A 288,358-nucleotide genomic window follows, 5' to 3' on the forward strand; every position below is an offset into this window, starting at 1 on the left:
CAAAAGGACTTTTCCACATCTACGCCCTCATTAAGATCACTATCAGATGAGGTTTGAACAACAAATAAACAAACAAATAAACAAACAAATAAACAAACAAAATATATACTTGCCACTATTGGTACTTCTTACGCTCCATTTAAAAAATTGTATGGAAAAATGTTATATGGAGAGGGGATTGAAAAACTCAAAAAAAAATATATATATATATATATATATATATATACATAGTTGTGAGTAAGCAGAAAATAAAGGTGATTCTCGCACGATGTGTGTTGTTCCCACTTTAGCGATGGTTGCATTGCTTCAATCCTATTCTGTGAAGACATCTAGTGTTTCGTTCACTGAATCGTTTAGCCGTTTATCGGGCTGCAAAATGGTGAGTTGACATCAAGGAAGGAGCGCCCAACAGAGCTCTGGTCCCAACAAGTTCCTACGCTTCCATGGGTCGTCCATCAGCATTAGCATTGAGCATTTCGCACAAATTCGTAGGTGGTACAAGCCAAGACTATTGTATGAGAGTAGCATCACTTTCAACCGTTACCACAGATATTGATTTGGGACTAATCACTATCTCTAGATGGAAGCAATGTACCCTCCAATAGTCGAAATCTGCCCTGGCCACGTCCTAATGCTGAGGAAGGGGAAGGATAGTTAGTTGGACACCTACTTAAGAAAGATGCAGAGAACTCTACGACCTCTCATAGGTGCCACGGGAGGTTTTGGAATTGCGTGGAAGGTTATAACAGTAGGAATCATTTAGGTAGAACGTGAAACACAGAAAGAACTAAGATAGAAATACAAAGTAGGAAAGGGACGAGCCTGGAATTGAACCCACGACCTCCTGCTTGTAAGGCAGAAGCGGTAGCCACTAGACCACCGAGCTCGTCTCTCACGCTTCCACGGGTCGTCCGATGACAAAAGATCGCCAGCTAAGGGTTGTGTACTTAGCTGGTAGTGCAGCCTGGGCACTGTTGTCCTTCTAACATCAGCTAGAGTGAGAAGGTACGCCTCGAGCGTCTGCTTACCAGGAGGTGCGGCTCAAACAGCGTCTGCCTGGTACCCAGCGGCTGATCAACGAAATGCTGTATCGCGTCAGCTATACATAAGGTGGCAGCCCCACCAGCGTGATGTAGGTAACGCGACCCCGGTAAAGTAGCTTACTGAAGCCTCTCAAATACCATGAAAAATGGAGATAGAAGAAAAAGAGAACGTTATTTTTGACAACCGACCCGGCAACGAAATAAGGACTATGATTGGAAACTCGGTACCTAGAATGTCAGGACCCTAAATGAACCTGGACGAGTGAGCCTTCTGGCTCGCGAAATGCAGAAGGTTGGAGTGAACGTGGCCGCTATTCGAAAAGAACGATGGACCAGATACGGAGAACGTGAATTCCGAGCCGTGGACCCCACGACCAACACTGCAAAACGGTTTTTCAAAACTATTCTGGGTCCCAAACAACAGTGCAGAATTTGAGTTCGATCGGTTGCTTCTTCACTATCCGCATCGCGTTTGAAGTTTGTATGGAAATTATTATGGGAATACGTATATTTTTGCATTTCTACATCTAGAGGTTTCAGTTCATCGTAAACCAAGTGCCACATTGCGTTAAAGTATAACCTAAAGGATGCCGAAAAACTTTGCTGAAGAAGGTACGTTTGCTGGAACGTCGCAAAAAAAGTTATAACGACAAACCATATGCAAAAAATCGTTTATTCTGCCAGCACTGTCGAACTACGTGAATCAATAATTTAACTGATTGTTATTTCAAAATTATTGATCTCATAGGGCTTCGGAGCTAATGCGAATTATTCAGAATCATATCAGAAAGTAAAAATTCCGACAAAAAGGAAGATGGGTTTTGTTCTCTGACAACCATAGGTTGTCCGGTAGTGCTGGCAGAAACGTTGATTTCTTGCATATTGTTTGAACAATCAATTTTTGAAGCGAAATTTGGGTTTTTCCATACAACTGCGCCCCACTCTATTACAGAGGTTCGGAATCCATAATGTTGTGTCGATAACGCTCGCAGTTTCATATTAATGTGCAGAAGTAATCGTTTTCTGCGCGGAGCCCTCGTAGCTCATAGTGAGAGAGTAGCTAACGAGTCATCCACCCAGTCGGTCGGGCAAATGAATACGCAAAGACGCCGCGTTCATCTTTTTTTTTCATTTCATTTGTTTAGTTTACATCTAAACAGATAACACTGAATCAACAATTTGACGCCACAATACACGGTTCGAGGCCGCATCTCTCCATCCTCGAATGATAGACCAAGACATCCAAGATAGACAAATTCCTCGACCATCTCAAAGGTATCCCCGTCTATCGTAACACTGCTTCCCAGGCGGGCCCTGTCGCGCTCGGTTCCGCCCACCAGCATGTACTTTGTCTTAACGCATTCACCACCAGTCCAACTTTTGTTGCTTCACGTTTCAGGCGGGTGCACAGTTCTGCCACCTGTCCATTTCACAGTTCTGCCAAAATGTCCATGTCCAACGCGAAACAAATAAATTGACTGAATCTGTTGAAAATCGTACCCGTCGTAATCGTAAACCGTACCCGTATAAAATCGTTACACCCGGCTCTCCGCATGACACCTTCTAGCGCAATGTTGAACAACAGGCACGAAAGACGCCGCGTATGACGGGTGATTTTCCGGAGCCGATTTAAACTGCAAAGGAACAACGGGACCAACTCCGAGGCGTGTGTGTTGGTGATCACGGCAACCTTGGGCTGTGGTGATGCACCAAGATTCGACTCGTTCAATCTATGTCTGCTTGCTCTAGGCAGATAACAAACCACGAGCGACAGTCGGCCCCGGGGAAACATTAGATCGCCGTATCGTTGGATACGTTTTGCACACGTGATTCGCGAAGTCGAAGCAAATTCTGCTCTTCCCTCCTATGGGAAATCCGATTGCTATCTGTCAGAGTTTGAGTGAAACATGGCCGCCATCTCCTCCTCTCTGTTGCTCTACTGTAAAAACCCATAAAGAACTGTCATTGTTTGTGTGAAGAATTTTGCTTCGAATTCGCGAATTGTTTAAGGAAACACGGGAAAACTTCTGCAAGGATATTTGTCATCAAGGCACCTTTTTTTAGACTAGGAGTAGGGACCCCTCACTTCTACTACCACACTGTCAGTGTCACACGGTATGAAAACCAGCAATAAAAAAAAACGTTTCGGTTAAACATATTCTCTGAGATCAGTTCTGCTCTATTGAATTGAAGGAATAAAATGACATAGGGGAATTGTTCGGCACTTCATCTCATAGCTCCCATTTTCATCCTATCAAAAACACAGCAATAAAAAGAAGTTTGATTTGTTGCCTATTTTTGGAATTTATTTTCAACGGTGAGCACGCATGATAGTAAAAAGAAGCTCTTACATTGTGATATTTTTCTGGAAGGAATTTCGAAGAAATTATGAATTGTTAGCTTTTCTTTGAAAATAATTTTATTTAACACGTTTGCAGCGATTTGAAGAAGACATTTACAATTATATATTGCGTTACTATTTTCGAAACTTTTCCTACACCCTAGGGCATGCTTTATATATATGTATAAAATATATAGGGGTTTATCTTTAATTTTTTACAATAACAAATCATAATTATTATATGTATGTGCATAAAGCCCTAAACAAGCCGTATCAAATAATTCGAGTATCCGCGATTAAGCCCTGAATTCAAACTAACGCATGTGTCGAATAAGCTATAGATGTAAGGATTATTTTCTATATACAAGCTTGATAAGCAATGGCAATGTTCATGATTTATGCTGTGACAAAATTGTAAATTTTAATTGCTAAAATAACGTCATACTGGTCTGATGGCAATTGGTACAGTTTATGCAAAGCTTTTAATTATAGCTAGATATACCAAAATTTTGATAAGCTGCATAAAAATCTGTTTACATTAAGTAAAATAATAAAGGCACATACTTAAAATGTTTGTCTTGCTATACAATCGGGAAATGATAACTTTGCTGTACAATTTGTCCTACTCTAAACGTGTTCACGCCGTGGAATCTATTTCAAACCTGTTCAGAAATGGTCCACCTTGACTGAGACGGTGTGCGCTGCGGCATTGCTCGGCAGCTCGATGTTGTCCCAATCGGTTTGGATGTTCTTCTCGCTGTCGGTGGCCTTGAGCGATATTCCGAGCGATGGTGTCCGGCCGGCGCAGTGCGGAATGTTTAGCGTCACCGGCTGCAGGAATTCCGTTCCCTGGGGACCGCACATAACGAGAGGCGAAAGCATCGTTTCACCTAGACGGTGGCGGGAGTTGAAGAAACATACGAGACATTGGAATATTAGGACATTGTTTGTCTTTTTAACGGATACCATATTATATTATCATGCAATTTAGATGTATTAAACGCCATTAAGCTATATAGACTATATAAAATGAACTACAACATCAAAAGATAAAAATAGGAGAATTTAATTTAAGATTTTGAACGATTCTTAATAGACATTACAATTATTTCATTACGACTTTTTTTCTGAAATCATTAGGCCGTTACAACTATTTAATTTAAATTATGTCGTACTGGTCTTCGAAAGGTCAAGGGCGGGGGGGGGGGTCAATAAAAAATAAATAATAAAATGGAAAAAATCAATAAAACTCCTCGGATTTGTTAAGGAATGTTTTGAAAATCTTCAAAATTTCCCGATTTTTTTTCGTTGCCCACTCAAAAAATTTTTTTGGGTCATAAAGAATTCCGAGGGGGGGAGACATAATTGTTTTTAAATATTTGTATCGGCCAGGGTGACTATTTAATTTCAGTTCGTTAGGGGGCCTGCCTAGGACGTGGTGGGGTTTGGCAGTGGGCTCTGTTAAACCTCTACAAAAAGCTTCATGTGTCCGCAAGCAGTGCCAATTGGCATGGGGAGTATCCCTACTCCGGTAGGGTAGTGCGTGTGCTGCTTCAGCAGAGAGTGAGTGATCTGATTGTGTTGAGGCAGGAGTGTCGTAGCGTAGTATCGTTGATTGATCCCTACATACCGCTATTGACAACTTAACTTCCATTTTAAAACTCCCGCACATTTCCCGATTTTTCCCGATATTTTTTGAAAAATTACCGATATAATTTTAAAGATTTCAAATATTTTTTTTTATTCAAGTTTCGAAAAAAAAATCATGCATGATCATATTTTATTCTAAAAGTGCTTTTAATTGACGTTTACTGAAAAAAAAAACCCAAATTAATCCACCTAGCGGTGATAATGCCTTTCTCGATTAAATCAAGATATACTGGTAACTTCGTTTTTTTCCAATTCCTATCTACCAAAAATGTTGGTAATTTCGTTTTTCTGTAAAATAAGCATAATATATTATGTTATAATCAAGTTATGAAGATCGTGAAATTTTCTATCATCCATTTTTGACAGAGAATTTATAATAAAATTATTTCAAGTATTGTTATTTGCAACACATTGATATAATTGTATAACTATCTGGTCGGGTTGGTATATAACTTCATGGGTCTCCAAGACTTCTATAAAAGGTTCGATTTCGGAGTGAAATGTACACGAACATTTTGAAAATTGAGCCAATATTCTCAAGGCCGACTTAAATATGACAATGATATGGAAATGCTAATATCATCTTCCAAACATAGACGTACATGTTCATGATAAAATTAGAGGCGAAAGTATAGAATTGATAGTTCCGTAGGATACGGCAGGCATGAAGAATGTTTTTTTAGAAGTCGATTTGAAAGCCAGTGGAGATATATCAGCTTCCTCACTGATATTCTTCCCTCCCCTTTCATACGGGAGCTTGGCAGAAGGAAGATCGTACTGTATCGTGCTGTACAACGTTACCGTTTCATAAAATCAATATGTTAAAAACAAGATCAGAGATTGTTGAGATGCAACAGGAATTAAACATTATTAGATATACTCGACTAGTTACGGTCGACAAGTCTCTGGACAAAACTCGAGTCCATTTCAAGAGAACGTCGATCAAGCATCTCCTCTCTCTTTCGGAGATAAACTTGATTTTATTTGTGATGTCCTACTGGTCTCTGAAATATAATATAATACAATACTAAAATAAAAAAAAAATCAAAAACTCCTCGGATTTGTTAACTAATGTTTTAAAAATGTTCAAAAATATTCGATATTTTCCCCGTTGCCCCCTCAAAATATTGTTTCTGGGAAAAAATCCGAGGGGGAGATACATAATTGTTTTCTAAATATTTGCGGTGATTCACACATGAATTAACGAAATGAACACTTAATGATTTTTTTTACCCGATTTTTTATGTAACTTCAAGAAATTCCCGACTTTTTCCCGCATTTCCCGCATGGACTTTGAATTCCCGCATATTTCCCGCATCTCCCGATTTCCCGACTCACTGGCCACCCTGAAACCCCACAACTGGCAATTCTCCAAAACTCATAAAACATCACAGGAATTCTTGAGAATGAACTTTTTAGAAGTCCTTTCGAAGGAATTTCCCAGAATACAAGGAGCAGAAATTTACTAGTAGATAATTTTCTTATAATTTGTGAGGGAAAAATTTACTAGAGTTACAGGGGTTAGACAAAAAGGTTAAGATAGGCAAAATTTTGTCGAAGTTCAAATCAGCATAACTTTGCGTAGAATAGTCCGATTTTGATGAAACCGGGACCATCGGACGCGGAAACTCTTCTAGTATACTGTCCTTATGCATATTAGCCATTGGTCACCGGAGATGTTCCGGGTTTTCCGAGGGTATGTCAAAAATGCATTTTTTCTTCTGCTTGTCATTTTATGTGACGTTTACTCGCATCATGTTTTATGCTTTCCCCAGAAACTAGAACTAATATGCTGATCAATGCTTTCTGCAGATCGAAAATTCATTAGGTGTAAGCAAAGATATGGCTTTTTTCGTGAAAACGGAACGGGATGAGCCATACACCCTGAACAAATGTCACTTTCACAGAACACCCGGAACCAGTTACAAATTGACCAGAGAGTCGTACAGTCCTCAAAATGTATTTTCAATAAATATCCTATATTCATTGTCTTTGAAAAACATGAATTTTGACACCCATATATGCATGATTCCAGATGGTGCCAAAACCGGCACCTCGTGGAAGGCCCTTGGAACTTGCTATAAGGGTGGCAGTGGACTCCATCATTTTGTAAATGTTTCTGTAATCATTGTCTCGCAAAGCCATGAAGTTAGATACTCATATAAGGCATTTTATGAGACAGATCGAAACAGCTGTTTTTACTTTTACTTTTTACTTTTTTTACTTTTTTTACTTTTCGTCTACCAGGGTTTTAGAACAAGGTTTTTCACATGATTCTTAAAATGTATCGTTAGATAATTCATACCATTGCATTCTAAGCATGAAATGCTGAAGAAAACACGAATGAAAAGTAAAACGTTACAAACATTATTTTGTGTTCGGACCTAACGGAATGTTCACGCAGAATCATACCAAATCAAAACATTAGAAGTAAATAAACGGGCCACCGCGAAACGTCTCATAAAATGCCTTATTTGCATTATTCCGATTTGTTATCATTTCATCATGTTCCCGGAACCGTTTTTACGGAAATAGCCATATCTCTGTGTAGTTTTGATGGATTCTCGATTTACAGCCCCCATTGGTCGGCATATTAGTTCTAGTTGTTGGAGAGAGCATAAAACATTATAAAAGTAAACGTTACTTGAACGTTATTTTGAACATACCGTCGGAAAACCCGGAACATCTCCGGTGGCCAAGGACCAATCTCAGGTTTTGTAAAGGGACAGTAAACTAGAAGAGTGTCCGAGTGATGGTCCTGGTTTTATCAAAATCGGATTATTCTACGCGATGTTATGTTGATTTGAATTTTGACATAATTTTACCTATGTTTTTGTCTAACCCCTGTATTAGAGAGAGAGAATGACATAGAAATTCTAGGAATGAGCAGCTGGCGATGGATTAAAATGAAGAGAGATAGAACACTGTGTTGAAATTGGAATATCCCAGGGCTTTTGAAGGAGAATTTTTCCAAAAATTCTAATGTAAGAATATTCCACAATTCTTCTATAACGATTTCCTCGAATTCCTGTAGAAGACTTTCAACAAAATATCCGAGAAAAAAATTGGTGTAATACTTCCCCATTAATTGGCAAGTTCTCAGATGTTATGAAAACTCATATGTGAATATGTACATTATGTGGAAGATATTGATTTGAAAAATGTATTGGAGGTAACCACTTTTTCTTCGATGGGACTCGAACTCACCACCATCAGTACGCTAGACTGGTGCTTTAACCAACTAGGCTACGAAGGACCTCCGTCGGCCTTCGCAACCTAGCGGCTACTAAATAAGCTCGAAATTCCCAAATTGGACGCATAGTCAAATCACTCTCAATCCATTTGTCAAGCCAACACTTCCACATGTGTATAGTACACGTTCACATTAGAGGAACTTCATCAGCAACTGTACTGATCAAGTAAGGTTGTGTGAGCTATTTGCCAGTCGGTCGTCAAGCTCAGACCCGACCACATTACGTAGGTAAGAGCACGCAACTCAGTTCAATTCAATCATTGAACTGAAGTTATCAGAATTCTTGAGGAAGGATATCCATAGAATTGCTCGAGATGGAAGAATCAGGAATGATTGGAAAATCAGTCTCCAAGAATTCATGGATCAGGATTTTCCTAGAGTCCTAGAGAAATTGTTCAAAATTTAAGAAAAATTACAGTCTGCAAGGGGCCAAAGTTTTCTTAAATGCTTGGAGGAAGAATTCCCCATAATTTCTGAAGGGATAAATGGTCAGAGCTCCTGGGTAGGAATTCTCCAGAAATCCTAGAGAAGGTATAATTCTGTATTCTTGAAATATGAGTTTTCCAGAGTTCCTAATGAAGGAATTTGGCAGAATTTCTGGGAGAGGATTTTCCCAGAATTAAAGAATCCAAAAATATTAACGGAGCAGATCCTCAAACCTCAATTTTTTTAGTGTGGAAATTCTTCCGAATTCTTGGAGGAATCTTGAATCTCCAGAATTGCAGAAGGAATCGCTGCTGGTGGACTTCCCAAAGTTTCAGAATCCCAGAAATGAATTTTCCAGAATTTCGGAAGAAGAAATTTCCCAGGAAAGGTTAGCTAAAAATGTAACAGGGGGATCAACTGGTTTGATACCAGTTATGTTAAAAGCTGTTCACTTATATTTCTAGCTCTTTTATGTGTGAAATGGCTTAATGGTGGTTTTGTGATTGCCAGAAATGCTGTGCTGATCGAACCATCTGAAGCACATTACATCATGTCTGTCATCAGTTACAAAATTAGGTTCCTTTAAAAACGATAGCTTATCTGGCAAACGAGAACAGTTTTCCTGGGAAGCTTACCAGACTGATCAAAGAATCGTGGATGGTGTGCAAAGCGCGCCGGGGACTGAGACAATGTGATAGACTTTCGTACCTGTTGCTCAACATTTCGCTAGAAGTTGTCTCCGCATGACACCGGGTGTAACAGCCTGGTTCGATTTTCAACAGATCCAGTCAATTTATTTGTTTCGCGGATGACATGGACATTGTCGGTCGAACATTTGCAAAGGTGGCAGAACTGTACACCCGCCTGAAACGTGAAGCAATAAAAGATGGACTGGTGGTGAATGCTTCGAAGACAAAGTACATGCTAGTGGGCGGAACCGAGCGCGACAGGGCCCGCCTGGGAAGCAGTGTTACGATAGACGGGGATACCTTCGAGGTGGTCGAGGAATTCGTCTACCTTGGATCCTTTCTAACGGCTGATAACAATGTTAGTCGTGAAATACGAAGGCGCATCATCTGTGGAAGTCGGGCCTACTACGGGCTACAGAAGAAACTGGTCAAAAAAGATTCACCAGCACACCAGCGTCATGCACAAGAAGCTGATAAGACAGGTAGTCCTCTACGGACATGAAACATGGACAATGCTCGAGGAGTATTCGAGAGACGGGTGCTTAGGACCATCTTTGGCGGTGTGCAAGAAGACGGTGTGTGGCGGCGAAGAATAAATCACGAGCTTGCCCAGCTCTACGGCGAACACAGTATTCAGAAGGTTGCTAAAGCCGGAAGGATACGATGGGCAGGGCATATTGCAAGAATGCCGGACAGCAACCCTGCAAAGATGGTGTTCGCTTCCGATCCGGCAGGTACGAGACGGCGTGTAGCGTAGCGAGTATTGTGGCGTCAAATTGTTGATTCAGTGTTATCTGTTTAGATGTGAACTAAATAAATGGAAATCTGGAAAATTATTGGCGAAGCGAGAAAATTTCGTTGTTGGAGAGGGGAGGGACTACTGTATTGAGTTGTATTAAGCAACTAAAAATAATATTTCTTCTCAACTTTGTGTCCCACGTCGTTCAAATACAATGGTCCAGAATATTTACATTTTCTAAGCTTCTCTCGAGCAAGTAAAATTTTAAGCGCAACGGATTGTTTCCCAATTAAGATAATTAGAAACGACCGATACGAAACGACCGAGTAAAGGCCTTGAGCTCCTTGAGAACTGCTTGCTTTTTTATTCGTTTATGCTGATTGTGGTCCATAGAGTTGAATTGAATGAGCGTTCAACGATTTTTCCATTACAGTTTATCCAAGAATTCCCTAGAGTTTAGGCCTGAAAGTCTGCATGCGTATCCAAATCCACTTAAAAATTATTTTATTCTAGATTTTCCCAGAATTTCCTTGAGTATACACCCTAGTCATCTGAACAAAATTCTGTTTGCATTCTCCCAACAAGTGACATTAAAAGAGGTTTGATTGTACATGTTCTTGTCAGCGGCGCAGCCAAAATTTTTCAAATGTATAAGGGTTTGAACGGTTTTTTTCTTCTAACAAATTGGGAGAGGATAATGAACTCCCATAACCACCCCCAGGCTACGGTACTGAAATTATTTCAACGGTGCGCCCAAAATTCGTTGGCGGCACGGTCAAAAAATTGGAGCGGCGCGCCGATTAAAAATGGTAGACCAAAAATCTTTGAACAGTTTTCGAAACATTTCCTCGCTTAAAATTGTTCACCGTGTACTTTTCCTACAAGCGTGGCCACCTTTAGCATGATATTGCTTTCCACTTGCTTGCCACGCATCTTACCACACGCCTAAGGAAGGCCCATTTCGATATGCCATTTAAAGGACGCCTCAAGATAGTTTATGATAAGAAAAAGTGTTTAATAATATTGCAGATGATGTTTCTGATCGGATATACCTAAAAACGTGATAGCATGTTTTCCTACAATTTCAAGCATGACACTAGAATCTACGTTATGGAAAGTTTATTAATACCCAAAATGAAATAAAGGAAAATGAAAAGCATAAATCAAATATGTTAATCTAAGTGAGTACGTACCACATGCAAATAAACGTAAAAATCACACAAACACACACGCTCGCATACAAACATTAATGAAATGAAATTCCACAATTGATGAAATAAATCACAAAACATGAAAACAAAATGTTATCCAATATAAAACAAAAACAAAACGGATCGTATGTTAACAATAACAGTAGAACAACGAAAAACGCTATCGTAATATGTAAAAGCATGGCATGAGAACATGAACGTGAACGTGAGGGATACGACCAGAAATCATACGAAACACTACATACATTTTGAAAACATAATTGTAACCAAACGGAATAGATTGAAAAATCAGTTAAATTAACCACCAACCGTTTTCCATGTCCAACGGAGGTCCTCCAACGCTTTCGCTGAGCCGTGGATCGGTAACGGTGAAGTAGATCTCCTGCTTGACGCCGGGCGCAATCGCCCCAGGCGGAATCTGCAGCGATACGTTCCAAATCGGGTCGGCTAGCGTGCCACCGGTGGCGTCGAATATGCCCTTTCGGGTAATTGGTTGCCGCGGTGGCGGCAATCCCAGGGACATCTCGCTGGCAAACGGTGTACTGTGGGCATTCGGCGGCCCGATCGGAAGACTCATCTGCGAGGTGTACTGAGTTTCGATTGAGGTGCGACTGGCATACATTTCTGGCGGAATGGGCTGGTCTTTCGCTGTGGGACTGGTAGTAGGATTCGAAGGGGAGATATTGGCTGTGGGGGGTGGAGGTGGTTGAAATGCCGGAGGGGCCAGGGGAGGAGCCGTTCGCTTAAGAAAGTTAGAAATATGTGAGGAACGAGTGCTGGTGGGAGAAGTGACCTGGATCTGGCTCGTGGCGGCTGCCACTTTCTGAAGGTCCGATTCGTTGGTTCGTGTGAGTGTTTCGTCTTCGTCATCGTCTTCGGATATTGCCAGAGGAGCTTTGGTAGTTTCATCGTTATCGGAAGATTTTTCGAAGTTCTCCGCTTGTTCTGGTTGATAAACGACAGTTTTGTTGACCGACTCATCTTCAGCGCTGTTTTCTTCTTTGTTTTCATTTATTTGCAAACTACTTAAATCGAGGGAAGATGCTGCATCAACTTCGTTCTTTGATTCATAGATAGGCTCATGTTTGAGTTCCCTTCTAGAGACATACTCCGGTTCTGCCATAGACTCCATGGCCTCTCTTCGAGACTGGTAAATTTGGTCACGGAGTTGAGTGCGAGGTTTAATTCCCTTTTCTTTCATTTCTTTCCGTGTGGAATATGTAGAACTGGCTGGAGAATTGGGAGAACTTGAACTAGATTCAGTAGCTTCTTTTACGCGACTTGATGTGCTTGGAGAGTTACTACGGTCATGGTGCTGGTTCTGTATCATTTCTAAGCGACTTTGTTGAATACGATCTTGCATTTGCTTCTTGCTCTGATACAGATGATCTCTATGCATCTCCTTCCTACTTTGGTAGACGGGATCATCCGTGGAACGGCGGACATGTTCCCGGGCTTCATCATACATGTACGACCCGCTCTTACTCTGGTAGATGGACTCATCGTTCAATGAGGTATTCATCTCTACGCGGTATCGATCAGATCCCATCCTTCTTCGGTTCAGGTTGCTAAAGCTTGGTGAAGGAACACTTCGATCGGCCATACTATGACGCCGAACTATTCTTCGACCTGTAGTGTTAGACCCAGAGCCTGGCATTAGACCTGGCCGCGAACGTTCCAATTCTATGAATGCTCGATTGGCGTACAGATTCTCCTGCTCGCGATCGTAGTATCCACCAGCCCCATAGCTGTCATAAATGGATTCGGTTTCGAGGTTTTGGTAAGTGCTATTAGGGTCTTTAGGATAGTAAGGTTCATGCCTTTGATATCCTATCATATGATGTGGTGGAGGCGACATCTGTTGCCTCGGATCGTTATAGTATTGTTGTGCGTAGTATTGACGGGGATCGTATGGAGGTTCTTGGAAACGCGTATCCATCATACGCGTGGAACGTGGCTCCATCATGGAATGTTGGCGTTTCAAAATGGGTCGTAGCTTTTTATCAGCTTCTGCGAGACTGACTTGCCTGCGCAAAGGTCTAGTGGATTTGATAAATACGTTTTTGATCGCTTTCAGCGGCGATTTCAGGATGTTCTTTTTCGGAGGTTTGGCGGGGAGATCCGGTGGAAGCATATTTCTGTTATTGTACGGATCGTAACCAGATGATCCGGGTATTGGAGGAAGAGGCTGCTGCTGCTGCTGACGAAGACGTTCTTGGTACATTAGATTCTGCTGATGTTGATTGAATTCGTGTATCGACATCATTGGCTCCATTTCGCTGCGGAAGTATGCGTTAGGTGATGGAATAAATTTTGATTATGGACATCGATTGATGTTGATTGTGCTACATTTTCAAAAGGAAATGATATCTTCTCAGCTGCATTAATGCATGACACATGCACTAACTTTTTCCCCTTTTCGTTCAACGTTATATTTTGATATTTACTGAGGCACTTAAATCACGTTCGTATAGTATTTTCGATAATTATTCGTGAGTGTTTCTATGTCAAAAAGATATTTTGAATCAACTTCGATCTCACTTGCACACATGGTCACACATACATACATACCGCATATCGCTAGCTCATTCATACAAACTTCTACCAGCACCGATTTAGAATTTAATTGTTACAAGCTAAACTTATTAGGCAAGTGATATGATATCCTAGAAGATGTCTTGAGTCGTATTGTCCGTTTTGGTAGTAGGAAGATAAAATACTACCTTGGAATAATGTCGAGCACTAATTTTTACCATTCAAAATTTGCCACGGACACATTTTCAAGCATTTAAGGTTTGTATGTTTGTGTATCAATTCAAAAGTTATTTCATTATGCAATGATAAGGCATGAAAATTTTGTTGTTTAATAAAAAACAAAAAACCCTATACATTGAAGACGGTTTAACGCCGGTGATACGTACCGCGTATGTCTGAGAATCTGCGTGGATAAAATAAACGCGTAAATTTCAAAATCCGGCGAAACTAGTGTGTAGGCATTTTGTACTCATTTTACTACTAGCTTTCAGAAAATATGTTGGTATCAACACGTCTGAATCGCTGGATGTATTGCATTGGAAAGAAAAGGTGTTCTACCAAGATTTACGAGACAAATGCTTTGTCGAGCTGGAGGTCTTCGGAAGGATGCGTGAACACGAAGGAAATCTGGAAGGAAGGCAATGAATGTGCAACCCTAGCAGCACGCATGTTCCACATAGGTTACCAGATTCAGTCACAATCAAGGTGCTGTCTGTAATCATTTTTGTCAAACAAAGGGAAACCTACTCCTGTGTCGATATTGGATTTGGAGCAGCAACCGGACAATCAACAGCGGAAGCAATGCAGAACGACGTAGTTGACGTAGCCGAGGAAGACGTAGTTGAACTGGACACCGATTCAACTGAACGAGCAGAAATATTTGAAATTCCCAATTCGATGGTAGAGCGTGAGAAGCTAGCGCAAACAATGGAATTTAAAAACAATACAGATCGAGTTTGGTTTGTGAATATGGGGATTATGAGCTATACGGATTTCTTCAGTAAAATGAGAAAGGTATAGGGGAAGTGTACCGGTTTTGGCCAACCCTGAAAAATACATATTTTTCCAAAATAATCGATCAGTTGAAAGCAGCATTGAAGGGTGAGGGATATATCTCTTGTCGGAACCTGGGTGCTGCGGATAGAGCCGCTTTTCTGCGCTCAAGCGAGCAGAGGGATATTTTGAAATCACTCCCATAAACAAAATTATTTTGCAGTTACTTGGCTGTCAAACATTTCCCGCTCTTCGAATTTCTCTTTCCACGCTGGACGAGGGCGCACAAATGCGCTAGACTCTACATGACTTTACGATTGTTTTCATACATTCATGCTCAAATCAGCTGCTGAATCTCGTGAAATTTCGTAACGAAATATAATGTGAGAATATTTTTGTTACAAAGAATACAAAACTCAAACAAAGTTTATTTTTATTTTTTCCCAAAATAATAACAATACTTCTCAATATTAGATCCGAAACGAACATAACCACAATCTTCAATGTTTGGCTCCGGCACAATAGAAAATTTTGGCTTCAGTTTGACAACCAAATCGATTCTATCCGCACCACCCAGGTCGGAACTAATAAAACCCTTGCAAATTGCTTTATTTTTGGAGTTATTTGCAAAATTGGCCAAATTAGGAACATGTCCAAAACCGGTACAGTTCCCCTAGAACAGCGGTTCTCAACCTTTTTCTTGAGATGTACCCCTTCGAACTTTTGCATTCATTGAGGTACCCCCTATTTTTATCCCCGTTATGAAAATATGCGTAACTCACAAGCTATATGAAAAACGGACCTGAAAACTAACGGGGTATATGGCTCTCCATTATTCACATGGTTTCTATCCAAAATGTTGTCTGAAATTTTTGTTATTTCATGAAGCTTTCCAATTTAAAACAAGTTTATACATCAAGCTTCCTACAAGACTTGGAGATTTTTTAAAGACTTTCGTGTCTTTCTAAACGAGGCCTTCGAGTTGAAAGGAGGCTTCCGAGCCTCTTGAGAGGAGGCTTCCGAACCTCTTGAAAGGAGGCTTCCGAGCCTCTTGAAAGGAGGCTTCCGAGCCTCTTGAAAGGAGGCTTCCGAGCCTCTTGAAAGGAGGCTTCCGAGCCTCTTGAAAGGGGGCTTCCGAGCCTCTTGAAAGGAGGCTTCCGAGCCTCTTGAAAGGAGGCTTCCGAGCCTCTTGAAAGGAGGCTTCCGAGCCTCTTGAAAGGAGGCTTCCGAGCCTCTTGAAAGGAGGCTTCCGAGCCTCTTGAAAGGAGGCTTCCGAGGCTCTTGAAAGGAGGCTTCCGAGGCTCTTGAAAGGAGGCTTCCGAGGCTCTTGAAAGGAGGCTTCTGAGCCTCTTGAAAGGAGGCTTCCGAGCCTCTTGAAAGGAACCTTCCGAGCCTCTTGAAAGGAGGCTTCCAGACCTCTTGAAAGAAGGCTTCCAGGCCTCTTGAAAGGAGGCTTCCAGGCCTCTTGAAAGAAGGCTCTGAGCCTCTTGAAAAGAGGCTTCCTGAGCCTCTTGAAAGAAGGCTTCCTGAGCCTCTTGAAAGGAGGCTTCCGAGCCTCTTAAAAGGAGGCTTCTGAGCCTCTTGAAAGGAGGCTTCCGGGCCTCTTGAAAGGAGGCTTCCAGGCCTTTGAAAGGAGGCTTCCAGGCCTCTTGAAAGGAGGCTTCCAGCCTCTTGAATGGAGGCTTCCAGGCCTCTTGAAAGAGGCTTCTGAGCCTCTTGAAAGGAGGCTTCCAGGCCTCTTGAAAGGAGGCTTCTGAGCCTCTTGAAAGGAGGCTTGAGGCCTCTTGAAAGGAGGCTTCCAGCCTCTTGAAAGGAGGCTTCCAGGCCTCTTGAAAGGAGGCTTCCTGAGCCTCTTGAAAGGAGGCTTCCGGGCCTCTTGAAAGGAGGCTTCTGAGCCTCTTGAAAGGAGGCTTCCAGGCCTCTTGAAGGAGGCTTCCAGGCCTCTTGAAAGGAGGCTTCTGAGCCTCTTGAAAGGAGGCCTGAGCCTCTTGAAAGGAGGCTTCCAGGCCTCTTGAAGGAGGCTTCCGCGCCTCTTGGAAGGAGGCTTCCAAACCTCTTGAAAGGAGGCTTTCAAGGCTCTTGAAAGGAGGCTTTCAAGGCTCTTGAAAGGAGGCTTCCAAGCCTCTTGGAAGGAGGCTTGCGAGCCTCTTGAAAAGAGGTTTCCGAGCCTCTTGAAAGGAGGCTCCCAGCCTCATGAGAAGAGGTTTCCCAGCCTCTTGAAAGGAGGATTTCCAGCTTCTTGAAAGGAGGCTTCCCAGCTTCTTGAAAGGAGGCTTTCGAGCCCCTTAAAAGAGGCTTCCGAGCCTCTTGAAATAAGGCTTCCGAGCCTCTTGAGAGGGGGCTTCTGAGCCTCTTGAAAGGAGGCTTCCGAGCCTCTTGAAAGGAGGCTTCCGAGCCTCTTGAAAGGAGGCTTTCAAGCCACTTGAAAGGAGTATTTCGAGCCTTTTGAAAGGAGGTTTCCAAATCTCTTAAAATGAGACTTTCTATTTTTGGCATCATTTTAGAAAAAGTAGAAAAAGATTGCCGGAACGGAAACCTTGACAAGTTTTGAACCCATAGACATTCCTATTACAAGGAAAAGTCGCCTCTCCACATTTCGATATTGAAGGGACCATCGAGAAAGAGTGAGATGCAGGAATGGAAGGAAAATTGAAATGGGTACAAGATCCAATAAAGCTCGTTGCTATAAAAAACGACAACAAAACAAATCTCGCGCTTAGTTTCATAGGGGCGTAACTGTATTGATCGATTTCTCTCAATCGATTTTATATTTTGTTAATAACTCAATTGTTTCAAAAGCTACAACCGTGATTATTGGTTTTGGTGCAAGATACAATCATCCTTTATCACACCAAACCATTAAATCATCGACAAACTAGCGCAATTCGGTACAATAATAAAAAGAAAACATCGACGAAGATAAATCGATCTATACAGTTACGCCCCTATGAAACTAAGCGCGAGAAATGTCATTCCTTGTTGTTGATATGTTTGTTGTTGTCCAAATAATTTAAACATATCGACGTAAGGAGAGTGAATCCAGAACAAAATATGATCAGAACACATCGAGATATAGAGATATCAAGATAAGAAGGTTATCGAGATGTAGAATGCCAAATGTCTGTAGATTGAAGGGACAGAGAAAACCATCGAGATAGGGAGAGATATCGAGATGTAGAGAGTCGACTGTATAACAATTTTTCGAAGTTCAAAAACTTGATCAATATACTTGCTGAAGCGTTCCTAAGATAGATATAAAGAATAGAATTCGTTGTATGTGGCTACGCCCATATGATCAGATAAAAAGATATGTTCAATACTTATGCAACAATTGAAAATAAAGCTCTAAAGCTAGATACATTAAAAACATTCTAAAATTTGCTTGTCCTTTTGACCTTTTGTTCACCAACCCGTCATATACTATACTACCGCTAACCGCAAGTCAGACTTATCTGGACATGGCGTCCATATACAGATAAGTCTGACTTGCGGTTAGCGGCAGTATTACTGGTTGTGGTGTGCAGGATTCATTACGCAATGATCCCCGAGCATATTATGTACAATACAAAGTTTTAAAATCAAACATCAAAACTTTAGCAATATGTTTGTTTATTCAATTGTAATAGATACATACGCCATTACGCATTTTTGTCCTAGGTACCCCCTAGGACTGGTGAAGGTACGCCCAGGGGTACATGAACCCCAGGTTGAGAACCGCTGCCCTAGAAGAAAAAGCAGCAAGCGTGGCGGGATCGTTTAGTTACGGTCGGATCAATAGTTCGATCTCCACCGAAAAAGACCTCCCGCAGAAATGTTTCTGAAACTCCTTCGAAATCATTTATTCAATTCAATTGTTTTCGGCTACGTAGAGCTTTTTAGCCACATAAATTAAAAACAAAATCAACACGTATGTTAAAATTGATATAATATTGGTTATTTAGTGGGCATCGCTGGATCTGAATTCACTTTGATATGTGAAGCGACCATGCGACACAATGAATTTGGAAATAGTATGAAATCTCAGGTATGAAATATTGTCGAAAAATTATACTCTGCTTTGCCGAGCGGCTTCTACACTATGAGGGATCGCAATATTGATGCACGAGCCACCCAGCACTAACAATTTACTCTCAACGTAACGCGACAAGAAAAAAACACATCATGCAGGCCCGATGGCTTCTGCAAATGACGTTAATTATCTGTATACTGAAAAAAATACGAAACGCGCGAAATACACGACCTAATAAAATTAATACCTGGCGAAATTTTACCAAAATTTTGTATAACATTGAAATCTCGCATATACCCCGCATTTCCCCGCACTATCAATTCAAAATTAAGGCAATAGCGATTGCCTGCAATCTTTTTTTTGCCATCAATCTTTTTTTTGGAAAAAAAAACTTCAAAATTATAAAGTTTTCTCAGTGTTCTCAGTCGTTGGAACTCATTTTTAGAAATAATTCATGTTATTTTCAAGATCTGTTTACAAGGAGAAGAAATAATTCTCTTCCTACTTTAAAGTTGAAAGGAGAAGATTTGAAACTTTCAAACTCAGTCAAGCATCTTGGAGTTAGACTTGACAGTAAGCTGAATTGGAACTTACATCTTGAGGAAGTATTAAGCAAAGCAAAAAATGCTTTATGGATAAGTAAGGTGACGTTCGGTAAAAAGTGGGGACTAAAGCCAAAAATGATTCAATGGATTTATACGGCGATTGTGAAACCCAGAATGTCATATGCCGCATTACTATGGTGGCCAAAAACAAAAGAAAGGGTGGTTCAGAAGAAGATGGAAAAACTTCAAAGATTAGCTACTCTTTCAATAACTGGTGCAATGAGGAGCACGCCGAATAAAGCGCTAGACGCTTTGCTCCACATGCTACCATTGGATCAATTTATTCAATTAGAAGCAGAGAAGAGTGCTTTGAAGGTCAAAAAAGATTCAAACCTCTTCGAAGGTGACCTAAAAGGACATCTTAGTATTCTAAACAAAATAAGTATCAACTCACTTATCACAAGCAATGATGATTGGATGAGGAGAAAATACAATTTTTATCGATGCTTTGATGTAATTAATCTTGAGCGAAATACATGGGCGAACGGTGGACCAAGTCTTCGCTCAGGATCAATTGTATTTTACACCGATGGTTCAAAGCTGAACGATCAAGTTGGAGCAGGCGTAACTGGCCCAGGGATAAATATCTCGATTTCCATGGGCAAGTGGCCAACTGTTTTCCAAGCTGAAGTTCAGGCTATTCTTGAATGCTCTAATTTATGCTTACGCCGAAATTACAGGCATTCAAATATTTGCATAATGTGTGACAGTCAAGCAGCATTGAATGCTTTGAAATCAGCAACATGCACATCCAAACTCGTTTGGGAATGTGTCACTCCAAACCTTGGGTAGTCGTAACAAAGTGAACCTGTATTGGGTTCTTGGTCATTTTGGCATTGAAGGCAATGAACAAGCTGATATGCTGGCCAGACTTGGTTCATCTCGACAATTCATAGGTCCCGAACCATTTTGTGGTGTATCTGCGTGTTCTCTTAGAATGGAACTCAAATCTTGGGAACATTCTAAAATAGAGGACATCTGGAAAAAAACATCTAGGTTGCGAGGCAGTCTAAACGTTTCATCGCACCAAACGCATTTATCACTCATAAAATTTTAGATCTTTCAAAAAGATCTTAACACATATACAGGTCTTATAACAGGCCATTGCCCGAGCCGATATCACTTGAATTTGTTAGGAAAACTTCAAGATGATGTATGTCGTTTCTGCGGCACACATGTAGAAGACACGGAACATCTGTTATGCCATTGTCCGGCAATTTTAGAAAGAGATTACAGTTCTTCAATAGGGGTCTTATAGAACCCTCAGAAGTTTGGAGAACAAGTCCCAATATGGTAGTACGATTCATCAGAACCATAATACCGCATTGGGATAACGCTGGTAGTCAAGGAAATGCAATTGCTCTAAATAGTAATGATGCGTCAACTTGACAAAGCTAGATCAAATGGGGCATATATCACAATAGATCTAACAAATGGTCGCAGTGATTAAGATACCCAACAGGGAAAAAAAAAAAAGATCTGTCATCCAGCATGACCCAGAGATTCTGGATGAGATTGTGATTGTAGTCTTTTTGGAGGGAAAATATTGTTTTTCGACTCCCCACTCCCCAGTAATTTTAACATCACTAACTTCATATTACTATCTCCTTGCTAAGACAAACATCCTCCCTACCACCCTCAGGCTTTGCGGTTGCTTGGGTATATTTGCTCTGTAGTCACTCCGATTTGGAAAAAGGAGTTGTTTGCCGTATCTTTGGGTGTTCTAGCTCAAACGTGTTCTCGTCTGTCCAAACAATACTTGTCCAATGATAAATCGCTCGACCACACATTGCGAAAAAGCGTATACGGATCTATAAGTCTGAAAGCCGGCAGAACATCAGAGGCAGGGGCTCGTGGCGGTGAAGCCTCAACGAAGTAATTAAGGAAGCCGATTGAAATCTGACCTGGGACCAGGGTCCACGTCAAATGTTAAAGTGAGCAGTCACCCAGGATAGAGATCTTTAACATAGACCCCATGATGCCCTATGGGTGCTCAGGACCCATGAGTGAGTGACTAAGAACAACTGAGTGGGAATCCGCAAACGTAAACCGTAGGTTTTGTTTAATGCCTGTCCTCGTTTTGAAAATGTTTTAGAGCAACATTTCAGAATTGAGATTTATCTAAAAACAAACAAATAAAACATTTTAAAATTATTTATAAAACTTTTCGTTTCGATGAGACGGAATTAAGTGATTTTCGGGAGAATCTTTTTTCGTATTTCCAGAAATCGTAATAAAATTATTTTTTTGTTTCATCAATTTACACCTTGCAGAAAATTTTTGGTGAGCAATTCTAAAAATTGTATGACCGCAACCAGAACATCACCAAAAATGTCATTGGGATGTGCTCACTCTAACCACACCACCACATAGACTTCTATTAGGGAATATGTTGTTTGTTCTGTAAAGGCTACTCTTTTTGGCATTGGTGAAGGCTCGGTGAGTGTTCCAATCGAGCACAAGGCTCTTAAAGATAGGATTATTGCGCCAGGCAGTATAGGCATGGCAAATGCCGGGTAATGCGTACCTGAATAAATAAAATAGACCCCATTTCGCGGTCCTTAGCCTCTTACCCAGCAACTCCTGTCCCCACCTCCTTGTGGCACTGGTCAGGATACGAGCAACCTTAGAGAAGATCGGGTAATCAACCTCGGTGGGAACTATGTTCATATTCTGACAGGGAAGGGGGATTTGCTCCTCTCCGGATGTGGAAATCTGATCGAGCGTCTGTTCTCCATGTTAGGAGCGGCTCACAACAGCGGCTATCCCCCATGTTAGAATCGGTTGATCATCGTCAGACGGCCAGCGAGGGACTCTAAACAAAACTGTGCACATCATGCTGCATCTTGGAAGCATCGCGAAGGCACCCCTTCAACGCGATGTAGGTAGCGCAAACCTGGTAAGGTAGCCTACCGAAGATTCTACAGTTACCAAGAAAGGCAAAATTAGAGCAAACGGATTGATTCAACGGCAACAGACCCGGCAACGAATAAAGGACAACGATTGGAAAGTCGGATCTTGGAGCGTGAGAACTTTAAATAAACCCGCACGTGCTGGGCTCCTGGCTCTACAGCTGCAGAAGGTCAGCGTGAGTATGGCAGCAATCCAGGAAATACGGTGGCTCAAAACTGAAGAACGTGAATTCCGGGCGGAGGATCCCATAGCGAACACTTCAAGTACCACATCTACTATAGCGGCGGTGACAGAGAAGAAAGAGGAGTTGGCTTCATGGTGATCGGGAAGCCGATAAGCGACCGGATTTGCGTGTTGAGAATAAGGGGCAAATTCTTGAACTATAGCCTGATCATCATCTATGCCCCAACGAACGATAAGCCTGATGACGTGAAGGATGAGTTCTATGAGAGCCTACGGAGAGTGCCCAATACACGATGTAAAGATTGTTATCGGGGATGCAAATGCGCAGATCGGAAGTTTCTTTCGCCGGACACCCTCATTCCGCTACCAACGATAATGGTCTGCGACTTGTAACCATTGCTGCTGCTAGAGGGAGGGCAATCAGCAGCACCTACTTCGCGCGTAAGAATATTCGCAAACACATCTGGCAACATCCGACTGGAGACACTTGCTCACAGATAGATCACGTGCTGATCGACGTACGACATTTCTCGGATGTTATAGATGTAAGGTCCTTCATAGGTCCAAATATTGACTCGGATCACTAACTTGTAGTTGCAAAAATTCGCAAAATACAACTTGCAGACACACCATCTGTTCATTGATTTCAGAGCTGCGTACGATTCGGTGAAAAGAAATGAGCTGTAGCAGATAATGTCCGAACATGGTTTTCCGGCGAAACTGATTAGACCAGCGATTCTCAACATTTTTCTTGAGAGGTACCCCTTCAAACTATTGCATTAATTGAGGTACCCCCTCCTGAAAGTAGGCTTCCAGGTCTCTTGAAAGGATAATTCCAAGCCCTTGAATCTCGTAAAAGTAGGCTTCCGCACCTTGATAAAAGGCTTTTGAGCCTCCTGCATAGCTTTCGAACCTCTTGCATGGTGAGCCACTTAAAAGGAGGCTTCCTTTCCATCTCTCTTGAAAGAAGGCTTCCGAGCCTCTTGAAAATAGGTTTCCGAGCCACTTGAAATTAGATTTTCTAGCATCTTGAAAAATAAGCTTCCGAGCCTCTTTGAAATTGGCTTGCGAGCCTTTTGAAAATAGGCTTGCGAGCCTCTTGAACACAGGCTTCCGAGCCTGTTAAAAGGAGGCTTACAAGCCTCTTGAAAGGAGGCTTCCGAGCTTTTGAAAGAAGGATTCCTACCCTTTTAAAAGGCGGCTTCCAAGCCTCTTGAAAGTAGACTTCCGGGCGCCTTAAAACAAGGCTTCCAGCCTCTTTGAAAGAGGCTTCCCAGCCTGTTGAAAGGAAGCTTCCCAGCCTCTTGAAGGCAGGCTTCCGGGCTTCTTGGAAGACGAGCCTCTTGAAAGGAGGCTCTCAAGCCACTTGAAAGTAGGCTTTCGAGCTTATTGAAAATAAGCTTCCGAGCCTCTTGAAAATAGGCTTGCGATCCTATTGAAAATAGGCTTCCGAGCTTGTTAAAAGGAGGCTTACAGGCCTTTTGAAAGGAGCCGTCCGAGCCTCTTGAAAGGAGCCATCCGAACTTTTTGAAAGAAGGCTTCCGACCCTTTTAAAAGGTGGCTTCCAAGCCTCTTGAAAGTAGACTTCCGAGCGTCTTAAAACAAGGCTTCCGACCTCTTGAAAAGAGGCTTCCCTGCCTGTTATAAAGAAGCTTCTCAGCTTCTTGAAAGCAGGCTTCCGGGCTTCTTGGAAGACGGCTTTCAGGCCTCTTGAAAGGAGGCTTCCGAGCCTACTGGACAAAAGCTTGTGAGCCTATTGTAAAGAGGCTCCCGAGCCTCTTAAAAGGAGTTTTTGAAGCCTTTTGAGGAGTCTTCTGAGCTTTTTGAAAGAAGGCTTCCGACATTCTTGAAAGGAGGCTTTTGAGCCTTTTGAGTATTCCGGGTCTCTCAAAGCGAGGCTTCCAGGCCCCTCGAAAGGAGGCTTCCGAGCCTCTTGAAAGGAGCCATCCCAGCTTTTTGAAAAAAGTCTTCCGACTCTTTCAAAAGGCGACTTCCGAGCCTCTTAAAAGTCGACTTCCGGGCATTTAAAACAAGGCATCCGGCATCTTGAAGGTAGTTATCCAAGCCTTTCGAAAAGAACCTTTCAAGCCTCTTGAAATGAGTCTTCCGAGCTATTTGAAAGAAGGCTTCCGACCTTCTCAAAAGCCTTCCGAGCCTATTGAAAAGAGGATTCCGGGTATCTCAAAGCGAGGCTTCCGAGTCTCTTGAAAGAAGGCTTGCAGGCCTCTTGAAAGGAGATTTTCGAGCATCTTGAAAGGATGCTTCCAAGCCTCTCGAAAGAAGGCAACATCTTGAAAGGATGCCTTCAAGCTGTCTGGGTGAATCATTCCGAGAAGCAAAGCGCTCCGATCGAATAGACTTCGCCGCCCTACCAAACTGACTATCTACAAAACGCTCATTAGCTGGGGTGCAGATGGTGCAGAAGGCGAATGAACCACGAGTTGCTTCAGCTGTTGGGAGAACCATCTATCGGTCACTCCGCGAATATCGGAAGACTGCGGTAGACCGAGCACGTAGCAAGAATGACGGGTAGTAATCTGGTGAAAATGGTTCTTGACATCGATCCTACGGGAACAAGAAGCCAAGGTGCGCAGCGAACAATATGGATCGATCAGGTGACAGAAGATTTGCGGCACCTCCACAGACTTCGTGGTTGGTGACATGCAGCCATGGACTGAACTGAATGGCGAACACTTTTATGCACTACACAGACCACTTAGTCTGAAAAATAAAAATAAATAATGCATACTATGTACAAGACAAAGTTTTGAAATGAAAAATACACAATTGTCAAAACTTTATTAATAAGTTTCGATTGTAATTATAATAGTCCGCCATTACGCATTTTTGTCCGAGGTACCCCCTAGGACCAGCGAAGGTACCCCCAGGGGTACATGTACCCCAGGTTGAGAACCGCTGGATTAGACTGATACGTGCAACACTGGATGGCTCGAAATCAAGTATTCGGATTGCAGACGAAGTGTCAACCTCGTTTGTCACCTTGACGGATTGAAGCAGGGAAGAACTTTCGAACTCTTTACTTTGAGCTTTAGATGTTGTACTCACCGATAAATGCCAATAAATCAATAATGATTAAGGGAAACGAAATTCACTCTATACAAAACTCTGATTCTACCAGTGGCCCTTTATGGACATGAGGCATGGACGTTAAAAGAGGCGGACCGGAGAGCTCTCGGGGTTTTCGAGCGAAAAGTGCTGCAATACTCTGAAGGAAACTAAAAAATGGTGTGTGGCGCAGACGCATGAATCATGAGCTGTATCAAGTATCTTTGTCTTCTTATTGGCATTACATCCCCACACTGGGACAGAGCTGCCTCGCAGCTTAGTGTTCATTAAGCACTTCCACAGTTATTAACTGCGAGGTTTCTAAGCCAGGTTACCATTTTTGCATTCGTATATCATGAGGCTAGCACGATGATACTTTTATGCCCAGGGAAATCGAGACAATTTCCAATCCGAAAATTGCCTAGACCGGCACCGGGAATCGAACCCAGCCACCCTCAGCATGCTCTTGCTTTGTAGCCGCGCCTCTTACCGCACGGCTAAGGAGGTCCCCTAGTATCAAGTATACAAAGAAGAAAATATTGTGAATCGTATAAAATACTGCAGACTTCAGGTCACTTAGTTCAGTGGTCCTACTATGACCATTTAGTTCAAATGTCGGAAGAAAGAATAGCGAAAACAATATTCAACAGAGAACCAGATAGAGGCCGGCGACTTCTTATAAGGCCACGACCACGCTAGCTGCACGCGAAGGAATTGGACCTCGGGAACCTAAACGTTCGGAGAAACTGGAGGAACATCGCCTTAGACCGACCATCAGGGAGCTCTATAATACGCCAGACATAGGTGTATCGTCGACGCTGTAGCCAACCAGGTATCCAGGTAGGTATTGCGCCACTAGTATAATACAGGTAACTTAATGTGAGAAAGCGCACAAATCAACTTTTTGTGACACTGGAAATGAGTGGAAAATGGTTATTAGTACTCATCACACCTTTTTTTTCTTCCCGAAAATCTGCGTGAGTAAGCAACCTTTGCTCGTCAGATTGAGTGAGCATTACGATCTTTGCTCATGAGTTTTGTTGGACTATTAGATTTTAAACTACAACCCTGACTTAACATTTACGAAAGATCGTATATATGGCTAGATCGTATCATTCTTCTTGAAGGAATCATGATTCAAAACTGAGATATGATTCCTTGGACTGAGCTATGCCCCCGAACACAGCAATAACAAAAGGGATGAAAATTGTATACTAAAATTGTACTGTATTAGGATATCATAACAGCTAGGAATAGTAATTAATTAGAGCTCGTGATAAAATTGCGTAGAAACATTTGTTAGTAAATAAGTAAATACCTTTCAACCATAGTAAGTACAATGACATGTTTCCATGTGGCGATAATAATGGATCGAGTGAACCAATTTCACGCAATTATTGGCTTGATTTTTGCTTTAGATACACGAAACACAAAATTTTGAATCGATGACTTTCTTCCAATGAAGTTTCTTTTCCATAACAAATATGAGGGTAAAAGTTAGTGCGATTTGTCTTGCCTTTTGCCTGTTTTTTGTTCGTTGGCAGAAATAGGTATTTGCATTTTTTTAAGAAATTGGGAAGCTGTTTTCGATATGAAAGTTCGAAGGTTAGCAAAATTTGATAACGGTTAGATAAAGATGATATTTGGTATTAGTATAATTAGGACATGTCATGATAGTATTTGTTCACACCTCTTTCTGACAATCCGATAAATTAACGGGTTTTAAGAGGGTAAAAACGCATGCTTCAAGAATAAATTGGAAGGTTTTTTTTTCTCAAACAGGAGCAAAACTACAGGCTTGGAAGTTGTGGATCACTTACCGTATGTTATGATGGTGCCCAGCGGTACCAAGTTGGGGTTTTCGGTATAACTCGAATGCCGATCCGCGCTGTTCCCGACTGCCGGCCAAATCTAGCGGATGTCGTTCCGACGGGTGCATAGATGGAATGTTTCCTGGTGTAAAATTTGTTCATAATGTTATGATCAAAGTCTAGATTGTATATTTGTTTGCTTTATTTTTGTTAGTCGAAGTTTGTACAAAGTGAAGAAAATTTGAACGCTTCAAACATTCTTTATGGTAATTATTGATGTATGTATATTCCAAGCTTTTGGCAGTACTTACAAGGGGAATGTTATTTAAATATATTAATAAAAACGCAATCGTAAGACAAGTATTCGTTTGAACAAATCGACTTTCGTGAAGTACCATTTGATAATGGAAACAATACAATCTCCAGAGTTTGCAAATACATACATCAAAGTACAATTATTAATTTTCCAAATTAATTCTCTACACAACGGTGCGCTTTTATGATAAAGTTGTTGTGCAGATTAAGTATTTTTTCTCTGGATTAGTACAAGTAGGTATGCTGATGTGTAATGACAGTGTGTGTTACCTATGCCGTGATTGGGGCCCCCGCTACCTCTATGCATGTAGTTATTCCCGTAAGGATGATGTGCGTTATTGTTATAACCATTGTTATGACCCATTCCCATGTCGCGGCCGGAAGAATTACCCATGTAGTGTGCCTGCGCTGCACCGTTGCTGCCACTATTTGTACCATTGTATCCATTGTAGGCATTTCCGCCGTATTGGCCACTGTAGGGATGCATTTGCGACGGATGGTGATTGCCACCGGGCATCATGTGATTATTGTTGGGTGAGCTTGGCACGTTATGAGCCACGCCTTGCTGGTAGTGTGTCGACATCGGTGGATAGTAGAATCCATTCGGTGATCGTGGGGATATTGGTTCCTGGAAGTAAAGTAGAATGCATGTTGGTTACCACAAAAGCTGTGAAGTGATTAATCATATCAGACAAACAGTCAACAGCGCCCAATGTCGCAAAAGTTTTTTTCACTTAAAATTCAAGAATTTCAGAATGTCAAGATTCGAGATTCCAAAGATTTCAAATTTCAAGAATCTAAGCATTTCAGAATTTATAGATCTTAGAATCTTTACATTCTAGAATTCTTAAGTATTACTATTTTGAGATGAAATTACTAATATTTAAATAAATAAATAAATAAGAACTTAGCTGATTTAATTGACATTGAAATTGGGAAGTTTAGAGGTCTCTTGACTTTATTATGTTAGAATTTTAGAATTTCAAATATATACAAATTTTAGATTATAGTTTAGATTAGTACATCTGCTAAATATCAAGTAGGTAATTTGGTTGGAATGCCTCCCAGTAATGCAGGTGCTGTCCAAGTGATAGATGTTCACCCTAACTTACCCCGTTTTCCCATTGACCGGTTCCCATCGGACCGTTTCCGGGTCCTCCGTTGCTGCCTCCTCCGATCGGTGGCCGGTAGTTTTTCGGTTTGGGTGGTGGCACTGGTTTGAATGGCATTCCGTTGTTTCCGTTTGCCGGAGGTGTCCCCAGCATAGGCGGTGGGACCTTATTCGGCTTGGAGTAGTCCGCCTGGGAGGCCGAGTTGTTGCGGCTATTGTTGTAGTTGGTGATGTGTGATAGTAGCGTGTGTCATGTGTTTGTGAATGATGGAGGTTCATATGAAACGAAAAAATATGGAAAATGCAATAACGTATGAGGTTAACAAAACACAGGGTAAACACAGACTGCGATAATTAATAAAACAAGAAAGTGATCGAGGGAGATGCAAAAAGTGAAATTGAAACTGGTGGACTGGGAGTGCTCTTTTATAAATTGCATCACTGAACAAAATAACGATTGGATGCTTAGAGAAACTAATATAGCTCCGCTCCGCAAGTACAATTTATTGAATTACTTTTGGTGGAATACATTCATGATAGGGTGGAAGGCACTTTAAACGAGAGTATCATATTTAGAGAAAATAAGTCTACGATTATGACAACACAAGCTATAGTAGTGTAGGTTTGGCTGCGATTTGTTACTGAATAGATTCTCTTTGAACTGTTGTCGTATTCTGCAGCGTGAAAAAGATAAAATCCATGTTCATCATAAACCTCTATCCCAAACTTTTTGCTTGTTAGATTTTCAGTTGCTACTTGTCAAAATACAAGTATCCGTATCACCTACCTGTATTTTCCGTAATCAGTTTTGGTTTCGATGATATGTTTCCTCGGACTTTCAAGAGCCAAGTTAGATGGCCGCTGGGGAATGTTCATGCCACCACGTTCTCCTGAATTCCTTGGTGTCAGCGGATCATGCGCACCTGTATAGAATCGTACAATAAAATAACATTTTTTACAATCTTGTATCTGATAACTCACAAAAGATATTTTTTTTAGTTTTTAGTTCAGTTTTCGGAACAATTTTCCTACAAGGGGTATTGTAGGGTCTTGCCCTAATAGTATCAGAGAGATCAAAGTAGGCACTGATATATATGATGAGGAGGCAGTTAGTTTCCGACACCGAGAGCGAGTGGGTGGTTTGTGACAGGCTGTGTGAAGTGAAATAAAGCCTAGTGAAATTCTTATCCGAGTGATATAAATATCCTGTTTCATCATCCGAATATCCTACAATTGGCGACGAGGATAATGGTAAGGAGTAAATTCGTTTAAATGAAAAAAAAAATGAAATGTGAAGAAAGACATAGAGAAAGAAATGTGGATATTAATGGTAAATCGGATGATGCGCTAATGAATTACAAAATTAGAAATCAACATCTTTTCGTATCGTAAAGCATTTGTACATTGCATTTTCTGTGTGCTTAACTAGTGTAACAATTTATTTTTCGACTAGCATTGGAATATACCAATGGAATATAATTCCCGATGAAATCAGTTCGTTTTTATGAATTATTAAATCGTTTCCATAGCGACACGTTTGCTACAACGGAATTCTGATGTTACCATAACGACACGTGCTACTGCACGGCATGCTTTGATAAAACCAACAAAGTTTAAATTTAAAATTGGTATGCCTCTCTCGCGTATTCGTTCCACTCAGAGAGCTTTTCTGTATTCATGGATGCCATGCATTGCGATGCGTATGTTTAATACGCGACAGTTACAAGCGCGCGGGGTGCGCGCGATAATCTTTATTCTGTTTGTTAGTGAGATACCATGACGATGACGGTTCTAGGGAGAGTGAGTGATTGGGAAAATAGCAGGACGGTCGCGGTGATGGCATATACGTACCGAAGCTGCTCTAACCACATGTTGAGAAGCTGGTACGTTCAATATGGTGCACGAATTTTTGCGTGTGAGAGAACTCTAGCCCAGCTAGGCAAATAAGTACACGTTTCATTGAGAAACAGCGGGAGCTGAGATAAAAGGTTTATGTTTGTATGTGTTTGCATGTAAGACCGTTAGGTGAGTTAAAAAAAAAAAGGTAACGGTATTCATTTATGAAATTTATTTGGTTGTGTTGATTGTTTTACTGGTACTGAGGGGAAAGGTAAGTGATTTGAGGATTGCTGTGTGTCATCAACTGAATGAAAAAAGCAAGAAGTTGGGGTATGGCGAATTTATTATTTGGATGATAATAAAGATTATTGAAGGTTTATTAGATATGGCATTCTATGGAATAATATACGAAACATTCTAATTGAATAATTGATCAAGTGTAAAACCGTAGTTAGTAAATGTAACTACTCCTACTGTAAATAAAATGAGTATAAAATGACATTGAATAAATTATAAATTGAAAAATAAAGTTTTAAACAAGTTGTTTTTTTCTTCTTAAGCTTCGAAGAACATTTAGTGTTCTAAGGTGCTTGGACCAGTAGCGTCCTGAGAACCAGTAGCGTTCTAGAAGAACCAGTAGCGTTCTGAGAATAGGAGTGACTGGCGTTCAAGAATTGCGTTTGAAGTTAATTTGGCAATAGCCAGAAACGTTTCAAAGATTTGGGACCAGTAGCGTCCTAAGGGTGGAGAACCAATAGCAATCCAAGATTGTGTTGATAACATCGAGAACCAGTGGCGTTCTAAGGATTTAGAACCAGTAGCGTTCTAAGGATTAAGAACCAGTAGCGTTCTAAGGATGTAGAACCAGTAGCGTTCTAAGGATGTAGAACCAGTAGCGTTCTAAGGATTTAGAACCAGTAGCGTTCTGAGGATTTTGAACCAGTAGCGTTCTAAGGACTTGGAACTAGTGTTAGTTAGTAGTTGGAAGGAGTGTTAAAAAAAAATGTTTGGAACCAGTAGCGTTCTAGCAGTAAACATGTTTTGGCATTAAGAGGAATAAGAACAAATCACGTTCTTGGAATATAGAACCAGTAGCGTTCTAGAAATATAGGACCAGAGGCGTTCTAAGGATTTGGAACTAGGAGCGCTATTTCGGTAGGTAGGAGAGTATTTCGAACCAGTAGCGTTCTTGGAATAAACAAATTTTAGCATTAAGAAGATTGAGAACAAGTAGCATGCTTGGAATATGGAACCAGTAGCGTTCTAAGGGTTTTAGAACCAGTAGCGTTCTAAGCATACATATGTATATGAAAGACTAGTACCGTTTTAGAAAAAATTTCCATTTCCAAGGCAACAACTATATTTCGGACTGGTTTCAAGAACCATCTGTGGGACTTTGAAAATAAAGTTTCTTTTGGTTTTCTTCATTGCAATTTTCATTACCCAGTTATACCTGAGACACAATATATAAATGATTTCTGAAAAAAAAAACAGTATTAAGAATCTATTGTAGTAGCCATCATCCGATACCATTTCATATAACATAAAACAAGAGTAGCGCAATACGAAGTTTTGACTTTCCAGTTGAAGGTCGACCACATGTTTCACATAAAGAGTAGATGATACATATGTAACATAGTGGAAATTTTTGTGTATACTACTGTTACAGATGGAAGAGGCGCGTCAAATACCTGCGTTCCGCTGTGAAATTATCGAGAAAAACAAACTTTCTCGAGAATGGGAGGCTTGGAAGTGGTCTCTGGAGTGTTATTTCGAAGCCTACGGTATAAATGACCAGAAAATGAAACGAGCCAAACTGCTTCATTTGGGTGGGGTCGAGCTGCAGAGAATTTTCCGAAGTTTGCCTGGGCATGCTAAAACACCATTGGTAGCATTAGAGCCAAAGGTGTATGATTTGGCGATCGAACTACTGGATGCGTACTTTCAAGCAGGTAGACAGGATGTGATTGAGCGTCGAAAGCTCCGCAAGTTAAAGCAAGAAGAAAACGAAAAGTTTTCGCACTATGTCATACGCTTGCGGCAACAGGCATTGAATTGTGGTTTCGAGAAGCATTCAGCGGAGGTCACAGAAATTCTGAAGGAAATTTATCTCATCGATGTCATAGTGGAGAACTGCCGTTCCGACGAGCTCCGAAAGTCTATACTCAAGCGAGATCGTACCATCAGTGAAATTGAGGAAATTGCTGCAACAATTGAAGATACGGATCAACAGATGAAGGAGCTAAAGGACGGTGAAAAGGCAACTCGAGAATCAGCTGTATATGAAGTACTGAGAGCAGAACCATCTAGACCAGCACAGGAGAGGGTCCCAGAAGTCGATCGTAGAACGTATCGTGGACAACCATCCGGGACATCATATAAGCGTAAATGGCCAGGACAACTTTTTTCGAGGACACTTTGCAGTTCTTGTGGAAAGGTGGGACATTCAGCTAAATCACTGGACTGTCCAGCACGTGGTCGAATGTGTCGTCGATGTCGTGAGTTGGGTCATTTCGAATCTGTCTGTAAGCGTCAGAAACCAAGATCAGGAACTACAAGGAAACCAGGAAGGATCTACAATGTCGAAAATGGGACAACATCGAATATAGAGGAGAGTACGGAAAAGAAGGAGACCATTCCAGCACAAACGAAAGTATATTACGCATTCTATGGAGGAAATGACAGCAATGTATTGAGTGGAACTATTGGAGGTGTTGCGGTGAACGTTTTGATTGACTCTGGTGCCGATGCAAACCTGATTCGGCTGGAAACATGGGAAATTCTGAAGAAGATGAAGGTGACGGTATTGGCTTCGACAAAGGGATCGTCACGTGTTTTGAAAGGGTACGGAAGCGATAAGCCCCTTGATGTGGTTGGTACGTTCAAGGCTGAAGTATCAATTGGACGTAGAAAGGCTACGGCGGAGTTTTTCGTCGTTAAAGGAGGACAGAAAGATATCTTAGGTGATGCGACTGCTAAAAAGCTGGGAGTGTTGAAAGTCGGAATAGAGGTCAACAACGTGAGGGCAGAAAGTAAGCCGTTCAGTAAAATTAATGGTGTCAAAGCGTATATAACATTGAATCCAGATGCACGGCCGGTATTTCAGCCACTACGTAGGGTACCAATACCAATGGAGGAAGCAGTAAATCGAAAGCTGGAAGAATTACTAAAGCGCGACATCATCGAAGTCAAACAAGGTCCGGCCACCTGGGTTTCTCCATTAGTGATAGTTGGAAAAGCCTCAGGTGAACCTAGGATTTGTTTGGACTTGAGAAGAGTCAATGAAGCGGTTGTTCGGGAGCACTTTCCATTGCCAGTAGTAGACGAGTATCTAGCAAGATTGGGCAAGGGAAAGATATGGAGCAAACTAGATATCCGTGAAGCGTTTCACCAGATTGAGCTGGATGAAGATTCTCGAGATGTGACAACTTTTATCACTAACAAAGGATTATTCAGATTCAAACGATTGCCGTTTGGACTTGTCACAGCTCCCGAGATATTCCAAAGAATAATGGAGGAAATACTCTCAGGCTGCGTAGGGACATACTGGTACCTGGATGACGTGATTATTGAAGGAGAAACGAAGGAAATTCACGATAATAACTTGAAGAAGGTACTGTAAGGAATAAGTTAATAAAAGATAAATAAAATTTTAACATAACGAACTATGTATTTTGTAGGTGCTCGATAAGTTTAAAGAACGTGGTGTAGAACTTAATTGGGAGAAATGTGAGTTCAGGGTGACAAAACTTGAATTTCTTGGTCACTATATAACGAAGGAAGGGGTCAGTCCATCTAATACAAAGGTTGAAGCTATTCTATCGTTCCGTTCTCCTTCGTGTGAATCGGAAGTACGAAGTTTTCTTGGTTTGGCCAACTATCTCAACAAGTTTATCCCTGACCTCGCTACAACAGCTGAACCGTTGCGTGACTTGACAAGAAAAGAAGTTAAATTTGTCTGGCAGAACATGACTGCGCTTTTCAGGAAATCAAAAAAAACCTGGCAGCTGCTACGCAACTAGTTTTTTTTCGATATCGAGGATAAAACTACAGTGATTGCGGACGCTAGTCCTTCTGGTTTAGGTGCCATACTGATTCAAACAAATGGCTCTAGAGAATCTCGCGTGATAAGCTATGCATCTAAATCTCTGACGGACACAGAACGTCGTTATTGCCAAACGGAGAAAGAGGCATTGGCACTGGTGTGGAGCGTGGAACGTTTTAATATGTATCTGCACGGAAAACCTTTCGAGCTAATGACAGACTGCAAAGCCCTGGAATATCTGTTCACTCCGCGATCGAAGCCTTGTGCTCGGATTGAACGATGGGTTTTGCGGCTTCAGTCATTTGATTACCAAGTCGTTCATATCCCTGGAAACCAGAACATTGCAGATTGTCTTTCTCGGTTAACAACAGTAAAGCCAAGGGCCTTTGACGCAGAGGAGGAACTAATAATTAGGGAAATAGCTACTTCAGCAAGCTCATCCGTTGCATTGAAATGGAACGAAATTGAAGCAGCCAGCCGGAATGATCCCGAAATAACCAAGGTCATTGAACTTATTAAAACTGATCGCGAAAAAGACATGCCTATTGCTTACAGAGTCATCTCTACAGAGCTTTGTGTTATTGGTACTGTCCTGTTACGAGTGGACCGAATTGTCATTCCCGCAAGTTTACAAGATAGAGTATTACAGCTAGCTCACGAAGGACATCCAGGGATGAGAATGATGAAGAGTCATCTAAGAACAAACGTTTGGTGGCCACGAATGGACCAGGATGTGGAGAAATACGTCAAACAATGTAAAGGGTGTACTTTGGTATCGGCGCCAAATGCTCCAGAACCAATGGTGCGCCGAGCACTTCCAGAACAACCGTGGAAAGATATTGCAGCAGATTTCCTTGGGCCATTACCAGAAGGGCAATATTTACTTGTTGTAATCGATTATTATAGCCGTTTCACCGAAGTTTGTGTTATGGAGATGATAACAGCTACGGATACCATAAAAGAGCTTGCTACTATTTTTAGTCGGTTTGGAATACCAAAAACATTACGAGTCGATAATGGTCCGCAATTCAGTTCCAAATGTGAAGAGTTTCGCAAATTCTGTGAAAATAATGGTATTACCTTGGTGAATACTATTCCTTTCTGGCCTGCAATGAATGGCGAAGTTGAGCGGCAGAATAGATCTATTTTGAAAAGATTGAAAATTGCGCAGGAGTTGGGCAAAGATTGGAAATCGGAACTTCGGCAATATTTGCTGACCTATCATGCAACAAATCATAGTACAACTGGTAAATCACCCGCGGAATTGATGTTCGGCAGAAAAATTCGTAGTAAATTACCAAGAATTGAAGCAGAAATTTTGAATGATGAGGAAGTACGAGATCGAGATGCAGTGGCCAAAGAGAAAGGGAAGGTGTATGCGGATTCAAAACGAAAGGCGAACGAAAGTGACATCCAAACTGGTGACAGAGTAATAATGAAAAGGATGAAGAAGAATAACAAGTTGGATACAGATTTCTCAGCAGAAGAGTTCAAGGTCATAAGGAAAGTAGGAGGGGATGTAACAGTTGAATCCGTTGAATCAGGGAAGGAATATAGGCGTAACGTAGCTCATTTAAAAAAGATTGCGTCAGCGGAGAAGAAAACAGAGGAAAGTCAAGGAAATCGCGATAAACGTACTAGAGTAGAACCAAGTAGATTTAAAGATTTTATCCCATATTAAGCAAATAAAGGTTAAGGGGGGTTGTAGGGTCTTGCCCTAATAGTATCAGAGAGATCAAAGTAGGCACTGATATATATGATGAGGAGGCAGTTAGTTTCCGACACCGAGAGCGAGTGGGTGGTTTGTGACAGGCTGTGTGAAGTGAAATAAAGCCTAGTGAAATTCTTATCCGAGTGATATAAATATCCTGTTTCATCATCCGAATATCCTACAGGTATGTTATGAAGCATATGAATTCCATTCCATAGATCAAACTTACCGTTGAAATTATTCCTATCAGGATGCATGTGTCCACTTCTGGGCGGTGTCATCAGAAGATCGTTACTTCCCGAACTTCGGTTGAAGTCCGATACGTTGGACTGGTTCGGTGTCAAACCGTTGCCATTCCGCGCACTATGAACATAAATGGATGAAACACGAATCAATCAGTTGTTACAACTTACCGAATTGTTACTTTATATCTATAAAATTCGTCACTGAAAACCGTCCCTGGTGCAATTACGTAATACGACTTACTTCGGCACCGATTTAAGATCATCGGGCGCATTGGGTCCTAACCTCATATTCTGCGCCGTAAGTTGGGTAGCGTTGTATGAATCATAGCTCGACACGCTATCGTACGATCCGTTCGCTTTGTTCGGCGTCGTTGGATTTCCCGGTGGCGGAGGTTGACCGGTTCGGTTTCGATCCAGCGATGAATTTTGGGCTCGTTCTAAAGAGCTTAAACCATTGGTAACGGTTCCCCGTTTTTCGGGGGTAGGTCCAAGCATCTGGCTCCTAGTGGCGTAATCATCGGCCGATTGGTCCAGATTGTCGGTGGATGCCTTGTTACCGAACAGCCGTTCCTGGGCCGATCGACCAAGGGTTCCACCGGTACTGGAGTTCCGGGACGGAAGCGACGAAGCCGGTGTGCTCGTTGTTGTAGTGTTGGGAGGTTTGGAGGCGCGGTCTATCCGAGGTGGTAGATCTGGAACTGTTGTTTAAAGTTTCATGTACTTCGCGGCTCGGGAAGGATCCCAATAAAGTCGGTGTGTGCAACTTACCTGGTCCGAAGTGATTCGTCCCGGAGCTGTTATTGTGCTGTATGGGCGGAGGTGGCCTTGAGGAACCATATATGGCATCTTCTGGTGGTAGAGGGGCACCAATGTTACCCTTTGCAGAGAATCCATATTTGTTATCAACGGTCATTCGCCGCGGATGAGCCGAATGATCATACGGATTCTTTGTAAGCGATGAAGAATAAACTGTTATTTATGTTAAAAAAAAGGTTTGCCCAAACTTTCAATGTATTATCTGTAGTACTTTGAAATACATTCAGTACCTAGTGAAATACCGTGAAAAAAATTAGAAGGTTATGCACAAGACACGACAGCTCGACGTGAACTACGTAAAACAATTTGGTGCGATAAAACTTGAAGTGCCATCTCTACTAATATAACGCAAGTATGGTCAGAATTTCAAATGTTGATATCCACGAAAAACGTCGTGTATTTGAGTGAATTTAGGTATGCAGAACTAAGAGCGCGTGGTTTAAATAGGAGAGGTATTAGGTACTGTGCATTGATTACACTAGATCAGCGGTTCTCAACCTGGGGCCCACGGGATACCTCGGACAAAAATGTATAATGGTGGATGAATTACAAGGAAGGCTCTCTTAAAAAAGCTCGGAAGGCTTTCTTCAAGAGGCTGGAGGCCTCCTTCTTTCTATAAAGACTCGAATCCTTCTTTAAGAGGCTCGGAATTCTTTTTTCAAAGGGCTTGGAAGCGTCAATTCAAGATACTTCGGAGCCTCCTTTTAAATGGATTGCCAGCCTTCTTTTAAAAGGTTCGGAAGACATTTTCTAAAAAAGGCTCGGAAGGCTCTTTTCAAGAGGCTCGGAAGTCTCCTTTCGAGTGGTTCGGAAGCCTAATTTCAAAAGGCTTGAGCCTCCCTTTAGGAGGCTCGGATTTTTTCGTTCAAGAGGCTTGAAAGCGTCCATTCAAGATACTCCAATGCCTTATTTTTAAGGGGCTAAAAACCGCCATTCAAGAGGCTCGGAAGGCTCAAAAGTGTTTATTCAAGATACTCCGGAGCCTCCTTTCAGGGGCTCAAAAGCCGCCATTCAATAGGCTTGGCAGACTCTTCAAGAGGCTCGGAAGCCTCCTTTCAAGAGCTCTAAAACCTCCCATCAAGATGCTAGGAATTATTTTTTAATGTGGCTTGGATGCGTATTTTCAAGAGGCTCAAAAGCGTCCTTTCAATTGGCTCGAAAGCCTTGCATAAAATGGCTCGTAAGGTCTTTCAAGAGGCTCGACAGCCTCCTTTCAAGAGGTTCGGAAGCCTTCCTTGAAGGGGATTAGAAGCTATCTTTCAAGAGGCTCGGAATCCTCTCTTCAAAGAGCTTGGAATTCTTTTTTCAACAGGCTTGGAAGCATACTTTCTAGCAGCTCAGAGGCGTCCTTCCAAGATGCTCTGAAGCTTCCTTTTAAGTGGCTCGAAAACCGCCTTTCAAGAGACTCGGAAGCCTTTCTTCTAGAGGCTCGAAAGGCTCTCTAGGAAGGGGCGCGGAATCCTACTTTCAATACGCTCGGAAGTCTCCAATGGTCAAAAAGTTCTGTAGGAAGCTCGATGTATGAACTTAATTTGAATTGGGAAGTTTCAAAGAAAACGAAAATTTTAGAAAAATTTATGGAGAGCCAAATATTTCGTAAGTTTTCAGGTCCATTTTTCATACATTTTAAGAGCCTCGATTATTTTCATTTACAGCATTGATCAGCATTCGATTGAAGTGTCAGCAGGTGTTCCACAGGGTTCGATCCTCGAACCGGTTCTGTGGAATATCATGTATTATGCTTAAATCTCTTGACGAAGTTGAATTGAAAGCTTCATATGCGATTAGGAGAGTCGAAGAATAGCTCAACGCAAGGAGGTGGGCGTTAACACATCGCAAGACTGAGGTTGTGTGGTGCATTACCACCATGGTTTGCAGCATGCGAGGATAAATGTAGGGACCTGCACAGTTAATTTCGTGAGGTCATTAAAGCATCTGGGCGTGATGATCGACGATAAGCTCAATTTTACGAGCCATGATTATGTATGCCAAAGGGCTGCATTGGGGATAAAATCTTTCACGCGAATGATGTCCAACAGATCGGCGGTGCAGAGTCAGGTGCGTAGGAGGCTTATAGCGGGTGTAGTATTGTCTATTATACGATACGGTGTACAAGCATTGTCCGAAGCACTAGAGGCTGATTAAGATATTAATCAGGGTATACCGGCTGATCTGTCTGCGGGTTGCAAGCGCATACCGCACCATATCTTATAAGGCGGTTATCGTCATTGCTGGGATGATGCCGATAGACATACTTCTGGAGGAAGATGTAGAATGCTTCAACAACAGGGACTTGGTGCAAGTGCAACGTGTCAAGAGAACAGATTCGTTGCTGAAATGGCAAAGAGCATGGGACACTGCAGTCAAAAGTCGTTGGACTTACAGAATTGGATTAAAGCCTGTCCACGTTAAATTTCGGACACCCATCTTACAACGCGATTTTTAAACATTTTTACAAACTACGGAGACAATCCATTTACATGACAGCTAAATCTCTCCGGTCTATGTGCTTATTTCAGCATACTTTTTGCTTACTCCAAATTGATGTAATGGTGACAAATCGATTGAGCATAATCGAACTGTCCGAAATCTAACGTGGACAGGCTTTAGTAGGAAGCATGGTCAGGTCAACTTCCACCTATCACAGGTGTTGTCTGAACATGGTTGCTTTAAAAGCTTCCTGCATAGGTTCGGGTTCGCAGATTCTGCCCAGAATGTGTAGGTGAGGTAGAATCGGCAGAGCATGTGATGTTTGCATGCCCGCAATTCAATTTTCCAAACTAAATCTATCATATGTTGTGCATATGCATAAATCGAACTTTTCTTTTTTTGTTTTGCATTCTTGAACGAGAGGGCTAATCAGAAAATTGAAACGTTATTGACTGGTGAAATCAATTCAGCTCTTTAACAAAATTGGTTAAACAGAAACGAGCATGTTCTTCAAGAAATACGATTGAAAGTTTGGGCTTGGTCTACTAGTGTTGCATGAACTTCGTTACGCATGTATAAATATACAAAACCGAGAAGTTAATTGATGAAATGTTGGATGAATGTAATTTGGTTCACGATGGGTGTTGAATATATACTGCGTACATGGTCTGATATAAATATATGTATAAAGAATAAATAAGGGATGCTGTTAGCTTACCGTGTATGGTGGTGGCATTCCGTCACCGAGTTCTCTATCCCTATCCAAGTTATCCTGATTAGTGGCGATCGAAGGGTCAGAGCTTGACTTCACCAATTGCGGTAAGTTGCCTAATGATAGCGAGGCCGACGGGCCCGGGCTCAGTTCCAGGTCCGATTCCGGACTCGAGGCGTAGGACAGTCGAGAGGTGGTCATGGGGAAGAGGAAATCATCGGACAGGGACTCTACGGGCTACTCGCCGGGATACAAGCGCGATACAGGGAATAACGGGTTCGGTGGAAAGTTCGTTTTGGAGGAGCAATGAAATAATGGATATACGGACAGTGGGTTGATTTGCGATGATTATGACGACCATGAAATATATGAGTTGTTTTGTAAATTTGTTTCATTATGATTAGTGTTGAATTTGTTTGTTTGTTTGTTGGAAGCGGGGACGAATATATATGAAAATAAAACAGAGAAAAATCACACTGTTAGACTCCATGGACAAAATTGTTCGATAAACAATGTACATATATTACAACTGTTGTTAGGATAATGTTAGTACGTCTCATGCAGTTATACATAGATCTGTTATAAAATTTATTTGAAAAATTAGTTTAGCTGTTGCAAGAATATCTTCTTCTAAGTTCTTTTGGATGTCAGTTGTCAATATATGCTAAGCCATGCTTGTCGTGCACGAGACCATTAGACTTCCGATGCGGATTATTTTTAATGTTCAGTCGATTAGTATCAGTTATTCTACAGTTTTGGACTACTTGTTCAGTATTAGTGTCACTATTCATTGCCGAAAAATGGTTAGTCGGATTGTTAGAATCAGTTCCATTCAGGGTCGGAGGTGATTGGTTGTTATAATAGGGGGTCGCTCGTTCGATGCGCATATTATTATCGATATCCGAGAGCTGATCGACGCTTGGGGTGGAAGACTTCCCGAATGATGTTTGCAAACTCAGTGATGATGGTTGCCTGATTGTGTTTGTAAGTCCTGGCATAGAGCTAGAGTGATTCACTTGGTTGTGTAGGGGTATCGGTAGGTAGCTATTGTTCGGGTTAGCGATCGATTTCGGTGCATTATGGGCGGCTTGTTGTAATTGTTTTTCAACTGACAGTTGATATGATGACATGGTTGGCACAGTTGGTATGGGTACAGAATGTAATTGAGGATGTGGGTATTGATTAGTCGATGAAGATGGCCAATAGCTTGGCATTGAATAGCGATAGGGGTACCGAGGAGAATAGTTCACAAATCTACTGGGAGGTGGCACATAGCTGCAGCACGATAGCGGACAAGGTGGTTGAAGATAAGGTAGAAATATGTCCGATGTGAATTCCACCCGCTGATTGTGATATAGGAAGCCATGTGAGGAAGTAAATGAAATTATTGTTCATCCCATTACCAGAAACTACACATAAAATTGACGTGCACACGTTTTACCAAATTTTAATTAATTTATAATTCTACGATTCTCTAAAAAGTGATCGATCTGCGCTAGAATGTTTGATTTAATTTTCTAAAATCAGTTTCTTTCGAAGGCCTCAGCAGTAGCTATTTCAGGCTGCTAAAAGGCGTGGACAGAACAAGCTAAAAGACAGTAGTGACAGTGAAAAATGTTATGGACCTTCCAGGATCATGAATTATTTCTGCTAGCCGCATGCTGTATAAACACATGAATAGTAACTTAGCTTGGACATCGTTGTCTCAGTTGTTGCTAATCAAATAAAACGAAAAAGAAATATAACGACGAATGATTAGCAAGGAGTGACGATAATCATTCAATAACGACATTACAATTGTCATAATAGATGATATTGTCTGTCGATCAACTTTCTTTCGCATACGAGTTCCACAGACTTAGTGATCATATGGCAATCGCTTCTGCTCCAATTGCAAGAGATTATGGATACATAGTATGCCCGTCTCTCCCTTATATCTGTTAATTAGGTAGAAGCGACGGAACATCTCCGATATCCTTGAAATACGAGTTGAAATTTTTTAGAAAAATACTCCCACTAACTCAGTTGCCCATACAATAAATCATCTAGAGTAGATCGATCACACGAAGAGATAACTGTTTTACCAATGATGCATACGATGCTGACGTACATAAACTTTCTAAAAATCTACGTTTTGAAATTACCATTACCGTGATAATGCTAAACATTTAAACATCAAATGCTACGATCTTGGCATCAAAATTCTTTCCACAAATCGAACTTACCTTCGTCTCCGACATCCAAACGGCCCCGCTCTGCTGCTGGTCAATAGAATCCCGCAACTTCCGGTACCACGTGTCCGGATCGTTCAGATTGATGATGGTGCTGAATACGTGCGACCACAGGCGCTCCAATTTTTGGCACTGTTCAAATAGCTTTTTACTGCTCTTGTGCTGCGATTTTGGCAAACCTTGCCGCAGCTGTTTGATATTGTGTTTGGTATCCGCTTTCAGGAATATTACTATCGGATAGAATTGTGCGTAGTTCAGACGATCTACGGCGTTCGGTGTGATGTCCAGGAGCGCATGTTTGCCACGATCCATGATATCACGAATATTTGACAGCCGCACAATACCGCCACATTTAGACGAGCCTTTATCGTCGTCTTGTAAAGGTGCTGTGTATTTATCGGAAAAGTCCTTAACAAGTCGTTCTCGAGCTATATCTGATACTGGACCGAAGAGCACCACCGGTCGCACGAAGCCCGGATGTCGCAGCACTACTCGCTCATACGCAGGGAACTTGGAGATGGAATCCGAGAATACAACGTCATCCCAGTTTTCCCTGGACAGTGACTTAGACCGACGATGTGTGGATCTCCGTCTCCGGAAGAAGCTAACTCTGGATTCGGAGGCGTTCATCTCTTTCTTTGTAGCATTGAACTGCGCTGTTGCCAGTTCTTCAGCGCGTGCTTTGTTAGGGATTACGCCACGTTGTAGTTCTTGATGGCCATGCCCGATGCGTAGAACCTGCCACGCACCGACTACTCCGTTATACAAGGTGTCTATCACCCGGAACACGTCACCTGCCTTGAACGAGAGTTCACCCTTTGAGGGGTTCTCGCAGTGGAAATGAGTCTTAATGTGGAAGGAATCTCCTCTTTGTTGGGCGGTGATATTGTCATATTCGTCCTTACAGTACTGTACAATCAGATCGATACGATCTTGTAAACTAAGCAGATAGAGAACTGCCTCTTCTCTGGTAACTCCGTTCATGTCCATATCGTTTACTTTAATAATTTTATCACCAGGTACCAGCCCTTGTGCAGCTGCTGGACTATTTTGCTGCACAGCGGTGACAAAAATACCCACTTCATTACCTCCCGATAACCGGATGCCGACGGAGCCTTCTTTCTGGAATGTGATGTATCGAGGCTCCGAGGTGGGTTTCTCGTCGTGTAACGGCCGCCTCGTACTGTAAAAGTCCTCACCTCGTGGCGGAGGAGGTCGTGGTGGTTCATCAACGGTACTACGCGATCGACTATGTCCACCACCACTGGTTGTTCCGTCGCCCACTCGGCTACTCGTTGCCCCTGGAGGCGTACTGGGTCTGTCTAATTGTTGTAAAGAAATATCTGTTAGTGGACCTCGTGATCTCCCGCGTGGCGTCAGGTTGCTTTTATCATCTACTAGTAACGTACTCATCGCTGATGGCCGGGTCGGTGGTTGAACGTACAGGTTCTGTCCGGAGTAGCCTCCGCCCGTTCCGTTAAGGTAATTCTCGTCCATATTGCTACAGTTCGAGACTTGAGCCGTGTGGGAATAGACTGGCGATTGCATGCCGGAACTGGTGCCACCGCCGAGGCCAGCGTTCAGCGTGGCACTGGTAGAGTCCCGCAGTACGGCCAGTGTTAATCGTTCCTTGCAACCGTCGATGATCTTTTTCGCTTCCTTTAAACTCATCGAGTCGTTGCAGTTGGTATTATGTATCCTTGTTACAAGGTCACCTTCTTGCAGCGAATAACCGTTGGCAGCTAGTTGATCTTTCGTCTTGGACGAAATTTCCTGGCGATTGAAGGGAAGAAAAACATGTTGTGGTGTAGATTCAAATGTAAGTTTTTTGATAAACATTATGAAAACTGTTAACTAATGACAAATGTTTGAAGCACTATTTGATTGTCGGTTTACAATACACGATAAGCGTACAACTGGAATTTTATTATAAAGAATACGTGCAATATTTAAATCTGTAATTTTCAAGAGAAACATAATAGTATTATAGATTGTTGAAGTTATTTGACTAAGCTTGATTGATTGCACTCAACTACTGCGGGGCCTTGCTTAGCCGTGCGGTAAGGTGCGCGGCTACAAAACAAGACCATGCTGAAGGTGGTTTGGGTTTGGGTTTGTTTCCCGTTTGCGAGGTGGCACTGTTCCAGTGGGGGATGTAATGCCAATGAGAAGAAGAAGAAGATCTACTGCGTGATTGGCCTGAATCAAAAAAATTGTGATGGAACTAAAATTAAAATCCTATTTCCTAAATCCTATTTAGAGATACCATATATTATAAGACCAATAATCACGTTCTTGCAATCAATAGGGACAAGAGAAGAACGGCACACGTTGCTACCAGAAACCTAAGAGTTTGCTGCATAATATTTATAATATGTTCGGAAGGAAACCTTAAATAACTTGCTCTAATCGATGCGGCGAATTTGTCTGCCTAAAATGAAAAGGTTCTATAAAGGAAACGGCCATACATGTAAATAACAAGTATGTAACTTTGAGAAGATGGAGGAAGTCGTGCATTTAGTGTTATCGAAAGGAAAGGACTGCGTACCATCTATGACCGGGTGCAGGTGGAAGACGGTACATGGAAGAGACGAATGAACCACGAGTTGCATTAGCTGTTGGGTGAACCACCCATATCGTTCGCAAAACAAAAAACAGACGACTAGCTGCGTTGAGCCGGTAGCCGGAGCCGGAACCGCGTAGATTCCAAAAATCGCGAAAAAACGTAAAACGCGTAAGTAACATAAAATACTATAATATTATTAATAAAATCCACACAGTAAGAGCAAAATGATGCGTGGAAATAAAGCAAAATCGAATAAAGCAATGATAAAAAGGCTTAGAGATAAAAAGAGCTATACAATTTTTTCAATAAAAAGACACCAAATTTGAGGATTTCCTAATTCAAATCTTCTTTGCACGTCGATTATTTCTGATTACCTGCCTATACTTCTTCTTCTTCTTATAGGCATTACATCCCCACACTGGGACAAAGACTCCTCGCAGCTTAGTGTTCATTAAGCACTTCCACAGTTATTGACTGCGAGGTTTCTAAGCCAAGTTACCATTTTTGCATTCGTATATCATGAGGCTAACACGATGATACTTTTATGCCCAGGGAAGTCGAGAAAATTTTCAATCCGAAAATTGCCTAGACCGGCACCGGGAATCGAACCCAGCCACCCTCAGCATGGTCTTGCTTTGTAGCCTGGCGTCTTACCGCACGGCTAAGGAGGGCCCCGTACCTGCCTATAAGACCAATGCTATTTCATTTAATACCAGTACCTGACTATAACTTTATTGGTACGGGACATATTGTTGAACAAAACATTTTTTGCTGTTCAAATTGTATTTATTTTGTTTCTGTCTATCTGAAATGCTATTCCCCGGATGCTATACCTAAGATGGCAGCCCCATACCGGTGGATAGGGAACCTTGGGCCAACAACCTACTGTTCCAGAAACATCAATTTGTTCGAGAATCCGGTAATGAAAGAATACGGAATGATTTTACGGCGACGACTCTTAGCGCGAAATAACGGACACGAATAGGAACATGGAACGTTTTAACCCTAGCCCAGCAGGGTAAATTGGCACAACTTGACAATGAGGCACGCCGCATGAAGCTTGAGATCCTGGTACTTAGTGAAGTCCTTTGGCCAAACTATGAAAAACACAGAATGCCGTTGGGACAAATTCTGCTATACTCTGGTTTACGAGGTGAACACGCTCCCCGGCATCGCGGAGTTGGCTTCCTACTAATTGCCCAGGCACACTCTGCGCTTGTGAAGTGGGAACCTATAAGTAAAAGGATAATCGTTGCCAGATTTAGAACACGGGTCCGAAGCCTTACTATAATCCAATGTTATGCGCCAACCGATGCTGCCGATCTGCAAGACAAAGAGTTACAGTCAACTCAATGCCGTCGTTGATAGAATTCCGAATGATGATATCAAGATCTGTTTGGGCGACTTCAATGTGAAGATCAGATCCGACAACTCGAGCCATGAGCGCATTATGGGACGCCATCTCAGAGAAATGAGCGAAAACGGAAAGCTGTTCGTAGAATTCTGTGGTTATAACGACATGGTGATCGGGGGATCGTTCTTCTCTTATCGACCAGTTCACAAGGTCAGGTCTCCCACGACGTCTTTACAGAAAATCAAATCGACCATATCAGCAATCGACCAGCAACAGCAGAAAATGGAAACGGAGCCTTCTTGATGTACGGAACAAACGTAGTGCCGCGTCTGATCATCACCTCCTCATCGGCGAAATACGCCTGCGCATTGCGTGGATTCGTCGGCAGGAGGAGAGAGTTGGACGACGGTTCAACACACGCCAACTGGAAGATGCCACGGTGAAACGGTCCTGGAGGCGCGTGCTGCAGATATTCCGAAAGGTGGCAGTGTGGAAGATTAATGAACCGCCATCAAGAATGCCTTCATCGCCACCAGCGAGAATAATCTGGGTAAACTGCGCACCCAGAGAAAACAATGGATCGCCGATGAAACCTGGAGGAAGACAAAGGAGCGAAGAAAGGCCAAAGCCGCGATAGAGCGATCAAAAACCAGAGGAGCCGAAGTCTTAGCCCGTCAACGATAATCCGCTCTGGAGAAGGAAGTGAAACGCTCATGACGATAGGACAAACTAGCGTGGGCGGACTCTCTGGCCGAAGAAGGAGAGAGCCGCAGCAAGCGAGGACATTCGCCTCCTATAAGATATCTCACGACGCTTAAGCGGGGCGAAGACGTATGGTCAGTTATTGACTGATCCAACATTCCAGCTGAAACGCTGGTTCGAGCACTCCGAACAACGTTTACAAGTGCCAGCCAGGCCACCACCCCGGCATGATCTACCTAGGATCCGACGTATAATACGCGTCAATACCGAAACTCCATCACTGCTAGAGATTCGAACAGCCATCCAAAGCATGAAATCGAATAAAGTCCCGCGGTGTTGAACTTAATCTGTAGATTAAAAAAACACTTAAACAAAGATTTAAACAAATAAATAAATAAATAAAGCCCCAGGGGTTGATCGCATATCAGCAGAGATGCTCAAAGCTGACCCCATAACATCCGCTTAACTACTGCATTGTTTATTTTGTAATATCACATGGGACACCGCAACTTTCCCGGTCGACTGGATGCAAGGTATCTTACCCGAGTAGACGAAAATAATATCAAATGTTGATAAGATAACAAAATGAGATATGGACATGATTGATATAAGAGATAAAAGATCAAACGACAATATCAATGTTTTGCACTGAAATATCACGAGGAGATCAAGTTATGTTATATGTAATAAGTGATCAATATCATGTGCCATTAGTTTGTTCTTATCCATAGCATATCTTGATATTTAAATGATATTTCGGTGCTAAATTTTTGATACTGTTGCCTGTTCTTTTATCACTTATATCAATCAAGTCCACATCATGTTTTGTTATTCTGTTCATGGCTTTTGCCCGGGTAGTGAAGGTGCCCAAAAAGGGTGACCTGGCTGTATGCGATAACTGGCGAGCCATTATGTTGCTGTGTACTGTTCTCAAAGTTCTATGCAAAGTTATCCTAGCCCGGATTCAGGAAAAGATCAATGCGACACTCTGGCGGCAGCAAGCTGAATTCCGTGCCGAAAGATCCCGCGTGGACTATATTGTCACGCTCCGAATCATTCTGGAGCAAGTCAACGAATTCCAAGAGCCCCTTTACTTGGTATTAATTGACTACGAAAAACTTTCGACCGTTTCAATCACGAGAGTTTTTGGGGCGCCCTGAGATGCAAGGGGGTTCCTGAGAAATTCATCGGCCTAATCGAGGCCATCTCGTGTGGGGTCTTGTCCGATCCTATCCGAATCGTAGCTGGTGTGAGGCAAGTATGTATCACCGTTACTGCTCATCATCGTAATCGACGAGATTCTGGTAGGTGCGATTGACCGTGAATAAAACCGCGGGCTGCTATGGCACACTATAACCCTGGAGCACTTAAATAACTTGATGACGTTGCACTCCTCGCTCAACGGCGCTCTTTAATGCACAGTAAGCTCAACGACCTTGCCAAGCGCTCCTCTTCGGCAGGTTTAGTCATCAACGAAAACAAAACCAAATTGCTGGATGTAAACACGGTGACCCCTTCCAGTTTCACAGTAGCCGGACAATAAGTGGAGAATGTTGAAAGCTTCCAATGTCTTGGTAGCCAAATGGCGTCAGACGGCGGTACCAAGATCGACATAGGCGCACAGATCAAAAAAGCAAGGGCTGCCTTGCAAGTTTAAGAAATATCTGGAAAACAGACAGATAAGTGAATGCATCAAAATACGAATATTCAACTCTAACGTTAAATCTGTGCTGTTATACGCTAGCGAAACATGGTGTGTATTAATGGAGAACACTCAACGGTTGCAGGTGTTCATCAACAGATGCCTGCGGTATATAATTCGGGCATGGTGGTCTCACAACTGGATCTTAAACAATGAGCTTCATCGTCGTTGTCACCAGTGGCCGATAGCAACAGAAATTCGGGATCGTGAAACTTGCTAGCTCACTGGGTGGGGATAATTTCATTCAGGGTCGTTAATTCACCAACTTACCGTTTCGTTCATGAACTGATCAGTCCTTATGACTTGTACCTACCAGAGAGAGGAACACTGTTGAAGCGGAACACTTGTAGAATAGGGGTGCCTGTTTTCTTGATTGCGTGAAATGCAAAGGTTTTACACCGTTCAAATATCTTAAAAGCCTAAAGAAAATCATTTTCTGAATAATTATCAAAAGACGTGGCTTGAAGACTTCTCTGTGAGTCCGAAGCTTACGAAAACAATACAAAATTGCAAAAATGCCTTATTGCTCCAGGGATGTGCGTTTGTAAATGAATCGCTACAACCTGCTCAATTGGATTTCATAGTTTATGATTTATTTGCCCTCATTGGGCCCTAATTAGTCACACTCTTAGATAGGGTACTTGCATGCTGGGCCTCTAGCCCGTGGATTCGTTGATCTTGGTGGCTGGCGGTCGACTACGATGGAGGAGCGCGACGGACGGTTCGCCGCAGGTGAAACTCGAAGCGACTCGTTGATTGCAGGTTGTCGATGTAGGTTGTAGCAGATGATGGGGGTTCGCCACCGTTGAAGCAGTGGCTCGAGAGGTTGCTGTCGGTTCGCCACCGGCGTGGTAGGTGGCCGTGAGGCTGATGACAATTCGCCACCGGCGTGGCAGATGGCTGAGATTCTGATGACGGTTTGCCACCGGCGTGGCAGATCTCCGAGAGTCAGATGACGGTTCGCCACCGACGTGGCAGATGTCCGAGTGTCTGATGATGGTTCGCCACCGGCGTGGCAGATGTCCGATTGTCTGATGACGGCTCGCCACCGGCAAAACGGATAGCCAAGAAGCTGGTCGTTGACTTCGGTCTTACAAAATGGCCGACGGTACTGGACAGGCACTGGTGATATGGCACTCCGAAATACCACCTTCCAATGGCGGATGCAAAATGGTGGTTTGCTTGGATGCCCCGGTGTTTGCACGTGACAGGTCCCCTTTTCTGTCGAATCTTTACAGATGACGAATCACTGGTGTTTCGTGCGCAGATCGGGACACTTTAGCGACTCGTGCAACTCCGGGTGGCACGCCTCAGCCTGTGCGAAAGGATCAAAAGAAAAAGGTCCTCTGATCGGACCTGCCAGGAGGCATTAGTACCCTATCGTGTGACTATTTTCCTTTTTATAATAACTTTTTACTTGTATATCTAACAATTACCTTTTTCTTGGATGTATTTTCGTTTAGGCACTTATTTCACAGTATTCGCTTTTGAAATAATATTCGTACTAACTAAAATACAATTTTCAATTTATTTTTAGGTTACTTTTTGCATGTGGTTTTACTAACCGTACTATTTTTTTGACTTTAGCACTTTTTTTTATTTTATCCGTACTATTAGACTAAGTAGGATTTTACACTGCAAAATTTACAAAAAAACACATCTTTAGATAAATAAGCACAATTTTACAACTAATTTTAACAAAACCTTTAGACTATAATTTTACACACGGCGCGCACTACTAATTCGTCTGATTATTTCGACAGAAAAGAAATTTTCTCAGTTGCGGCTGAGCTTTTATAACATTTAAGAAGTGTAATTTTGGAGCGCAAACTTCGTGACAAAAATACGAGGTTTGACATTCATATACTCCTCCACCTTTGCATATCATCTTGTCTTGATATAATAGCGACCCCTAGTTGTCATATATTTTTTTGTTACAAGTGTTTGTTTTGGCAACACGTCCACCTCGCTACCAATAAATACCGATAAAAAGGACTGAATGGAATTGAACTGCGTGAGTGCTGCATCTGTCAAACCTTAAGTGAGTTTCCCAGAGCAGTCACTCACTGGTATGTTAAGTGTAGTATAGGGTAAATGCGTTGGATATAGGATTTGTGGTGGAGCCAGCAAATTATCATTTTGGAACCATCGGTTACAATCGGAAGTGGGGCTGGGTCGCCCACACTATACGTAGGGGCGGAAACGAAATCTGCAAACAAGCGTTAGACTGGAACCCTGCGGGACATTGCAGCAGAGGCAGACCCAGAGGCTCATGGCGGCGAAGCCTCAATAAAAATAAAAGAAGTAGGTCGAAATCTAAACTGGCAACAGGTTAAAGCGATAGCTGGACATCACTCAGGATAGAAATCTTTCAAGTCGGCCCTTTTGTACCACCGGAGGTGTATAACAAGGTGAATACAAACAGGTGTAGCAGTATGCCAATTTCATGATTCAGCCATCTTGGATTTTTATATGGGGCAGCCACCGAGTTTGTTTATGTTTTGCACTGAAAATGAATTTTTCACCCCCGCGCAAGTCTCTCCCATCTACTGTCGAAGTAAGTGAACCCTGATATAAGAACCCTGGTGTATAAGACCCATAAGTAAGTGTCTGTAAACAACACACGATGCTTCTGTAGCTATAAATTGCAACCAACAAGGCTTCATTTTTGAACATCAAAAAACAAAATGAGAAATTTTAACTACCTTTTTGGAACAATAAATTCAAAATAAAAAAATCTACTGCGTATGTTTCATTTGGCGGCCCGAACATTTTTTTGTAAAGCTTGAGGTTTCGATCATGTTTTTTCCCAAAAACTCGATTATTGTTAAAGCATTCCCCCTAGCTATGCCATTGTTTTCTTGTAATTATCGTAAAGACTTAGAGATAAACGCGTTTTTGACGGCCATTTGAATGTTCGAGAAATGAATGTTCGCTAAACTATAGTGCAAGTTTGCGTTTCTTGTAAATTTTATAATTAATTCCAGTAATCAGTTGAATGATTCAATTTCCTTGTTTTTGTCAATTAAGGAGTAGCAATCAATAAAAGCTGAGCTAATCTGCCTTAAGCCCTCAGTACACTGTTTGTCATGATGACAAATCTCGCCTAACTTTTCAAAAGGACCTAAGTAACATTTTTTTCATGAATTAATTTGAATAGCGCAATCAACAGAAAACCATGAAAGTTTTCGATTGCAGTACTCAAATTAATTCATGAAAAAAATGTTACTTAGGTCCTTTTGAAAAGTTAAGCGAGAAATATTTGTCAAGATTAGCCGGATATCTATCAGACTGATCAGAAATCGATATGGATATCAGGCTGACTTGACAAATATTTGTCATTATGACAAACAGTGTACTGATAGCTTTAGAAACGTCGTATTTATAAACCCGTGAAAATTATTTATGAATACTAGGCTTTGAAGCAACCATGTGGCAGAGGAGAATTTGATGCCGATAAAAGAAGATCAATTCTATTTTTCAGAGAACACTTACCTTAATAAATAATCTACATCCTAAAACGATGCCGAAATCATCTTTCTTGCTCGCTTTCGTAACAATCACTTTGATTTGCTGCTGAGATCCATTATTTCCTAACGCGCCCAGCCCAAGTCCGGTGGAGCTGAGGCTGTGCTGATGCTGATGCTGATGAGTGTTGCCGCCGACGCCACCGCTGGGCATACCGACGTTGCCGCCCGTAGATTGCATTAGACTATGATTCGGAACGCGTCGCTTCACCACCAACGTCACCGTGCAACCACTGTCTCGCAGCACTTGCACGGCCGTCGCGTACTCGACATTCTCCAGCGAGATACCGTCGACCGAAATAATCCGATCGTTAACCCTGGGAAGTAGGTAAAGGCAAGTGCCGTTCAGCACAAGATGCAAATCATCAATTTCTAGTGGGAAGGTACTTACTGTAGTTGTCCCTCCGCTGGACCATGCTTGAGCACGTCGCTCACCGCTATCGATGGGTCGCCATTGGCAAAGTGTGGATTGTCTCGCCCACCGGACACCGCTATTCCGAATCCATAGCCCATTACCCGTGACAGCTGGACAGTGCTGTAGTCCCATGACGTCCGTTCGCTCTGTGAAGTGAAACAAAAGAAGACACAACTTATTATTACCAACTATATGTAAATACCAAACTGGTCAATTGTACAAAATTGAGGTAGAAATGATTTATAGTTTTTTTTCCATATGAGGCAGATAAAGATTTTCCCTTATAAGCGCATGACTTTCGTTACTGAACATCACATCTTAGTACACGTTCAACGCATCGCATACGAAATACCATTTTTAAATAACAACGATGTACGGGAAAGTAGGTTCGTCCATACCAAAACAGAGAGGAGATAATTTTTAAATAATTCACCCAGCGTGTCTAGACGTTAAAACGCTTCGCCATTCAGCCACCAATGGACACGAAGCACGGTGCAATACGGCACGGAAACATAGAGGTGAGACGATCAAAATAATACGGAAAGCGATGGTAATGTACAACGTACGTATAGGAGCTAGCACGTAGTTTAAAATACAATTGGATGCATTGCATAGCCAGAACAGTTATGGAAAGATAATGGAGGTGGGCGGATCACAAATTTACCCAAACTGTAAAAAAATGTACGGGTAGTATTTGACGCAAGCTCATAGCGCGATTGACCTTCGATAATTGCTTGTTGTGCCAAGTTTTGATCAATTCTACAAAATCTAGATATTACCGTCAACTGGGGGGAAGATGATCATTGAGGTAGATGATCATTTGATGTGTCAGTCAAAAGTGCCACATTTTTTTATGAAACGGTAATCAACAGTATTCTCCGTTCAAGTAATGTTACCGCTAGGTAGAAATCCGAGTTTTCGATTATAATCATGAAAATGTAATTTGTGGAAGAAAAGATAGAGATAGTCATAAATGACGCTATTTTCGTTTCAAATATTGACTTCGTAGACTTCTTTACGTAGTAAATTCAACATTCATACAAATAACCTAGTGTATTTTGACTACTAGGTCATAATGATTTTAGTAGAGCTGTCTTGATCAACTTCACCCCAAACCAGATTACTCAAAAAATGTGTGATAATTTAATTTATTTTAATAAATGCGAATGCATTTCAGAAAACTAAAGTTGTTGATTATTGCAACGTATAGCAGTACATGTTTTGAAAATATTTGTTTCGATTCAAAAACTAAACACACATTGTTATTGCATGTTTTGTATTAAAAATGATCATCTTCCCCCCAGTTGACGGTACTTTGTACTGTTGTTCACCAATTTTTAAGACAAGTTCAAATGTTTAACAGTTGGTTAAGTATAAATGCAAAGTTTGATATGTCTGTATCTTGACTTAAATTTATGATGATTGTGAAATCAGATCGAAACGATATAATTTCGGGTCAAAGAACGAGATTAAATTGTGGGCGTGATAAAATTGAATCATGAAACATCTGTTAAAATCTTTAACTTAGATCTTCAGGGTACAGAAGGTACTAAGTAAAATATGCTTTACCGTTTTTAGCACAGCACGATTTTTCCAACGTGTACCAACATTGAATGATTTTTTAAACATGAATATTGCATTTATTAGAATCTACTTCTATATTTTCACCATAGCTTAAATTTATATAATACTAGCAGACCCGTCGAACTTCGTTTCGCCTAAAATTGATTTATTTTCTGATTAGATCTCGAGTTATGAAGAAATTGGTGTTTTATTTGTATGGGAGCCCCCCTTTCCAACGCGGGGAGGGGTCTCGAACCATCTTAAGAACCTTCCCCGGCCCCAAAAACCTCTACATACAAATTTTAACGTCGATCGGTTCAGTAGTTTCCGAGTCTATAAGGCACAGACAGACAGAAATTCATTTTTATGTATATAGATGTAAATAGATGTAAATTATATATATATATATATATATATATATATATATATATATATATATATATATATATATATATAAAACCCAGATTAATCCACCTAGCAGTGATGATGCCTTTCTCATGCAATATAAAAAAATATTGAGAAAATCACATTAGAAAGGATCAAAAATCTTTTTTCAAGGGAGGGCCCCTGGGAAAAAACAATTATTTTACAATAATTCCGAAATGCAATGTCTGATCGGGCCAAACAATAGGACCGCATTCCCTGTCGAATGCAACTTGTTGCGAGTAAATCGGATAATGCTAAGTTCCATAAAGTGTTCAACAGAATTTGTACACATACACACATACACACACAGCAGGCAGGAGCAATAGCCTGTCGGTACAACTTTGTTGTACGAGAAAGGCAAAATACGTGAATTTTGTCAAAATAGAATCGTTTTGTCTCATTAAATAACCGCAATTTCAGAGCAATGAAAGCATGAGAAAGCATATTAAGTTGCAGTTAATTTGCTCTGATACGAGTCGTATCATACGATGCTTAACTTTTAACTCCCTCATATACTATCGTTATACGCAGAACTGTCCCATGTATACAGGAAATCCCAGCAAACATGGGACTAATATGCGTATGACGGCAGTATAATAGGTCGAGAAAGCCCATGTGTATTACAGCATGTAACAAACAAGCAAAACTGAGAATAAACAAAACGCCAATCACCGCTCTTCAGTTTCCGTTGCAGTGAAAGTAATCGTTTAAGTGTTGTTCAGCGTATGTGTACACAAAATATGTACTCCTCCTTATGGCATGAGGAAAATTTGAAGAGTCTTCCAAAAATTATTTCATCTGCTTTTATTATACTACGCAGTCCACAGATCCACGCGGCATAACGCACTGAACAAAACTAATAATAAATGCCGACAGACGAAGATGAAACCGGAAGGGATTGTAAGAGCGTTGCGAAAACATAATTCTGAGGTTTATGTATGGTTTGCGATTATTCGTAAAGTATGATGGATGCAGCATAAATAAATTAAACAGAACAACGAACCAATTTGCCCTGCGTTGCTCTTTTCAGTTTGCTGAACGTCATAAATTGAATGGACTATAATTGTTCTCCGCAGGAGCAGCAACCACATCGGTACTATAGTGAGATAGACATCGGTCATGTGTAATTGGAAGCCTTTCAATTAAAGTTAAATTGAGTTATGCTTTGGAAAGATCATTCCGATCATATTTGTGCAATCATGTTTACCAGATATCCGCCCGCATCGCCACTCCCGCTTGTCAGTATAATGCTGTTGTTCAAAACAATCAAACCACTGTTCCAGCGATCACTTGAGAGTCGCATCTTCAAGTATTTTCCAATTTATTTATTTCTAACTACAGGTCTACACTTTTAATTCACTAAGTTACCGGAATACATCTTCTTCAAACACAATACAAAGAGTTTTAATTGCAAGAGCTAACAATAAAATTATGTAGCACACCGGCTAAAAGCTGTGACAAGACTGAATAAGTAATACTTATGATATCGCACATGCAGTGAACGCATAGGCAAAAAAGAAACATGTGAATCACATAAAACTGCAGCATAGGGTGCACGAGCAAGAGCGACCGTGCACTTTTATTGAGAGAGGTTTGAAGATTTTTATTTATATAGGGGGAATGACGGCTTTGGCAGATTTTGTTCTATTATTGGCAGGGGTTTTTTTTTATGACTGACTAGGCTCAAATTTGGCCTAAACATTCTTTGGATATCAAAGAATATTGTGGCCAAATTTCATAAAATTTGGTCGACAAAAAACCCCCAGCCAATAATAGAACAGAACCTGCCAAAGCCGTCTTTCCCCCTACCTACCTACTTATCATTGAAGATAACAAATGGATTATGAATTTTTTTTTACTTGTCATAAGACGAGTTTGTATTCCATTTAATTCCACTTTGACAGATACGTATTTCGTCCTCAACAGTAAGGCCGTCTTCAGTGTCTCGTACTTGAATCAACTCGAGTCAAGTACGAGACACTAAAGACACGTATTATGACAAGTAAATACATTCTACAAAAAGCTTAACATAATTTTAGTATATAACTTTTTTCTTTTTTTTCTTTTTAGTGTTGTTTGCTCTGTGTTGTTGGGGGGCTCCCATACAAATAAAACACAAATTTCTCCATAGATCGAGAATTAATCAAGCAAATGGAACCGAATCTGGCATGTGGAGGTTTTGGAAGGGAAGATATGTTTCTGTGGTGGTTAGAACCCCCTTTTCCTCCTGGAAAGGGGGACTTCCATACAGTATATAATTTAAAATAATCTTCATATCTAAAAATGGAATGAAAGAATTGGAATAAGTGACAAAAACATTCGATTATTAAGAGCAGTGCCACATTGGGCCACGCCGGGAGATTAGGAGGAAAAAAATATTTTCACCATGATGATAATATTTTAGGAACAAAGTGTCTTCAGCAATGTCAAAGCTTATTATTTAAGCTTTATTTTGAAGTTTGTTGCAATAGGGTGGCCCCACTACATTTTGAGATAATTTTTTTAACTTCTATATTTCTAATTTTAGCATTGTACGATGTTCTAGAAAGTTGTTCCTTATTTAATTTTGAGGCACTTTGCTGAAGAAACCATTGTTGTACGCCGTTTATATCATTTGTTATGATAATTTTGAATAATTATGTTAGGGTGACCCTAAAAAACCAATATTTTGGTTGTAACTTTTTAGTTTTAATTTTTATCGAAGTGACGTCTTCTACAAAGTTTTAGAGCATAAAAAAATGCACGTTTTGGCTACATAAGACTTCTAGAACTGATGATTTTGATTTTCTCTTACATACAGCCATTTTTTTAAATGATGGAAAAACCTCAAATTCCCTCAAATTCCCCTATACCAAAATATGCAGAGCAATCCTTAGCCCTTCCTCTGCATAACCCGGGGAAAAATTGATTCCCCTTTTCCCCCATTCAAAAATACAGGCATTTGAAAACAACGAATTTGTTCAAGAAAAACAGTGATATCTCTGCAATCCACCAATGAATTCACTCGGTTATGTAACCAAAACGTGCATTTTTTTATGCTCTTAAACTTTGTAGAAGACGTCACTTCGATAAAAATTAAAACTAAAAAGTAACAATCAAAATATTGATTTTTTTAGGTCACCTTAACAGAATTATTCAAAATTTTCATTACAAATGATATAAACGACGTACAACAATGGTTTCTTCAGCAAAGTGCCTCAAAATTAAATAAGGAACAACTTTCTAGAACATCGTACAATGCTAAAATTAGAAATATAGAAGTTAAAAAATTTATCCCAAAATGTAGTGGGGCCACCCTGTTGCAACAAACTTCAAAATAAAGCTTAAATAATAAGCTTTAACTTTGCTGAAGACACTTTGATCCTAAAATATTATCATTATGGTGAAAATATTTTTTTCCTCCTAATTTCACGACGTTATAGTATTTTTTCGTCGTACTCCCGTTTCTCACGTCGCGTCGGTGGAGTTTTTCAGCTGCCCTTAGTTCTTTATATCGCTCTCTATTCGATATTTGGGCCACGGGAGGTCTTGACATCTATGTCATCTTTGAAAAGTCGACCGTCCACCAACCCATTATTGACATTCAGCTATTGATAAAACTTGTCGTGCGTCGTTTCGATCTAAACAAGAACCTAACTTCAAGCGGTCAAGAACTGCGAAAATTTTTTGAAACTTGTGATACTACTGATAAGGGGAACGAATTTATCAAGTGTTAGGTACGTGGGAGAATTATTGAAATCGATCCTGGATCCACGTACAACCTAATGACGATGCAACATAATTGACGAACTGTTAAAGTTGAAACAGCGCTACACGAAAACAGCTCACTATTTTTGGTGCAAACTCCATAGAAATCTCAAATGATAGCCGGTTCAAAGCCTTCTATATTTCTAATTTAAGCATTAAACGATGTTCTAGAAAGTTGTTCCTTATTTAATTTTGAGGCACTTTGCTGAAGAAACCATTGTTGTACGTCGTTTATATCATTTGTTATGATAATTTTGAATAATTATGTTAGGGTGACCTTAAAAAAATCAATATTTTGGTTGTAACTTTTTAGTTTTAATTGTTATCGAAGTGACGTCTTCTACATAATTTTAGAGCATAAAAAAATGCACGTTTTGGTTACATAACACTTCTAGAACTGATGATTTTGATTTCCTCGTACATACGGCCATTTTTTTAAATGATGGAAAAACCTCAAATTCCCCAATACCAAAATATGCAGAGCAATCCTTAATGCATGGAAACATGACCCCCGATAGAACATTTTAAAAATGCACCCACGTGAAAGAGGAAAACCTACACTTTCGTGTAGTTGGTGTTTAAGATATGCTGATTTTTTTTAAACAAGCCTCTTCGGACAAACACACCGTAACCGACTATAAAAGATAACGGCGAGATTAGATTGTGTGTCGATATGAGGCGAGTGAACCAAGCAAGTTAATGTTTGAATCAATCAGCTTTGACAGTTTCATGTTTTTTCATAAACTGGGGGCTATATAGTTATACCCAGCTTGCTAACGGTGTTATTTATGACCAGGATTTTCCCAGAACCTGCTAGAGAGCATACTGCCTGATTATTCTAATACGGTGGCTTTCATTGATGACATTTTGATGTGTTCCTGCCACACGTTCCTGTCTTCATGCATCGGTGACGAACGAAGAGTTACTCGTGGTGGCTGATTCCCTGGCATCAAACAAAGCTCCAGAGCCCGATGGAATGCCGAACAAGCTTTTGGGCAACCCCTCGGCGTACAGGCCAATTGACACGAGTGCATCATCCTCAACAGGCTGACCCCGTACTCAAAGGGTACGGACAACCTGGCAAGCAATCAGTTCGGTTTTCGCAAGGGTAAGTCCACGTTGGACGCTATCTACTCAGTGGTAAAGACCGCTTCTTCTTCTTATTATTATTATTCTTATTGGCATTACATCCCCCACTGGGACATTGCCGCTTCGCTACTTAGTGTTCATTCAGCACTTCCACAGTTATTAAGACGTATCTCAGAGTGATATTTGCCTACCGCACGATATAACACGCTGAAGGCGAGCATGGTGCCAATCGGGCTGGTCATCCGGGAAGACAAGCAGTTTTTTAAGCTACGTGGTAAGCAGCGAGCGTACAAGCAAGGGCGGCTTCGGTCGCCAGATGGCAGCGCTAGTGGGATAACTCCTCGAAAGGTAGATGGCGGATACCTAACATATTGAGCTGGGTGGGAAGACCTCATGGAGAAGTTCACTTCCATCTGGCACAATTCCTGTCAGGCCATGTCTGTTTCCGGCAGTATCTCCGCAGGTTTGGGCATGCGGAGGTCCCTGTCTGCCCTGACTGCCCACACCCAACCAGCGGTTGTTAGATTTTCTAACAATTCTGTAAAAGAATCTAACAAAACCTGTATAAAAACTGGGCATATGCGAAATTGTTAGATTCTTATACAAAAAATGGAAGCTCTCAAACAAATATTGTTAGAAAAGCTAACAAAATTGTTAGATTCTTATACAATACTTGTATAAGAATCTAACAATTTTGCATATGCCCAGTTCTTATACAGATTTTGGTAGATTCTTATACAGAATTGTTAGAAAATCTAACAACCGCCGGTTGCGTGCAGGTGTAGAGGAAACTGCAGAACAGATACTGTTCGTATGTTCTCGTTTCGATGTCGAAAGAAGAGCTATGCTAGATGTTTACGGTCGGGAGACAACCCCGGATACCTTTAATAAGAAGATGTGCCAAGCAGTGAAGAAGTAGAACGCAGTCTCGACTGCAACCACTCAGGTTGCCTGCCGCTTGCATAGAATCTGGCGCGCCAGGATCTAGGGAGTGGGTGTTGGTAATGGTAATGGATTAACGACTGATATTTACTTTAATCGCTCCACTAGAGCGAGGCCCTTGACAAGTTGTACTTCTACTGCACCAGAAATCAAGCAACAGGTATCAGCAACGTGTTCGTACATAAAACTCGCCAAAACATTCGTTTTTACTACTGAAGCAAGCCTTTTAAAATAATGTAGCTAGTACATATGAGTAATTCTCGCTGAAACCGGGCCACTATTTGCACGAGGTTCTTAAAAATGGCTAAATTTATATTCTTACGAAAGCTTTCGGCGAGTATATTAAGGATTCGAGTTAAATTCTTCAGAAATATGAACCCCTCGTTAGTTATACACGAAATCATTTTAATGGACCTCTCGATTTTTGTCAATTTTCGACTCACCAAAACTGCCTAAGCTAAGCATTCCATCAATGTATTAATATTGAAAATTGGTGGTTGCGAACCTGGCGGAAAAATTGTTTTCAAAAAAAATCCAAGATGGCGACCAAATTCAATATGGCTGTATAAGCAGCTTATTATTGCAAATTGCAAATTGAGGATTCACTCTTCCTCTTTCCAATGATGTGCTGATCTCTATGATCGGTTAAGAAATGTTGGAATTATGGAATTATTAATACATCGATGGAATGCTTAGCTTATATTGTGCATTGTATCCGAAAATCTCAGGTGTATGTTTTTTCGATCAAAAGTTATGTACTGTTTACCAATATCAAAATTCTTGAATTATTTAATACAATAACTTGAATACGGCTCCGTTATGCTCAAAACTTTTAAGCCTACGAAATAAAATAGTGTTCTAGATATGATTTTCATTTTTGCAACATATTTGGCTTAGAATAGTGTATGAAATCAAGGAACTGACGTCGTAGTACCATATTAACCATAAAAATAATGCTCGTTGGTCAGATAGACCTTCAAAAAATAATTTGGTAAATCGTACATAACTTTGGATACAAAAACATACACCTGAGATTTTTGGATACAATGCACAATATAAGCTAAGCTTTCCATTGACGTATTAATATTCAAAATCGGTGATTTCAAACCTGGCGGAAAAATAGTTTTCAAAAAGAAATCCAAGATGGCGGCCAAATTCAATATGGCTGCTTATATTTTCATTACTGCAAATTGAGGACACACTCTTCCTCTTTCCAACGATATGCTAATCACTATGATTGGTTGACAAATGATGGAGTTATGACAGTTTTGGTGAGTCAAGAATTGACAAAAATCGAGGGGTCCAATAAAATGATTTCGTGTATAACTAACGAGGGGTTCATCCTTCTGAAGAATTTAACTCGGATCCTTAAGATACTCGCCGAAAGCTTTCGAAAGGATATAAATTTAGGCATTTTTAAGAACCTCGGGCAAATAGTGGCCCGGTTTCAGCGAGAATTACTCATATGCATATTATGGCCATCCCCGGGCAGTGCTGATAAATTTCATTTCATTTGAACGACTAATAGAAAATCTAGTCTTTCATTTTTTGCCCCATTCGTTTTTCGCGCCATCTCAATTGATCAGTGCCTCTCTTCAATTTGAAAGATTCTATTTTGTCATTTGACATACTCATCATTAGAATGACTGTTTTATATCTGCTCATCAGCAGCTGGTTTTACGGATAGTGTGATTTTCTTCTAGGGCAGAAATAAATGCGTGTTATTTGATCAATAGTCCGGACTAGAAGAAGTGCGACCATTAATTTGCATTGTTTATTAACATTTACGCTATATCTTTACATACACACAGTATGGTCGCTCGGATGGGTGGTATACACCACAGCTCTCCCCCTTGAGAAGAAACGTCTGTCATTTTAAACCATGCATAATGCAACAAAATATACAAAATATAATACATAAACAATATTCAGAACATTTTCGACACTAATTCAAAACATAATCACAGATATTTCCAAATTGAACATCTTTTTGCTATAAAGCTTACTTTCAATACGCCATTCGGCCATCATTATTATCGAATTTTTCATCGCATTACAAATACTTTTACAAACAATACACCTATTACGATCATATTCCTTTAGATGTCCCAGTCAACACAAAATCGTATATGATGCAACATAAGATGCTAAAGTGGAGGCGATATACGTACATGTTGTATGGGGAAGTACCTATATCGCCTCCACTTTAGCATCTTATACGGCATCATATACGATCTTGTGTTGACTGGGGTATTGCCTCGTGACATTGACGCTCGCGCTCGAATGCATCACATAGATTTGTGGACCTCTCCAACTAAACATTATTATCACGCTATTTTTATCATGCACAGTCTTATTGAGGTGAATTAACAAATTATTTCTCTCACTTAAAATTGGTAGCCATTCCTCTATTTAAAAATTTCATTGAGATGCTCATATCAAATCAGTTGCTTGACTGTAAATCTCATATAGAAATTATCAGTTTGTTACATACTCTAGATATGACTTACTCGCTATGCAAATAGAACACTCCAAATTAATTATTTGCGCTACTATCACTATAGCGTTTAACATTATGATACAATTTTGAACACACTTTGTGTACTCGTCATTTCAATAATGTTATTACTTTTAGGTAATACCCTGTGTTAAGAGCATAGCAAAACATTAATCCGTTATAGTGATCAAGGATGTTATCGATCATTTAGTAGTTTGTTAATAACTCTTTCCAGAAGCGAAATTTCAAAATGTTTTGTATGTGTTGACTTCTAGTGCGAAGGTTTCTCTACAACTCTTGCTAATGGTTTGTTGTTAGAATTCAACAAATAACGGAGTTATAGCGCTAGTTTCAGTAACTTGAACTAAATGATTGGAATTTTGTTATCATTTAGTCTAAGTTACTGAAACTATAGCTATAACTCCGTTACAAATGAAAATCAATTAACGAACCATTAGGTAACCATCGCACTAGAAGTCCACCATACAACACATTTTGAAATTCCGCTTCTGGAAGGAATTATTAACTGTTGATATTGTAATCGGAGTCCAAGCTACCATTGGTTCTCTTCAACATTACCTTAGCAACCTATTGATTAAAACTAAATAGAAAATTCTGTTCATTCCATTTTGAACTCTCCACACGACTAATCCAATAAATATTTTGTTCTCTGTTAACCCACTGTGCATTACTAATCACAAGAGGTTATGGGCGACTCACGAAGAGAAACAGTTCACGGAATAGTTCCGTTTTCCGGGATTGGGTATGAAAATTGGAAATTTCTGGTGGAGCGTTATTTACAGTCCGTTGAGCTGTTAGATGCGATAATCCAGGATGCACCAGCAGCTTCGGAAGACCAAGCAAAATTTGAAAAAATGGACAATAAGGCTGCGAACGTAATTATTTCCTTCATTCACGACGACCTCCTGGATCTGAGAGAAGACTACAGCAAAGGAAATTTGGACCGTTTTGGAAAACGTTTATGCGAAGAAGTCGGTGTCGTGTCAAACATTTGTTCGGAAGCAACTCGCAAGGCTCAAGATGGCAGAAGGATCGATGATCAAGGATCATTTGAAGGTGTTCGACGAGCTGGTGAGACAACTCAAGTCAGCTGGCGCAAAGTTGGAGGAAGCCGACATGGTGTCGCAGTTATTTGTAACATTGCCTGAATCCTACGACCCACTTGTAACGGCGTTGGAGAACCTAGGAGAAAAGCAGTTAACTCTGGATGTTGTACGCGAACGATTGATGGCTGAAGAACTGAAAAAGTCCGATAGAATGGTGGATACGGGTAAAGAGAAACCTGCAGCCTTCGCTGGATTCAAGCAGAAGCCACGGAAGTTCAACGGAAAATGCAACAGGTGCCAGAAGAAGGGCCATATGGCGAAAGATTGTCGTGTCAAGTTGCAAGCGGAAGCTAACGTAATTACGAATAACAAGGCTGTTGCATTCATGGTTGGAGTAAATGGAGCTGAGGATACCCGACGTAGTATGGTGACATTCAAGCTAGATTCCGGGGCGAGTCATCATCTTGCAAACGAAAAGAAAGTGTTCAAGTCATTAAAGAAGTTAGATGAACCTGTCGTAATCGGTGTGGCGAAGAATGACCAGTCAATGACCGCATGGTATAAAGGTACTATTTGTGGAGTTAATCGTCAAGGTGTGAAAATGACCATTTACGACGTGCTGTTTGTACCGAATCTTCGAGCTAATTTGTTATCAGTCAAGCGGATGACCAAGGCCGGTGTGATGGTAAATTTTGGACCTAAAGTAGGAGAAATTAGGCATGAAAACTCGGTGATCGCAAGATGTAAGCTTAGAGGTGATTTCTACGAACTCGATGTGTTCTACTCGGTTGACGGATTTGCAAACTTGTGTGCTGTGCAAGACATCAATCTTTGGCATTGTCGGTTAGGCCACATTGGAAGTGGTAATTTAGAAGCGCTGGTGAAATTCGATATGGTTACAGGCATTTCAAGGCTGAATGGTAAACTGGAAATGTGTGATGCTTGTGTTTTTGAGAAGCAATGCCGTGAACCGTTTAATGGCACCCGACCTTGCACTTTTCGTCCGCTAGAAAGAATCCATTCGGATGTTTGCGGTCCAATCACTCCTGTAGCCATGGATGGATCGCGGTATTTTGTGTCATTTGTAGACGATTTTACGCATTTTGCAGTTGTTTACCTAGTCAAGGCAAAGTCTGAAGTCTTTGAGAAATTTCGTTGTTACGAGGCAATGGCAACTGCAGCAATGGGTCATGCTATTTCCAAACTCACCGTTGATCAAGGCCGTGAATATTGTTCTAATAATCAAAAACGATACTACAAAGAAAAAGGCATACAACTTGAAACTACAACCGCTTATACACCTCAGCAGAATGGAGTAGCCGAAAGTTTAAATAGGACCATAATTGAGAAAGTGCGTTCGATGTTGGTGGAATCAAGTGTTCCTAAATCTATGTGGGGCGAAGCAGTACTTGCTTCAGTTTACCTAATTAACAGAAGTCCAACACGTGCTATCGTTGACCGAAAAACCCCTGCCGAGCTTTGGATGAGTGAAAAACCGGATTTGACGAAGCTTCGAGTGTTTGGATGCAAAGCTTATGCATGGATACCGTCGCAACAAAGGAGAAAGCTTGATCCGAAGAGCAAAGTTGCAGTAATGGTCGGCTATGCACCAAATGGCTACCGACTATGGAACATTGAATCAAGGCAGCTGTTCATATCCGAGATGTTAAATTCGATGAATTCTCTTTTCCGTACGCTGATAAGAAACAATCGAAGACTCCTTTAATTGTGGTTCCATACGATCTGAATTTAGAAATCAATGATCAAATCCAAAACGAAATTCCAACTGCACCAAGGCCCGAGCAAGAGGGGGAGAACGCTGATCATGCCGGCTCCGGTGCGATGCTTTTGACCGATGATGAATCCGAAGAAGATGAATTCAACCCTGGACATTAAATACCAGCAGCGCTCCCTTCGCAACAAGAACTTGGTTCAAACCTTGATATGGAAACCACGAGGCACAGCGAACGGGAGCGCAGACTCCCTGGTAAGTTTAAAGATTTCTTGACTGGACGTATATTTTCTGCCGTACAATATTCACCTACAGACATTGGAACAATATCCACGTATCCTATCGATGTTCCCGAATCGTATGATGAAATCTTCGGACGTCCGGATGAAACGTTTTGGCTTCTAGCTGTGAAGGAAGAATTGGAATCCCTTAAGAAAAACAATGTTTGGAGTCTGGAAGAGTGTCCCAAAGGAATAAAGCCTATCAAAACCAAATGGATTTTTCGTATCAAGGAAAACGAAGACGGAAACCCTGTTCGCTACAAAGCCCGTCTCGTAGCCAAGGAGTTCCAACAAAGGCTAGCTTGGACTATGGTGAAACCTACGCACCTGTAGCAAGACTGGCAACAATTCGGACCGTCCTATCAGTAGCTGTTCAACGGAAGATGTACATTCAACAACTGGATGTCAAGACTGCCTTCCTGTACGGCGATCTCGAAGAAGATGTTTATTTAGCAGTTCCAGATGGCGTAAAAGCAGAGGCAAACTTGGTGTGCAAGCTTAGAAAATCGCTTTATGGGTTGAAGCAAAGTCCCCGTTGCTGGAATGATAAGCTCAACGAAATACTGCTGGCAAATGGATTTCTACGATCGCAACATGATTATTGTCTATATACCAAGTCAAACAAGCAGGGCAACATTTATATAATAATATATGTCGATGACGTGTTAATTTTCGGAGATGAACTCAAATTTGTATTGGAAGCTAAGAAGATATTGAGCAAAGAATTCCAAATGACTGATTGTGGTGAAGTCAACTGTTTTATGGGTATAAAGATAAATTACAATAGAACGGAAGGAAAACTGCACCTTTCGCATGAAGTTGGGATCAATCGCATTCTAGTCAAGTTCGGACTGCAAGATTGTAATCCGGCGAAGACCCCAATGGAGAAAGGATGTCAGTTAAGCGCTAAAGATAGAAATTCAACCACACATCCTTATAGGGAGCTGCTGGGGAGTATGATGTACACGATGCTATGTGTCAGACCGGATATCAGCTATGCTGTCGGATACCTTGGAAGATATCAACAGAATCCAGGAGATCTCAATTTTCAAGCTCTGAAAAGGATTGCTCGTTACCTGAAAGGCACAAAAAACATCAAGCTTGAATATACGAGTAACAGAACCTCAGAAGCTTTAATAGGATTTGCCGACACGGACTGGGCATCTGATACTGTGAACAGGAAATCAGTAAGCGGGTACGTTTTTCAAGTTTTCGGAAATACGGTTTCTTGGGCCAGCAGGAAACAACAAACAGTGGCCTTATCTTCAAGCGAAGCGGAATATGATTTGAAGATCATATCATCGAATGAACCATTCACAATATATGAAGATAACCACGGATGTATAGCTATGGCAAAGAATATTGAATGCAAAAGGGCTAAACACATTGATGTGCAGCACCACCTCCTGCGAGATCATGTTGTCAAAGGGAATATCAAAATACAATCGGTTCCATAAAACAAACAATTAGCAGATGTTTTACTAAAGCACTCGATAATAGCCGGTTTCAAGAACTTCGAAAATCGCTCGGGTTGACCGATTGAGAGGGGGTGTTGATATTGTAATCGGAGAAGTTCAGAAGGGTGGTATACACCGCAGACTGGAGGTCGGAAAATGGAAAATTGCAAGAAAAATATATTTCTTATTTCCGATTTCAAATGTATTATTGACCGAATAGATATTTGTGTATATAAATTGATTCACGACAAATATTCAAACTGACATGATATGCCCTAAAAGTCAATCGAATGAATGCTGCAGTCAATTGATTAAACTAATCCCGTGACATATCTATATTCAATTGAGATCTTCGTAGGCTAAGTTCACATTCGGGTCAAAAAGTTCAATTGGCATTGAGATTTCACGGCACTGCCTTCGTGTCCATTATATGCAACGTAGAGTGTGTTACGTAGGTATTTTTCGTTTATTTGCATGTTTCATGAAAAAAACAATAGAAATTACAAAATATGTGTATAAAGACATTTTTCAAATTTATTCCAGATTTTATATGGGACTGTTGAGTTGAATTACTAGGTAAAACCTATCATTGTAGATACTACGTGACGTTGCAAAACTTTTAAATTGCCTCGAAGTTGTAAGTGCAACTGAAATGTTTGCCGTGTGTTTCTTGACACACGCACATATAGGACAAGGTAGACGTAAGTTTTCGCGCATAAGCCATCGAATTAAATACCTTTTCTCATTCAGTAGTAATGACATGTTCATTAACACTCTACTAGCAGAAGTTGTGAAATAGAAACACACTTCTCGGATCATGTGCGCAGTGTAGTAATACAAAACAAATCAATATAATTGCAGTGGTTTTGCGCTCATTTCGCCTAAACTGTGCTGGCGGGCGCTGCTGCTATGTTGTCTGAAACGAAACGCAAATTATTGACTTGCAATCGGCGCGGCACTAGTTTTGAGTTAAGGGTTTCCACAGACGGGGCCCCACGACAGCAATAAGCCAGCAAGTAGATAGCTTTTGTTGCTTCAAAATTTCCGGCGTACCGCGTTTAAAAACGGCCGCAAGGTGAGGTCGATTTGAGACGTTGCACTCGATTTTATTGGTACGCTTGTAAAGTGCTCCGAAAAGTGAAAGATTTAAGGCTGCACTGGTCGTTTGTTTGCTTTTCTTGTTTTATTATGCTTAGTTATTATGAGTCGAAAAGATTATGCAATAAATCAATGAGCTTGTACAGCATAGTGCGTTTGAAAAGTGGTGGTAATTTCCAACATGAATGCTTATTGTGGCAAAATGTAGTTATATTGTTATGAGACCGCTTTAAGATTTGTTGATAATTTCTTTGTGCCTATTTTACTGAGATTGCAGCACTCAACCTGTAACATGTTCTAGGGTCAGTGATGTCGAGACAATTACCAAACCAAAAATAACTTATAGCGTAGTTTTGTTTTGCATACAGTTCAAAGGAAGGTTAGTCAGCTTTACAACTTAGTATTTTATTAGCATGGCCCAGCAAATGGGTACCTGAAAGAATAAAGTAGACCCAATTTCCTCTTACCCAGCAAGTCCTATCCATACCTCCTCGAGCCGCTGTTCGGGATACGAGCAACCTTAGGGAAGATCGGGTAACCAACCCGGTGGAAACTATGGCCGTATGCTGAGAGGGAAGGGGGAACTTGCTCCTCTCCGGAGGTGCAAATCTGATCGAGCGTCTGTTCCCCATGTTAGGAGCGGCTCACAACAGCGTCTGTTCGCCATGTTAAGGGCGGCTAATCAACGTCCGACTGCCAGCGAGGGACTCTAAACAAAACTGTGCACATCATGCTGCATCATGTCAGCATTGAGAAGGCAGCGCCTTCAACGCGATGCAGGTAGGCGCAACCCTGGTAAGGTAGCCTACCGAAGATTCTATTGCCAAGAAAGGCAAAAGTAGAGCAAACGGATTGATTCAACGGCAACAGACCCGACAACGAATAAAGGACAACGATTGGAAAGTCGGATCTTGAAACGTGAGAACTTTGAATGAACCTGCACGTGTTGAGAGCTCCTGGCGCGTGAGCAGCAGAAGGTCGGCGTGAGTGAGACAGTAATCCAGGAAATACGGTGACCCAGAACTGGAAAACGTGAATTTCGGGCGGTGGATCCCATAGCGAACACTTCATTCAAGTACCACATCTACTATAACGGCAGTGACAGAGCAGAACGAGAAGATGGCCTCATGGTGATCGGGAAGCAGATGAAGCGTGTTATCCTATGCAGCGAGTGACGGACGAGAAAAATATTGCTAGGAGTCGAATGCTAGTGGCTCGTACCCGTTCCAAACCTGATCGAGCGTCTGTTCCCCATGTTAGGAGCGGCTCAGCGAGGGACTCTAAACAAAATTGTGCACATCATGCTGCATCGTGTCAGCATTGAGAAAGCAGCCCCTTCAACGCGATGTAGGTAGGCGCAACCCTGGTAAGGTAGCCTACCGAAGATTTTACAGTTACCAAGAAAGGCAAAAGTAGAGGAAACGGATTGATTCAACCGCAACAGACCCGGCAACGATAAATGGACAACGATTGGAAAGTCGAATCTTGGAACGTGAGAACTTTGAATGAACCCTCACGTGTTGGGTTCCTGGCTATTAATCTGCAGAAGGTCGGCGTGACTGTGGCAGCAATCCAAAAAAGGTGGCCCAGAACTGGGGAAAGTGAATTTCGAGCGGTGGATCCCATAGCGAACACTTCATTCAAGTACCACATCTACTATAGCGGCGGTGACAGAACAGAACGAGGAGTTGGCTTCATGTTGATCGGGAAGCAGATGAAGAGTGTTATCCAGTGGAAGCCGATAAGCGATCGCATTTGCGTGTTGAGAATGAAGGGCAAATTCTTCAACTATAGCCTGATCAGCATCTATGCCCCAACGAACAATAAGTCTGATGACGTGAAGGATGAGTTCTATGCTGCAGTAATCTGGAAAAGTGACGTAACAGCCATTTTGCAACATGCATGTTTTCCATTTTTCTGTTAAAGAGCTTGATGAGTAGTACTCGTTAACACCATTTTTGGAAAATAGCGTATACGTCACTTTTTCAGATTACGGCAGTATGAGACCCTTGATAAAGCCTACGGCGAGTGCCCAACACACCATGTAAAGATTATCATCGAGGATGCAAATGCGCAGATTGGAAGAGAAAGTTTATTTCGCCATGTCATTGGTACGGAAAGCCTTCATTCCGCTACCAACAATAAATGGTCTGCGACTTGTAACCTTTGCTGCTGCTAGACGGATGGCAATCAGCAGTACCTACTTCGCTTGTAAGAATATCTGCAAACACACCTGGCAACATCCGAGTGGACACACTTGCTCACAGATAGACCACGTGCTGATCGACGGACGACATTTCTCGGATGTTGTAGATGTAAGGTCATTCAGAGGTCCGAACATTGACTCGGATCACTACCTTGTAGTTGCGAGAATTCGGGCGCAACTTTCCAGCGTCACGAATTCACGATGCGTTTCAATATCCAACGCTTATCAGTTGAAGGAGTTGCTGCACAGTACCACCAGAAGCTGGACGAGCGGATAGGAGATGCCACCGGATCTGGTGACGTCAACAGATTGTGGGAAAATATCCACGAAGCTATGACTACAAAAGCGCAGGAAGTGTTAGGCACTGCACAGCGACGCCAACGAAATGGTTGGTTTGATGCGGAGTGTCAGCGAGTGACGGACGAGAAAAATGTTGCTAGGAGTCGAATGCTAGTGGCTCGTACCCGTTCCAACAGAGAACGGTACAGTGTAGCAAGGGCAGAAGAGGGACGAATTCACCGCAGAAAAAAGGCATCAAGAAGAGAGTGTGATAGCTGAAGCGCAGGAGAACATTAATAGAAACGATATGCGGAGGTTTTACGCAACTGTCAATAGCGCGCGGCATAAGACTGCGCCAGTGCCCGCCATGTGCAATAACCGAGCGGAGAATTTGCTGACAGACAAGACTCTGGTGGCAGCCAGGTGAAAGGAGCACTTCGAAGATTTGTTGAACGGTGAAAATAGAAGTGTATTAAGGAGCAGGATGGACATAGTCGGCGACGGTCAAGCTGTGCAACCACCAACGCTGGACGAAGTAAAGAAGGCTCTAAACGATCTGAAGAACAGTAAAGCTGCTGGGAAGAACGAAATTACGGTCGAGCTTCTTAAACACGGTAGTGAGCAGCTGAATCAATTAACCCTTTTGTTACCGACAAAAAAACACCCTTACGTTACCGACAGGGTACCCGGGTACCCACGGACTTAAAATGATCATAACATTGTCAGTTTTTCACCGATTTTGACGATTTTGGTTGCTACGGATGCATGAACTTACCCGCTATTCGATACATGTTACAGAGAACCGATTCGGATTACCTGGTAACCGGAATTCCGGATTAACTGGGCCAAGTTCCAAAGTATGTGTAAATTGAAGATATATATTCAACCAAATGAAGATTTCTTGCGTCATGACTAATAAACTTCGTTGGAAATTTAAAGAATATAACTTAACTACGTTACAGGACCATCTTATGAATTAATCCCGGAACGGTTATTCCGGAAACAGGTTCCCGTCGGGCCTAAAGTGGACACAAACTTATTCTGAAGAAACCCTGGCAATATGGGTATCAAAATTCATGAAATTGTATCGGAAGCATGATCCGGTAAGTAATTGGACCATAGGATGGTTTGACAACGGACCGGTCATCCTGGAACAGGTTCCCGTGGGGCCTAAAGAGGCCACAAAATCATTCTGAAGAAACCCTGGCAATATGGATATCAAAATTCATGAAATTGTTTCGGAGGAATGATCTGATAAGTAATTGGACTATTGGATGGTTTGACAACGGACCGGTCATCCTGGAACAGGTTCCCGTGGGGCCTAAAGTGGCCACAAACTCATTTTGAAGAAGCCCTGGCAATATGGGTATCAAAATTCATGAAATTGTTTCGGAAGCATGATCTGATAAGTAATTGGACCATTGGATGGTTTGACAACGGACCGGTCATCCTGGAACAGGTTCCCGTGAGGCCTAAAGTGGCCACAAACTCATTTTAAAGAAACCCTGGCAATATGGGTATCAAAATTCATGAAATTGTATCGGAAGCATGATCCGATAAGTAATTGGACCATAGGAAGGTTTGAAAACGGACCGGTCATCCTGGAACAGGTTCCCGTGGGGCCTAAAGTGGCCACAAACTCATTCTGGAGAAACCCTGGCAATATGGGTATCAAAATTCATGAAATTGTTTCGGAAGCATGATCTGATAAGTAATTGGACCATTGGATGGTTTGACAACGGACCGGTCATCCTGGAACAGGTTCCCGTGGGGCCTAAAGTGGCCACAAACTCATTTTGAAGAAACCCTGGCAATATGGGTATCAAAATTCATGAAATTGTATCGGAAGCATGATCCGATAAGTAATTGGACCATAGGATGGTTTGACAATGGATGGGTATCAAAATTCATGAAATTGTCTCGGAAGCATGATCTTTTGGGTTATTAGGCCATAAGATGGTTTGACAATGGACCGGTCATTCTCAAACAGGTTTCCGAGGGGACCCTCATTTAGAAGAAACACTTGCTATCTTCTTTTTCCGTTATTTCTTGTCAAAAAGACTTAAAAATTCTTGACAGGTACTCAGAAATGATTTATATTGAACCACAGGTGCTGTAAGTATCATTGGTGTTTGCTGAATAATTTACAAAAATAAAAAGAACGACTAAAAGTTTCGAAATTTTTGTGGTGACAAAATGAGTCAAAAACGTGACAAAAGCGGGACGTGATAAAATCGGGTCGAAAATGTGATAAAGTCGGAGGTAGATAAAATCGGAGAGTGACAAAATCGGGTCAACACTGTGTACCTTTTCACTTCTCTCTTCTCATTTCTCTCATTTCACTTTTTACTTTCCACTTCTCATTGCTCACTTCTCACTATTCACTCCTCACTTCTCATTCGACCCAATAACCATTCGGCCTAACAGCTATTCAGCCTGATGACCCAACATCAGTCCCATTCACTTGGAAAAAGATGTTTCCGAAAATATTCCAAGAATTTTGATGCCAGGGAGTCTTCTAAATGAGTTTGTGGCCACTAAAGGCCTTTCGGGAACTTCTTCTAGGATGACTGTTCTGGTTGATATCCATCCTATGGTTTCAACTTTATGGATAACATATTTCCGAAACAATTCCAAGAGTTTTGATGCCCATATTGCCAGGGTGACCATTCAGGTTGATATTCATCCTACACACTCAGTTCAGCTCGGCATTTTTTGATTCTTTTGCCGAGATCCGCACAGCCGACCGCTCGGTTCCTGACTTTTTGCTGATATCTCAGCTGAAAAAGTCATTTGTTTACTGCGGCACTCGTCCATTTAGCTGTTCCTGTACCTGTTCCAGAATGACTGTTCCGGATCATATCCAATCTATGGAAAACATGTTTCCGGAACAATTTCTAAAATTTTAATACCCATATTGCCAGGGTTTATTCTAAATGAGTGTTTGGCCCCTACAGACCCTCTGGGAACCTATTCCAGAATGACCGTTCCGGTTGATATCCATCCTATGGTCTTAACTACATGGAAAATATGTTTCCGGAACAGTTCCAAGAATTTTGATACCCATATAGCTAGGGTTTATTCTAAATGAGTTTTTGGTCACTACGGGCCCTCCGGGAAACTGTTCCAGAATGACCCTTCCGGGTCATATCCAATCTATGCTCTCAACTACATGGAAAACATGTTTCCGGAAGAATTCCAAAAAATTTGATACCCGTATTGGCAGGGTTTATTCTAAATGAGTGTTTGGCCCCTACAGACCCTCCGGGAACCTATTCCAGAATGACCGTTCCGGTTGATATCCATCTTATGGTCTTAACTACATGGAAAATATGTTTCCAGAACATTTCCAAGAATTTTGATACCCATATTGCTAGGGTTTATTCTAAATGAGTTTTTGGCCCCTACGGACCCTCCGGTAACATGCTCCAAAATGACCGTTCCGGTTTACATCCATCCTATGGTCTCAACTACATGGAAATTATGTTTCCGGAACAATTCCAAGAATTGTGATACCCATATTGCTAGGGTTTAACCTAAATGAGTTTTTGGCCACTACGGGCCCTCCGGGAACCTGTTCCAGAATGACCGTTCCGGTTCATATCCATCCTATGGTTTCAACTATATGAATAATATGTTCCCGAAGCAATTTCAAGAATTTTGATGCCCATATTGCCAAGAATGATTTTGCGGCCACTATAGGGCCCACGGGAACCTATTCCGGGGTATCCGTTCCGAGTCCATATGATCACGTGGTCCTAATACGTTGGGAAGTCATAATCCTCGAATTTTCTGCGAAACTGGTAACTCAGGATACAAGAAATCATCATTTGGATTCTATAAGATCAACTTCTCCATTTTTAAGACATGGTCTAGCAAATCCGGAACTCCGGTAACCAGGTAATCCGGATCGTTCCTGTGTGACATGGATCGGATAGAGGATGAATTTCTTAATCCATAGCAAACGGAATCGTCCAAATCGGTTGAAAACTGACGAAGTTATGGTTATACCAAAACGTGGGTACCCGGGTACCCTGTCGGTACGTTACGGGGTAAAAATATTCAGAAGCCCCTCCCCAAGCCCCCCCTTACTGGATTTTCATTTTCGTACCACCCAAACCTAAATTTTGCCGAGTTTGAAGATGTCACGGAGTTTCAATTTCCTGCGATGTTTAGAACCCTAAAAAAATTTCACTTGAAAACGAAAAAGGTACCCGGGTACCCTGTCGGTAACAAAAGGGTTAATCCACCACATTATCCAGAAAATATAGGAGGATGAAGAACTGCCTGCCGGCTGGTTGAATGGCCCACGGCGTCTTTGTCCAAAGGGGCTTATTTTCAAAAAAATCAGAATCTCTAAAACACCCACTACGCGAAAATATAGATTTTCCTCTTTCACGTAGGTGCATTTATAAAATGTCCTATCGGGGGTCATTTTTCCATGCATTTTTGGGGGTGTTAAATCGACTATCATTCAATACTTCTATGGAAATTGCACTAAAAATACTGAAAAAAATAAAAATTGTTCGAGATCCCCTGATAGAACATTTTAATTTCCTCCTCAACATGAAAGAGGAGAACATATGCTTTCGCGTGATGGGTTTTTCATAGATACTGATTTTTTCAAATTAACATTTCCCCACAGAGACGACGTCCCGATCAGAAATGCATAACAAAATTAAAACTCAATTCTATCAATTGTTGTTATTTAAAACAACGTGTGTTATAACTAGATAATTCGATAAAAATGTGTCTTCGGCCAGTTTTATTTCATATCAAAATTATAATAACATTAGTTATGAATATTTTCACAAAATAATAACCTACATTTTTTTGTAGAAATTGGAAAAAAAAAGTCGGAGGTAATCACCTTCAGTATAACTTGAACCCGCTCGATATTAATACATAGCTGAAACAAAGTTAATTGCCTACATTATGGATGGAAATCCGTCGTGGTAGCGTACAAGATTTCTATCCGTGATGTAGGCAATCACCTGTGTAAGTAGATTTTGTACAGGAAAATTATATCAACGTTTGTTATAATGTTGATATGAAGGTATCAACCTCTGTTTGATTGGGTTACGGCTAGGGGTATTTTTGATATAATTTTTGTTATTTTAACAACTAATCAGCCAAATTTATAACACATTTTGTTACAATATTTTTCTGAAATAGATAACTTCCCTTGTTATAATTTTGTTATGCATTATTGATCGGGGTGGGCCTCATATGCCCAATCTATAAGAAAGGTCACATACTAGAGTGTGCCAATTAAAGAGGGATCATAAACATGCCGATAAACGACGGATCAGATGTTTAGTCTGCGGACTATCCTTGATGAATTTCGGGAGCACAACTTGCAGACTCACCATCTGTTCATTGATTTAAAAGCAGCGTACGATTCAGTGAAAAGAAATGAGCTGTGGCAGATGGTTTTCCGGCGAAACTGATTAGATTGATACGTGCAATGATGGATGGCTCGAAATCAAGTATTCGGATTGCAGACTAAGTGTCAACCTCGTTTGTGACCTTAGACGGATTAAAGCAGGGTGATGCACTTTCGAATTCGAATCAATGAACATCGACCTCATTGGAATCGATCGCACAGCAGTAGTGGAGGCTTTTGTCCCACTGATATGGAATACGGCGAGAATAGGTTTAACCAATAACTCTACCAAGACAAAGTACATGGTGGCAGGTAGAGATAGAGGAAGACCTAGTGGTGTTGGTGTTGAGGTAGTGCTTGTTGGGGATGTGTTTGAAGTTGTTGAAGAATTTGTTTACCTTGGAACGCTTGTGACATGTGACAATGACGATTCCCGTGAAGTTAAAAATGTATTGCTGCGGCGAATAGGGCCTTTCACGGATTTGTGTAACAAGCTTAAGTCTCGCAACATGCAGTTGGAATTTGAGAAATGAACTTTTTTGAAAAATAATATTTTGTTTAAATCCAGTGAATCAGAAGTATCCAAAATGATACATAGGAAATTTCTTTATAATTTCAGTAATTTAATAAAATCTATTTTATGAATCCACCCATACGATTGCCCAAAACCGATTGAAAAAAATCCTCCTTAATCTCGTTACATATTGCATTAAGGTTGCATTAAAACTTTGCATTTACACGGCAGCGTATTCGACCTATTCGAGTTGTTTTATATATGGTTTATTTATCTGTTTACAAGGGAAAATAAGACTGGAAAACTTCTTATTATTTTGTGAATACTAAGAATAATTTATGTCAATTATTTGATTTGGGGCGAGACAAAGTTCGCCAGATCAGCTTGTTTGGAAATAAAAGATCTAATCTCTACATTATTAATCAGATTGTTTTCAATCTATCACTGATTACCAATCCCACTTGTTATTCCTTTCAGATGTATGCAACTCTTTTTAAATAAATTTACAGCCCAGCAGCTATCTAAATTACCTAAACTTCCCTCTCGCAACTGCCTCCATGCATGACTGATTACGTGGCGTAGTCGACTGGCAATTGCATTTTTCATTGGAAATCAGAGCTGTCGTGTGCCTTTCAGGGTGTATGGCTCAATAGTGTCCAAAGAAATTTCCAACTAATCATTAGAAAGCTACTGGTGTAAGCTTCCTAGTCATAAAGACGCATGGCTACCAGAGTTTGGACAGCCCGCTAGAGCAGCGGGGAAAATCAATTTACCATGCTTCGGAAAATATATTATTCATAGCCCAAGTAGCTACCAGCAACAATACAAATTATAATGGCGGAAACCCGCTCGATTGACACTCGGGCCCTTCCGTGTCAGGCTCTGTGTGATTGCTTCAGCTATATGGCAGTATGGAACATCTAAGAAGAGAAATCTCCTTGCAACATATGTATCAGCTGTCGTCGACCATTCATTATGGTTGGGCATCTGATAAATTGCATTCAATTCAAACACGCTATTACTTTAGCGCATACTTGACCGATTCGCGATGGCTCATTGACTGCCAGTTCCTATGTTTCCTATGGGCGTAATCGTTTGCCAACCAGCTGCAATGAGGGATTAAACAAAGTCATATATAGGGTAGGGTTGGCTTAAAGTAATCACTTCCTGTTATATTCCTGGTAGCTTGTCCGGTGAAAATCCGCACATGCTTTAAGGCATAATTTGCATTCAGGGATTTCGTTCCGGTTCTTTATCTCACAGCTTCAATTATAATCTTATCAAAATCACGTAAGTAAAAAGTAAATGAACTCGTTTCTTGATTTTGTGATTTTATTCAGCATAGTAAATTTACCCCCGGAAAATTTCGAAATCAGCTAACTATATCAAGGTTCGGTTTACAATTTCTGCCGAGCCATGGAAGGCTTTTTCAATCAAGAGTTCATCCAACGACTGATGTTGTAACAACATCAAATACCCGTGTTTACCCCAACTCACTCTATAGCGCTTACGCGAAGAAAACGCAACACACCCTCTTGTCTTTTGCACGTTTATGGCCTTCGGGTTCTTGTTCGGGAACGTTCAAGCACGTTCCAGGGCCGACTTGTTGCATTGATTGCATTTGAAAGACATGATCGTCGAGGGTTGGGCCATTTGTGTAGCTGTTACACGATGTTGGTCGCTTCAAGTATGTACATATGTTCCATGCGTAGCATAAACTTGAGACGTCGAACCTGCGGGAAATCTAAAACCGGTTAATTCTCACTGTTTGCTCCGCTGGAGCGTTAGTTAGTATGTTGTTGTCAAAAACCAATGACACACATTTAGAGAGAAACTATACATAATTAACGCACTTCAACTGTGTGCGCAAAAAAAACTCACTATTTGCTCGCAACATCGTTTGATGGGGATTCTTACATTGAGCAAATAATATGACAAATAATACTACTAATGAAGAAATTTTATTGATTTCGTCAATTTGAAAAAAATTATTGACCATTTCGCAAAATTTGACATTTTTGAACATTTCAATTTTGTGGTTTGGTTGTGGACACCCTGGAAAACTCGGGTAAAAATGGAGAAGAATTAATGAATACCACCAAGATTAAAAGAAAAGATTGATTTATTTATTCTAACAGACATGTGGCACTAAAATAACCTAGATTAATCCACCTAGCATTGGTGATGCATTTCTCGTGCAGTAAGGAAGATAATGAAAATAATCACATAAAAAGGTCTAAAATAGCACTTTAGGTAGCCGGGTTTCATTTTGCTTAATTGATTTATATTTATTGTTTTCGTTTATGTCTTCTTCGTCTTCTCAATGGCTCTACATTCCAACCGGAACTTGACCGGCTTTTCGTCTTCTATATTATTTTTTTTGTTAAATATCTTGGCTGTGCATATGCACAGCATATGTTTCGAAATGGACAAATTGATATGAAATTTGCGAAAAAGAATCCACGTGTCTTGGAGGGACTCGAACCCTCAACCTCCTACTCTCTAGATAGGCGTGATAACCCCTACACAACAAGACCACTTAAAGGTCTCGTTTGCGGAAAAGCCATCAGAATCCGAGTACCAACCTCCGACGCGGTTAGCTCTCTTTTTTGCAAATTGAATATCTTTCGGATGCTTGATTTGTCCAATCTCCACATGTGCTTTACTGTTGTATATCCACAGTCAAGCGAGTGCACATTGTTTATTAAACGAGAGGATCGCACTCCATTTTGGTGGCTTTTCCGCAAACGAGACCTTTAAGTGGTCTTGTTGTGTAGGGGTTATCACGCCTATCTAGAGAGTAGGAGGTTGAGGGTTCGAGTCCCTCCAAGACACGTGGATTCTTTTTCGCAAATTTCATATCAATTTGTCCATTTCGAAACATATGCTGTGCATATGCACAGCCAAGATATTTAACAAAAATGGTTTTCGTACGGCCGAGTTGCCGAATAATATGCAATTAATTGTTCTATATTCTATTAGCACCCACCCAAAAACATCCTAGACTCGAACTCGCTATCTCCGGATTTGCAATCCTACGCCTTTGCTCGCAAGGCTATCTGGAGACCTCTAGACTAGACATTCATAAAACCTTTGAATAAACTTAATTGTTTCAAATAATTATTAATCTCAAAACTGCAAAATAAGTTAGGTGACCACTACATCGATATTGAACACTTTGTCAATGAAACGAGGTTTCAAAAAGTGTGTCTACAATATTTGTACACATACACATACGCACACACATATATACACACAAATAGTGAGGGGGCAGCAGGGACTTTGTCCAAGGGCTTGACGACCCCTCCCCATGGCCACTGCGAGTTAGGGGGGGTGACATAATGAGCTAGGCCTTTAACGGAGCCTGTGGGGTACCTGGGCACCCTCCACAGTAATTGTCCCTTACCGCGTCATGCTGGGCTCTGGCGTGGTGGACCTCTTTTCCCGAGCAACTCGTGGGACCAAAATGGAAAACCAAGTCAATTCTTCAATTAGTGGTAGTAGTGTAGGCGACAACCCCTTCGCAAGAGGTGGGTTGTTCAGGTCTCCACCTAGGAGGCCAGAGGCAATAGTCGGCAGCTCAGTGCGCAGCGCTAGCGTGGGTCACTCAACCTTCCTCTCGGCTATAAAAACGCCGGTAGGGGTTATTGACGGCCCATGGCTTGTGGAGGCGATGAACCGCAAACGCGATGGGCTTTCGGCCTTCGAGGTGGCGACGGAACAGCTGGATGCCATCATCGACTTTGCGTCATCGAAGCATAATATCAGCAAGGACCTCAAGAGGAGCTTGCAGAATCTTCGAAAGTCGATGCTGGACGCCAAGCTGGAGAGGGCGGTCGGGACGGCCAAGTGTAAACCCGTGAAATCGGTGGAGTCGAGGTCTACCCAGACTGAGGCCCAAGGATTCGCGGACTCGGGCAAGGTCGAATCGACCGAAGGGGTGCCAGCGAAGACGGTGGTGCCAAAGTCTACCCAGACTGAGGCTCAAACATTTGCGGGTACGTCGGGGGTGACTGTTCCAACGGAGCAGACACAAAAACGGGGGAGACAATCTCCAGGGGATAAGCTCCCTGGGGGCCGCTCCAAAACGCGGAGGGTTACTACCCCGAACAAGGGTAGTGGGGCTGGGAAGCTGAACCCCGGCCAGGTACCTTCAAAACCGGGGGAGGAAGGACCTGGAAAGGTCCGTCCACTCAGGAAAGACGGTGGCAGTGGGTTACGGCAGGCTGAAAGTTCTCAGCCGCACCAGACCAGGGAAATAGAGGGGGATGACGCCTCCTGGACCCTGGTCAAGAACAAGAGGAAATCGAAGACGTCAAGGGCCGAAAAGAAGGCCCAGGCGAATGAGGGTAGCAAGAAGTCTAGGGTAGGCGCCAATCACTCCAGTAGGCTAAGTACTCAGACGTCTTGAAGGCGATGAGGAGTGACGTCAAGCTCGGTGAACTCGGCGCCGACGTACGTCGAATAAGACGTACCCGGATGGGCGAGATGATCCTCGAGCTGAAGCGGGGCGTCTCGCAAAGGGCGCCGCCTACAAGAAGTTGGCGGAGGAAGTCCTAGGCGAGACGGTCAAGGTGAGGGCACTCACGACGGAGGTGAATCTAAGGGTTAAAGACCTGGACGAGATCACCGAAGTCGAAGAGCTCGTCACGGCACTGCGGCGACAGTGTGAAGTGGAGACGCCCACCGCAGCCGTTCGGCTACGGAAAGGTCCGGCAGGGACGCAGGTAGCATTGGTTCGGCTATCTGCAGCGGACGCCTCCAAGGTAGTCAAGTTAGGGAGCGTCAAAGTGGGATGGTCGGTATGCCCTGTGCGCAGATACGAGCAACCCGAAGTTTGCTTCAACTTCCTGGAACCGGGGCACAAGCAATGGGACTGTAAAGGCCCTGACAGAAGCAATCTCTGCCGACGCTGCGGATTAGAGGGACATAAGGCACAATGCTGCACGAACCCTCCCAATTGTTTGATTTGTTCCAGCAAAGCTGTGAACAGCAAGCACCCCATGGGGGGTTCGATGTGCTCGGCGTTTAAGCGTGCTGCAAAATCAAAATGCAGGTAACGCAGCTGGCTTGCTCGGCCTCGCCCGAGTGTTTGGTGTGCGCAGGAAACGGCGGAACACGTGTTGTTCGTGTGCTCACGTTTTCGCGCAATGCGTGACCACATGCTTGCCACATTTGGTCTGGACACTACCCCGGACAACCTAGTTCGGAGGATGTGTAAAGATGAAGTTGGCTGGAACGCCGTTTTATCGGCTATCGCCCAAATCGTCTCGGAGCTACATAGAAGGTGGCGCGTGGACTCAAGGATGGCTAGTTCAGGCGCAAATAAGAGGTGGTCCAAGGGATCGGAGTCGGCTTCATGGGTCATACCGGTGGTCATGCTCTGTGGTCGAACTCGATCCTTTACCGAACAAGTGGCCGCGCGAAGAACAACATGGTATCGTCGCTTTCGCGGCTTTGGTCAACCGGGCGAGTTCCGAGCCCGAGGACGGAAAGGGGTCCTCGTCAAGGCTGGGGCAGGCGTAGGCACCGCGTCGGCAAGTCCCTCTGTGTGCTGGCGAATAGGCCCTATCGCACAAAGGTCAATTCGGGGTGCACGCGGCACCATCATTCTTGATACCAGTCGTGCAGAGGGAAGCAGGCGCGAAGTCGACCCTGCCCACCTTCCGAGGACATAGGGCGTGGTAAGGCCACCTGGAAAGCCGGCAACGCGCTGGCACGATACCATGGTGTTCTTCTAAAAAAGCAAGTTACGATGTTCGGTGCTGCAAGGACACGCAGCTAACCTCGAGGGTGCGTTGTGCACTGGCCTTCTTTGGAGCATTACTTTCAGGTTGTACCGAAGGAACTATGGGCTTGGCGGCAATGGAAACGGTTTAGCGGGTCGGGAATGTAGTCCTGCCTCCCTCGGTGATCCCTAACCCCGCACTTCCTGGTCAACCCAGGATGTCTGTTGAGCAGATTCCCCCTCCATTGTTTAGGAAGAAAAAAAACACAAATAGTGACTTTCAGTTGCTGAAAAAGGGACCAAATAATAACTTTCAGTTTCAGTTGCAATTTCGATGAGACGAAATTAAGCGTTTTTGGGTCGAGGGAGAATTTTTTTTCCGTAATTTGTGGCGGAAACCACCTTTCACTCACCACTCTCTCATAACGGGCTCAGAAAATAAATGAAAATCGTGCACGCTAACTTTTGCCCTCTCTTTTTATCCCAAGGAAATTTTACTAAATCGATACTGTTGTTTCATAAGGGCGAATGTCGCAAATGTAAACAATGCCTTTTTCTGCAAATTGCTCAACAACTCAACCAGCTAACAACAACTTGGAACTGGTGGCGCTTCGCGCCTTCTATCGAACGGAAGTGGAAAATACCGCCAGAAGTCTCTAATCTTCGTGAAATCAGCAGAAGAAGTCAATGAGTAGTCCTGCGAGCAAATCAAACGTTTGCGCCACATTAAGTGAACGAAACATGGTTATTTATCACTCATAAGACCTGTTTTTCTTCCCCGAAAAATGATTTCTAGGCAAAAATCTGCGTGAATAAACATTCTCTTCTCGTGAGAATGAGTGAATCAGTACAGATCGTTTTGGTAGAAAACGAAACAAAAATTATGAAAACCGTCGGGCTTGTCTTCAATTTGAAAGTTATCAAAATATAACGAATGTAACAAAATCTAAAAAAAATCACGATTTGAATCTTTTACATTTATGCTATTTCAAATGTATAAATTATCACCAAAATATATTTTGAAAAATTCCAAAATATTGATCAAAGTTGGGAGGAAAAAACGGCTTTTATTTTCTCATGTTCTTACAGCAAAATTAATTTGGGGATCCCTTACATATTTAAGGTATGATGTATAAAGTATGACTTGAAATAAAATAAAGAATCGATTGAGCAAATTACACGAGTGGCACAATTTTCAATAAGTCCGTCCAGCTATTTGGCTTCGCCGACGACATAGATATTATGGCACGTAACTTTGAGAAGATGGAGGAAGCCTACATCAGACTGAAGAGGGAAGCCAAGCGGATTGGACTAGTCATCAACACGTCGAAGACGAAGTACATGATAGGAAGAGGTTCAAGAGAAGACAATGTGAGCCACCCACCGCGAGTTGGTATCGGTGGTGATGAAATCGAGGTGGTAGAAGAATTTGTGTACTTGGGCTCACTGGTGACTGCCGAAAATGATACCAGCAGAGAAATTCGGAGGCGTATAGTGGCTGGAAATCGTGCATACTTTGGACTCCGCAAGACGCTTCGATCGAATAGAGTTCGCCGCCGTACCAAACTGACCATCTACAAAACGCTCATTAGACCGGTAGTCCTCTACGGACACGAGACCTGGACGATGCTCGTGGAGGACCAACGCGCACTCGGAGTTTTCGAAAGGAAAGTGCTGCGTACCATCTGTAATTGGGGTGCAGATGGCGGACGGTACATGGAGCAGGCGAATGAACCACGAGTTGCATCAGCTGTTGGGAGAACCATCCATCGTTCACACCGCGAAAATCGGACGACTGCGGTGGGCCGGGCACGTAGCCAGAATGTCGGACAGTAATCCGGTGAAAATGGTTCTCGACAACGATCCGACGGGCACAAGAAGGCGAGGTGCGCAGCGGGCAAGGTGGATCGATCAGGTGGAAGATGACTTGCGGACCCTCCGTAGACTGCGTGGCTGGCGACGTGTTGCCATGGACCGAGCCGAATGGAGAAGACTCTTACATACCGCACAGGCCACTTCGGCCTTAGTCTGAATAAATAATAATGAAAAAAATAATAATTGAGCAAATTAAATGTTTGACGGGAAAGGTCAATTAGCTACTGGTGAAATGCCAATATTAGAGTAGCGAATAAAATGGCTGGCGAAGTTTTAGAGCGATCATTTTTTCAAGATCCGTAATTACCCGTAATGCTGGGTAGATACCTCTTCGTGGTGTGTTACGGGGTAAGTTCTATCATGGTCACATTGCCAGCTACAGGCACATCCTGACCCAACGAATACCTTTCCAATATCCAACTCCGTGGTACTTATTCCTTCTCTCCCTAGTAACGGTACAGATAAGCGTGATTTTAAAATATAAAATAGTAATTCTAATGCTTTTGTCATTTTTGTCATAGATTGAAATTAAGGACTACACCCACCTTGATTTCTGATAGCAATCTGGACAGAGATTTCAAAGGAAACATGAGTATCACTAGTTTCCAGTCCACGAAATATACCGTAGCAATGCCATGCTTTCGTATTTTCATATATTCATATTATATTTATTTTCCATATTTCATTATACTTATTTTTCATATTTCATTATATTTATTTTTCATATTTTTACATTTTATTTTTTAAATTTCCATATTTTTATAATTTCATATTTTTACATTTTAATATTTTTTTATTTACGTATTTTATACTGTCCTAATTTTACACTTTCATATTTAATATTTAATGTTTTAATATTTTTAAACTATTATATTTCATATTTTTGTATTTTCATATTTATATAATTTCATGTTATTACATTTTCATATTATAATATTTTTATATTGTCATATTTTCCATATTCTTATATTTTTCCTATTTTTATACATATATCACATTATGATGCTTTTATATTTTTATATTTTCATGCTTTCACATTTTTTATACCTGTATATGTTCATATTTTTATACTTTTGTGTTTTTAAATTTCGAATTCCATATTTAAATCCTTTGTATTTTCATATATGTGCATTTTCTTTTTTCATGCTTTCATATTTTCATATTGTTATAATTTCTAATATTTAATTTTCATATTTTTTTGTCTTTCTTATATATTTATACTTTCATGTTGTTATAATTTAATTTGCATATTTTATATTTTCAGGTTTCCGTTTTCATATTTCTGTGTTTTTATATTTTTAAGATTTAATTTTTTATACTTTCATATTTCCATGTTATATATTTTTGTGTTTAAATATTTTTATGTTATCTTATTTTCAGATCTTCATATTGTCATATTTTCAAAATTTTATACTTTAACATCAATTACAAGATACAAAAATATGAGTACATAGAAGAATGGAGGCGCGCAATTGTGGAAATATTGAAAATTTTAAAATATAAAATTTTCAATATTTGCATATCCTCATGCTTTTATGTTTTTGTGTACTCATATTTTTGTATCTTCATTTTTTAATTTCATGTTTTCATATTTTTTATTTTTATATAGCAATTTTTATTCTTTTATTCTTTTATGCATTTTATTCCATTTATGCAGACGACGTCCTGGCACATAAACTACTATCTGATAGCATAACTAAAAAATTCTATATAATTTCCAGCTTCTTCTACAAAAGATGTACATCCCGAGTTAACTTCGGCTCCTAGTTGATGTTATATTCTACAAATATATATAAAATTTGATATAATTTCTTATAATAATGTTATTCATTTCACTACATATTTATATACAACTACCAAAATAAGAACTTAAAAAGAACGCGTATGGTACGGTATGTCCACGCATCCTTCAATCCCTATATGCATCATGTTAAAGTGAATACTTGAACACGATACATCTCTAAGCTTTGAAGTTTATGTCATACCACTGGTATGCTGTGAGCCTCAATATTGCCAAGAAAAAATATTGGGCGTCATCTAACTCACCGGTTCTCAACCTGGGGTACAACCGGACCAATAAGCGTAATGGCGGACGTATTACAGCTCCAGCAAAAAGTTGTTAATAGATTTTTGATGATTATGTAATTTTATATTCCAAAACTTTGTATTGTACATAATATGCATGGTAATCAGTAAATAAAAAAAAATTGAATCCTGCCCACTATTACAAGTATAGTATATGAAGGGCTGTAGAACAAAAGATCAAAAGGACAAAAATTAGGTGACTAAAATCTAGAATCTAAAGGTTTGGAAGCCTCCATATGAAAGGCACAAAGGCTTTTTTTTCGTAAAGCCACAAAGAACAGACATGGAGGCTCGAACAAAATGTCTTACAAAACATGTGAAACAATCAACCGAACCTCAACGCCGTCGACGTCGATATTGCAACTCACAATATCATTTTGTTTACCTGATGGCGCTGGTATAGTCTTGCATACAAAAAAACACTGTGGATTCTGCATGGGATAACGGCGACATTCAAAATGAACAAAAAAAAACTTATCACAACTCAGCGAATATAGCTTCAACGTCTGTTCTTTGTGGTAAAGCTGACTAGCTTCGTTGAAAAAGGCTTGGAAGCCTTCTTTCAAGAGGCTCAGAAGCACGGAAGCATCCTTTCAAGAGGCTCGGAAGTCTTCTTTCTAGAGGCTCGAAAGCCTTTATTTTATGAGGCATGGAAGCCTCTTCAAGAGGCATGGAAATCTCCTTTCAAGAGGCTTGGAAGCCCTAATTCATGATGCTTGGATCGGAAACCTCCTTTCAAGAAACAAGTGGCTCGGAAGCTCATTTTAAAGAGACTCGGCAGCCTTCATTCAAAATGCTCGGTAGCCTTCTTTCAAGAGGCTCTGAAGCCGCCTTTTAGGAGAGACTCGGAACCCTTCTTTTAAGGTCCGGAATCTTTCATTCAAGAGGCTTCGAATCCTAAGTTCATGATGCTCGGAAGCCGTCTTTCAAGAGGTTTGGAAGTCTCCTTTCAAGATGCTTGGAAGTCTTCTTTCAAGAGGCTCGGAAGCCTTCTTTCAATAGGCTCGGAGACTTGCTTTCAAGAGGCTCGGAAACTTGCTTTCAAAAGGCTCGGAATCCTCCTTTCAAGAGGCTGGGAATTCTCCATTCAAGAGTCTTAGAAACCTTAATTCATGATGCTCGGAAACCTTCTTTCAAGAACCTCGGATGCGTCCCTCCCAGAGGCTTGGAAACCTTATTCAAGAGGCTCAGAAGCGTCCTTTTAAGATGTGCAAAACTTCAATTTTAGAGGCTCGGAACCCGCCGTTAAAGAGGCTCGTAAACCAACTTTCAAGAGGTTTACATACCTTCTTTTACGAGGCTTGAAAGCTTATTATCAAAAGGATCGGAAGCCTTCTTTTAAGAGGCTCGAAAGCTTCCTTTCAAAAGGCTCCGAAGCCTCCCTTCGAGAAGATCGGAATTCTTCTTTAAAGAGGCTTGGAAGGCTGCTTTCATGAAGCTCAGAAGCCTTCTTTCATAAGGCTCGGAAACCTCCAAAAGTCATCAAAGTCTTACAGGAAGCTTGTTGTTTAAACTTTACTTGAATTGAACAAGTTTCACAGAATAACGAAGATTTCAGACAATATTTTGTAGAGCCATTAGTTTTCAAGACCGTTTTCCATATATCCACAGAGAACATACATGGAGGCTCAAACAAAATTTCTTGCAAAACATGTGTAAACAAACAAACCAAACCTCAACGCCATCGACGTCGACATTGCAACTCACTATCTCATTTTGACAACACGATGGCGCTGGTATGCTCTTGCATGCATAACGACACTAGCGCACAGTGGCATTTTTTGGTGATACTAGCGCTGAGTCTGCACGGGATATGACGACATTCCAAAGTTATTTTAAAATGAACAGTAAAAAGTTATCACAACATAGCGAGTGCAGCTTTAACATCTGTTCTCTGTGATATATCTTATAAGTTATGCTTATTTTCATTACAGCGAAAAAATAGGGGGTACCTCAATAAATATAAAAGTTTGAAGGGGTACCTCTCAAGAAAAAGGTTGAAAACTGCTGATCTAACTCAATGATTTTCCAGGATGCTTTCTTTGTACTGGCTGCGTTTGTGTTCGATTAGATTAGATTAGATCATTTTTTCAAGATCCGTAATTTCATTTCCGCCATGAACAAAGCATCATCCTACTTATACATAAAGCTTCATTCAAAAATAGTCAATAGTTTCAAAATAGTTAAAAATTGTGACATTTTGCGTGAAAAAGTGACTTTAGTGACTTGAGGTCGTAAAAAGAGACTTTTTAGTTACTTGCAAAGTGACCAAGTCACTAAAAAGTGACCCGCTACCAGGCCAGAAAAAAACATTCAAAACAAATATAATAACAATTGTGTGATAAGTAATCTTACTTCCTTGGTTGATCCATATTTTTTGTTTAAAAATTTTTGTTTTTATTGTGGAAAACCCAGATAATTCCACCTAGCGGTGATGATGCCCTTCTCTGAACAATCAATGCACATCGCCTCAATATAAGGATTGCTATTACAATTGTCTACCTTACGTTTGCTTTAGGTATAGACTTGACAAAGTGAAAATTTTACCGTTTTCTTCATAACTTTCAAAATGAATGGCCGGTAGTTATAGAATTCAATGCAACTTGTTACGAGAATATCGGGTAAGGATTACTACACACATAAACATATGTACACAAACATACACATACAGCAGATACACATTATTGCTCAGTTCATCTAGCTGAGTCGATTGGTATATAACTTTATCTCCGAGCATTCTATACAAAGTTCGATATTAATTTAAACTTACTGTAATGTTTCAGCTAGTTTAAATTAAAATTCACTGTAAACTTGATTTAATATTGTCTTTACTGTCATGTTTCAAATAATTTTGGTGAGTGGTGGATAAACTCGAAGAAATAAAAAAAACTATGAAATTTTGATCGAAAACAATTTTCTCGGTTTACTTGCAAAACATTTCGAAACTGGGCCACTATGGTTTCTCAAATATAAAATAATTTAATATGTATTATAGTTTAAAAAATCTCTAATTCTTTAAAATGAAAGAAGAACAAATGAGATTATTTATTTTCAATTTGTAGCATTCTAATAAAACAGCGATGCTCTTGCACTATATCGGTTGGAACTAGTTTGTCTGAACTTTAAATATTCGGGAAAATTGCATCACCCGTGTGAAAAAAAAATCGGGTGAATTTGAGAGACGCGGGCCGGTAAGTCGGTTAGAAGTATGAATAAAATCCATAACCAGTATCAGAGATAAAGCATCGGAATAAGGGACCGACTGTTTACTTCGATGACATTTACTTCCAGGGTGCAGCAGCCGTAAAAAGTGTAGACAACAACCTTCCGTGCACCATGTCGTCACTGAGTGGCGATACCGGCGTTTCTATCTGTGTTGTTAAGCCTGCTACTCTATGTTCTGAGATTTTCACAATTTTCACCATGGAAGAATGGTAGTTGGAAATCGATAAAATGTATGGGAAAATCAAGTATTTTGCAAATTTATGGAAAATGGTGGTGTTTTAGAAGAAAGTAGTGATAAGGAATGAAGTATGAGGTGGAAAGATTATCTCCTGCACTTAGTTTGCACTAATTAGTAGTTTAATAGTGATGCGATTTCGATTTTACTACCATTGAAAAAACGCCATCTCTTGCATTAATCGTTTTGACTGGTACCTTATTGCTTCATCAAACGTAATTGAGCATACAAAGAAGTTACGGCTAAAGACTTCAAATTGATCATTTAATATAAAACGTAAGTAAAATACAAAGTACTAGTTGTGGCGGCACCGTATCGGTCGGAAATAAAAATGTACGTTCCCGTGCCACCGTCAATGAAAAAGTGGAAAACAAACAAATCAAAATATACTGCCAAGCTGGACACATATATGCAGCATAAATGAAAACTAGTGAATAATTTGCGCAAGCATCACATTGACAAGAAGTTTGCTATCAGAAAAAGTGGGATGCTTTGTAGTTCTTATTTGACCACTGCTTGACGGAATTTATTTTCCCTCATTTTTCATCTGCGATGATTTTCCCCAAAATACATATATGTTCTTGACTTTTTGCTAGCCAGCAACCATTATGCAGGCGTTAATCTCCATTCTACTGGATACAATACTTAGGTATTATCCTCTAGCTTCTATGGACGTTGCTCTCGTTAGTTCTAGCCCCTAGGACGATGGGCGGAAATTCTTGCCGTGTACCTAATAAAAATCCTATTCGACTAAATGCTGATGTCATATTAGAAACATAGAGCAAGCACTCGTCGATTGAAACCGCTTTTCACAAGCGATGATATGTGAGCAAATCAAGAGCGGAGCAGAATGGATACGTTTGCGTGCGTTTTGACAGTTTTTCCATGGCAAAACTGTCAAAACGCACGCAAACGTATCCATTCTGCTCAGCTCTTTCGACCATCTACCTTACGGCAGAAAAGAGATATCAGCTTCCACACCTTCCCTTTTATATAGAAGCTTGGCAGAAGGAAGGTCGTAAGATTTATATCGTCCAACGTGACGATCCATACAATAGATTTAGAGGTTTGTTACAAAAAGCGTGATGAAGGGGGAGGGGGTTGAAAATCGCCAATTTTTGCGTGATGTACTTTATGGATCTTCTCTAATCTGTTATTTCCCCTCTTATTCTGTCATGAACATGTACATTAGGGTGGTTCAAAAAATCGTTTTTGCTCCACAACGCTCATCTGATTCTTTATCATGTTCTGAGTGTCCTCTGAAAATTTGAGCTCATTTGGATTGAAACTGATTTAGCACAAGCCGTTTCAAGTTTGCATGTAAATTAGTATGGGGAAATTTATTTTTTTATATACTCAAGAGCTTTCACTCAGCGGAAACCGCATCTTAATTAATCGTTCCAAAAATTAGTAATCGAATTTAATCTATACCGTGCACGGTTAGATGACTTTACCCATTAATGGGTACTATGTTATTGTTGATATTATTCCCACCGTGAAAAATTCACCCATTTTCTTGAAAAAGTGGCACTACCCATTACCCAAATGGGTGAATTTTTCACGGTGGGAATAATATCAACAATAACATAGTACCCATTAATGGGTAAAGTCATCTAACCGTGTGGTTTTCTGGAGCTAATTGCGTAACTCATCAACAGGCAACATAGCTTCTCGTGGCGCGAAAGATAGCATACACAAATTCAGGCTACTATGTTGCACTACACATTTCAGTGCTGCCCTCAAAAAAGTTTAACGATCATTACTAAAGATTCGCATCCTGTCTTAAAATCGATTACTAATTATTGGGGCGATTAATCAACATGCGGTTTTCGTTAGGTGAAAACTGTTGAGTATTCCTTCTAGCTATGTAGGTTTTCTTTTAACCTGCGCTTAATGGGGAAGCGCCATTAACAGTTAAATGAAAAAATAAATGTCCCCATACTAATTTGCATGCAAACTTGAAACGGCTTGTGCTAAATCAGTTTTAATCCAAATGAGTTCAACTTTTCAGAGGACACTCAGAACATGATAAAGAATTAGATGAGCGCTGTGGAGCAAAATCGATTTTTTGAACCACCTCAATGTACCTACGTCTAAGTTCGGAAGATGATATTAGCATTTCCATATCATTATAAAGCTAAATGATTAGGTGTTTATCAATACAATCCACAGAAATTTGGTACATCTTGAAAATATATAAATATGAGAATCTCAAGATGGTTTTACCCTCTCAGGCTTAATTTTTTTTAATTCTAAGATATCAACACAAAAAATCAACTGCTTATCAATTTAGAATTTAAACTGAGTTATTAGTAGCAATCCATCAGTCATGTCTTAACCGTAAATCAAATATTGTTACATATGACTGTAACTGCAACAGCAGCAAATCGCACTAAAACAACATCAATGAATAACTGGTGCCCAACTAACAGCCCACTCAGCAAAACGTGCTTAGAGAAAAGTCAATAAAAATGCATATGCACCATCGGCAACAGCCTCTATACTCAAGCAATGCAATGACATCAACGGCAAGCAAGCACGGTGGCAGCGTGTGCAGCTGTCGAGCTGGTAATAGCTTATTACCTACCAGTTTGTGTTTACTCGAAACTAGAAGAGCTGACAACAAACTGGTTCTTTTTATTTACCTCTCAAAGGTCACATTCTCTTCGATCATATGTTGGTCGGTCGGTCGTTCGGTTCTCGTAATTGCGTGGCACGGTTCAGTATAGAAGGCATTGCTGACGGAGAACGGAATGTAGGTTGATATCTAAGCAACAGCGAAGTCAGATAATAATGAATGCAACAAGCCGATTGATCAATGTTGAGAAATATTGGTATTTAAACAGTTGTCCATGAACCGAAACGCCCCGTGCGTGTCAATCTTGATTTCGAAATAAATTACAAGTGACCGCCAAATGGGAGGAAGTGTCTATTAATAAAAATCTATGGCGGATGAGAGATTTCAATAAGACAGATCTTCTGATGGTCGAGCAGGGGTTCGTCATAAGAGTTGTTAAGTCAAAAGAATTGATTTGATGAATGATGATTTTATGGTACCTTAGAAAAGTCATGCATATACCGTATGTACCGTATATTAAGTACAAAAGAAAGATACTCATAAGGTACACGACGCTAGATAAGAAATAATACGAACATTTAGTTCTTATAGGGTAACCGTACCCTTAGTGGAGGTAGCACCAATAGTGGAGGTAGTGGGGTTTTAATGAGTTTTTTCATAAATATACAATTTACGATGGTTTCAGTTGATGCGTCGTGCTTTAAGTATCATGTTAAAAGCAACTTATTCTAAAATTTTGCTTACAATGGTTATGGTTATGTCTTGTGTCGCATTACGATTCTCATTAGTTTTGTGTTGTTCTTACGTTAGAAATAACACAGAAAATAGTTACAAAATAGGGCATACAGTTTATAACTGGGAAATTTCTAATAAGCCCACGCAGTTGTAAGACAGTTTCAGTTTCAAATGGAATGTAAAATTTCGAAACATCAGGAAGAAGAGCCTGAACTTGAAAAAACGTTTTTGGGATCAAATTAATTAGGGGGTATTTTCAGCTAGCTTGTCAATGGACTCAATGGACTTTTCTTTTGAAATCTCCATTCAAATTACTTTGAGAAATCAAGGTGGGTGAGATTTCAATCTAGGACAATAATCACACAAGCATGAGGATTAATACTCCTGGCCACGCCCATCTTCACTTCACTTGGGAGGGGAAGGAAGTGTTGATGTAGAACTTACTTAATGAGAGGCCCCGACTCAGCGACACCCTCATAAGTACCACGGAGTTGGATATTGGGGGAGGTATTCGTTGGGTCGGGATTTGCGATTTGCCTATAGCTGAAAATGTGACCGTGATAGATCTTACACCGTAACACATCACGCAAAGGTGTCAACCCAGCGTTACGAGGGAATGGCCGATCGGGCCAATTTTAAATAACGAAAAACTAGGCTGCATTCCACGTATGCAACCTGATGCCAGCAAATCGGGTAACACTAAGTACCAAAAAGTGTATCTCACATTTCTTGTACACATACACATACAGACATCACCTCTATTCGTCGAGCTCGGTCTCCAAACCTTTCATCTTGAGTCAGTTTTAGAGTGATCATATAGCCTCTCCATAAACATAACGAGATTTGATTTAAATCACATGGCTCATTTAATGGCTATGCCTCTATATTCCAACTGGAACTTGGCCTGCTTGTCAACTTAGTATTCTATTAGCATTTCTTCAGTTATTTATTGAAAGCTTTTCTATATCCGCCATTACATGAGTATGTATCTTGTGTGGCAAGTACAATGGATACACTATGCCCAGGACGTCGAGAATGTTTCCCACCCGGAAACATCCTAAAACAGGCCGAGAATTGAACTCGTCATTTCCGGGTTGGCAATACTATGCCTTGGAACTTGTTGCGAGTAATTCGGACAATGCTAAGTTCCAAAAAGTGTGTCTATACAAAATTTTGTACACATACACACCCATACATACATACATAAAATACATCAACTCAATTCGTCGAGCTGTGTCGATTGATAAATAACACTATGGGTCTCCGAGCCTTCTATCATACTTAATATACGAGAAAGGCAAAACATAACTTTATGTAGGTTATAAAATAGTAACAATAACTGACAACAGCTAACTGTACACATCGCCTTGTTAAAATGTATATTTCTAGTAAATAACATATCTTTTCTTCCTCATGGATTGCAATGCAACGACTGAGAAATGCTGTGCCCCAATATACGCATCGTTAAAACTAAATCACAAAATATGCTAATCATATGAAATTTGATTATATACCTGAGGATCATTGTGAAAGTGGTTGTTGGGTAGCTGCGTTCCATTGGTAGCTCCAATCATATCCATGGTGGTAAGATTCAAAAGCAGCGCCAAATATTTCGGTAATCCATTTAACAATGGAACAGGTTATCACAGCACATCGATCAGGTTTGATCGCCTATTAACATTCCAGCGTGCAGCGCAAACACAATAGTGCACAACAATGGCAAATGTAATTAAGCACTAGCGGGCGGGGTTCCAATCACAGCAACCATACGCGCATTGAAATCACACGAGTAACCAAGCCAACCAACAACGACGAAGAGTGCACATCATCCGACTGCTATGCGTTGTTTGCAATTTTGATTTTTATTTTCGATTGGCTTGACTCACAATCCAAACACTGGAAACATGCTCTTCTTCGTTCCTGATTAACACACTGGTTTAGTTTCACTCACGGCTCGAAACGAGATTGAAGGATGTGATATGGCAAGGGGACTCGATAAACTGCTGATGTTATGCTGGGTGTCGTATTTCGACTGTGTGTTTGTGTGGCGAGCTAAACCAGCTCCTACTCGCCTCACGCTCTCACTCACTCTCAGCATACACTATTGCTACGCGGGGACGGATTTAAATTCCAACATATTTTTTTTTCCTTCACAGAACGATGACCAAAGCAAAAGTGTTTCCAAAACCTTGAATTGGTAATTTATTCTTCAGCGCAACATTTTCATCTCTCGCCTCTTCTTTCGTTTCCTTCGGCGCACAACGAATTATCAAACATTCACACAAATACACCAAGTAGGCTCTGGCTAAGGCGCAAGCAAAGATGATGAGACCTTCTTGGATGCCTGTACCTGTGCGAAAAGCCAACGAGCGATAAAATTTCTTTACGTTCTGCGAAATCGAACACGGAATTTTAAATTATTGCTCGAACGTACTTATTGCGGGACGAGACGCACTCACTCACGACACTGCACAGAACTCCGCCGCACACTCATTCGTGCTGAAATAAAGGGTTTGGCCAACGTTGTTGCTGGAATGCCAAAGCTTTCCAATACTCGCAGCAGGAAAACTGGTTGAACAAGCCGCGCATAAGGCAAAATTCCACACCTACGACTCACGTTGTCCAACAGAACAACCGTGGCGCTGCTGTACTCTTATTCACACAAATGGCACTTTTAAAATTCAGCTATTTACACGACTTATTAACGCGCACGTCGTCTACATTGTATGATCCACTGTTATCAATCCACTGCTTCTAAAATAGGGAAGCGCACCTCTGCGTTTCTAATGCACTTTTCTCAAGTTGAGCCCAAACCGCAGACGCAACAAGTCACCCTCTCTAGGAAGGAGCAGCCCAGTCACAAATTTAAACGCGCACGGCTCGACAGTTCGAAATAAAATGGACGCTCAGCCAGCCAGAAACAAGTTGTGGCCCGTGACGCGAATGAAAGTTAAGCCAAAACGGCGACGGCGGATGCGGTGGCAGACCACGACAAGAGTTGACGAGAGGAGCGGGCTTTTTGAGAGAGCCCTGCGATTCGAAAACCTACTGTACACAGAAAAGCTATACAACAAATCCAGCCAGCCGAAAGAAGCAGCCCGCAGGAAGAAACGAGAAGTACAACAACTTGAAAATCGTTTTCTTATACCATACATTGCGGCAGAGGTGCTCAAATTGATAGGATATCTAGCATAAACATGAAGATTTTTGAACTCATACAATGAACTATTATATGACAAAGCAGCAGTCGCAAAAAATACCTATTCAGCTAATTGGCTTGTTCGATCAGATTACCTCCTAAGTCGGCTGGCCGGTTGGTCGCCAGTCCTATTCAGCAATTTGATCTGTTCCACTAGTAGTATTCTCAATCCAATTGATCTATGCAGATATTTGACCAATTATCCCCGTTAACCTGTTCGATTGGTTGACCTGACTTTTGACGCCGCAGTCTATTTTTTGTTCTATAGTTTCCAGCCAGCAGCGTTTCCGTTTTTTTACTTTTCGGTCAGTTGATCGAAGACCCATAGAATCTTATACCAATCGACTCTAGTCGAAGGATTGAACAACTGTCTGTATGACCGTGTAGTGTGCATATGAACCGGTGCCAGCGAAAGTGGTACATAAACCATTTTTGTCGATTTTATGTTTTTGACACCAAAGGCTTCTGTTTGCAAAGATCTAGTAAGGGAATAACGAAAAAGAGATTTTTGACAAATAAATTTGGAGATATGCACTTTTTAATTTTTGGTATATATCACAATGGCGATTTCGTTGCCAGGACAAGTTGTACATGTACAGTAGACTGGCCCAGGAAACAAAAAGTTGTCTAATTCCACGGGGCACCCCCCAGGATTGTGTCTTTGGCTGAGAAAATCAATCTCTGAAAATTTCAGCTCAATCGCTTGTTGCATAAGCTGGCGCATTTGATTTGAAGTTTGTATGGGTATTTCAGCCAAAATGTATAGGAAAATACTCCTCCGTCACTCATTCGATCTGGAAATTGGTTCTGATTGCTCGATTGACCTCAGAATTGCAAAAACGGCAGTTGGTATGCTACAGAACAATTTCACAGAACATTGTATGATGATTAAATGAACTTTTATATAGGTTTCGGCTGATGCGATTCGATAAAAAAACCCAAAAATACACAAATCAGCTCCTAATAAATCAGCCGAAAATTATATAAAACTTAATTTAATCGTCATGCAATGTTCTGTGAAATTGTTCTGTAGCATACCAACTGCCGTTTTTGCAATTATGAGGTCAATCGAGCAATCAGAACCAATTTCCAGATCGAATAAGTGACGGAGGTGCATTTTCCTATACATTTTGGATGAAATCCCCATACAAACTTCAAATCAAATGCGCCAGCTTATGCAACAAGCGATTGAGCTGAAATTTTCAGAGATTGATTTTCTCACCCAAAGACACAATTCTGGGGGGTGCCCCGTGGAATTCGATAACATTTTTTTCTCCCCATAGTAATCTGGGCCAGTCTAATGTACAGCTCTATCCACAAAAATCAGCCTAATGAAAAGAAAATTTGATGACATGGATGGTTCCGCAACAGGTTTTAGCCGTTACTTGAATTTCAATATGGTTCACAGCCATTTAAAATAATTTTATAAATGTACATGTACCACTTTTACTGGCAACGATTTCCGGTTTCTGTTGCATTTTGTTCCCGTTAATAGTGGTACATGTGCATTTTGTTCCAACAAACTTGAAATTAGTCAAGAAACTTCGCATATTTCGCATTACAGTGTCAACCCGATTTTGTCACTCCCCGATTTTGTCTACCCCCGATTTTATCACCTTTTCGACCCGATTTTATCACGTCCCGATTTTAGCACGTTTTCGACCCGATTTTGTCACCCAACAAAAATTTTGAAAATTTTAGTCGTTCTTTTTATTTCTGCAAATAATACCGCAAACAACATTGATTTTCATGAAATAACTTTCACCGCCTGTAGTTTAAAATAAATTACTTCTGGGTACCTGTGAAGAATTCGGTAAGCATTTCCGACAAGAAATAACGGGTACCGTTTACGCATTTTGCTTTTCCAAGGCATAAAATGATTCAAATTTGTGAAATGAATTAAAAAAATGATTTTTTTTCCGAATTTGTCACATACCCTGTTTTATCACCCCAAAATTCACCATGGGGATGATAAAATCGGGATATTACTGTACTACCTTTAGGCACATCAGTCATAACACGTTGGTATAGTTGATTTGCAGAAAATTGCAAATCTGAATTTTATTTTTGAAGTTTTTGGGAAAATGCGTCTCTCATAAAATTTAATCAATGTAACATGTACCACTTTCGCTGGCACCGGTTCAATATGTATGTGCATAAAAGCCAAGAAAAAAACATTTGACAACTTGTCACATAGCAATTCTAAGTAGATTGTCGCTCAACAATTTGCATTCTACGAAGAATAAAGTGAACTAATATTGAATCTCATAACGATTGTGCATAATAAAATAAAATAGGTATTAGAACATATATGAGACATAAAAATGTTAAAACTTGCATGGCTTACGAATTTCCCACAAAGTTATTCATGGCTTATGCGGAATTCCCATAGGACCCTGTTGGTAAGATGCTTGACCTTGTGACCGATACATTTTGATCATACGGACTAGCCAACAAGAAAGGACGTTTGATAAATAGCACGCCTGCCTCTCACTAAGTATCTTGTCTAGAGTTCGATCCCCGTGTTGAACGCGGGGCTTCATGAAATCCTTTTGAGAAACGAATATTTAACCGTTTGATGATAATTAACCAATCTAATTTTATTTTTATACATTATTATAACGTATTTATAGCATTGAGTGAAAAAAATATATACTGTTAATGTACTTGTAAGTCAACGTTGGTGAACGAAATAAAAAAATAAAAAAATAGAAAATGCGTTCTATGCACAGCTGAAATTGAATTGTATGCCAACTGTGTAACGTGACAATTGTCTTCGGCAACATTAACGCTCAAATAGGAAGGGAAGAAATGTACAGAGCAGTGATTGGATCGGGCAGTCGGCACACCGTATTGAATGATAACAGCTGGTGCACATTGCAGTCTTCCACACAGCGTTAGCCCAAATCACCCCATTTTTCCGTACAAATATGTACATAGCCGCATGGAGATCACCTAATGATGAATAGGAAAACCAAATTGACCACGTTCTAATCGCCGGCAAATTGTTCTCCAATTCAAATATCATTAACGTCCACAATTACTGCAATGTGAATATAAAAACCAGAAACTGCAGAATTCATTTATTTTATTTTTATTTTCATTATTCACCTTCATAAAATTTGTAACAGTTTTCGATATAAATCACAGGTTATAAAAACAGACATATCCATTTTTTTTTTCTTAATCTTTCGTTTATTTGGAAGGCTAGACATATCCATGTACATAAAAAATAGCCTATAGGGTTGTCGCAGCCGCAGGATCTTTACAAAAATTGTGCAGAACATTAATAATCCACCAAACCAGCATAGGTGATAAAGTCAAACTGATGAAAACATTCATCGCATCTGGATACCATGAAACTAATAGGGTCATGTTGCCCGTATCGGTTATTGCGACCAGCATGGATACGGTCAACCCAATTCCTGTTATATGGGCACCGTACCAGCACCGAAGAAACCAGAATGGCACGAACCAAATCACAGTAGAGTGATTTGAGGCAGTGAGGATCAAACAACCTGCTTGTTTGCTCTTGAAATCACATTTTCATAGTGAGACCTAAACGTCAATTGCTGGTCTATTATTACATCAACATGTTTGACTTCATTCTTCCGTTAAAGTATTTCACCAGACAAGAAATAGTCGGATGAATTCCAAGCAATCCTCTCTATTGGCTACGATCTTCTTCTTCTTCTTATTGGCATTACATCCCCACACTGGGACAGAGGCAGAGCCGCCTCGCAGCTTAGTATCCATTAAGCACTTCCACAGTTGTTAACTGCGAGGTTTCTAAGCCAAGTTACCATTTTTGCATTCGTATATCATGAGGCTAACACGATGATACTTTTATGCCCCGGGAAGTCGAGTCAAGTTCCAATCCGAAAATTGCCTAGACCGGTGCCGGGAATCGAACCCAGCCACCCTCAGCATGGTCTTGCTTTGTAGCCACGCGTCTTACCGCACGGCTAAGGGCTACGATCATATAAACTTTAACGTCATTCGCATAAAACTCCCGCTCCCCACGAAACAATACAAACGCTGCATCACTAATAAACAACTAAAAAACCAGTGGTCCTAGATTACTTCCCTCACTCCAGTACCTCGACCATGGCAGCGATAGAATTCTCTATCGCAAGGATAGACAAGCGCGCCAGGGACTTGCCCGTCACTGACCGTTCACTTGCCTGTGTGCTACCCTGAGAACTACAAAAAGCGTCGGGACAACGGAGATCTGGAGAACAGGCACACGATGATGGTGAAGCGCGTATAAAAAGGCAAGGACGTAACAATCCGGTGGGCCACCAGTCGGTCCTTGGATAACGGTTGCCAGGGAGAAGAGTCTGTCTGCGGATGAAGAAAAATAATGTGACAATGTTGCCGTACATTTTTTGGCATACTGTCTCGATGTGTACGGAGCACGAAATAAAATGTAAATATTCGGACAATCATACACAGATAAAAATATGATTTTAAATGTATTTTCATGCACATATTTGGAGCATGCAAATAAACTTAATTTTTTTTTTGGATACCAACTCTAGCAGCACACATATTTCACAAAGGTTACTACAACTCATATGTGACCGGATTCAGTCACAATCGAGTTGCTGCAACAAGTTTTGTCTGACTTGTGCTGCTCGGGAAAAGTTGTTGACCTTTCAGACTAATGATATTAATTGAAGATCAATTTTAAGAACCTAGAACGTCTTGATTAAACTTACTTAAACAACATATAGTATGCAAGGGCTCTTGAAAATTCTATGGATATGCTGAATTGATTTTAGCTTTATACCAGGGGTAGTCAACAAGAAAAACCAATTGATCCGAAATTCAGAACAATTTGGAGAACATAGAACATCTTCATGAATCTCATTTGGTTTGCCTAGAAAATCTGCATCGAACTAATTTAGACTGCACATATACGCAAAGGCTTAAGGGGCAGGTACAAGCTGGGTTTTGAAGTTTTGAAGGTTTTGAGGTTTTGAACTCTAGCTGATCTAGCAAAAAATGAGGATCCCTAGAAACATAACAAACTAGCGAACTACAAGAAACTAGTTTAGGTGGATAAGACAACCGTGGACAAATTGTGAAAATCGCTGAGAAGACGCCCGAGAACATGCTGTTTGAAATCACGATTCTGATGATTTCTTGATTGCAATATTCGACATGTTAACCAAGAACATGAATTCCCATCATGCAATTAGATTTCCCATAATACAACTTTCATACAAATGCGTGCACACTTTTTCATTGATTTAATGAACTGAATGAGATAAAATTTCGTTTGGTTATAAGATGGATTATCTCACTAATGTACCATGCGTCTCCATATGCTTTTATGCTTATATGCTACTGAACAGTTTCAAAATCCCAATATCGTAATAAATAACTTAGATTATCGTAATAACTTAGTATTTTAACTTATCTGAACATGCAACCAGTGAATCGACGTAACGTTCTGTAGTCTGAGTCTGGTCGATGATCGGTAGTGGAGGGTAGACGTGGGTTACACCCTCAGCGATCATTTGACTTTCCGCTACAGGATAGACAGCGTGGCAAGAAGAGAAAGCCTGGAAGCTACTCCTACAATGCGAGTGTGGAAGGTCTTAAAGTTCTTATTCTTCTAGGATTTGTTTTGCAAGCAATTAGTTATGACAGTTTATGGCTGAATTGTTTGGTATTAGCTTATGGACGGCGACATAGTGCTCAAAATGCAGCTTCACGGATATTTATTGAGATGACAATTAAGGCATGAATTTGTAGGGGAGACTGGGGAGACTTGATCCCCTTTTCTGATTTCCGGTGTATCACAGCCAAAAATAAATAAACATACGCGATTTTCATACAGACTCTCTAAGAAATATAGTATTTAACTTTACTGATGTATAACAGTTCTTAAATTCTTGTTGTTATTGATACATAATCGAGTTTTTGGAGTGCTGTCAAAAAACGACATTCAAAACATTCGGAGGAAATTGATCTCTCTCCAAGAACTTGCTTTGATAGAAGTAGAAAGGTACCCTCAGATTTTTTAAATATTTTTCCTTCAAAATACGCGGAATTTTCGAATTGCTGTACGTATACATGTACGATTTTTGTTATTGAATTCGTCAGAACATGCAATTTCAAAATTTGGGGAGACTTGATCCCCTTTCTATGATATTCATTTCATTTAGTTTGTTAACATCTAAACAGATAACACTGAATCAACAATTTGACGCCACAATACACGGTTCGAGGCCGCATCTCTCCATCCTCGGATACGCCCCACGCTCGCCAAGTCGTTTTGCACCTGGTCTGCCCATCTCGCTCGCTGCGCTCCACGCCGTCTCGTACCTGCCGGATCGGAAGCGAACACCATCTTTGCAGGGTTGCTGTCCGGCATTCTTGCAACATGTCCTGCTCATCGTACCCTTCCGGCTTTAGCTACCTTCTGGATACTGGGTTCGCCGTAGGGCGAGCTCATGGTTTATTCTTCGCCGCCACACACCGTCTTCTTGCACACCGCTAAAGATGGTCCTAAGCACCCTCTTCCCGAATATTCCGAGTGCTTGCAAGTCCTCCTCGAGCATTGTCCATTAGAGTGGCCCAGCCTAGTATGGGGAGAAAAAAAAGTCGTCGGATTCCTCGGGGCACCCTCCAGGATTTTGCCTCTAGGTAAGAAAATTATTCTCTGATAATTTCAGCCTGATCGGTTATTGCATAAGCTGGCGCAATTGATTTGAAGTTAATATGGGGGTTTCAGCCGAAATATATGGGAAAATACACCTCTATTACTAATTCGTACAGGAAATTGGATGGAAGAGTCTGATTGAGCCCAGATTTGCAGAAAATGAAGTAAACATGCCCATGAACAATTCGACATAAATTCTACTGTTACTAAATAAATTTTAAATCAGTTTTTGGCTGATTTATTTGGAGTTGGGTTGAGCACTTTGAAATTCATTAATTGCCATCAAAATATATGCATGCAATCAAAGGTGCCTGCGATGCGTGATTTCGCGCGCACTGAACATAAGTAACTGCACGCGCGCCACAACACATATCGCAGCTACCTTCGATTACATGCGCTTGTTTTCAAGGCAATTAATGAATTTAAAAGCTCAACCAAACTCCAAAAATATCAGCTAAAAACTAATTTAAAGTTTATTTAATCATAGTAGAATTTTATGTCGAATTGTTCATTGACATATTAACTTCATTTCCTGCAAATCTAGGCTCAATCGGGCTTTTCCATCCAATTTCCTGTACGAAATAGTAACAGAGGTGTATTTTTCCATATATTTCGGCTGAAACCCCCATATTAACTTCAAATCAATTGCGCCAGCTTATGCAACAACCGATCAGGCTGAAATTTTCAGAGAATGATTTTCTTACCGAAAGGCAAAATCCTGGGGGGTGCCCCGTAGATTCGGACGAGTTTTTGTATCCTGGGCCAGTCTATTGTCCATGTTTCATGTCCGTAGAGGACAACCGGTCTTATAAGCGTCTTGTACATGACACATTTGGTGCGGTGGCGAATCTTTTTCGCCCGCAGTTTCTTCTGGAGCCCGTAGTAGGTCCGACTTCCACAGATGATGCGCTTTCGTATTTCACGACTAACGTTGTTGTCAGCCGTTAGCAAAGATCCGAGGTAGACGAATTCCTCGACCACCTCGAAGGTATCCCCGTCTATCGTAACACTGCTTCCCAGGCGGGCCCTGTCGCGCTCTGTTCCGCCCACAAGCATGTACTTTGTCTTTGAGGCATTCACCACCAGTCCAACTTTTGTTGCTTCACGTTTCAGGCGGGTGTACATTTCTGCCACCTTTGCAAATGTTCGGCCGACAATGTCCATGTCATCCGCGAAACAAATAAATTGACTGGATCTGTTGAAAATCGTACCCCGGCTGTTACACACGGCTCTCCGCATGACACCTTCTAGCGCAATGTTGAACAACAGGCACGAAAGTCCATCACCTTGTCTTAGTCCCCGGCGCGATTCGAACGAACTGGAGTGTTCGCCCGAAATCTTCACATAGCTGTTCGGTTTCCCAGATTCTGACTATCAGTTTGTGCAGGCAAGTGGCCAGCTTTTCCGGGGCCATCTTGATGAGCTCAGCTCCGATACCATCCTTACCAGCTGCTTTTTGGTCTTTAGCTGTTGAATGGCATCCTTAACTTCCCTCAAGGTGGGGGCTGGTTGGCTTCCATCGTCCGTTGAACTGACGTAGTCATCTCCTCCGCTGCCTTGACTTTCACTGCCTGTATTCTCAGCGCCATTCAGATGTTCCTCGTAGTGCTGCTTCCACCTTTCGATCACCACACGTTCGTCCGTCAAGATGCTCCCATCCTTATCCCGGCACATTTCGGCTCGCGGCACGAAGCCTTTGCGGGATGCGTTGAGCTTCTGATAGAACTTGCGTGTATCTTGAGAACGGCACAGCTGTTCCATCTCCTCGAACTCCGCTTCTTCCAGACGGCGTTTCTTCTCCTGAAAAAGGCGGGTCTGCTGTCTCCGCTTTCGTCTATAATGTTCCACGTTCTGCCGGGTACCTTGCAGCAGCGCGACCGCCCGCGCTGCGTCCTTCTCCTCCAGAATCTGTCTGCACTCTTCGTCGAACCAATCGTTCCGTCGACTTCGATCCATATACCCGACGTTGTTCTCCGCTGCGTCGTTAATGGCTGCTTTGACTGTATTCCAGCAGTCCTCAAGAGGGGCCCCATCGAGCTCACCCTCTTCCGGCAACGCTGCCTCTAGATGCTGCGCGTATGCAGTGGCGACATCAGGTTGCTTCAGTCGCTCTAGGTCGTACCGCGGCGAAATCTATTAGTCGTAGGCCGTTTTCGTTCGTCAGCCGGTGAGCGCTGAACTTTCCAAAAGTCGGTCTAAACTCCTCCTCTTGGCCAACCTGAGCGTTCAAATCTCCTATGATGATTTTGACGTCGTGGATTGGGCAGCTGTCGTACTCACGTTCCAGCTGCGCGTAGAATGCGTCCTTATCATCATCAGTGCTTCCGGAGTGTGGGCTATGGACGTTGATAATGCTGAAGTTGAAGAACCGGCCTTTGATCCTCAACCTGCACATTCTTTCATTGATCGGCCACCACCCGATCACGCGCCTTTGCATATCGCCCATCACTATGAAAGCTGTTCCCAGCTCGTGTGTGTTGCCGCAGCTCTGGTAGATGATATGATTACCTCTAAACGTTCGCACCATTGATCCCTTCCAACAAACCTCCTGCAGCGCTACGATGCCGAATCCACGGTCCTTGAGCACATCGGCGAGTATGCGTGTGCTCCCGATGAAGTTGAGAGATTTGCAGTTCCACGAACCGAGTTTCCAATCGCTAGTCCTTTTTCGTCGCAGTGGTCTTCGCCGATGGTTCTGGTCCGTACTCTCTTGTTGATTGTTCGTTGCGTGAGTTTTTTTTTTGGCTGGCTTGCAGGGCCTGACACCAAACCCCCTAAATTTCCGGAGGACCATTCCTCCTTATTTCCGGTGGACCATGGTACACAGTTTCACTTAGAGTCCCACGCTGGCACTCGGACGATGATCAGCCGCCCCTAACATGAACAGACGCTGTTGTAAGCCGATCCTGACATGGAGAACAGACGCTCAATAAGATTTGCACCCCCCCTCCCCTGTCAGGGGTTGGTTACCCGATCTTCCCTAAGGTTGCTCGTATCCCAGCCAGCACCGCGGGGAGGTAGGGATAGGAGTTGCTGGGTAAGAGGCTAAGGACCGCGGGATGGGGTCTATTTTATTCCTTCAGGTATGCGAAGTACCAATGGTACGCTTTACCCAGCATTTGCCGTGCCAATGATATCAACGCAATAAATAATTTTTCCTGCCAACCCTTCATCAAATCTGTCAAATCTACAAAAAATAGAAGCCAGAGAAGAGCTTTATATTTTTTTGAATTTTTTTACCAAATTTTTGTATGGGTGACAATTGGGTGATCAATATTGAGGCTATAACTTCAAATCCAAATATCCTAAAACTTTGATGGAATGTTGACATTTTCATCAGTACAGATCATTAAGAATATTTATGGCTTTGTGCAGTGAAAAAACGAAAGTATTTGGTCATTGTTATGAAAAGTTGTTCAAATTTTGCGTGGTCAATAAAAAAAATCTTTAGGAAGGTCAAAACATACAAACCGCCCTGCAGAATGAATAAGGTTGTCAATCCAAAAAATAACTCACCACATAAAGGTCATTTGTCTAGAGGATCTATACTAAAAAATGCGCCAGAACAAAACTACTTTAGTTCTTGATAAAACAGGGGGTGATCAAGTCTCCCCACCTTCCCCTATTTATTGTGTTCACTCAGCGAACTGGACTATCGAAATTCATAAGTGGCACCTCATGAATTACCTTCTGATTATTCTATCAACAGCGCTTCATGTACGCAGTTTGCTAACCATATATCGAAGCGTCGATGGATGTGTGATCATCCATGGTTTGAACCCAGTTTCCTGCACATTCATTTTGAAATTTCACATTCATCTTTCATGAGGCGACATATTGGAATTGCACCATTAGTATACGCGTCTGAAGGCTTGGGAGCCTCTGATGCACATAATCGGGTATAGGTATTTGGCTATCTTGCTCTTTGCTTCGGCTGTTGCTTGCTCTCCGTGCTTATGCGTACGGACATGATCAAGAGTCAACGACGAAGATGACGACAACGAGGACAACGGATAAAGGGAGACAGCGCGCAGCGATTATCGAAACGGAAAGAGTGTGTATAGAAGAGATGGAGAATTTGAATCGGCAATATGCGAACAGGTAAAAATACTCAGGTGTTTTTAAGTTGTGTAATGAGGTAGAATGCGTTTTAGATGGTTTCTTTTATTCGTACACATCGTTTGGTTGGCTTTAGATTGTTATGTTATGCAAAAATATTCTGATTAGATTGTTAGATTATTTTTGTATGTATTGCGAGAGTTGATTTCATATTGCTTATCTTTAGAGACTATTGGGATTTGTATTAGGATGAAGGATCAACTCATGGTCATGTTATATTATCCACAACCTGACATAAAGTACTTCGAATATAGTCAAATGCAACAGAAAAGCTTACAACTTTCTTTAGGTGTATTATAAATATTTGAAGAATCTATGAGATCTCCAGGTTTCATTTGTAAATTGATCGTTTGCAGTGTTTATAGATAGAGCAATTAAAAAAAATGTTAAAATTCAACACGTTCGTACGGATATTTGTAGTTAGATTACGGTGTTGCATTTGAAATTTAAGCAAAATACACAAATGCTTGATTCCGGGCAAGACTGGGAACATTTAGCTAGTAGTTAGTTCAAATCATTGAACTGCCGTTAGAGTGACCTTGAGTTGACGTTAAAAGTCCGTGGCACTTATTGCTTCACGGTGACACCCAAAACAAAACTATTCTCGCTTCACGGTACTTTACAGTTAAATTGATTATCCACAAACCGTTTACATTATTGCTCCGTCTCATTCTTGGCTAATGGTTCACCCACCTCCATGGACGGACAGAGGACAGCCACTTGCGCGTATCGTCCAGCGATCTTTCGACCACTGAATGCTCCGTGCATTTATGGCAAAAAAACACCAGGGCTCGAATAGGCATTCTTCTCGTTCCACAACGAGCGATGGTTCTTTAGTTTGCTCAACCAACCATACTCACTTGGCGTTTGCCTACATTCTACATACCGCTCCGACCTTACCATCCGTCTCTTGATCAATTGTGGCTTGAGTCTTGTGCGGTCGGACTATGCCGGTGCTGAAATCATCCAAGAGGCTGAAGCTGAGTAAGAATACACACAAGAGACAAGGAAAACTTTGGTTCTTAGTTTGGGCGAGCGTATTCGACGTCGTTGGTTGGGTGCAAGAGTCATGGCCCAAACACGCGGGTAGATGTTCCCGAGCCGTTCCCGAGTGGATGATTGCGTTATTGTCGCCCATTGTCTCATTGCCTTGGTCCCCACGGCCATTGTCTGTTTTGCTGCGGCTGGACGCAAGCCGGTTCGTGAGGTCTTGGTACGACAAATGTTTTTTTTAAATTTATTTATTTTTAAGGTTATCTACAAGCCACCCGAAAATTGTTTGAGTGTGGCTCAAAGTACTCTCCGTCGCTTCATTCATATCTCTATAATTAACAGTTTTCAATTACACTTGATATTTTGCAATCTACCTCTGTAGGGTTTCATTCTTACCCAATGCCCGGCAAAACATGCGTACAACTACATCGATTAATTGATTTTTATTACAGGAAACAACTTTTCCTGAATTTACAGGCCAAATAAAATTGCAACGGGGTTTACTTCTGATTAAAAAAATAGCTATCCATTGTCAACAACATTCAATAGCAACGAGGTGCACCACAGTCATAGCGATTCCTTTTTCGGCACACTTTAGTCCATCCGGCATAACATTCTCCAAAATCTCCAGTTTGTGAAGTTTTTGATAACTTAAGAAACAGGTCAATTTTTACGTAAATTCCAAAATTCGCAAAAAAAGCTACTCTAACGGAATTCGGTTTCACGCGGGGAATAAGACCGGTTGAAAATACCCTTTAAGATATTCGCGTGGAAAAATCTGTGTGAAAGTTTACAGTATATGTGACGGATGAGCGAATAAAATATTCGAAAAAAAAATCGCTCTCCAAATAAAAATAATTGCGGCATGGGATTGTACTCGGGTTTAGATGGTTTCTCCATAAACGAAACCACTTGTACTGTATAGAGGAGAAGGCTGTATATTAGAGTGGGGCGTCATGGTCATTTTTTCAAATCAATGGTTTTTCGAAACCATTCTGGGTCCCAAACAACTGTGCAGAATTTGGGCTCGATTGGTTGCTTTCTCGCTTTCCGCATCGCGTTTGAAGTTTGTATGGAAATTAGTATGGGAGAACGTATATTTTGCATTTTACTTCTAGAGGCTTCAGTTCATCATAAACCAAATGGCACAGTGCATTAAAGTATAGCCCAAAGGATTCCGAATAACTTTGCCGAAGAAGGTACGTTGCTGAAACGTCCACGAAAAAAGTTATAACGCTTCGAAGATTGAGTGTTCAATCCATATGCCAAAAATCGTTTATTCTGCCAGCACTGCCGAACTAGGTGGACCAATAATTTAGCTGACTGTTGTTTCAAAAATATTGATCTTATAGGGCTTTGGAGCTAATGGGAGTTATTCGGAATGATTTTACAAAGTAAAAATTCCAACAAGAAGGAAGATGGGTTTTCCTTCCGGGCAACCTTTGGTTATCGGTAGTGGTGGCAGAAACATCGATTTATTGCATATAGCTTGAACAATCACTTTTCGAAGCGTAATTACATTTTGTTGTAGACCTTACAGCTTCGTACCATCTCCGGCAAAATATTTGGATATATTTCAGACTATATGCTAACGTAATGTGTCACGTGATTGACGGTAAATTGAAGCCGCTAAGAGCAAAAACATAAAAAAGTACGTTTTCCCATACTAATATCTATAGATATTTAAAACGCGATGCGGAAAGCGAAGAAGCAACCGATTGAACCCATATTTTGCACAGTTGATTGGAATCCCAAAATGGTTCAGAAAAACCTTGATCTCACTTGATTGGATGAAGTTTGCGTTTTCCCATACAACTGCGCCCCACTCTACTGTATATTCGTGTCCCACTAAGGCACGTGGAAGGCATTTTCACGCAATTATTACCAGTTTGTTAATTTTGGAAGCATGTGTACAAGCACAGCACACACAAAACAATTGATCAAATAAATTTATGGAAACAAGGCTGACAAATAAATAAATATGAAATAAGCAATAGCGTTAAATGGAACAAATGCGGTAAAATGACCATTTTGTTGGACCATAATGATTTTTTTTTAATAAAACGAAATAAATTAGGCTAGGTGTACAAGTCGTGGCTATAGCACCAGTTGTCGCACTAGTGCTTTATATGCCAAATGGCCAATCAAATCATCACAAAAAAGTTCAGATCGATAAAAACATATTCATCATACGATAACACCTTTGATCTCCTCCAAAACAAGCAAAGCATAATTGTAAAAATTGCTTTTGCTTAATTTTTGACATCCTTTGCACCAGTTGTCGCACTAGTGGTCCCAATTTGGTCAATCCCATAAGAAAACAATAGGATTTGACAAATAAGGAACCAAAATTAAGAATAGTGCCACAACTGGTGCATGCGTTCCTATTATGGAATAATAAATTTTGAGGATTATAACAAATTTTATTGTGGTTTTCACAGCTGTTGTAAGGAGCAGGAAGTAAAACCTTTCGCTTGATATATAAAGTCCACCCACATGTCTTTTACTTTTTTTTAAATAGTTGTTCTTATGTATGGCAACGATTGGTAATCCTGTTCTATTGTTTGCTATTGAAAATTGACCAGATTGGACTATGGGATCAGAAGTTATGGCCAAAATACTATTTGCTATGCGCAAAACACGCTAAAAAACATTCACTCATATTTATTAATATTGTTTACACGAGAAAGGCACCAACACCGCTAGGTGGATTAATCAAGGTTTTTTTTTATTATTTTCGATTCATAAAGCCGATCAAACATCATTCACCTATCAAACTATGGCAGGTTGCTAGGAAAAGGTTTCCGACATTAATCTAATTTGCCCTCTTTATTTCTCTGACTGGTTTTATTCATTTATTTATTTATTGTTTTATTGGAGGCAGAAAAAAAACCTCTTGAGTTGAGTTGAATTCTTAGCTCGCACTCAAATGGATGCAAAACCTGATCATCTTTACGATGTATCAACAGCGCACAACTACCCAAATGATACAAATTATCTTACAATCATATTTTACTATTTTACTATATGAATTTGCCTAAATCTAAAGCGGTCATAGATGTCACAAACGCAATTTGCTCTCGAAACGATAGCTCAGTATCTATTAATACTCCGAGATCTTCGATACTATCTAGCAATAATCCGAATGATTATCTCCGGAGATTAGTGGAACCGATTTTGTAGTCGTAGCTGATAATAGAATGTTTCCGGGAGAATGAAATCAGAGAGCATTTGTCAGCGTTTGATTTAGATTACACCAGTTTAGCAAACAAATTTATTTGTGATTGTAGAAACACATCTTCGAAATTTATATGATCCAATAATGCATGACCCACTTGGTAATAGGACAAACTTTTTTTTGCTAATTACAGCGCTCCAAGTGAAAGATTTCGTAAGCTTTTGATGTTTATTTGGACAACAATGTAACAATAATAGTATATTTTTTTACTTCATAAAACGAGCGTACGCTCGGTGGTATCTACCATTTGGGAGGATCGGAGGAGGAAAATCTATGCCGTCCGCATTCAAGTGTTGATTTTTTCTTGAAACGCCCTATGGAGCGTGCTCAAAACGTACTTGTCAACATTGACAACGATTTTTGTTTAACGAATGTAAAGGAAATCAGCAACCAGACAACTTGTGGAGTCGAACCCAGATAGTGTGAGGATGGGATCATCACTACCGACCCACTAAAACCAACTCTTTCTTCACCAGTCACATCCTCCGTAATATCTCGACCTACGAGGCTAGAAGCCAGTTTTACGAGGCAGACCGTGTCTAACGGCTACGACTGTCAGGGTGTCATAGTGAGGATCCACCTAGGGCGCTCACTCCTGACAAACACGGCAGCTTCAAGCGGCCACATTCGCACCGCTCGGGACCACATGACTTGGGTTAATACACTGCTGCTAAAACCATTCGTTCTATGTGAGGCTCATTTGTGCGCTCACACATTCTTTCGGTCACTCACTCTATGGCAGATAATACCCCCATCCCTCGACTTAGAATCCTAACCTCATGTCTGCTTACCACTACTGCCAGAAAGGCTGCCATTTTTTTTAAGTTTTTATCGATTCTCCTAATTTTTGGTAGTTTGGTGAAACTCGTCGAGATCTGTTCCTTAGGTGCAAATTCACCTAAAAAATTTTGAAAAAACTTACGTTGTCTGTGCTCTGGGGTCAAATTGACCCCAAATTGAAATGGTTATAACTTTTTTATTGTTTGGGCTATTTTGAATTTGGGTAGTTTCGAAGGATAATTCCATCATCTTTCAAAACGTTACATAAAATTGACCACGAGTGGGCGGGTATCTCGCGGGGAGTTTTTTTTTGTAAAAAAGGGTATAACATCAGTAAGTTTTTTTATACTTTTTTACTTATATCTAAAAATCCTACCCATTTTGATCTGCATCTTTTCAAAAAGGTTATGCAGGAAGGCATGTGCTTTGACATGAGGCATTGGTTAGTTTAGAACTGGGCCGCTAGATGGTTGTATATATGAAATCATTATTTTAGACTACTCAAGATATTCCGATGTATGAAATTTTCCACATTGTAAATATTCCTATCGCAAAAATTTGAAATTTGTAAATATGATGACTTTAGCAAAGTTCGTCTGGTGGGAATAGACTGTATTATGATGGAAAAAATATGTAGAAATTTTACAAATAGGCGGCGCTAGTGTGCTTGCAATTTTTTGCATGTTTGAAATATTGCTCTAGCTTGAGATCCTTCATACCTACACACAAATTGTATTCGGAAACATTGTTCAGGATGTCTAGGACTACAAAGTAGTGCTGAATATAATGAGCACTTCTTCCAAGAGGCGGCGCTAGTGAGCAGTTATATTTGAGTATATTGCTCCACGGGAGATCGGATGTATTTTGATGCGTAGTATTTTTGGCAAACATGAATGTTGTGGTAGAGTCTACTAAAAGTTTTTTTTTTTTATAGAATGCGTTAACAGAATGTGTTTTAGGTCATCCAAGAAAACCCTGGAGTTAAAGCCTTTGTGTCTACACGCGTGACCAAAGATCAGCCAGTTTGCCGTCTATTTGCAAAATTTCTAATTATGTTTTCCGTCACAAGACAGTCCATTCGCACCAGACCACCTTTGCTTAAGACATACTTTTAACAAATCTGAAATTCGTGCGATAGGAATATTTACAATGTGGAAAATTCCATACATCGGAATATCTTGAGTAGTATAAAATAATGATTTCAAATATACCACAACCTAGCGCACAAGTTCTTAACTAAAAAATGCCTCATGTCAAATCACACGTCTTTCTGCATGATCTTTTTGAAAAGATGCAGTTCTAAATGAGTAGAATTTTCTAATATAACTCAAATAAGCATAAAAAATCATTAATTTTGTGCCCTTTTTCACGAAAACCCCTCCCCGAGAGGTATCCCCCACCTATGCTCAAAAGAGGCAAAAATCTTTTCTAATACAAGCTATGAAACCAAGTTTATCGCACTTGTATACAAGCTCGAAAAAACAGATTCGGATAGGCAGCCCCCACCGAGACTCGAGAGGCTATGATAAAACGCTTCGTTCCAGTTGAGAAGCATATTTTTTTTTGCACAGCTGTGTAAAACAAGTTGAAATCCATCATCAGAACTGACGCCCCTTATATTTTGTTTTTTTGTTTATCATGGGGTATAGCCCCCAAATCAGTTCATTATCGTAACAGCTTGCGAATAACACCTATAGTGTTATATATCAATCGACTTAGCTAGACGAATTGAGGTGGGCTGCGAAATGGTTAGTTGCCGTCTGGGAAGGAGCGACCTACACAGCTCTGGTCCACACAAGTTCCAATCTTACGCTTCCACGGGTCTTCCGATGACAATCGACCGCCAGCTAAGGGTTTTGTACTTAGCTGGTAGTGCAGCCTGGGCACTGCTGTCCTTCTGACATCAGCTAGAGTGAGGGGGTCCACGTTTTCGCGCAATTCGTGACCACATGCTTGCCACATGTGGTCTGGACAGTACCCCGGACAACCTAGTTCGGAGGATGAGTGAAGATGAAGCTGGCTGGAACGTCGTTTTATCGGCTATTCTCCAAATCGTCTCAGAGCTACACAGAAGGTGGTGCGTGGACTCAAGGATGGCTAGTTCAGGCGTAAATAAGAGGTGGTCCAAGGGTTCGGAGTCGGCTTCATGGGTCATACCTGTGCCCTGTGATCAAACTCGATCCTTTTATCGAACAAGTGGCCGCGCGAAGAACAACATGGTATCGTCGCTTACGTGGCATCGGTCAACCGGGCGAGTTCCGAGCCCGAGGACGGAAAGAGGTCCTCGTCAAGGCTGGGGCAGGCGTAGGCAAGTCCCTCTGTTTGTTGGCGAATAAAATCTATCGCAGAGAGGTCAATTTGGGGTGCACGCGGCATCATCATTCTTGATACCAGTCCTGCAGAGGGAAGCAGGCGCGAAGTCGACCAGTCCCACCTTCCGAGGACATAGGGCGTGGTAGGGTTTTATAACACTTTTGAAGAGTAAATTATGGTCTTCAAGAGCGTTATAAAACTTAAAATGTTACTTGGGTGGTGTTCTTCTTCTTTTGTGATCGTGATGAAAATTGGGTCCAAATGGACCAGGTATGATAAAGGAATCATTTAAAACTTTCAAAACTATCTTTTCCTGAGAAAGTGTCAATCTGCTAAATGCTACATCAACTATAAACATGCTAATCTACATCATACATCATTCTGCAAAACGGCATTTCACGAAATGGTACATTCCGCCAAAACAATCCACCAAATGTCATACCGCGAACAGTTTCATACCACCTACGCAAAAAGTTCGACCGTGAAAATGAATTTTGAAACTTGTTGCTGGAGAATCGGTTATAGATTAGGGGAGAACAGCCCAATATTCGCACCTCTTAAGCTTTTTCGATGATTTCATCAATATAAACCAGAATACCGAAGAATTTCAACGTGTAAATGCAAAATTTACAAAAAAAAACAAACCTCCTACTCAAAACAACAAGGTTTTCGTTTCTAACACATTTAAAATATGTTTTAACAATATATGAGGTGAACCGGTCAAGGGCCGAAAACCTCATTAATAAAGATAATAAAAAAAAAAAAAAAATGTTTTAACAATAGCCCTGGGGCAAAACGCCCGAATAGTGGTCCAAAATTATTTAATTACTTACAAGGGAAATAAATGGTGAACGCATGGTTGTTTGTTTCTCTTAGCGGATTGACGAGTGAGGTGAAAGAATCACAAATCGTTAAATTTCAGTGAAAATTGAAGGATTTTTCTCAATCTTTTCGTTACAGCCTATAATAGATAACTAATGTTACATTGTAATGGTAATATTCGTTCAGAAATGTAGTGTAAACGATTTCACGAGTGATTTTATGTGTTTTGCCCCATGAATGCCTTTTGCACCATTCTCACATATGTACTTCTTATTTTCCTTGTTCTTCTATAGTTCTAAATTCCAACTAGAACTTGGGCTGCTTTATAACTTAGTATTCTATCAGCATTTCCTTAGTAATTAATTGAAAGCTTTTCTATGCTCGCCATTGCATGATTGATTATATATTTTATGTGGGAACACTATGTCCAGGAAGTCGAGAATGTTTCCCACCCGAATACATCCTAGATCGGACCGATAATTGAACTCATTATTTCCGGATAAACTTTGCTGGCAAGGCTAACTGGAGACCATTCTCCCCTAGTATATGGGAAATTGGCTAAATTTTTTATCGTTTTTCATAAAAATTTTAGTAATCATAAATAATTTGAATGAATTGAACACATTTTGCACACAACTACCATTATGTCAAACGACCACAAGGTATGCCAAACAATTTTATGCAACATGACCTACTATTATACTTATTCCTTTGACCCTATGAAAAGGTGGACTAAGGATGCTTCATATTCAGAATAAGCCCAATTATCCATATAAGGTATTAGAATAATACAAGTTTGAGATACTGTTTGCTCTTTTTCACAAATGTCATATCAACTTACAACAAAGATAATTAGAACTTGTGATTTGCGACTCCTTTACAATTAAAATTCGATAAAGAGAACAATGATCAGCTTCGCCATAATACTACCCAAATGGGAAAGCATGTTTACGTAGCCAGGGACAGTTCCCCGAATAGTTTTTCTTGATCAGTAACAGTTTTCCATGTAGAATTCTGACAGTTTAACGCGGTATGAAGTCAATTACTGGCCACCAAGCGTTCCGAGGAGAGCTTTGCATGCAAACAAACCTAGGTAAGGTTTTGCCACCTCATTGAAAAGTTTCAAATCAACAATCAGGTTTTATAATTCGAAAAGTTGTCGTACGACTCCGATGTTGCACATAACTTACGACATAGATGATCGCACATATACGTACACATAGATGTGTTCGTTCGTATTGGTGCTGAAAACTTTGAAAGCTTTCCACCACATGTTGTTGGCTGAACTGCAAACTGATCACCACCAACCGACCAGCAGGTATTTGTGAGTGACCTTTATTGCGACTGGAAAGTAAAGAACGAGCTATACCTTCTACGAAGCGCTGGCACAAGAGATAGAAAAAATCTCCAACTCCCTATATGTGCATTTTGCTAAGCTTTGGAATGCTTCACCAAGACTCGCATAATCTAAGGAGTTTCAGATCAAGGCAGGTAATTCTTGCAACATTCAAAGGAGACAGAGAGAAGAAAATAAAATAAATCATGGTGTTGCAATGTGCATTTTTGTTGCCTTTGTTGGGGATTAGGTTCAGAATCATGCTTATGGAAACTTTGAAGACCGTTGGATTGACCGCAGCCTTAGCACTTGTTCAGCAACCCAAAAGCGATATTTCTAGTTTTGATCGTAACTCCCAGCTATTTACGACCAGGAATACAATAGCCGCTAGCAACAAATCAATTGTCGTAGATCTCTTGCTCAGGCAGCAACAACGCAATATGCTGGTACCTTTATCATCAACAGTCTTTCCGAATCATCGTTCACGGTGAAACTGGACACGCAGGGAGTCATCATCCAATGCCGTTGGTTGCATTCCTGTGGCATCGCAGCAGAACATAAAGTAATAATAAGAAACAAACCGGAAATGTACAAATATTTCTTTTTTTTTTGCATTTTATCTTTGATCGTGTTTATTCTTCAGAGCTCGTGAGTCATTCTTTAGCTGCTGGATTGGAGGGTCTTGAATCTTGATTCATGCCTGCCAAATATTTGAGGTGCTGGTTTTGCTGGTACGTGCTGATGTCAGGAATGGTTTCAATCTTTTATTATCTCTTTGTTGTTTGGGATGATTTAGTGTCAGGTACGAACCGGCGAAGTTCAACAATTAAACTTGACCTTGAATAACGGTGGTACAAAAATATGCTGCATTTTTGTGTTCATTGCACATTGGAGAAAATCTCTTAGATTTTACAAAAGTTCAAATGATGCAAAATAATAGAGACATAATATCTAGACCAACATTTGAAAAGGGCGTAACAGCCAAAATTTATTCCTTCTGATTCCTCGTCTATATATATAGCTATATATGTAGACAAAGAATCAGAAGGAATAAATTTTGGCTGTTACGCCCTTTTCAAATGTTGGTCTAGATATGTTTTATTTGTTACATGGTGCTGTCGGTGGATATTACATTTTGTTTGTGTTCGTGACCTGCTATGATCGAGGTAAAACAGGAGACCTGTTTTTTCGTCGTGGTCGACAGAATTTTAGTGAGCTATTTATTTTCATGTGCTTATTAAGAATTCATAAACTTTTTTTTAGCATTTAATTTTATATAGGAGTTAATAATAGGCTGACCATACGTACCGTATTTAACGGGACAGTCCTTATTGAGCTGTCCCGTCGTAATCTAAAAAATCCTCAATTTGTCCCGTTTTTTCATTAATTCTTCTAAAGAGCTCCAAAATAATATTCAAACAAATTCAATATTTTAGACAGGAATCTAAAACCAAATACAAATAAGATGAGATGTTATGTTATTAGTGTTGCTTTTAAAATAATGCTATCTATGCCGTTATGTATTTTGCATGAACTCTTCTTAAAGTTTTTAACAGTTAATGACAAAAGGTGACAACGGGAGAATTTGGTATACAGTTTCATTTCAATGACTTTTTTTTGCTTATTCCGAAGGCATTAAAATTTAGCCAATTGCATCAGTGAATTGGCTGTGAATTAATTAGATTTGACATTTATTCACAAGCGCCAACCATATTCATGGAAATAATTCAAATTACATTTTATTAATGTTCTTTCTCTGTTGAGATTCTTGTTATTCTTAAGGGTTTTAGCACGATAAATCAATAATCCCACCCTATGCTCCTTTCGCATTTGTCTATTGACATTTTTATTTTATTATTTTATATTATTTCTCTAGACCAGCTTTAGGCAGGGTACTTTGACTATTTTTTGTTATTTTCAATTGTTTAGAATTTGAAAAGTTTCTCACATTTCTTTTTTGATATTTTGAAAAATGTCTAATAGCGAGAGCAAAACATTATTCACTCTAAAATTTGTCTCCAGCTTCTTACACGTAAAATGAAAATTAAACACATTCACTTTGAAATTTTCGCTGCTTTTGTACCACAAGGTTTTTTTAATGTCCCGTTTTGTAAGTGCGTTGTTACATTTAAATATCAATGTCCCATAATTGAATAAGAAACACCTTCTTGTTAAATTTGTTTGGTAGGAGCTAGGAAATGTTATTTTTGTTAAAAGTTGTTATTTCGATGCACCGCTAAACACCATCCGACTCCCGAGGCCACTCCGACAATACGAAATACTAAAAAGGAACACCGAGAATGATCGGGAGGTGATTTCCGCCCCGATCGTGGGGGCCTGATCGTCAGAAGGGGGTTTTGGATAGCCGAGTGGAGATAGTTCGCTCTCTTGTGTTGCAACCGTCAGCTAGACCGGTCGTGCGATTCGTGTGAAGTGCGAGAATTCCCGGTCGAATAAGTGGACGCCAAGCTGCGATAACGGATCCGGAGATTCAGATATCCTATTCCTTTCCCAGAGTTATCACCGATTACGGGAATCTAACCGTGGAGTGCATAGGGACGCCGCGAAATACCCCATGTAGTGCTGATAGTGTCCGTCGGGTATGCGTTTGAATGGGCTAGCGACAGCCTACCGCGTGGTGTAATCGGGTTCAATTGTCTCCCGGGGATCGGCCCATTGTGTAAGATCTGGTGGTACCGGCCAAGAGTTAAACCGTCCAGTTCCTGATAGAGACTTCCCGCTTAAACAATCGTTCGCACAATGCCCGAGGGCGATAGACGGTCCCATAAGTTACAGTGAATTAGACCGACCCTCTGCGGAGAAAAGTGTCTCGCCGGAGGTACAAAATAATTGTGTGGCTGGTAATATTGTGAACTCGCTGAATACCCCCCTTCAAACTGCCCCGCCCAAATGGAAATTAGGGTCCGGTGCACAGAAGAAAATTAGTGAGCGTGAGTGTCACGGTGAAACAGAAGAGGTAGCGCAGACGGTGCGGAGAGGCCCCTCTCCCAACATAAAAAAAAATCATCTCTCGGATAGGAAAGCTAGGCGCCCCTGAGATGAGTCGCAAGGTAAGTCGCATGCTCTATTCCATAGTAAGCTAAATCGTAACTTACAGCGTTTGTCCCGTTTTTTTGCCGAAATGATCTGGTCAGCATAGTTAATAATAATTATCTATAGGTATTAATTTATTTTAAAATCACTTTCTTTTGGAAAAGATGTTTAATTTTGATACACATAGTTAAGTTTTAAGGTGCTTTATGATATATTGAGATAAAAGATTCGGCTACCGGTTGGGACTTGAACCCACACTATTCCATTAAGTATACGGACGTATTATTAATTATAGTTTTTTTTAATAACTAATACCTAACGAACACCCAGTCAACGCAAGATCGTATATGTTGCCATTTAAGATGCTAATGTGGAGGCGATATACGAACTTTTCCATTCAACTTGTACGTATATCGCCTCTACTTTAGCATTTTATGTGGCATTATATACGAGTTCACGTTGACTGGGCATTTTATAGAAGACTCGGAGACTCATAGTGTTATATACCAATGGTGCAAAAGTCTGTCTTTTTTTGTCCGTGTGTATGTGTGTGTACAAAAGCAAAGAAACATATTAGACAACTTTTCATAAAGTAATCCTTAACCGAATTTCTCGCAACAAGTTGCATTCGATCGATGGGGTCATTGTTTTTAAAGTTTTGAATAAAATGGTATTAGGGGTAATGACGGCTTTGGCAGGTTTGGTTCTATTATTGGCAGGGGTTTTTTTATGACTGATTATGCTCAAATTTGGCCCAAACATTCTTTGCATATCAAAGAATATTGTGACCAAATTTCATAAAATTCGGTCGACAAAAACCCCTCTGCCAATAATAGAACAAAACCTGCCAAAGCCGTCTGTTCCCCTACTACTAGGTGAATTAATTTGTGTTTTTCGATCGAATGGAAAGATAACAATTTAGAACGACTTCTACGAACGAACCCTGGTGATTATTGGATAAATCGGCAAATGTAAGAAAAAAGTCCATTCGGAAATATTTGGCCCGAAGATTGTTCATATCAGCTTCCTTGAGACTGTTATTTTAAGATTCCAGATACATATATAGGGGCCCTTCTTCGCCGTGCGGTAAGACGCGCACGGAGTTATGTGCCCCTAAAAGCGCTAAGTATCTTTGAAATTGGTTTCCAAGACGATTCGCCTCTAGATCATCTTTCCCGAAGAAGCCATATTTTGTTAAGCCTCTAACTATTTTGAGCATAGCATAGTTACGGTGTACTTCGTAGATTGGACACTAGTGATAATCATGTTTTTCTTTTGAAATCCTTATTCAGATTGCTATCAGAAATCAAGGTGGGTGTGGTCCTTGATTTCAATCTAGGACGAAAATAACAAAAGCATATGGATAACTACACCACGCCCATCTTCACTGTAACTTGGGATGGGAAGGAAGTGTTGATGTAGCACTTACTTAATGAGAGGCCCTGACTCAGCGACACCCTCATAAGTACCACGGAGTTGGATATTGGGGAAGGTATTCGTTGGGTCAGGATTTGCCTGTAGCTGACAATGTAACCATGGTAGATCTTACACCGTAACACACCACACAAAGGTGTTTACCCAGCGTTACGAGGAATTCGGTAATTTTGAAAAACAAAAACTACTACACTGTGAAAAAATGCTGCACGTGTGAACCGGTCTGAAGGATTGGTCTGATAATGGTTCAAAATCGGGCGAATTTTGATTTTTTAAAGTCGTTAGGAGCGTCAAACAAATGTAAGTTCTTTGGGAAATACAGTAGAAAACGGAGCACACCATCGATAACTGTAACTCTATGAAATCGACAAGTAAAAAATGTGAAAGGGTTAGAGATTTGGGTATAATCTTAGATGCTAAGCTAATCTTTACTGACCACTACAACACTATTATCTATAGAGCAACACATATGCTTAGTTTTATTAAAAGATTTAGTTTTAACTATCAAGATCCTTATACCTTTTAATTTTTGTACGTTGCGTATGTCAGATCAATTCTAGAATATTGTAGATACAATACTCCATATATGAAATCACATGAGGATCGAATAGAATCTATTCAAAAGCAATTTCTTCTAAATGCCTAAATGCAAATTAGGGTGGACAACATTCCCACTTCCGTCGTACGAAGCGCGATGTATGCTTAAAGATATCCAATCATTGATAAAGCATAGTGAATTTGCCATGATCTCATTTGTGAATGATATTGTTTCGCACCGCATTGGCTCCACTAAACTATAATCTTGTTTATTTTTTTACACTCCTACTCGGCAATTGAGGAATCGAAACCTATTTGCCACGAGTCATCATCGAACAAACTATGCAAAATTTAGTCCAATGAATCAAATGATGTCTGTTTACAATCAGTATTGTGAAGCAATTGATGTAGCCATGCCTCGTATGAGTCTAAGAAAATATTTTAGGAGTATTAGTTATGATAGAACATAGTTACAAATCTACATTATGTTTGACGAAAATAAATAAATAGATAAATTTACCATAAAAATATAAAATCTATTGAACCAATAAAAATTTTGAACGAGAAAGGTCAAATGACGGACATATGAAGCTTTCAATTCTAGACCAACATTTGAAAAGGGCGTAACAGCCAAAATTTATTCCTTCTGATTCTTTGTCTACATATATAGCTATATATATAGACGAGGAATCAGAAGGAATAAATTTTGGCTGTTACGCCCTTTTCAAATGTTGGTCTAGAATTAATAACTGAGGAGATGCTTATATAGCACTGCCATTGAAGATTAAGAAGTTTCTATAGCAAATCAGAATGTTGAAACTTGACTAGGAAAATGCTAGGATTTTTCTCAAAATCACATTTCTCTCAAACAAATATTATGAAAATCTCAAGCAACAGAAGTGTAAAGGAGATTTATTGGTTTTCGTCCCAACAATGGTCATAACTGGTGCTATGGCCACGACCGGTGCACCTACCCTAATGCATCCAATGAACCGTCAACTAAGTAATTGTGACGGGAGTATGTATTGATTCTTCAGGTTGGTAATACCATGCGCCTCCATATGTATGTAAGTTTACTGCAATCACTTGCTTGGGCAACGAAAAGCAAATTTCACCTGTTTGGGCAAATAATAACACAACATGATTCGGGATACTAAATCGTCAGCTCTCGAGATTTGATTCAGGCGAGTTCGATATGTGTCTATCCGTAGGTCGGGTATCCACTGTAGCAATATCCAACGATTGTTGTCGCTTTGGTTACAATTTTGATTCAATCTGCTTATCACCGCCAGGCTCATCAACATCTGTTTCTGCAGCAGTTGCGTCTTCTTTTGTGTCATCTAGCATCTGTGTATCAACCTCCATAGTAACCTTCTGCTGGTTTGCAATTCGGCGGTTCAAGCATCACCGGACAAACTTTTGCTTTTCTTGTACAACAAAGTTGTACCGAAAGGCTATATGTTGTTTATGTTTATTGTATAGATTCATCTGACATTTAGTGGTCCTAATGAAAAATAGATTTTAAATTTTAAACAAGTATACTTAAAAAGGTGGTCTATGGTAAGTTAAAATCAAATAGCCTATAAATGCTGTTAAAAGCAGCCGCAGCAGCACGGAAAGGTTCTATTCATGCCATACATTCGATTACGTGGAGAAATGTGCAGGAAATCCCGTTAACGCATTGTTCGTTCTGGAGCATAAAGATTCAACCTCATGAGAAGTTTCGAAGAGTCAATTTCACCAGTCACGATTTTGGCCACGAAGGCAACCTGCGATCTATTCCTCCTCATTTGAAGAGTGCTAATACCAAGTGGTCTACATCGATCCTCATATACGGGAAGATAAGCGGGATCTCTCCAGGGTAGGTGCCGAAGTGCATAACGCACGAATCTACGCTGCACGATCTAGACGCTATGATAAGAGCTCCAAACTACAGCACAAAATTCAACGATAGAACGAACTAAAGAGCAGTACAGAGATTTTAGGCAATGAGGGACCCGGAAGTCTTCGGATAGTTAGAAAATGAATCCGGGTTGCCGATTAGCTTAGCTGCGATGATGTCGTTATAGTGCGGCTTGAATGTCATGTCTTGATCCAGTGTGACTCCTAAATCGTTAATCCTCTTCATTCTCTCAAGGGCAGTACCAGAGATACAATAGTCAAAAACTATCGGCTTGTGTTTCCGATAAAAGGAAATAGCATTACTTTTTTGAATACTGATCGTCAGGAGATTAGCAGAGCACCAGTTCGCCATTCTATCCACATGCGGTTGCAGTTCTTCACAATCCTCGATGTTGTTGATAATCTTAAACATTTTAACGACAACCATAAGGTAGAAGTCGGGAGAGTTCGTTGATAAACAGCGTGAACAAACAAGAGAGGCCCCAGATTACTTCCTTGTGGTACACCAGAAGTAGTGGAGAAGTATTTAGACTGTGAAGAACCGATTTTCACAGGAAGCAAACGGTTTGACAGATATGATTTGAACCAGCACACTAGATGGCGACTAACTCCAAGTTGTTCTAAGTTTGCAAGCAATATTCCATGGTTGACGCGGTCGACGCCTTTTTTGTAAACGGAAACGGGAAACATGTGCGACATCTTCCATTCATCAGGAAACTTTCTTTCCTGGAGCGACAGTGTGAAAATCCTGGCTAAGTGGGTAGCCAGCGAGTTCGAACAATTCTTGAGCACAGAAGACAGTTAGGTTTTGGTCGTTTAAGACCTTCAGCAACAAAGAAGCAATGAGTTTACCCCACGAAAAAATTCACAAAAAATCCAAGAAAATTCTGGGGGTATTTAAAAAGCTGTGAAAATTTTAGTTGACCGAGAAATTAATGAATTCCAACCGCGTAAAAAAACTGGGTGTACTGTCACAATGCTTTTGCTCTACTTCGCATTAGCCGACGCAGACGACTGTTCGACCAGGGAGGCTTAGGCTTCGGACGACACAGGGGCACGTGCTTCGCAATTATACGACGAATTTGGCGAGTGAAATAATTAACAGCATCATCTACACAGACGTCAAGCTCGATGGGTGACCAGTCAATAGATGAAATAGCATAACAAATACTATCATAATCAGTTCGGCGGTAGTCGTACATTTGGTGAACGTCAGGAGCATCGTCGAACGTAAACAGGCCCGGAAGGTTAACGACTATGTCCAGAGCGGGATGGTCAGCATCCAGGTAGATGAGGGGTTCGATGGCTTCGGAAACGGTGCAAGTAGATTTAGCTGCATCGTTGGCGAGGACGAGATCCAGAAACCGACCATTTCTGTTAGGCACTCCATTGAGCTGAGTCAAGCCATTAAACGAACAAGCATCGACCAATGCGGAGCTACTGGTGGACAAAACAAATTGAAGGTTCACATGCATAAACCCGTCTTCCGATGCAACCCATTCCAAGTTCGATTGATTATAGTCTCCTAGTTGCAAGACGAAGTCATTGAAGTCCAGGTTTGAACTAAGATGGCTAAAAGTGTTCATGTGATCCCGAATGCAATTTATGTCGCTACGCCGGTCTGCAGGTAGATATAATACTCCAATGCTAATCAATCAATCGGCCGTATAGATTCTAATCCATAACTGCTTCAATGCTATGCTTTTCAATGTAGAGTCAACGTAGCTATTCCAGCGTGTTGAGACTGCTATCAAAACTCCTCCTCCGCGAGAATTACGATCTGTACGTTAAACAGCAAACTTAGGACCGAATAGCTGTAAGCCGAGGATTTGTATGTCTAGACAAGTTCCCGTCGATTACGTCGTTTTCGACAATTACGTCGTAGTCACATTTACTAGCAGCCAGAAAAAAAGAGTCCACCTAAATACGGAGCCCGCACACTTTCTGGTAGTAGATGCGCAAGGCATGAGAAGGTAATTCACTAGGCGAAATGGATCCTCTGACCGGCAGGCAATCGTTAGAGCGTTGGATGACATGGCCGATGGCTCGGGGTTGGAATCAGCGTCTACTGCCTGGATACTGGAAGTAACAGACGTTACCGGAAGAGAATTGTTCGGGACGATATTGTACTTGCCTGCAATAACGGTTTGGAAACCCTCCGTGCCAGACTCAATTACAGGACCGGGATGACTGCGGAGCGCTGGCAGGAGTGGCTCAACTGCAATGAGCGGATTGAGGGCTTCCATTGAGCTAGCCGGCGTGCATTTCGGTGAACGGTTGATTATTGGCATCCTAAACGTGTAGTTAAACGGCAGTTCCGACGGGAGAATGGAATCTTCTATGGTTTCACTAAAAACCGGAGAACTTTCAGACAGAAAAGCATTCATTGATGGTTGATACTTGTCGGAGAGAGGAGTGCGGAAGCCCCCGTCCTCAATCCCAAATACAGGACCAGGACGGCAGGCAGGAAGGATGCGACTGTGTTGAGTGGATTAGGGGCTTCCTCTGTGCTTGTGGCACTTATGCGTCCTGGTGACAAGCTGGAGGCATTGGCGAAAGAAATTTCATCAGTACGGCTAGCATAATTTTGTTTCAAAACCCCGTGAGTAGATGTATGCGGCAGACTGAAAGCGATGAATGAATCAGGAGACGAAGTGCTTGGAAGATCACGATACTTGCCTGTAGCGGGGACGCGGGAGATCCCGTCTCCCAACTCAAACGTAGGGCCGGGGTGACTGAAGATCGCTGGCTGTGGAGGCTCGACTACGATGAGAGAGATAGGGATTTCCTTACGGCTATATGATTGCTCCACAAAAGAACTTTTGATAGAAGGCCCGGAGACCCATAGTGTTATATACCGATCGACTCAGCTCGACGAACTGAGATGATGTCTGTATGAGTGTGTGTATGTGTACAAATTTTGTAGACACACTTTTTTTAAAACTTAGCATTATCCGATTTCCTCGCAACAAGTTGCATTCGACGGGTAATCGTTAGCTATTGAAAATTGGCTCGATCGAACATTGCATTTCGGAATTATTAAAATCTCATTTTTTCTTTCGAAAACGGATTTTTTTAATATCGCCAAAATGCATCGCCAATGTAAAAACATGCAAAATGATAGAAAAAAACCCAGATTAATCCACCTACAGTGAGATTTTGACCTTTCCTTAGTTATAAGGATTTTTTTCCAGACTCCAGTATTTAAAACGAGATAAAACTACTCAGCTTCCCACCACGATTTACCGTGAAAGTGACAAAATAATTGCCTACCCAAAGGCGGATGACTTGGGTTGAGTGACAACTTAACGAATGACAACGTACTGTACACGCTAAAAATGAACTACTCAAAATTGAGTCGAATCCGACTCATTTTCATTAAAAACGGGACAACTCAAAATTTGAGTAAAATATACTACTTCAATAAAATGATGATTGCACTTAAACTAGGAGTCTGTTTGTCGTAAAATGCACTTAGATAGATAGATAAACTTGATTCGCATCTGTCGTATTAAAAATTGATGGAAGGCCAAGCTTAACTTTCGCGAAATCATCATTTTATTGAAGTAGTATCTTTTACTCAAATTTTGAGTTGTCCCGTTTTTAATGAAAATGAGTCGGATTCGACTCAATTTTGAGTAGTTCATTTTTAGCGTGTATCTATAATATCGGATTGAATAACTATTGTGACATGGTTAGTAACTATCGTAACGCTGGTTACATATATTGTACTCGTAATTTCCAGAGACCTCGATATTAATTAATCCAGAACTAACTAAATCAGTCATTGATCTGAGCGAAACTCAATAGCGTTCAATAATAACATATATTTTACCTTATGGATGCCTAATTTAGTATAACTAAACTTGTTCAATACCTTAAAAATGAGCGAGATTTTTATGGTAGCAAATTTCAGAATTTGCACACATACGCACACATACATGCATACAAGTGATCTATTAGTGTCTCAAAACATGCTCACATTGGCTATCTAGCTTCTACTGAAGAAATTTTTGAAATCCTTTCAATTTTTACGTTTTGCTTTTCTGAGAAGATTTTTTGTACATGCTTCTATATGTTCCTCAATAAAAATCATTTGTTTCTTTGAAACAAATCAGAAAAATAGGCATAATTCCATATCATATCATTTGTTATAATTATATTTTCAATGTCAAAGTGAATTTGAAATACGTAACACACCTGCGTAACGCATACAAAGTGAAATTATAGACACTTCCGAAGGAAGGGTCAAAAATGTGATCTGTTCCCCTAAATAGCTTTTTTGACCTTTTTTTATTTTTCTTTTGCGGTGATGAAAGTATAGATACTTTGGGAATTCCTTCACTCTATCCATATAGAGTTCGCGTACTCGGGTAAAAATATTCAACTAGACCCCAGATGTTTTTTTTCTTGCGCGGTTCGTTTAATTTTACCGTACTTGGACATAACGGCAGAAAATATCATCATCAAATAGGTATCTCCGTTGAAAGATCATAAATCTGAACATAGCGATTATTCCCGACAGCCACGCACATGCGAACCATCACTTTTTTCCATTGGTGTAATAGAATGGAAGAAAAGACGAGCTCGGGGATCTTGTGGCTACCGCTTCTGCCGTAGAAGCAGGAAGTCGTGAGTTCAATTCCAGGCTCGTCCGTTTCCTACTATGCATTTCTATCTTAGTTCTTTCTGTGTTTCACGTTCTACCAAAACGATCCCTACTGTTATGACCTTCCAAACAATCCCAAAACCTCCCGTGGTATCTATGAAAGGTCGTAGAGATCTCTGCATCTCTTTTAAGTAGGTTTCCAACTAACCATCCTTCCCATTTCTCAGCATTCGCAAGGGCGTGGCCAGGACAGATCTCGACTATTGGAGAGAGCACTGCTTCAATCTAACAGATAGTGATTAGTCCCAAATCAATATCTGTGGTAACGGATGAAAGTAATGCTACTCTGATACAATCGTCTTGGCTTGTACCACCTAGGAATTTGTGCGAATTGCTCAATCCTAATGCTAATGCTAATGGTGTAATGGAATGGAAGAAATTCGCTGTTATTCTCTATCGAAAACTTTATGGCATCCTAAGAGTGAAATCAGGAGTGATTCAGTTTCATTCCAAATTTTCGACCACTATTCTAGTTTGAATCTGGAGCCAAATAGAACAAACTCGCTGGTTTCCCCAGCAGTGTTCTAATCATGTTTTTCAAATTTTCAATTAAATGAAATCATCATGTTGGCGCCAAGAAAGGCGCCGTAATTGCAAAGTGGATTGATCCGTAGATAAAATGACGCATTCATACACCAAAACAATTGGAAAATATTTGAATCTCGTGATTCAATCGTGGTTCAAATCTGCAGAAAATAGAACGGAGCGTTATACCAGTTTTGATTTTTTTACATTCGACTGGTATAAAAAATGAATCTAGAACAGCTGCTGGGAAAATGAATGTTTCAGATTCATATTCAAACTGACAGCCCCGAACGATTTGAATCACTGCTGATTTTACCCTAAGTTTTGAAACGGATAAGAACAGACTTCTCATCATCGGTTAAATTAGATTAGGATGAAAACAGATTTCTCATCTGAAATTTTATAAGCATTTTATAATTATCTTCGTCTGGTCTCCATTAAACGCTTTGATTAAGCAGACCATATCGGTCAGAGCGGGCTTTTGTCTCACTGCACATCTTAAACATCGATTCATTGCGATCGAACAAAATATCAAAAACGAATGAGTGAACAAAAACGCATGTATTCACATCGAGATGTGATCGGCCACTGAACGTTCAGTCTATCATATTTTCGTTTGCAATCGCAAATTGTACCCCAATATAGAAAACACAGACGTAGTCCTACGTCAAAAAAAGAGGTATAAGGCGAATGATGTCGATTTTATTCCGAAATATCTGAACCCCCGAACCAGTAACAAGCATATAACTATCAGGCGTCTAAGGAAAATCTCTTCCTTTTGATGTAAAAACATGAAATGTAACCCAATGGAATACTAGGATTTTTATGCTTTCATTGCATAAATACCGCACATATAACCCAATTAAGAACAGATGGAGTTAATAGAAATCAATACATTTGGATAATGAAGTTACATAACAGCTCTTAATCGGTACCTGTTGATTGAAAATTCATAAAGACAAGACTACTATGTCAAATCACCCAGTAAAAAATATGAGGGAAATAGGACAAAAATCCGGTTTTTTAACAAAACTGCCATAGATGGCACATAGATACGAGCCTCCCTAATTAAACATAAAACATTCGTATTCCCTGGTGTAACTGGATCTAATCAATTTTAACCCCAAGCATAATGTTGTGTAATAAACTATCAGCAGAATTCCACGGTTACAAATATCACACTTGGCCCCTTCCTCAACCAAACCAATCACATAGTCAGATACAAGTCATTAGGCGCGAGAGCATACATACCTTCGATTTTCTTTTGCTGCCTATGTATTTATCGTTGATCATATCTAAAATTGCCGCTGGTGAAGGTATCTTGTATCGCCTGAAGCTGTCATTTCTGCTGACACATATTCCGGTAGCCGCGGTAGGGATAATTTGTCTCTGCTTATGACTCAACTGGGGCCCAGCAGTGGAGAGCTGCTCCGGCTGTAACGATATTTGATTGCCAATGCCCTGCTGCTGCGGCGGTGAACCAACGATCATGGCACGCTGCCTATCGGAGGACAGAGACCACTTTCGTTGCTGATTTTGCTTCCACGTGTCCCAATAGTCTCCGCCAACCGGATTCGAACGCGGCAGCGTGCTCAGATAATTGTCATGAGGCGCCCTAAAAGTGGGCGTCAGTCGACGATCTATCGTCATAGTTGATATGGGATTAGCAACCGCCGCCGTCGTGGACCCAGCAGTCGGCTGCTGATAATCGCTGAATCTTCTTTGTTCGAGTCTGCTCTGATGGAGGAAATCGCGATGCTGCTGCTGTTGGTGGTGCAGGTACGGTACACCGTTCATCACTGGTCTAGAGCAGTCGGCGTGTTTGAGATTTTCATACGCAGTGGTGGGCATTGTGTTGCCGTATAGTCGCCCGTCAGGCGTTTTCGGTGGGTAATATTGATTTCGATAGTTATACCCATTCATGTTGGCGGGAAGCGTATTCGCATGCTGCTGCTGATGGTGATAGAATCCGTTGCTTTCAGGAGGATTAGATCTGAAGAAATGTTCAGCTGGGTAAAAATTCTTCGTCGTTATCGATGATGACACGTACGAGTTGCGTTTTCGCTTTCCCTTCGATGACGATGTACTGGATTTCCTTTTGTGACGATGAGAACTTCGCGAACTGTTAGTACTGCCTGATTTCTTCAGACTCTTCACGCCCACATTCGATTTGGGGCCACGTTTCATCCATTCCGGAAGTTTCATTTTGGTATGATACTAAAACACTTCACTTACAACGCACCAGCATACAATGTTTAAAAAGGTCTATTTGGCAATCAAAATTATAAAGTACTGAATCTGGACCAGTTTTAATAACTATGATTTATTAATCGATTTAATTTAAAAATTTTGATTTTTTTTTGTAGTTCGCCATAGATTGATTTAACCAATTACTATTATGAACAATTATCGTAACGTCATTGGTTAACATCAGTTTGAATGAGGCGAAGCTTTGTAATTTCTATAACAGATTCACAAATGTATTTCAATATTGTTGACAATTAATTGAATATCATTCGGCAACTGGGCCGTACGAAAATTATTTTTTTGTTAAATTGCTTTATTGTAAATAGTTCATACGAAGTAGTCTGTACGACCCAGTCGAAGAAGGAACAAATAAATAAATAAAATAAATAAATAAATATCTTGGCACCAATTGATATGAAATTGGCGAAAATCCACGTGTCTTGAAGGGACTCGAAAGCTCAACTTCCTACTCTCTAGATAGGCGTGATAACCCCTAAACAACAAGACTACTTAAAGGTCACATTTGCGTAGAAGCCATTAGAATCCGAGTGCCAACCTCCACAGCGGTTAGTTCTTTTTTGCAAATTGAATAACTTTTGGATGCTTGATTTGCCCAAAAAATATAATTCATAATTCACACTACAAACAATAGAATATTCACAGGGAAAAACTTTCTTCAAGTAGTTGTTTAATAATTGAGATGGTTAGAAGCAGAGAGGTGTAAGTGAGATTTTTACAAAATTCGAGTTAGATACAGCAAAGAAAAGGTTTAGAAATGAACATTCTGCTATACTTTTTACTCATTTATTAATGTGCACTACGCTTTTCACTATTGTGATATTTGCATTATGTGTTACATTATACAGAAGACTATGTGGTATGTTGTATCGGTAGCATCAAAGAGAAGAGATCAGAATTTATTAATTAATTCGAGATCTCAACGTTAATTGTGCTTCATAATCTTTAAAATGTGTAAACTTAGTTTTAATTTGGTTAAAGTTTGAGCCATATCCTTAGTTTTCTTCAAACTATTTCTTTCAAACACACTACACTTCGTATGTTTATTATTTGATAGACAATTTGACGTTTTCAAACATTGTGCGAGGTGTACGTTTTTCTTCCTTCCTTAAGACACTTATGTTCAAGGGTGACGACGTATATTCCACTAATTGAATTAAAACAAAATGATTTTCTACCCCACAAAAGGCGTCGATTTGTAAACTTGACCACTTCCGTCGTTCTAAGCTAAGTGGAGCAACAATTGATTTTTTTCTTCTTTTCTAAACCGTTGACCTCTTGGATCCCTTCCGTGACGGTTAATTTTCAAATTCCGTTCGGCAACACTTTGGCGACCGCACTTCCCACAAAGCGAGCCAATTTAAAACTCCATTTACACCCCCTTTGATTGATGAGCACTTCTCGTTTAAACGCACAAACACCGAGTATCCGAGCATTGTTTTGTGAAATCCACCCCCAATTTCGCTGAACCTTCTTCCTGTACCGATATCACCCCCGCTCCGCACACCGCATGCCGCGGCACGCGACAGTCACGAGTTAATTACATTTGTGAAATGGGCGAACACCCCACTGCCATTAGGCGGAAACAACACGAGGGCGAAAGCGCAATTGGATGCATATCGTGTTCGGTGATGAGCAAGAACCCAGAACCCAGCTAGATGCTACAAGCCCGACGGTGCGATACGAACTAGTGCCAATACTATCGGGGGTGCCGACGATAACATATTTTGTATACATCCCAAGTGGAAACCGTACAGGGGATTAAATGTTAACCATCCAGTCATGTGAAACATGGGAATACATTTTACATAGTTGTCATTGTTGGGCTGAAATCCTTTTAATATCGTATCAAACAGATTGAATAATCAAGAACAAGTTCTACACAGTTCTTTCGGAGAAACTGTTGCTGGAATCAATCTCCTGGATTTGGCACTTTTTTGTCAAAATAATCAAATTATCAGAACAGGTTATTTCACAATGAAATTATGGTTCAGTTTGTCACGTATCTTTCATCTCATAATACGTGCAGTATATTACACAACAATACAATTTGCCATTTCGTTTTGTTCTCTTTATGTTTTTGATTAGATTAACATCATTGACTTCGTTTTCGCGTTAGATTAACATCCTAAGCCTGAACCCAAAAGCAGTGACCCTACCTAATTTTTATAAGCCTGCTACCAAATGTGTAAAAGCAATGATATATATTTCGTGAACTTTTCCAACATCTTCCTTGGGGCGATTGCGCTTAGCTCGCAAAAATGCTAACCTGATGAAGACCAACCGTAGAACAAATGGCATATACACATGTTGACGATGTGCTTCTGTTTGTCCAAAACATACAACGCAATTCGGCAATCAGTGGAAATCACTGGACAGTGCGTACGGAGGTAGAATGCACTGAAGCACGACCGACCTTCAGAGCTGGGTGGTTTGATCTTTTTGGCAACATCCCTTGAATCGACTCATCGTTCGACTCATTCCTATTTGAAGTTTGAATCATCGATTCCGATTCCGTTGGACACCGGTGTACCAATAATCACATTATCGGACCAACAGCCATGCGCACTTGAAATGTTTTCTTTTCACCCCATCGAAATGAACTCATTCGTCCCAAATACTGGTATGTGGTGGGGACGTTAAAAAATTCTGTCGCCAAGCTAGGAACCTTCCCGCCAGTACCTTAGCTTCATGGTGGTGTGTAAAAGTTCCGCCACGAGCTAGAAAAGTTCGTTCGAAGGAGTCGTGCCAAAAGGCATCTTTCCAAAAGGCATCTGAGGTGTGGAAGAACATCGTGTACACATTACGGTTGAATGTCCTCCCTCCGATCGTCGTGCATGTATTTAGGTTAGACTCTCCACAATGAGGGAAGTAAACAGTTTTTTTAGCCGCACATCGCACTCTAGCTATCGGCCAGAGCATCCTTTGCTATTACTGTGTGCAATATAGAAATGACTTGGCATGGATGCAGATATTTAGGTGAATTATTATTCCAACAACCAGAAGGTACATTTTTGAAAGGATTAGAGTAACCCAATCCTTATTGGTAATAACACATAACATTGGTGGTAGTGGGGTTTAAATGAGATTTTTCGAGATTATAAACTTTACGATGGTTTTAGTTGATGCGTCTTGCTATTCATGTGCTGTTAATTCCAGTTTGTTGAAATATGGTGGTCAACGGTGTCTTTGACCGAAGAGGCTTATTTTCAAAAAATCAATATACCTAAAACGCCCACTACACGAAAGTATAAGTTTTCCTCTTTCACGTAGGTGCATTTTTTAAATGGGGGGAGGGTTAAATCGGCTATCATTTGAGACTTCTATGGAGTTTGCACCAAAAATAGTGAAAAATAAAAATTGTTCTAGATCCCCCGATAGAACATTTCAGTTTACCCACTATATGAAAGAGGAGAGCATATACTTTAACGTGGTGGGTGTTTCAGAGGTACTGATTTTTGAAATATATTATCTCCCCATAGAGACACCGTGGGTCCCACAATATTTTTTTAGATAAAATTTTTAACTTCTATATTTCTTATCTTAGCATTGTACGAGGTTCTAGAAAGTTGTTCCTGATTTAGTTTTGAGGCACTTTGCTGAAGAAACCATTGTTGTACGTAGTTTGTATCATTAGTTATAATTTTAAATAATAATGTTAGGGTGACCCTAAAATACCAATATTTTGATTGTAACTTTTTAGTTTTAATTTTTATCGAAGTGTTTCTACAAAGTTTTAGAGCATAAAAAAATGTACGTTTTGGTTACATAACCATTGCAGAGATATCACTGTTTTTCTTGAAAAAATCCGCCATTTTCAAATGCCTGTATTTTTGAATGGGGGAAAAAGAGGAATCCATTTATCCCTGGGTTAGACAGAGGAAGGGCTAAGGTTTTCTCTGCTTGTTTTGGGACTGGAGAAATTGAAGGAATTCGAGGTTTTTTCATCATTTAAAAAAATGGCTTTTTGTACGAGGAAATCGAAATGATCATTGTTGTAAAACCGAAAATTCCACCCAATTCGTCAAAAACAAAATGTTTTTAGTAATCAGGAGGCGAATACTTTACTAACTCAAGAATAAAGGTGTGCACCGCTGCCGCCGTCTAATAATGGTAAGTCTCATAAGTAACCAATGGATAGCGCCACTAGGGGAACAAAAATTATATTTTTATCACCACTAAAGGAACAGTGTACCCATAGTGGTGCTAGCAATTTTTGGTAAATTGATGATGTTAAATAACATAATTCTCATTTTGTAAGCAAATTTATTAGTTTATCTATTGGCTAATATATTAAAGTTGTAAATTTCCCATAATTATCGATTTTTGTAAAACTATTTTCTTTTGTGGATCTACTAATACCTCCGATATTGGTACCATAACCCTATGGACGTTAAAGCATCGTCAGCGTCAGCATTAGTAATGTAAATGGGATCATTACGTCTTGAGCTGATATGAAAGGAGACAGATTTGAAAGGGGAATTGCTTCAAAATGTAACGATGGTCCAGAATTTATTTTCGAGGGGCGATATTGATGCTTCTTCTTATTTTTATTGGCATTACACCCCCACTGGAACATTGCCGCCTCACAGCTTGTGTGTGTGAACACAGCAGTATTCATTTAGTATTTCCACAGTTATTAAATGCAAGATAACAATATTTATTTTATTTTATTATATTTCCGGAGAAAAGATGTTTTCTTGTATTTTTTTTTCGTCAAAAACTATTTTTTGAAAATAATCATTTTCGTTAAAATTTCATATTCAAGGAAATGCTATGGAAAAACGTCATTTTCAGGGAATTATTATTTTCGGGCAAATCATTTTGGGACAATGTCGAGGATTTGCTATTTTTGGAGAATGTTGGCAATTAGAGGAATCGCACAGTCTCAAAGAACCTCACATGAACTAAAAGTTGGGGACTTTAAATTATGCATAACATGCCTAATAGACTGGCCCAGGATACAAAAAGTCGTCCGATTCTACGGGGCACCCCCCAGGATTTTGCCTTTGGGTAAGAAAATCATTCTCTGAAAATTTCAGCCTGATCGGTTATTGCATAAGCTGGCGCAATTGATTTGAAGTTAATATGGGGGTTTCAGCCGAAATATATGGGAAAATACACCTCTGCTACTATTTCGTACAGGAAATTGGATGGAAGAGCCCGATTGAGCCCAGATTTGCAGGAAATGAAGTTAACATGCCAATGAACAATTCCACATAAAATTCTACTATGATTGAATAAACTTTAAATTAGTTATTAGCTGATTTATTTGGAGTTTGGATGAGCACTTTGAAATTCATTAATTGCCTTGAAAACAAGCGCATGCAATCAAAGGTGCCTGCGATACGTGATTTCGCGCGCACTGAAACATAAGTAACTGCACGCGCGCCACAACACATATCGCAACACATATCGCATCCTGCGGTGGGTTCGTTTTTCGGCTGCTCTTGCTTCCTTGCTTCTGGAAACGTTCTTCTCGTCTGTCACTCTCTGACACTCCACATCGAACCAACCCGTCCTGGGTCGCCTCTGTGCAGTGCCTACCACTTCTCGTGCTGTTGTGCTCACCGCTCCATGGATCGACTCCCATAGATCGTTGATGTTTTCGCTAACGTTGATTGCACTTATCCGTTCGTCGAGCTTCTGGCTCAGCCGATACTCCTTCCGCCGACAACCGCTGGATATTGTAACGCATCGTTCCCTGTGATCTTTCGTTCGATACAGTTGATAACCGTGATCGAATTTTACTGACAACGAGGTAATGATCAGAGTCAATGTTCGGACCTCTGAATGTCCGCACATCGATAACATCCGAGAAATGGCGCCCATCCACCAGAACATGGTCTATCTGGTTGCAAGTTTCACCATTTGGGTGTCTCCAGGTGTGCTTTCGGATGTTCTTTCGTGCAAAGTAGGTGCTACTGATGGCCATCCCTCTGGCAGCAGCAAAATTTTTCTAGCCGTAGGCCGTTGTCATTGGTAGCGGAGTGAAGGCTCTCCCTACCGATTATGGGACGGAAAAAGTCCTCTCTACCGACCTGAGCGTTAGCGTCTCCGATAACAATTTTCACGTCATGCTTTGGGCACTCTCCAATCATGCCAAGAGACCTGCAAACCTTTTGTGGAGACCCCGAGGAATGGACTATGTTTTTATAGTAGCTTCGTCAACTCCACGCAAGTCTGTGGCTACAGTGACGCAGAAAATTTAGCTAGACTTCAACGATGCCTCCGTGGAAATGCGATTTAAATGCTATCCGGAAGACCAGAAACTCTCATCAACTCGCTCTTAAGACGCGTGCGGACTACGCCTGATCCAAAGGCGGATATTCTGGAGACAATAGTTGATTACGGACTTCAAGTACAGAATCTCATAGACCACATGATCGTCTCACAACAACACAAGCATCTTAAAAACCCGCTGCTACTCAACGAACGGTGGAAAAACTATCTACTACTTGTAATAAGACGATTTTGTACTATTCCATTCAATTCCACTACTTTATTGTACCTTTGACAGATACGTATTTTGACCTCAACAGTAAGGCCGTCTTCAGTGTCTCGTACTTGACTCGATTACGAGTCCATTTAGAATAAATTTTCAGCATCGGCACTGATGTCGCGGGACTGCACCCGAGATCATTTCTGCAATCAAACATTTCTTCTCATAAAATGATGGTCCTGAAAAGAACCAATTTTCTTTTCGTAATGCGCCTTTCCAATCACCAACAGCAACCAAACGATAGTCCGATAATTGAGTGGAAAGTTCGCTTGAGTGCTGCCTTCGTGTCCGCTCTCAGTGAAGTCTTGATCGACCTGAGGATGAGAGCCCAGCGCGTAAGTGGCACGATGTTCATGGCTGTGTTTGCTATGAACGTACAGTATTGGCTGGTAAACACATGTTTTACAATGCCTTGCGAAATTCAATTTTCTTCTATTCTTCTATATTGGCATTAGTACGACCGCGCATCACTCATAAATTGACACCTCAAAATTTATGCTAATGTATATGCGTTATCTTCTTCTATTAACGAGGAAAAGTGTTATGATGAAACTGGAATACTTTGAATAACAAAACACAATTTTTCTTGATTGATGACTTGTGAGAGAAGTCAGATTTTTTTTTTTTTGGAAAAGATGTTTAATTTTGATACACATAGTTAAGTTTGCCATTTTAAGGTGTTTTATGAGATATTGCGAAAAAAATCAGCTGCCGGTGGGACTTGAACCCACACTATTCCATTAAGTACACGGACGTATTACCAATTATACAACAGCTGCCCTTGCGAGAAGTTGTTTCATAACCAGCTAATAACGATGGGATATCAGTAAATTCCCCGTATCTATCGAATCTGCTTTGGCAACATTTCACACCCTGTTCTCTCTACCCAACTATGTGTATCAGAATTGAACAACAGTCGGTTGCGTTTGAATCACAAACATGTGCTTCGATTTGCGGTATTGAAGCGGGTTAGCTTCTGCTTCTATTGGCGTTGCAGAAGCAAACCCGCCGTGCACTTAATGGAATAGTGTGGGTTCAAGTCCCACCGGCAGCCAAATCTTTTTTCGCAATATCTCATAAAAACATATTAAAATGGCAAACTTAACTATGTGTATCAAAATTAAACATCTTTTCCAAAAAAAACAGAACACAATATTTTCGAGGTTTTTCCTAAAATTTGTATGGGAATTTCAATTATTGATAATCTGTATATATAACACGAAGTGGGCATTACCATTCGATAATGGAAAGATCGATATGTGGTGATTTTTGTTTGTTTACTCAATTAATAGGTAAAAAGTTATGATAAAACTGTAAAAAGTAATAAAAAATCATTCTGAAGAACCGATTTGTTTTCTAGGTATATAGTGTATGCAAACAATTGTATCAAATAATTGATCAATTTTTGGCGAGACAAAGTTCGCCGGGTCCAATTTTTCAATAGTTTAACGCCTCTTATAATTGCTTTTAATAGTTTAGCAAAAAATTTAAGAGTTCATCGAACGATTAAATCTAAAATCACCAAAATCGGTTGGAAGACGGCTGAGTTATCAGGCCATACTTCATGGCCACTTTTCGTGACGGTCTCAAATTTGAATCTGCAGAATGACCCCCTATCTTTCCGAAGGACATAATCCTACGTAAAAAGTGTTGCAAGTCACCCGACACGATAAGTTTAATTTTTCGTCTGCTATCTTTTCAAGTGAGGAAGATTCCCATTTCTCATTTCTCTAACCAAAGATTGTATAATGTGAAAATCTTCATAGAATTCATGCAGAGAATGAACAATATTTTCCATTATGAGTGTTATTTTCAATCGGATGAAGGTTAATTAAAGATCCCATCACACGTGTAGTGATATGGCGTCAGAAATCCAAACAAAAACGTTGCTTTAATCTAAAGAAGCCAAAAATCTAATGAAAGTACCAATTGCTTCAAGCTCACCGCGTCATAATCCCGAGTTAAATACATGAGGGGTTTCCTTAACCATAGCCTCATGCCCCAAAGAATCATCCCACTCAAATAAGGCAATACTTACGATGCGCTCATCCTCGACAACCTGATCGGCCAGCACTTCGATGGTTTCGTTCATCGAATGGTAATTGCGCTGTTCCTTTTTTGATTTGCTGCGAATTAGGCTGGAGTTTCGGTTTTTCACGTTCACACCTTTGTCGTAGGAAAAATCACTGAATGGAGGAGAGCTGAACCGCTTCGGGTTCAGGTAGGAATAGGGTGAGGGCTGCGTCGACCGGGCAGTTTTCTGGATCGGTGGGCTGGAGTTGTCACATGATTGATTGCCACCGGCATTGTTGAAATTGCTATTGGATACACTAAATTTGCTTTCACTATAGCGGTCGTAGTTGTTGGATTTGGAACTATAATCACTTGCACTGGGGGTGGGTATGGGAAGTGGTTTGACGGGTAACTGGGGAATCGGAGGAGGAATCGGATTCGGTGGGATTGGACTCGTACATGCCACAGACGAACGTCGGGATGAGCCATTATTAATGAGGGTTGGAGTTGCCGAACCACAATAGCTGGTAGATCTCCGAGAACGGTTGGAGTCGATGGTGTCTCTGAAATAGGACAAAATAGAACTAATTATTATAATGGCACAAACATTAGAATGAAACCTAACAATCAAGGTATTTTTTAATATACTAGCTAAAACCGGCTGGTCAAACTGGTGATTGTTTTAATAATATTTTACCACATGAGGATAAGGGCAATATAGATGATCTTTAATCTGAATCCACTGATAGAAAGAAGGGAGGTTTCACCTTTGAATGAAGTTGGTAAAACAAAGAAAGGCAAAAGATAAGTTAAAGAACACCCAATAATCAAAAAAAGGCAAATTTCACTTAGAATGCATTAATTAAGTCAAATAATTTCTTTTTATATTCCAGAATAAAAAATAATACTTCCGGCAAAAAGTTGTTTTCAGGGAATTGTTATTTTCAGGGAAATTTCATTTTCGGGTAAATGTTATTTTTGAAGAAATCTAATTTTTGAATAAATGATATTTTCGGAAAAATGTAACTTTCAGGGAAAAGTTATTTTCGATGATATGCCCCTTCCATTCGACTGAGAATCCTGTCCCATTGTTTGCTATTGAAAATTGAGCAGATTGGACTATGGGATCAGAAGTTATGGCCAAAATACTATTTTCTAAGCGCAAAACACCACAGATAGAAAAATCCACTAAAATTTACGCTTAAAATCTTGCACATAAATTGAACGCCATTACATATTAGCATAATTCCACACGGGATATAGCCTAAATGTAGACAATATTTGACGTGAATCGTCAATATTTCATACAAGTTGTAAGCAATCTTGTTAGGAAGAGGACCATTTCAGCGTAGAATAGCGTAAATTTCCGCAAGTCAAGTTTTACGCGCTGTTTATTTTTCATCATTTCTTTCTGTGACGCTAAAAACACTCACTCATATTTTTTAGTTTTTTTTTTGCACGAGAAAAGCACCAATACCGCTAGGTGGATTAATCAGGGTTTTAAATAATACAAATTAAAATGTAGACCAATATTTACATTAGTAAGTAAATTTGTTACTAACATTCATATATGTACTTTATATATGTTTCATCCAAACCATTAGAGAAACTAAAGAAAATATGATACGCGGTGATGGTTTTAAATAAATACATTTTGTTCAACTATCGTTTATGAGTGACACCTAAACATGAAATTCAAGCATAAATATCTAAAGGACTGCGCATGCGTAGAGCAATCAAACTCATCAAATGCTTTAGCCAAGCAAGCCTTTGGCACAGCAGAGTGTGATTGATTCGCACTCTATACAAATCCGCCCAGCCCGTTGTTGGGGACATAGCTAACCGCGGTGGAGGTTGGTACTCGGATTCTGATGGCTTTTCCGCAAACGTGACCTTTAAGTGGTCTTGTTGTGTTAGGGTTATCACGCCTATCTAGAGAGTAGGAAGTTGAGGGTTCGAGACACGCGGTACTTTTTTGCAAATTTCATATCAATTTGTCCAGTTCGAAACATGTGCTGTGCATATGCACAGCCAAGATATTTAACAAAAAAAAAATCTAAAAGACTGTTATGAAACATTTTCAATTATATTGTAATTTGGTGTGTCGGTTTTTACCCTCACATTGTGTCGATCTTACCCGCAACACCATCTAATTCAGATTGAAAATGGACTGTTCGCGTTTTCATCAGAAATCAAATTCTATCGAGAAATATATAAATTGGCGAACTGTAAAGTAGCTTAAGGTGTCGGTTTTACCCACTTTTTCCCTACAGCCACTGATGTCTCGGGACCGCAACCGACGCGATCTACCAATTTTTCTCAGAAAAAAATGGTCCTGAGAAGAACCGAATAGGTATCTGTTATTGACAGTAACCAAACTATGGTGCGAACATTGCGTGGACATTTCTTTTGAGTGCTGCTGCTGTTGTCGACGGCCTGGGACTGCTGCAACCGGCGTTATCGTTGAGACAGTACTGTGCGGTACAGCCCGTAAGTTGGAAAATTACAAAAAAAATTTTTTTCAGAAATGTGCGCTTTTCTAGAAATTTAATTAATGATTTGAGTGTATTACTTCTACGTGAGGTTCAACGATTTACAATGATATGGAAATGCTAATATCATCTTCCAAACTTAGACGTACATGATAGAACTAGAGGCGAAAGTATAGAATTTGATAGTTCCGTTAGGATACGGCAGGCATGAAGAATGTTTTTATAGAAGGCGATTTGAAAGCGAGCGGAGGGCAATATTTGTGATGGTATATATCGCACGACCTTCCTTCTGCCAAACTCCCGTAAAAAGGGGGAGGGAAGAATATCAGTGTGGAAGCTGATATATCTTCACTGGCATCTTCAATCGACCGAATGAAAGATCACAGCGAACGATGCGTTACAATATCCAACGATTGGCGGCGGAAGGAGTATTGGCTGAGTACCGCCAGAAGCTCGACGAACGGATAAGTGCAATCAACGTTAGCGACAACATCAACGATCTATGGGATTCGATCCATGGAACGGTGAGCACAACAGCATGAGTAGTGGTAGGCACTGTACAGAGGCGACCCAGGACGGGTTGGTTCGATGTGGAGTGTCTGAAAGACGAGAAGAACGTTGCCAGAAGCCGGTGTCGAGTACCCGATCGGTACAAGGAAGCAAGAGCAGCCGAGCAGCGATCGGTACAAGGAAGCAAACCCACCGCAGGAAGAAGAAAGAATATGAAGAACATGTGATTAGCGAGGCGCAGGAAAAAATGGAGCAGAATGATATGCGGAGGTTTTATGAGACTGTCAATGGCGTGCGGAGAAAGACAGCGCAATCTCCCGTCATGTGCAACGATCAAGAAGGGAATTTGCTGACAGATAAAACCGAAGTGGCTGCCAGGTGGAAGCAACACTTCGAGACTTTGTTGAATTGTGGAAGTGACGGTGTATCGGTGAACAGAATAAATATTAGCGACGATGGACAAGCTGTGGAGTCGCCTACACTAGATGAGGTTAAAAAAAGCTATTAAATAGCTGAAGAACAATAAGGCTGCGGGGAAGGACCAGCTCCCGGCTGAACTTCTCAAACATGGTAGTGAGCAGCTTTATGAAGTTCTGCACCACATTATGTCAAAAATATTAGAAGACGAGGAAATGCCTGCTAGCTGGTTGGACGGCCTCATTTGCCCTCTCTTTAAGAAAGGGGACAGACTGGAGTGCTCCAATTACCGAGGCACCTTAATTCGGCGTACAAAATTATGTCCCGTATTCTGTTAAACAGATTGAGACCGCTTGAAGAGTCCTTTGTCGGCGAATAACAAGCAGGTTTTCTTGAGGGCCGATCAACGACGGATCAAATGTTTACCCTGAGACAAATCCTTGATAAATTCCGGGAGAACAACTTGCAGACACATCTTCTGTTTATTGATTTCAAGGCGGCGTAAGATTCAGTGAAACGGAATGAATTATGGCAAATGATTCGTATAACATTGGACGGATCGAAATCAAGTGTCAGGGTTGCTGATGAAATATCAACGTCATTTGTTACCTTGGATGGATTAAAGCAGGGTGATGCACTCTCGAATCTACTGTTCAATATAGCGCTCGAGGGAGCGATTAGGAGAGCTGGTGTGCAAAGAAGCGGTACCATTATCACAAAATCGCATATTATTGATTGATCGCCGTGCCGTGGAAGAGGCTTTTGTGCCTTTTAAGAGGGAGACAGCGCGGATTGGACTCACGATCAATACCAGCAAAACGAAGTACATGGTCGCTGGCAATCCACGTGGGTTCATTAGTGGCGGTGGTAGCGAAATGGTGCTGGATGGTGAAAAATTTGAAGTGGTAGAAGAATTTGTGTATCTTGGAGCATTAGTGACGTGCGATAATGATGTTACCCGCGAGGTGAAAAGGTGTATTGCAGCTGCAAATTGGGCTTATTACGGACTTCGTAACCAGCTTAAGTCCCGTAGTCTGCAAACGAAAACAAAACTCGCGCTGTATACTACTCTGATTCTTCCGGTGGCTTTATACGGCCATGAGACATGGACGTTAAAGGAGGCTGATCGGAGAGCTTTCGGAGTGTTTGAGCGTAAGGTGCTGCGGACAATACTCAGCGGTAAACAGGAGAACGGTATCTGGCGGTGTCGCATGAATCATGAATTGTACCAGGTGTATAAAGGGCTGGATATCATTAAGCTTATTTATTTATTTATTTATTTATTTATTTCATAACAATTGTCATCTGACATCTGTTGTCTCAATGACTATAAGGGTAAAAGGGTAAAAATTATCGTTATCTAATCATTATATAAACATACACATAACACATCAATCATAATACACACGAAATACATCACTATAATAAAACCGAACTAAGTAATCTATGGTTGTAGTGTCAATTTGTGTCACGAAAGTATGCTGTAAAAACTCGCTGTAGAGTAGCTGGCGATAGATTAAAATCAAAGAGATGGAACACTTCGTTGAAACTGGACGACATATATCGAACTGGATCGTGCTGACCGTAACGACTGTTTCGAGTACCAAGATGAATGAAATCCCTCCTCCTCAGCGGACGCATAGGAGCGTAAAAATTCATCCTGTTAAGTATTGTTAAGTAGAGTCAAAAGCACCATTCAGGATTTTCGCTACGAACATGGCCTGTGCCACACGGCGTCGAACATCTAAGGTACCCAGTCCAAGCAACCGACAGCGGTTTTCATACGGAGTGAAATGTTGGCCATCACGCCAAGGGAGATTGCGCAATGCAAAGCGCACGAACTTTTTTTGCACAGATTCGATCCTCGAAATCCAAGTGGTTTGGTAAGGGCACCAGACAGTGAGAGCAAATTCCAAAATTGATCGTACAAGCGCACAATATAGTGATCGCAGGCAATAAGGGTCACGGAATCCTTTGGCGATTTTCATTATAAAGCCAAGTTGTCGGTTTGCCTTAGAAATCACGTTATCGTAGTGGAAACGGAAGGTTAGTGCGTCGTCAAGTGTAACTCCTAAATCCCTGATATGGTTCACTCACTCAAGAACTGTACCAGACAGCGTGTAATTATAGATGATAGGTTTTCGTTTTCTGCTGAACGTTATTGTCTGACATTTATGGATACTGAGTGACAAGCAGTTACGCACGCACCACCCCTCTAAACGGGTTAAAAGCATTTGTAGTTGAATGCAGTCTTCAAGACTGTTGACAACAATGTAAAGCTTTGCATCGTCAGCATAGAGCAGTCTCACACCAGGTGGTAGCACCAGTGTCACATCGTTGACGAATATCGAAAACAATAATGGTCCTAGATTACTCCCTTGTGGTACACCAGATGGCGTGACGAAGGGATCCGAAAGAGATGATCCGACTTTCACACGCAATTTTCGATCCGTCAGGTAAGATCGAAACCAATCAACACACGCAATGGAAACTCCCAACTTCTCAAGTTATACAACACGGCAGAATACGGTGGGCTGGTCACGTTATTCGTATGCCGGAAGAACGTCAAGCGAAGATAATATTTAGTAGAGAACCCGGAAGAGGCCGCAGGCTTCGTGGAAGGCCGCGTACACGATGGCTTTTTGCAGTTGAAGAGGACTTGAGGGCGCTCAATGTTCAGGGCGACTGGAAGCGATTGGCCCAGGATCGAGTCCAGTGGAGAAGGATACTTCATTCGGCGTAGGTTCATCGAAGAGCTGTAGCCCATCAAGTATCAAGTAAGCTTGATTAATTCTAGAGTTATGCAGAAATTAGTGTTTCATTTGTATGGGAGCCCTCCCTTCTATATTGGGAAGGGTTCTCAAACAATTTTAAGAACCTTCTCCGGGGCTAAAAACCCCTGCATACAATTTTTTACGCAGCAGTTTCCGAGTCTATAAGGTTCCGACACACAGAAATTCATTTTTATGTATATAGATTCGGGGCAGGAAAATCCCGGTTGACTAAAACTAATTGCTTTGCATTAAACGGGGATAAAGACCTCCTTATCTTTTCAGTATGAACAGGTAACAATTTAATCCTAATGATACATACAATTTAGCTATAAGTTTTCTCTATCTTCAATAATGAATTGCCTATCCTAATGTGGAAATTTCAATCATGGTATCATGGCTGATAAGATACGAGAAAATTTCTTGCAAAAAATAGATCGAGAAAAATCGAAGTTGAATTCGTGTGAACAAGTATTAAAAACTCTGCAAATACTGGAATTGGGCTCATTGTGGCCTTAACATCCCGACTACAAGAGCATAACAGAAACTGAACACAATTTTGACATATTGTGATATTTATAACCAGTGCTGCAAAGTGTCACCGTTAAAGTCATGCAAAGCGTGACAATAACAAAATCCAGGTCATGTGTCAAGTACTCAATTGTGATGCTCAATGTGGATCTCACATGCTTGGTGTAACGATCACCATGAAAGTGACATTTGAGCAACTAGCGCTTGGTCACTCACCATGCCTTTACTTCTTCTGTCTGTGATCACCAGCATGAATGACATGAAAAACTTTCCTGATGTTGTGGTTGTCATATCCATGTCATCTTGACTATCGTGATGATCACTTGACCTATGCGGTGTTTGGTTCGAAATCAACGCTCGACAGCAATGGAATAATCCACTTAGCGGAATTAATGGATTTTTGCTGTGATAAAAATGCATGAAGCCAAAATAGAACTTTTGGGAACATTTAAGTGTTCTTATTGTTTATATTGACTTTTTGTGCAATATTTTAAGAGGTGCTGTTAAAAGAAAAGTACATACATAGTTTTTCCAAATTTGATCCAGACTATCTTTTGAAAAAGGCCAAATTTTTTTTATTGATTTTTTCAAATGGATACAATTGAAAAACGACGCATCCTACAAAAAAATGTTGTATGGGTGACTATCACAAAATCAGTCAAAGTTTCTAATAAAGATATCGGAAACAATTCAAATTGAGCCATACACTAAAAAAAATCAGTTTGAAAAATTAAAACTCGATTTGCGAAAAAATGCTTTTTTTGATTTGTATGAAATTGTGTCTCAAGATAGGTGATTATGTTCCCTACCAACCGGCCATACATCGCAAGCTTGACACTTTTAAGGGAAAAAAGATTTTCTAACAAACATTTTTTCTTGTCATTGATGACATCATTGATTTTTTTTTTCAGTGTCAAGGAGTGTCAGTGGATTCAACATATACATACATATATTAAAATGTTCCTGTACAGTCAAGCAAAGTACAATATTTAGGTCGTAACTAATCGCAACGGATAAAAATACACTGAAAATAATTTCGACAAGAAAAAGTTTTTGTTAGAAAAACTTTTTTTCCTTAAAAGTGCCCAGCTTGCGATGTGGGGTCGTTCAAAAACGACGTCACAGATTTTAGGGGGGGAGGGAGTCTAAGATTTTGTGACAGTACATGTACTAGGTATATAAAAAAGCGTGACAGAGGGGGGGAGGGGGTCTAGAAATCCCATCCCAAAAAGTAGTGGACGTCATATTTTAACCGCCCCTGTATGGACGGTTAATAGGGAACATAATCACCTATCTTGAGCAGTGATGGGAAATGTCAAAAAAATGTCATGGCATTGCTATTACTAATTTCGTAATAACTTTTTCCAAAAGTCATTTACAGTTCAGATTTTTTGATTAAAATGTAGTACTTAAAGGGTCCTAGAACTTTGTCGAACAGATCATTGTTCTAAATACAAAGTGTGAGCCATGAGAGCGAGATTAAAAAAATGTCACGGAATGTCATGACGTTAATGTCATCTGACACTAATTCGGCTCTCACGCCGCCAATATCATATTTAGAGAAATTACCTATTAGAAAAAGTTTTCGGGTCATTTGAGGGCTACATGTTTATATGGAAAACATAATTGTAAATGACTTGTGAGAAAAGTTATTAGCAAGTTAGTCCCATGACATCGATATGACATCTCCCGTCACTGATCTTGAGACACAATTTCATACAAATCAAAAAAAGCGTTTTTTCGCAAATCGAGTTTTAATTTTTAAAACAGATTTTTTTCAGTGTAGGGCTCAATTTGAATTGTTTCCGATATCTTTATTAGAAACTTTGACTGATTTTGCGATAGTCACCCATATAACATTTTTTTTGTAGGATGCGTCGTTTTTTGATTGTATCCATTTGAAAAAATCAATAAAAAAAATTTGGCCTTTTTCTAAAGACAGTCTGGATCAAATTCGTAAAAACTTAGTTAGAGCCATTCACAAATACGGCCCATACAAATTTAATTTAACTATTGATTTTTCTAATTTATCAATTGAAAACAACGTCAGTCCAATCAAACGACAACAAAATCAATCAATAACGGTGCTCACCTGCACTTTTGACAGCTGACCGACCTGATGCTCTTTATGGCTCTCAGCTTGTGGTTGTCAATCTGGGTGTCACGCTTACCGAAGGTACTCACGTGTCAGCTTCTACATGTCACGATGCGCTTGCAGTGATTGTCAGTAAAGAACATCGTTTAAAAGCGTGGTGGACTGTTTATAACATATTTTGATACAATTTTGTTCTTAGTAGTTATTATCTTTCAAATGTTGTAACAGAATGTTATCATAATATGATTTAAAAAATGCTTAACACCGAATTGCCCAACAGTAGGCAATTAAAATAGATATACCAAAGCTCCCAGCCATAGATATCACAACAGTGGTTGCCTAATTTGTAATGTTGTTTGTTTTATGTTCTTGAAAAATATTCTTGTTCAGGCAAAAACAAAAAAAAATTTTTGATCACAATCTGGATACCTATCACAAACTGTAAAAATTTCCAACTGCACAGAAACAATATATTTTGTATCTGATTCTGTTATAGATTTCTAACAAAATATGCTATTTTTATGATTAAATTGTAACAAAATTTGATAGTTTTTTGTTTCCAGTAGTTTAATTTTTGATAGAAATTTAGTTATTTTAACAACATCCGGCACCATGTTTCTAACCAATTTTGTTATAAAAACTTAGTATAACATAATAACATATGTTGATATAATTTTGATATGACCTTCTATGTCCGATCAATTTTTATATGAAGGAATGAGTGAGAACGGAGACGTCGACTAATTCGAAGAGAGGACAACAGATATGGACAATCGACTTTAGATTGTAATAGATCGGAGATAACGAGCGATCTGGAAATTTTTCGACGGACACTGGTGCCAAAACAATAGATGCATGCATATTCCAATATCGACCTAACTATAAGAAATTCCCTAACGAATCAGTTTGAGTAAAGAACTTAATAAATTCACGTTAATGAACAAATCCTATCTAGGATTTATTAATAATGGTTCCAAAAGTACTCCCATAGGAATTTCTGATGAAACTTCTAAAAGAATTGCCGCTTGCTTGAAACTCGAGTACCTTTATGAAATATCACTCATTATAGAGCAATACTTGAACCAATAAACGCTTACCTTTTCCGAAATTGTGGACTTCTGAAGAAAACCGGCGTCAGTGGCACAAAGTATCCTAACTGTGGCGGCCCATTATTTGGCGGATGATAGGCACCAATGGTTGCGGTAGGAGTTGAGATCGGTGTCCCGTCTCCAAACTCCTCCTCTTCGGTAGTGGTGCTATTCGTCACGGCACTACTGACGTTCCACTTGTCATCAAGATCTTCGTCATCTCCGACACATTCTGGCACGGTATAGCACGGCGTTCCACCGGAATTCGGCGGCATGAGCATCTGATGCCGTTGCATAGCCGTTTGATACTCCATCAACACCGTGCTCCGAATACACTTCCCCGCCCGATCGTTTTCGGACACCAAACATTCATTCACAACCGACGGAGCGAGATCATTAGTTCTGGCCGATTTTCTTCAAAGAAACGAACGGTTGTTTATGTTGGTCGATATATTTTCAAACTATTGGTATCTTATACGGCGTAGATGCGTCAAGAAATAATCACAAATTAACGATCACTTGCGACGAAATAATAGCAATAACATTTTTCGCTCAGCTGGTGAGCCCTATTTACTATTGTTCAAATCCAAACATACGATCGTAAACATTTATCGCTTGAAAAGCTTCACTTTATCACAAACTATTAAACAGCACTAACGCACTACCAAAGTAACAATAATGGTTTTATAGCAATCTTGGAGATATTGATTTACTCTTCAAATTTGTTATAAAACCACGATAAGTCTGTCGATATTACTAAGGTATGGGCGTAGGTTTTTAAATTCAACAGAATCCAACAACATTTATAAAACGATTGAAACCATCCCATTATTACTATTTTTCAAAAGAAATCTTATTTATTTATATTTTTCCTTTTTCAACAATCAAAAATAAAGTTCAAGTATTTTATTCAGCTTTTTTTATCTGTTTATGTGTGAAGAGTGTTTTTAGCTATAGCACAATTTATATAGCACAAAAATGCAATGAATAATCCGGAACGTTTTCAATAATGAAAATCGAACTGAAATTGTATTTCTTCTTCTGAGATGTACTTTTTCGTCATCTTCTCCTATCAGTTGATTGCCGACTTGAGTTTAAATGCAATCGATCGGAACATTTTCCGACTGAACCTCCTCAACAAGTAACCAATGCGCTTCGCGCCTTCTCTGTTTTCCATACACAACGACTAAGTGTTCGATGAGAAAGGGCCAGACCGGCCACTCGCTTCCACCAAATTACTAGACATGATGCCAACCGAGATTAGCAGAAATGCATGGCATTTGAAGTTTTCTTTCTGCTCCATTTTCCGAAGTAGACACTTCAGCAGACGTTGTTATTTCTGGGGAAAACTGTGCTGATGCTGTTATTTTAAAAATACAACCGCTCGCTCGTTTCTGTTGATTTTCTCATTCTCGATTGCAGTTCGTGGATTATTTGTTTTTGTTACATTGATTCTTCGCCCATATAGAAACCGTCAAAATAGCAACAACATCGTGTGACTTGTTTGGGGTGGGTTTGGAACGAATATACTACGATTTTGCTACATTTACGAAATGCACAAAATTGTTCATAATTGCTGGGTTCACTAACACATATCATAAATTGGAATCATAAATTGTGAATGGGAATACGAAAGACTTTCAGCTGCATTCTTGGGAGTCCAACAGGATTAGTTACGTATAAAAAAATCTCCAAGGAATGCAGGGCAAAAACGAGTAACTCTCACAAAATTTACAAGATTAAACATTTCTGTAAATTGATTTTATGTCTTCTTGAGAAATAAAGGAAATACTTGAATTACATGTGCAACTAATAACCTAAATTTAATAAAATATTTTAAAGGCACGAATTTCAACAAAGAGAAAGCATACAAAGGCGAATACCGCTTTCTATTTGATCAATTAGGGTAACTGGGTCCATTATAAATAACATGCTCCTATATCGATAACATTCGCAAAACAGGCAATTTAGGCTCAATTTGTATCATGTTCTATTTTTATCCGTGCGTGCTCACTGCTGAAAAAATCACCAAAATGAAAAATAAAATATTTTGCACACCAATTCTTTGTTTTCGAATGGTATTCGATTCGATTTGGATACATTATATGAATTCAAGGAGCGGTAACTATTGTAATTCGTGTCGACTGAAACGTAAGTTGAGGGCATAATTTCTTATCACAACAAAGGCTATCATTTTATCAGTTTTACTTATATATAAGAAGAAGAAGAATACTTATGTAGGAGGCAGTTTTAAGCAGAGTGTAAAATAATCGAATTTTTTTAGTGAAGTCCATTTTTCTTCATTTGTCAGTTCACTTCCGACACATTCATAGTCGGCTCTGGACAGTCAATATTCAGTTGAATATTAGTCATTGATTATTTATGCACATTTTACAAATTGATAAATTATCTGAAATCTGAACACATTTCAAATTAGTAAAGTGATTATCACACAGGACTGAATCCGATTTTCATCCGCGAGGCACTTTCAGCGGTAAACATCAACATAAACAATGCTAATTATGTTTTTTTCTGCACATAGTAAACACATTCAGTGACAGCCGAATGAATGAGTTCGTGGAGTAGCTATCGCAATTTCAAAATTCGGACCGAAGTTGCATCATGAAGATGAATATTTTAAGCTCTGGTTTTAAGCTTATTCCTGAAAGAAAATCGTAATCGTCAAAAATCGACATAGGACTCTTGTTCGAAATGGGGCAGTAGAACAATGACATGGTTTGCCAGAGGAACGAAACACATCCCAGTGGAACTAAAGTGACCACAAATTTATTCAAAAGAAATCCTGTCAATGTCGAGATCAAATAAACATGATTGCGAAACAAACTTGATTGGTGATTGTTTGTTCTGGGCCTAGATTTATATTTTATGTGTTATATTGAAAAAGATTAAAGTAAAGCTATGTCCATTTAGAATCTGGAATCATTTATTGCGGCACGGAAAGTGACCGCTGCAAGAATTCTTTTACAGCGGTTTGCCTACCTAGGCGCCCACTTTCTGTGGTATAAATTTCACGATGTTTCGTGCAGCGAGTCAAAAATTATTCCAGATGAAAGCCGAAAGGAGAGAAAAAAATCTGCACACCCACGTTGATAATCCTGATGAAAGCTACGTCAAAATGGATTTTGGATAGCTTCCTAGCCAAAAATTCTACATGGCGACGGCACGAGGAGTAGTTCCTGTTTGCTTTTTGGACAAACTTGCAAAAAAACAGATGATTTTGGCAAGGGATATGCAGCTGTGGAGCAAAGACCTAAGTGTTTGTGACGAATAAGACGATGGACTCGAAGCTGTACAAGGAGGAATGTCTCAAAAACCGCGGTCTACCTTCCATAAATCCCATAAAGGTGCCGTGAAGTTTTGGCATTTGGCGAGTTGCCACTACAGCCGGGAAGTCATCCAGTGGTACCGCTACCCTATGCTAAAACGATGAAATTTGCAGATTTTATAATCCTAAAATTTTAGCTAATTTGGTTGTAATTTGACTGATCATGTGCAGTTTGAAGTTTGTATGAAAATCACTATGAAAACAGTAATTTTTGTGGGACACCGTTCCGCAACGTTGCTCATTATGCTCTAAAAATAGATGAGTACATTGACAACATACAAACTTAATTTTTTTACCGGGATCTCAGCAATGTTTAACTTTTACCGAGATTCGAACAGCCGTGCCCCAGCAAACATGTTTTTTTTTACCGAGATTCCTGTCAAACTGCTGAAAATCAGCAAATCATTTGCCAAAAATCAGCTAACAAACGACATGTTTGCCCGAACATCAGTTTTTTAGTTTGCTGGCGCACGGCTGTGCGGATTTTTGCCGAGCTGCAGAAATAAAAACTAAGTAGGGTAAAACGTCCTATCGTTGTGGTATGTCCTAATATTGCGGAAGTGTTAAAATAGTTCATCCTGGATATACTAGCATAAAAAATGGTTGTGGATCCGCTAAAACTCTTCGAATTAACCACTAGAACACCTTTTGTTTGACAAAATTTCGTTCAAAATGATGAAAAATCCACGTTTTTGATTAAAAAATTGCGTCCTTTGAGCCTATTATTCCGGTAGTGCTAAGTCCTATTGTTGTGGTATCGCCCTCCATAAGAAATACAAGCAATACCGCAACAATAGGACTGACCTTCAAAAAATATCGCAACGATAGGAAACTGCGTCCTATTATTGCGGTAGTTTGTTTTTATTGTGGTAAAAGCAAAACAACATACGTTTAGCACAATAGACGTAATATTTACAAAACTAGAGTTAATGAGCATCCTATTTGATTATGTACTGCAATGTGAAAAAAGACAAACAGTTCGTTTTTAAAGATTTTTCGATATCAATTTTGTTTTGACGCGGCGCTTAACCCCTCCATAATAGGTTTTTTTTTTCTTTTTTTTTTTTTTTTTTTTAACTAATTTTATTTGCTAATTATCTAATACATGCATTCATCTCTTAGACTAGGTGTTCCGTGTTTTCTTAACACTATCATCCTTATTTGCTATGTTACTTTTTAGTTATTATTAATACATTTCAATTGCCTCTGGCAGTTAGAATTTTTCCTCTGGTTGAATTGAACCATGTAGGAATTACAATGTTTTCAACTTAAACTAATCTTAACCTATTTTATACTAAGAGTACAAGGAGTTAATCGTTGCAATAGAAGATTGCAACGATTTTTGTCTAAAATTGGAAATTATTTTGTTGGACATTTGTTGCAATGTCTCAATATTAGAAATTCTATGAAGTTCATTGGTACTATACCACGGAGGCAACTTCAGAATCATTTTCAAAATTTTATTTTGAATCCTCTGGAGTGCCTTCTTTCTGGTATTGCAGCAACTAGTCCATATTGGCACAGCATACAACATGGCAGGTCTAAAAATTTGTTTGTAAATCAAAAGTTTATTCTTAAGACAAAGTTTTGATTTTCTGTTTATAAGTGGATATAGACACTTAATATATTTGTTACATTTGGCTTGAAGGCCTTCAATGTGATTTTTAAAAGTTAATTTTTGATCTAGCAGAAGTCCTAAATATTTAGCTTCGCTAGACCAATTAATTGGAACCCCATTCATAGTGACAATATGTCTGCTAGAAGATTTCAAATAAGAAGCTCTAGGCTTATGTGGGAAAATTATAAGCTGAGTTGTGGAAGCATTCGGGGAAATTTTCCATTTTTGCAAGTAAGTGGAGAAAATATCCAAACTTTTTTGCAATCTACTACAAATGACACGAAGGCTTCGCCCTTTGGCTGAAAGGCCCGTGTCATCTGCAAACAAAGATTTTTGACACCCTGGTGGTAAATCAGGTAAGTCAGAAGTAAAAATGTTGTACAAAATGGGCCCCAGTATGCTGCCTTGGGGGACACCAGCCCTTACAGGTAATCTATCAGATTAAGTATTCTGATAGTTTACCTGCAGTGAGCGATCTGATAAATAATTTTGGATCAGTTTAATGATGTACAGAGGAAAATTAAAATTCATCAATTTTACTATCAAACCTTCATGCCAAACACTGTCAAATGCTTTCTCTATATCAAGAAGAGCAACTCCAGTCGAATATCCTTCAGATTTGTTGAGCCGAATTAAATTCGTTACTCTTAATAACTGATGAGTGGTTGAATGCCCATGGCGAAAACCAAATTGTTCATCAGCAAAAATAGAATTGTCATTAATATGAACCATCATTCTATTTAAAATAATCTTTTCAAACAGTTTGCTTATTGAAGAAAGCAAACTGATTGGGCGATAACTAGAAGCATCAGCTGGATTTTTGTCCGGCTTCAAAATTGGAACAACTTTGGCGTTTTTCCATTTATCTGGAAAGTATGCCAATTGAAAACATTTGTTAAATAAATTAACCAAAAAGGATAAAGAGCTCTCAGGAAGTTTTTTGATAAGTATGTAGAAAATACCATCATCACCCGGGGCTTTCATATTTTTAAATTTTCTAGTAGTAGATCGCACTTCATCCAAATTAGTTCCCAACGAAGGGTCAAAAACATTCTCTTGATTGAGAATGTCTTCGAAGCTTCGTGTAACCTGATCCTCAATTGGACTAGTGAGACCTAGACTAAAATTATGGGCACTCTCGAACTGCTGAGCAAGTTTTTGAGCCTTTTCGCCATTTGTTAATAAAATTTTATTTCCCTCTTTAAGCGCTGGAATTGGCTTTTGAGGTTTCTTAAGAATTTTTGTTAATTTCCAAAAGGGTTTCGAACTGGGATCCAACTTCGAGACATTATTCTCAAAGTTGGTATTTCTCAGAATAGCGAAACGTTTTTAATTTCATTTTGCAAATCTCGCCAAATAACTTTCAACGCGGGATCGCGAGTTCTTTGGTATTGCCTTCTTCTCACATTTTTAAGACGGATCAGTAGCTGAAGATCGTCGTCAATAATAATGGAGTTGAATTTAATTTCACATTTAGGAATTGCAATGCCTCTGGCTTCGACAATTAAATTTGTCAAAGATACGAGAGCATTATCAATATCACTTTTGGTATCGAGAGGAATATCAACATCAAAATTCCTATCGATATACGTTTTATATAAATCCCAATCAGCTCTATGATAATTAAAAGTAGAGCTGATTGGATTATAAATGGCTTCTTGTGAGATTTCAAATGTCACAGGAAGATGATCAGAGTCAAAGTCAGCATGAGTTACCAATTGGCCACACAGCTGACTTGAATCCGTTAAAACTAAATCAATTGTAGAAGGATTTCGACTGGAAGAAAAACAAGTTGGTCCATTGGGATATTGAATAGTATAATATCCCGCAGAACAATCTTCAAATAAAATTTTACCATTGGAATTGCTTTGAGCATTATTCCATGAACGGTGTTTGGCATTGAAGTCACCAATTACGAAGAATTTTGATTTGTTGCGAGTTAGAATTTGAAGATCAGCTTTCAACAAATTCTTTTGCTGCCCATTGCATTGAAAAGGCAAGTAGGGTGCAATGAAGGAAAATTGTCCAAAACAATTGATAAGAAAATTATTTTGAGCTTTTTAGTGGAATGTTTTCACCTGTCATAAGACGAGTTTGAACAATCCCATTGAATTCCACCACTTAATTGTATCCTGACAAGGATACAATTAAGTGGTGGAATTCAATGGGATTGTTCAAACTCGTCTTATGACAGGGGCAAAACAATTGTTCAACAGAAACTCCCAAGGTTTCAAAAACTTTGGTTTCAAACGAAGAAAATAATTTATGTTTGATACATCTATTAATGACAATGGCGACCCCACCACAGGCGCTGTCAAGACGATCATTTCTGTAGATAAAATAGTTTGGATCTCTTTTAATGGAGAGTCCTGGTTTTAAATACGTTTCAGTTATAATGGCAATATGCACATTATGAACTGAAAGGAAGTTGAATAATTCATCTTCCTTACCCTTTAGAGAGCGGGCATTCCAATTTAGAACTTTCACACAATTATTTGGATCCATTGAAACGGAGTCCGATAACAATTTTTTGTGTGTACTTTATACCAACCTGAACAGCTTCAGGAATGGTATTTGCTTTGAACATTGCATCAATCATGTGATGCAATTGTTCAGTTAAAAATAAAAATCGAAAGTAGTAATGCTACCTGAATCGGCAACATGACCATTATTTTCCGTTGGGACATGGGTATAAATCTCATTTTGAGAAGAGAAATTTTGTCTACCAGCAGCGATGTTTGCATACGTAGGTACATTCGAAAAATTGGAATTTACTGAAGTGCTTGCTACCCGTTGACGAGCGGCAAAATTTGTTTGTGAATTGTGGTGGGTATGAATTGCTCGACCGGTAACCGGTTTCGAAATTTGAGCGTTTGAAAAATTTCTACCCGTCGAATCTGGGATCCGATTGGAATTTCCCGTCATCAATTTTGCACGGGAATTCAAAACTTTTTGCGTGAAGGGCATTCCCAGAAATTGGATTTATGATTGCCCCACAATTTGCACATTTAAATTTATTGGAATCTTCTCTCACAGGACATGCGTCCTTGGCGTGAGAGGTTCCACCACAAATCATGCATTTAGCATCCATGTGACAATGTTTGGTTCCATGACCCCACTTTTGGCACTTACGGCACTGGGTGGGGTTTTGGAAATTTCCCCCAGGCCTGCGGAAATGTTCCCATGTAACACGTACATGAGACATAATACAGGCCTTTTCCAAACTTTTCATATTATTTAGTTCACTTTTGTTAAAATGAACTAAATAAAATTCTTGAGAAATGCCCTTCTGGGAAGTACCAGAATGGGATTTCTTTTTCATCTTAATTACTTGGACTGGTGAAAATCCAAGTAATTGAGAAATTTCAATTTTAATCTCATCCAGTGATTTGTCATCACTGGGGAGACCTTTCAAGACGACTTTGAACAATCGCTCAGTTTTGTCGTCGTATGTGAAGAATTTATGGCGCTTCTCAGTTAAATACTGAAGAAGACGTATGCGATCGTCAAAGGATCCCGGCAAAACGCGGCAGTCACCCTTCCTAGCAATCTGGAATGAAACCTTGATCCCCTGAAGGTTACTCAAAATCTCGTTCCGAAAGCCAGAAAACTCGGCAACAGATACCACAATCGGCGGAATCCTTTGCTTTTTCGCATGAATCGAATCACCTGGGCTAGAGGTAGGTTCGATTTGTTCAATATCATCATTAATCAAATCGAACTGATTGCTCAGTTCGATAGGAGAAAAATTATTTCCGACATTAGAGTTAGAAGGAATATCTGAATTCTCCAGCTTCCTTCTATTTTTTCCGCGCTTTGGTAGGACGGTCTTGAAACCTTGTTTCTTTGAAGGAAGTGGAGAATTCAGAGACTCCCCCTTCCTCTTGTTTTTATTAATGCTCATGGCTGAGCGTGGAGACGTGACCTTCTAAGAGGTTTTTTCCCAGAACGGTGTCCCTGCAGGATTACCACCGCTTGTCGGAATTTTACTTCCGCAAACGGGTCCAACGTAAAACGAAGGCACGGGTCCTTGCAAAGATCGTAACGGGATCAGTGGGTACAAATAGCGCTGAGAAGCACTGTTGAAATTAAAATAGCTTCGGGTAGTATTAAAAACTTCCTTCCGCAAAGAGAGAAAGAACCGCACAGCACGAAAGCACGATGCGGTCTGACTCCATAATAGGTCGTTTTACCCTACTGTACACTATAATTATTGCGATTTAATAAATACAAGGGACCGGTGATTCACCCTCCTCTACGATATCTCACAACACCTGAGTGGAGCAAGGATGAACCCGAGGATGCCGGTGAAAGACATGACAGGTCAGTTACTAACCGACCCAACTGATTAGCTGAAACGTTGGTTCGAGCATTTCGAACAATTTCTTCAAGTACGCCCGACTAACCATTAACATCTCGGTATGAGCCTCCAAGCGAGCGACGCATAACCCGCGTCAACTCAGAAGCTCCATCATTGCAGGAGATTGAAGCAGCCATCCGAAGCATGAAATCCAACAAAACTCACGGGGTCGATCGCATTGCAGCAGAGATGCTCAAAGCTGACCCCATGCTATATGTGTAAATGTTGCATCAACTATTCTGCAATATCTGGGAAGTCGCAACTTTTCCGACTGACTGGATGCAGCGCGTCTTAATGAAGGTCCAAAAAAGGGGAATCTGGCTGTATGCGACAATTGGCGAAGCATCATGCTACTGTGCATTAGACAGGCCCAGCTTAGTATTTGGCTGATTTATTAGGAGCTGGATGGTGTAATTTTGGATTTATTGATCGAATCGCAGCAGCCGAAAACAATATAAAAGTTCATTTAATCATCGTACAATGTTCTGTAAAATTGTTATGTAACATACCAGCTGCCCTTTTTGCAATTCTGAGCTCAATTGAGCAATCAGAACAAATTTCCAGATCGAATGAATGACGGAGGTGTTTTTTCCTAAATATTTTGACTGAAATTCCCATACAAACTTCAAATCAAATGCGCCAGATTGAGCTGAAAATTTGAGAGATTAATTTTCTCATCAAAAGATACAATCCTGGGGGGTGCCCCGTGGAATTCGACAACTTTTTGTTTCCTGGCCCAGTCTTTTATGGATTGTTCTCAAAGTTCTGTGCAAAGTTATCCTAAATCGGATACAAGAGAAAATAGATACGACTGTTCGACGTCTGGACCATATAGTCACGCTCCGAATCATTCTGTAGAAAGTCAACAAATTCCAAGAGTCCATCTACCTGGTATTCATTGACTATGGAGAAGCATTCGATGGTCTAAACCACGAACATCTGTGGGGCGCCCTTAAACGCCCTTAAGGAGTTCCGGATTAAATAGTCGGCCTCATCGAAGCGCAGTACGAGTCCTGCATAACGGAGCCTGGTCGCTGGAGTGAGGCAAGGATGTATTTTATCTCCGCTACTGTTTCTCACCGTAATCGACGAGATCATGGTGGGTGCGGTAGCCTATTACTATGGAGCATCTAAACGACTTCGATTTGGCTGATGATATTGCTCTACTAGCACAACGGCGCTCTGATATGCAGAGTAAGCTGAACGACCAGGCCGAACGCTCCAACGTTACGGAACCCGGGCAAGCAGTGGAGAAGGTCGAAATTTCAATATCTTGACAGCCAATTAGCGTCGGACAGTGAAACTAAGATCGACATAGGTGCATAGATCAAGAAGGCTAGCTTTTGCGAGTTTCAGAAATGTATGGAGTTCCAAAAAGATTAGTCAACGCACCAAATTTCGAATATTCAATTCAAACGTAAAATCTGTGATGTTATACGTCAGTGAGACTTGATGTGTATCAGCAGAGATTATGCAGAAACTGCAAGTATTTATCAACCGATGTCCACGTTTTATGATACGGGCCTAATGACCTCACAATTGGATCTCGAAAGCTGATCAGCTCGCATCGATGATGCCCAGGATGAAGATCTCTTACGTTGGCCTTATGTACTGCTAGGGCTGCTCAGTATACATGAGCGAGTGAGTGTGTAATTCAAAAATATAAAATATATCTAATAATGGCTCAAGCAACAACTTCGTCTCGCGCAACAATGATTTATAGACAGAAATAAACATTCGCAAAATAATACAAATCAGAGTTTGTAATAAAACGATTTATCGGAAAAAATTGATGCTGATCTCAAAGTTTTTCAGCCGTATCATAACATGTTTTTTCGTAAAAAGATGGACATAACGAATATGAAACAATGTTGGCTTAAGCCGAGTCACTTTTTTGTTGCATGAATGCTTACTCTGAAAAAATCACAAAAATGAGAAACAAAGCGGTACGATTAATTGTGTTAGATTGTTATATTTGTACAAGTTCAAGAAGCAGTAACCCTATAATTATCTCTGTGGGATCACTTGTATATTGAAGTGATGTTGCTAACTAAACTCAAGCGGTGTCGACAGCTCATATTTTAAGAACAAATGTTTTCAATTGTTGACTATTGTAATTTTGACGCAGTAAATTACACCCGATTCTGTTTTTACACGGATTTTTTTTTCACGGCCTTGTAAAAAAAATGTCATACAATTTTTTTTGCAAAGTTGCTCCATTTTGCATAATTCGTCGAGAAATCAAAAAACTTTTTTTTACATAGATTTTCAAAATTTGAACTGAAAACTTTTTTTACACGGAACACATCCCCCGTGTAAAAAAAAAGAATCGGGTGTAATGATAACACATTAGGAGTAACACGTAGCGAAAACATGAAATAAAACGCGAAACTTCGTAAATAAGAAATAACGTGAAGAGCTATTAGCTTCGCAAGATTTTTCGCACCACATTAGGTCGGAACAAATTAAGTTCTTCTTTTGTCCCGCTGACCTTTCGATAATGAAGGGGTAATAAAAAATAATGGCATAAATTAATAAAATCGAAAAACTCTTCAATGTCCTTGAAAGTTCAAAATTTTATTATTTTTCCAGTAATATTTTGAAATCCCCCCTCAAATAAAAAAAATTAGTCACAAAATTTGAAGGGGGCTGATAACAGTAGACGATTTTAAAAACTGATCTGTTAGTGTGTTCCAAAAACAAGCCTTAACCCTTTATAAGGCAGACGAATCTAAACAATAAATTAACAAAAACAACAATAGGACACAATGTTGACATGGTATTAAACTCAAATGTATGTTTGTTATACATTAAACAGTTCAGAAACATTGAAAAATTGGTAACAATATAGTTGCCACTGCTCGGCAAGCGGGATAACATTGGTGGCAATATAGTTGCCACTGCCTTGCAAGCGGGGAAACAGGCAACAACAAAAATTAATACGATTTTTAACCAGTCAAATCAAGGCACGTCACATTTTTTAGTTAAGAGTCCTAGTCGGAAAACGCATTATAGGTGAAACATTATTAACAACTCTTGTTAATAAACAGAAACACATATAATTTGTTGGTGGCAATATAGTTGCCACTGCCTTATAAAGGGTTAAGATAAGCAAAGACTAACAATATCACATGATTTCTTCCGTTTAAAATAAAATTATTTTCATTATGTTATGTCTTTTTTTTTATTTTGGGGCACCCTAACGCTCGGTTTGCCTTTGGTGAGTTGGTTGCATTATACATAGAGGAAAACGCATAAATCACAGCACTAACCGGTGCTTTTCAGATGCATCTATCAAATTTGTGAACTAACCATTTTTAAACCAAATGTTGACTGACTCTTATTCCGAACCTTGGCCCTTCAATACCATGGAGGGATGCAAAATAACCTTTATGGAAGATCCTTTATATATACGTAACGTAACGTTGTTATCGACTAACAAAACACTGAAGAAGTTTTCAAGTAGAAAACGAAATGCGTATCTGTTTGATACATAAAAATTAATTAGTGGAAGTAAATGGAAGAAAATAGTCATTCTGACTCCATATACAAAACAAGAACTCAAATGCCGCTCTTAAAAACATTTTCGGCATCGAGAGGCATAGTTTGGGGAAAAAATGTGTAGAAAATAATTGCCTCTTGAGAAGCTGGGTCAATCTGATCAGCATCCAGCAGAGTGTATTAAAGTGAGTGAAAAATGTTTTCAGCGAGTCTTCAAGCGAACATTTAGCACGCGATTTCCTCGACGCGACTGCGGTGACACCAGACCGAGCCGCCGGATCAAAAGCGTTGTTCTATTTTCGATGCAGATGTTCGTACGGGCGGAAAATAATCTGCGAAAGGTTCATGGTTTTGCTCTTTTTATTATGTTTGATGAGACTGGACCTAGCGCGTAATACATGATATTCAAGTTAATATTTTTTACCTCTATTGCCTTATTTGTACACCAAGGTGTAACAAAAGGGCATCACCCCGAAACCATTACTGATGTTAACTAGAGCTTGGTTTGTTTCTTCTATAAATCAGATTGTTCAGGAATGATGACCAGTGAACTACAACTTTATTGTATGGTTGAGTCAACTAAAGCGGTCGAATGAAACTAGTTTATGGCTTCGAAAAAGAAACACACAATGCAATATAGATTTTCTTGTTTATCGCTAATGAAGTTTACAAAACATCAACTTTAGCATCGTTGCGTGGTATTTTAGTGAAACAAATATGTAATGAGATTTTGTGATTACAGTGAGTTGGCATAATCATATACATTTACAGTGAACCCCTTTTTCTACTTAACTTACTTAACTCCAGCAAGGATTTTGTATTGCGCATCGCCCATCAGAATAAGTTTAAATGGCAAAGCTTAAATTGAAGTAAATGAGCTGACATCCAGAAGTTGCTGAAACAATGGAGTTGTGAGAGAGTTGTGGAGAGAACTAAATTTGTTTTGCTTTTCTCGTACTAAAGTGTACGTAAAGGTAATAAGTTTGCTTCAGAACATTTTTAATAGAACTCATCAGAAGTCGTTTTTCCTGCTAGGCAAAGAACTTTCTCCAATCAACGCGTTTCATTGTGTCCAAATTTCTGGTTGTAAGGAATATATTCTATGCTATTTCATCAATTTTGTTTTTCAACAACCATCATTTATAAAATTTACTCGGATAGAAAATGGAATAATTCATGAAAAAATGACTTGTACCAAACGGCTTGTACCAAATCAATAGCTTTGTTTATGTTTTTAAGCATTTGAATCCGAAACATTGAAAAATGCATTTTTCTAATTCAAATTCAAAATCAATATGCCCTTGCAATTCAAAATTCTGCTGTAACTGTAGCTTTTACAAGTTCTCATGTAAATAATGTGTGTAAATGAAAATTATATAAATGTTAATTATTATGTACATCATGCAACTGGGATGCATACAATTGTAAGAGCAAAGTAGACTCGCGACAAAATTGAATCGGTATCATAAATTATAGATCAGTGGCCTGCCAGATTTTGGGCAGCGGCGCATCGATGAAAGAATGTCGTTGAAGTTCTATTCGCCACATACCATGCCGAATCATTTCCGTTTTTTATAGTAATACATCCAGGTTTTTTTACACGTTTTTTTTTGCGAGGTTTTTTTTACACGGATTTTCGAATTAACACGATTTTTAACACGGATTTTCGAATTAGAGCAGTTTTTTTACACCGTTTTTTTTACGAGGTACGTATCCCCCTCGTAAAAGAAAACCTGGGTGTATGTGGTAAAATACAATATATTTTTTAGAATGCAGTGGGTCTGGATCAATACTTTTATATTTTTGGTTTGACAAAATTCGCCTCTAATTATATTATGCAATTGCACATCTGAGTTTGAGAAAATAAATCTAATAAATCTACACAGAAAGCATGGCCAATTTTTTTTTTCGTTTTTTAGTAACAAGCATTTATTTTTCTTATTTCACATCATGAATCATATTTGTTTTTGCGAATGTTTATTTTCGTATGTGGACAGCCACTGTTCACGATTTACACTGCTTTTTGCGAACGTCACTCAACCCATCAATGACCCCATTCATAAATTCTTTTAACAAGAGACGAAACAGCCTGTAATCACTAGCTAAAATCACCGCAAATATCATAACTCACTAGACTCACGAAGCGTATTTTAAAATAACAACACTAGAGGTACATCGATCGAGTTGATAACAGTGATTGCGACGACGACGACAACGACGACAGACAACTCGCACCGACGATCTTTAAAAACTGAAGCAATCCAACGCATGTGTTCCACGATCGAGTCTAGAACCCGAACTGAAATGACACAGACTGGCGTGAAAATCCCATCCGTGCTCCTAGCATTTGGTGGGTGCTCTCCGATGAATTTCCACCCAAATTCTCATATCCTAACGCTGGCGCTACTGATCGCGGTCTGTGTCGTTCTAATTCTGTAGACTGTATAGCTTTTCACGAAATGCGATCTCCGAAACTCACGGTTGTTGAAGATGATGATGGGTGCTAGCAGTGATGATCGTGCGATTATTCCCACATCACCGTGTGTAGGAAATATTTATGTTTGTGGAGGAGAATGTGGCTTCTATTCAGACCATAATGCGAACTAAATGTCTCGCTTCTCGCTTGAACGGCATTTATTATGTCACGATGGCACATCATAAACATACGTTTGATGCGACACAGGAAACCTGTGAAATTTAGGGAATTGAATCAAATTACCTAAATTGTTCTGCTGTGGCTACCTGTCAACTATGTACGGTGTCATGCATTTACATGTTTATTGAATTGTCGTTCTGTTGTTAGAAGCGACAAATTTAGCTCAGTTCAGAGATAATAATATTTGTTGTCATTACAGACGTCTATTTTCCCCTACTCCTGGTTTATGGTCGAAGAGACGAAACGTCGAAAGAAACAGAAGGTCGATAGATAGAAATGGTCGAAAAGAACAAAAGGTCTGAGAGGACTAAAGGTAAAAGAAGAAAGAAGAAGGAAGAAAGAAGAGGAAGAAGGAAAAAGAAGGATGAAAGATAAAGAAGGAATAAGAAATGTTTTGTCCTTTTCGACCACTTGCCTCTTCGATCTTTTGCCCATAATCCTTAAATTTATTATAACTGCGTCTTCTACCACAAACATACATACTAAGTTTGTCTTTTTTGAGCTCGGCAAAATCGGGCACAGCTGTAGCTCAGTAAATTTCAATACTGAACTTCGGCAGAAAATTACGCTTATTACTGATTTTCAGCAAAATATTGACTGTATCTCAGCAACCGAAACGTCACTTCCACTGAGATAAGGTACACTGGGGGAAGTGGAAAAAGGGGGTAAGTGTAAAAATCGACTCGAAAAATTGGAATTGTACATACTTTACAGTTTTTACCACATCATAACATTATGCCAGAATATACTTTGATGCTCACACTAATACTATGTTGAAATTTGTATAATACATACACTAACACGGTTAACGCTTGAACTGTAATTTTAGGTTTCGCGAAAAGTTGATTTTTGCATTCATAAAATCAATCCTCATTTGCTTCAATTGTCCCTTTTTCAAGTGAATTTATATCACAGGTGACCATTATAATACAATTAAACTAATCCCATTCATTTGGTAGTGGTTTGTACCAAGAAAGCAAATAAGGTACCCGGGGCAAGTGAAAATACGGAGTAAGTGGGTACTATGGCTGGCGATGAATCGATGAACGTTTTTAATGGTAACAATGTTCTAGAAAGATGAAGCAGGACTATCAACGAATGCACCCGACACAAAAATATTTGGAATTAAAACCATTTGAGGCACCATGCTAATGCTATTGTTTGATCATGACTTAAAACTCCCGAGAAAAGCTATTACTTTTATTTTGATTCAATGGATCTCCAACAGAATAGTCGTTCCTAAATATTTCATTGATGTGGAAAGCGAATAGGTTGAGCAAATTAATAATTGTGTGACATCAAAAATGATTTAAAAATTTTAATTAAAGCCAAAACTTGCAGTTTTCACTTGACTTTAAGTTTTAACATACATGGGGCAAGTGGGACATATTTGAACAACATTTTCGATAGAACAATTTTAACTGCTTTTAGATATTTGTCTAGTGAAAATCTTCGGCATTCATATATTATATGGATCTGAATCAGATGTGGTTTGATATCATTGGTTTCGTTGTTAAAAGTATTTTACAGTTCATTAACAGATGTTTATTTTACATTCTTAAAATTATCTCCCGAATGAAAAAGAGCAATGGTTATAACTATACGATATATTTCCGTTTACAGTGCAAATAACATAATTTATTCTGCAATAGGTCAGCAGGTTTTGTTTCGTGTTTTGTTATTTTTAAACTTTGCATCAGATTTACAGATTTTCAGATACACAAAGTGCTTAACATATAAATTGGCAATTTCGTTCTATTACAAATTTAGAACACTGCGCATTGCCTGAATGAAAACTTTTCTTTGAAGTATCTTGATTTATGTAATAATTCGTGTTCTAAACAGGGAAATATTAATTCGAATGGTGAATAAAGATTTACTTATCCTTTCCACTTTAAACATTTGGTACAAAAGTAAGCTAATAGAAAGCAAGACAAGAGACAATTGAACAGTGAGTCGACTGTTGTCTTGTTTTCATTATAACATTATAATCCCTTTCTTGTTGCTAAAACACAAGTTCGACAAGCAACCAACCTCTATCCATGATCTGAAAATACTACGCCTCAGAAATAATATTAACATTATAAATTCCTTTAATTAGTTTCATTTGATAGTATAAAGCAGAATAGGTCCCACTTGCCCCGTTTGAAGGGGTAAGTGGGTCCTACAGGTGAATTTATTTCTTTCACTACCAATATTTTTTGTAATTTAATAAATGGCTTCCAACACGTCTACACTTCAACAACGGAAGCATATAATGATGTATCCCTGGTTAATGTTCTGAAATACCCTGTTTTCTAAGTATGCGTTAACAATTTCGCTGAACTAGCGTTTTTTTAGGTCCCACTTGCCCCGGTGTACCTTAATTCAAAGATTTTACACTTACCCCAGGTATCAAACACTGCGGGGGAAGTGGATAATGTTTAAATTTCAAATTTTTTTCTTCCCTCCAGGGTTTATTTCGATAGCTGTGAATCTTAATATGTTCCTTCTTTGTTATCATTGTGATTCCAGTGGTGATTGGACTAATATAAATGAGAAAATGCCTGATTAATCCACCTATCGGTATTGATGCCTTTCACATATTTTACATATGAAAAAAATGTATAAGAAAGTTAAAAATAGCACTGATAGGTAAATATATTCTATAATTCACATTAATTTTTATTCATGACAAGTTTCGCCGTTGAATGCATTTTTTTTGCGAACAAATTGGTTAAGGATAAGTGCTTAAGAATAGCTGATAATTTTGTACGTGTTTTGCGCACACACATACATACAAATACGCACATACAGACATCATCTCACGTTAAACTGAGTTAATTGGTTTATAACCCTGTAAGTCCCATTTTTCCTTTAAAAAGTTCATCTTTTTTGAGAACATATAGATTTTATGTACACTTAGTGTCCGAGAAGGCAAAACCAGCCCTCCCCTAGCTATTACGAGAATTCCTTGAGAATCTATTGCGTTAAGGTAATGAAATTATTCCACAAAAGATACTCAGAGCAATTATCGTGTTGATTTTAGTTATATGTAACTACTCATCACTATTGAAGGTCAAGGTAACATGGGTTTTCCACTTACCCCATCGCACTAGGGTAAGTGGAAAAACAACTCCTAATTTTAAAATCTATTTCCATAAATTTCAAGCGACCAAAATGGTATGAATTACCGCACAGTTGGTGCAAAATTGACTGTTTTTGATAGCCCATTTTGATTGAACGCATTTAGATCATTTAAACTGGTTTTACACTAATTCAAACATGCACTATCGATTTTTCCTTTTCCACTTCCCCCAGTGTACCTTATCGGAACAAAATAATTGCTGAAACTTGGCGGTGCCCACTTCAAGAAAATAAATAAACAATGCTGAGATCTCGGCGAAAAAAAAAAAAGTTTGCATCTTATTTAAAAAACATGTTTTATGAGCTAAAATTAATGATGTTTAACTACTGCTCCCTCCTTAGCCGTGCGGTAAGACGCGCGACCAAACCAATACCTTGCTGAGGATGGCTGTATCATCGTGTTAGCCTCATGATATACGAATGCAAAAATGGTAAACAGGCTTAGAAACCTCGCAGTTAATAACTGTGGAAGTACTTAATGAACACTAAGCTGCGAGGCGGCTCTGTCCCAGTGTGGGGATGTAATGCCAATAAGAAGAAGAAGAAAAACTACCGCTGAAGACATCCTTACTGCTGAGGTCGAGGCTTTGGATCTCCTGCAGTCCAATCGGGTTGTACCGGTTGTACGCAAAGGTGACGTAGGACTTAGTAGCTATACGACGATATTCGGTAAAAGTTAATGCTAAACTACAAAACTTTTATGATTTTCTAATTGTAAAAAGTTCTCATTTTTAACCTTTCCTTCCCTGACGCCTGTTTTTAAGGGCTATCAAAAATTAAAACTGCTGTAAAAACCTCATTTCTTGACCGATTTCATCGATCCCAATTTTTTATTTATATTTGATTTGTCGCAATCCTCATTACAGTTCCAGAATTATTACAGAGTCCGTTGGGGTCAGTTGTCCCCGGAAATACAAATTCAAGTCAAAACACAGTCAAAAGTCAGTAAAGTTAAAACAAGTTGCCGGCCTCTATCCGATTTACTGTTGAATATTGTTTTCGCTATTCTTTCTTCCGACATTCGCACTAAGAGACCAGCCCACTGAAGTCTGCGTATTTTATACGATTCACAATATTTTCTGCTTTGTATACAGCTCATGATTCATGCCTCCGAACCACACAATTTTCTAGTTTCCATCCGAGTATTGTACGTGGCACTCGCTCAAAAACCCCGAAAACTCTCCGGTCCGCCTCATTCAACGGCCATGCTTCATGTCCATAAAGGGCCACTGATAGAATCAGAAATTTATATAGGGTAAAACGTCCTATCGTTGTGGTATGTCCTAATGTTGCGGTAGTGTTAAAATAATCTATGCTGGATATAATAGCATCAACATCAAATAGGATCCGTTAAAACCCTTCGAATTAACTACTAGAACGCCTTTTGTTCAACGAAATTCCCTTCAACATGATGGAAAATCAACATTTTTCCTCAAAAAATCGCGTCCTTTGAGCCTATTATTGCGGTAGTGATGAGGTCCTATTGTTGTGGTATCGTTCTCCATAAGAAATACAGACTGTTTGCGCTCGCACCAACGAACGGGGCGTCATCGAGCTGCAGCGCCCGCAGATAGGGAAACAATATTGCTTTGTGGATTCATCACATCATCGCTGCTTCGATAGACAGCTACACGCGCAAATGCTGCATCCATGGTTTGCGCGCTAAACGAGCGCGCGCCCGAATTTAATTGTTAATTGTCTGTGCTGTTTTATTTGTTCTATCTATATACATAAAAAATTCTGTCTGTCTGAACCTTATAGACTCCGAAAATACTGAACCGATTGGCGTGAAAATTTGTATACTGAGGTATTTTGGGCCGGGGAAGGTTCTTAAGATGGTTCGAGACCCCTCCCCCCTTTGGGAAGGGGGTCTCCCATATAAATGAAACATCAATTTCTTCATAACTCAAGAATTAGTCAGAAATAAATCAATTTTAGGCGAAACGAAGTTCGTAGGGTCTGCTAGTTGCCTATAAAAGGCAAATCTTGTCCGTACTTTTTATATAGTGTATATCGTTCCCCACCGAGTAGGCACGCTGCCTCTCGGTGGCAATAAATTACATTTAAATTTAAAAGTAAAAAAGTGTCGTTTATTCGTCGTCGTCAATCTAACCATCTCCTCACAACGTAGGGCCCAATCTCTGGCCAGCATGGTGCCGTGACCAGGATTAGTCGTAAAAAGCGGCCCCGAACCATCAAGCTCAGTGGCGTATCACCGATTGAAAGCCATCCGAACCGGCGTGTTCAATCCGATAACACATCCATTCGCCTGCTGGTCGAATCATCCGGTATCTCGTCCAGCAGTAATGTGTTTCCGAAGCACCCGCTTCACTGTTGATTCGACCATCAGCCGTTTCGCTGGCACCTGGGAATCCGACCTGAAACTGGGTGAAGCCAGGTCATGTTGTTAGTATATACATCCGAACCAACAATCATCATCCATCCACATCGTCACCACAGTGAGATATCAAACAATCCAATCCGATCGCCTTTCAACCATTATCCTACTGGTCGAATCGAGGCGGTAATCCGTCCACCGGTATTGTGGACATCCGAAGCAGGCAGCTTCATTCCTGATTCGACCATAGGCCGTTCCGCTGGTATCGGGGAACTCCGTATTGAAACTTGGTGAAGCCAGGTCAAGTTGTCGACTGCGATAACAGGACCCTCCCGCCAACCAGCAATTCCGAACCATCATCCATTCCAAATGCAAAAGTATCATCGTAGAATCCATAAATTAGCACTAGAAGGAAGTACCCAATTCAATCATCGATCAAACGGACCGTGCAACAAGTATGACAGCCAGCAGATGAACCAAAGCTGACGAGAATGACGAAATAAAAATGATTTTTTCAAATTCATTTTGATGTGCCGGGATGTTTCTGCTCGCACTAACGAACTGCGTCATCGAGCTGCAGCGCTCGCAGATAGGGAAACAGTATTGCTTTGTGGATTCATCACATCATCGCTGCCTCGATAGACAGCTACGCGCGCAAATACATCTATGATTTGCGCGCTAAACGAGCACGAGCCCGAATTTAATTGTTAATTGTCTGGCCATTCGCAGCACCTACTTCCAACACAGCCTTCCGTATCGGGACACCTGGAGATCACCACTGCATACAGAATCACAAATCGACCACGTTCTGTTTGATGGACGGCACTTCTCCGACATTATCGACGTCAGGACATATCGTGGCGCTAACATCGACTCTGACCACTATCTGGTGATGGTTAAACTGCGCCCAAAACTATCCGTCATCAACAATGTTCGGTACCGACGACCGCCGCGGTACGACCTAGAGAAACTGAAGCAACCTGATGTCGCCACTGCATACGCGCAGTATCTCGAGGCAGCGTTGCCGGAAGAGGGTGATGGGGCACCTCTTGAGGACTGCTGGAATACAGTTAAAGCAGCCATTAACGACGCAGCGGAGAAAAACGTCGGGTATGTGGGTCGAAGTCGACGGAACGATTGGTTCGACGAAGAGTGCAGACAGATTCTGGAGTAGAAGGACGCAGCGCGGGCGGTCGCTATGGAAAATTATGGACGAGAACAGCTTCCCTGCGAAGCTTACCAGACTGATCAAAGCAACGGTGGATGGTGTGCAAAACTGTGTGAAGATTTCGGGCGAACACTCCAGCTCGTTCGAATCGCGCCGGGGACTAAGACAATGTGATGGACTTTCGTGCCTGTTGTTCAACATTGCGCTAGAAGGTGTCATGCGAAGAGCCGGGTGTAACAGCCGGGGTACGATTTTCAACAGATCCAGTCAATTTATTTGTTTCGCGGATGACATGGACATTGTCGGCCGAACATTTGCAAAGATGGCAGAACTGTACACCCGCCTGAAACGTGAAGCAACAAAAGTTGGACTGGTGGTGAATGCCTCAAAGACAAAGTACATGCTTGTGGGCGGAACCGAGCGCGACAAGGCCCGCCTGGGAAGCAGTTTTACGATAGACGGGGATACCTTCGAGGTGGTCGAGGAATTCGTCTACCTCGGATCCTTGCTAACGGCTGATAACAATGTCAGTCGTGAAATACGAAGACGCATCATCTGTGGAAGTCGGGCCTACTACGGGCTCCACAAGAAACTGCGGTCAAAAAAGATTCGCCACCGCACCAAATGTGTCATGTACAAGACGCTAATAAGACCGGTTGTCCTCTACGGACATGAAACATGGACAATGCTCGAGGAGGACTTGCAAGCACTCGGAGTATTCGAGAGACGGGTGCTTAGGACCATCTTTGGCGGTGTGCAAGACGGTGTGTGGCGGCGAAGAATGAACCATGAGCTCGCCCAGCTCTACGGCGAACCCAGTATCCAGAAAGTAGCTAAAGCCGGAAGGGTACGATGGGCAGGGCATGTTGCAAGAGTGCCGGACAACAACCCTGCAAAGATGGTTTTCGCTTCCGATCCGGCAGGTAACGGCCTCGAACTGTGTATTGTGGCGTCAAATTGTTGATTCAGTGTTATCTGTTTAGATGTAGACTAAATAAATGAATGAAATGAATCCTTGCACAAACATGCGCTTGTATGTATATCACGTTACACACTATGTATGCTTTTTTTCAACCGCGGTCACTGCTCTGGATCTACTTTTTGTGCCAAACTGGTGTGAAGCACCGCACTAAACGTCAACCACAGTGAACGACGGCCGAAATGAGACTCACGTTGTGAACGGGAAAATGAGGTCCAATACCATAGTTTAACGTTGATAATCAAGTTTCCGAGTCGACTGATATATAAATCTCAAAAATTCATCGAGAGATGAATACGCTATTAACGTTCAAAATCTTACATGATTTCGTGACGGTCTCGGATTTGGAAATTTTCATTTATCAGGCTGTATCCGAGTCTTCCCCTTAGACGTAGTTTACGTCAAAACCGGCTGTGCCGGTAAAAGTTCAACAAATTGCTGAGATCCCGGTAAAAAAATTAAGTGTGTTGAGATTTGACTAAATCGAACCTTCCTTCCTTAGTTTCAACTTTCATTACTTTTCATCTGTGCATGTTCACAAGTTTGAATGGTTGTATGTTTGTTTGTTTTAATTATTCAAACAGCATTTCTTCAAAAAGTAGTGGTGCAAAAACAGAGCAGTATTGAAACTAATTTGTATCGCTTCGAACCACTACAATTCTTATACAAACATTGACTTTTATCTTTAGGAAGAAATCTAGCACAGTTAAAATTGCAAATGTGAAATTGTTACAGCCTTGATATGAAGATCATAATAATAGAGTAAAATTAACTGCCATTCATTATCAGGTTTTTTGCCTTTCTCGTATACTAAGTATACGTAAAGGCTATATGATGACTCCAAAACCAAACTTTTGATAGAAGGCTCGGAGACCCATAGTGTTATGTATGTATGTATGTGAGTGTGTATATGTGTACAAAATTTTGTAGACACACTTTTTGAAACTTAGCATTGGCCGAATTACTCGCAACAAGTTCCATTCGACTGAGAATCCTGTCCCATTGTTTGCTATTGAAAATTGGCCAGATTGGACTATGGGATCAGAAGTTATGGCCAAAATACTATTTTCTATGCTCAAAACACGCTAAAAAACACACACTCATATTTTTTTGTATTTTTTTGCACGAGAAAGGCACCAACACCGCTAGGTGGATTAATTAGGGTTTTTATTTCAATAAATGCATGAATTCGATGACTATATAGTCATGGTATTCACGTCTTTATTGCGATATATAGGACGATACAGTGCCCTACTTAGCACAATGTTCGCAAAAGAAAAGTTGTTACATATTTTTGAATAGATGAAAACCTCAACTAGACGAGCACAAGCATTTGCTTTTTCGTAAACAAAAGAAAAAATGTTTGCTGATACCATCCTTCCTCGTAACTAGCCTAGACATCACAACATGAACCTAGTATCAAACATCTCTTTATATCAAGGAATATTTTTTAAGAGAACTTATCTGTTCAGAAAAAAGGTTAAACCAATGGTTATTTATAACCATTGAATAGAATGTGCCTCCATTCATGCATTCTCACTTCATCGTAGATATCCTTTCAACATACTTCATTCACGAAATGCATATCAACCTCATACATGAAGCTATAAATAATTAATACGCAACATAGCAACGAACGCAAAATAACAGGTGTTTTGCATCATTTCTTGTCTTCACTTGTTCGTTACCTACTTGGGTTACAATATTTTTTGACTCACATGTTAAATATACCAAATAATCAGATATAAAAAGCAAACAAGTTCCAACTGAAGCAAAAAAAACAAGCCCCGTAGTGTTCCGACACTCGTGCTCCAGTAAGTGACCATGGGCGAACCGGATGCATGTAACTGATTAAACCAGTTCTTCCGACAACATAACAATTACGCCCATTTATTCACATCAACCTCTCACCCCATAGCGCCGGGCCGGATAGCACGATGATGATGACACACTTACCTTCCGTTCTTGATCGACGAGTCGTCGTTTGCCTGTATGGAGGCATTCTCGGTGGAATCTGAAAGCGTGAATGAACAAATACAAAAAACAACTCATTACTATCGTGGATGAAATCTAGATTAGTAAATGCAGAACTGAGATATTTTATGGGAAATAAGATTAATGCATCACAAATAAGACTCATTTTCAGACATAGACCGTCAATCACTTAATAGTCTCATGATGACTCTCATCTGACTAAAACAATGTACATTGACTTACTTCAAATATGTGTTAAAACTTTCACACATCCAGAAAATTTTAGTAATTTTCAGCAATACAATAAACGCAATCAACGATTAAATTTCAAATTAATCAATTACAAACAAATCCCTTCTACAAAAAGAAGATTTTTAAGATAAAATCAATGCCAATGGTTGCGGATCCATCCAACACTCACTCTTAATGTCCATCTAGGATAGAATAAACTCGTGAGAGTTTCAGTCAGGTATATAGCATTTGTATGCATTGTTCTTGATTTTTGTAGCATGAAGTGAAACAAACCTTTCTGAATCGTTTAGTCTTCATGCATGCAAATAATTTACATACAGAATTAGTTTTTCCGAAAAGTTAAATGACCTTACAGTAAGAACTAATACGTCCACTATTCATCATAAATGCAAAGTTGGGTGACGTTGTCGAGGAAGTGTTTAATTGAAGCATGTGTGGAGATAGAATACAAAAACCTGTTTCAATTCACCGATGGTACTTATCCCAGAAGGTAGTGTGGATAGCAGAGGAGAAGAAAAATATATTGAGAAACATGAGCTGAAGAGTCTTCAAGTGGAAAGCTGATACAGAGAGAACCAACTGTTCTTCGTAGAGAAGGGTTTTGGAATTCTTTCCACGCCTAGCTTCTGTTCTCCAGAGTTCCCACATGAGCAGGGCTTGCAATCCAATGAAGATGAGCAAACCACGCATGCCTCATTCTCTTGCTTGCTTCACAAGCAGCCAGTGGTAGTGAGGAAACAAATTCGGCAAGCAACACGAAGCTTCGATGCTCTTGTCACACATAAGCTACTGAATCATACATGTTCGTTATTTGATCGCCTACCGAGGGAAGCGATTGTAGCGAACTCTTGTGTTGATGTCACTCCTGCGTTGTATTACGAGAGAAGTTGATACATAACAAAGCAAAACAATTCTAAATTTTGCAACTGTTCTCAGGCTGCAATATACGAGACAAATGTAGCGCTTCTCTCTGAATACATGTTTTTACGAAGCAGCTTTGATCCACACGCGCAACAGAAAAATGCGGTTATTTCGAAGGGCTAGAGACTAATTGGGTATAATCTATCTTCTATATAGGGAGATGACGGCTTTTGCAGTTTTTGTTCTATTATTGTCCCTGTCAGGGGGTTTTCTTTAACCAATTATGCTCAAATTTGGCTTAAACATTCTTTGCATATCAAAGAATATTGTGGCCGAATTTCATAAAATTTGGACAACAGAAACGCCCCTGACAATAATAGAACAAAACCTGCCAAACCCCTAATAAAAATGAAATGGTCTGTGTTCGTATCCGCATAACTCGAAAACGGCTGGATAGATTTTCTACATTCCTTCTGCAAATAGGGGAACGGTTTGGCACTTCATTCCATAGCTCCTATTTCCATCCCATCAAAAACAAAGCAATGAAAAGGAATATGGTTTGTTTCTTATTTTTGTAATTTTTTTCAGCAGTGAGCACGCGTGTTAGCAAAAAGAAGCCACGAGATTGGTGCTGTATATTTTTGTTTTGCGATAAGATGAATATATGTTCAGTGAGATGGAAAACGGAACAGTTCCCCTATATCTGTTGTTGTTTCCAACGGGTTTATATGATATTTTTATTTTCTCATGCGGAAATCACGAGTAAGGGTGGAGAAATTATGAAAAACTAAAATTAAGATATTTCGCATGGGCAGCTCAGAACGCGCATTTTCGCCTACTATGCAGGAGAACGTCTGCTGGGTCGACTAGTCATCTTCTATCTTCTTCTCTATCTATACCTATAATAAAAATGAAATGGTCTGTGTTCGTATCCGCATAACTCAAAAACGACTGAATGGATTGTCTTCATTCCTTCAGCAGTTAAATTCGTAATAGTTTCCGACGGGTTTATATGATATTTCCTCTGTGGAAAATCATTAGTTATGTTGAGTAAATCATGAAATACTAAAATGAAGATTTGTATGGAAATTTCCCATGGGCAGTTCACAGCGCGCATTTCCGCCTACTATGCAGGACAACGTCTGCCGGGTCAACTAGTACCTATAATACAAATGAAATGGTTTGTGTTCGTATCCGCATAACTCGAAAACGGCTGGATGGATTTTCTTCATTCCTTCAGCAGATATGTTCGGTATCGTTTCCGACGGGTTTATATGATATTTCCTCATGCGAAAGTCAATGGTAAGGTTGATAAAATCGTGAAAAACTGAAATTAAGATTCTTATGGATATTTCGCATGGGAAGTTCACAACGCGCATTTTCGCCTACTATGGAAGCGGTTAGATTAAGAAAGTAGTCGTATTTTACAAAGTTCTTCGGAAGGTCAATACTATTTTGTTGAGAATTAGTTTATTTCGGAATTCATTGTTCATGAGACTTATAAGATAAGATATCTCGGAATCTAGACCTAAAGTCAAGGATGTTATCAATCATTTAGTAGTTTGTCAATAACTCATCCCAAAAGCTGAGTTTCAAAATGTGTTGTATGGTAGACTTCTAGTGTGGTTCGTTGCTTGAATTCCTTTAGTAACAGAGTTATAGCTATAGTTTCAGTAAGTTAGAGTAAATAATAACAAAATTCCAATCATTTAGTTTAAGTTACTGCAATTAGGCGCTAGTGTACAAAAGATTTTCAGCAAAGTAGGATATCTAAGAATCTATTCAATTTAGCAAGTAGCTGTATTCTACAAAAAAAAAACAAATGTTAAAGATTAGTTTTGTTCAGAATTCATCTACCCAACGGCGCTAATGTACGTGAGAGTTTCGGTAAGGTAGGATATCTCGGAATCTATTTAGCTTAAAAATTCATCGTCTTCTACAAAGTTTATCGAAAAGTCAAAACCTTTATGTTGGAGATAAGTTTAGTTCGGAATTCGCACACCCAAAGGCGCTAGTGTACACAAGACTTTCAGCAAGGTAGGATATCTTGGAATCTATTCAACTTAGAAAGAAGCCGTCTTCTACAAAGTTTGTTCGAAAGGTCGAAATCATTACGTTAAAGCACAGACAAACAGACATAACATATTGAACATTCACTCATCAAATTCATCGTCGTTCAAACACTAACGACAACTGTCTATTTCAGTTAATTTGGCAAATCACGATGCGTACGCCACGAGTAATCAATTGGCCAACTAATGATTATTTGAATTGACCAGTAAATCAGTGAACGATGGAGATTTGACGAGTGTTATTCCTGTTTGTCTGCGAAAACGGCTACCGCAGTGTGGCGTTGGGGGCAATCATCGATGGTGCAGCAGCGGTGGTTGTTGATAGTGATTGAAGACATCACAGCTCTCTAAATTTCACATATTCCACTAGTTTTGTGTACGCTAGCGCCAACAAGATATGGAGTTAGATAACTTTTTGGTCATTTTGCTAAAAATAATTGGGTTTCCGCAACTAGTATTTCATTACCATATATACGTTCAATCAGGTGAACAGTATACCATTTCGATAACCTATTGTATAGAGTACTTTATGGTACAGAACACCAATCCGGTTGGTTTTCTAAGAAGTCAAAACCATTACTTGAATAATTTTTGGTACTGTGGGGTAAAAGTACGCAGGAACCGGTGGGGCAAGAGTACGCATGTGAATCTTCAAGTTCTGATGTCAAACCCGTATCACCGACCGAAATAAGACTACTTCCAACGCGTAAAGATCCAAAACTAAGAAAAAGGGGACAGAAATCGAAAATTGTCACAAGTTTTTAGGATAAGTTGAAGTAATTCGGTGTTAGAAAGAACTTAGCGAACAAAGCACTGAAGCGAAATAATGAAATTCTATTAAGACTTGTTGTACACCTAAACATAGTACGAAAACATAATTTCTTCTAAATAATAATTTCATTTAATCAAAAGAAACATTCATAAATTACGCAACGTTTAGCTGGGAGGGGTTGCGAGATGTGTGACGATCCATATAATTTTTAGAGGATTCATACAAATAGTGTAAGATAGGGGGAAGGGTGATGAAATAGCCAAATTTTACGTTACGTGATTGGTGGACTTTCTTTAAGGAAAATGCCTTTGTATACGCCACGCGAAACCTGATATATATTTTTACCTCTGTAGTTTTTTGTATATATAAAAAACAATGTTTTTTCGTATGAAAGCGCACATTTTTAGGACCCCCTCCCCCTTTAAGAGTTACGTAATCTTTAAACATTCCCTAATATTTGCTCATTAAACATCAATTAAATGATATTAATTCTTATTTGTGTTAATATATACTTAAAGCACATGATTGGATAAATGCGTACTCTTACCCCACCCGATGCGCACTTTTACCCCACCGGTGAGGTAAGAGTGCGTTTTTCACTTGACTTGCAATAAGGGTTCTACTAAAACGAATCTCAATAATTTTTATATTTTTTTTACTGGGTAACATAAAGGAAGAGTATGTAAATCATCGACACTGATTTGATATGCAGAAGCTTGCTTCATAAGGGCCACATGATCCATTGAAAACTAAGTGCGTACTCTTGCCCCACTCTACTCTAATGGTTCTGACCTCCCGAACAACTTTATAGAGAATCATAACTCTCTAAATGATACATATTCTGTGATATCTAATTCAATTGGTAGCCTCATGTGCGTTTCCGCCACCTAAAAAATCAATCCCGAGTTAAGGACTTAATTCACCGTAAGGTTTTGATCATTCTAACTCTGTGGAACATCACAACTCTCAGAATTAAAAGATTCTGATATATAACAGCTTGGTGTAAAATCTATTTTTTATAAGTTCCGAGATATCTAATTCTCTCATATACGCTAGCTCCGCCAAGCAGATGAATTCTGAATTAATCAGACGTTCACCGTAATAGTTTTGATCCTTCGAAAAACTTTGTAAAAACACAACTATCTAAATTCTACAGATTGCAAGATGTCTCATTCAACTGGTGATCTCATATACGCTAGCGGTGCCAAGCGGATGAATTTCAAATTAATAAGATGTTCTGCGTAATGGGTTTGATCTTTTTAACAACTTTGTAAAATATCGCAACTCGCTAAATTCTACAGATTCCAAGATTTCTAATTCAATTGATAGTCTTATATGCGCAAGCGCTGCCAGGCGGATGAATTTAGAAATAATGAGATGTTCATCGTAATGGTTTTGATCTTTCGAACAACTTTATGCAATATCACAACTTTCTAAATTTTTAAGATTCTAAGATATCTAATTCTGGTATACCTATATGCGCCAGTGCCGCCAAGCAAATGAATTTCGAAAAAAAAAATTGAATATGTATGGTTAGAATTTTGGAAAATTACATGTTAGGCTACTTATCAACACATGTTTTTTTAATCGAAATAATTCGACTTTCGTGTTATTAATCTAAAAGTAAATCAAACTTCTAACCCGAAAAATCTAATTATTTTTGGCTAAAACGTGTTTTAAATTTCTAATAAGCTTTTAAAATTGACGTCCTATATGCTTTGCCGGGTGAAACAAAAAAGCATCACCCAGCCCCCATTTTGTTTTCGCGCTGCCGTCAGGGCCAACTAGATGTTCTCCAAAGGGTTTGATCTTTCGAACCAGGGTTCTTATATCAGGGTTCACTCACTTGGACAGTAGATGGGAGAGACTAGCGCGGGGGTGAAAAATTCATTTTCAGTGCAAAACATAAACAAACTCGGTGGCTGCCCCATATTAAAATCCAAGATGGCTGAATCATGAAATTGGCATACTGCTACACCTGTTTGTATTCACCTTGTTTCGAACAACATTGTGGAATATCAAAATTCTTTGAATTTCACTGATTCCGAGATATCTAATTCAGCTGGTAGTCTCATAGACGCTAGTGCCACCTTTCGGATGAATTACGAAATAAGTAATAAGACATTTTTGGCAATGGGTTTGACATTCGAACAACTTTGTAGAATATCACAACTCTCTAAATTTCACAGATTCCGAGATATCTTATTCAACTGGTAGTCTCATTTATTTATTTATTTATGTATTTATTTCGTCAACCGACGTAGACTAGTAGGGTAACCGTACCCTTAGTGGAGGTAGCACCAATAGTGGAGGTAGTGGGGTTTTAATGAGATTTATCATATTTATACACTTTACGAAGGTTTCAGTTGATACATCGTGCTTTAAATATCCTTTTAAATGCAACTTATCTAAAGATTTCGCTTGATAAACTATTGAAAACAATGATTTTCCTTAACAAAATTGACTCCCTTGCACCTATAGTGGTGCAACTGTACCAATAGTGGCGAGTCTCATTAGAAACCAATTGATAGCACCACTATGGGAACCAAAATTAATTTTTACCGCCACTAAAGGAACAGTGTACCCATAGTGGTGCAAGCAATATTTGGCAATTGTTGATGTTAAATGACATCTTTCTCATTTTTGTTAGCAAATTTATTAGTTTATCTATTGGCTAAGATATTAAAACTGTATATTTCCCATAATTATCAATTTTTTAAAAATATCTTATTTTGAGGATCTACTAATACCTCCACTATTGGTACCGTTACCCTACATATACAATATACATGTTTTTCTATATTTTCTTGATGCTATAAATACGGTATTATAGTGTATAAAAATAAAAATAGTTTGGTTAAGTAGTGTTTAATTTTGCGATTTAATGTAAATTTAGATGTGTAGGTTTCGAATTGTGACAAAATATTTTTTTTAGGTTCTGCCGAGACATTGTAAAGCCAATAGTTTCGCAGTGTTGATTATAGATGGCCATCATCTGATTGAGAGGTCCGAATTTTGCATAATTTGTACGGCAGTGATTAATTAAAAATGTATGCCTATGACGCAGTTGTCGAGATGGTATGTAGAATTTTAATTTCGATAAAATGTTTGTTGAATCAATACGCTGCGAAACTATATCGTTAATAAATAAAACCATTGCAGTTTCGCGACACTCTTTCAAAGATTGAATGTTTATAAGCTTGCCTCATATGATGGAAGTCGGAATGTTGTCCAACCTAATTTACGAAGAGCAAATAATAGGAATTGCTTTTGTACTGATTCTAATCTTTCTTCGTGTGTTATTGAAAATGGAGACCATACAATGCTGCAATATTCCAATATCGACCTTACATAAGCAATAAATAATGTTTTAATTGTGTATGGGTCATGAAAGTTATAGCAGAAACGTTTTATAAAACCCATCATATTATTTGTTTTATGAATAATGGTGTTGTAGTGGTCGATGAACGTTATTTCCCAAATCCCTAATTCTTTGGCATTTTTCTACAACCTGGTTTCCTAATTTAATCGAGAGATTTGATGCTGTTCTTTTTCTGCTGAATGATATAAGGTTACATTTTTTTACATTCAGTTGCAATAGGCTTTCATTGCACCATTCGTAGAATGTGCATATTTCGTTCAAATAGACGCTAGCCACCATGCGGATGAATTTCGAATTAATTAGATGGGTGGGATGGGGATGAGTCACAATTGGTTTGATCTTTCGAACAACTTTGTAGATTGTCACAACTCTCTAAATTTTACAAATTCCGAGATATCTTATTCAACTGGTAGTGTCATATACGCTAGCGCCGCCAAGTGGATGAATTCCGAACTAACTAGATGTTCTCCTCAATGGATTTGATCTTTCGAACAACTTTGTAGAATATCACAACTCTTTAAATTTCACAGATTCCGAGATATCTTATTCAACTGGTAGTGTCATATACGCTAGCGCCGCCAAGTGGATGAATTCCGAATTAATTAGATGTTCTCCTCAATGGATTTGATCTTTCGAACAACTTTGTAGAATATCACAACTCTTTAAATTTCACAGATTCCGAGATATCTAATTCAACTGGTAGTGTCATATACGCTAGCGCCGCCAAGTGGATAAATTCCGAACTAATTAGGTGTTGTCCACAATGGGTTTGATCTTTCGAACACCTTTGTAGAATGTCACAACTCTTTAAATTTCACAGATTCCGAGATATCGTATTCAACTGGTAGTCCCATAGACGCTAGTGCCACCATGCGGATGAATTTCGAATTAATTAGATGTTGTCCACAATGGGTTTGATCTTTCGAACAACTTTGTAGAATGTCACAACTTTCAACTGGTTGTCTCACAAGCCTACTAAACAAATATATACAAAATTTTCTATTGCAAAAAAAAACAAGCAATGTTATAAAAGAGAAGAGCGATAAATCTTTGCAAAAGATATTTTAGTTACCAGATAAAGATTGTCACTTCGGTTCCCTTTGTTCTGCTGTCCGAAACATGTGTGGTACCTAACTGTCAAATTCCTTCATTGACATTTAGATCCCCTATCCTCGCCAGCAAAAGATGTTCCGGACAGCGACGCACAGTGGGACGGATTGAAAAAAAGACGGTCAAAAGTACAAATATGGCTTAAAATGAGAACAAATGGGTTTATTATACTTACTGTGATGAAATTTTATCATTTTCAACTACATTCATAACGAGTGTTGTGATTGTAGCATTCAGTACATATACATACATTTTCATGTATTTTACGTCATTTTCAAATGCCTCGGAAAAAACCTGCGGGCCCTGGCGGGCCCTAAATTTCGTTTAGTTTGAAAATATATAATGTAAAGTAGTAGCCATGCGATTTTCAGCGCTGGGTAATGATGGGTAAATTGTTTTCTGACCACATGAAAACACCACGAAATGAGTAAATTTCGAAATAAGCCCAAATTCAACTCCATAATCCAAGGGTTAATATTTCATGAATTTGTGATACAATGTATGCAATTGATAGTTGATTATGTTATCTTTGAAGATGTATTGAGTTTGAAATGATTGGATAACAAATTTGAAAAATATTGCAAAGATATCATACTTCATATTTATATAGTATCAATGGTGTTAAAAACAGTTTTCATGCCAACTTCAAAGGTACCCCAATGAGCACATTATCGTCAAATTGACTCAACCAAAGTTTTTCACAATGTTTTATAACCTGTATAATGCGAGAAAAATATTTAAAAAATAGAATACATCATTTTGGAAAATGACCTTTTGACCCTCTTTCTAAGGATTCGTCCCTCTGTGCGACAGCGACAATCTTTATCTGGTAACTGAAATATCTTTTGTCTTTGCCCTCATCTGCAGAGGATAAAGACAACGCTGAGTTCCAGTTTCTTTATTAGGGAGACTTTCAGCCCATAACTGATACTTATTTAACCTAACACACACATCGTCGAAAATCGATTAACTCTCGAAATGCGCGGCAGGCGATCATTGTCCTATTCTGTTGCAGTTTGGGACAAACGTTTATTGCGAGTTGAGTTTGTCCTAACATTTACAAAAAAGGAAAATGTTGTTGTCATTGGCAATGTTGTTCCTGAAAATAACACATCTAATGGGTGGCCACTAAATAGCGGGAATGGAAAAAATGGCTCTGGAAAAAAATGCAAGGGAGTGCAGCTCAATCTGATTTACGTTATTATAAAGAGTAGTCCTTAGTATTTAAACATAGATTAATGAATGATAGTGTATGGTTCGTGGTCCGCGGCGTAGTTTAACGGATGCCATTTCCGGATGCTGCTTCTTATCCTATTGATGAGTTGCTTCGTGTCTTTGGCCTTCAAATCACGTTTGTATACAATGGAGCTCAGAAGACCAAAAATACTTTAGCAGTTTTCGAAACATTTTCACGCTTTATATTGTCCACCGTGTACTTTTCCCACAATCTTTGTTCGCTTAAAAGTACTGTACTGTTTTATAACTGAACATGCTGGAGTAAAAGTTTGTGGGCGACAATTTTCTGAATATTCTTAGGATTGTTTCACATAAGGTATTATTTCTCTGAAAGCATTAATGTTCTCATAGAAAACAATTGAATTATTGAAATTCCCGTTTTGTAGTGGCCACCCGTTAATAAGTTTGTTTTCATAGTTCAAAATTTAAGAGCATTCCCCATGCTCCACCATTCTATTATTGCACGCTTCCAGCATGCGAATTGTGAACGTATGTTGACTGTGTTTATACGCTCTCTTACTACAGTACTGAACGAATTAAACATGTATCTCCTCAGTGCCATGTTGTAGCATGAAGCAATCCTTCTCGGTCCCGACCCGTAGAAATGGAACTTCCGAGCAAAACAAACCAGTAAATAATGCCAGCAACACAAGCAAAGCGAGAGAGAAGCTTTGTCGCTAAATGATGTTGTGAGTAGGTTGCAACACCGAGCAACAATACTTCATACGCAAAAATGAAGTACGACAACTCTCTCGTGCAGTATTTGTGCGACAAACACAGTACATCGAATATGTGTATCTCCTCTCTCTCGATGAATCTGAGAATTTCCATGCAACAAATTATCATAGAGTATATTCACAAATCTGCACTTTTTACAAGCCCTGCACATGAGCAATGCTATGGAAGAACCATCAATCAAACTCTTATCGTAATTGCCTAACTATACATACTATAAAATTCGATCCATCCACCAACAGTGGAAAACGTCCAAGCGAATATAAAAGTACCCCAGGCCCAGGGCCTTTCAGAGCAGCGATAGCCCAACACAAACTAACCAAAACTTTTGGCGACGGGCTGCGGCTTTTAACATTGTTTGTAACCAACCATCGGTTGATATCAGAAAGCAAACAACAGAAATTCAATCAGTTATGGATCACTGAGTCTTTTGTCTGTGAACTCTGTTCGGGCCGCAGATTCGATGCAAACTAATGTTACACTGTGTGAACCAAGTGGTTCATTGAAGCGTAACGGCATGTGATAGTGTTGCTTGCGAAAATAACATGAATGACTGGTTAATATTGTTATACATGTAATGTAGCATGTAATGTAATGTGGACCCTCCTTAGCCGTGCGGTAAGACGCGCGGCTACAAAGCAAGACCATGCTGAGGGTGTCTGGGTTCAATTTCCGGTGCCGGTCTAGGCAATTTTCGGATTGGAAAATGTCTCGACTTCCCTGGGCATAACAGTATCATCGTGTTAGCCTCATGATATACGAATGCAAAAATGATAACCTGGCTTAGAAACCTCGCAGTTAATAAGCTGCGAAGCGGCTTTATCCCAGTGTGGGGATGTAATGCCAATAAGAAGAAGAAGAAGAAGAAGATGTAATGTAGCATAATCGTCTATGTAACTAAACGTAAATTTAATAATGAAACAAATATAGGTACACAGGATTCTATTTTTACACAATTTTTTTCGCACGTATTTTTGATCACGTGACTTCAACTTACCACCAATTTTTTGCTGAATAAATCAAAGGAAAATTACATGATATTTGATATGCGTTAAACATTCAGGATAAGTGCAAAAATGAGAGAAAGGAAATCGTGTGAAAACAGAATCCAGTGTACTTCAATACAAGCTGATAGTATATTTCGTCATAAATAGCTTAAATGTATCGAATTGAAACAAAATATGGTGAAAAACTAAGTTTAACCTTGTGAAGCCAATGCAGTGTCTTTTTCTTCTTCAATGGCTCTACATGCCAACTGAAACTTGGCCTGACTAAGTATTCTATTAGCATATCCTCAGTATGCATCTTGTGTGGCAAGTACAATTTATACACTTTGACCAGGGTGTCGAGAAAGTTTCCAACCCGAAAACATCCTAGACCGGACCAAGAATCGAATCTCCGGATTGGTAATCCTACGCCTGGGGTCCTCCTTAGCCGTCCGGTAAGATGCACGGCTACAAAGCAAGACCATGGTGAGGGTGGCTGGGTTCGATTTCCGGTGCCGGTCTAGACAATTTTCGGATTGGAAATTGTCTCGATTTCCGTGGGCATAAAAGTATCATCATGTTAGCCTCATTATATGCGAATGCAGAAATGGTAACTTGGCTTAGAAACCTCGTTCGTGAAATAATTCCCTTTTATGCCACTACATATATCAGGCTGTGGTACGTGGCCCATTCATTTAATTTATTTAGCTCACATCTAGACAGATAATATTGAAACAACTATTTGGCACCATAATACAAGGTTCAAGACCACATATTTCCATCATCGGTTACGCCTCACGCTCGCAAAATCGTTCTGTATCAAGTTCGTCCACATCCATCGCAGTGCTGAAGCGAATACCATCTTTGCAAGATCGTTGTCCGGCTTTCTTGCAACATGCATTCGTATTGCAACATTCGTATTGCAACATCATCTTGCAAACTTCGTATTCTTCCATCTTTTGTCATCTTCTGAATACTGAATTCGTCGTAGAGTTGAGCGAGCTCGTGGCTCGTTGTCCATGGTCATAAGTACCGATCTTACGAGTGTTTTGTACATGATACATTTGTGCTGGTATGCATCTTTTCTATCGCAGTTTCTTCTGAAGCCCATAGTAGGCCCGATTTCCACAGATGATGCGCCTTCGTATTTCACGACTAACAATACTGTCAGCTGCTAGTAGCTACCAACGTAGACGAATTACTCGACAACCTCGAAGGTATCTCGTCTTTTGTAATACTGCTCACTAGGGGGGCTTGTCGCGCTCGGTTCCGTCTTAGAAGCATTTACCACCAGTTCTTCATTGGAAGCCATACACTAATTACGTAAGCACTTATGGGGGAGGGGTCTGTCATTTTCTTACTCTCCATATCAACAAAAAAAAATATTTGTATGAGAAATAATCCATATGCAGTGCCTCCTCCTCAGCATGTAGTATGAACCAAATGTAAATAAAAAATCTCACTAATTTTTCGGTAGTCAACAGTAGTGTAGATTAACTAGGTATAGAATAAATTATCCTACAAGATTCCAATTCGAACAATGTTACACTTGCCAAACGGGGTGTCCCGCCTTTCCAAGCGCCGATTTTCGGGATATTTCATATAAACCACTGGCTGGCTGGTCAGCTGGAATCTAGGAGGAACTTGAGATCAACACATTATGAAGCTAGTTGGTAGAGCATCAAGAGGCGCAGTGCAAGCAGCAGAGTTGGGCACAGACGCATGTGCTAGAGAGATTGTTAGGAGAGGTGTTACGAGAAGCAAACCGAACACTGAGGCGCGCACACTAAGGAGTGTTGGAATATCTTTAATGACGGATAGTTTTGGGATATGTTTAACCTTCACCAGATAATGTTCAGACTCGATGTTCAATTAAATCAATTAATCGTGGCTCTCATTCGTAGGCCCAAACAACCACACATCGTATAATAATGTACGATTCAAAATCGTTTAACGATACAAATTGCATCAAAATCTAGTGGTGCAAAGCTTATCAGTTTAATTATAAACTTTCCCTAACGTGCAACGTCGGATATGAAACACACGTCCACTTTTGTACGTAAAAATCGTTTTTATGACTGTTAAGCGATGAACATTCGCGTGCATAGGCATCGCATAACAGAAAAACAATTCTATTATACACCGGATTCTTTTAGTTTTATGATTTCTCGACGAATCATGCAAACTGGATTGCATTCGGGTTGTCTGCCCGATGAGCGCTGAACTTTTCAATAGTAGGCAGAATACGTCCTTATCATCATTATAGTGCTTCCGGAGTTATAGGAGATTTGCAGTTCCCCGTACCGAGCTTCCAATCGATAGTCCCTATTTGTCATTGTGGTCTGCGCCGATTGTCGGCAATCGGACGATGATAACATGGGGAACAGAAGTTGTTGTGAGCCGTGCTTTCTTGGTAAAAAATCGCACGTTGGGTTAGTGCTCCTTGAGTGCGGAACATGCAACTTTTTGCAGAAGTTTAACAGAGCTCACTGTCAAATCCCATCACATTCTAGGCAAGCCTCACAACTCGCAGGGGCTAGTAGAAGGGTCGTCAAGCCCTTGGACATAGTCCGTGCTGTCCGTGGCCCTTATATGAGCGATTTAACGTCTTATAGAAAAAAAACGCACGTTCGTGATGTTGGAGAAGAATTTACCGTCCACTAGGACGTGGTTCATTTGGGTTTCCTTTTCATGATTGATCCAACATTGCAATAGTCTGCTGTGCTGCTGCTGGTTACGCCTCGCAGATCAGAAAATTGGTTGAACAGTTTGAGAGTCACGCCAGCTAGTCCAAGAGGACGCGAAAAGGAAAATTCTGCCTCGCAAAGCAGAATTTTTGTTAAGGACAGGATTCCCGGAACCTAGGACCAAATTCGCTCGCGTTTTCGAGGTGCGGGACGGGCTCACGGTTGCCATTTTTATTATTTCACGCATATTATTTTACGTGCTATTCGGCTGCTGGTCACGCCAGCTAATCAGGGAGAACGCGAAGTGAAAAACATAATTTCTGCATCGAAGTGTGGGATCGATCGTGTTGCAGAAGCACATTGATTATGTGTTGGATTGGCGTGTTTTTAAAATAATTTCATTCACAATAAAAATTTAGTCGCCAAAGTCCAAATTTGCATAGAGTCACCGAGATTCACACTTGCCACAAGTTCTATGGAAGCCTCTAAGTCACCCATCGCAGTCGAACGAGTGTCGTCAACGACCTGCAGCCATCCTGGTCAGGCGTATGGTCTCGATGAGGTGGTCGGAGGCATTAAGTTGAAAGAATTAAGTCAATACAAAATTATCATCTGGTTATCCTCAAATAAGTTTCGAATCAAGATTGAAGCAGCATGATCTGCTATTGAAGGAATCGGAGTTCCACCAAAACGTGTACCTCATGGAGACTATAAATACTAGAATAAAATAAACGAGAAAAGTCGTCAAAGCCTCAACGATATGTGCATAGTATACGTTAGTGCTCGTGGTTAGTGGTAGTATGACTGCGCTCAAAGCACTCGTCGGTGTACAACACGCGTCGAAGTCGTTCGCCGCGACGAAACATTGGGCGGCTACAAGACGGTAGACTAGCCCACGACTGCACGCAGCAGCTGGAAGTGGCGCTCCCAACGGAAGAGGCATGACACAAACGGGCGCGGAACAGACAAAATTCGATTTTCCGTAGGAAAAAGCGCCAGCAGGAAGATCGAGACCGTGAAGAGACGGAAGCAACTGTACCGCGCTAATAATGCACGAAAGTTCTATCAGAAGTTGGACCATCCATGTAAGGGCCACGTGCCACAGCATGAAATGTTTAAGGACATAAACGGGAACCTTCTTCTGATCCAAAGGTGGCCGCACTACGTAGAGCGCCTGAATGGCGATGTGGCAGACAACGGTGGCGGTATGGTAACGTACCTGGGAGCACACACACAGGACATACGTCTTCCGGTTCCGGATCTCCAGGAAATTCAGGAGGAGATCGGCTGGCTGAAAAACAACAAAACCCACAACTACCAGGAGAGCTGTTTAAACACGGTGGTGTTTAAACACGTGAAGGAGGTGAATGAACCACAAGTTGCATCAACTGTTGGGAGAAGCATTCACCGTTCACACCGCGAAAATCGACCACGTAATGTGACCAAAATGTCGGATAGTAATCCTGTGAAAATGGTTCTCAACAACGATCAGACGGGGACAAGAAGGCGAGGTGCGCAGCGAATAAGGTGGATCGATCAGGTGGAGGACGATTTGCGGACCCTCCGCAGATTGCGTGGTTGGCGACCCCGGTCCCGATCGCTTAAATGCCGGAAGTCGTACGGCAGCACTATTTGGAAGACAAACGTCATCATGGAAATAACTGTTGCACGGTAAGCTCACGCTGCTTCCAGTTTGGATGAGGGAAATAGATGATTTGCCAAATCTCGAGATTATACAAGTAGGAGGTCTTAGAATCAAACGAATCATGAAAATCTCCCCGATGCCACCGAAATTTTGAATCAAGATCCAAGGGATGAAAAAAATCTTCTGAACTCGCTGGTAGGGGAATCTGAGTTCCATCTGAAAGTGCACTCTAGAAGAACTATGAAGATATAAGCGAAGAGCCCCTGTCGGTGGACTCTTGGAGACTTTTGTAACGGTGTCGATCAACTGCAAAGTCTTCCAGAATACTGGTTCACGATTCAAAATATACCAGATCTTGTAAGCAGCGGGGGCAGCAGGGACTATGTCCAAGGGCTTGATGATCCCTCCCCAGGCCATCTGCGAGTTGTGGCGCCTGCCTAGGATGTGGTGGGGTTTGACAGTGGGCCCTGTTAAACCTCTATAAAAAGCTGCATGTATCCGCAAGTAGGCTCCGCCAAAGCGACCGTGTGCCGCTCAATGCGCACAAGCCCAAGTCCTGGTGTTAGGTGGGACGCTAAACAGCCCTAACACGACGGCTCTCCGGCGAGACAGGTGGTTTGCGCAGGCCCAATAAGCCGCCTGGAAAACCAATAACTACGATCAATATAAGAGATAATGCGACTCGATATAATCGGCAAAGACCTAGGCGACGAATGATTGGAAGCTTGGAACATGGAACTGCAAGTCGCTAGGTTTCGCAGGTTGCGACAGGATGATCTACGATGAATTACATCCCCACAACTTCGACGACGTGGCGCTGCAGGAGATTTGCTGGACAGGACAGTAAGTGTGGAAAAACGGGCATCGGGCGGCTACCTTTTACCAAAGCTGTGGCACCATCAACGAGCTGGGAACCGGTTTCATAGTGCTGGGTAAGATGCGCTAACACGTGATTGGGTGGCAGCCAATCAACGCAAGGATGTGCAAGCTGAGGATTAAAGGCCGTTTCTTCAACTATAGCATCATCAACGTGCACTGCCCACACGAAGGGAGACCCAACGACGAGAAAGAAGCGTTCTACGCACAGCTGGAGCAGACATACGATGGATGCCCACTGCGGGACGTCCAAATCGTCATCGGTGACATGAACGCGCAGGAAGGGAGGAAATGTATAGACCGGTCATCGGATCGGATAGTCTGCACACCGTATCAAATGACAACGGCCAACGATGCATAAACTTCGCAGCCTCCCGCGGAATGGTAGTCCGAAGCACCATCTTTCCCCGCAAAAATATCCACAGGGCCTCATGGAGATCACCTAACCAAGAAACGGAAAACCAAATCGACCACATTCTAATCGACGGTATATTCTTCTCCGACTTCACGAACGTCCGCACTTGCCGCAGTGCGAATATTGAATCCGACCACTACCTCGATGCAGTATGCCTGCGCTCAAAACTCTCGACGGTGTACAACACGCGTCGAAGTCGGACGCAGCGGCTTAACATTGGGCGGCTACAAGACGGTAGACTAGCCCAAGAATATGCGCAGCAGCTGGAAGTGGCACTCCTAACGGAAGAGCAGCTAGGCGCAGCGTCTCTTGAAGATGGCTGGAGATATATTCGATCCGCCATTGGTAGCACCTCAACCGCTGCACTTGGCACGGTGCCCCCGGATCAGAGAAACGACTGGTATGACGGCGAATGTGAGCAGTTAGTAGAAGAGAAGAATGCAACATGGGCGAGATTGCTGCAACACCGCACGAGGGCGAACGAGGCACGATATAAACAGGCGCGGAACAGACAAAACTCGATTTTCCGGAGGAAAAAACGTCAGCAGGAAGATCGAGACCGTGAAGAGACGGAGCAACTGTACCGCGCTAATAATACACGAAAGTTCTATGAGAAGTTGAACCGTTCACGTAAGGGCCACGTGCCACAACCTGATATGGGTAAGGACATAAACGGGAACCTTCTTACGAACGAGCGTGTGGATGCGAAGTGGAAGTGGATGGAAGGTGTCGTGTGTCCCATGTACAAAAAGGGCGATAAGCTGGATTGTAGCAACTATCGCGCAATCACATTGCTGAACGCCGCCTACAAGGTACTGTCCCAAATTTTATGCCGTCGACTAGCACCAATTGCAAGGAGTTCGTGGGGCAGTACCAGGCGGGTTTTATGGGCGAACGCTCCACCACGGACCAGGTGTTCGCCATTCGCCAAGTACTGCAGAAATGCCGCGAATACAACGTGCCCACACATCATCTATTCATCGACTTCAAAGCCGCATATGATACAATCGATCGGGACCAGCTATGGCAGCTAATGCACGAACACGGTTTTCCGGATAAACTGACACGGTTGATCAAAGCGACGATGGATCGGGTGATGTGCGTAGTTCGAGTTTCAGGGGCATTTTCGAGTCCCTTCGAAACCCGCAGAGGGTTACGGCAAGGTGATGGTCTTTCGTGTCTGCTATTCAACATCGCTTTGGAAGGAGTAATACGAAGAGCAGAGATTAACACGAGTGGTACAATTTTCAATAAGTCCGTCCAGCTATTTGGCTTCGCCGACGACATAGATATTATGGCACGTAACTTTGAGAAGATGGAGGAAGCCTACATCAGACTGAAGAGGGAAGCTAAGCGGATCGGACTAGTCATCAACACGTCGAAGACGAAGTACATGATATGAAGAGGTTCAAGAGAAGACAATGTGAGCCAACCACCGCGAGTTGGCATCGGTGGTGATGAAATCGAGGTGGTAGAAGAATATGCCGAAAATGATACCAACAGAGAAATTCGGAGACGCATAGTGGCTAGAAATCGTACATACTTTGCACTCCGCAAGACGCTCCGATCGAATAGAGTTCGCCGTACCAAACTGACAATCTACAAAACCTTCATTAGACCGGAAGTCCTCTACGGACACGAGACCTGGACGATGCTCGTGGAGGACCAACGCGCACTCGGAGTTTTCGAAAGGAAAGTGCTGCGTACCATCTATGGTGGGGTGCAGATGGCGGACGGTACGTGGAGGAGGCGAATGAACCCCGCCCAAGTAACCAAAAGTTCCTTTAATAGTACATTTTTCGCTTAATCAGCTTCACAGAGCTGCTTAAGCGAAAAACGTACTCTTAAAGGAACTTTTGGTTACTTGGGCGAGTTGCATCAGCTGTTGGGAGAACCATCCATCGTTCACACCGCGAAAATCGGACAACTGCGGTGGGCCGGGCACGTAGCCAGAATGTCGGACAATAACTCGGTGAAAATGGTTCTCGACAGCGATCCGACGGGCACAAGAAGGTGAGGTGCGCAGCGGGCAAGGCGGATCGATCAGGTCAAGATGACTTGCGGACCCTCCGTAGACGTGCGTGGTTGGCGAAGTGTAGCCATGGACCGAGCCGAACGGAGAAGACTCTTATATACCGCACAGGCCACTTCGGCCTTAGTCTGAATAAATAATAATATAGATCTTGTAAGCGATGATTCAATATGCGAACGAGGAAGCGCTGTAGTGACTAAGGATATTGGATTTTGAAACAATTTCTGAAATTTTTGAAGGAGTGATGTATTTTCCTCAAAATGTTTTTAGAAGTTAAACAAAAAATCAATGGGTAAAAAAATACCAATGAAATTCCATAGAAATTCAAAGAATCTTGAAAAAAAAAATGATTACGAAGAATAACATGCGAGGTAAAATCTTAGAAAGTCAAGCTTGGAATAACCTTAACCATTCAGGAATTCGGAAAGAAAAGCATTTCTCGGATTTTGGAGTACATGCTTTTCACACCATTCTAACAAAAATCAATCAGAAGCTGTTGAAGAAAGCCTGAATAATATGTATGTGCATTGTAAATTTTTGCATTTAGAAAAAGTTGTTAGTATTATTATTCCTCTTCCAGTGTTATAAATACATGTCTAAGCGGCTGGAAAGTTTGAGAATTTCTGAGCATTTGAAAAGAAATTAAAGATTTATTTAAAACAAAATCTCTGATCCCAATCGTTGTTTTTGTAAATATATTTGAAAATAACTGTAATGCTATCGCATCCCATGGATTCCGAAAACTCTAATGTTTCTAAATTTATTTATCACAAAAGACATAGGTAATAAGTCCAAGGCAGAGGCAATGACCCAAACTACATATTGCTGCCACTATTCCAGCTGCCAAAATCAACGAGACTGTTTATGAAATGAGGAAAGCAAAGAAAAGCACAAATTGCATTAAACTCGGCGAAGATATTTCAGCTGGGCTATTTTTTTCCTTCGAAAACACCGAAACGTTAGCTGGTAATGGAGGTAAGGTGGAGAGCCACACATCACCGAGACCAATTGCTTTGAAAGTGGTTAAAAGAAATGATTGAAATAAAACGTCGCAGTCATCAGAACAATTACTGAGTCAGAATTCCATGCACAACTACAGAGAAGCATCTGAACTCTGGGACCAATGATAAATTAATAAAACAAATTATTAATTTCCATATTGGATGGAGTCTTACCTTCCCCACACTGCGACAGTTTGTCGTTGATCAGATCCGAAATCAGCTGGCTGCATTCATTCTCGATGGCATAGCAAAACTGCTTGAACTTCTCAAAGCCATCTCTGGCCACTATCTCGATTAACTGATCACATTTTTTTTCCAGATCACTCTCGCCATTGATCAATTCTTCATCTTCCACATTAATTACACTATTTTTCACCAATATCTGCACTAGGTTTGTCTGGACCAAATCCCGCACTATGGTCAAACGGTGCCGCGAAAGCAACGACCGAACTTCTTCCGACTCGTCGGCCATCATATACGATGGATGCTACAAACAAAACTAAACGTCCAGCCCTCAGTTCAGACTTCTATCCCACAATCCGATCGGCTGGTTAGATACATCATCATGCAGTGGCAGAACCAATACAATCAAAATGAGCGTCTCGCTCCGCGCTGTTTGTAAACAATTTCCTTCCGACGAAGCACTTTTTATACTGTCTGTATTTATGTTACGTTTTAATGTTGCCCGGTTACCCTCCGACAACATTATGCAGAGCATAGCATCCCCGTAGTTCATCTCTACCACGAAGACGAGGAACAAGAGAAACGGACGGATGATTGGTAGGTAACATAATCCTATCAACAGGGCTTGCCGCTTCACGTTCTACACGCGTTCGGCCGTTCCATTCATAACACAGCAACGACGATGGAATCATGGGTGGTAATAATATTCTCGCGACTCATTTCTCAGAAAGTATGTGAGATAGTTTGCAATGCTCTTCTCACTGAAGTGTGAATTACTCACAAGATGTCGTGCCGAGTAGTAAAACTCAATAAAAATCACTTTATTTAGTAGCAGTGTCATCTATCGTTGATTTATTTTTATATGATTTAGCGTTTAGGGTGGAAACATCAGTTGTTGCTTTGTACGAAAACATAAACGGACAAAACACATGTGCAGTGAAGAATCATGATATCTGGAAGTCTATTTTTCTGTCAATCAAAAAATGCCGGGGTAAGATGGGTCAAACAGCGGGGCAAAATGGATCACCTTTAAATTCTGCAATCAATGTTGTTCTTATTCACAATATTAAATTATGTAGAGTAGGTGGTTCTACTTGTTTGAAGAAACTTCGGAGGATTTAAGAAAAGACGTCCAAAGTTAGCGATTGCCAATTAACGAATGAATATTTATTTTCAATCAACAAATTATGTTACTAAGGGGTTTCTAGGATAACGTTGAGTATAACTGATTGGCTACTTGATTACACCCCCTTTCAATCAGTCAGTCCAAGGCTAGTTCGTAGAGTTTTGAATCTTGAGAAATCCAATGCTTTGGTGAACATATCTGCTAGTTGGTCCTGGGTTTTGATAGGTTCTATTTTTAGAGATCCAGAAGCCACATGATCACGTAAGAAATGATATTTAATATCTATGTGTTTCGTCCGCTTTGTTTCTAAGTTCTTCGCCATACAGATACAGCCTCTGTTGTCCTCATAGATGGTAGTTGGTTTGATAGCTTCTTGCAGATCCTCTAGAATCCCTTGAAGCCAAATTGCTTCAGTGACCGCCATGCTTAAAGCAACATATTCAGCTTCACTGGATGACGTTGCTACGGTACGTTGTTTCTTGCTGCTCCAGGAAACCGAACAACCAAACACCTTGAACAGGTAACCGCTCACCGATTTTCGATCGTTTGTGTCCGAAGCCCAATCCGCATCTGCATATCCAATCAATGATGAACTCGATTCGTCCCGTTGGAATAATAGTTTTATGTCTCTTGTTCCCTGTATATACCGAACCACTCGCTTTAGTGCTTGCCAATGTTGAGATTTAGGACTTTGCTGGAAACGACCCAAGTATCCAATCGGAAAACAAATATCTGGTCGCACGCACAGCATGAGATACATCAGCGATCCCAACATTTCCCGATATGGTTCATCGATGTGTTGTCCCGTCAAGTCCAGTGACAATCCCTTTTCCATCGGAACTCTGACCGAATTGCAGTCACTCATCCCAAAACGTTTCATCAATCGGTCGATACTTGCACCTTGTGAAAGCTGCATCACTCCGTATTCATAGTTGTAATCTACTTTGATTCCTAAAAAATGACGAAGTTCTCCACAGTCCGACATTTCAAAAAGCTTGGCCAAGTCTAGCTTCAGTTTCCGAATCGATGAAAGATTTCGTCCTGCAACCAACAGATCATCCACATACAGAATGATGATTAGTTCATCGTCTGGAATCAGCTTCGTATATAGACAATAATCGTGCTTCGATCTGGAAAATCCCATTTTGAGGAGTTCGTCGTTAAAACGTTCATTCCAGCATCGAGGTGATTGTTTGAGACCATATAGCGATTTGATTAAACGACATGTTTCATCAGGCTTCGCTTTAACACCAGCCGGAGGTTTCATATAGATGATTTCCTTGAGACGACCATGCAGGAAAGCAGTCCTTACGTCCATTTGGTGGAAGTGGAACTTGCGATGAACTCCAACAGCTAACACTACACGGATTGTGGCCAACCTTGCCACTGGTGCGTAAGTTTCTTCAAAATCTCGTCCTGGTTTCTGGAGATAACCTTTCGCAACTAACCTTGCCTTGTATCGGATGGGCCTGCCGTTTTCATCCTCTTTAGCCGGAATACCCATTTTGATGCCAGGGGTTTCACACCGTCTGGGCACGTCGTTAGCTCCCACACGTTGTTTGCTTTGAGGGATTGAAGTTCGCTGTGCACCGCTTGAAACCATTCTTTGCTATCGTCTCGTCCAGCAATCTCGTCATATGTTTGTGGGACATCTGCATAAAATGAATCGCCAGAAGTAGCTCCGTAGCCAACAAAGTAATCCATAAACTTACCGGGGAGCGTGCGCTCCCTTTCGCTGCGCCTCATTCGCGTTTGTCCGCTGGACTCGCAATGTTCTAAGGGAACATCCATAAATTACGTAACGCTTAGAGGGAGAGGGGGGTTGACCGAAGTGTGACAATCCATACAAAAATGTTAAGTGATTCACACAAAAAGTGTGACATAGGAGGGGGGTTGAAAATGGCAATTTTTTTCGTTACGTAATTAATGGATCTTCCCTAAGTGCGAAGGGAGCGCTGACAGTGGTGGATCATCTTGTTGAATTTCATTACGGTTCCTTGGTCGAGCCCATAACCTGTAGAGTAGGTGGTTCTACTTGTTTGAAGAAACTTCGGAGGATTTAAGAAAAGACGTCCAAAGTTAGCGATTGCAAATTAACGAATGAATATTTATTTTCAATCAACAAATTATGTTACTAAGGGGTTTCTAGGATAACGTTGAGTATAACTGATTGGCTACTTGATTACAAATTACACACAGATAGATATGTTTATTGTCAATGATTTTATTGAATAAAAATAAGATTTTTAAGCTTTGGGTGAAGAATGGCTCGATATTTAAAAACGTCTGCAATTTCTTATTACAACAAGCCGTCCGTGTAATGCTTTCTTTAAGACAAAATGTATACATTTTTAATTAACAAATTAACATCATTATGCTCAAAAGTAACTTTAAAATCATTAAATCAGCCATGGAAAATATGTTTTGAATACGAACTATGCCCTTCAGTATGTGATGACCCATCTTGCCCCTTTTGCAAGTTCAGAATGTCTAATTTTCGATCAAAATTATTTATTTCAACGCAGTTAGTACAACATCGCCTACATTACTTATGATACTTTTACCACAGAGAACAGACATGGAGGCTCGAACAAAGTGTCTTGCAAAACATGTGTAAACAAACACACCGAACCTCAACGCCATCGACGTCGACATTGCAACTCACAATCTCATTTTGACAACACGATGGCGCTGGCATGCTCTTGCATGCATAACAACACTAGCGCACAGTGGCATTTTTTTATGACGCTAGCGCTGATTATGCACGAGATAACGGCGACATTCCAAAGTAATTTCAAAATGAACAGTAAAAAGTTATCACAACATGGCGAGTGGAACTTCAACGTCTGTTCTGTGTGCTTTTACTATATTATATCTAGACCAACATTTGAAAAGGGCGTAACAGCCAAAATTTATTCCTTCTGATTCCTCGTCTACATATATAGTTATATAAGTAGACGAGGAATCAGAAGGAATAAATTTTGGCTGTTACGCCCTTTTCAAATGTTGGTCTAGATATATTATATACTATAGTTTACTATATATATATTACCTATACTATATATTACCTTCGTCAGATAAAACTGTAAAGAAGTTCATTTTCTGCAATCTACGTGATTTTCCACGTAGCATGGACGTGTGGATTATTTTGAGTATACTAAAAATGTTTAAATTTTACATTGCTCGACGAGATTACATGTTTTATAGAAAGTGTGTTTCGCATAAGAAAAACCCAACTTAATTCACCGAGTAGTGATACTGCCTTTCTCGCATTTAGCCAAGGCACCAACCTTATATGGTGCTAATACGGTTCGATTTCCTGCATAACTTTTAAACGCAAAGTTCGATCGTTATCAAATTTAATAGTGATCAACTAGGCTGCGGAATAAAACTTGTTGCGAGAAAATCGGTTGAGGATTACTACACGAAAAGTTGTCTAATGTTTTGCTTAGATTTTGTGCACACACATACACACACACACATACACACGGACAGACAGGCATGTGTTCAGCTCATCGAGCTGAGTCAGTTGATATATAATATTATGGGTCTGAAAAGTTCGTTTTCGGAGTAAAATGATAGCCTTTCGGAACAACTTTGTTGTACGAGAAAAGCAACAATGCTGAAAAATATTTTACCTTGCCATACTCTACAAAAATGAAACTTTATAATCAAATTGAGTGACAATAAAGTAGAACCAAATTATTCCTTCTACAAAGTCATAATCTCCACATTAATATGTATACGATGCTCAAAAACGCCCTGACCCATCTTACCCCGTGACACATGATCCACCTAACCCTATGTATTATTTAAAAACTTGTGTCAAGGTGGACTAAGGCAGTAAAGAAATCCAACCGCGTAAAACGCGACCTCGGTGTAATGCAATATTTGTTAAATTCTTGAATTATTTCACCAGCTTTGGAAACAATAATCTCCGAAAATACTGATTTCTATGCCAACTATTGTCTTCCTCTCCATGTTTTCCAAATCACCGATATATGTACCCACACTCGAAAATCATGGTCAAGTTCAAGTGCCAGCTACCTATTGGTCAGCTCAAGCTGATCTATAAACTAGCCAACAAATGTTATATAAAACCGTACCTCTCTATTGTTCACTCTTTCATTCGAGACACATTTTTCTTTGCTGCCGGTCGATCAACAACCGCGCGAGATTGTTCTTTCGAAGCACAAAATTTTACCGCACGATTTCCTTCTAACGAAGAAGTACTTTTTGTTGTAGTGTGTGTTGAGAATAGAAGAAACATGGTGAAATCAGTGTGCAGTGAAGTCCACGATGAAATCGATTCTGTAGCCGGCAATCTAGAGGAAGCCACACCGATCCTAAAGAGCATAATCGTAACGCGGACCAAGGAGGGGGCAACAGTAGATGAAATCATTGGTAATTACCTGGTATTACTCAATTGATTATGAAGTTAGTGGTCAATGTGTTATCAAAATGTGATATTTTTCAACGGCGGTTATCGTTTTCTTTTACTACATTTTGCATGTTTAGATGACTACTACGACTTCACCGGAGAAAGTCTGCTATCTTTAGGGGGCACACGTGATGGAATAGCAAACATACTGCGGACAATCGAGGGCGTTTGGTCCATGTACAGGGAACCAAGCGGCCCGTTTCTTTGGTACTGCTCTTCACACAATACACAACATATCGCTGAAATGATTAAGAAACAGAAGTCGCCCCGCTTCAATAACCGACGGTACCAACCTCCGCAGCTCTCTCTCAGGACGCCTTACTCTGCTAGAACGGTAACAACTGTACCGACTGCACCGACAATGAACAATGCAAACGGACCTCGGGACAAATTCTACCAGGACAACATCAATTTTATCCCCAAACGAAGCGCATGGAACCGAACGCCACATCGCTCGATGGCCAGCCATCCGTATCTGCCTCCCCAAAGGCGGCAGCAGATACAGCAACAGATGAAACCTAAGAGGATGCAGCAGCACCAGTACTACTCCAACCCGGTAAATACATAACCTCATCAGAGCACATGGTCTTCCATGTGGAATTCGTTTGTATGTAGTATGCCTGACCATGTTCTCTATTCTCGTGTATTTGTTTTAGTTCTATTGTGGACCAAAATTCTGTGGTATGCAGATGATCGGTGACGACTTCTTCCTCTCGTTAGCCCGATGGGAATTGGAATTCCAGTTTGACCCAGGTAAGTTATTTTCATTGCTTCGAAATATTGTACAACAAATTGTATCAAATTATAATGGGAATCCAGCTTAGGAAGTTTGCTCGACTACATTTTTTTTCTGAATAGTACTTGGTACTTAGTTGAAATATATAAAAAAAGGCTCAATGAATACTGAAAATAGCATAGCTTAGCATATCGGACAGCATACTATCCTGGGTTGGCTGTTGGTAGGGACGTTAGATACGCCAGAAAACAGCCTTGGCTTGGCATGCTCAATGAATACCGACAATGTCCACAAATAAGGGATAGTTTGATTGCCCAAAAATACAAACCTTCACAAAACAGCAACCTACACATTGATAATTTTTGGAATACAAAACCTAGTTTATTCGCGGAGCAGTAATGGTCCTCTCTCATTCGTTAGAAAAAGCCAAACGCAAATAATAATAATCAAAAATAAAAGAATGACGAATAAGCACTATAATGTATTGCATAAAAAACGACTAGATAATAGCTACTCAGATTACGATCAGATTTTGGCTTTATTTGAATAGGCTATAAGAACTCTCCATTTATCTCTGTATGTATTTCAGTGAAGCGCTAAATATTTGAACATAACAAGATTTGATTACATTGTAAAAATTATATAAATAATTCTCAAATGGAATTTGTAATTTCTAAGGTCAGCACAATTCGTTCAAATAATTGAACCATTTTTCTTTTTCATTTTTTCTATCGTTGCAGGACACACAATTCAGCAGAGTGGCCTTTGCGTTTCCGGTATGACAATAGCGGAAGCAGCGGATCGCATAATGAAGGCCACCTACATTCACGATCGGGTCATTATTAACCTAGGCGTCGTGGACATTCTACATGGTCACGAATTTGTCGACATGCAGCAGGATCTATTCCAGCTGAAGAAGAATCTGGAAATCCGTGGTGCGTCGGCTATACTCACCACGCTCTCGCCGCTGGCGAACAGCTCGCACATCCCGGGCATAACCGATAAGTTGCACAAGTTCAACGATCTGATCCGCAGGTATCACTGGGAACACATCGACCTCTGGCAGTGCTTCGTCAACGAACGAGGCAACACTTTGTACGAGTGCTTCCAACCGGCGCCCAGACAGGTTAGCGGAAGCAATAAACCACATGTGCTATGGAACAAGCTGGGTCGCCAACGTGTTCTCAAATTCATGAAAACTCAGTTAGGAAATTTAATCTAAAAACCTTGCAAGTAACTTAGGTTGAATTTTCAAATTAGCGTACTCTTATTTTTAATGTGTGTATGTGTAATTAGTTAGTGCAAAATGTTTGTCATGCTATTAATGTTAGAACACTTAGTTTAGCGTCATTGAGATTGTAAGACCGTAGTTATTGTTGCTTTATTCCTAGAAAACTATTCTAGACACCAATCCGGGGTCTCTAGAGCAGTTTCCTATGGCGAAGACTATTCATTTGATCTTTCATAACCCGGAAAGAAAGCATAACTGGATAGCCTTCGAGCAGGGCGGAGCCGTTTCAAATTATGTCGCAGGCGACTTACTCTTTGAAATGTTTCTGGCCAAATCTTCCTAGACTGGGAGACCGGTACCCAGTGGAAGTCAAGCGCAACAACGGTAACTTAGGCCTTTTCCCTGACTACAATATTCGTCACGTACTATGGTTTCAGAATTGAACATGAAATATTTGTAGTAGGGGATTAGATTCAACACTGTTAAACCAAATATTAGTGGCCAAGAATTTACAATACGTTAGATATATTTTTTAAAGCTCAAGTGATAATTTACCATACTAAAGGGGAAATATTTGTTCATAGAGAAGAGTGTTCATTTTGTGATGTTTGTATTTTGAATAAAATTTTTGTTATATGTTGTGTAAATGGGTTTATCTATCTTTGACCACCATGCTATTTTGGTAAATCAGAAAGGGCAGCAAAATTAAATTTCCATAAAGAATTAGGGATGTTCCATAAAAAATAGGAAATTGCCAATGAAGAAATCAGGGTAAAAGCAAGAAATAAATATAAAATTTCTATAAATAATGCAAAATTTCCAGAAACTATTGATAATTTTCCTAATACCAAAATTATTTCAAGGTTTTAGTGGAATAAAGTAGTGGAATTAAATGGAATAGTACAAAATCGTCATATAAAAAATAAGTTTCCATAAAACAAAAAAAAATTAGCCCTTTTAAAAAGTAAAAGTTAAGGGAACAATTTTTCATAAAGAAATCAAAAAGTTTAATTAAAAAAAAATACACTAAATTTCCATCAATAAATCAATAAACAAATAGAAATTTCCACAAAATATTTTTTTCCATAAAAAAAACTTTTAAAACTAGATTACGAGAGCAATAAAACATAAGAAAATAAAAAAGTAATAAAATTAATAACATTTTCCATATACAATAAACGTTTTTAAAGAAGAAGTTATCTATGGAAATCATGCTCTGTTTTATTGCTTTTTTATATTTCTTTATACAATTTTTTATTGCTCTCTATAAATTATTTTCTGGAAATTAATATTTTTTTATTTTTTTATATGTATTTCTGGAAATACATATTTTATAAAAAATATGTATTTTGAGGAAAATTTTGTAATTTTTTAATATTGAATTATTTAAGGAAGTTTTGTTATTTTTTCAATAAAACTTTTTGATATCTTTATGGAAAATTTCTTTTTTTATATTTAACTGCATTTTTTTTTCTTTTGAAAGTACTAGTTTATTTTTTTTGTGGAGAATTCTTAATTGCGTATGGAAATTTTGCATTATTTATGGAAAATTTATAATTATTTATTGCTTAGGTATACATAGTTCCAAAAGGATTTCGGATGGGACTTAAGCCGTCGCTGTATCCTTCTCTGGTAAGGGAAGATCCATAAAGTACGTCACGCAAAAATTGGCTATTTTCAACCCCCCTCTCCTCCCTTCGTCACGCTTTTTGTAACAAACCTCTAAAATTTTTGTATGGATCGTCACGCTACTCTGAACCCCCTCCCTAGAGACGTGACGTACTTTGTGGATGGCCCCTAATGTTGAAAATAGAATCGACCTAACCGTTCGTATTCATGGTTCAGCCTAACATAATGGTGTTTCAAGGGCAGGGATGCCAGACATACAGACATGTCTGTATTTATACAGACATTTTGTCTTGCATACAGACATCATACAGATTACAGACATTATACAGACTTTTGATTGAAGTTACAGACTTTTACAGACATTCGAAAACATTGGGCTGCCAATAGTTTCCTTTTGGGCTTTCCAATTAAACCATTCTGGGGTTTCAAACAAAATTATTATACGGATTTCGTAAGGATTTCTATAACGTTCCGAACAGTATCATTTTGGAATTCCGAGAGGCGCCTTTTAGGCTTCGGAACAGATTTTTTTAGAATTTCAAACGGAAAGATTTTTTTATTCCTTTCGAGAACCTAAAAAGACTCTATTCAGAAGTCCAAATTCAATCCATTCTGAAACCCAAAATGATCCCGTTCGAAAGCCCAAAAGGATTCCATTAGGGTGCCCAAAAGATATCCGTTCGTACGGATTTCCGAACAGAATTATGTGAACTTCCGAACGTAATCCTACTGAGTTTACTAACAGAATCCCTTCGAGTTTCTGAACGAAATTATTTTGGGCTTTCGGAAGGAATCACTCTGTTCTTCTCAAGTACAGTGAACGTTCGCTAGTTGGGTTTTTTCCAGTTGGGGCGCTTTTTAGTTGGGGGTTCGCTAATTGGGGCGAAACCCAATTAAAAAGCAGCTAAACGTCAGAATGTGATGTCAAATACGCGTTGACGTTTTGTTTCCGTGTTTGGCGGGATCGATATTTTCTGGCGCGTAAAATTTTCCTTTGTTCAATGTTAAAAGTAAACAACATTGACGCTTGTCAAAACGCCCCAATTAACGAACGGCATTCGCTAGTTGGGGTGAGGTCGTGCCCCAATTAGCGAACGATCACTGTATATCATTTTGGGCTTTCAAATAGAATTCTAATGGGATTCTGAACATAGTCATTCTACAATCCCGAACGGAATACTTTTGGTCTTCCGAACGAAATCCTTTTGGACTTTCTAAAGAAATACTTCTAGACTTTTGATTGGAGCGTTCTTGGCTTCTGAAAGGAATCTTTTTCTGCTTCTGAACAAGGGATTCTCATTAGAATACTTAAGGGATTTCCTACCGAAGCTCTAAAAGGATTTTGCTTCAAATAATTACTTTCTCTTGGTTTCTGAACGAAATAATTTGGGATTCTGGAAGGAATTCTTATATTTCTGAATTCTTTTGAGTTTCCGAACGGAACCTTGTTAGGCTGCTGAACGAAATTATTTTGGACTTTACTTTCAAACGGATTCATTTTAGACTTTTGAAAGGAATTCCGAGTGAATTTGAGATTTTTTCTCATTCTGTACAAGGGATATCCTTTTGGGATTCCGAAGTCTTGAAAGATTCCGTTTGGAAGCCAAATGTATTTTAATCGAAAGCGCAAAAAGAGTTCCGCTCGGAAGCCCAAAAAAGTTTGAAAGACGCAATGTTCTCCGTTTGTAAATTCAAAAGATGTCCGTTCCAAACGGAGTTATTCTTTGTGCCTCTCTTTCGAACCAAACTCTTTCGAACTTCCCAACGGAAGTTAGGAAATTGCGTAAATATTATCAATTTATGCTAAAGTAACAATAAACATATTGATAAGAACATTATTCATAGCTTTTTAGTGGAATATCTTTACTTGTCATAAGACGAGATAGTATTACATATTCCGTTTAATTCCATCACTTGTTTGTAAACAGTCACTTCAAGAATACGTATTTCGCCCTCAACAGCAACTTACTTGTCTTCAATATCTCGTACTTGACTCGACTAAGAGTTACACCGACTTTTTGATTATTGAAATCTTGATGTTCTACATTGTCAAAAGTGCATGGTTTTTGAATAATTTTCTTATTCCGGTACCTTTTAAACTCCATACGCTCCATACAGACAAATACAGACATTTTGCTGAGATTGATACAGACTTATAAAAATTGTATCTGGCATCCCTGTTCAAGGGACGAGTGCGGAACTTGGTGAACCCTTTAGGGCGACTTTTCGGCGAAAGATGATCATTTTTGTCATCCACGTAACCCTATATAGAGTCGGATCGAGTAATATTTTTTATGCCTGTCAATGACATATTGCAAAACATGAGAAAAAGTTTGTGCAGCGATATTTGCGTCGACCGGGTCAATGATACGCTGTCAGTCCAAGTTAGATAGCACTTCGGCAATACTACAATAATCCGCCTTACGAGTTTGAATATCTGTTCGGGTAGCTGGCTAATGCCTGCACGAAGCTAGACGAAGATCTTCAGGTGGTGCTAGTTTTAAGAAGTTTGCCAAATTCGTTTGATGCTTTGACGACAATGGAGAATCGTGCTGACGATGGGCTGTGTAACTGGTATGCCGGTACGTAGCTGTTCTGTACCCTATATTTGTGAACCATGCTTGCAAGGGAAGATGACAAGACGGGCAAGGCAGCCCCTTCCAAAGAAGGCCAATCAGAAGTATAAAGCAGCTACTAAACGCAATAAAAATGGGATTCGTTGATTACTCGCAGCAGCATAAAGCGTGGCATTTTATTGATTTATAGACTAACAAAGTTGTGTTGAATCTAGATGCTCGCTTCTTGCAGTCCAATGATAAAATTGAGGATGCAGTTGGTGATAACTATTATAGTATCTATATAACTTATTAAATATTCTCGACACCCTGGGCATAGTGTATCCATTGTACTTGCCAAACAAAATACATACTCATGCAAAGGCGGGCATAGAAAGCTTTCAACTAATAACTGAGGAAATGCTAATAGAATACTAAGGCTCTGTCTCATTTGGAGAATTAAACCGAAATTAAACTTAAAAGTGACATTCCAATAATTATCAAATAACCCTGCTCGCAGAGCAAGATTACTTTTGACAGATATCGAATCATTTTTCATCGATGTCTTATTGGAATTGCTGGCTAGCACCAGCCATTCTTATGACTGGGTGATTTTTTAATTTCCGAACTGTCACTTTTAAGTTTAATTCTCCAAATGAGACAGAGCCTAAGTTGAAAAGCCGGCCAAGTACCAGTTGGGATGAAGCAGAAGAAGAAGAAGAGAACTTATTATTGTTACGAAGACGGTCACGTTTCGGACTCTTAGGGTCTGTCTCAATTGGATAATTAAACTGAAATTAAACTTAAAAGTGACATTTCAATAATTATCAAATAACCCTGCCGGCAGAGCAAGATTACTTTTGACAGATATCGAATCATTTTCCATCGATGTCCTATTGGAATTGCTGGGTAGCACCAGCCATTCTTATTACGGGGTGATTTTTTAATTTTCGAACTGTCGCTTTTAAGTTTAATTCTCCAAATGAGACAGACCCTTAAACAGCAAACTCGTTATTTGCTTCGATTAGGCTTTAAGATTTGTTGTCTTCTACGTTAACTGTCCGTCTACTTGTATCAAAGGTAATTCGTGGTTGTGAATATCCTTATTCACTTAGGAACAAATTCTAGTTTACCACTTTAGAATATAAGATTTTAGGATAATAACTTTAGAATAATTGATTTAGATTTCGCGAATCGTATCTTCTCTCTTGACTATTCGTATTAGATAGCTATTTCTGCCAATTATTTTCCGTGACGTTTACTCTTGATGTTGTCAGTTTATCATTCGCCCGGATGATTTCAGGGATGAGCTAAAACCGTTCGCCGATGACGAGGGGTCTTTAATCGTTGCGCACATACCTGGACCCGTATTGCTTGTAGTTCTGTCATCAGCCATACAATCTTCACCTAGCACGTCCAAGACCGCCTGCTTAGTTACTGAACGAAGAGATACGCCTGCCTTCGATTTCACATCTGCACTCCGTATGCGCCCGTCTTTTCCAAGGTTCACCTACACCACTACTCTTCGTTCCCAGCTGTTCCTTCTTGCCTCATCCACCACTATAACCAAATCTCCCACTCGTACGGGCTTAGCTTCACCGAACCACTTCGACTGCCTTGCAATGGCCGGTAGATACTCGGTCCAGCATTACGCGCACATGTTTCCAGTTGGCATAAAGCGTTGGCTTCACTTCCACCGGATTAGCGACTGGCTGGCATACTCCATTCGAGCTAAGAAGCAGGAAATGGTTAGGTGTGAGCGCCTCACTCTCTGTGGAATCCAAGGTTAGATATGTAAGCGGCCGTGTGTTTACGATGGATTCAGCTTCTGCCAATGCGGTTTGAAAAGTTTCATCATCTGTGTTTCGCGATGTCTCCATGGCTGCCAATGCCAGTTTCACTGAGCGTACTAGCCGCTCTCATATACCTCCCATATGAGGAGCATAAGGCGGATTCATCTTCCACTGTGTGGCTGCGTTTGTGAAGGTTGAGCCAACTCTTGATTCAGCTTTCGAATTTCTTCGCGCAACTCCTTTCTTGCTCCATGGAAATTTAGTCTTTGATCAGAGTAGATCTCCAACGGTGAGCTATAAACCGACGAATGGCAAGTTTGCATGATTCAGTCGACAACGTAAAAGCTACCAGTGGACCAGTTTTAAATCCGATTCTCCATACCTTCCGTACAGCAGCCATCCTAGACGAGTTTTCACCGCCACAGGATAACTTCCGCTACTTCCACGAAGCTCCAACGTTGTCTTCAGCTTGGTCTTGTCAAGTACAATTAATATTCCCGGAGTAGCATCATCATTGTTCTCTTGTATGATGTTCTGTGCTATATGTGGTCGCTGTTTAGTAGGATGCGAGATCGATGTAGAATGGGATAATGGCAACGAAAGAGTAGCTAATATACTCGAAGTGACCGCAGGATCTGAATGTGGATTCACTTGGCCTACTTCGTCAATAGTTGCTGTTGTTGTTCCTGGGGCAGAATTCGTGATTGGTTTCAGCTGCGATGTGAGCCCAGTGGGTTTGTTGCCAGAATTGGCACTCATGGTCACAGCCTCGGTCACAGCCGGGTAATACTGGTGATCCAATCTTCAACTTTCTCCACTCCACGGTTGCAACGGTTACGAACACTAACTGCATCTCCATCGTCATCCAATTGGGTATGAATCAGATCGTACTTTCGTTGGATGTATTCCTTCTCCAAGGCAAATATCTCCCTGATGGCCTTGTCTCTCCGTTCTAGTTCCAAACGCAACGTCATCTCTTGAATAGCTTGTTCCTGTTTTCCTCGCTCTGCCTGCATCTTCTCCTGTGGCCGCTTCTCCTCGACTAGGCGTTGCACCTCCAACTGTATGCGTGCTTCCCGTATACTTGCTGAAGTCGATACTGTAGAGGCTGGTGGATCGGGAACAGAACACGCTGTGCATCTAAAGCTATCTGAAGTGGAACCAACAATCGCATCCGTCGCACTGGACCATTTTGCGATCTGCATGGTTTGGTTCGTTACACACGATGCATTGGTTTTGTTCAATAGTTTTGAAGAGTGTGAAAATTTGATGCGTGGTTTCGAAGATCCCGTGAATGACAGCTTGTATGAAGATGATCGTGGGAGTGAAGCGATTTGCATGCATGATGATGGTACACCTCTTCGTTCAACAAGGTCAACGAAAGAAGTTTAATTTGACCGTTTTGATACGAAGAGCACAGTGATCCATTGTTAAGAAAGGGAGCCTCGAAACTATCGGGAACCGTTTTCTTCTTATTGGCATTATATCCCCACACTGGGACAGGCCGCCTCGCAGCTTAGTGTTCATTAAGCACTTCCACAGTTATTAACTGCGAGCTTTCTATGCCAAGTTACCATTTTTGCATTCGTATATCATGAGGCTTATGTTTATAAGAGATCTGCTGGCTGAATAATTGAGACAACAAAAGTGGGATTTGTTTTCAAATTTCTAGAACAAAGTGTACTATTTTATCAGTTTTTCTTAATCAGGAGACAATCTTAAGCTAATTTCTGAAAGAAAATCAAAATCGTCAAAAACTTACATGGGACTCTTATGTGAATCCAGGCAGTATTATAGTCACCTTTACAACCTCGTGCTTCTTGAGTCTCACTGAGTACATACATTTTGTTATTAATACGGCAAAATAAGCTTATGTGGAGCATATAAAAAAATAATTCAAATATACAAAATATTTATAAAAAAGTTAGTTATGGTTGGCTATTTTTTATGCACCGGTTCAATTTGCTCCGGTGTACCTTAAACAGATTCAATTCTAGTTATTCAGCTTGCAACGTGTGGGCTCCATACCACGCTGCATGTGTCCAGTATGGAACGCACGAGTGCGTAATAAAGCACGCTCAAGCAGTATTGGTTGCGAAATTCATTAGCAATGCGCATTATGAACCCAAGGTTCCTATTCGCTTTGGCAACAATGCTCAAATATTGACTTTGAAACGTTAATTTTTTAATCTAGAATTACTCCTAAATTCTTAACTTCAGAGACTCTGGCCAGTGGCGCACTATCAATACTGTATGGGAATTCAATGACATCTTTCTTCTGACTAAAAGTAATTACGGTAAATTTTGATACACTACCAATCAAATTACGTGAACACCATGATACAAATAAATCTATCAAACGCTGTAATTGTAGTCAATCGTCAATGCAACTTATTAAGAGGTACAATTTCAAGTCATCAGAGTATACAAGTTTACAGCCACTTGGAAGCAAACAACACACATCGTTAAGAAATATCGAAAATAATAGAGACTCTAGATTACTTCCCTGTGGGACTCCTGAATTGTCACAGAAAACATATGACTCAGTGGTACCTATCCTTACAGATAATTTACGGTCCCTTAAGTAGGATTGTAGCCATTGAACAATTTCGTTAGACACACCTAAACGATCTAATTTAGCTAATAAAATCCGATGATCGATCCTGTCGAACGCAGCTTTAAGATCTGTATAGACTGCATCAATTTGTGCGCCTGCATCCATTCCGGTAATGCAGAACGATGTGAATTCCAGTAGATTTGTACTCGTCGAACGTCCAGCAAAAAATCCATGCTGCTCTACAGCGGTGTAAGGCTTCAATTTTTGGAAAAGTACCGCTCCCATCAGGATTTCAAATAGTTTAGATCCGGCGCAAAGAGATGTTATACCTCGGTAGTTCACCTTTCTTGTAAACCGGAAACATGTATGATCGCTTCCTGCATTCAGGAAACTTTCGGCATCTCAATGAGAGGTTAATTATAGCACGTAGCCGTCGACACAACACTCCAGCACACTACTTCACTATGATCGATGAAATGCCATCTGGTCCTAATACATATGAAGATTTCATATCACATAGAGCATCAAAGATGTCTTTCTCGGAGAAAGTAACGGAATTCAGAGTGATAATATTTTCAGGAACATCTTCTAAAGCTGCCTCAACGAGCTGATCCGACGCACTATCTGTGTTGAACATTCTGGAAAAGTGATCAGCAAAAAGGTTACATTTTGCCTCAGATGAGTTGGAACTGCTTTCACCAAGAAACATGCTAGTTGGAAGACCTTGCTCACTTCGTTTCCTTTGTCAAGCAGTAGGTCATCGGAAGGATTCTTGTCTTCAGCAAGAGTGGAAGAAGCCCGAAAAAGAAGTACAGTGTGCTTCATACGCTGCCGTTGTTTCTGGGAATGAAAATAAGCAGCAATCGTCGGAAACCTCGGATGAGGACTTCTTCGAAGTTCCAGAAGAAAATCCGAAATCAGAAAACCAGAGGCAGTCGCTGATTCGTGGAAACACACATCCGGGGGAAAACAATCGAAGGAAGAAAGACGATGTTACTTTGGAGGAGGTGGCAATCGCCATAAAGGAAGCTTTGGCTTATCTACAAGCGACGCAGCGGCGGGCTCTGGTTCAAGTACCGGTTCAACAACACACCCGCAAAGAAATGCGTTCGTAGATCATATTCAAATATACTATATTACCAATATGGTCTACTCTGGCTGATGAAAGACACCACAGTAGCACCGCGGTGTCGCAAAAGGTAAGTAATGTAGTGAAGAGACATTCCGAGGGGTGTTTAAACGTGTGAGGGAGCGTCCACAAATTACGTAACGCTTTGAGGGGGAGGGGGGTTGGCCAAAGTGTGACGATCCATACAAAATTTTCAAACGTTTCATACAAAAAGTGTGACATGCCCAATTTTTGCGTTACGTAATTAATGGATCTTCCCTGATGCAATATGCAGTATGATATTTCAAAATAATATGCTACAAATCATCCTATGATCCCATTTTGATTTCTGAGTTCAAAAATAAATTTTCGAAAAATGTGATTCAAATAGTTAAAAAATGTTAAATTAGTGTAATTTTTGCAATCATCGCACCCCTTGGATATCGTTTTCAGGCGTTAGTTGCCTTTTGCGACGCAAGGTGGTGTGAGTGTGCTGTCCGTTGCCTAATGTATGGAGAATAACGAAGTGGACTATATTGTTAATATACTATATTTGTCATATTATTAATTATATTTGATGTTACATTTATATAATTTCTTTTGTTCACGGCACAGAGTTTGAATGAAACAGCTGAGCCTAATAAATAAAGACAATGAAAAAAAAAAGATACATATGAAGCAAGAGTGGCGAGACGAGCTCGGTGGTCTAGTGGCTACCGCTTCTGCCTTATAAGCAGGAGGCCGTGGATTCAATTCCAGGCTCGTCCCTTTCCTACTTTGTATTTCTATCTTAGTTCTTTGTGTGTGTTCACGTTCTACCAAAACGATTCCTACTGTTATAACCTTCCATACAATCCCAAAACCTCCCGTGGCACCTATGAGAGGTCGTAGAGTTCTCTGCATCTTTCTTAAGTAGGTGTCCAACTAACCATCCTTCCCCTTCCTCAGCATTCGCAAGGACGTGGCCAGGACAGATCTCGACTATTGGAGAGTGCAATGCTTCCATCTAAGAGATAGTGATTAGTCCAAAATCAATATCTGTGGTAACGGATGGAAGTAATGCTACTCTTATACAATAGTCTTGGCTTGTACCACCTACGAATTTGTGCGAATTGCTCAATGCTAATGCTAATGCTAATGCTAATGCTAATGCTAATGCTAATGCTAATGCTAATATGAAGCAAGAGTGGCTCAAGGTTTCACTCAACGGTACCACGGCATACAAACAAGGCAGGCACAGCACGAAGCTGAAGGATATACGTTGACGGATTAGTCTACGAACTCTGCGCGATGAGGAAGAGTGATGGCAGCACTGAACCATTCAGCATCGCGCGCGCATTCATCAGTGTGAACGTAGCTGACAGTGTGAATGAAACAGAACAAATAAAGTCTGTTAACTCAATCTGTACAATCGTGTTTCATGTTTCAACTGTTTGCTCTTTCTTTTCCTGGCTAATATAGCACCTGTCTCATAGAGCGTGTAGAGATTCAGTACTCGATTATTTTCGTCAAATTTGCTATAAGAATAAGATCACGCATTCAGAATAATTATAAAATGCAATGTTTTTAATGAACAATAGCTTTTGTTTATTACGTACATAAAATTCATCTCTCTGAAAAAGAAATAATAATAATAATCATATGTAAATGAAAACAGTTATGATACTTTATGTTTTAAACATAATATTATGTCTAAGATAATTCACAGAATTATTAAATTGTGGCTCCAAGCTCAAACAATAGTTAGCTTAATGTACCACTGTAAAATTCTAATGTTAGTTATGTCGAGAAACTCAAACTGTTATCCAGATATCTGGGAATTCACTTGTTCAGGGTTTTACATAATCTTAAATTAATCAATGAGAAGATTACATATCTTCCAGGGACGAAATCATTGGATGCGAGCAGAAGTAATCAGTCACGTAGTGTTTGATGAACCGCTGGTCTAGAATTAAAGTAAAAAAAAATAGTTTGAAGATTTTTATACTTTTCATACTATTTTAACACTCTTACCAGGATACTGATTTAGGAAAATAATATTATCGGCCACATGTTTAGCTAGTTTCTTAAACAGGAATCTATTGGAAATAAGACCATCGTTAAGTGGTTTCATTAATGCTTGTACTACCCATTTGGCGATCCGTTGTCGGCAGCTGGACACCAGTATTTCATTCAGCTCTATTGACGGACTATACGGACCCAGTTCATCCTCGTCGTCCTCGTACTCTCCAAACAAAATGATGAACCGGGCACGAATCCGTTCGTACCGTATGTAATTGTTATCGGCAATGTTACTTAATATATCTCGTAATTTCATCTTCTGCATGTGCAATTCGCATGGCCACAAACTTTTTCTGAGATCGATTTCCCCGAGGGTTTCCCTATCTTCACCCGGTTCATGCTTCGAGTACTCTTTAGGAGCCAACAAGCAACTTTGATTATTGTCGTAGTCGAACTTTGGAGATGGTGGCACTAGAATTTCTCGCTGTGGCTTTGCAAATTGTTGTCCAGCAGTTTTAAGATTCTTCAATGAATCAGGTTGGTCACTGGTGCTCGATGGTTCAAACTTTTCAATCTCATTGATAATAGCTTTGATTTGAACTTGATTCTCGCAAGATTCAAAAATGTTGCCGTCATCTCCTGTATCAAACATGGCTTCTAATTCTCGCATAATTTCGTCATCTTGTGCGGGATTGTTTACCAATTTGGGGACCTTGATTAGACCAGGTTGTGTGAAAGTTTGTACTTCTTTTTCATGATGTTGATAAACTTCCAAGATAGGTGCATTTTCTTGATTGATGGCAATTGGAAGTTCCTTAGGTCGCGATCTGGATCTCTCCCTGTGTGTACTCTTCCTGCGACGATTTCTTTTACATTCAAACTCTTGGCTAGAGATATGCATCTTACGCTCAAAATTACGAATTTTCTCATCAAGAGACATTGCAGGCACGTCTAGGAGTGGAAGATGATTGGTTTCGAGTGACTTTTCAGCGAAATTTATGTTTGTGTCATCGATTGGTTCTATGATTGAGTCCGTTTGAACTGACACGTGACTGCACTCTTTTTTTATTATCTTTGGTGTGAATTTCATGTTTATCAGACTTGGATGCAGCGTACAATCATTAGTTTCCTTTCGAATTTGTGAGATCTAAAACAATAAGTTATTAATCCCATTTATTCGAAAACTAAGAAACACTATTTTCTTACCAGTTGAAGGACGTATTTGCGGTACAATGACATTATCATGCAAGACTGCACCTGTAGAGATTACAACGTTACTATCAACATACATATATACATACTAGAGTGGGGCGCAGTTGTATGGAAAAAACGAAAACTTCATCCAATCAAGTGAGATCAAGGTTTTTCTGACTCGTTTTGTTTGGGACCCCAATCTACTCTGCAAAAAAATGGGCTGGATTGGTTGTGTCCTCGCTTTCCGCATCGCGTTTGAAATTTATATGGAGATTAGTATGGGAAAACGTATTTTTTTTGCATTTTTGCTACTATCGGCTTCAATTTATCGACAATCACGTCACATCAATGTGCCACTTAGTTTACGATGAACTGAATCATCTTGGAGTAAAAATGCAAAAATGTACGTTTTTTCATACTAATTTCCATACAAACTTTAAACGCGGGACTTTACCATCTGCGAATTGAGGTACCTGCTTAGGATACGGTTGGGTTTGACAGTGGGCTCTGTTAAACTTCTATAAAATGCTGCATGTATCCGCAAGTAGGCTCCGCCAAAGCGACCGTGTGCCGCTCAAAGCGCACAAGCCCAAGTCCTGGTGTTAGGTGGGACGCTCAACAGGCCTGACACGACGACCCTCCGACGAGACAGGAGGTTTTAGAAACAACCATTACGAACGACATAGAAGATAATACGACTCGATACAATCGGCAACGACCTAGGCGACGAATAAAGGATCACAATTGGAAGATTGGAACATGGAACTGCAAATCGCTAGGCTTCGCAGGTTGCGACAGGATAATCTACGATGAATTACATCCCCGCAATTTCGACGTCGTAGCGCTGCAGGAAATCTGCTGAACAGGACAGAAAGTGTGAAAAAGTGGACATCAAGCGGCTACCTTCTACCAAAGCTGTGGCACCACCAAAAAGCTGGGATCGGGCTTCATATTTTTGTCGGAGTCGTCCACCGCGGCAAAACATTGGGCGGCTACAAGACGGTAGACTAGCCCAAGACTATGGGCAGCAGCTGGAAGTGGCACTCCCAACGCAAGAGCAGCTAGGCCCAGCGTCTCTTGAAGATGGCTAGGAGTTTGTTTTGTCGGAGTCGTCCACCGCGGCTAAACATTGGGCGGCTACAAGACGGTAGACTAGCCCAAGACTACGCGCAGCAGCTGGAAGTGGCACTCCAAACGCAAGAGTAGCTAGGCCTAGCGTCTCTTGAAGATGGCTAGGAAATATTTGATCCGCCATTGGAAGCACCGCAACCGCTGCACTAGGCATGATGCCCACGGATCAGAGAAATGACTGGTATGTGAGTAGTTAGTTGTGGAGAGGAATGCAGTATGGGCGAGATTGCTGCAACACCGCACGAGGGCGAACGAGGCACGATACAAACGGGCGCGGAACAGATAAAACTCGATTTTTCGGAGGAAAAAGCGCCAGCAGGAAGATCGAGACCGTGAAGAGACGGAGCAACTGTACTGTAACGCACGAAAGTTCTATGAGAAGTTGAACCGTTCACGAAAATGCCAGGTGCACAGTCCGATATGTGTAAGGACATAACCGGGAATCTTCTTACGAACGAGCAATTCAAAGGTGCCGGCAGCACTACAAAGAGCACCTGAATGGCGATGTGGCGTCCCCCTGGCTGAAGGGCCTTCATATTGAAATTTGTCTACATTCTCCACTGCTTATCCGTCTACCACAAAGCTGGAGGGCCCTCCTTAGCCGTGCGGTAAGACGCGCGTCTACAAAGCAAGACCATGCTGAGGGTGGCTGGGTTCGATTCCCGGTGCCGGTCTAGGCAATTTTCGGATTGGAAATTGTCTCGTCTTCCCTGGGCATAAAAGTATCATCGTGTTAGCCTCATGATATACGAATGCAAAAATGGTACTTGGCTTAGAAACCTCGGAGTTAATAACTGTGGAAATGCTTAATGAACACTAAACTGCGAGGCGGCTCTGCCCCAGTGTGGGGATGTAATGCCAATAAGAAGAAGAAGAAGAAAGCTGGAGGAGCTGTTCGTGTTGATACGGCATATATCAGTATTCTGCCCAGTGCCCAGCTTAGTTTGTATATCAGAGCGCCGTTGCGCTACTAAAGCCTCATAATCAGCCAAATAGAAGTCATTTAAACTCCGTCATGCAGGACTAAGTATGTAATAAAAAACCCAGATCAATCCACCTAGCGTTGGTGGTGCCTTTCTCGCGCATAAAAAAAAATTAGAAAAACGCATAAGAGAGGTCGAAATAGCACTTCAGGGGGATAGATTTTACTTTTTCCATCAATTCATATGCATTTGCGGTCATTTGAATGCATTGCTGCAATCTTTGAAAAAAAAAAAATCGTTTTTAAAATAACTTTCCTAAGGGGGGGCCCTTGGCAGAAAACAATGTTTTTTCAATAACTTTGGAACGCAATGACCGATCGGGCCAATTTTCAATAGGAAACAACTAGACCGCAATCCGCGTCAACTGCAACATGTTGCTAGCAAATCGAATAATGCTAAGTACCAGAAAGTGTGTCTCACATTTTTGTACACACACACATACAGACATCACCACAATTCGTCGATCTGAGTTGATTGGTATATAACACTATGGGTCTCCGAGCCTTCTATCAAAATTTCGGTTTTGGAGTGATCCTATAGCCTTTACGTATATTTTGTATACGAGAAAGGCAAAAAATCATAACAAAAATGAAAATTACCGCTTTCATCTCGATGCTGGCGGCACATCGCTTCACATCTTCCGGTGAGAACGTTTGCTCCTCGTACGGTTCCACCGAGCCGCACCACACCTCGTAGTTATTCTCAAGCAGTTTTTCCAGGTAGGACAGGTATTGTAGCCGGACTTTCCCCGTCAGTCGATGAGCCGGCAGATCGATATTATCGATCGTCTCCAGCAACTCCACCGGATCGGCCAAATGTTCCTCGATTTTCGGTATTTTACACGAGGCATCATTCAAATACTCGTAAAATATATCCGACTTTCGATACAACTGGTCGTACGAGTCGTCTTCCTGTTCGGCGCAGTACTGTTTACTTTTCGTTCCCCTGCAAAGAATTTCGCCCGACTGCATTCGCATTTCTGTTGAATCTACTTGTATATCACAGAACTTACCACTTTTGCTTCGGCATATTACGTAGCCACTGAGATTTTTACCGAGTACACAAACTTTAATTAATAGTAACTGGGAAATTTTCAGACATAACAGCATTCAAATCACATCAGAACATCTTTTTTGTTGCTGCGGATGCAAAGACCGCAAAGACGGTTCTAATTCTATAAGAACAAAATTTGAATGTCATGTTGGGTCGAAGGATGTTTTTACCTGGTTATTTATCACAGCTTTTGTTTTGTTCAGATGATTCGCGTTCCATCGGCGAAGTCACGATAAACAAAATAAATGCAAATTATGCATAATTTTTCATAACGGCCTATGCAACAAAAGTAGAGAAAACAAGGTTACAACATGACAATTCCTCGCGACTCAAGTATTTAATTGCATCGATTTCACTGGTATTAGATCTTAAAATTATTTAATTCAATATTTTTACGAATCGACCAGGTATCTATATAGAATCTTCAATTTTCGGGATAAGCCTTCTCCATTTTCGGGCCGATTACAGGATTTTATCCCGAGCCGTCAAAGTGCGGCAGCCTGGGCTCGAACCATGGACGTCAGGGTGGGTATAGGTCGGAATGTAGACCACACGCCCTTCGACGCTTGATTACTCGGGGAGGTAACTGCGTATAAGAAGCACTGTTGGTGGAATAATCATTCGAAGATTCGTAAGGCGCCAGTTATGAATTTCGATAGACCAGTTCACTGAGTGTGCGAAAGATAATGAAATTATGAAGCATTTTACTTGATCAACTTTTTCTCAATGTTTACGTTTTGGATTACAGGGCCTTTTCAAATGTTAAGCGAGATATAAAATCGGTAAAATCCAGTTGGGTTGTAAATCAACTGTGGTAAACAAAAAAAATACGCGAATGCGCCAAACAGAAGTTCGTCATGCATATTTTTTGAAATAGTAATTATTTGTGCAGGCAGTGGATTGCATATATCGTAAAATGTGTGGAAGAACTTGTCTGTAAGTATTCGGGACATATTCCTATAGGGTATATTATATTATATATAATTCTATCCAGCTTTCCACGCTCGGTAATGGCGGCTTGTTGGTGTGTAAACATCAATCGGTCACTGTACCGTTTGACACTAGCTGGAGGAAAGCTCACTAGCGTTCCTGGGTGAGGGGAAGGGGAAAAAGGCCTTTTCGCCAGTGAATTTTCTTCCAGCTAGTGTCAAAAAGTACAGTGACCGATTGATTTTTATACACCGACAAGCCGCCATTACCGAGCGTGGAAAGCTGGATAGACGAATCCAAGTAAAAATAAGAAGAAGACACACGACGGTCAATGTAAATAAATACTAAGGTATGGAAATCCATACATTGTGTGCGTGCCTTTCGTGTATGGCGAAAAAGCTTTCACTATTACATTCGGACGAGCTACCATAAAAAGCCTTACAAATATGTACGTCACCATTTGCTGTTTACATTTTTCATCATCCACTAACACACTTGCATTAGGTCTTCTTCCTCACCTTCTATCTATTCTCATTGCACGACGGTGTTAACTTTGACAGATCCTACAGCACAGCATAGGAAGATCATTTTAAAATGCTTATAATAAATTCTAGACAAATTGTAATTTAAAACTGATTAATGTAGGGTACGGAAAAAGCTCTGAATTACATATTCGGAAGCTTATCTCAATTTTTTGAATATTTTCCAAAAATGTATCTATCATGCAGTTCGGAACTTTTTCCGTATCATACTTCAATCAGATTTTAATTACATTTTGTCTAGAATTTATTATAAGCATTTTAAAATGATCTTCCTATGCTGTGCTGTAGGATCTGTCAAAGTTAACACCAACACCGTCGTGTGTCTTCTTCTTATTTTTACTTGGATTCGCCTATTTAAATATTTTTTTTGCCTTTCTCGTACAACTAAGTTAATATCATTTCACTCCAAAATCGAACTTTTGATAGAACTCCCGGAGACCCATAGTGTTATATACCATTCGACTCAGCTCGATGAGCTGAACAAATGTCTGTCTGTCCGTGTGTGCGTGTGTGTGTGTGTATGTGTGTGCGTGTGTGTGTGCACAAAATGCCATAAAAACATTAGCCGGATTTTGACATAGAAACTCTTAATCGATTTTTTTGCAACAAGTTGCATCCGACAGAGACTAAAACGCTGTTGATCACTATTGAATTTCATAATAATTGCAAAAAATAGATAGTATTAAAATAGTGATGAGACATAGTCACATAGAACAATAATGTGTTATGAAAAATGCCTTGCATCTATGAATATTTTATCCGTGGCTTCCCATTAAGAGTTTCATCGTACTATAAAGATGCTCGTGTTGCACGCATTTAGGCGTAAGTATGCTCTTCGTTCAGTTTCATAGTACTATGTACATAGTACTAAATTGTCCGAAAGTCAAAATTCGAACATAGGAAATCCGAGAAACTTTTGGCAGCGCCATCTGTCGTCTACTAGTGTATATTTTCTATCATAACATTAGACGGTGTAACTGTTTTGCCTTGTACATCATCGAGGTGTAAGCGTAAAGGCTACATTTATTACCTTTTTACGCGAGAAAGGCGCCATCACCGCTAGGTGGGTTAATCTAGGTTTTTTTGTACATAATAGAAAGAATTCGCGAAGTCGAAGCAAATTCTGCTCCTCCCCTTCTATGGGAAATCCCATTGCTATCTGTCAGAGTTTGAGTAAAACATGGCCGCCATCCCCTCCTCTCTGTTGCTCTACAGTAAAAACCCATAAAGAACTGTCATTGTTTGTGTGAAGAATTTTGCTTCGACTTCGCGAATAATGGAACGTACACACGGTCAAGCAGTTGGACCAACATTGACTCCACCTCTCGTTTATTCAAACATCCATCAAGTTTTACCAACACCGGCACGAACAATCAATTTATTCGACCAACAATATCACACACGAACGACCGAAGCGCCAACTTGAGCACCAACCATCAAAAAATATATGGGGGTTTGTGCAACTTCACTACAAATGCTCAAACATGTTCGGCAAACCTTGACTCCACCCCCGACAACTCAAACCAAAATCAAACCGTTTTAATTTTTTCCAACCGAGCCGCCAACTGTCAAATGGTTGGTCGAACAACTTCACACACGTTCAAACAAAGCAGCAACCGAAGCGTTTTCTTGGGGGCGGAGTCAATGTTCGTCAAACTGCTTGACTGGTGTGTACGTTGCATAATGCTGTCCAATGAGCAGCTCGAAGTTGCTCCCGTCCTGCTTGTTCTTTTTTGTCAACAAATGGGCATGAGCAGGACGGGGAGAAACTTCGAGCTACTTCAAGCTCTCATTGGACAGCACTAATATGTTGTTTTTTTTTATAGAGCAAGCACGGAAGAAAAAAGTACCCCCTATTGAGTATTTTTAAACTTTTGAGTTATTTTTTCTCTTCTCTTTCATCCACTCTTTCTTTTGTTGTCAAAAACAAAAGAGTAAAACAATCCAACCACCCCAATTATTGAACCAATTTTGAGTTTTATTACCTGAGGTCAAATTGAGTGAATTAAACTTACATTTGGGTGAATAAATTTTCCGTTGGGTCCTTTTTTAAAGGCTCCCCCAGACCTAAGCGATTTCATCGCCGCGACGGCGACAACTAGTCGCCGCGATTCTATCGTTGGGTCGCTGCAGGCAATGTTCAATTTACGCTTCCATACCAACGGCGACAGAATCGCTGTCGCCAAGCGATTGAATCGCGTCGCGACTGTCGCGTCGCGTGTGTTTGGGGGAACCTTAACATGTCCCATGGGTCCCATGGGAAAACTGTCAAAACGCACGCAAACGTATCAATTGTGTTTGGCCCATTACTCAATTTTGGCTTCCCGTACGGATGTTCGAGGTTGGGTGAATTAAACTCACTATTGCGTAGTTTATTTCTTCCGTGAGGGTAAACGGAAATCTCCAACAGACACATGAGGAGGTTAAGGCTCGATGCCCACGTAGCGTCATTTCAACGCAGAGTGCACGTGGCGTCAAAAAGACGCAGGTGTGCACCGGGAAAAAGCGGTAACGCAGCGTCACGTTATTTTAACGCTGCGTGCACGTGGCGTTGAAAAACCGTTTTAACGCTGCGTGCACACGGCGTTAACGCTACGTGGCGTTTTTTCAAGCTGCGTTCACGCAAGGTACCCAGCGTCAAATGTATATAAGTCATGCACACGTATTAGGGCCGATGTCCACGGCGGTTTTTTACGCTGCGTGGACGCGGCGTGCACGCAGCTTGAAAAAACGCTACTTCATTATTATGGCAGAATTTGATATTTTATAGAGTGTTGCTCATAAAAAAGGTATTCAATGCTCAGTTCTCGCAAGCCTTGCTACTTTTAGTGGTGAACAAAGTCGGCTTAAAGGTTCTTTATTCTAAGTGATAGCAATATGGTCTAACAACATCAACCACGTGGGCAGTACAAATTTAGCATGGAAAGCGATGTGTCGATAGTAGTAGTCATATGCGTAGAAATCCGCAAACAATCGTTATATTTCTCGGCATAAATGTCCCTTTAAACTATTTTCATGAATAAGGACGCAAATTATATTTCCGATCTAAAACTTTAAATGAAGTCATTGGAATAGAGAACCCCTAATAGTCTAGTGATGAAATCTTTTTAGATTATCTACTCGTGCAGTGTGCAGTGCAGTGCAAGGTACCCAGCGTCAAATGTAGTCGTGCACACGTTTACGTGTGCATTACTCCATTTGATGCTGGGTACCTTGCGTGAAACGTCCACTGCGTCTTTTTAACTCCGTGTGCTGTGCACGCAGAGTTGAAAAGACGCTACGTGGGCATCGAGCCTAAAGTGATATTTCAATAATTATCGAATAACCCTGCTCGCAGAGCAAGATACTTTTGACAGATATCGAATCATTTTACATCGATGTCTTATTGGAATTGCTGGGTAGCACCAGCCATTTTTATGATTGAATTTTTTGCTGATTTTCGAACTGTCACTTTTAAGTTTAATTCTCCAAATGAGACAGACCTTAGGCTTTGGTCCGATTCGTGAATCAAATTAAACTTAAAAGTGACAGTTCGGGAATTATGAATACCCCGCTCATAAGAATGGCTTGTGCTACCCAGCAAAACCAACAAAACATCTATGAGGCCGTACACTAATTACGTAAGCAATTTTTCTGGGTTTTTCAACGCTCCCGCCCCCCATGTATGATTTTTCCCATACAAATCATTTTTTTATTTATATGGAGTAAGAAAATGACAGACCCCTTTGCCCCCATAAGTGCTTACGTATTAGTGTATCAAAAATGATTCAATATCTGTCAAAATTATTCTTGCTCTGGCAGCAGGGTTATTTGAAAATTTTTGAACTGTCATTTTTTAGCTTAATTGAGGGGGTTAGAAGCAGTGGGGTGTAAGTGACATTTTGGTCAAAATTGAGTTGACTACAGCAAACAATTCTTTGGTTCTTGTGCTTTGCGGCAATATGTTGATATAGTTTGGACGATGTTTAAAAAATATGAGAAAAATCACAGAAAACTAGTAATTATTTGAACTTTCATACGATTTGTATGAAGCAAACTAACTTTTTGTCACTTACACCCCTTTGCGTTTGACTCCCTCAATTTGATTTTAATTCGCGAATCGGACCAAAGCCTTAGGACAGATAATAGGGGCAATATTATTATACAAGGCAATATGATCCACCCTCAATTTGAGCTTATTGACAAGTTATTGTCAAAGCTATATGATCTTTAAGAGAATGCTCCACATATGCCTCAACGTGAAAACTGCAATAAAATTCAATTCAAACATGAAAATACACTTGAAAATGTAAATTTTCGCTGCACATGCAGAATTATTATAAGATTTGAAGTTTATAAATAAGGTTTTGATACAAAACTGATTAAAATACAGGTCAAAAATGCATCACAATCAAAAGATCTATTATAATTTAATATTGTGCACACATGTTTGTACTGATACAAAACTAAATTTATCATAAAATTTGTTTTTGCCTTTCTCGTACAACAAAGTTGTACCGAAAGGCTATCATTTCACTCCGAAAACGAACTTTTTATAGAAGCCTCTGAGACCCACAGTATTATATACCAATCGACTCAGCTCGACGGATACAAGTTCAAATTTTAGTCGCCGAATATTATCTATTACGAATAAATTACAATACCGCATTACTGCGATCGGGACAGAAAAAAAACAACTTAATTCAAATAATTCAATAATTCAAATTATATAGTTCGATTCTATTTTCTTAATAACTTTCAAACGCAATGGTCGATCGTTATGAAATTCAATAAAGATCGACAAGGCTTTATCCCTTGTCGAATGCAACTTGTTGCGAGAAAATCGGTTAAGAATTACTATATGAAAAAGTGGCTAATGTTTTTCGGTTTTCGTGTGCACACACATACACACGGACAGACAGATATTTGTTCAGCTCGACGAGCTGAGTCGATTGGTATATAACATCATGGGTCTCCGAGACTTCTATAAAAAGTTCGATTTTGGAGTGAAATGATAGCCTTTCGGTACAACTTTGTTGTACGAGAAAGGCAAAAATGATCATAGGCCAATTGAAATGTGTATGTGCAAATGTTGAAGTGTGGCAAATCAATTCGGTCCGCTGTTGTGCGGCTGATTAATGTCATTTTGTATGGAGTACTTTAAATTGTTGTAGGAATATCATATTCATCCATATTACGACAATTTTTGCCTTTCTCGTACAACGAAGTTGAGCCGAAAGGCTATCATTTCACTCCTAAAGCGAACTTTTTATAGAAGCATCTGAGACCCATAGTGTTATATACCAATCGACTCAGCTCGACAAACTGAGCACATGTCTGTCTGTCCGTGTGTATGTGTGTGCACAAAAGCTATAAAAAAACATTAGACAACTTTTCGTATAGTAATCCTTCAGGGGACTGAAGAGAAGGCTAATACGCCTACCCACTATTCATTCAATATGGTGTACAATGTTTTTGTTTTAATTTTGTTTAATTCATGTTAACAAAACTTCGGAAGTATCGACGAGCTATTTTTCGACATAAAGAAGCCATACAAACACAAAAGACTCGATGTACCTCAACTAATTGCAAGTTTTCGCCAGGAGAAGTTAATTTCCGATAATTGGCACTAACTGCGTACGAACCAATCACCCAAAATGAGCGCTGCATTCGGGTATCCAGTTTTCCGCGAGCGGTAATGGCCGCCAGCTTGCCTGCGGGTCAGTCTCTGATATGACGTTTGTGGAGGTCAACTGCACCCACCGCTCCGAGCATTCTGACCAATGTTGCATATAAGAAGGTGCTGATTCAGTGAATTCAAGCCTTCTTATATACCACATTGATCAAAATGCTCGAATGGTGGGTGCAGTTGACCTCCAGAAATGTCAAATCAGAGACTAACCCGCAGGCAAACTGGCGGCCATTACCGCTCGCGGAAAACTGGATACTACCCAGAAACAGGGTACCAAAAACAGAAGTACCAAAAACGATGTTGGGTAGAGTGCCATTGTACCGCGGATGACAGGCGTTTCACCCTCCTGTAATCCTTAACCGATTCTCTCGCAACAAGTTTTATTCGACAGGGGACAAAGCCTTGTTGATCACTATTGAATTTGATAACGATCGGTCGTTGCGTTTAAAAGTAATCACGCAGAGAAATGTTTTTTAATCTCAATAATATTATGTATAAAAACAACAAACATAATTATTGTTCCCCGGCTAATAATTTTATTTGTTGAATTCAACAAAAAATCAGATTTGATTGTTGTTTCTACAATGTTCCAAAACAGCACACAAAATAAAAATTGTTGAATTTACAATATATTTTTTTGTTTGCACAAAAAATATTTTTAATTCAAAAAGAAAAATTTTTGCTTTCAACAATATTTTTCTTAAATTCAAAAAATTAATAAATATTATAATCAAAAATTTACTTTCAATGTTATATAAAATTTCTTGTGATTATCAATTATTTTATTTTTGGTTAGGCTTCGTGTGGAAAATAAAATCACAATAATTATATTTGTATTTTTTTCAAATATTTACTCCACAAACTAGTTACACTGGATTGCAGTAGAAACAACAATAAAAATTTTTGAATTAAATATATTTTAGTTTAGATTTGAAAAATAAAATATTTGGGTTTAAAAAAATATTTCAATAATTTTATTTTTTAGTTCAAAAAGGTAGATTTTCTCTGCGTGAAGAAAATGGTACATCGGACCATATAAACCCCATATAAGGTTGGTGTCTTAACTAAATGCGAGAAAGGCACCACCAACGCTAGGTGGATTAATCTGGCTTTTTTTCCCCAAATAACCTTTTGGATGGGTGCCCCATATACTGTCCCAAATGGTGGCCCATATTGCCCCGTATCGTCGGGAAAACACATGGAAATTAATTCATTTTTAAAAGTGCATTCCAACAATTTCTAAACGCATTTTTCATCATTCATCGGCGTTATATGAAAGGTAACACTCCCCATATGAAAGGTAACAAACACCCCCACCCACAGAAAAGTATTATTTCATCTCTGTTTAGTCATTATCTTATATTTTTCTAGGACACTTGAGCCGAAAGAGATTCGATGCTGTTGCAAATATCGAAAACAATCGCATAGCAACCTCAAAATACCGGAATATCGCAATGAGTTCAACTGCGGTCGAAAGTACCAGCCATCGCACAACATCGCCCCGACAGACATCACACCGGTTCTGGTATCCGCGGCTCACTTCGACGAGGCCAAAGAGAGCTCGGAGCGCATTATTGTGCCGATGATGTGGAGCATGGTACCCCGTTGGCACAAGGGTGACTATCGCAAACATGGTCTAACGACCAATAATTGTCGGTTGGAGAATTTGGCAGTATCCAAGTTGTACGGCCCACCGCTCGCAGCGGGTCACCGATGTGTGATTCTATGTGAAGGTTTCTACGAATGGCAAACGACCACCAAAGAACTCAAAGCATCCGAACGACCCGCTTTCTACATTCACATGCCCCAGAATGACGGTGTAAAAATGGAAGACAGGTCCACGTGGGATTTGGAAAAAGAGGCAATCAATCTCCTAAAAATGGCTGGCCTTTTCGACGTTTGGGAGGACGAGAACGGCGACAAGCTTTATAACTACACCTTGATTACATTCGAATCGAATAAGAAGTTCTCGGCTATTCATCACCGCATCCCAGCAATATTGGAAACGGATGAAGAAGTTGAAGCATGGTTGGATTTTCGAAAGGTGGGCGCTACTCGAGCGTTGAACATGCTAAAACCAAGCGAAACGATCAAATGGTACGGTGTGTCAAACTTGGTCAACAACTCAAGAAACAAATCGGATCAATGTAATAAACCGATTGGAAGTGAGCCTCATCCTATTTCGAAGGGATCCACTGATCTTAAAAACAAGATTATGCAATCCTGGCTGATTGTGAAGAAGAGAAACAAAGATGAAGACGAACCAAGCGAGGAAAAGGATAAAGACTTAAAGAAACTTAAATTGGAGAATAATTAATTTTATAAGGACGTCTTTCGTTACCTGACAAAAGCCATTAATTTCAATTTGTTACCATATTTTCGTTTGTACTCGAATCATTGACATGTTTCCTGTTCAACTGAAGCTGTTTCCGAGAAATAAAATGCATCTTTAAATGCTGTATCGATTGGGCATTTCCATCCCATTGTTGAAACTTCTTGAACTCCAATAAATTACAAAGATCCGGTAGTTCCAATCCTCCTGCGTTGAAGTTTTCCTGTTCCTTTTCAAGGGTCATTTTGATGGATGCCTCTCGGGATGCATGTTGGTTGTTTCGCTGTTTATTGATTGATTGGACTAGTTTAATTTGTTCTAGCTCCTCGTCGAATCTTGAAAGATATCTGCAAATATAAAACACAGTAAATTGTAAATTGTCCGAGCTGTGGACGGATTTTACAATCTAATCTACAATCCTTTTCGAGCTCCAATGTTATGATACGCAGGATAGGAAGATGTTGAATTACAAACCTGTTTATCAGTTCTTCAAATTCTTGACTGGTAAGAGCTTCTGAACGATTTTCCAACTGTTCTGCAAACCAACCCAACTTTTTTCCCACAATGTTCGCTTTCACAGCGTGGCCCATTTTCTTTTTTTCACGATTGTTTATTCTAGAAAAAGGAAACGGCATGAAATTTTAAACATGAAACTGGTATAGGTCACCGTTAAATACTTTTTCATTTTCCTTGCTAGCGCCAACGTTTTTCTACTTTGCGGATGCTTACATTTGGCAAGCTCTTTTTGTATGTTTTTCGGCTGTTGAGGAATTAAAATTTCAGTTTGAAATTTAGTTCAGTAACTACTTATAAGCTATAAGTAAATATCCAGTATAATTATGTAGTTTGAAAATATTTACCATTATATGAATTGCAGAATATCCGAATATTTCAATCGAAGACAAAGCAGACTGACGCTGAGAATATAATTCCAGGAATATGGCAATTACTGACTTATTTAAAACTTCATAAATTGACAATTATTTGAGGAAACACCGGAAAGTATTATTTACATCAATATTTTATTTAAATAATCCAAAAATTTCTTGAATAAAGTTTAGAAGAAAACAAACGTAAAAAACATAACACCAACACGTGCTTTTGACGTTTCTGCACAACTGTGGGAAAAATCTGCTACACAGAAAAAATAAAGAACCTAAAAAAAAAGTTTAAAGAACTCAACTTTGAGTACGAAGTTCAAATTTTTAACTCAATATTAGGTAGTTTTCTCACTCTCATGAATGATAATTATAAACAAAGAGAGCTGCAGCATGCATCGACCCAACGTACACGGAAGAAATAAACTACCCAATAGTGAGTTTAATTCACCCAACCTCGAACATCCGTACGGGAAGCCAAAATTGAGTAAGTAGGGTCGAAGTAGTTTGCCTTTACTCCCATGTTAAAAAGTACCCAACGGAAAATTTATTTACCCAAATGTAAGTTTAATTCACTCAATCTCGACCTCAGGTAATAAAATTGAAAATTGGCTTCCCGTATTGAACTGGCGTCGTTGGATTGTTTGGCTCTTTTGTTTTTGACAACAAAAGAAAGAGTGATGAAAGAGAAGAGAAAAAATAACTCAAAAGTAAGTTTAAAAATACTCAATTTTGGGTACTTTTTTTCTTCCGTGTATGCTGTTCCGTGGAAGAAGCCAAATTTGAGTTGTTTTCACCATAGTCTCGAGTGAGTGAAAATAACATAAATTTGAGTTGGAGAAACTTCATAGTGGGTGAAAATTCAACACGGGAGTAAAGGCGAAGTACTCACCGGATTTTTTTCGCATTTTACTTAGTTTTGGCTTCTTCCACGCAAGGGCGGATTTGAGTGAAAGGAACCGTAAAGTGAGTTGTTTCGCGGTTCCGTGTACACCATATACACTCAAAAAAAGTTGCGAATTGTTTCCACGTGAAACTTGAGATCAAGCTTGAGATAAACATAAAAAAAAATTCTCCACAATTATAATTATTTGGAATAGGGGAACTGTACCGGTTTTGGCCATGTTCCTAATTTGGCCAATTTTGCGAATAACTCCAAAAATAAAGCAATTCATGAGGGTTTTATTAGTTCCAACAAAAGATATATCCCTGATGGTACAACGCTGCTTTCAACTGATCGATTATTTTGGAAAAATATGTATTTTTCCGGGTTGGCCAAATTAGGCACTAAGTTGGCCAAAACCGGTGCACTTCCCTTTTGTAAAACTAATCTTATTTAATACCTTAAAAATGAGTGAGATTTATATGGTTGTAAATTTCATCAGAATTAGCACACACACATGCATATAAGTGGTCCATTAGTGTCTCAAAACATGTTCATATTTGCTTTTTGAAAACCCTTTAAATTTTTACGTTTTTGCTTTTCCGAGACGATATTGTCGGCGTAGCACCAAGTTAGAATTCGGAAGTCGGGACTTCCGAACCGAACTTTCTTCCGAAGTTTTATTTGTCAAACTTTGATGCGTTGTTTAGCGCATCTTTAGGCGAATCCAGCGCACTACTTCCGAAGTTGGTAAAGTTGCCTGTATCTGGAGAAAAATCCAACTTCGGTATAAAAAGCGGTATAAATTTATTCCGGATACACAATATTTTGTTACATGCTTCTATCTGTTCCTCAATTAAGATCAATTGTTTTTTTGAAACAAATCAAAATAATTAGCATATTTTCATATCAAATCATTTGTTATCACTCCAATATTTAAGTGACTCTGTTTAAAATACCATGCATTTTATTTTATATTTTGAGAGATTTATTGATATATTGATACGTAACACGCCTGCGTAACGCATACAATGTGAAATTATAGACACTTTGGAATGAAGGGTCAAAAAGGAACCTAATATCATTCAGCAGACAAAGAACTACACCAAACATTTCAATTGCATTGGAAAATCAAAATGAAGACAAATGTGAAGAAGTGAGGGTCTTAGGAGTAACCCTAGACTGCCTAGACTAAACTTCTTTCGTAGACCACTACAACCAGGGTTGTAAATTTTCGGCAGCACTGGATGAAGGTGATGTTTTTTTATATCATGTTTTTATTCTCTTCCTGCTTTGAAATCAACCTCACATTCCCGGAGAGACAGAAAAGTAAACAACAGAACTCACATCACCCACTGCGCCGCGAAGATGAAATTTACCACAGCAAAATGTACACATTCACCCAGCAAATTGAAAAAAATCACCACGCGTTTAAAGGGGCCACTCACAGTCATACGGTATGGCGCGAACTGAGCAGCCTGTCAGAGCGACTTGTGAGTGGGTGAATGCGAAATGGATCAATCAATAAGCAAAAACTGCCGCTATGAAACGAACAGATCGAGCCACCGTAGACATGTTCTGTCAAAGCAACACGAATAGAAATATGCGTATACAGTGTCGCCGTTGTTTTGATGCGGTGAGTGCAAAATGAGTTACCTTGATTGATCCATTGAACTGTCGGTGTTGGAAATGATTTTTCGGCTGCACTCAGTCGCACTCACCACGGCGGCGATGAAGGCGACTGCAGATTATACTGAGATCCATGTTTTTCACTGCATTGACTGTGAAATATTTCTACCCTGACTATAGTCATACTATAGTTGTATACAACACAATCTTTCAGAGGGCCAATGACATGCTAGGGTTCATAAAGCCTCATTCCTTCTTTTTTATTCCATTATTTCTTCCTTCTTCCTTCTTTCCTTTTCAACCCTTCTTAGTTCCTTTTTCCTGTTTCTTTCTTCCTTCTTCGTTCTACCTTCTTTCTTCTTAGTTCTTCCTCCATAGTTCTTCTTCTTCCCGCTTCATTCCTCCATCCTTGTTCCTATTTCTTTCTTCCTTCTTTTGCCTTCCTTGTTCCTTCTTTCTTTTTTTTTTCAAGGATGTTATCGATCATTTAGTAATTCGCGCTCGATCATTTAGGGTCTGTCTCAATTGGATAATTAAACTGAAATTAAACTTAAAAGTGACATTTCTATAATTATCGAATAACCCTGCACGCAGAGGAAGATTACTTTTGACAGATATCGAATCATTTTCTATCGATGTCCTAGTGGAATTGCTGGGTAGCACCAGCCATTCTTGTAACGGGGTGATTTTTTAATTTTCGAATTGTCACTATTAAGTTTAATTCTTCAAATGAGACAGACCCTTAGTAGTTTGTCAGTAACTCATTCCAGAAGCTTTATTTCAAAATGTGTTGTATGGTGGACTTCTAGTGCGAAGGTTTTTCTGCAACTCTATCTTATGGTTCTTTGGTTTCCACTAGTAACGGAGTTATAACTATTGTTTCAGTAACTTAGACTAAATGATAACAAAATTCCAATAATTTAGTTTAGGTTATTGCAACTAGCGCTATAACTCCGTTATTAGTTGAATTCTAACAACGAACCATTAGGCAGAGTTGTATAAAAACCTTCGTACTATAGAAGTCCACCATACAACACATTTTGAAATTCAGCTTCAGGAATGAGTTATTGACAAACTACTAAATGGACGAACGCAAATTACTAAATGATCGATAACATCCTTGCTTTCTTCTACTTCTTTTTTCTGGATTCTTCTTCCTTCATTTTTTGTTCTTTTTCTTCCTTCTTCATTCTTTCCTTTTGCTATCTTATTTCTTCCTTGTTTCTTCTTTTTTTTTCTTCTTTCATCCTTCTGTCAATTCTTTATTTTTTCCTTTCTGTTTTCTTTCCTCTACCTTCTTCCTTTTCCTAGTTTCTTCTTCCTTTTTCTCTATTCTTTCCTCATTCTGCCTTATCCCTTCTTTATTCTTCTTTCAACGTTTTTTCCTTTTCTTTCTTTCGCCCTTTCTTCTTCTTCCTTTCATCTTTTTTGCCCTTTGTTTCTTCATCTTTCCTTCTTATTTCGTCCTGTTTCTTCTTTTTTTCATATTCCTTCCTTTTTCCTTCTTCTGTCTGTTACCTCCTTCCCTTTCTTGTTTTCTTCATTCTTGTTCCTTCTTCTTTCTTCCTTCTTCATTCTTCCATTTTTATCCTTCCTTCTTCTGTCTTCTTTCTCCCTTGTTTCTTCTTGCCTCATTATTATTCCTTCTTCCATCTTTATTCTTTTATACTTTTTCTTTTTTCCTTCTTTTATGTTTTTTCCTCAATTTTTCATCTTTTTTCCTTCTCCCTTCTTCCGTCTTTTTTCTCCCTTCTTCTTTCTTCCTTTTTCTTTCGGTCCTTCTTCTTCCTTGTTTCTTCTTCATCATTATTCCTACTTCCATCTTTATCTTACTTTTTCCTTCTTTCTTCTTCTATGTTATTTCTCCAATCTTTCAACTTTTTTCCTTCTCCCTTCTTCCGTCTTCTTTCTCCCTTCTTTCATCTTCTTCCTTCCTTCTTCTCAGTGCATTTTTTTCTTTATTCTTTATTCATTTATTCTTTCTTATTGATTATACTTTATTCCTTATTCTTTATTCGATACATTTTAGCCTTCTGATACTTTAAGCCTTTTGAGACTTTCAGCCTTTCGGGATTTTAGCCTTTTGAGTTCAGCCTTATGTGTTTCAGCCTTTCGTATGACACCCATTAAAACACTTTATGTAGCTTATGTTAAATCAATTATGGAATACATAGTGCAGCATTGTATGGTCTGCTTTCTCAATCACATACGAAGAGAGATTAGAATTTGTACAAAAGGAATATCTTACTATTTGCTATTCGTAAATTAAAACCCTCCTTAGCCGTGCGGTAAGACGCACGGCTACAAAGCAAGACCATGCTGAGGGTGGCTGGGTTTGATTCCCGGTGCCGGTCTAGGCAACTTTCGGATTGAAAATTGTCTCGACAAAAAAATACTGAAATAATTTTTGATTCCGTAGTCCGATCTGACCAATTTTCAACAGGCTAACAATGAGACAGGATTTCCCGTCGAATAAAACCTGCTGCGAGTAATTCGGACAATGCCTAGTTCCCAAAAGTGTGTCTACAAAATGTGTACGCATACACACCCACACAGATTTGGGATGATCATATACAGGGTTCGTACTTTTCGTTTCGGTGAGACGAAAACAAACGATTCGCGGCCCGAAGGAGATTTTTTTTCTAAGTCTGTGGGGAGAAACATCTTTCACTCGCTATTTTTTTCTTTCTTCATTTTTGTTTTAATCCAACCGACTTTGTTTAGTCTTATTGAACAACTTATAAAACTAAAAATCTAACATCAAACAAGATAAATGATTTACTAAATACTAAATCAGACATCATACAATATTGGTATATCGACATAACGAATCACAAACATCGATCGGTTGTATGACAAACTGCGGAATGCCTATCCGCGGAATTCCAATGTTGCTAAAGTTTTCAGATCTAATCGATTCTAAAATTAATGGGACAAATTTGCGCTTGATTTGACAAATTGACGTTTGATTTTTATTATCAAAGGTAACATGGGGCAATTGTGCGTAGTACGGCAACAATGGAATCACACTGAACGATACTATCTTGGACAGGTGATATTCAGTAACATACGCAACACACCAATTTAGTATATTATTTATTTTAACATTGAATTTTATTTGTTTGTAATTATTGATCATTTTTATTAAAATTCAAATTTCTATACAAGCACTATATTTTTGTTTAATAATAATTCAGCGTTTTACGATTACGAAACTCACCATATTTAGTGTTCTGATGTGGTTCGGTACCCATGCAAATAAATAAATATAATTGGTTGCAGTTTCAAAAAGGAAAATTTAGAGTACGAAGCGTTGGTAGTTTGTTGGAGTCCACTTATACGTCATAAAATAAACGACAAACAAATTATTAACCAGGCAAGCAAGTATATTTCTCACCTTGTGACTGAATGATGCTGCCGATAGAGTTGACAAATGTGTTTATTTGTTTGGCCGACAATTTTCTAAGGAACAGACATAGGTACTAAAACGTAAAATGAAGCAAAAATAAAAACTAATAACAATGGAGATATTTTTTATCGATTTCAAGAGCATACATATATTTATATTTTCGTTACCTAACATTAACTTCTTTGCGTTTCTGCCATGAATGTCAATTATTTCTAAGCGTAAATGTGTTGGGGTATGTGTGCAGTGGAAATAACAAAAGACAAAAAAGAAAAAACTTGAAACCAAAAAAAAGGGATCTGAGAAACCGATTTTATTACAACTTCTGGGTTGGATTGAGTTTGAATAATTTGGACATATTTTGTCTTGTCGCTACACATATGGTGTATTATTCAATAAGGTTCACTTTGACTTTGACTGTTTATATGTGAGATTAAATAAAATTTTGCAATTTAGGCAACAGATCAGGTGTATATAATAAATACATCATTAAACATAGACATACTGTAGTATCACTAGATGTTGGTTGAGTGATAAGCGTGCCTGCCTTTTACTGATCGGCGCCGTTGGCATTTTCTAAGACGATAAATATCTGTTTATGCCTTCTTAGATATAACATCTAGGGGCCCGGCCAATTTGTCGAAGGGTAACGATATGTAGCGTTCAGGCGTGAAAGTCGTTTTTCTGGTGTTGACTTGACGGTTATCACTCGCAAGGAGATAGGCCGACGTAGAACAAACGTAGTTAAAAACCTGTGTATATCACCTCTTCAAATGTTGTCTTCGAACTATTTGAGCTAGGTATTTTGGAACCAACCTGATCTGGAGATTTACTCAGAAATCGGTTCATTCGAAGATTGAACTTTTTCCAAGGCTACCTATTGCTTTGGAGATGGAGATGGAGAGATGTGGCCTCGAACCGTGTATTGTGGCGTCAAATTGTTAATTCAGTATTATCTGTTTAGATGTAGACTATTTAAATGAAAATAAATGAAAAATACATATTGCTTTGGATGCTTCGGGTAATTTGAAGTCTTCTTACGATACCCGAATGAAACTCAAGGACAATCACGGCAAAAATTACTGCCGAAATCATTTTTTATCAACACTGCTTGCAGCGCAGCAAAGATGAAAAGTTGGTTTAAACTAATTCCTGCATCTTGCGTTTTGAGATGTTTTTGTGCGTGAAGAAGATTTGAAATTTGATTCTCACGTAAATCAACTTAAATTTAACAGATCAATAATGTTTAAGTTTGCTTGCCGAGCAGGATCACTTTTGACAGGCATCGAATACTTTTTGATATATATGTACCTTATTAGTCTTATTAGAAAGCAAAACGGTTCTCCGTACTGGGTAGTTTTTTTTTTTTTTTATTTCTGAAATGTGAATTTCAAGATTAAATTGAGTTTAATTATTTTGAATTATTTCGGGTTCGGGAATTAAAACTCATAAGTTCAAAATAAAAAAAGCTCGATAAACTTGCTCGTGAAATACAATTAAGCTTCAGACTAGTATAGAACACAGTAACAACCGAACGCATAAGCCATGTGAGGTGGGGTTTTCAACTGAATCGCCTCAATATTTGATGTTCACATTTTTAGTGTATTCTATGAATTGGGCTATTGACTGTTTTCTATTTGTGTAGTGTAATCTAACTTATTTCACCAAATAAAATTGAGATCTGAGAGAGACTTGACTATTTTAGCTCACAAAAATGCCAAAAGAGAAAGACAGTATCTGGTTAGATCAATAAACGTTTCAGTTTTCACCGCGTTTTATACGATGAAAAAAAAATGTAAAAAAATGGAACCATATTGTGTGAACCATATTGTTAATGTTAGCCTTTGCATCAAGAGTAATTTTGGCCGCCTAACTTCCAACCCAGAATGAATCGCTAAAACCATTATCTCTCATATATGAAGTAACATTTTTGTATATCCTTGGCTGACTTGTTGCCTAACTTTCATTATTTCATTCATTTAATTGATTCACATTCGCCTCATATCTGTTGACCTGTTTGGACCGGACAAAATATTATTTTCATCTTTTGTCCCCTCTTCTTGCAATTTTCTGGCCAAAGTCTTATTTTAGGGGAAAATTCGAAATTTTATAAAAATATAAAACAATATTGAAGGGTTCCCTAAAGATAAAACTGATATTATTTTAGATGTTATCAGTTTATTTTTTCCCTCAGATGCACATTTTTTTGCCATAACATTCTTGCTTCATTTGAAGGGTAATATCTAGTATCGTCTCGTATGCTACGCGTCTTCAAACGGTTTCAACAAATGCTCAAATAAAGAATTTGTCATTTGCTGATCAAACAGAGGAGGAAGATTCACACAAGACATGGGTTGGACTATCCGCTTCCGCGTGCAGATCGTTCGTTTGCAAATACCGTGCTGAACCATTGATGACAATATTGGCGTACGTACCTACCATTTTGCTTCGGTTAGCACTTTCGTATTTTTATGTTGCATGTGTTGTTGAGTGAAGAAGCAACTTTTTTACAAAGTGTTCGATAATCGTTTTTTTTGTGTCGCGTAGGTAATCACTTCTGAGTAACAGACTTTTTTTTAAATATTTTTCGTGCATCAATCAATCCATCATCGTGTGCCATCGACACTAATGATAGTGCTTTGACACTTGGTTTTCAAATTGTTAATCACACCGACAAAGCCTACGATCTGGGTCGAGTTAAGTAGAGTTTAGAACGTACTGGTGACTTGTTGCATCCATAAATATTGTTTGCAATAGTGTTTTTTTCTGGTATAATGTTCTCTAATTACTTGTTTGTCTGTTTACACAGTTATGATAATGCCTAAGATGTTATATTTTTTTGCAATTATGTTCTGCTGTTCATATTCATATTTTAGTTAAAGTTTGATCTTTCATTCGTGGTTGTTTTTTGTTGCCTTTTTTCTTTAAAGTCTCGTGTTGCCTTTTTTGTGGTTAAACTGTGTGAATTATCCGTACTGTATTTAGATGATAATAATCTTGTATATTCTTACCTCTGTGATTTTAAATAATATTTGCAATACAACACTACCTAGAATCGGGAACATGTTTTGACGACATCGATGACGGCGTGTTGGCCGAAGAGTTGGCCTGTTTCAACTCACGTGCTTTGGCAGCATTGGCTGCCTGTTGTTGCTGGCGTGATCGTCTGTCGAGACCACCGCCACCGCCACCTCCACCACCGCCGGAGCCTGATTTCGATGAAGATTTACCCTTCCCTTGATGTTGCTGACCAGAACCACCCCGTGGTAGTACCTGGGGAGCATGCAAACTCTGCAGCTCGTCCGCCAAGCTGCCGTCACTTTCCACCTGTTTCAGATTATCACAATTGCCCTCATCTTTGCTGTTGAAATTTGTTGCACCATCCTGTTCCTCGGCATCGCTTCCGCTGGATTTTTTTACATTCTTATTTACGGTACTATTGTTGTTGCTGCCAACACCTAAACTTAATGAATTCAACTCATCGGTCACGTCTTCCTCGACGGGCTTGTTGAAGGACTGGATGTTGGCTATGGTTGATAGCATTAAAGCTTGAACAAATTGTGATCTGAAATGAAATAATGAATAAAATTAAATCTTCTTTAGGAATTAGGAACATTTTTTTAGTCTTATACATTTCTTGCTTATAAAACAAGATACGTATTACGCAAATGGGATAAAAATGAAACCTTCAGCTATAACCTTGTAAGCTGTTTTCAGTTGGGCTTACGGGCAAGGATTAGGATCGACAATAGATATGGATAGAGCATGTACTTGCCACAAAAGATGTTCATGCAAGGGATCAATACAAAAGGCCGAACCACAGAAAGTCGATTCACAAAAGGCCGAACATGTTCTAGCATACCACAAAAAGCCGAATTACGAAAGATCGAAGGGTAGCTTAAGCGTTTGTCAGATTTTTTTTTCGGATTTTGGCAAAAATTTACCTCGGAAAAGCTACCGAAGTAGGAGCACCAAAGTCGCCACGAAAGAGAAAGGTCCCAAAACGTTTTAAGGCAGACGATCAACCACAGTCTAGTCGTTTGTTTGAAGATATTCATTAGAGTGGGGCGTCATGGTCATTTTTTCAAATCAATGGTTTTTCGAAGCCATTCTGGGTCCTGAACAACTGTGCAGAATTTGGGATCGATTGGTTGCTCCCTCGCTTTCCGCATCGCGTTTGAAGTTTGTATGGAAATTAGTATGGGAGAACGTATATTTTTGCATTTCTATTACTAGAGTTTTCAGTTTATCGTAAACCAAGTAGCACATTGCGTTAAAGTATAACCCAAAGGATGCCGAAAAACTTTGCTGAAGAAGGCACGTTGCTGGAACGTCCACGAAAAAAGTTATAACGTTTCGAACATTGAGTGTTCAAACCATATGCAAAAAATCGTTTATTCTGCCAGCACTGCCATACTACGTAGACGAATGATTTAACTGAGTGTTTTTTTCAAAATAAATAAAATAATTGGGCTTTAGAGCTAATGGGAGCTATCCGGAATTATTTCACATAGAAAAAATCCGAAAGGAAGGAAGATGGGTTTTGCCTTTTGATAACCATAGGTTGTCCGGTAGTGCTGGCAGAAACATTGATTTCTTGCATATGGTTTGAGCAATCAATTTTCAAAACGTAATAACATTTTTGTGACCTTCCAGCTACGTACCTTCTTCGGCAAAGTGTTTCGGCATCTTCCAAACTATATGCTAACATATTGAGTCACGTGATTGATGATAAATTGAAGCCGCTAGGTGCAAAAATGTAAAAAAGTACATTTTCCCATACTAATTTCCATGTAAATTCAAAACGCGATGCGGCATGCGAGGTTGCAACCAATCGAGCCCATATTTTGCACAGTTGATTGGGGTCCCAAAACGATTCAGAAAAACCTTGATCTCACTTGATCGGACGAAGTTTGCGTTTTTCCATACAACTGCGCCCCACTCTAATATTCATGGATCTCAATATGTCGACATCATCGAAAAAGTACTAAAATCTCTTGACTGTCGATTTGACACCGCATTTTCCAAATTCTGTTTTAGAGGTTCAGTAATTCCTTTTGAGAAAGAATATTGAGAAAATGGCAAGTTATGGAGAATAACTATAAAGACGACACAGTGCGGTTAATAGTGCAACGAGATAATGTTTCTCCAGTTATTGAATGAATTACCAAATCCACTGAAAGCGTCTCAGATGTCGTGAACTATCTGCAGGAACAACTACATTTGATAGATCTTCTGCCACAATTTGTCAGGATTGTGAAGGTATTCTTCACTATTGCGAAGGTTGAAAACCTATTGTAGATCAAGTATGGGACAACAGCGACTGAATTACTTATCTATCTAAACTGCACTTCCATATAACAGTCCGGGCCTCTTATAAAACCTTCGTTCTGGAGTGAACATATGCAGCTTTCCACACTCGGTAATGGCGGCTTATCGGTGAGTACAAATCAATCAGTCACTGTCTCTTTTGACACTAGCTGGAGGAAAACGCACCAGAAAATAAATTTTAACAATAATCAGAATTGGCAAAAAGTACAGCGAACGATTGATTTTATTACACTCCCAAGCCGCCATTACCGACCGTGGAAAGCTGTGTAGCCTTTACGTACACCTTAGTTGCTTCGTGACTTTGGCCTTATAATCACCTTTGCATACAATGGAAGCTCAGTTGACCAAAAAAAGCTATGACAGTTTTCGAATACTTTTTTCATGATTTTTGTTCGCTTGAAAAAAATGTACAATGCACGTCGCAGTACTTCCTACGACGAACTCGGTGGTCTAGTGGCTACCGCTTCTGCCAGGCTCGTCCCTATCCTACTTTGTCAATTTTGATGCTGTATCAGAACCATTTTGTATGCAAATTAATGCGTTCCATGTTTTTTTTTTGTAATTGTTTATTAAAAAGGCTCAATCACCCAAAGGCTTCGTCTAAGTTAATATTATTGAAATAATATATCCTAGAGCAGAGCTTCCCAAACTTATTGAATATACGACCCACCTAGTAGAATCTCATGTTGATTGCGACCCACCACACTGCTAGAAAGTTTACACTCAAAAGACTTTAAAGTATGCTCTTTTGACTATAAAGTATTCAATCATGCCTTTAAAGTACGCTCTTTCGTGGGAGAATGGGACTACACACGAAAAGGAATAAATATTATGCACAATTATGACTATCTTTTATTCACAATTGATTAACTTTTATGAGCATGAGCATTATGACCGCACAATTCGTAGTTGCTATTCCGTGATTGACTGAACTTGCGAAATTGTACAGGGAAAACACAATGAATGGGGATTGGGATTAGCTACCCATTCTCAATGTACACGTTTCGGGAGCTCAAATATTTAAAGTCAATAACGGCGCCGGCCACGTCCTTACGGTCATATAGGAATGGAAGGATTGTTAGTCCGACCCTCGTTGCTACTAGAGACCGAATATACATCTGCATCTCCACGATTGTCTTGAGATAGGATATCGTTTTAGTTACAAAAGATAATTTATCTGGATTCACTTTGGTAAGCGATGCAATCTATGGGATGGGAAATAACACTAATACGAGTTAAAAGTTAAAACATGCACGCCAGGTGGCATATGAAAACTGAAAAGATTCGCGTTTTGGACGACCGCACGGAAGCGCCGCACTCTGTACTCACTTGCTCGATGGCTACATGGAAGAACGCGCTTTTTTCGACCGCGCGTTACATGCACATAAGCCACCGAACACAAGATAGATATTTTATTTCTTTCCCGACGACTAAAAAACGCACTGCACTTACTTGTTCGATGGCTACTCTTATTACAGGCATTGCGCGAACACAATATTTCAGCCGATCGCGCGATCGTTCTGCTGTTCGAAACAAAAGAATCACGCACTGAACTGATTAGCTTTATTACCGGCCGCGCAATGCAGAACACAATATTTCGCAGATCGCGCGATCGTTCTGCTGTCCGAAGCGAGAAAAAACACGCACTCTCACAATTGATTATCAGGTATCAGGTATCAGAACGTCGGCTCAGGAGGCACGTTCCCCTCAATTTGGGAAATTTGTGCCATCTCCTTCACTGGCCTTTCTCATCATTTACCTGATGGAAAAGGAAGTGAAAAGGGGAAAGGAAGAGTAGAGTAGAGTGGGGCAAGAGTACGCACTTAGTTTTCAATCGATCATGTGGCCCTTATAAAGCAAGCTTCTGCATATCAAATCAGTGTCGATGATTCATATACTCTTCCTTTATGTTACCCAGTGGAAAAAATATTGAAATTATTGAGATTCGTTTTAGTAGAACCCTTATTGCAAGACAAGTGAAAAACGCACTCTTACCCCACCGGTGGGATAAAAGTGCGCATCGGGTGGGGTAAGAGTACGCATTTATCCAATCATGTGCTTTAAGTATATATTGACACAAATAAGAGTTAATAACATTTAATTGATGTTTAATGATCATATATTAGGGAATGTTTAAAGATTACGTAACTCTTAAAGGAGGAGGGGGTCCTAAAAATGTGCACTTACAAACGAAAAACCATTGTTTTTTGTATATACAAAAAAGCTACAGAGGTAAAAATATATATCAGGTTTCACGTGGCGTATACAAAGGAATTTTCCTCAAAGAAACTCCACCAATCACGTAACGTAAAATTTGGATATTTCATCACCCCTCCCCCCTGTATTATACTTTTTGTATGAATCCTCTAAAAATTGTATGGATCGTCATACATCTCGCAACCCCTCCCAGATAAACGTTGCGTAATTTATGAATGTTTATTTTGATTGAATGAAATTTTCATTTAGATGAAATTGTGTTTTCGTACTATGTTTAGGTGTACAACAAGTCCTAATACAATTTCATTATTTCGCTTCAGTGCTTGGTTCGCTAAGTCCTTTCTAACACCGAATTACTTCAACTTATCCTAAAAACTTAAAATAATTTCAAATTCTGTTCCTTTTTTCTTAGTTGTGGGTCTTCACGCTTTGGAATTAGTCTTATTTCGGCCGTAGATACGGGTTTGACATCAGAACTTGAAGAATCACATGCGTACTCTTGCCCCACCAGTTCCTGCGTACTTCTTGGAAAACCAACCGGATTGGTGTTCTGCACCATTAAATATTCTGTACAATAGGTTATCGAAATGGTATAATGTTCACCTGATTGAACGTATATATGGTAATGAAATACTAGTTGCGGAAACCCAATTATTTTTAGCAAAATAATCAAAAAATTATCTAACTCCATATCTCCCTTGTTGTTTATTCAAATCATGTACAATTACACATGATAATAGTTGGCCAGAATACCTGTCAAACTGATGCAGTGCTGCTAGTTTATCTTTTTTTAATACTTCAAAAAATCAAAAACGTACTCTTACCCCACGCGCACTCTTGCCCCACTCTACTCTAAGTGAAGTTGGAAAGGAGAATGGAACCATTTATAGGAAAGCCAATTATGTAGACTCACACGCATTCAGCTAGGGACTAAAGAGAGGTCACAAAAACAGAGGACGTAACAATGGACGAACGTCAAAGACGAAACACAGAGTGCACTGTGAAAAACGCATAATGCGAATCCATAAACACCCAATATTTTTTTTACACGGTTGGTATTCTTTAATTTCCCGATTAACCTGATTTTTCACAGCTTTTTAAATACCACCTGAATTTTCTTTGATTTTTTGTGAATTTTTTCATGGGGTTAACTCATAGTTTCACCAACGCTGAAGGCCGTAATCAACTGAAACCCACCCGTGTAAAAAAAGAACCGGGTGTAGGTGACAATCACAAAGTACATTGTAAAAATCGCATAATGCGAATCCATATACACGGTTAGAAAAAAGTACTTAATATTAGGTACTTTTCACTCAAATCGGGAGTTCAGTGTGGGAACCCAAAATTAGGTAATTTTTTATTAAAGTTAAGTAAAATTCACTTAATATTAAGTAAAATATACTTAATTTTAAATAGAAGCTAACCAAAAGTTAGGTAAATTTCACTCAACTTTTGTAAACATGAGATTACTCAACGTTGGGTTCCCACACTTTAATGGCCTTGTTGAGTGGTTTTGCTCTTCATTTTATGACAACAAAGGGAAGAGGGAGGGAGATGCAAGAGAAAAAAAGTACCTAAAATTAGGTACTTTTTTCTAACCGTGTAGGTGACAATTTGTTGAAAACTAAGTAAAACACATATTCATAATCCCACCCTTATTCAACTTCAAGTTGAGATTAAACAAGAGTAGCTGAAGCCGAACGTCAAAGACGAAACACAGAGTACACTGTGAAAAGCGCATAATGCGAATCCATATAGGTGACAAACACAAAGTACATTAAAAAAAAATGCAAAATGCGAATCCATATAGGTGGAAGTTTGTTGAAAAACTAAGTAAAACACATATTCATAACCCCACACTCACGTTGAGGATGAACAAGAGTAGCCAAAGCCGAACGTCAAAGACGAGACACAGAGTGAAAACACACTGTGAAAAACGCATAATGCGAATCCATATAGGTGACAATTTGTTGAAAACTTAGTAAAACACTTATTCATAACCCCACTCTTATTTAACCTCACGTTGAGATTGAACAAGAGTAGCCGAAGCCAAACGTCAAGGACGAGACACAGAGTACACTGTAAAAAAACACATAATGCGAATCCATATAGGTAACATACACAAAGCACATTGTAAAAAACGCATAATGCGAATCCATATAGGTGACAATTTGTTGAAAACTAATTAAAACACATATTCATAACCCTACTCTTATTTAACCTCACGATGAGGTTGAATAAGAGTAGCCGATTATCTCGGAGAAGTAAAAAGTCAACTACGCCATAGCTCCGGTTAGCGCAGCGAGGGCTAAAATACTGTGAAGGGGGCCCTGGTGCTTCACAGGCTCCGTTTGCGGTTAGGTTCTTATTAGACCCCCCTAACCATTCATTCGTAGGCACGGTAAGCATAAAGCCGCATCACACCGAAAATAAGGGGTCACCTGTATGGTGGACTTTTACCACTGGAACAGGCAATCCGTAATGTTATTCTTAGCCAGATAACCAGCTGTCGACACCACACGGCTATCTAGGCTGTTCGTGGAGAGAAGTTGACATTGATTAACTTTCATGCATAAAAACAGGACAAATTTTACTCCTTTTGTGGGTAGTCCCATTCTCCCGCAAAAGAGCATACTTGTTTCCAAAAAAGCATACTTTCAGTTTTGCGATTAAACAAAATCATGACAAATTGATCCATACCTGATTATTGTATTTACTAAAATATCTTCAATATTTTATTCTATTTGGATTGTATTTGGATGGGATTTGGATTTGGATTGGATTCGGATTAGATTTGGATCGGATTTGGTTTTGATTGAATTCGGATTGGATTTAGATTATATTTGGATAATTTTTATTTTATTGAATTCGGATTGCATTGAGTTTGTATTTGATTGAATTTGGATTCGGATTGAGTTTGGATAGGATTTGGATTTGAATTGGATTTGGAATGGATTTGGATTGAGTTCGGATTGGATTTGGATTGGATTGGACTTGGATTGGATTTGTATTGGATTTGGATCAGATTTCGATTGGATTAGGATTGGATTTGGATTAGATTAGGATTGGATTTTGATTTGGATTGAATTTTTAATTGGAGATTTGAATTAGGATTAGTTTTGGATTTGATTTGGATTGTATTTTACTCCATTGTATTTGCTAGAATCTCGTAATAATCTTTGTAAAATTTGTTGTTCTGTAATGAACCATTCATTTCTTATAGATCCTTATCTAAAATCTGATAAAGATTGGTAGGACAAAATATGTATAGACAAAAGTATGAATCAAGATTTGTCTTTCGCGTCCCACAGTTTGAGAAACCATGTTCTAGAGAAAGCTATTTTTTTTGCTATTTCCACTTGAATTCCTATTCTTCCTATAAATGCTTAGTTGATAGGGAATAGGGAGTTCTTCTGGGAACTTAGTTTAGATGCGCATATTTTTTTTCTCTCATTTGTTGACATCCGCCTCTTGTTGTTGTCGTCGTTTGCCTCGTATGGTAAGCTGCTACCGTTTTCGCCCATACATTCATCATTATTGTTTGTGCTGTGTCTTCAACTGCCATATTTCGTACCGGGTAAGAAAATAATTTGGAAAGTAGTGCAAATCGCCCTGAGGAATATTTGAGTCGGTTTTCGGAAAAGATGTTGTGGCGATTGTTGAATTTGAAGCATTGAGTTGGGTTTGCACGGTTATATCTTGTTATTCTTCAAAGCATGTTTGCTTTGGGTGAACTGGTTTTTGGCATTTGTTACAAATTTTGGGTTGCCCGGGGAAGGTAATGAAAGTTGAATGACCAGCAATTTTCGCGATTGACTGGATGGTTTGTTTCACCTTCATTATTTATTTTAGACTAAGGCCGGAATAACCTATGTAGTATATAAAAGTCTTCTCCATTCAGCTCGGTCTAACCACACAGCGTGCGGAGGCTCCGCAAATTGTTTTCCACCTTGCTCTCTTGTTCTAACGGCCTAATGAGCGTTTTGTAGATAGTCAGTTTGGTACGGCGACGAACTCTATTCGAGTAGAGTTCAAAATACGTACGATTTGCTGCCACGATGCGTCTCCGAATTTCTCTGGTGGTATCGTTATCGGAAGTAATCACCGATACAAATTCGTGGTGGATGGTTAACATTATCCTTTCTTGAGCCTCTTCCTATCATGTACATTGTTTACGACACGTATTGATGACTAGTCTGATCCGCTTTGCTTTCCTTTTCAGTCTGATGTAGGTTTCTTCCATCTTTTCAAAGTTACGTGCCGTAATATCAATGTCATCGGCAAAAATAAATAGCTGAGTGGACTTCGTTAAATCGTTCCACTTGTGTCAATCCCTGCCGTATTACTACCTCCAAAGCCATAGCTGGTTCCGATCGATTGTATCATATGCGGCTTTGAAGTCGATGAATAGATGATGTGTAGGCACGTTGTTCTTCTTCTTATTTGCATTACATCCCCACACTGGGACAGAGCCGCCTCGCAAATTAGTGTTCACTTGAGCACTTCCACATTTATTAACTACGAGGTTTCTAAGCCAAGTTACTATTTTTGCATTCGTATATTATGAGGCTAACACGATGATACTTTTATGTCCAGGGAAGTCGAGACAATTTCCAAGCCGAAAATTGTCTAGACCGACACCAGGAATCGAACCCAGCCACCCTTAGCATGGTCTTGCTTTGTAGCCGCACGTCTTACCACACGGCTAAAGAGGGCCCAGTAGGCAACGTGCCTACGTGTGCGTGTATTCGCGGCATTTCTGCAATATGTGACGTACGGCGAACACCTGGTCTGTGGTAGAGCGTTCGCCCACAAATCGCGCCTGATACTGCCCCACGAACTCTTTTACAATTAGGGAGAGTACCTTGTAGGCGGTGTTCAGCAATGTGATTGCGCGTAGATGCGCGGTACAATCCAGCCTTTTGCGGCAGAACCTCATCCTCCAAAACCCAGCAGCACTCTAGCCAGTGCCTTACCAGTGAGTTTAATCAGCTCTCCTGGTAGTTGGCCAACCCCAGGGGATTTGTTGTTTTTTCAGCCGGCTAATCTTCTCCTGGATTTATTGGAGATCCAGAGCCGAAAGACGTATGTCCTGCACGCGCACTCCCAGACTCATTACCATACCGCCACCGTTTTCTGCCAGATCGTCATTCAGGTACTCTTCGTAGTGCTGCTGCCATCTTTAGATCACCTCACGCTCGTTCGTAAGAAGATTTCCGTTTATGTCCTTAAACATATCAGGCTATGCCCTTACGCGAGCGGTTCAACTTCTCATAAAACTTTCGTGCGTTATTAGCACGGTACAGTTGCTCCGTCCCTTCACGGTCTCGATGATCCTGCTGGCACTTTTTCATCTGGAAAATTGAATTTTGTCTGCTCCGCGCCCGTTTGTATCATGCCTCGTTCGTGCGGTGTCGCCCATGCTGCATTCTTCACTGCATTCTCTGCTCACACACCACTCGTTTTTTATTCGAGGGCACCGTCCCAAGAGCAGCTGTTGTGGTGCTTCCAATTGCGGATCGAACATCTATCCAGCCATCTTCAATAGACTATGCGCCTAGCTGCTTTTATGTTGGGACTGCACGTAGTCTTGGGTTAGTCTACCGTCTTGTAGCCGCAACGAACGACTTCGATGGTGCTGTCCACCATCGAGAGTTCTGAGTGGAGGCATCTTGCAACGAGATAGTGGTTAGATTTAATATCCGCACTGCGGTAGGTGCGGACGTTCGTGCTGTCGGAGCAGAATTGACCGTCGATGAGAACGTGGTCGATTTGGTTTTCCATTTCTTGGTTAGGTGATTTCTATTCGGCCTTGTGGATATTCTTGCAGGGGAAGTAAGTGCTTCGGATCACCATTCCGCGGGAGGCTGTAAAGTTTATATCGTTGTCGTTCGATACGGTATGCAGGCTATCCGGTCCTATAATTGGTCTATATCTCTCTGTCTACCTGAGCGTTTATATCGCCGATGACCATTTTTACGTCCCGCAGTGGGCATCCACAGATGTGGGGATGTAATTCATCATAGATTATCCTGTCGCAGCCTGCGACGAAACCTAGCCTTTTATTCGTCGCCTAGGTCGTTGCCGATTGTATTGAGTCGTATTATCTTTTATGTCGTTCCTAATTATTGGAGCGGCTGTCTCGCTATTTTTTACTTCTATGTATAAATTGCTTATGTCAAGCAATTGGATATTTTCCGTATCCCCCAATGGAGCTGTAATTCCTTCTCCAGGAATTGGTAAACTTGCGCCACATTCGTTCGTTCAGGAAGTAACATATTTGAGGAGGGAATTTTACACACGTCCGACGTTTGCGTTTGCCAGTAGTCAATTGTTTGCGTTCAATGTTACAATTTTCTAAAAAATAAGGAAGCCAAATGGGCTAGTAAATTTGTATTGGATTTTTTGTCTACATTTGTACCGTAGCATATCGTTCGTGTGCAGAAGCAATATTGGATATTCTGATGGAATTCAAAAATCTCTGCAAATTCTAGATGAATCCGAAGTTCCAGTTCGTTTACAGAACACATAAAAATAATCAATAAACCTTGTATTTACCTATCAGCTCTATCACGTTCCAGTTGTGCTTGTTCGGCATCGTCCAGGGTCGGCACCATAAAGCGTGCCATCAAGAACTGTGACTGTTGCTGGGCAGCGGCCGCAGCTGCAGCAGCCGTCACACCACCCAGGATGTTACACGTGCCAATGCCGGACGATACCATCGGAAGCGAGGACGACGATGCGATCGGTGCATCGCGGGAGCCTGTGGCATTGAGTGTGATAATAGAACTGGACTGCTGCGACGATGCGCTGGCATTTCCAGCCGCATTACTGCCACCGGTTGCATTGGACGCGGAGGACACTACTGGTTGCTGCTGACGCCGTGGTAATCGCTCCAACTGTTGACGAGCAGCCTTGAAGATATGGCAGTAAGAAGAAAGAAAAAAACATTTTGATTAGTATTCGCCAGGCTACACGTTGTCGAATGTATTCTGATAGAATGCACCTTCTCGAACATAACAATCAACATTACAAGTTAGTAACAAAACTCTATGGCACTAAAAGAATGTGAATTAATTAATAAAATAGATGTAACAGGGAAAAAGTAACAGAGATTATATCACCGATACAATGTCGGCGCTTTTATCGATGAAAACAAAAGTTGTTTAGATATCTTGACAACGTGGAATTTTGCATCACAACGAACATGGTTAGGCTACATTTATTTATAGCTGTAAGCTGATTATCCAATACAGCTATATGTAATGGTTCATATTTGATCGAATTTTATTTTAAACATAGCAAACGAATTGGGTAAATTAAACAAATGAATTCAGAAGAGCGAGCAATCATAATTAACGACTTTGCAGTAAATTTGTTCTCGTAGTATGGATAAATTTATCTGAATAGTTTGTTTAGATGTTGGTTTCTTTATTATTTTTTTCGTAGTTTCATATTTTGACGTTAATGGACAAGTGGGGCAAGATGATCAAAGTGAGCGGCAGTTCGTGTTGAACTTAAACTCCATCTTAAGATTCTCCCGTATAAAATGATTCATCGGATATCTGAGGATTACCATACGAAACGGAAATTTTTGGTTCGATTTCTTCCGCATTGACATTCTTTCAGATACACATTGTAATGGACTTTACCAATCCTTTCGACGATTGAAGTCAAATGTTTTTCCACCGCTTAATGTTTCTCGTTAAATGTATTTTCTCTTCGACTTCTATTGAAGGTCTTAAGAACGAGCTAATGATTCCTCCTATAGGCATTTCTAACATCTCGGCAGGAGATCTTCCGTCCAGGTTACTTAAATGTAATGCGATAAACTTGGAGAGAAACTTGTACCTAGCTTCCATAGGAGTAACCGAACCTTGAAGACGTCCAGATTTCTAGCGTCATTGTCGAAAAATTCGGCGTAACGGGAGAACTTCTTTTCACATGTGATTTAGTTCGTTGTCCTACTGGAAGGTGAATTCATTAATGTTGGTTGTTATGTTGATTGTTGATAGTGGCTGTGTCGAACGGCACTCATAATGTTTTACGCTCCGCTACCAAACTAGTTGTTCAAATTACTGCCTTGGTCAACCGCGCAACTTTTACTGCTGTATTACCAAAATGTTGGTGGAATTAACTCATCATTGTTGTTGTTGAGACTTGGCTCAATGAGCACACGATTTCCAGCCAGGTGTTCGATTCGTTTGTGCGCGATGCATATTCCTCCTGATCGTACCCGGGATATTGAGTACGGCGATGCTCATTGTCGAACTTTTTTCAATTATTGAAATGGCCTACACAGTAGACGATATTATTGTGCAAGGGGATTTCAATCGCTAATCACTTGAAAATATTACATAATTAAAATCATTACATAATTACAATAATTACATCATTACAAATAAAGTCTGTCGTCAATAAAAACAACCGTATTGTTTTGTCAGTGATCAAAGTCATGCTCTATCTGTTGTTTAGGCTCTTGCTCTTTTGGTAAAATCAGTTGCTGATTACCAAATATATTATATTAACAATATAGCTCACTCTCACGCAATACTGGCGACCCATGCTTTAGCGTATGTGGCGCCACCCGTGGCAGAAATGCAACTACTACACGCTAAAATTTCGCGCAACCCTAATTGACGCAAGTGGCGTCAAATCTAAATAGCAAGAGTCCTTCATGAAAAGGACGGAATGGCAAAACTGTGGAATCGATACAATTTTTTAACTAGTTTTTCATCATAAACATGGGCCAGTTTATCATAAACATGGGCCAATCAACAGGAAGCGTAAACTCGATTCCATCCAGCAGACGGCCTTTCTATTTTTGTTGGAGTGTGCCACTACGACCAGTTCCTCATGGCGCGGAGTTTATTGCGGATCATAGCCATACACCATACCTAAAGCAATTTTATTTTATTATTTACCTGTACTACGTGAATTCGTGCCCATCAAAAGATGCATACACTCAAAATAATTGTCACTTAATTTCCACTATAAAAATCAGGTAGGCTTTAAAAATCGACATTTATGATGACCTTACTTGTGTCTAATAAAACTTACTCACATGTCATATGCATACCAAAAAGAAATGTAGTGAAATTTAAATGAAAATGTAGAAAACAATATCTATATTCTTTTGTAGTGAATACTACTAGTCACGAACGAATGAAAAATATATGAGTGGGGTACTCAGACCGAAGTCTACACTCAACTAAACTATTTCATGAACATCATAAGCCTCATCTTATGAAGCGTGAAAAAATAGTCGAATCTCATTTTCATTAAGCCTCTTATGCACTTAATTTTTTATCTTATGAAAAGCATAGAAGTTATCTATGGAAAAATAAAACATAAGAGTTGTCTTATGATTTTCATCACTACTCTTGATGTGAAAAACTCATAAGAGAAATCTTATAAAATGAGAAGTTATCATGGCGAAACATTTCGTTGGCGAACTAGTTCTCATCGCAGATTTGTTTTACAATACACGACCGGAGTGCGGAAATATATTTTGACCAGGGTGTTTGCAAACGGCGGACTTATTACTGACCATCAACCGGGATCGACCAGTCATAGCAATCGGTTGTAAATTGAAGAATCAGCGATGTAAGTAAATGTTTCCTCTTGCTATGCTTTTCTATCCTGCTGCTTAATTCTTAAATCATAATTCATATTTTACAGAACTTCGTTGACGTATATAAGATACCTGCTGATCGTTTACTATATAGTATTATAGTATGGTATACCATTCAATATTTTCCACCAGTCGGAAAGGAAAATACCGACGATGGGACGACTTTCGAGCTCCCAACGAGTGCATTGCTCTTGACGAAATACAAAACATATATGATTAAAATTAAATTAACTAGAGAAAAATGTGAATACTTTCAATACAACAAATAAAATATTTCGTTATACAAAGATTTGCGTTTTTTTTTGTATTTTCTTCTTATTGGATCTCGTAAGAAAGAACAACATATACAAAAGTCGTGTTGAAAATATTATGACCCTTATATGCAAAAATTATTGATGTTCATAAGATTCCCTTACGAATTTTATTATTGGCTCTGACAAAACTTAATATTTTCATAAGATAAACTTATGAAAATAATCCTTATAGCAAAAAACCCAGATTAATCCACCTAGCGTTGGTAGTGCCTTTCTCGCATTTAGTTAAGACACCAACCTTATACGGGGTTTATATGGTCCGATGTACCATTTTCTTCATAACTTTTAAACGCAATGACCGATCTTTTTAAAATTCAATAGTGATCAACAAGGCTTTGTCTTCTGTCGAATGAAACTTGTTGTGAGAAAATCGGTTAAGGATTTCTATACGAAAAGTTGTCTAATGTTTTTTATAGCTTTTGTGCACACACATACACACGGACAGACAGACATGTGCTCAGCTCGTCGAGCTGAGTCGATTGGTATATAATACTATGGGTCTCAGAGGCTTCTATAAAAAGTTCGTTTTCGCAGTGAAATGATAGCCTTTCGGTACAACTTAGTTGTACGAGAAAGGCAATATCGTCATTCATAATAAATGCAAATCTCAATTTTATAAATATTATGTAAATATTATGTTTTTGCCCCGGATTATAAAAAGATAAATGTGTATTATATTTCGCAAATTCAAATAATCCCGGTGTTAGGTAAATGTCATACACTCCTCCGTAATAAGTTAGGATTTTGCCAAGCTTAACTGAAAAATTGCTCCTGCACATCTATCAATTATCAACCCATTTTACGCTACGCTACGAAATCAAGATTAGTTGATGAAGAAAAGGTTCAAGTAAAAATTAATTGAAAAGCATGGAAACACGGTTTCTATTCAACATTTCTGGCAATGATATGGAAATGCTAATATCATCTTCCAAACTTAGACAACATGTACGTGATAGAATTAGAGGCGAAAGTATAGAATTGATAGTTCCGTTAGGATACGCGGCAGGCATGAAGAATATTTATATAGAAGTCGATTTTAAAGCGAGCGGAGGGCAATATTTGTGATGGCATATATCGCACGACCTTCCTTCTCCCAAACTCCCGTATGAAGGGGGAGGGAAGAATATCAGTGTGGAAACTGATATATCTCTACTGGCAAAAGGAAGGTGGTTTGATTTGCTCATATGCCATCGCGTGCGAAAAGGTTTTCTATCGACGAGTACTGTCTCTAAATTTCTAATATGACATCAGCATCTAGTCGAATATGATTTTTTTATTGCACAGTTCTGTTTCTCCATGCGCCCGTCTCGTCGCAACCCAATTTCCAATTTCTGGCAAGTTCATCTGGCTTCAGATAAAAAAAAAAAATTAAAAAAAGTGGGCTTTACGGTCGCGTGGTAAGCGACGTCGCTCATATAGGCGCATTTGCGTGCTATGGAGTGTGGGTTCCGTACCCGTCATAGTAAGGACAAAGAACCCTAAATCAACAATTTTACGCCTTGCTCGCTGCGCTCTACTCCGTCTTGTACCTGCCGGACCAGAAGCGAAAACCATCTTTGCAGGGTTTCTGTCCGGCATTCTTGCAACATGCCCTGCCCATCGTACCCTTCCGGCTTTAGCTACCTTCTGGATACTGCGTTCGCCGTAGAGCCGTCTTTTTGCACACCGCCAAATATGGTCCTAAGCACCCGTCTCTCGAATACTCCTCCCCGAGCATTGTCCATGTTTCATGCCCGTAGAGGACTACCAGTCTTATCAGCGTTTTGTACAACATGACACATTTGGTGCGGTGGTGATTGACTGCAGTTTCTTCTGGAGCCCGCAGTAGGCCCGACTTCCACAGATGATGGGCCTTTGTATTTCACGGCTAACATTTTTATCAGCCGTAAGCAAGGATACAAGGTAGACGAATTCCCGTCTATTGTAACACTGCTTCCCAGACGGGCCCTGTCGCGCAAGCATGTACTTTGTCTTCGATGCATTCACCACCAGTCCAACATTTGTTGCTTCTCGTTTCTGCCACCTGTTTGGCTGACAATGTCCATGTCATCCGCGAAACAAATAAATTGACTGGATCTGTTGAAAATCGTACCCCGGCTGTTAACCCAGCTCTCCGCATGACACCTTCTAGCGCAATATTGAAAAACAGGCACGAAAGCCCATCACCTTGTCTTAGTCCCCGGCGCGATTCGAACAAACTGGAGTGGTCGCCCGAAATCTTCACACAGTTTTGCACACCATCCACCGTTGCTTTGATCAGTCTGGTAAGCTTCCCAGGGGGGCAGGGAAGCTGTTCTCGTCCATAATTTTCCATAGCTTTACGCGGTCTATACTGTCCGTTGTCCGATCTGATCCGTTGTCGAGCGGCCGTCAACGATAACTTGATAACTTCCCACGAACTCCTTCACTAATGGTGACTGACGACAGAAGATGATCTGGGATATCACTTTGTAGGAGGCATTAAGGATGGTGCTCGCTCGAAAGTTCTTACACTTAAGCTCGTCGCCTTTCTTGTAGATGGGACATATGATCCCTTTCTTCCACTCCTCCGGTTCCGGTAGCTGTTCAGTTTCCCAGATTCTGACAATCAGTTTGTGCAGGCAAGTGGCCAGCTTTTCCGGACCCATCTTGATGAGCTCAGCTCCAATACCATCCTTACCAGTTTCTTTATTGGTCTTTAGCTTTTGGATGGCATCCTCAACATCCCTCAAAGTGGGGGCTGGTTGGTTGGTACTGAAGGTCGTAGCTTCAAACTTCACCGAAGGAAAGTGGTTACTTCCAATACATTTATCAAATTAAATCTTTCTTATGCTGTGTATATGCACATCGAGTTTTCAAAGCATTATAATTCATGTCCATGTCGGATGATCAATACCCACTCTTATTCGTTGTGGATGTGTCCATAACAATACTTGGGGATGAATAAGTTCGGAAAATAGATTTCTTAGTTTTGGGAATTTGGAATTAATGTCCATGTCTGGTGTTCAACATCCGGAAAGTAGGCAATTAATTTTCATTGTAATATAAGAATTTGGTTTATACACTAGATCAATAATGTAATAAATACAAGTTCTCCAGTTAGACTTGCGACCACATGCGTAGGATTGACAATCCGCAGGTGGCGAGTTTGATTTTCGGCCATGGCCTTGTTTTATTTCTGGGAAACATTCTCGATTTCCAGGACATATTGTATCCTACGACGTGATCAATAAGTCGGAATACACTTTCAAAGTCCAATAAAATAATGAAAAAAAATTCACAAGACGTTGATACGTTACATAATAACTACGCAGGAAATGTTCGGAAAATACCCCCCTTTAGTCTTTACCAGCCCTAACTGTTTTTTTTTTCAAAACAGACTGGCACGCACCAATTCTATGTGTAAGCCTGTAATTTTTTTTTGGATATCTACATTTTTTTGTGGCGCAAGTAGGGTAAAATGTCCAATAATGGACTCCCAACCAAGTGGACCCTCCAGCCATTTTTGCATTATAAACACAGCACAATATAAACATTTTGCTATGAAATTCCATCGGGAGAACCTACCTTACGGTTCTATGATTTGATTACATGCTATGGAAAGAGGAATGAGATGATTTTTCCAATTCTTAAAAAAAAACACGAGAGTGTCCATTATTGGAATTTTTTGGGGGGTCCATAATAGAGAAAATGAACTTCCCGAAACGAAACATGAAAATCAAATGAAGTGTCGACTATAGGGAAGAATTTCCTATTATGGCTAGCTACTTCCTAGCACAATTTCGCTACTACTTTTATCCTACATAAAATGCCAATCGTGTACATATGTTGTATAGGTGTTTGTGGCACTTCATCACGTGAACTTTTTCAAGAAGGTCTTTATATATTTCAGCATGACAATAGTAAAAAAAAAACATATATTTTTCAGGTCTGGTTGTAGGGACCTATTGACGGATTTTCTGAGGGCAGAATGGTCTCCTCTCCTGACTTGGCTCTTGAGGTTTTTTTTTCGTTTGCACCTGCTTGGGGGGCGTATGCTAATTATGTAAGCATTTTTTCTGGGTTTTTCGACCCCCCTTCCCCATGTAAGATTTTTCCAATACCAATTATTTTTATGGTAGGATAGGTGAGAAAATGACAAAACCCCCCTCCCCCACAAGTGCTTACGTAATAAGTGTACGACCCCTTGCTATTTAACGTGAAAGACTACAGAATCTGCAGATTGCTTCATGTCATGGCGGATATCCAATAATCTTGAAAACCCTTGAATTACACAAGGAATTTCTGCGTGCCAGCTGTTGCGGATTTAAAAAAATATTTGATGTTAGAAGGGAAAGTACTTCAAAAAATCGGCCAATAGAGCAATAAGTTGAAAACAGACCCAGTTTGAGTTGGAATGTAGAGCCATTGAAGAAGAAGAAAAAGATGTAATAAAAACATCAGCGTCAAATATTACAAAATGTAGTTCATAAACACACTTTGATAAATATGTTACTATAGATTGGTATGATTCTAATCATTGATTTAATTTACTTATCAACTATTGAAAGTTAAACTTAATATAATATCGATTAGTACATGCGCCAATATGTTTCGATCTTTCATGTACGTAGAATAATATTTCATTCAATACCGCAATTACCGTAACGTAAATAAAGACGATGCCAAACAGAAAACATAAAAATACACTTTCAAAAGCGATGGTCCATAGTGTCTTGGCGACTGCTACAGCTGAGAACATTTAATAACAAAGAAAACCTCGACGTCTGCTTGCGGTTGTTTGCTTGTGATCGTCGTTACAGATGAAAGTGTACAAAAAATGCACCGCGACAGCCGCCGTCGATAAATTTCCGCAGATGATTGAGGTTCAAAACACTGTTCGTGCTGTTAGAACTGATCACACAAAGTAATCGATAAACAACACATCCTTCTTTTTGTCTTTTGCACATATGATCGTGGCTTGTTTGTTCCTAGGTTCCTACTTGTTGTAAGACGCGAATTTCATTGTCACTTCTTCTGCTTCTGGCAAGTGCAATTGCAGCTATGGATGGTGTGGGTAGGGGCGGCGGCGGCGGTACTGCTGCCGATGAATCGACACGACTTCTTCTGATCCTTACGCCGTGGTTCATAGGATTATTCTGAACCCAAAAGCAAACAGAAAAATGCGTCAGTAGGCACGAAATGCTTGCGAGAGACTTCTGAAACGCAAAAAGCTAGTCTGCGCGCGTCGATCCTACGTCAGATCAATATTATGATTTTTCTTGGCTGGTGGAGAGCGAAATTTGTTTACACCGTGTAATCCGCACTCTGTTCAGTAGGAACTGAGCTATCGACTCTTTTGGTCCCATTTGGCAAACGATTTGAATTTAAAGCACACTGAAGTCTCACAACGATGCTCTTCGTTCTGATACTCGTGGGAACATTTTGAATTTGGAACCGAACGAGTGTAACTTGCAACCGACGACTGACACGAAAGACGCGATCGGATAAATTTAGTTCACGAAATTTAAAATTAATTTTGTTTTCTTTTTTTTCTCTATTTCAATGAGAGACAAAACCGTTACGTTAGACGCTTTTTTCTAAAATCTATTTTGTAACCAAGACAAAAAGAAGCGATTGGTTACTGCGATATGCATTCAAATGTGTGGCGACTGCTATTGTCAATGCAATATAAGTACAATCAACAGTGATCAATCGACCGGAAATGAAAATGTTAACAATTTCTATAGCCGAGAAATTTTGGTAAAAAAATGTATTGAATTTTTAACAAACAAGATTGATCATTCTCCTAACATCATAGATCTTTTTTCTTATAGTATCCCGTTGAACTATTTATCTGATTGGTCGTACCGGTCATATCATAATCTCCAAAATAGCGAATGTAATTTTACATACGACTTTACGCATTATCAACTATCTATATCAGTCATCTCTGATAGGGATTTTGTAAGTATGTAGATTCCAGATAAAACTACATGAAATCAAATCTATTAAAAAAATTAAAAAGCAAAACTAGTTTTAGCACATATTCAGATAACTTACCGTTACTTGCTGTCGTTCCAGCTGGATTTGCATCTGGAGCTGCTGAAGCTGTGATGGCTGCGGGGCACCTCCGCGACGAACACTGGACAACTGCTGCAGGAGTTCGGCAATGGGATCCACCGATTCTCGTCCAGAGGGAGACAATGTGGAGAGACCACCGCCCGATGAGCTGAAGTGCATATTGGATCGCCTCGATCGTGGCCCTCCCAGCGCCCGACCAGAATGAGGAATCCTCCGTACGCCTCCATGTCGAATAGCAGAAGGCTCATCGTAAAGTTTTTGATTAAGGAAACTTGTATGTAGGATGATTTTATAATGTCTTGTTCATTTTAATAATGCCATTTGGCGTACAATCGTTGGGATATTAATCGACATTGTTGTTTATTATTATTATTAATATTACTAGCTGCAAATATGAACATGTCAATTTCTTCTATTATTTCTTGTTTTTCGACTGCTTTCAGCAACCCAGGCTGAAGGGTTTCATTCCCATTCCGGTCAATCAATCTCTTGATGAGAAATTTTCCGGACATGCCCTGTTCATAAAGTATGACAAATATACAATATGATAGGGGAACGGTTCGGCACTTCATCCCATAGCTCCTATTTTCATCCCATCATAAACAAAGCAATGAAAAGACATTTAGTTTGTTCCTTATTTTTGTAATTTTTTCACCACGCTTGTTAGCAAAAAGAAGCGACGAGATTGGTGCTGTATTTCTTTGTTTTGCGATGAGATGAATATATGTTTATTGAGATGGCAAACGGAACAGTTCCTCTAGTTGTAGAATACTGAATAGATTGATTTGTAACAAGCCCAGAGACGCTACACCCAGAAGTGCCAGTGGATGTTTAAAAAAAAACCTAAATAATGCTGACAAAAAGCCAGTGAATGGATAATTAATTTCTAAATTATAAAATATGCATATTACAATTTTCATTTAAGTTTCTGATTCATCGTAGTTGTCTTACGTCATATATTATACCAATATTTACCAGTTTGTAACATAGAGCTGCTTAGTTGTGCGGTAAGAAGCGCGGCTACAAAGCAAGACCATGCTGAGGGTGGCTGGGTTCGATTCCCGGTGCCAGTCTAGACAATTTTCGGTTTGGAAATTGTCTCGACTACTCTGGGCACACAAGTATCATCGTGTTAGCCTCATGATATACGAATGCACAAATGGTAACTTGGCTAAGAAACCTCGCAGTTAATAACTGTGGAAGTGCTTAATGAACACTAAGCTGCGAGGCGGCTCTGTCCCAGTGGGGGATGTAATGCCAATAAGAAGAAGAAGAAGCGTATCAATTGTACTTGCCACACAAGATACATACTCGTGCAATGGCGGGCATAGAAAAGCTTTCAATTAATAACTAAGGAAATGCTAACAGAATCTTTTTCATTACATCCCCCTACTGGGACATTGCCGCCTCGCAGCTTAGGATTCATTAAGCACTTCGACTGTTATTATTAACTGCGAGGTTTCTAAGCCAAGTTACCATTTCTGCATTCGTATATCATAAGGCTAACACACGATGATACTTTTATGCCCAGCGAAGTCGAGACAATTTCCAATCCGAAAATTGCCTAGATCGACATCGGGAATCGAACCAAGCCACCCTCAGCATGGTCTTATAGAATACTAAGGGCTAATAATAGGGCTAATAGAATACTAAGTTGAATATCCGGCCAAGTTCCAGTTGGAATGTAGAGCCACTGAAGAAACAGAAGAATAAAACGCATATTACAACATAATACGCCATTCCCTAAGCTTGATATGATGGCCAAACTATTTTTTTTACAATTTCATGTAAAAAATAGCTTGGCCGTCTTGCCCCATATTCCTCTATTCAGTCTTGTTTTATATCGTTCGTTCCGCATTTGAACCAAAAAATAAATAATTAATTAAAAACCCACGTCACCTGGTGCGAATATGGCTAAGTAATAATGGCCGGAGATTGTAGTAAGAGATGTTGCCGAGGTAAAACTTCCTATAGACGAGTTACACAAGATTTTGAAAAGGATATCAGAAATGAGATGAGATCCCGTGAACCGCTCCGATGCTCCAGGCTCAGATGTCCGGCAAAATCATCTGTCACCAGGTTGGGGTCACCCCCAGGTAGCGCCGCACAGACAGGACACACCACTTCCAGACCGGTGTCGGGGTGATCTGAACTGACATGTTCCAGTAGCGCGGAATCACTCAGTCCCATCCGTTTACAGTACGGGCAGGTGAATGACTGTGGCTGGTCTGGCGTGAGCACCTCTCCGCCATAGTACAGTTCAAAGTCGGTCCTCGTCAGGATACACTGCATCGGGTGGTCGGCAGAGTGTCGTGTGCTGGTGGCTCCCTCTTCATAACAGTTGGCGCAAAGATCGTAATCGTAGCAGATCAAACATTTGTAACGGCGTCCACGAAAGTTGCTTTTCAAACACGAATCACAGCTGACACCTAAAATGAGAATAAATAATATTAGTATGAATGCAAATATGAGTAGAACGCGTTTCCAAATGAATAGGCATCAGACTATGAGCTATTTTCCTGCGATGAAAACTTTATTAGGTCGGACTGCCGGAGCAAAGACTTCTTTCTTGTTCTGTCTTCCCTCCCACTATATTAAATATCCACTAATGAGCATTTGAGCATCATCATGCTCACTATTGGGTATCCTCGAAACAGTTCAACTACCTGTTATATACCAGTATGTTCAACACACGTGTTTCCTGTTATACAACAGAGTAAATTCAATGCCTTCTAACCGTACTCATTTGTATACATCTAAACAGAAGGAATAATAAACGGACTTCAGTCCACTTTACATCCTACACTAGATCAGTTGTTCACTCTTTAGCACTCTTTAGAAATTGTCTGCCCGTTTTCCATTATTTACGTAATACAATTTCAAACTTGAACATAAAACTACCTAGATTTGTTTGTTTAATTAATAGGTACTACGCATAATTATCAGACGGACAGAATAAGGATTTGGATCTAGGGTTAGAGATTCGATCGCATGCTCGTTACATTCCTTTTCTGTATGTCCAAGTTTATTCTGTTTTACGTTCTGCCAAACGATCCCTACTAACTGTTATACTTTTATCTCTAACAGCTCCAAAAGCTCCTACAGCATCTCTGATAGGTCATTGCTCAACAAACGTCAATTAAAGCTGATTAAAGCCGAGGGTTTTCTGCACCTGTAATGGATGGAAATGATGCTAGGCTACTCCCATACAAAAAAAATAAATAATGAGAACCAATTGGTTTGTAAAAAATAAAGACGCGGAAAATTACACTATTCTGGGCGTAGCTGGTTCTTTCCCAACAAGTTCGTAATGTATGCAATTTCTATAGCATTATGTCCCGTATTTGTATAAATAGTGACATAATGCAATAGAATTTGTATACTTTCAGACGAAAATTTCATTTAAAATTACGCTCTTTTTGGCAATTCATTTATGTACATTACTTTCATGTAAATTTCAACAACTTTTTCTATCTGTGTAGTCGGTATTTCCTATTATGACACACCCACAACTCGAAACGTGGATGCGCCTATGCCCGGAATGATAAATTATTATAAAATTATGAAGCCACCCAACATAAATATAATTATATCAATGTATAGAAGGTAAAAATCGATGTCCGACGACATTTTAAAATTAATTATGGCGGGTGTAAATCAAATGGCGGCCATATGGACCAACTATTTAACCTGAAATCATGCAATATGGGTGTCTATCGATTGAACTTGATGAGTAGAACTCAAAAATCAATGTTTGACGCCATTTTGAAAACCAAGATGGCGGACTTGAACTTTTATGAACCTAAGCGTACCTTGCAAAATTGTGGCTTATTCCAACTAAATCTGCAACGAACATCTTAGCACAGTATAGCATAGAACCCTTGCACAAATCGTAGGTGGAATTGCAGAGATCAACATATCCACGGACAATGTAGATTCTGGAAAAACCTACAATTTAGCGCACCCGATTTTCTCCTCACCACACACCTGACCACGCACCTCACAAATGTTTTTATTTTATTTTAAAATTGTCCTGTGCTATTATCTGCTTAAAAAAATGCTCAGAAACGAAAACAGCTTTCGCAGATAAAGAAGATAGAAAAATGGCAAATACACTGGAGTCGGTTTTTACGCGGGAGATACGTTCCGCGGAAATCCCAAAAACCATGTAACAAGACCACGTAAATCCCAAAAACTGCGTTAAAACGACTTCATTCTAAACCGATTTTTCACGCTTTTTCGATATTTAAAAAAAAAACCGGTCTTTCGACCTGCTTCAAATATGGCGCATGCTCCTTGTGGTACAAGGAATATAATGTGTTCACATCAAAACATCTTAATCATCTAAGAAATTATTAGCGTAATGCCTTTAGATCTACATGCGTAACCGAAAGTCTTTCGATTTGTTTCAAATATGGTGCATCCTCTTTGTGGTAGATAGAATAGAATGGGTACACAGCATAACTTCTTGGTCATCCACATATAATTGAATGTGTAGACAGCATAACTTCTTGGTCATATAAAAAAAACTGAAGAAAGGCTTTTTGATCTACACGCGTAACCAAAGATTTGTCTTCGTATTTAAATGTGGTTACAAACTCTGTATGCCACGAACAATAGGATGTGTTTTTAGCATTATAGGATGTGCATTAGCCATCCAAAAAAACTTGAGTGAATATTTTAGATTTGTCTTCATGTTTTAAATGTTGTATTAACTCTAAATGGCACGAATATTTGGATTACACGCACGGATTTTTTTTTAATCTTTATTAGTGAGGTTTTTAGCCCTAGGCTAGTTCACCTCAGAGATACACGCACGGATTCTCTATACGGATTCTTGATTTGCAGCCAGAATTGTTCAGCAAATGTGTTCTAGTTTATGGGGAAAGCGTAAACATGGCGAAAGTAAACGTCACATAAAATGACAAGAAGAATAAAAAAAATCATTTTTAACATCCCCTTCAAAAAACCCGGAACATCTGCGGTGCCCGTAAACCGATCCAAGTATTAGAATAAATACCGAAAACTGAAAGAGTTTCTGCGTCCGATGGTTCTGCTTCTGGTTGAAAAAAAATAAGATAATTCCATGCAAAGTTATGCTAATATGAAATTCAATAAAATGTTGCCTATCTCAAACTTTTTGTCTAACCTCTGTGCCTTTAAGGTGCAGTCATCAAGCTGATTGAATCACTCTAACACAGTTCAGTTGTTAATCAATAGTAGTCCATTGTGTAAAACCAGTTCAGTTACCGTTGTTTGGATCTGAGCATGACTACATCTGAGGAAGGGTCATATGTCGCAGATACTGGTTGATGGTTGAGCGTTGGACGAGCGTCCCCCATAGCACCATCCACTGAGCACGTTTTCCAATAAACTGGATGAGAGTTGGTGAGGGGCTGGGAATCAAACCCATGACCGTCCGCCTATATGGCAAACGTGTAGCCTTTTAAGCTACGCGTTTCCACAGACGGTCTATTTTATATGCAGATGACATCCAACATCCATTCAATAATATTGCAATATTAAACGAATATAATGTGTTTGTATTCTAACGTACTGCGTACTACTCGTATGAAATAAAAACATTAACATTTTGATTTCAAACAATCAATTTTAGAAAACTCGAAAACCAATTTTCGAGATGGCATTAATATAATTCCGCGATTTTCACGACAACATTCAAAGGAACCGCGATTTTTGTAATTGAACAAGCAAATCCCCAGTAGTTGTCATAACTTTGTATATTGCATGGTTTCATTTCACATCCATAAAAAATGACCTTGAATTTTGGTCTTGGATTTAAAAATGGCGTCAAATATCCTTTACGAATTCAATAAATCGATCTTGATTGCTAAACATCCATAGTTCATTATTCTATTGTTGAGATCCCAACGAAATAACAATTATCCTTAATTTTGGTCTGCCATCCCTCTAAAATGGCGTAAAAAATTGATTTTCAGACACCCACATTATCTCGATACGGTGATGGTCTTATAATTAGCACAATAGTCTATTTTCATACAAACAAGTTAGACCTCAAGGTCAGGAAAGTCGAATAGATCTGTCATTATGCTCTAATTCACTATCATTAGATTGCACGTGGAAGGTAATCCAAGATCCCCATGGTAGTGACCACATGCCGATAGTCACCACAATCAAAAGCGGCTATCAACGATCAGTGCCAGTTAATGTTCCTTTCGACCTCACGAAAAACATCGACTGGCAAAAATTTGCATCGGCGGTAAAAATTGGTATTGAATCAACTGATATTCTTCCTCCACTGGATGAGTATCGATTCCTTACCGAATTGATTCATAAAAGCGCACTAGAAGCTCAGAAACGACGCGTTCCAAGTACATCTGTCATAAGAGACCAGCCACCCCTGGATGGGATGATGAATGTGATTCAAGGCTAAAAAACGTAGCTACTGGCGACGTTTTGTTGAGGGACTATCACGAGAAACCTCAATGACAACACTTTGGAAAACGGCCCGCAACATGCGGAACCGCATTTCCACCAAGGCAATGAGAGTGAAGAATACTCCAATCGATGGATATTCAACTTCGCAAAAAAGGTCTGCCCAGATTCCGTACCAGCAGAACCGCTATTTCGAGAATCAGTCACTGATCCCGGTTCTTTGGGTGGACCATTCTCAATGCTGGAACTTTCTATGTCTCTTCTTTCATCAAACAATTCTTCTCCGGGATGCGATAATATCAAATTCAATCTTCTTAAAAACCTCCCAGATATCGCAAAAAGACGATTACTTGACCTGTACAACTGTTTCATGGAGTACAATATTGTGCCCCCAGAATGGCGACAAGTCAAAGTAATAGCTATTCAAAAGCCTGGGAAACCACCTGTCTGACCACAATTCATACCGACCGATTGCCATGCTATCGTGCATGAGGAAATTATTGGAGAAAATGATCCTTTCAAGAATTGACCATTGGGTCGAGCAAAATGCATTACTGTCAAATACTCAATTCGGGTTTCGAAAAGGTAAAGGAACAAATGACTGTCTAGCGTTGCTCTCTTCAGATATACAGCTGGCCTATGCGCACAAGGAGCAACTGGCTTCAGTTTTCTTGGATATTAAGGGCGCTTTTGATTCTGTTTCCATAGAAGTACTGTCGGAAAATTTGCACAGTAGTGGATTACCCGTTATTTTGAATAATTTCTTGTACAATTTGTTGTCAGTAAAACATATGAACTTTACTCTCGACACTCTGACAACTTCCAGAAATAGCTACATGGGCCTTCCCCAAGGTTCATGTTTAAGTCCCTTGCTTTACAATTTCTATGTTAAAGATATTGACAATTGTTTGGAAGGACAATGCACGCTTAGACAACTTGCAGATGATGCCGTGATCTCCCTAAGAGGTTCATGTGCAAATGTCCTGCAAAGACCATTGCAAAATTCCCTAAATAACCTGACTGTTTGGGCCAGACATTTAGGGATCGAGTTCTCTCCGCAAAAACTCAATTGGTAGTGTTTACTAAGAAGCGGTACCCAGCTCAACTGAAACTAAAGCTGTTGAAAGATGACATAAACCAATCTTTATCTTCTAAATACCTTGGGGTCTGGTTTGATTCCAAGTGTACCTGGAAAACCCATATTGATTATTTGTTAGAGAAATGCCGAAAAAGGATCCATTTCTCCGTTCTATCTCTGGAACTTGGTGGGGCGCTCACCCGGAAGACCTAATCAAACTATATAAAACGACTATTCTCTCTGTTTTAGAGTATGGCTCTTTCTGCTTCCTCTCAGCGGCTGAGTACGAATTCAATATCGCTGTTTGCGTATTGCTCTTGGCTGTATGCATTCAACGCATAACATGAGCCTGGAGGTGCTTGCTGGAGTCACTCCTTTAAAGCACCGTTACTGGGAGCTCTCACTTAGAATACTGATCAAATGTGGAACAAGTAACACACTTGTATTAGAAAACTTCGATAATATCAGTGGCGTCGCGTAACCTCACTTTTTACCTGTGCACTGCCACGAAAAATTAAAATTTTGATAAATTTCTACAGCCCAAATGGAAAATAAATGTATCAGAATCGTTTAAACTAATCAAAATCTAGTCATTCTATACATTTCCGCACAAAAATTCCTTAAATTTTAATCCAGTGCACAGGTAGATTGAGGTTAGGGAAACGCCACTGGATAATATGCTTGAACAGGCTCATCGTTCAAGATACCTGCGAGTCTATCTCAACTACATATCGTCAGATCTCTGTCTTCCATGTTATAATCCACCTCGAGTTCACTTCGTCAACGACAGTTCTTCAATTGAATACGATCTGTCCATGAAACACGCTATTCAAGGAATACCAGATCATCTTCGCCAAATATCTATCCCTTCCATTTTTTCTGAAAAATATGAACATGTCAATTGCAATAACAGATATTTCACTGATGGTTCTCGCATTAACGGATCCACTGGCTTCGGTGTCTTCAACGTAAGTTCAACCACCTTCCGAAAACTTCAGGAACCGTGTTCGGTTTATGTTGCTGAGCTGGCAGCAATTAACTTCGCTTTGAGGATAATTTCCAATCAGCCCGTAGACCATTATTTCATCTTCTCGGATAGTCTTAGTTCTATCGAGGCACTCCGGTCGATGAAACCTGTTAAGCACGCATCTTACTTTCTTACAACTATAAGAGAGCAGATGCGTGATTTGGTCGAAAGATCATTCAAGATTACCTTTGTATGGGTCCCATCCCATTGCTTAATCTATGGCAATGAGAAGGCGGACTCGCTAGCAAAGGTGGGCGCACAGGAAGGTGAAGTTTATGATAGACAAATCTCGAATAACGAGTTTTCCCATTAGTCCGTCAGAGTACTCTTCAAAATTGGCAAATGATTTGGTCACACAATGAACTTGGACGGTGGCTATTTTCCATAGTTCCTAAAGTTTCTGCGCGAGCGTGGTTCAGAGGAGAGGACTTAAGTCGAGGCTTCATTCACACGATGTCGATGCTTATGTCCAATCACTATTCACTAAACACACATCTCTACAGAATAAACCTGGTCGATAGCAACCTATGTAGGTGCGGAGCCGGTTACGATGACATCGATCACGTAGTTTGGTATTGCTCGGAAAATGACGCCTCCAGAGAGCAACTATTGGATACCCTTGTGGCCCGAGGTGAACAACCCTTCCGGGATATAAGAGGTGTTTTGGGAGATCGCGATGTGATATATATGCAGGCCATCTATGCCTTCCTTTGCCTGGCTGACATCAAAGTTTAATGCCTATATTCTTCTCTTCCTCAGTTTTTTTTCTTTTCCGATTCTGTTTCTCTGTACCATGTACCCCGAAGCTCTGGCCATCCGGAAGATGCTCCCTGACGAACCAAAATCGAGCACGACGCCACGCAAAATCGTTTTCAACGTTCGACGTCAAACGCCCGGATGAGCAGCTGAAATAACCTAAACCGAAATCCCTACCCCGTCCGTCCTGTATTAAGTTTTTTAACCTTGAGTCGCCACGAGTATTATGGTCTATGTCCCCTCCCAACTAACTGTTAAGATAAGATGATATACCATGTAAAAATATCATGCTTGAGAATTGCGGCTCCGCAAAGTGTCACACACGACTGAGCCTACCAAATAAATGAACTGGTAAAAAAAATACAAACAAGTTAACTTTGCGGAGCTGTATCTTCGTGGCCATGTAGTTAGTGTCAACCGGCATTTAATCAACATGGTAATACCACAATAACAACTTATTACTATGGTTTGATTCATTTCTTAGCTGCAATACTGTAAATATTGTTTCTTGGTTGCAAAACTCTCGTAAGTTTCTGACAGAGCCAATGAACATTGTATGGTAGTCTAGTGTGGTTCTTTCTGTTTTTTAGTTTGGTTGCTGATCTAGAGTGTCGTTGTCTGACAGTTGATAAATAAATGCAACTTCACATCGTTAAACCTGATCTAATGCAATTAGTATAAAGCATGCTGATTTGTGCTTTATTTATGTGTAAAAATGTAATGCTTGGTGGTTACTGGGGACGTACTCGCTCTAAAAATAAACTTTCGATAGAAGACCCTGTTTATGTATTACAATGCGCAAAAAAATCTTGCTTTTTTTTTCAAGCATTTATCCTTGAACGATTTGTTCGTGACGATTTGCATTTGACGGGAAATCCTGTCTCATTGTTTCCCAATGAAAATTGGCCAAATCGAACTTTAGGATCAGAAGTTAAGGCCAAAATATGAATTTCAAAACCTGTATAGGAAAAATCACTTTTTGGAACTTATGCTCATCCGATTTACGATTTGCAATAAGTTGCGTTCGGCAGAAAATTTTACAATTCATATAAACAAAGGTGAAAAATAAGACCTTTCCATCTATTAGTATTGTATTAGACTTTTTTTTAGCATTAGCATTAGCATTGTTAAGGTGTAATTCGTAGATTGGACACTAGTGATACTCATGTTTTACTTTTGAGATCCTTATCTAGAATGCTATCAGAAATCAAGAAGGGGAGTGGTCCTTGATTCCAGTCTTAAACAAAAATAACAAAAGCATGAGGATTACTACTCCTGGCCACGCCCATCTTCACCGTAACTAGGGAGAGGAAGGAAGTGTTGATGTAGTACTTACTTAACGAGAGGCCACCGACTTAGCGACACCCTCATAAGTACCACGGAGTTGGATAATGAGGAAGGTAATCGTTGGGTCAGGATTTGCCTGTAGCTGGCAATGTAACCGTGGTAGATCTTACCCCGTAACACACCACGCAAAAGTGTCTACCCAGCATTACGGGTTCTATTAGTATTGTATTAGACTTTTGCCGTAAACTACGTCTAAGTGGAAGACTCGGATACAGGGTGTAAAATGAAAATTTCCAAATTTGAGACCGTCACGAAATTAGGCGAGATTTCAAACGCTAATAGATGCTTTATCTTTCGATGGATTTTCGAGATTTTATTATCAATCGAATCGAGAACTCTCCAGCAACTTTTCAAGCTCAGCGAAACTTTTAATTATTAACGTAAAAACATTTCAATTCTTTACCAACCCAGTAAAATTTTAGAGTATCGTTACGACCGCCTTTTGCCTTTCTTGTACATCATCGAGGTGTAAGCGTAAATGCTACATTTATTACCTTTTTGCGCGAGAAAGGCACCATCACCGCTAGGTGGATTTTTCTGTTTTTTTTTTAAAGGACACTCTACAGCCACAAACTTACTTGAATTTGTTAATTATTCCTTGGAAGCAATGAGTAACAGAAGCATTATACACAGACTTCAGCAAAGCATTTGATCGGGTTGACATACCCATACTGCTATTTAAATTGCAAAAAGTGGGAGTTAAGCCCAAACTAGTCCATTTTAGGATCGAGCATATCTAATTACTCGTGATTTAATAGTGAAAATTTTAACGGTAAAATGTCACTCGCTGTTCATGGCACTTCGGGGGTGCCACAAGGCTCTCATTTAGGTCTACTGTTGTTTTATTTGTAAACGATTTGCCCTATATTCTTCAAAAATAAAAGTATTAATTTATGCCGACAATATGAAGCTTTATCTGGAGATAAAAAATACAGACATAGATTTTTGCAAACGAGATATATTATATTTGGTGCCAGAAAAGCTTACTTCAATTGAATGTCAAGAAATGTAGTTTATTCTCTTTTAGTAGAAAACGGAGTACCCCAAACATAACAATTGCCCTAGGTAATCAGATTGTTGAAAAGTGTAATAGAATTAGAGATCTAGGCATCTAAGCTCCCTTTTATTGATTATTACAAAACAATCATAAACCGACGATGCATGCTGATTAATATTGAAACTTGGAAGGAACGTCGTGAATTTGCAATGGTATCATTTATAAACAACATTTTTTCGCATAAACTTGACACCTGGGGCCTGTAGCATAATCGAAATTGTACTAATAATATTAGTAGAGTAGCTTGTAACTTGTAATTTTCTGTTGCATAATAATTCTACAAGTATTAATTTACAAGTCTAATATTACAAGTAAAGCGCACTAATAATATTAGCAGAATTTACAAGTAACTGTTGCATAAAGAAAATACAAGTACAAATTATTAGCGTTGGCTTGTAGTTTCTTTTACAAGTATGAATGGTCCTGTAATTTAATTTACAAGTAGCTTTTATTTTAATATTTCAGCTGTGCAAAGTAAATATACATCGTTTTATTGTTTTTAACGACTTAATAAAGAAAGAAACTTTTATTCAAAGCGGTTTACATTACCATACGGTGAAATACTATGCACTAAGAATAAATTTCTCGTTCCAATACAAAACTGAGAATTATGATTTTTTTTGGATAACTCTGCTGGAGGAACCACAAATGCTGACATCAAGTATTCAAATGGTGCGGCATCAACTACTCAAAAGTGGGTTGTTTTCGCTTAAAACCGTACTTTGGCCCAATAACACAAATTTGTGTAAAAGGACTCTTCTAACACGTAATTTACCAATCCACGTAAAAACATATTACCCAAAGCAGAGTTTAGTAACTTTAGTTTACCTTAAGTTGACTTTATTTAACTCGAATGTGGGTTGTTGTACTTAACAATCTTGGGATTTGCCATGCATGTCCTATCATGGAAGGAAAAACTACTTGAATTTTAAATAAAATTGGAAGCGAATTTATCATCAGTAAGTATTTTGAATTTAAATTTTGAGATGATTTATCTGTTAAGAAATCGCCTGAATTCCATAATAATTTCAATTATTGGACTAAAGTCCAGCAAAACACGTAAATTGAGAACTGCTTCAGGAACACGCGTCTAACTAGTCTAGCAAAATTAGATTTTTCATGGAAGATACGTTCGAGTAAAGTACAAATCGCCCAAATTAAAACCCATGTCAATCCCAAAATCCCCCTATAAAAACCACGTAAAAATCACTCCAGTGCGCAATACTTTTTCTTTGTAAAAAATGCCAGTACCACGAAACCGGATTTAACCACGGAATCAATAAATTAAAGAGAGAACTATAATAAATTCGTGTTCCGTGTACACCTATCCCAGTATTCTATGCACAAACTTGCAAAAAAACATAAACAAATCATTTATCGCCGCATTGACAGTGAACTGTCGGATGAATTTTGACAGGTAAATGAACCTGACAGACTTGTAATTTCAACCTCACTAATAATACAAGTACTAATATTATTAGTTGTCGAATCACTTTTATGCAACACAAATTACAAGTACTTGTAATTTTTCGACTTGTAACTTGTAGCTAATATTATTAGTCTTATTATGCTACAGGGCCCTGAGCTCCTATTGAAATTTAATTTGTATCTACCTTCGAGAGTTATTCGCAATCAGCATTCACAGTACCAACTATGCAAAATTCGGGCCGATTAACCAAATCGCAGTTAACAACTGTGGAAGTGCTTAATGAACACTAAGCTGCGAGGCGGCTCTGTCCCAGTGTGGGGATGTAATGCCAATAAGAAGAAGAAGAAGATGCTGTAAGATGAGTGACGTCATTTCAAATACTCATCCTCATTAGAAAATTATGTTGAGCCTTTAATGGAATGTTTAGGGGGGGGGGTTTGGTCCTCTCCGGAGGTGCAAATCTTACTGAGCGTTTGTTCTCCATGTCAGGAACGGTTCACAACAGCGTCTGTTCTCCATGTTAGGGGCGGCTGATCATCGTCCGAGTGCCAGCGAGGGACTCTAAACTAAACTGTGCACACCATGTTGCATCGTGTCAGCATCGAGAAGGCAGCCCTTCAACGCGATGTAGGTAGCGCAACCCTGGTAAGGTGGCCTACCGAAGATTCTACAGTTACCAAGAAAGACAAAAGTAGAGCAAACGGATTGATTCAACGGCAACAGACCCGGCAACGAATAAAGGACAACGATTGGAAAGTCGGATCTTGGAACGTGAGAACTTTGAATGAACCCGCACGTGTTGGGCTCCTGGCTCGTGAGCTGCAGAGGGTCGGGAGTGTGGCAGCAATCCAGGAAATACAGTGGCCCAGAACTGGAGAACGTGAATTCCGGGCGGTGGATCGCGAACACTTCATTCAAGTACCACATCTACTGTAGCGGCGGTGACAGAGAAGAACGAGGAGTTGGCTTCATGGTGATCGGGAAGCAGATGAAGCGTGTTATCCGGTGGAAGGCGATAAACGACCGCATTTGCGTGTTGAGAATGAAGGGCAAATTCATCAACTATAGCCTGATCAGCATCTATGCCCCAACCAACGATAAGCCTGATGACGTGAAGGACGAGTTCTATGAGAGCCTTGATAAGGCCTACGGAGAGTTCCCAACACACGATAAAAAGATTGTAATCGGGGATGCAAATGCGCAGATTGGAAGAGAAAGTTTCTTTCACCCTGTCATTGGTACGGAAAGCCTTCATTCCGCTACCAACGATAATGGCGACTTGTAACCTTTGCTGCTGCTAGAGGGATGGCAATAAGCAGTACCTACTTCGCACGTAAGAATATCCGCAAACACACCTGGCAACATCCGAGTGGAGACACTTGCTTACAGATAGACCACGTGCTGGTCGACGGACATTTCTCGGATGTTATAGATGTAAGACCCTTCAGAGGTCCGAACATCGACTCGGATCACTACCTTGTAGTTGCAAAAATTCGGGCGCGACTCTCCAGCGTCCCGAATTCAAGAAACAACAGGACGATGCGTTTCAATATCCAACGCTTGCCAGTAGAAGGAGTTGCTGAACAGTACCACCAGTAGCTGGACGAGCGGATGGGAGATGCAACCGGATTTGGCGACGTCAACAGATTGTGGGAACATATCCACGAAGCTGTGAGTACAACAGCGCAGGAAGTGTTGGGCACTGCACTGCGACGCCAACGAAATGGTTGGTTTGATGAGGAGTGCCAGCGAGTTGCTAGGAGTCGAATGCTAGTGGATCTTACCCGTTCTAACAGAGAGCGGTACATTGTAGCAAGGGCAGAAGAGAAACGAATCCACCGCAGAAAAAAAAGGCAACACGAAGAGAGTGTGATAGCTGAAGCGCAAGAGAACATGGATAGAAACGATATGCGGAGGTTTTACGCAACTGTCAATGGCGCGCGGCATAAGACTGCGCCAGTGCCCGCCAGGTGGAAGGAGCACTTCGAAGATTTGTTGAACGGTGAAAATGAAGGTGTATTAGGGAGCAGGATGGACATAGTCGGCGACGGTCAAGCTGTGGAACCACCAACGCTGGACGAGGTTAAGAAGGCTCTAAACGAGCTGAAAAACAGTAAAGCTGCTGGGAAGGACGAGATCCCGGTCGAGCTTTTCAAACACGGAAGTGAGCAGCTGCATCAATCAATCCACCACATTATCCAGAAAATATGGGAGGAAGAAGAACTGCCTGCCGGATGGTTGGATGGCCTCATATGTCCATTCTATAAGAAAGGGCACAGACTAGAGTGTGCCAATTACAGAGGGATCACCATTCTGAACTCGGCGTACAAAATCCTGTCGCGTATCCTGTTTAACAGATTGAGACTGCTTGAGGAGTCCTTCGTCGGCGAATACCAGGCAGGTTTTCGTGATTTCATCGATTTCATTTCAATCAATGTGTTCATTGATTTCAAAGCAGCGTACGATTAAGTGAAGAGAAATGAGCTGTGGCAGATAATCTCCGAACATGGTTTTCTGGCTCAACTGATTAGACTGATACGTGCAACACTTGATGGCTCGAAATCAAGTATTCGGATTGCAGACGAAGTGTCAACCTCGTTTGTGACCTTAGACGGATTGAAGCAGGGTGATGCACTTTTTAATTTATTGTTAGGGTGACCATATGGTATCCTAAAGGAGGACGTCCTCCTTTTTCATTAAAAACTAGATGTCCTCCTTTTGCGCTAAAATGTCCTCCTTTTTGGAAATTGGAAAACAGTGACATAAATAACTATTGCTGGAGAAATTCTAGTTTATTGTTCAACATTGCACTCGAAGGCGCTATTAGGATGTCTGACGTGCAGAGGACTATCATCACACGGTTGCATATGCTCCTGGGTTTTGCGGACGACATCGACCTTATTGGAATCGATCGCAGAGCAGTAGTGGAGGCTGTTGTCCCACTGAAGAGGGAGACGGCGAGGATAGGCTTAACCATTAACTCTACCAAGACAAAGTACATGGTGGCAGGTAGAGATAGAGGAAGACCTAGTGGTGTTGGTGAATTGTTTATGAAGAATTTGTTTATCTTGGAACGCTTGTGACATATGACAATGACGTTTCCCGTGAAGTGAAAAGACGTATTGCTGCTGCGAATAGGGCCTTTTACGGATTACGTAACCAGCTTAGGTCCCGCAACATGCAGACGAAAACGAAATTTGCTCTTTACCAAACTCTGATTCTACCGGTGGCCCCTTATGGACATGAAGCATTAAAAGAGGCGGACCGGAGAGCTTTCGGGATTTTCGAGCGAAAAGAGCTGCGTACAATACTCAGAGAGAAGCTAGAAAATGGTGTGTGGCGCAGGCGCATGAATCATGAGCTGTATCAAGTATACAAAGAAGAAAATATTGTGAATCGTACAAAATACGGCAGACTTCAGTGGGTCACTTAGTACGAATGTCGGAAGAAAGAATAACGAAAACAATATTCAACAAAAAACCAGATAGGGGCCGGCGACTTCGTTGAAGGCCACGAACACGCTGGCTGCACATGGTGGAATCGGACCTGGGGACCCAGAACGTTCGGGGAAACTGGAGGAACATCGCCCAAGAACGACAATTATGGAGTTTTACAGTACGCCAGGCATAGGTGTATCGACGCTGTAGCCAACCAGGTAGGTAGGTAGTGGAATGTCTTTACTTGCCATAAGACGAGTTCGTACAATTCCAATTAATTCCACCAGTTGATCAAATGATAAAAATATTATTGAAATGGTACGAACTCGTATTATGGCAAGTGGGGATTTCTCTCCTGAAGCCAGTTGCGCCCAAGGTTGCGCATCTTTGCCAGATTCATTTCCTCTTCTCTCTTTCTTCTTTACTTCTAAATCTGTCAAATAAATTATGTAAAAGATAGTGAAGGAATGGCGCAAATCTCGTAAATTGAAGGAAACGTCGACGGAATCGTCTGATTCACTTTGAACCAGTGAATTTGAGAATAATTTGTGATCATTTTCCATGGCAACATTCTTGATTTCGGCGCCCCCCTAAGGCGTGGCGCCCTTGGCGGGGGAAAACCTGGCCAACCACACGCTATGGCGCAATGGTCAATATTACATTATGGCTCATCAAATGTTATAATTTCAACGAACTAGAATTTAAGATAAAGTATGAAACAATTTAGTATTTAAGGTTACTTGTAAACGGTCTACAAACATGATTGACGACAATTTAGAACGAACGAGAAAGCCATCATCACCGCTAGGTGGATTAATTTGGATTTTTCGTAATAATCTTGTAATCATGGCATTAAATAAAAGCTTGTAAACATCCGAAAAATAATGTGAGTAATTGATTGCAAACGTAAATTTTGTTTTCAATAACTATCGCTAACGAAAATGAAGCCCATCTAGATAGACCATACAACTAATTTTTAAATAAATGTCCAGAGAATTCTGAGATCTAGCATTTTATTTATTAAATTTTCACTTTAAACTAGATACGCGCCAAATCTGCGCGAAGTCCTAAAATTTTTATGTAAATTCGCGCCAAATCTGCGAAAATTACGAAATCCGCGTAGTCGTAACAACCCTGAGCGTCAATGTTGTTTACTTCTTGCATTGAACAAAGGAAAGAATTTGGATCCAGCCAAACGCGGAAATAAAGCGTCAACGCGATTCTTACATCAGGCCAATGGATATTGTATGTCAGTCTGGTGTGGTTCTTCCATCTTAAAGCATAATGTTCCCAGACAGCAGTCAAAGCGAAAAGTATCTTATAGTATAGCCAACATGTATAATGTTTAGCTGTTGGTTTTATCTTATTCAGTCAAAGAGTACCTTTCGTAACTAATGAAGCTTTTCAAATTATCGCAAAATTGTGTGAGGAAAGACTCAATGCTCTCTAATAAAATACAAGTTCTTTTTTTACACGGATATGTTTGAGTCGATAGAGAGGACAACGTAAGCCACCCACCACGAGTTTGTATTGGTGGTGACGAAATCGAGGTGGTTGAAGAATTCGTGTACTTGGGCTCACTGGTGACCTCCGATAACGATACCAGCAGAGAAATTCGGAGACACATCATGGCAGAAAATCATACGTACTTTGGACTCCACAAAACGCATCGATCGAATAGAGTTCGCCGAGACTTTGTAGATAGTCTTATTACAACCGGTAGTTCTCAAAGGACACGAGACCTGAACGATGCTCGTGGAGGACCAACGTGCACTGGGAGTTTTCGAAAGAAAAGTTCTGCGTGCCATCTACGGTGGGGTGCAGATGGCGGACGGTACGTTGAGGAGGCGAATGAACCACGAGTTGCAACAACTGTTGGGATAAGCATCCATCATTCACATCGCGAAAATTGGAAGGCTGCGGTGGGCCGGGCACGTAGCCAGAATGTCGGACAGTAATCCGGTGGAAATGGTTGACGACAACGGTCCGACGGGAACAAGAAGGCGAGGTGCACAGCGAGCAAGGTGGATCGATTAGGTGGAGGCAAAGCGGACCTTCGCAGACTGCGTGGTTGGCGACGTGCAGCCATGGACCGAGCTGAATGGAGAAGACTTTTATGTGCAGCACAGGCCACTCCGGCCTTAGTCTGGTAATAAAATAAAACGAGAAAGCACGGATTAGGAACGAAATGAATCACGTTTTATCTTTCGAGACCCACAGTTTGGAAACCCATGTTCTACATCATTGTTCTGGTATTAAAGCCATGAAGTTTATTTTGGTGTGCAATTTTCAATGGATTTAACCGGTTGCCCAAATGCAACAGACGTTCACCTTCGTCTCATGTAAATAACCCAGGAGAAAAACAAGCATTGCATATGCTAGATTTTCTTTTGTGTTTTTAATTAGAGAAGAAGAGGAATGTGGGGTTTGAGTAAAATATTTTCAGCGTGTGTTAGTACTCTGCTCTCTTCTGGCCAGATCTCCGTGGCGTACACACGCTTCCATGGAGAGTCGCTGTCATAATTTCGTTCCGGCCATGTGAGGCCACACAATGTTTTCAGAAGTGAAGTCTGTCTGTAAGTCAAATGATAAAGTATTAATAAAAAATACAATTACCCTGTTGACCAATTGGTTTTTCCTGCGAATCACACGGGCAACTCCGTATTTATATACAGATGATCAAGATTTAGAATTCCTATACAATTTATACGAAAAACCATTTTCATCGAAAAGATTGAGTTTGGATTTTCAAGTATTCCAGTTTCATCATAACTTTATTCCTCATGAATAAATGCATAAAACGAATATAAATTAGCAAAAATTGGGTTGTTTATTCTTGAGTGATGCGCGGTCGTGCATATACTAACTTTGTATATGCAATGATGGAGGTAGGTTTTAATCAAATTTATTTTGAAAGAATTTTAGACCGGACTAAAGCAAACAACTCGCATAATCCCTTTGAAAGATTTCTCGCTTAACTCTTCAAAAGGTCCTAAGTAACATTTTTTTCATGAATTAATTTGAGTACTGCAATCAAAAGCTTTCATGTTATTCTGTTGATTGCGCTATTCAGATTAATTCATGAAAAAAATGTTACTTAGGACCTTTTGAAAAGTTAAGCGAGATTTGTTTTTTTTTTATCTTTTTCATCTTATTGGCATTACATTCCCCGCTAGGACATTGCCGCCGTGCAACTTTGTGAATTCGGTGCTTACACTGTTATTAACTGCGAGGTTTCTAAGCCAAATTGCCATTTTTGCATTCGTATATCATGAGGCTAGCACGATGATACTTTTATGCCCAGAGATGAAACTAGAAAACAAATAAAAAAACGCAATGGAAGAAGTCAGACTAGTCTTAATTATTAGGCGACTTTTGATTTGCTGCTTAGGCCAGTTGTCATCCTATAGGTGTTTGGCAACCTTTGAACTATACCACTATCAAGTATCAAGGCAGCTCTTTCATATGTACTTCCAATTCTTGAAAGACAAAATATGTTGTGCTTAACCGGAACAAAACGTCACAATCCGAAAAGAAAAACACAAGACTTTAGATGACTACAACAAAATAGGTACGTCTTATTTGTCTGAAAGGCAAAAGAACATCTTGTAATGCGCTGCATTTGCCAAGAAAATAAAGAGCTCATCGCAGGTTTGTGAGATATTGAAACGCATAGGAAAAAGTACAAAAATAAGACCTTCTTTACATTACCTTCATGGCGACTCATTATTTTTCACTTCGAGGCCGCGTACAAATCCTCTCACACAGTTGCGTCGCGCACGCACACACTCAAGCGAGGTATTTGGGGACACTGTTCCGTATGTTGCTTCTTCTTCTTGTTTTCCCCCCGTTTATTGTGTATGGTCTTCTTGTTTTTTTCCTGCTGGTCCTCCTGCTCACGGCCAATGTGTCACCCAGCAGATCCAAAGGCCCCTAACTCAAACACTCCTTGGTTCGTTCCACTTGCTTCCCACTAACGCCGCACGTTATTGGTGCCTCCCCGTGTGGGATCCTGGCGTAAATTTTTCAACACTTTTCACACTTCACAGTGGGGCCTTTATTCTTCGACTTTCGGCTGCTACCCCGACTGCTTTCCCGACGACAGAATCAAAGAACGACTGAGCGAGAAAAAGAATCACGACACTGCTCCACACTAGACTGGTTCACAATGATTTGCTTCAACTTGTTCTATATTCAGCCGACTTGTTTTATGCCCCAGAATACGCTGACGAAGTGTTAGCACACATACTAGATTTAGTTTAAAAAGACCAAATTAATAGATTCTCATGTGACATTAAAATGAGAACTAATTTTACAATTATAGATAAATATATATTTAGGTATATATTGAGCTTTATTGACTTTTTCATTATAGCACAATGGGGTACCAGTTGAAACGTTGCATGTAAGAGTTGGCGTATAATGGTAATGGGTCTATCTTATTTGGAAAATTATCATCAATCAAATTCTTTATTAGAGTGATTTTTTATGCCTTAGGTAAAGCTCATCACTTTGGAAAATTATTCTTAAAAGTGGCAGTTCAATAATTATCAAATAACCCTGCCCGCAGAGCAATACTACTTTTAAAAAACCCAGATTAATCCACCTAGCGTTGGTGGTGCCTTTCTCGCATTTAGTTAGGACACCCACCTTATATGGGGTTTATATGGTCTGATGTACCATTTTCTTCATAACTTTGAAACGCAATGACCGATCGTTATAAAATTCAATAGTGATCAACAAGGCTTTGTCCCCTGTCGAATGAAACTTGTTGCGAGAAAATCGGTTCAGAATTACTATACGAAAAGTTGTCTAATGTTTTTTATAGCTTTTGTGCACACACATACACACATACATACACACGGACAGACAGACATGTGCTCAGCTTGTCGAGCTGAGTCGATTGGTATACAATACTATGGGTCTCAGATGCTTCTATAAAAAGTTCGTTTTCAGAGTGAAATGATAGCCTTTCGGTACAACTTTGTTGTACGAGAAAGGCAATAATGATTTTTTTGTGATTGTCTTATTGGTATTGCAGGTTTGATTGATATGGTAGCAGGCTTGATACAACAGATTGAAGCGCTGCTTTTGCCACTCAGCGAAGAGCACCATAAACTTGATAGGTACCCGGAAGGTCGTTGGCCACCTTTTTCTGCTGATGCAGCCAAATGGAAGTGAATCTCATTCGTGTCTCTTTGAGATATAAACCCATATTCTGTTTACGTTTGAATGCTCTTTCAAGCGAAAGCTGATGCGCATTTCCATTTGAGCGGAAGCTGATGCGCATTCCCATTTGAAATTTGATTTGAACGAATTAGTGTTGTTCAAAAGTTTTGTTGACAAAGATATCTGTTTTAAGTTTCACAACTCGCGATAACTCAAATCATGGCAAGAGTATTGCGCATAAAATTAGAGTTAGTAAAAATACGAACTATGTTGCAAAGTATTCAAATGCCAAACATCAAAATGTTTTTTTTAACGTAGAATTACGTCCTTCGGTAAGATAGGGGGGTCATTCTAAAGTTTCAGATTTGGGACCGTCACGAAAAGAGGTCAGGAAGCACGATCCAATAACTCTGCCGTTTTACGATGGGTTCTGGAGATTTTGGTATGAGTCGATCAGTAAACTTTCTAAGATTCTTTACAACTATTGTAAGAAGTTGATTCAATGCTTTTAAATATTGAAAAAATCAAATTCACCAGACAATGTTGAAATTGCTCTTTAACAGTAAATTGCCTACATTTCGGCTATAAGCCATACGGCATGGACATGCATAAAACATTGATGATCAAATTTTGCATCTACTATCGCACTATACGTAATTCTACGTCCAATTTGCGGTCGTATCTTTGGTACAACCCCCCACTTTTTTATTGCATGTCATATTTACCTTTTTTCAGAAATAAAAAGTCTGTTGGTTTTGCGATGTAAAGCTACTGCACAGCAATTTTTAGATTGAGCAAATTAAACTTGATCAACTGCTTCTTTGGCTCTGCATTCCAACTGGACTTGACAATGCATTAATGTGTAACCTGTTTTGCAAGTACAATGGACAAACTATTCCCAAGGAGTCAAATATTCCACCCGAAAACATCCAATACCAAACATAGAAACAAAGTCACCATCTCTGGATTGGCAATTCTTTGCCTTCGCTTCCAACGCTAACTGGAGACCCAATCCTAATAGAATAAGTCGTATGTGCAAAAGGGAGACTCTCTGCGTTTACCCTCTCTTTCGCGAATAGATCGGCTAGTTTTGCGTTTCTGCTACATTTTAATGTCTTCTATTTCGTTTTTGTAAGAATTGGACAGAGGTGAATATGGCTAAATTTAATCGCGTTGGAATCACAATTTTATGTGTAACATTATCTGTATAATATTTAAGTAGGGTAACGGGCTTACAGCCTATAGTCCCATAAACCAAATCACTCTTGTCTCATCTGAACTAATAAGAATTATTAAATCATTTTTTTAGTCAAAACCTGGTCAAAACAAGTCAGCGCGCTAAAAATGATGCACATAATGTTCTGAACCAGTCTACTGTTCCACTCACAAACACCACGGCAGCGAACGACAGCAATCACATAATCGCGTTTTGCAAAAAAAATAATTTTCTTTCCTTCTGTCACACACAAGCGACGATTCACCGTCAAACTCCACCGAAAAAGATTCAAAATTTCGGCCTCCAGATTTATCTAAACCACCGAATCGATATTCCTCGGGACGCTGGCCAAATCTGTGAACGTTTCTGCAGCAAAATAGAACACGCACGATGGATTGAAACACGCGAAAAATTAAACTATAATAACTCTCGGATCGGATGACGAAAAAGCAGACATTCCACACGAACCCGTTCGCGATTGTGTGTTCTGTTTCTGGTGACTTTTGTGAACGAAAAAACGATGGATGATGAGCAGCAAAACTGGATGCGAAGTGAACACGCACACACTGTCAGAGGGAGAGATGAAAGGGATTTGACAGTTCTTGATTGACAGTGTCCGCTGCAGGGTTGGAGCACGAAAAGGGAAACAAATTCGGCACGGTAAGAGAAATGTAGCTAATTTTAAATATGTACTTTTTTTTTATTTGCATCTGCAGCTGTTTTTAAACGTCTCATGAAAAGTCCTATTCGTATACCATGGTACAAGGCGACAAGAAAATAATTAAAAAGCTATTGCCTGATTCTCTCAAAATTGCACGCGGCGAACCCTTCATGAAAGGTACCGCCGCGCTTTCTGCACCCCGTTTACTTGATTCTTATGGGTGAATAGCATTGCGGTGTATCGTTTGGCGCGGCCGTACCTTTCGTCAGTCATTCGCCGCGTGAAGTTTTGTGCAAGTACCCATTTGGAAACACTACAAACGCCGCGCAGTGTATCATATCCAGAAAATCTGACAATATCTTCAATGAAGACAATAATTCACTGCCAAAAATATTTATATAAGGGTCTGTTCACAAATTACGTAACGCAAAAATCCGAGTTTTTGACCCCCTCCCTCCCCCTCGTAACAAAAAGTAACATTTTTGGTACCCCCTCCCTCCCCCATATAACGCGTAACTGAGAAAATTTTAAAACATTTTTTTTTCTTTCTCTGTAGAATGTATGTGTTTGGTATTTATTGAACACTGTTATAATAGGAACGGCACATGATTAAAACCAAGGATATCAAGAATGCAGCTGATAAAAACAAAAATAGAATTTAAATTTTAGTTTAGCGGGACTATTCTGTCGAGAAATACAATATTCGCTTGGTGTTTTTACGCATAATTGTCCCGCTATGTGTTTGATTTTGGTAATGACTAAAACGATCACGGTAGAGCTAGAGCACTATAAGAGTATACAATATTTTTTCTTTAAAATATTTTTTTTCGCGTTATGCGTAACACTTGATAGTACCCACCCCCTCCCCCACCTTTTAGTGTAACAAAGTATAACGCAAGTTGGACCTCCCCCTCCCCCCAAAAGCGTTACGTAATTTGTGAACAGACCCTAAGAGCAAGATTACCGGTGGTGAGTTTGAGCCGTTTGGCAGCGCAGTATCATTACTTGACTGACACTTTACCGGTCGCTACTAAACGCGCTGCTATAACAGTAGCGCGACTGACAGGTGACCAAATTTAGTAGCGCAATAAGAGCGCTGCTATTTGATGAACTATCAACTGTCAAACGTTACCGGTACGGAATACAGCAACCAAATTGAGAGCCGAAAATAGTAACCGATACGGAAACGAGTGACGAAACTAAAATGAAAGCGCTGCGCGGGTGATTAAAATGCTCGCGACCGATAATGATGCTCTAAGATAGGTATACGATTTTTGATTTCTCAGTTGTGACAGCTTTCCGCATAGAATTATATCAAACATCAATTTTTCCAGTAATCGTTTTTCGATTATACATTTTACGATTGAATTATATATGGTATCGTAGTAGATTATACACCAATTGTACCATGAATAATGTTGATGATAGCCTCTACAATTTTTGGTTTTTGGATGATACACTGAACGGGTCGTTAAGTCCATTCAAAAATAGCCTGTTTTGCGAACGAAAAAAATTCTGTATCATTGAGGTTACAATCACTGTATGATACATTCGATGATTCTCTGAATAATAATCTTTTGGTGTATAATCGAGATTTAATAATTAATGATTTGACATTTTTCGTCTGTATCATAAAATCATAAAAGAGCTATCCAGCTTTTTACACGACATTGCCATAATGCTTTGATTCACCCCTTTTGACACTTACTGTGTCCACTATAATTTTCCACTATAATATAATCCACTTAGCAATCTGTGACTAGTTGAAATTTTCAACAAAAACATTAAACTGTCATATTTTGGAATTTGGACATGTTTCGAAAAATGGTTTTTATATTTCAATCAATTGTTTCTTTTATAACATTCTTAATTCTTTTACTCATTTTAGGTGTTCATAAACGACAACATCAGCATGGTTCAGGGGGCACGAATCTTGATATTTTTCCACGGTTTTTAGTTATTGCCCATCCACCCGCATCAGTTTTCACTATGACGTCTTATTGCATCTGTACAATTATTCAAAAAAGTGGTCGGCAGTTGAAATTTTTGAACTCCCTGAATTTAATACACTAATTACGAAGGGCTAAGGGAAAAATAGAGCAGGCTGATATTATATGAAGTTCCGCGCAGAAAAAGGATTGTATGAGTGTGTATGAAAAAATCACACCATGGGACGTATAATGGGATGAAATCCTTGCAATAAATACGTAATTAGTGTTTCGATTCTAGCTTATATTAAGAAAAGATTCGACAAAATAATCACGATACTTTCAGACGCACTTCCCTAATTTAAAGATACATAAACCAAGTTAATTGAATACTATAAGTAATAAAAGCTATCCACGTTAAATTCTGAAAGATGGGTGTCTGAAATTTGGCGTCAACGGGCTTTACAGAGACAATGGTGTCACATGGTTTTGTTAATCATGCAGGCAGACCTTATTGGGAATGGCTCATCATCTGATATGTGATATTCAGCATCTATATATATACTAGTCGACCCGGCAGACGTTGTCCTGCATAGTAGGCGGAAATGTGCGTTTTCAACTGCCCATGCAAAGATTCCCATACAAAATCATGTTTTAGTTTTTCACAATTTTCTTAGCTTTACTCTTGGTTTTCACATGGGAGAATACCCTATAAACCCGTCGGAAACGATAACGAACATATTTGCTGAAGGGATGAAGAAAATCCATCCAGCCGTTTTCGAGTAATGCGGATACGAACACAGACCATTTCATTTTTATTATATAGATATACCATTCTTCTTCGATTTCGTCGTACTTTCAATGGAGTTTCCAAGTCACAGCCATAGAATGATAATTCGTGTTTTGCATTACACATCTTATAGTCCTAGAAATAAAGAAATTGGATAGCAAACTTATCCTCGAAAACTTGCGCTTGTTTTTCAAAACATATTTTGATGTTAGAAAATATGACAGATCCTTAAATAAAATATATTTCATGGCTACCAAGATATTCTACTTCGAATTGAGTTCACGGCATATGTCAAATTTGAGTCACCCCTTGTTAATTTATGGCAAGCGTAAAAAGCTGGATTACTTGAAAAATTATCATTCCATGAATAGAAACTGAATAATATAACCGATTCGATGAATGGTTAATTTCTATTCGGGTTTACTGTTCAACAATGCAATTTAAAGGGAAAAAATGCATATTTGGCGCCGAGTTTGGCGCTATGAGGCAAACATTGTTATATAGTTTATATGCAATGTTAAGAAACGTTTCAAAAGTTATCAGTGTATGAATCTTATGTACGAAAACGTTTCAAGAACAATTGCAAGTATTGTTACATTAGAGAAATATGTTGATGTATTGTATCCAGTGTTGAAACAATCTTTGCAACCATCAAGAAACAATGTATCCTATTGTATACCGTACATTGTATTGTAATTCAATTGTTTACACCATTGAACCAATAGTATACATTTGTATCCGGGCTGATAATGGAAATATTGTAATTATACACGGTTAGATCAGACAACCCAAAATGAAGTTCAAACAACTCAAAATTAAGTTCATTTTACTTAATTTGGACCGTTGGTGGGGGAAGGATGGCCGAACTCGGATTTGAGTAGTTTCCGTTTGATCCCGTGTGAAAAAGTACCTAAATATTAAGTTGTTTCCACCTAATGTTAAGTTCAAATAGGTTTAAACAATTTAAATTTGAGTTCAACCCCTTTAACCTAGCGTTGGCTTCCCCCATCGAACTGCTATCGCTGGGTGGTTTTCTTTCTCTGTTTTTGACATCAAAGGATGGAATGAAAGAGATGCCAGATCGAAAACAACTCAAAAATTGGGTTTTTTGATCTACCCGTGTAACATGAGGTGTAGTGGCTGTTGTTAAAATGTTTTGCCTCAAGCAGTTTTTTTTTCTAGAATCCTATTGACGTCCTATTGACCTTTCCAGTAGAAGCATAAGTATACTAGAACGCTAGTGGCGATGTAGTCATTTAAATTATTTTGTCAAATTATGCTTCAACAAGCTTCAATTGGCTGTAAAAGGGGGGTCCCGTAGCGTAGTTGGTTACACGTTCGCCTCCTAAGCGAATGGTCATGGGTTCGATTCCCAGCCCGTCCACCAAACCCTTGTCAGTCGCCAGAACTGCAGTCCGTACGGTGGCGTTTTGGGGAACGCGCCTCACCGACACGGCTGCCTGAAGACGACTGACAAAAACTGTTCTTCTCGGAGGCATTCCTGCAACGTTCTTCAATTAATGGTTACCGAACAAAGCAACGATCACTGGATTTACCACATGGACAAATGAACACAATGGACTCACGATGATATGGACTGGCAACGACAACAATAACGAATTATGGACATCTAAAAAAAAAAATCTGTGTGGACTCTGCACGCAAAAAAAATGTTGCGGTAGAAACTACCATTCCGAGGGTTAATTTAAGAATACGCACCGACGATTTTCAGCAGACAACAAACCTTGCAACAAACCCGTTTGATTTTACCATGCGCGCAGTAAAAATCAACTGTGGTCGTGGTGGAATGTTGTTACATGAACTGAATCAGTGGTGAATTTGTCCGAATGCATGGTTAATTTAACTGAAAATTTGTGGTTGTTTTAAAAACATAGCGTAGTCTACAAAATAGTAATTGTTACCATGGCACAGAGTGCCTATCAAATAAATATATGAATAAATAAATAAAAATTGGCTGTAATTTATTTTTAATTCTATCAACAACATCGGTTTGACCCTTGTAGTACCGATACTTTGGCTGCCAGGTCAAAGTAACCTAGATGTTAGTCACGCGAACAGGAACGATATTAGCAATCTTATACTCTTGAATCAATTCCTTTCTCGTCAAAAATTGTATCTCGTTCTATTGTCTTGTCTCACTTTTTCGATTTTAAAAATAGAGGCTTCAAAAAATATGGGTTCTTTGGGAAAGTTGGCCTTAAGGCTTTGGTCCGATTCGCGAATTAAAATCAAATTAAACTTAAAAGTGACAGTTCAGAAATTATGAAATCCCCCTGTGCGGTGCACAATGTGGGGGAACGGAAGGCGACAAATACTCAATCTCTTCTTCTTCGGGGGTGGACAATCAATTTGCATCTCTGGCTAACACTAACAGGCCAAGGAAAACAGGTTGTCCGTGTGCAAGTCAGTCCGGTGTCCACAACAGATTACCGGAAGGGTCTGAGAGTGGATCGGACTGATGGAACAAACACTGAATTCCTTTGTCAGTGCTCCAGGAACAATTGACGCCGTGCAAATAGCCTGTCCGTGTGCAGTCGAACCGGTGTCCAAAACTGACTACCACTGGAGGGATCAGGTAATGGATCGGAACGAGGGGACAGCACTATTTGACTAGATGAGCTCGGATGAGCAACCAACGATGGACTGTATCGGCAGATTGGAGCAGCAGCAGCGATCGGTGACGAATATGGGAGGAGGTAATGGTTGTCTTTCGGTGGCAGGAAAAAGACTCGGAAACGTTTAACTCCTTCTATTCTTCGTTTGAAATATACAAAAACAATGAATCGCTCTGCGCGACGTACTTCTTTTTTATACACATATTTTCTGTGATGCAACAGCTTATTTGCGTGACTTAGCTCCTCCCATATTCGAAGGAACAACAAACAAAAATAACAAAAAGGAACATTGTGTTTGGTTGGGAGGAGGCTACTGTGATCGTTCAGTAATGACCGTTGTCATGATTGAATGATTGAGGGATTGGGGAAGGAAGGAAAGGATTACATTTTGATTCACAGACAAATGGACTTAATACTATGAATAACATATCGATGGGAAAGGATAATAAAATTAAGAATAATAAAAAATAATCATTCGTTTGTAAACGAACATTCTCCCGCCCGGCTAGATTGTGGATCTGCAGATGCGAATGCTTCATCA

At 39.9% G+C, this 288,358-nt stretch overlaps 6 protein-coding genes across 17 annotated transcripts; 2 read left to right on the top strand and 4 right to left on the bottom strand.

Moving 5' to 3' along the window:
- Positions 1-3,444: 3,444 nt before the first annotated feature.
- Positions 3,445-196,068, bottom strand: LOC134220672 (tight junction protein ZO-1). 9 transcript variants are annotated; one of them, XM_062699772.1, is made up of 16 exons: positions 195,514-196,068; positions 175,260-175,317; positions 140,333-140,870; positions 53,165-53,334; positions 52,742-53,090; positions 42,917-44,695; positions 40,698-40,928; positions 37,502-37,679; positions 36,975-37,431; positions 36,718-36,851; positions 29,681-29,816; positions 28,895-29,105; positions 28,053-28,410; positions 27,477-27,609; positions 11,662-13,631; positions 3,445-4,274 (listed from the first exon to the last, which is right to left on the bottom strand). In XM_062699772.1, the coding sequence occupies exons 1-16, from the start codon at positions 195,812-195,814 to the stop codon at positions 4,051-4,053; spliced, it is 7,227 nt and encodes a 2,408-aa protein (XP_062555756.1). In that variant the 5' UTR covers positions 195,815-196,068; the 3' UTR covers positions 3,445-4,050. The 9 variants fall into 9 exon arrangements, with proteins under 9 accessions (XP_062555756.1, XP_062555758.1, XP_062555757.1 ...); XM_062699774.1 differs by lacking the exons at positions 175,260-175,317; positions 195,514-196,068 and adding exons at positions 150,221-150,682; positions 165,168-165,305; XM_062699773.1 differs by lacking the exons at positions 140,333-140,870; positions 175,260-175,317; positions 195,514-196,068 and adding an exon at positions 130,779-131,750 and having other exon boundaries at positions 42,917-44,244; positions 44,332-44,695.
- A 4,587-nt stretch (positions 196,069-200,655) lies between these two features.
- LOC134220673 (maternal effect protein oskar) lies at positions 200,656-203,703 on the top strand. The gene is made up of 4 exons (XM_062699779.1): positions 200,656-201,052; positions 201,167-201,645; positions 201,746-201,842; positions 202,566-203,703. Exons 1-4 carry the CDS (start codon positions 200,671-200,673, stop codon positions 203,045-203,047), a joined length of 1,440 nt encoding a protein of 479 aa, XP_062555763.1. The 5' UTR covers positions 200,656-200,670; the 3' UTR covers positions 203,048-203,703.
- Positions 203,704-214,261: 10,558 nt separating this feature from the next.
- On the bottom strand, positions 214,262-219,333 carry LOC134225899 (uncharacterized). Of its 2 annotated transcripts, XM_062706330.1 has the most exons (6): positions 219,231-219,333; positions 219,020-219,181; positions 218,607-218,952; positions 215,906-215,956; positions 214,712-215,846; positions 214,262-214,643 (listed from the first exon to the last, which is right to left on the bottom strand). In XM_062706330.1, the coding sequence occupies exons 2-6, from the start codon at positions 219,034-219,036 to the stop codon at positions 214,567-214,569; spliced, it is 1,626 nt and encodes a 541-aa protein (XP_062562314.1). In that variant the 5' UTR covers positions 219,037-219,181; positions 219,231-219,333; the 3' UTR covers positions 214,262-214,566. The 2 variants fall into 2 exon arrangements, with proteins under 2 accessions (XP_062562314.1, XP_062562315.1); XM_062706331.1 differs by lacking the exon at positions 219,231-219,333 and having other exon boundaries at positions 219,020-219,216.
- A 525-nt stretch (positions 219,334-219,858) lies between these two features.
- Positions 219,859-228,664, top strand: LOC134225900 (abasic site processing protein HMCES). Its single transcript, XM_062706332.1, has 2 exons — positions 219,859-219,996; positions 227,575-228,664. The coding sequence occupies exons 1-2, from the start codon at positions 219,977-219,979 to the stop codon at positions 228,518-228,520; spliced, it is 966 nt and encodes a 321-aa protein (XP_062562316.1). The 5' UTR covers positions 219,859-219,976; the 3' UTR covers positions 228,521-228,664.
- LOC134225901 (translation machinery-associated protein 16 homolog) lies at positions 228,562-229,654 on the bottom strand. Its single transcript, XM_062706333.1, has 4 exons — positions 229,396-229,654; positions 229,213-229,295; positions 229,010-229,150; positions 228,562-228,882 (listed from the first exon to the last, which is right to left on the bottom strand). The coding sequence occupies exons 1-4, from the start codon at positions 229,396-229,398 to the stop codon at positions 228,564-228,566; spliced, it is 546 nt and encodes a 181-aa protein (XP_062562317.1). The 5' UTR covers positions 229,399-229,654; the 3' UTR covers positions 228,562-228,563.
- A 5,350-nt stretch (positions 229,655-235,004) lies between these two features.
- On the bottom strand, positions 235,005-282,350 carry LOC134225637 (E3 ubiquitin-protein ligase KCMF1). 3 transcript variants are annotated; one of them, XM_062705890.1, is made up of 6 exons: positions 282,068-282,350; positions 279,129-279,535; positions 260,874-261,298; positions 258,849-259,118; positions 249,438-249,793; positions 235,005-238,896 (listed from the first exon to the last, which is right to left on the bottom strand). In XM_062705890.1, exons 2-6 carry the CDS (start codon positions 279,142-279,144, stop codon positions 238,377-238,379), a joined length of 1,587 nt encoding a protein of 528 aa, XP_062561874.1. In that variant the 5' UTR covers positions 279,145-279,535; positions 282,068-282,350; the 3' UTR covers positions 235,005-238,376. The 3 variants fall into 3 exon arrangements, with proteins under 3 accessions (XP_062561874.1, XP_062561872.1, XP_062561873.1); XM_062705888.1 differs by having other exon boundaries at positions 281,974-282,350; XM_062705889.1 differs by having other exon boundaries at positions 279,129-279,665; positions 281,974-282,350.
- Positions 282,351-288,358: the final 6,008 nt, after the last annotated feature.

This window comes from Armigeres subalbatus, chromosome 3, assembly GCF_024139115.2.
Source record: "Armigeres subalbatus isolate Guangzhou_Male chromosome 3, GZ_Asu_2, whole genome shotgun sequence".
NCBI lineage: Eukaryota > Metazoa > Arthropoda > Insecta > Diptera > Culicidae > Armigeres > Armigeres subalbatus.

What these genes read in the sequence shown, in the direction of transcription:
- LOC134220672 (XM_062699769.1), bottom strand. Translation starts at nt 131,732, where the DNA reads ATGAAACTTCCGGAATGGATGAAACGTGGCCCCAAATCGAATGTGGGC. An exon ending in GAATGCCACCACCATACACG is followed by an intron (nt 37,680 to 40,697) that starts GTAAGCTAACAG and finishes TCGCTTACAAAG; the next exon opens with AATCCGTATGATCATTCGGC. An exon ending in GGGCACCATCATAACATACG is followed by an intron (nt 13,632 to 27,476) that starts GTAAGTGATCCA and finishes ATACTTCCGCAG; the next exon opens with CGAAATGGAGCCAATGATGT.
- LOC134220673 (XM_062699779.1), top strand. Translation starts at nt 200,671, where the DNA reads ATGGTCAAGTTCAAGTGCCAGCTACCTATTGGTCAGCTCAAGCTGATC. An exon ending in AACAGTAGATGAAATCATTG is followed by an intron (nt 201,053 to 201,166) that starts GTAATTACCTGG and finishes TTGCATGTTTAG; the next exon opens with ATGACTACTACGACTTCACC. An exon ending in ACCAGTACTACTCCAACCCG is followed by an intron (nt 201,646 to 201,745) that starts GTAAATACATAA and finishes TATTTGTTTTAG; the next exon opens with TTCTATTGTGGACCAAAATT.
- LOC134225899 (XM_062706330.1), bottom strand. An exon ending in CCAGCATCGAGATGAAAGCG is followed by an intron (nt 215,957 to 218,606) that starts GTAATTTTCATT and finishes TAATCTCTACAG; the next exon opens with GTGCAGTCTTGCATGATAAT. An exon ending in TTTCCTAAATCAGTATCCTG is followed by an intron (nt 214,644 to 214,711) that starts GTAAGAGTGTTA and finishes CTTTAATTCTAG; the next exon opens with ACCAGCGGTTCATCAAACAC.
- LOC134225900 (XM_062706332.1), top strand. Translation starts at nt 219,977, where the DNA reads ATGTGTGGAAGAACTTGTCT. An exon ending in ATGTGTGGAAGAACTTGTCT is followed by an intron (nt 219,997 to 227,574) that starts GTAAGTATTCGG and finishes ATATTTTTCTAG; the next exon opens with GACACTTGAGCCGAAAGAGA.
- LOC134225901 (XM_062706333.1), bottom strand. An exon ending in CTAGCAAGGAAAATGAAAAA is followed by an intron (nt 229,151 to 229,212) that starts GTATTTAACGGT and finishes TCCTTTTTCTAG; the next exon opens with AATAAACAATCGTGAAAAAA. An exon ending in TTTGAAGAACTGATAAACAG is followed by an intron (nt 228,883 to 229,009) that starts GTTTGTAATTCA and finishes TTATATTTGCAG; the next exon opens with ATATCTTTCAAGATTCGACG.
- LOC134225637 (XM_062705890.1), bottom strand. An exon ending in GGGATCTCATCTCATTTCTG is followed by an intron (nt 259,119 to 260,873) that starts ATATCCTTTTCA and finishes CAAAAACTTTAC; the next exon opens with GATGAGCCTTCTGCTATTCG. An exon ending in TGGAACGACAGCAAGTAACG is followed by an intron (nt 249,794 to 258,848) that starts GTAAGTTATCTG and finishes CATATCTTCAAG; the next exon opens with GCTGCTCGTCAACAGTTGGA.